General features: G+C 51.2%; 5 protein-coding genes, 1 long non-coding RNA gene and 1 other non-coding gene across 36 annotated transcripts; 6 read left to right on the top strand and 1 right to left on the bottom strand.

Annotated features, from left to right (window-relative positions):
- Positions 1–15567: 15567 nt before the first annotated feature.
- Positions 15568–35727, top strand: MMP17 (matrix metallopeptidase 17). Its single transcript, XM_014861094.3, has 10 exons — positions 15568–15815; positions 24965–25097; positions 25960–26089; positions 26585–26868; positions 27790–27966; positions 28964–29063; positions 30657–30739; positions 30839–30991; positions 33850–34107; positions 34762–35727. The coding sequence occupies exons 1-10, from the start codon at positions 15690–15692 to the stop codon at positions 35097–35099; spliced, it is 1782 nt and encodes a 593-aa protein (XP_014716580.1). The 5' UTR covers positions 15568–15689; the 3' UTR covers positions 35100–35727.
- A 10158-nt stretch (positions 35728–45885) lies between these two features.
- On the bottom strand, positions 45886–61521 carry LOC106843867 (uncharacterized). Its single transcript, XR_011505286.1, has 5 exons — positions 61131–61521; positions 60812–61044; positions 53761–53948; positions 49531–49619; positions 45886–47727 (listed from the first exon to the last, which is right to left on the bottom strand). It is a non-coding gene; the product is annotated as an uncharacterized lncRNA (long non-coding RNA).
- Positions 60202–84666, top strand: ULK1 (unc-51 like autophagy activating kinase 1). Of its 3 annotated transcripts, XM_070515822.1 has the most exons (29): positions 60500–60545; positions 60875–60967; positions 61049–61090; positions 62867–62900; positions 69670–69702; positions 70042–70078; positions 70972–71145; positions 71230–71303; positions 71633–71734; positions 72794–72852; positions 72943–73025; positions 73525–73575; positions 73907–73995; positions 74806–74959; positions 75795–75855; positions 76055–76144; positions 76672–76797; positions 77795–77943; positions 78070–78156; positions 78573–78841; positions 79527–79720; positions 80074–80183; positions 80269–80412; positions 80574–80761; positions 80989–81161; positions 81246–81364; positions 81738–81895; positions 82726–82861; positions 82939–84666. In XM_070515822.1, exons 3-29 carry the CDS (start codon positions 61059–61061, stop codon positions 82992–82994), a joined length of 2982 nt encoding a protein of 993 aa, XP_070371923.1. In that variant the 5' UTR covers positions 60500–60545; positions 60875–60967; positions 61049–61058; the 3' UTR covers positions 82995–84666. The 3 variants fall into 3 exon arrangements, with proteins under 3 accessions (XP_044632025.1, XP_070371922.1, XP_070371923.1); XM_044776090.2 differs by lacking the exon at positions 62867–62900 and having other exon boundaries at positions 60202–60545; XM_070515821.1 differs by lacking the exons at positions 62867–62900; positions 76055–76144 and having other exon boundaries at positions 60300–60545.
- A 3475-nt stretch (positions 84667–88141) lies between these two features.
- PUS1 (pseudouridine synthase 1) lies at positions 88142–101923 on the top strand. Of its 3 annotated transcripts, none has more exons than XM_044776093.2 (6): positions 88142–88433; positions 89001–89238; positions 91541–91678; positions 96005–96107; positions 99257–99936; positions 101599–101923. In XM_044776093.2, exons 1-6 carry the CDS (start codon positions 88198–88200, stop codon positions 101644–101646), a joined length of 1443 nt encoding a protein of 480 aa, XP_044632028.1. In that variant the 5' UTR covers positions 88142–88197; the 3' UTR covers positions 101647–101923. The 3 variants fall into 3 exon arrangements, with proteins under 3 accessions (XP_044632028.1, XP_044632029.1, XP_044632030.1); XM_044776094.2 differs by having other exon boundaries at positions 88397–88816; XM_044776095.2 differs by having other exon boundaries at positions 88422–88513.
- A 5670-nt stretch (positions 101924–107593) lies between these two features.
- Positions 107594–227633, top strand: LOC106843859 (E1A-binding protein p400). 26 transcript variants are annotated; one of them, XM_044776102.2, is made up of 56 exons: positions 107634–107771; positions 118258–118428; positions 122536–123889; positions 125468–125578; positions 136077–136167; positions 137601–137708; positions 138247–138452; positions 138555–138632; positions 141009–141302; positions 142414–142599; positions 144583–144723; positions 145275–145353; positions 146227–146276; positions 147213–147270; positions 148172–148261; positions 152742–152849; positions 153583–153773; positions 154032–154209; positions 157628–157764; positions 158775–158944; positions 159290–159464; positions 159576–159712; positions 163245–163431; positions 165938–166104; positions 167628–167797; positions 168635–168877; positions 170752–170916; positions 172295–172450; positions 173830–173924; positions 174431–174702; positions 184327–184529; positions 184620–184789; positions 186571–186767; positions 189850–189961; positions 190139–190282; positions 193602–193742; positions 193952–194035; positions 194436–194570; positions 194893–194937; positions 195017–195170; positions 195438–195679; positions 195837–196010; positions 198730–198866; positions 199010–199066; positions 202203–202281; positions 202411–202674; positions 203873–203921; positions 203998–204107; positions 210512–210719; positions 210851–211035; positions 212700–212918; positions 215188–215383; positions 215798–215922; positions 217762–217908; positions 223639–223716; positions 224565–227633. In XM_044776102.2, the coding sequence occupies exons 3-56, from the start codon at positions 122570–122572 to the stop codon at positions 224835–224837; spliced, it is 9291 nt and encodes a 3096-aa protein (XP_044632037.2). In that variant the 5' UTR covers positions 107634–107771; positions 118258–118428; positions 122536–122569; the 3' UTR covers positions 224838–227633. The 26 variants fall into 26 exon arrangements, with proteins under 26 accessions (XP_044632032.2, XP_070371920.1, XP_044632038.2 ...); XM_070515815.1 differs by lacking the exon at positions 125468–125578; XM_070515808.1 differs by having other exon boundaries at positions 138247–138632; positions 195444–195679; positions 203876–203921.
- LOC123288504 (small nucleolar RNA SNORA49) lies at positions 186156–186286 on the top strand. The gene has a single exon (XR_006532203.1). It is a non-coding gene; the product is annotated as a small nucleolar RNA SNORA49 (small nucleolar RNA).
- A 3216-nt stretch (positions 227634–230849) lies between the features above and the next one.
- On the top strand, positions 230850–253112 carry LOC106843869 (putative EP400-like protein). Its single transcript, XM_070515820.1, has 5 exons — positions 230850–231023; positions 234010–235337; positions 246847–247055; positions 248567–248682; positions 248971–253112. Exon 2 carries the CDS (start codon positions 234034–234036, stop codon positions 235108–235110), a length of 1077 nt encoding a protein of 358 aa, XP_070371921.1. The 5' UTR covers positions 230850–231023; positions 234010–234033; the 3' UTR covers positions 235111–235337; positions 246847–247055; positions 248567–248682; positions 248971–253112.
- Positions 253113–256056: the final 2944 nt, after the last annotated feature.

Raw genomic sequence — 256056 nt, 5'->3', positions numbered from 1 at the left:
ATGACACCATCGTCTCACGGGAGCTCTCCTCAGCTCATGCCCAGTGATGTGTGACCCCCCAGGTTCACTATGTCACATGGGTCTCACGCCACTGCCATCCTTCTCTCTGTCCCGCACGCAGCATGCACAGTGCCCAGGTGGGCACATAAGGTGCTGATCATGGGCCGCGTCTTGTTTCAAACACCAGAAATAAGGACTTGCAGCTTACCTGCGGTTTGAAGTTCAGAACCATGACTTCGTCCCTGCACTTGGAAAGTTGTGCACAGCTCACTTAACCACCCTTCTGTGTCGATGTCGGAGTCTGTTTTCAGTTCTGCCAACTGACCAAAACCCAAAAATGGAACTTCTAGGTTTTCCTTCTTACAAAGTAAACTCTATCTTATAAAGAGCCCCTTCCACTCAAGGTAGTTGGGAAGACACGACACCCCTGGGAACTGTTTGCAGGGAGGCGGTGAGGGAGTCAGGCCACGAGAGCTGGGCCTGGGCAGGCGGGGGCTGAGGGTGCCGCGCCCAGAGTGCAGAACCCAGCCATGGTCGCAGCTCTACACAGGAGTAGCCCACTGTGCACGCCGTGCTGCACTTTGTGCACGCATTTACCTGAGACGGCGCCATGTCAGCACTAGGGACCTCCCTTGTCCTTTCTGACGGCCGTCCTCATCCACTCAACAAATGCCTGCGGTGCATGCCGGGCACCTGGGCACTGCCAGCTTCCCCACAGAGCGGGCACGCTGCCCTCCTGCCACCAGAGTGCCCCATGATCTCGTGCAGCGGTCCCCCAGTGACAGACGGCACACACAGTACGACGAGTCTGCAGGATGAATCCCAGCGTGGCAGTGCTGCGTCACAGGACCGCACACTTTTATTTCAAGCAAAAAGCTGCCCTCCAGAAAGGGCTCTGCACCAGCAAGTGCCTTTCCCGCAGCTCACATGCAGGGCCATTTCAAACGTTCCTTCTTTGCTGAATCAGAAAGAGGAAGAGTTCCCTCATTTTAGTTTCACGTCTTAATTATGAGGAAGGTCGAGCAGCTTCTCTCATTTAAAAGTCTGTGTTTCTTTCTTGTGGGCTGAGCTTGTCCTTCTCTGGTGGTCCCGTTGGTCCTTTATGACCCTCCACGTGGTCAGCAAGCCAGCCCTTTCTGGAGTATTTTGTAAAGAATTTCCCCCCAATTTGTCACTTCTCTTTTTTTTTTTTTAAAGATTTTATTTTTTTCCATTTTCTCCCCAAAGCCCCCCGGTACATAGTTGTATATTCTTCGTTGTGGGTCCTTCTAGTTGTGGCATGTGGGACGCTGCCTCAGCGTGGTTTGATGAGCAGTGCCATGTCCACACCCAGGATTCAAACCAACGAAACCCTGGACCGCCTGCAGCAGAGCGCGCGAACTTAACCACTCGGCCACGGGGCCAGCCCCGTCACTTCTCTTTTGACTAATTTTTTTAACATGCAAAAATTGCTTTTTTCATGTAGTCCTCCATTTTTCTCATGGCTCCCGGTTTTGCGTCTTTGGACGAGACTGGCCGTGCCAAGGCCGGTTATGTCCCCGCTCCTGCACGCCCCGCTGTTGACGTGCAGCACCGTTGTTTGGCCGTGTCGTTTCCTCTGTGAAGGAGCTGGGATTATGAACCAGAAACAAGAGTCTTGATGGGGAGGCAATTACTTAGGGCGGACACCAGTGGGGTAGTCATTGACTGAGCGCCACAGGATGGGTGTTGACCGGGGGCTCGGGTCCTCTCTCCACGTCTGTCCCTGAGCAGTGGCCTGAGGAACTGACGAGAACACCTGGCAGCCGTCTCTGGGCTCCTTCCGGGAGTCCATGGGATCCCATCTGATGGGTCAGACGTTCTGCTTGCTGCCAGGCGGGCCGGGGACGATGTCTCTGGGCCTCACGGAGCCCACTTCGGAGCGTCCTGGGAGTGTGGCAGGGGACACGGTACCGCAAGGCAAGCTTTGTGGCTTCGAGAGGGAACGCAGTCTTTACACAGACATTCGCAGGGCAAGCTCCCGAGAGCTCACCGATAGACACATGTCGTGGATTTTGTTTGGGGGCCCACGAGACTTTGGTGACCACCGTCACCACGACAGGAAACGGAGGAGGACCCACAGTCTGGCCCCGTCCCGTGGAATTCTGCCGGGTCGGTGAGGTCCGGGGAGGTGCCCAGGCCAGGCCTCCCACCGCGCTGGCTGCAGACCCACCGTCTGCGGTCACCTTAATTTCCCCAGATGGAAATGGACACAGGGTGGGTGTGGCACCTTCTGCAGTGCCCTCATGAAGTCAGCACGCTCACACTGCCTGCAGCTAAAAATGCTGGAAAACGGGACTTTTCTTGATGTGTACGATGCACGTTTCTGTGGATGGCATGTTATCCACTCCATACTACTGCCAACGTCCACACCCGCTGACTCCAGGATGTTGTGCTTTGTGGGCAACTGGAGAGATTTCAGGGGTAACTTTGCACACAATGCCCTGTCTCCCGGGTCGGGGCCCCATGGATAGACCACCCTCTATTTAGACTCTGGACGACTTCCTGTGTTCTCACTGTTAGGATGCTGCCATCAACACGTGTGTAAATAGAGTTTGTCCCCTTTAGAAACATTCTTTCCTTATAATGAATTTGCAGCGGTTTTATGGATCATTTCTAAGGCTCTTAAAATGTGCTGATAAATTGTTCTCTGAAACATGTTCCCGCCTATCTTCAGCAAGGCTGGCTATTTCGCTTCGATGCCCCTGGATCCTGGGGGTGGTGTGTTGCTCAGATCGGCGTGCCCTACTCATTCTCGAATGTGACCTGTGTCCAGATCATTAAACTCTCCGTGACCTACCGAGAGCCGAGGGCCCAGCTGCTCCGCCAGATTCCCGGAACAAGATGGGCGCTGCTGGGGAGGGCTCTTCTCCCAGAACAGAGAGGCCCACAGGAGAGGGCTGACCGGAAGAAACCAGCGGCCGGGGGCGGGGATCGGCAGAGGGAGGCGGGATGCCAACAGAGGGCTGGGGACGCAGCCCGAGGACGGGGTCCCAGGCGGCGCCAGCAACATCGGGGTGTTCGTGTTCAATTAGCTCATTCACACGGTTAAATGTTCCTTTCTTGTGCTTCTCCCAAGTTCTTTTCTACAAATACAAGCTAATAGGAAAGTACATTCTCCCTTCTCTGCCCCCCCACCAATGCATCTTTACACACAAGAAAGTGGTACGCTCCGTGCCTGCTTCATTGTGTGTTTATCCTACACCTTGGAGCTACTTCTGTATCTGTACATAAAGAACTTCTTTATTCTCTTTATAATAAACTTCTTTTTAGAACAATTTTACATTTATAGAAAAATCATGAAGACAGAAAAAGTTCTCACATGCGGCACCCGGTTTCCCCAGCTGTTAGCATCTGGCGTTAGGATGGACCAATGTGAAGCCATTTTTACTAACTAAAGTCCACATTCTTCAGATTGCCCTCCTCAGCTCACCCGCCCCCGCCAGCATCATCAGGTCTGCAGGTGGTGCCCTGGCCACTGCCCCGTCCCTCCTGTAGGGGTACACATGGTTGTTAGGTCCCTGGTCTTGAGCGGCTGACTTGGCAAAAGGTAGGTCGTGGTGAGACAGTGGGCAGCTCCCTGGAGTAGTGGGATGCTGGGCACCGGGCCAGGGAGGCGAGTGGGACCCAGGCAGCTCCAGAAGGTGCCGGAGCAGGAGTGGCCCACCCTACAACCTCCGAGCTAATGCAGCACATGAGCGGCAGAGCTCACTCATTCTTGACTTCCAGGATTCAAATGCCAGCAGGGGGCTTCCAGAGGGCGCAGCACAGCCAGGGTCCCTGGGCGAGAGCGGACATGGCCAGCGGGGACAGGCCAACCCCCAAAGGAAATCAGGGTGCTGCTTCTGCTCAAAAATCAAAAATCGGGGTGCGTAGGCTGCCCGGCCCTCCAAGAGTCTCCTTCACCCCACTCCGTAGACCGAGGGCCACGGACGACACCTGCCCTCTGGGCCGGGGTCCACCCCTGAGTTCTGTGCCCCAGGCTGGGACTGCACTGGGATGGTGACCCTACCACCCAGGAACCTGGAAGCTCTCCACGGCTTCTCGGGATTCCCAGGGCTGGCTGGAGAGGACGGCCGGCACCATCTTTCCATCACAGACAGCGTGGAGGGCCGGCCCAAACTCACTCCCACTGCAGGAAGTTGCCTGAATGACAAGTTTATTAATCACTCAGCGGGGGCAGCTTAGGGAAGCAGGAAAGCCACACGTTGAAATGGGGGTTTGAGAAAGCACATCCAATGGCTTCTCATTCATTCTGACGTTCAAACCGCAGGAGCAAGCCCCCTGGCTCTCCCCCGGACAGACGTGCGCTGGGTGGTCTGACCGCAGTGGACTCCAGGCTGGGTTGTGCCCTTTTTAACGTGGAAAAGGCCCAATGCCTTGGTGAGACAGGTCCCCCCAGCTGGCAAAAACATGCAAAAACAGAAACTAACTTCAGATAGCCAGCGTCTGTCTCTCCAGCCCAGCATGAAACCGGATCACGTCAGCTTCCTGAGAAAGGCAACTTTGCAGGGGGCGGGGCTCAGCTCGTGTGCCAGATGATGACGAAATTCTCACACTTGTGCCTCAGAAAGCTGCTGGCGGGGAGGGTAAGGAGGACTGGAGGTGGGGAGCCCCCACAGCACAGTCTCGTCTGGGAACATTGGTGGACCGGGTGGAGGGGGACGCAGAGCAGGGGCGTGTCCCAGAGGAGGTTAGGAGGTTGACTTCTGGGGCTCTGTGATCGATGACAGAGAGAGAGGGAGACAGACAGAGAGGAGCCAAAAGTGCCTCCTGGCTCCCAGATCTGCAAGGGGAGAAGCTGAATGATCCGCACGGTGATGGTTAGAGTTGGGCACTTCAGTCTGCGCTCGCCTTTAGCTGAATGTAGCTACAGAAACACTTAAGGGTGTGTAGCTCTCCCAGGGGGGCACACACACACGTTTCCGGCTGGCCAGTGAGGCCGCAGCAGCAGCCAGCACACCAGCACCCAGATCTGGTTTCTCGTCCACTCTCCAACAGAAGGAACCAGGGATCCTCGGAGGAACGGCTGGTTCCAGGTGAGCCGGGAGCATCTCACAGAGCCGGGAGGGAAGGAAGTGCGCCAAAACCAAACAGCAAAACCCCACACTGAGGGGCCGTCGGGAAGGCCCCCAGGAGCCAAGTGAGAGTCCCCGTGGCCAAAGCTGGAACATGGAGCCATCAACCAGCAATGTCGTGTTGGGCTGTAACCCAGAGTATAAAACAAATATCCATGAGCCCACACGGTATAAATGACCACGTCAACAGCACACACAGGGAGAGACAGGCTCCCGCACAGAAGAGTGCCCAAGAAGGTCTGTGCTTCCTCCGCCCTCAAGCCCATGGAGCCGTGGAGACACACACGCGACTGTGTGGCTGCCTCCTAAGAGGACAGCGTGGGGACAGCAGCTGTCCAGAGGAGGACCCGACCAGCAGGCCGCGGCTGGTGATCAAGGTCAACACCAACACTGATGAGTCGTGTTGACTGTAGACACCCTGGGGAGGGTGGGCGAGAAGGACACCGTTTACCCATCGCCCCACACTGATCATGAGAGAAACACCAGACAGATCCCAATGGAGGGACATCCTGCCAACACCTGGCCAGAGTCCCCACAGCTGTGCAGGTCATCAGAAACAAGGCAAGTCAGAGGAACCATCACAGCCCAGAGGAGCCGAGCAAGACACGACAACTGAACGCAACGTGGTCCCTGGATGGGATCCTGGGACAGAAAAAGGACGTTAGGGGAAACTGAGGAAGTCTGATAAAGCATGGACTTTACTTGATAATAACGTATCAATTTTGGTTCACTAATGGTGACAAATGTGCCTGGGTCATGTGAGATGTTCATAAGAGAGGACAGTGGGTATGGGGCATATGGGAACTTCCTGTACTATCTTTGCAATTTTCCTGTAAATGCAAAACTGTCCTAAACTTTATTTTATTTTGAGGAAGATTAGCCCTGAGCTAACATCTGCTGCCAACCCTCCTCTTTTTGCTGAGGAAGACTGGCCCTGAGGTAACATCCATGCCCATCTTCCTCTACTTTATATGTGGGACGCCTACCACCGCATGGCTTGCCAAGCGGTGCCACGTCTGCACCCGGAATCCAAACCCGTGAACCCCGGGCCGCTGAAGCAGAACGTGTGAACTTGACTGCTGCACCACCAGGCCAGCCCCAAAACTGTCCTAAATTTTAAAGTTTATTTAAAAAGAGAAAGAAAAAGGAAACTTTGCCTTCTAAAGCTGAGACCCAGGAGCGCCTGTTTGAATGTGTGCCACCAGCTCGTAGGATGAGTGCGCGGGAGCCTGCTAACCTCGCCGAGCCCTGGACCTGAGAGGCCAGTGGAGAACAGATGGGAGTGGCGCTCTGCTCGGTGCTGGCAGCCTCAGTCCTGCAGGTAAGACAGGGTCATGCAGCATCATGGGCGCTGTCTCCCCACTGCCAAGCCCACCACCCAGCCACAAGGCTTCCCGCGATGCCCCAAAGCTCGTCTTCCGACACGTTGTGTGAGTTGATGGGAGATTATTTCCTTCACAAAAAACAGATGAAACTTGGGAATTGAAAATTTACTAAGGAAATATTTGTTGACTTTAGTAAAGTCAAGATGGAGAGATTTATTTTCTTTTCTCATTATTCATAACAAACTTGTTCCGAATGAGCACCTCTGGGATAAAGACACATAAAGCTGTTCTACAAAGATAATCACAACGCCGGGGCCCCTGGCTGGGGCTGCAGGGTTGATGGCACGCCTGCCGTGGAGTCAGGGAGGGCGGCCATGGGTTGGGGGGGGAGGGGTGGTGTGCGGGCCTGCGGCTCACCCGCGGGATGTCTGGTGAGGAGGCGCGGCTGCAGGAGTCAGATAGGCCAGAGCTCCAGCATCAGGCAACCAGAGCGTCCAGCATGATGACGGTCAGCCTGGGAGGACATGTGCAGGGTGAGGGGAGCCACCCAGAGCCAGTCGCTGGGGGCCCCCAACACTAGAGGGATGGAGCAGGGATGCTGAGGGGCTGGGAGATCAGGGGATGCCTGCCGGGTGCCCTCTCGTCCCCTTGCCGCCCTGAAGGGGACTGGGTCAGCCTCCCCTCGAGACCACCAAGGTGCTGCTGGGGAGACAGCATGAGCAGGACAGCAAAGCACCCCGGCCCTGAGGGACATGAGAGCGAACAGACGAGGACACACCAGATGGCAGGCAGTGAACAAGGCTGGGGCGGGGTGAGAGCAAGGATGCTGTGCAGAGAGGGTGGAGCAAGGAGACGCCTCCAACAAGAGACATGGGCAGAGACCTGTGGGGAGTAATACGGTCCAGAGGGAGCTACGGGGCTGTGGGGGCTGGGAGGAGCCGGCATAAGGGTCCTGAGGCAGGAATGTGCCTGGAGTGACAGAGGGAGAGGAGGCGGGTCAGGGGCTCCGGCTGGACTGGGGAGCCAGTGGGGATGAGGGGACTGGGCAGGGCCGGGGGCAGGACCCACAGGCCGGGGGAGGAGCTGGGATTTGTCCTCCAAGCGCAGCTGGAAGCCACTGATGGGTGTGAGGCAGGCAACACCATCCCTTCACGTGTGGGGAAAGTCGTCCTGGCTCTGGCTTAGGGAACGGCCTGAAGGAAGGCAGGTGGGCACAGAGAGACAGGCAGTGTCCTGGACGGCGTCCCAAACCACCATCACTGGGCTGAAAATAGTCGGAGTTGATCCTCTCGGCTCTGGAGGCAGAAGTCCGAGGTGCGGGCGTCCAGGGCTGGGTCCCCATGGAGGCTCTGAGGGAGAGTCTGTTCTCACCTCTCCAGCTCCTGGGCCCTCCTGGCTTGTGGCTGCATCGTTCCCGTCCCTGTCTCATCACCACATCACCTCCACCTCTCTCTGTCTCTTCTCCCTCCTCATCTCTTCTTGTAAGGACATTTGTCACTGGATTGAGGGCCCTCCCTAATCCAGGATGGCCTTATCTCGAGATCCTTAACTTTTTTTTTTTTGAGGAAGATTAGCCCAGCTAACATCTGCTGCCAATCCTCCTCTTTTTGCTGAGGAAGACTGGCCCTGAGCTAACATCTGTGCCCATCTTCCTCTACTTTATATGTGGGACGCCTACCACAGCATGGCTTGCCAAGCAGTGCCATGTCCACACCCGGGATCCGAACCGGCGAACCCCTGGCCGCTGCAGTGGAACGTGCAAACTTAACTGTTGCACCACCGGGCCGGCCCCTCGAGATCCTTACCTTTAACTCCATGTGCAACAAGCCTTTTCCAAACCAGCTCACACGCTCAGGTTCTGGGTGGACGTGACTTTGGAGGGACACCAGCCACCCTGCTGCAGGGGCTTTGGAGGGAAACCCCAGAGACCATCGAGGAACAGCTTTAGCTCCTCAGCTGAGCTGGACTCAGAGGGAGAACCAGACCACTCAGCCCGGCTGGGCTGCTCCACGACCTTTTTCTTTTTTTTTTAAGATTTTATTTTTTTCCTTTTTCTCCCCAAAGCCCCCCGGTACATAGTTGTATATTCTTCGTTGTGGGTCCTTCTAGTTGTGGCATGTGGGACGCTGCCTCAGCGTGGTTTGATGAGCAGTGCCATGTCCGCGCCCAGGACTCGAACCAACGAAACACTGGGCCGCCTGCAGCAGAGCGCGCGAACTTAACCACTCGGCCACGGGGCCAGCCCCTCCACGAACTTTTTAAGACAGAGTAGATCGCGTCCCCAGGCTGCCCCGCATGAGGACGTCACCTGGCTGAGCGCAGATCCCACAGCTGCATGGGGGACTTCACAGCCCCGACTGCGCGGGAAGTTTTCCGAGCGCCTCCCCAGTGCATTTTCCCGAGGCAGGTCCTTCATTGTCCATTTGCTAGAGACCGTAATGGAGATCTGTGTCTTGCTAGGCCCAGAAAAGCTCTGCCAAGACGTTGGCAACAAAAGCCGTAAGTGATGAAGCAGCACGCCCCGGTTTGCCTTCTCAGGGCCACGTGAGACCGCGGCACGGCTCAGGTTGGGTGACACACTGACTTGGCGCTTTTTCAGCTTTACAACGTGCCCAGCGCTGCGAGTGGCTGCTCACTGCACGGCGGGCGGGACGAGCAGGGCACAAAGCACAGACTGGGGCGCGGCCCAGGCGAAGCCCTCGACCCTCGGCCCTGCGGTTCCTTCTCTCCTTTGAAGCTGTGACTCACACACCACACGGGTCTCCCTCTTAAAGTGGACAGTTCAGTGGGCTTCAGTGTAGAGTTGTGCAGCCATCACCACTGTTGAATTCCAGAAGATCCCATCACCCCAAAACAAACCAGCTTCTCACTACCAGTCTCCCCACATCCCCCTCCCCCAGCCCCTGGCAGCCACCAATCCACTCAGTGTCTCTGCATGTGCCTGTTCTGGATGTTTCCTGTAAATGGAATCGTCCATTATGCGGCCTTTGTGTCCAGTTTTTCCACTTAGCACAGCGTTTTCAAGGGTCCTCCACACCCAGCACGCATCCGAACCCCTTTCCTTTTTAGGGCTGAGTAATGCTCCGTTGTGTGGACACGCCCCATCTCGTTTATTGCTTCATCCACCCGTGGACATCTGGCTCGTTGCCACCTTTCAGTGATTGCAAATAATGCTGCAGCGGACACGCACGCACAAGTGTGCGTGTGGACGCAGGTTTTCAGCTTCCGTTCCTCCTCCCTTGGGGGCAGCTGCAGAGCCTGTGCATGGGGTGGCCAGGGGAATTCACTGAATCGGATCTGTGCGCCCTCAGACTGGAGCCTGGAGCGCAGGAATTGGACAACCCAGGAAGGGGATGCCGGCCCTCCACTGTCTTGCCTCTGTCCCCCCAACTCCCCCTTCTGGCATCTGCACCCCGATTTTCCTCTGGAGAGCTGGCCCTCCCCCACTCGGCCCACACGGTGCTGGGGGGAGCTGGCCCACCCTCGCCCAAGACCTAGGCTGGCCGATCAGAACTCGCCTCCGCTTGGCCTGGGGATGGGCTCTGGGCCGAAAGAGACAATCCAGCCCTTGTCTGAAACTAGCAAAGAGACTCCTCTTCTGGGCAAGGGTGGGGAACATGGGGTCAGCCAGGAGCAGTCAGGCCACCTCCTCCCAGGAGAATCCAGCCAAACGGAGGAAGCGGAGCCCAGGAAACGAGAGTCGAGTGCAGAGCCCTTGGGTCAGCCATGCCTGAAGCCAGACCCCTGATTTTCTCCCTCAAGCTGGGTTTCTCCGAGGTGCCTAAAATCGTTCCTCCTGCACAGAGACCGTGGGGGTGAGGGGGCAGAGACTCCTTCTGCACAGAAGACAAGACTCAGCCTGCACGCCTCACAGCCAGCCCCAGCAGTCAGCGCCTCCTCTTCAGATAGGAGAGGGGAGCACAAGTCTTCTGAACCAGAGCTGCTCTTCCTGTCACGCCCTCTCTGGAGGCTGCGGCTCAGCTCGTTGGGCGACGGGGCGCGAGGGATGGGGGTTCTCCCGCCGACACAGCCTGGAGGTGGGGACTCAGCTCAGCAGAGGGACCAGCGCCGGGACCAGGAGTTGCAGCTTGCGCGGCCACACGGAGCAGGACCGGGGAAGCCAGCAGTCCCGCGCTCCAGCCCTCACAGCCTCCCTGCCTATACGAGCCCCCCATGCACGGCCCTCACCCCGCTGACCTCTCCCCTCCATCTGTGTGTCTGTTATGGGCTGACTTGTGTCCCCCAAAAGCCCTATATTGGAGTCCTGCCCCCGGCTCCTCAGCACGTGACTGCACTTGCAGACGGTACGGAGCTGATTCAGGTAAAACGAGCTCATTGGGGTGGACCCTAATCCACTCTGACTGGTGTCCTTACAAGAAGACTTGCTTGTCCAACACACAGGGGCTGCCCCAGGGCCTTTGCCCTGGCTGTCCTCTCCACATGGACCACTCTTCCTTCAGGCCTTTGCTAGGCTGACCCTCCCATTTAATGCTGCCATCCCCTCTGGCTCTCCCGACCCGCTGCCCGTCCTCACTGCACGCTGCACCTCTGACAGAAGGGCCTACGAGTGTCCTGCAGCCGTCTTAACAATGACTGCAAACTTAGCGGCATCAAGCAAGACACACTTATTCTCTTGCAGTTCTGGAGGCTAGAAGCCCGAGATCCCTTTTGCTGGCCTGAAGGCCAGGCATGCGCAGAGCTGGTCCTTCTGGGGCTCTGGGGAGAAGCTGCTCTGGCCTCTCCCAGCTCCTGGAGACAGCTGCGCCCCTCGGCCCCTGGCTGTGGCACTCCGACCTCTGCTCCCATCGCCACACGGCCTTCTCCCTGACCCGCAGCTCCCACCTTCCGCTTACAGGGACCCTTGCGATGACCCTGGGTCCCCCCGGCCCATCCAGGACAGCCCGCACCTCAGTATCTCCAACTTAATCGCTTCTGCAAAGCCCCTCTTGCCACATACAGGAACACGTTCACGGACCAGGGGTCAGGACCAGGTGTCTTTGGGGGCCATTGTCCCACACTTGGCCATACCCGATTCATCTCTCCCCCACCCAGTGTCAGCCGCACAAGGGCAGGGACTCAGGCACGCGACCCGTGCCCCACGACAGCTCGAGGGAAGGCCCGGGGCCTGGTCTAAGCCCACCACCTCCCCTGGGGGCCCCCCTCTTGGAGAAGGATCCTATCTGAGCTAGTCAACCTTTTGCATCCAACACCCACACTTACACTTCCCTTGTTCTCATTTTTATTGATTCTCAGTTACGCAAGCAGACCAGCTGCTCCTGGGAAGACGGTAAGACAATGCTGAGAAGCGAAGGCCTTGGCCCCACCACGTCCTGGCGGCACTGGTCCTCGCCCGGGGCCCCTAGGCAGACCCCAAGTGGAGGATCCTGGCGAGAGTGGTCTACGTGGATGCTCTCCCCAGAGAAGCCCCCTGGACAGCCCGACTGGGAAGGGCAGGAGGTGTGAGGGCTGGCGTCCATGGACCGTGTAGGTCACATCCAAGGACTGAGAGCATCTTCCCCCCATTTAGTCCCAAGCTCAGGGCTGCCCGGGATGGACGTCCGCAGCCTGAGGCCCTGCGGACAAAGAGCGGCAGCTGCAGGTGGGGGGAGGGGAGCACTGAGAGTACGCTGTGTGCGGGGACCGAGTGGTCACACCCGGACGTGGTCAGGGCTCCCAAGGGACGCGGGCCTGGGGCTGCTCCGCCCTCCCCCTCGCCTGAGGTCAGCACCAGGTGCCCTGGCATACCTCCTCCAGACCTTTTCCTCTGCTTTTACACACGCACATGGGCACATGCGCACACGGCCGGGAAAGCTGCAGCTCACGTCCTTCCAGCTTAGCCAGCCCAACCTGCAGAGACTCTAATAGTCCAAGCCACAGCCCAGGGCCATCCCTCATTGGAGGATGCAAGTCGTGTGTCCATCCCCGAATCAACCATGTGGCCAGCGGATGGAAACAGGGGCTGGGGTCAGCATCACTAAACCCCCTGGGCTCACAGGGACAAAGTGGGATTTTTCTAAAGGAGAGAAGAGAAAGGGAGAGTGGATGGCAGGCAAGACTGCATCAAGGGGCACGGAGGAAAAGACATAAGTCTGTGTGGGTGTGCATGTGGGAGATGTCAGTGTATTGCTGTTGTGTGGGGTTTTTTTCCACTTTCTGCTTTTTTCTCAATTTTTTCACTCAACAACACGTCTGAGTACGTGGGTACACCCGGATCTAGTCCATTCTTTCTCACTTCAATGTGGTGTTTCATCTTTTCGGTGTATCGCAGTGTGGTCAGTCCAGGGCGGCCACCAGCTTCCACAGCACCTGGTGGGTCTTAGGAAAGGCGCCCGTTTCCCCCCGGGACATGGCCCCACTCCAGGAATCATAGATGAGCAAACAGGGTGGGGGGGCTCCCACCCTCACCTGCGTCCTTGCCCACAGCCAGCACGACCTACCATACACGTGGCCCTGGGTCAGCCGGTCAGCCACGGATGGACAATCAGGCAGCTTCTGATGCTTTTTCACTGTTACATCCTGCACTGGCCTTCTCGCGCAGGGATCGGGGTGGCTTTCCAGGGCAGACACCAAGGATGCTGGACCACAGAAAACGCACTTTTTAAATTCACTAGCTGCTCCCCAGTGGCCTCCCAGGAGGCTGTAGCCCAGGGCACTCCCTCCAGTAGCACCAAGGACCCCACTTCCCACACCCTCCTCGGCACATGACGACGCTTTCAACGCTGCCCATGTGATGGGTGAAAAACGGCCTCCCCTGGCTGCTTGGACTCTGGCACGTTCAAACCCTAGACCTCAGGGGTAGGTCAGAAGGGAAAACAGCTGCCGTGGTGCCACCCAGCCCCCAAATGCAGTGACACGTCCTCTGACGTCCAGCCAAGCATCCTTGGTTCCCACACCACTCACCAGCCACCACCTGGACCTATCTGGGGAAACCCACGGCCTGTCTTGTGGGCCCCTTCTTATGTTTGTGACTCTAGGCCACTGTCACAGACCATCTCTCTTCACTGCCCTTCCATACTAGTCCCTCCACAAGGCCTCCTCAGCCCCTCAGCCAGAGTCCCCTCTCAAAGTCCTCAAATGAAGGAAGAACTCTGTTACACCGTAGGGTCAACTACACCAGCATCTCTTCTGAGCCCCTTGATCCAGCCCTGCCTGCCACCCACTCTCCCTTACTCTGACTTCAGCGCCCCTTATTTTCTTTAGAAAACTCCTTCGTTCCTGCTGTCAGCGCAGGCAGTTTGGCTCACTTCCATCCCCTGGCCACATGGTTGGTTCAGGGATGGATACATGATCCCCATCATCCAGTGAAAGACGGCCCTGGGACTGTGGCTTGAAAAAGAATCTGTCTGTGGCTGGGCTTGCTAAGCTGGAAGGATGTCAGGTGTAACTGCCCTGCTCTGTCTTTGCTGCCATTTGGAGAAATCTTGCCTGAGGATGAAGCCAACACAGAGATGGAGAGAGACACCGTGTTCTGATTGCGTCCTTGTTCGACTTGATCCAGCCTTGCCTGACGTCACTGTGTTCTGGGATGTCCCAGTTTAACAAGCCCATAAATCCCCTTGCCTTGACTAGCGCCAGTTTGAGCTGGGTGTCTGCCACTGGGAACCAAGTTGTCCCGATGCACCTGAGTAAAATTCTGGGACGTACACAGGGTCGTGTACACCAGCGTGCCCCACTGCACTGATCTCAACCAGCCAGTATAACGGTCTTCTGAAGCAAGCGCAGAATCTCCACGCTCAGAGGGCCCCCCCCCCAACGCTCCAAGAGCAACGGAGAGGACGGCACGACCACAGCCCCACAGGACAGCCAGGGGGCTGCGCCTGGACCCAGCCCGCAGCGGGAAGAGGAGCCACCACTCCCCTGGGACTGGGGCCGTGGGTCCAGCAGAAGTGCCTGGGCCTCAGTTTTCCTGTCTGCAGAAGGGGACCTCAATCCCGACAGCACCAGTGGTGACTAGGTGGCTGGGAGGGGGTGAGAAACCCAATACAAGCTGTGAGGACGTTTAATTTGAACTCCAGCCCCCACGCCCTGCCCAAGATCCTTCGGCTCTCTGGACCTCGCTTTCCTCCTGTGACAAATGGGAATAACAGTTTCCATCTCATCCAACGGTGGGAGAAGTGACCGGGGTTACACATGGGACGCGCTGAGCATGCGCCCCACACACTCCCCTCCCAACAAACGTCAGCGGCCCAAACCCGCGGTGACCACAGACCCTCAGCCCTCGCTGACCCCAACTGCGCCTACACCCACCGGAGACTCGTGCTCCCGACGGCGCCCCAGGCTCTCTCACAGTCAGCCCCCTCCAGCCGCTGGCGCCGCCTCTGCCATCCCCACCCCAGTCCCCCCGACCCCCCACCCCCCACCCCGCCCTTCCCAAGCTCTCACCCCACCCCCCTCCTCGCCCCTCCCACCATTTCACCCCACCCCCCCGTCCCGCCCCCCCACGCTCTCACCCCACCGCACCGCCCCCATCACGCTCTCACCCCACCACCCCGCACCCCCAGCTCCCCGCTCTCACCCCACCCCCCGCCCCCCGCCCCCCGCCCCCCACGCTCTCCCCCCCCACCCCAGCCCCCACCGCACACGCACCCCCAGCCCCTACCCCAGTCTACCGCGGTGCAAGGGCTCCACCAAGCGTCCTCCGAGAGCGCTGCGGCTGACGCTCGGGGTCCCCAGCGGTGACCGCGAATCCGAGCTTCGGCGGGGGTCCGCGTGCGCAAGGGCGGGGAGCCAGGGTCCGCTCCCCAGGAAGCAGCCCGGCCGCGGCCGCCACCGGCCCGGGACCATCTGGGGACACCACAAGAGCCTTCCTTCGGGCCGCCGCAGCCCGGGTCCCCCGGTGGACGCGTGGGGCGACCGCCGACAGGTTTGGAGCATCCACCCACAGGTGCGGCGGGGCGCGGGCCCTTTAAGACGGCGGACGGGGCGAGTGCGGCCGGTGTTTATTAGCATACATTAGCATGCCCCGCCCCGCCACTGGGAGGTGGGCGCCGGGCTCAGTCGGGCTGGGAGGGGCGCGGGGCGCGGGCCCTTTAAGGCGGCGGGCGGGGAGAGCCCGGCCGCGTTCATTAGCATATATTAGCATGGCCCCGCCCCGCCGCGGGAGGCGGGCGCCCGGCTCAGTCTGGCCCGGAGCTGCGCGCGGCGGAGCGGGGTGCAGGGGCGCGGGGCGCGGGGCGCGGGGCTCGGGGCGCGGGGGAGTGGGGTGCGGCGGCTCAGGAGCGCGGGGCGCGGGGACCTCCACGGCCGCGCCGACCGGCCTGAGAGCGCAATGGGGCCCGGCCCGCCGGCCTCCCGGCCCCGGCTCCCGCCGCTGCCGCTGCTGCTGCTCGCGCTGGCGGCCCGCGGGGGCTGTGCTGCGCCCGCGCCCCGCGCCGAGGACCTTAGCCTGGGAGTGGTGAGTGCGCGGCCGGGATACGGGGATCCGCGGGCCGGGAGGACCCCATCAGGGCGCCTGGCGCCTGCGGGAAGCCGGGGCGCCCTGGACCCATTTCCTGGGCAGGAAAGTTGAGGCTGGGGCGCAGGCTGAGAGCTGATCCTCGCGCACCCAGGTCTGGGCCGACGTTTCCAGGTCTGGGAAAGAGGCACCAGGTTTGTTTTTGGCTCCGTGCGTTCGGAGTGCCCCGCAGCCGCAGGAATCCCCGGAGGTGGGGGTTCGCCTAACCGGAGCCCCCGTCCCTGGCTTGGAGCGGCCCACAGGGGGACCCTCAGGCGAGTGGGAGGGCTGTCGCAGCCGCCCGGAGCAGTGCGCCCCGCGTGCTTTCCCAGTGGGAGTGGAGGGAGGGACGGGCGCGCCCCGACAGCCAAGGAGAAGCCGGGGCTGCGGAGCGTGGTCGCCCTGGAAGGCTGGTGGTTCTCGAGTTTGCTCCGTGGACGGGGTTGGAGAGCAGGGGAGCCGGCGCCCAGCCCCCGCTGGGCATGGATCCTAACCTTTCCACCGCCTGCGCGGCCAGTCCTGGTCTGCCTCCCCTTTGGCTCTGACCTGAGCCTGATGGGCTCCCCTCCCACTCCCAGGCTCAGATGCAGCCCCACCGCCTTGCGTAGCCCCCCTTCCCTATCACCGGCTGTCTCACTGGCTTGGGAACCGTACTGGGGGGCGGCCGCAGTGGTCTCTTCCCTGTTAAGCCCGCCAGGCTCGCAGCTTCTTCCTCTGGACCTGGAAGATTTAGATCAGACTTTATGGGTTTCGCCACCCCCAGGCGGAGGAGGCCAGGCGAGAGAGCAGGGTGCTGGTGGGTTAAGCCCATTCCTTCAGAGGCTCTCTCCCCTGCAGCTGCCCTCACTCTGCTCAGATGCAGGATCCGGGCCAAGGGCCTGGCCTCCCAGCCCCTGGCCCACGTCCACCAGTGGTCTCCTGAAGGGGTGCTGGTGCGGCTTCTGTCCCAGCACTACTGGCATTTGGGAGCTCCGGGTGGATTTCTGTCACCGGGAGCATTCGGGTGCCGGCACTTGGGTGGAATCCGCAGCCGCATGGTTGGCAGGACTTGGCCACGGGTCTTTGGATGAGAAACAGGCTCTGGCCACCCCTGCCCGCCTGCCACAGCCCTTGGAGGGCGCGGCCAGAGCCCTTTCTGTCAGTGTCCAGACGTTTGAGGGACCCCCGGCAGTCTTTCTCCCAGCCAGGCTGCCCTGAAATTGGGATGCCTTTATCCGCCTTCTCCGGGCTTCTTTGTAGCTGGCGGTTTCCCTGATCTGCTCTTGGGGTGCACTCTCCGAGGGCTGGGCTGAGTGACAGTGGAGCCTGGGCCCCTACCTTCCAGCTCCCAGGGGACCTGCCTGGAGGGCTAATGAGGGTCGGCTGGCTCACTGAGGGGATGGAGCCCCTAGAGGTCCAGGCAAGTTCGCTTATCACATCTGGTGCAGTTGTGGAGTTTCTCGATGCCCGCCTGGAGACAGTGGGTTGGGCACACTCCTCCTGGCTTTGAACCTGTGGGCTACGTCTTCTCCCTGCTCCTGTGGGTTCCCTGGTACCCAGGAGGGTCACGGGGCCCCACACCCCATGGGATGCACTGGGCATAGGATGTGGCTCCCCAGCCTGGAGCCTCAGAGACAGCAGGGCCCTGGTGTCTGGCGCAGTGGGTAGAGAGCAGAGGAGGCTGCCCCTGCCCGGAGAGGCTCTGACCCAGGGAAGGCCAGGACCCCTCCCGCCTGGTGTGGGGAGAGCCCACCTGCCTCTAATCTGGGTTTGTAGGCAGAGGGCGGTCTCTGGTGGCATTCGGAGGAATGACACTCAGAACATCTGACCCGAGGTGCAGGAAGCCACAGACAGGCAGAGATTTATGGGGAGGAGGGGAGACTCCTGTCTGTCCCCCTCTCCAGACCACCCCCGGGGCCCACTGACTCTGGATATTCAGGTCTGGAGCTGCCAGCGAGGAGAAGGGCCCCTTTGTAAGTGTGACCTAGCTTCTGCCAGACAGAGCCATGCCCAGCGGGTCTCCAGCACTGGCTGATCTCCGGGAGGGGCTCCCCCAGCCCAGCCTACACCCAGTGTTAGCTGGAGAACAAAGCGCCGATTGAGGCCTGTGGCGCCTAGCCAATGGTGGGCTCTCAGGCAGCGGGGGAGCGGGACAAAAGAGAGCGGCTGTGCCCTTCTGGGCTTGTCGGCTGAGCCGCAAGCCCTTCTGGGCCGGAGTTTTTCGTTATTCTCTTTCTGAGTAGGTAATGCCTGTGGCAGAACATTCAGGCGGTACAGAAGGGTCTACGGGGAGACGTCAGTCTGCCCCGTACCCCTCCATTTTCTGCGGATCCTCCTGCAGGTTGTCTGGGCTTATAAAGGGACATAAGAGCTCGGTCCCTTGTTTTTAGAGATGACAGCCTGCTGCCCACCTCTGTGCGCCTTGTGGTTTCCCTTCACTTCACAATCTGTGCTGGAGACCGTTCCATCCCGGAGTCTGTAGACCTGCCTGGTCCTTTCTGTCTGACCCTGCTCCCATCACATTTCGTGGCATGGACATCACACCCTGTAGCGGGCTCCGGGCGGACTTGCGGCTGGTTCCTAACATTTTACTGCAGCCAGGAGCGTGCAGAGCACCTTAGTGCCCGAGGCTGAGGCTGAGGGTGTGAGGGACCGGGGCCCAGAAGAGGGAAGCCCGGGTGACAGACTTGAGCCGTAGGGTGTCGCCCGTGGCAGGCATGCCCACCCGTCCTCTAAAGTTTCACTCGGGTGTCTATGCCCAGCAGCAAAGCCTGTGCAGTCTCATCACCTCGCACCACACGGCTGTTGGCGCATCGTTCGATCGCTGACACCCGGACGGGGACGGTGGTTTGTGGCTGAGATTGTGTGTGAGGGTGGCTGGGAAGAAACAGGGCCCTCAGTGGCCCAGGAGGCCCCAGGGGCCAGATGATGGTGGGTGGGAGCCAGGACCTTGGAGCACACACACGTGAAGGCTGTGTCCCCTCCTGGGGCCTGGGGGAGGTGGCAGGGGTGACCGTCACCCTCCTCACCCCAGCCTCAGACAGTGGCCTCTGGATCCCCGCTCCTCAGTGCCAGCACCCAAGTGAGCTGTGTGCCCTCCATGCGCTCAGGGTCCGTCAGACCTGCCTGAGGGCCGGGTGTCTCCCTCGCAGCTGCCGTCCGAGAAACCCAGCCTCGCGCCCTCAGACAAGACCGAGAGCCAGGAATGGTGGCCCCATGCCTTGGTTTCTCCCTGCGCATGGCGAGAGGCGAGGAGAGCATCTGTGTGTCCCACTGTTCTGGGGTCCCTTCCAGGTGAAGGTCCTAAGACCCACCCAACCCCTCCCGGCCCCCCTCCAAGAGACAGAGGCACGCCGTCCAGAAATGAGTTCACGCCTTGGAGCACTCGTTGCCTTTGGGGCCCGCGGCCAGCGTCTGAGTGACGGAGAAGTCCCTGTGGCCTCTTGTGGGAGCCAGTGTGGTGCGGGCAGGACTGCGCTGGCTGCCTGGGGTCTGCGCCCCAGAGCGTGGCCTGTGACTTGGTGGGCCGGCCAGCCAGCCGGACATGTCATTGCCCTTTCACATGGGCCCTTGGCACAGAGGGAGTTCTGGAACCAGCCCCTACATGTGGATCCCAGGCTGCTGCTCACCAGCCTGTGCCCTACATCCTGGGCCTCAGTCTCCCCATTTGTGAAATGAGAACAGGTCAGTTGGGACGTTAACTGGGCGCTGCCTCTGAGTTGTTTGCAACATCTGCCAGGAAGTGAGCTGCCTTCTCATTCCAGGGGGGAGGCAGGAATGGGGAGAAGGCTGGAGAGGATGGGGGGTTCAGCTCTCAGGGTGCTCTCAGACACGGTACCTGCCTGTGGGACTTCCCAGGCTGGTTCCTGCCCCAGGGCCTTTGCACTTGCTGTTCCCATGGATCATCACATGGCCGGCTGCTTCTCATCTTTCAGGTCTTGGCCCAATGTCACCCCCTAGGGACGTCTTTCTTGGGCACCCAGTTAAGGAGCCCCTCCACTCAGTCTCTCACTTCCCTCATAACCCAGCGGTTAAGGGAATAGACCCTGAAGCCAGAAAGCCCGGGTTCCCATCCCAGCTCTGCCATACTGGCTGTGTTATTGTGGGTAAGTGCCCTAATCGCTCTGTGCCTCAGTTTCCTCATCTGTAAAATGGGGTAATAGTGCCCACCTCATAAGATTGATTCAAGAGTTATTTGAGCGCCTACTGTATGCCAAGTGTCAATTGAACACCGCAGACCACACACTGTGTGCTCATACCGCTTTCCCCAGAGGGGGCTGGAAACACAGAGCAGGTCCGTGAATGGAAAGTGGTCAGTAATTATTAGCGGTTGGGATCACTTCTCGTAACTATTATCTGTGACGTCATCGCCCGCCATCGGATGTCACTTATTTCCGTGTTTGCCTGTTTCTCGTTAGTCCTCCCCCTGAGAATGTCTGCTCCGGATGGACACAGGGCAGTCTCCCCAGGTTTTCTCTGTCCCCCAGCGCCTGGCGCAGCAAGCGTTCCATCAGGGTGTCTGATGGACCAGGATGAGCTGTCACAGGGGCAAGCTGGGGCGTCTCTCTGGGGAAGACGCAGGGGTGTGGAGAGCACCCCAATGGCCAGCAGCCCCCGGGGGAAGACGTGCGCAGGGGGACCCACCCTGAGACGCCCCCAGCTCCTTCCTTCGGGTCTCTAGAGGCCGCGTGGATCAGACAGGGACTTGAGCTGGACCGCAGGTCGTCCTTGGCATGCTGCGTGCGGGAGGGACCGAGGGGTGGAGGCGTGGACAGGTGGGGCACAGGGTGGCCCCAGGTCTGCCACCCTCGCTGCTGTGATTTGGGTCGGGGGTGGGGGCCCTATAGCTGCACTACCCACCTTCTGCTGTGGCCTCTGAGCCTCAGTTTCCTCATCTGTGGTTGGGGCTAGTGCTACCGACACCTGCTCTCCACGCCCACAAGGCTGGTGGAGTCCTGCTAGAGACGGAGTGTTAGGCGGGCTGCAGAGCCCCAGGCCAGGGCCAGTCCCGGGCACCAGGGTGGCCCCTCACGGCGCAGCACACATGCCCACTGGGCGCTAGGGGACAGCGTGTGGCCCGGTCCGGCTGGCGTCATTCAGTCCTGGTGTCGGGCTAACTCTTCTGTGCCCCCTTTTCCCCACGTCTCTGTGGGGACAACTGTGACCACGCGCGGGGCTGTGGCGAGGACTAAAGGAGTTGCTGCGCTCATTGGGCGCTTCTGTTTACCACCATTGTGAAGCGCAGGGCGCTGTCCCTCCGCCACCTGCGGAGTGGCTCCGAGCCCCTGGGGGCCCCAGTGGAGACTGTCCTTGATCAGGGCGGCTCCAGGGGGCACCGGGCGCAGCTGCCAAAAGTCACAAGGGAGTTGGCCGCGTATGCGTCAGACCTCTTTCACTGTAAACGGGGGCACACTCCGTCACCAGTGATGAACCAGGGTGGGGCAGGCGGGCAGGGACCACGTCTACAGGATGGGGCGCGCACCCTCCTCGCTGGGCCTCAGTTTCCCCATCTGTGGTAAGGCCGCAGCTCTTGGGGTCCTAGGGAGGAGGAAGAGAGCGTCTCCTTGGGTATTTGGGATTATCTGCGGTGGGTGACTCCTGTGGATTTGGGGCTCCCCTCCCCCTTCTCCTCCCAGCAGCCCCGCCCCCTCCCCCCTGCCTTCTGGAAGGTTCACCCTCTGCCTGCGCAGCCTCGTTGCCCTGGAGACGCGGTTGCCCTGGCAACAGCGGAGGGAGGACCCGGTGGGCGAGCAGGAAGGGGGCCCAGGCCAGCACCGGCCTGCGGGCTGCCACCGGCTTTGTAGGTATGGAGGGTGCTGGGGTCCCCTAGGGGGAGTTCTGGGCCCCCCACCCCGGGGCCGGCTGCGGGGCACCACCGCGGTGGGGACAGGCGGCCTAGGCGGGGCTTAGGCAGCGTTTGCCTGCCAGGACCCCAGCCTCCCTATCTGTGGGGACGGTTCTCAGCTTGGTTTCTCATGTCTCTGGTCAACTCTCCCCTTCCTCCACCCCGTTAGCCTCCTCTGTGTTTCAAAATGTACTCATTTAACTACTAGGGAAAAAATCGAACCCAAGCTATTGGGGAATTTGCCTGCATCCTCCTGAGCCTGGGATGGGCTGGCTTGAGGAGAAAGAGCTGCTGTCTTAGGCGCCCCTCCCTCCAGGCTCGGAGGAAGGTGCCTTCCCAGGAGGGATGGGGGCTTCTCGTTCAAACACATCGGCCTCCACTAAAGACTCAGGGCTGGCCTGGGGGCCCCATGGGCTCTGCAGGCCACATCCATCCATCCGTGTGTCCACCTGAGGGCCCATGACTGCCAGCTTTCCCCTAAACTTGCCACGGGCTTGTTCTGTTGTCACACATCTCCTTAGGATTTCCCTTGGTGAGCTGGGAAGTTGTTCCCACCCTTGCATTCTGGTGGTCCAGTAATTGACCTAGGAGCCGACCAGGAGGAGAGGGGACTGGCTTTATGATGCTAATGTCATGGGGGGAGGGGTTTCTGCCCCAGGGGCCAGTGGGATGTCTGAGCTTGAGAGCGTAGACCCCAAGCTTAAGCCGGTGGGTCAGCAGGAGGTGGGGGCCTCCGGCCAGCGCCTCAGATTTGGTCCCGTTCTTATGGTCTTACCGCCAGCAAAAGCTGCAAACCGCAGTGCTCCCAGGAGGTGGGCAGGTGGCAGTGGCTGCTGACCGTGGGGAGCAGGGCCGGGCCCGAGGGTAGCTGCAGCCAGCTCTGCAGGTGGACGCAGAGCTGGCCGCTCAGACCTGCAGGGAAAGCCTCCTTCTTTTCAATGTTGGCAAACATTTCAAAACCACCTGAAGTGCTGTCGAAGTCTCTAAAACCTGGAAATGGGTGTGGCCTGCTGGCCAGGCGGCCAGGCTGCCCAGGGACCAGAGAGAGCAGCTCCTCGTCCGTGAACCCCGTGGAGCCCTGCTCAGGACAGGAGCACAGCTGCTCCGTGCAGACACTCAGCTGTTATCCCAGCCTGCAGGCAGAATGGCCTGTGAGGTGGGTGCTTCTCCCAGGGTGTTGCAGACCCAGCTGGCCTGAGTGGGGGAAAGTGCCTGCCTGGGTGGCCCCTTCCCCATAAAGGGGTTTTCCTGGTAAGCACCTGCTGACATCCTCATCCAGCATCATATAAGATCTGAAGAAACTCCAGAGGGCTTCCTGGAGGAGGCAGCCTCGAGGTGCTGGGTAGCAGAGCTGCGGAAGTCGTGAGGCACTGGGGCTCTGCAGCTCAGGTCTGTAAACTTAACAAAGGGCTACAAAGATGTCTGCACGTGTTTTCTGACATTTAGAAAGAAAACTGCAGAATCAAAACTATCAAATATTTGTAGGACTTTTCAAAAAAACAGATGTAGGCAGAATGACACATATTGAACACAGCAGGTTCTCTTGGGCATCGCCACTGTCTAGAATAGTGGCGCGCCGTGGGACACACTCAGTAAACTCTGTTGATGACTGACGTGAGCGCGTTTTAATGGGTCTGAAGTGATATGAAGGGGGCTCCTCCCAAAAGAAGGATGCTCAGAGCCGCCAAGATCCTACATCGTGGAGGCAGACCCAGAGTGGGGAGGTGGGCCTGTCCAGGCCAGCACCCACCTCATCTGAGCATAGGGTCACTCCCAAGGCCCCCAGGGAGAAGCTGCCCGTCTAACCAGGAGGGTCCCTTGGTTGCTGCTCACTGAGGAGCAAGTCACTTCCAGCTGCCAGTCCTGCCCGACAGCCTTAGAGGAGCCCCCAGACCCCAGGGGGTCTCCCGGGTACTCCAGTTCTGCACACACTCTTCCTGCCAGGGCTGGAGGAGGGTCCGGGCCAGTCAGGATTTGGGGACGGGGTAGAGGGACAGAGAACCCCGGGAAGGAGTCAGCGTTTCCTGGGAACGGAGCCATCTGGCTGGTTCTCTGCAGATGTATGCAAATAATATGCAAATCTACAAGGCAGCCCCCTCCCCGCCACCCGTCAGCTGAGGCCTCTGGGAGTTCCAGGAGGGTGGACCCCTCCCCCACCCAGCACCCCGTGGGCCCCTGTGGGGCAGATCCCTTGGGCAGGGAGCCTGTAGGCCTTCTGGGGCCCTGCAGCCAACATAAATGAATCAAGAGTTTTTTGTTTTTTAAGATTTTATTTTTCCTTTTTCTCCCAAAGCCCCCCGGGAACATAGTTGTGTATTTTTAATTGTGGGTCCTTCTAGTTGTGGCATGTGAGACGCCACCTCAGCATGGTTTGATGAGCGGTGCCATGTCCACGCCCAGGATTCAAATCCGTGAAACCCTGGGCCACCGAAGTGGAGCGAGTGAACTTAACCACTCGGCCACAGGGCCGGTCCCTCAAGAGAATTTTTTTAATGTCCACCAAAAAGAAAGAAAGGGCCTTCAAGTTGGTGCCTTTCTTGAAGCCAGGTCTGGAAGCAAGCAGGGCTCAGGGAGTCGCTGCAATCCTGCTTTCCGCCCCTGTGGGTCCTCCCCTGGCACCAGCAGAGCACTTTGAATGGAATTGTCACAGCCTGGGAAGTTGATAGAAGCGCCATTTGGCAGCTGAAGAAATTGAAGCACCACGGTGGTGTCAGTGCCCCCCGTTCCCCAGGGCCCCCCATGGGTGGCATCAGCACCTCCCTGTCCCCCAGGGCCCCCCAAGGGTGGCAGAGGCAACTGGGGCTTGGGCAGGGGCTCTATTCGTGTCTGCGGTAAAGGGTCGTCCTGCATTTCTGCTTCCTGTTTCGCTCTGGGGACCCCACAGGGGTGCTTTTCGGCAGAGCTGTCCGCTGACAGTGCCACCTGTGTCAGGTGCTGGTGTGAGCGTTTTCCACGTCTTAGCTTGTTATGTCCTCACGTCCATCCCACATCCACAGGCAGGGAAACAGCCCAGAACGGTTGAGTGACTTGCCCCCATTGCACAGCAAGGAGGTAATCAAGTGGGATTTGAACCCGGGCAGCCTGGCTCCAGAGTCCAGGCGCTTAACCACTGTGAACGTGTGGCTCGTGACTTACTAAGACCCTTCTCCCACAGCTGCCTCTGAAGTACCTTAAGGAAGGGGCAGGCGGTGCCTCGTGGGCTCAGGGGGACTCGAGCCAGGGTGGGCTCCTCTTCTGTGGGGCTGAGCCCCCCACCTCCACCCCTCACTCTGCTTTTTGCCCACAGGAGTGGCTGAGCAGGTTCGGCTATCTGCCCCCGGCAGACCCCACAACGGGGCAGCTGCAGACGCAGGAGGAGCTGTCCAAGGCCATCGCCGCCATGCAGCGGTTCGGAGGCCTGGAGGCCACCGGCATCCTGGGTCAGTCCTCCAGGGACGGTGCGGACAGTCCTCCCTCAGCCCCACCTCCTGAGGCCTGGTTTCTCCTAACGTCCCCTCCTCCCCTTTGAGGCTCTGTACCCGCTCCAGTCTGCCCGTGGGGGCCAGGGGACAGGCCTACTGTCCCTGGGGCAAGACAGAGGACTCCTGCCCGGGAATCCTCCATTGGCGCCCTCACCACCCCCGGGTCTGGATGGAGTGGCAGGTGTGTGCCAGCCACGCCCAGACCCCGTCTCCACACCCTACAGCGCGTCTCCAACTCATTGCCCACGGGGCTGGGCGGGCCAGCTGTGGGGGCGGGATCCAGCCACCACACCCCAGTAGATTCTTGTCCTGCCGGGTGCCAGCCCTGTGTTGCCAGAACTCCCAGCTCGAGAAACCAAAAATCTAGGGCGTTTCTCTGAGCACCCCACTTTTTACATATTGGCAACGAATTCTGATTTTGTAAAGACCCTCTGCATGGCTGGCTGATCGAAACTCGTCTGTCCCCAGGCCTCTGAAAGGGTAGACACGTGTGTGTCACACCGAGCTGGTCAGGTGTATGTCATGTGAAATGCAGGGAGCGTGGGCAACACTGGTCAGTGTCAGGGCCACATGAGAGACCACTCCAACTGGTCAGGGCCCTGCTGTAAGTTAGTGAATGCTGTGAACGACCTCTGTCCTGGGACAGTCTGTGGACATACCCCTGGCAGTGGGGCCTGGACCTTGTCTCCAGCAGAGCTCAGGCAGGGAGCTGGGGGCATGGGATGGGAGCTTGGTGCCGGCCCTCCAGGAGCTGCTGGGAATCCCTGGTTGGGGGTGGATGTGAGCTGGGCCTGGCCCCTGACCCCACCCACCCCTGCAGATGAGGCCACCCTGGCGCTGATGAAAACCCCTCGCTGTTCCCTCCCGGACCTCCCGGCTGTGATCCTGTCTCGAAGGAGGCGCCAGGCTCCAGCCCCGACCAGGTGGAGCAAGAGGAACCTGTCGTGGAGGTGGGTAGGTGGGGCTGCCCCTGGCCTGGCCTTGCCTGGGGCCTCGGAAGGGAGCACCCGTAAACCGAGAGCTTAAGGCATGAGGAATGTATCCTTTTGGTTCTGGAGGCCAGACCCCAGATCCAGGTGTCACAGGGCTGGGTCCTTTGAGGCTCTGAGAGAGAATTGGTCCCAGGCTCCTCCCGCCTGCGGTGCTGCCCGCAGCCCTTGGCCACAGCGCTCCAGTACCTGCAGCTGTCCTCACACGGCCTCTCCACTGGGGTCTGCATGTCCTCTGTCTCTCGCAGGGACGCTCCCCGGGGTTAGGGTCCACCTGATGCAGGATGATCTCGTCTCAGTGCTTCCCTTCAGTTCATCCTCAAAAGCCTGTTTCCAAATAAGGTCCCTGATGCTCAGCCCTGGGAAGGATGTTGCCGGGAGCCCCCTTAGCCCAGGGTGGGGGCACTTTGCCTGTCCTGGGTGACCCGACCCCAGCTCTGGCCCCACCCGCCCTAGAGTCCGCACGTTCCCCCGGGACTCGCCCCTGGGCCGCGACACGGTGCGCGCGCTCATGCACTACGCCCTCAAAGTCTGGAGCGACATCACGCCTCTGAACTTCCATGAGGTGGCCGGCAGCGCTGCCGACATCCAGATCGACTTCTCCAAGGCTGACCACAATGACCGCTATCCCTTCGACGGCCCCGGCGGCACCGTGGCCCACGCCTTCTTCCCGGGCGACCATCACACTGCGGGGGACACCCACTTCGACGACGACGAGGCGTGGACCTTTCGCTCCGCAGGTGCGTGGGGGCTGGGGCTGAGCTGTGGGGACCCTGCACAACCCAGGGGCACCGACAGACCCCATGGTGTAAGCGGGAGCCACGCCTGCCCCCTGGAGACAAAGAAACCCCCACGACTCGCTTAGGAACGCCAACCACAGTAGCCTGAAGCCGCATGTTATCTCACTATGAGCACAGCTGGGCGCTTGTAGTTTAGGCCAATCCCGCGAAACCGTCCAGGGCAGGGCCACCCCGCCACGCTGATCTCGGCTGGGCTCGCGTGTCTGGGACGATGGGTGACATGGCATGTGTCTCCTCCGACTGACTGAGCCCAGCTATCCTCCTCCTGTCTCAGCTTCTGAGAGACAGCAGAAGCTGGCAAGGCCTCTGCGGGCCCTGGAGCTTCTGCTAAGTTCTCCTGGCCAGGGAAGTCTCAGGCCCCCAGGTTCAAGGTGGGTGGGGACATGAGTCTACATACCAGCCTGGGTGGCCCAGCCCAGTGGGCCTGAGAAACCAGCAGTGACCTCGTGGGACCCGTGGGCTTCTCTGTGCTGGGAGCCCAGGCCCATCCTCCAGGGCCAGGGAATCCATTCAGCCGTGGGGTACAGGGGTCCTGCAGCGGCCCCTCTATCTTGGGGTCCAGGTAGCCAGCAAGGCCTAAAATACTTACTCTGTGGCCTGTACAGCGAAGGCTGGCACCCCACCGTGAATGGCACAGGCAGCTAGGGGAGGACCAGGACAGCCCAGGCACCGAGAAGCCACTGCAGGTCCCTTGGGGCCTCGGTGAGCACCAGCCCAGCCTGAGTGGCTCTCAGAAGCCTCTGTCCAGTCCCAGCGCCACCTGCACAGCCAGGACGTGTGCCCATCACACCTACCCTGGGGGCGGCCGGCCCAGCGGGGCTGGCGGTCCCTCCCTTGGCTCACGGCTCCTCGTGTCCCCAGATGCCCACGGCATGGACCTGTTCACGGTGGCTGTCCACGAGTTTGGCCACGCCATCGGGCTGAGCCATGTGGCGGCCACGCGCTCCATCATGCAGCCCTACTACCAGGGCCCGGTGGGCGACCCGCTGCGCTACGGGCTCCCCTACGAGGACAGGGTGCGCGTCTGGCAGCTGTATGGTGAGTCCTACCCCCAGAGCCAGGGTGGGGCACCCCAAGGCGGGGGCAGAAATGCCAGGGCCCTCAAGCACAGACCCCCACGGGAGGAGGCTGGCTCCGTCCCGCTCACCGTGGCGTGTGTAGGCCGTACCAGGCTCGCACCAGCTGCTCCACGGAGTGTGTGGGATGGACAAGTGAGTTCTGCCGCTGGGCATCCTGGGAGCTGGGGCCCTGCTGGCCTCTCCGCAGAGCTCTGACATCTGCAGACTTGTTTTTGTGGTAGTAAAATTTACCATTTTAACCATTTTAAGGGGTGCAATTCAACGACATGCAGTACATTCACACTATTGTGCAGCCATCTTTCTCTAGTTCCAGAACATTCTCATCACCCCCAACCAAAGGAGGCTCCGTGCCCATTGCCTCACTCCCCATTCTCCCCTCTAGCCAGGCAACCACTAGTCTCCTTTCAGTCCCTGTGGCTTCACCCATTCTGGACATTTCACATAAATGGTGTCGCACACTAGGTGGCCTCCTGTGTCTGGCTTCTCTCCCTGAGCACCGTGTTTCCAGGGCTCGCCTGCGTCACGGCATGCACCAGTTCACTCTGCTCAGGGCTGAGCGATTTTGTGTATCCATTCATCCAGGGATGGACATTTGGGTTGTTTCCACCTCTTGGCTGTTGTGAATATTGCTGTTGTGCACACGCACGTACAAGCTTTTGTTGGAACACCTGTTTTCTGTCCTGTGGTGTCTGTACCCAGGAGTGGAATTGTGGGGGGTGTGTAAACACTCATTTAACTCATTGAGGTGCCTGCGTCTTTCACTCACGTGCTGCGACGCTCCGGCTCCGGGGTGGGAGTCCATCCTGCTCGCCACTGTGGCCGGTGCCGGATCCCGTGTGTGCACAGAGTCTGTCCACCCGGTGGCCTCAGTCCATCCTGGGGCCTCCAGGAAGCTGGGTGGGATTTGGAGGGAGGCGGACGTGCCGCGGTTCAGTGCAGCTTCTCTGTCTTCACAGGCGTTCGGGAGTCCGTGTCCCCCACAGCACAGCCCGATACCCCCGAGCCTGAGGAGCCTCCCGCCCTGCCGGAGCCCCCCGACAATCGGTCCAGCACCCCGTAAGCTGTGGGCCCCTGGTCTCTACCCTGCGGCTTGTCTCTCCGCACCCAGCACTGCGCCCAGCAGTGGCTCCAAGTCCGGCTCAGGTTCTTCTGAGAAGAGCACAGCTCTGGGCTGGCTGAGCCTGAGTGACGGTTTCTGTTCTTAAACTCCTTCGGCAGTGGAGGGGCCACCTGCTCGCCGCAGCCGGGACCAGGCAGAGGGCTGGGATTTCCAGTGTGTGATGTCCTCTCTCCTTTGCCCCAGTCGTCTCCTGCTGCGCGCGTAACAAGCCCCCTGCCTAGTGGCATCAGTCCACCACCACATCCTTAGGCTCAGGGGTTCTGTAGGCTGGGGATTCAGACGGGGCATGGCCACGGACTGGCCTCTGCTCCAGGCTTGGGGACATTCACTGGGGGCTGGAATCATCCTGACTCAGGTCTGGTGCCTGGGCTGGGCTCAGCTGGAACAGTCAGCCGGGCGCCCATCCCGTGCACGAGACTGGATCGTGAGAGGGCGTGTCCCAAGGGAGCATGTCCTGAGCCGGGTGAAAGCTGGCAGCCGTTTAGGACCCAGCCTCAAAATCTCTTACCCCGAGCCCTTTGGTTGAAGCGGTCAGAGCCCGCCCACTCTCAGTGGACCCTCAGTGGACCTGGTGCCACAGAATCTGCAGAGGCCAGCCCTGCCCTCCCCCACCTCTGCCCCGACAGCCTGGCACACCTCCTGCCACCTTCGGGCTCCCACAGACTCTAAACACAGAAACAGCAAACACCTGTATACTTAGGCTTCTGTGGCATGGTGTGGTTTGGTTCTGGTTATCCGGAAATGGGATGGCTTTATGCTTTTCTCACCTAGCCGTCCACGGGGAACTCTCGGTGAGGGCATGAGGAACCGCTCCAGCTTGCTTTGTTGTTCTGCATGTCAGTTGTTTGTTGAGTAAGTAACAGATGCCAGCAGGGCGCAGTTCTCAAGGGGCAGACATCTGTGTGTGTCCTTCCAGAGAGGCCCTGTGCATCAGTGAGAACACCGAGTGTGCGGTGCGTGTGTCCACACCGCGGGCACGCCGTTGCCGCTCTGCCGCGCCCTCCTGTGCTTGGCCGCGGAGGTCTCTGTCTGGGGAGGACGCCTGCTTCTCTAAGAGCTGCGTCCGTGCGCCCTGCGCTGTGGTTAAGTCCTGTGTCGGGGGACGTTTAATTTGTTCCTGACCTTTATTCGTCACGAATGCTGTTGTGGGTACTGTCTGTGGGGCAGAGCTCCAGACCCAGAATCGGGGTCCCCTGGCAGGTGCCTTCAGCGTCTCAGTGGACAGTGCCCAGTTGACTTCTCGATGTTACGGCCACTCACACTCCTGCCAGTGATGTGCAAGAGGTGCTTGTCCAAGTGCTCCCAGCACCCCACTCGCTCACAGGGCTCATCTTTGTCAACCACAGAAAAGGGACTCATTTTAATTTGCCTTTCTCTCTCGACGCATCTGTTGTGTGTCCCACAGCCTGCAGGCAATGATGGGGCCTCCTTCAAGGATGCTCGTCCCCTGGGGTTGTGCAAAGCCCAGCTCCCCACGGTGGCCAGGGAAGAGGGCTGCTCCCAGCCCACCTGGCTCTCTCTGCCCCCAGGCCCAGGAAGGACGTACCTCACAGGTGCAGCACTCACTTCGACGCGGTGGCCCAGATCCGCGGCGAGGCCTTCTTCTTCAAAGGTAACCCCGGCAGGGTCCAGTGGCCAATGGGAGGAAGCACGGGCCCTGCCCTGGGCCCCAGACCCGCCACTTGCAGCCCCACCCCCTCTTTCCTCCCAGGCAAGTACTTCTGGCGACTGACCCGGGATCGGCACCTGGTGTCGCTACAGCCGGCGCAGGTGCACCGCTTCTGGCGGGGCCTGCCGCTGCACCTGGACAGCGTGGATGCCGTCTACGAGCGCACCAGTGACCACAAGATTGTCTTCTTCAAAGGTGGGCAGTTCCCACCCAGGCGCTCTGCCAGCGTGGGCCCACAGCCTACACTCCCTGGGACCCCCAAAACTTGCATCTGCAATGGAGGCCCATCCTGTGGTTCACTCTAAGCACAGAGCAGAGAGCAGTTCATTAATTTGTGCACGCGACTCGAATTTATTGACCACCAACTCTGTGCCCCTCACTGTGTGCCCACTGCAGGCACATGGTGGGCAAAACAAACGAAAATCCGGCCCTCGTGGGAGGCAGACATTTAGAACCCATAGGAATAAGGAAGTCCATTTCAGACAGACATGAGGGACCTGCCAGTGCAAAGGCCCTGAGGGAGGAACAGTCCAGCTGAGTGCGAAGAACGTCGGAGAGGACAGTGAGGCTGGAGCCAAGTGAGATGTGAGGTGGTGGGACAAAAGTGCAGGTTGGCACCCAAGGGGCCTGGGGAGGAGCTGGATTTATTCTTGGTGCACTGGGCCACCACCTCCAGCTCCCACATCTCAGTCCAGGATGGCAGTTTCACTAAAGGAGGGGCGTCACTGCTCCTGGGGCTGGGCCCAGCCGAGGCTGCTCCCGGGGAGCCTACTGTCTGGGGAGAAGGGAGGCCCCCCCCCAGCCCACAACCAGAGGCAGCCCTGCATGTTCCGGGGGCCCCTGGGGGCCGCGAGCCATCCTCAGTCACAGTGCACTGCTGTATGTGAGGGCAGCTGTGTTTTGGGGTGACGGGGTCTGATTCCCCAGGGTGAGGCCGCCCTACTGCAGTGACCAGCTCTCCAGCCCGGCCTCCCCGTGTGGGGCTCAGGGCCCGACCCTCCACGCTGACAGTGGAGTCACTGTCTCCCGAGTCGCCGCCAAGGGCCAGCCACAGTCACAGTGGCTTCACAGTGTCTCTTAGATTTGGATTATTTCCCAACATTTGAAAATCGAGAGATTCCCCCTTTAGGCTCCATAGTCCCGTGTTTGAAGTGTCAGTGTGGCCGCCGGGGCCTGCGCTTTTGCAAGGCAGCGTCAGCCCAGCAGGTCGGGCTGCCCGCGCCCAGGTCGCCCCACCCGGCCCCGGCCCCAGGGAGAGCCTGCAGCCCCTGTCCTCGTGTTCGCACGGGGCTGTCTGCAGGTGAGCTGTCATTGCCTTCATCCCCTCCCCTGCTCACAGGCATCCCAGCTGTTTCCTGTCTCCAGCAAAGGATTTTTAGGTTTATTTTTGTTCTTAATTGTGGTAAAAATCACGTAACATGAAATTTACCATTTTAACCATTTTTAAGTGGACAATTTGGTGGCATTAAGTGCATTCATGTTGTTCAACCATCACCACCGTCCATCTCCAGGACTTTTTGATCTTTCCAAACTGAAACTCTGACCCCATTACACACTTGACTCCCTGTGCCTCTCCCCAGCCCCTGGCACCCACCCTTCTACTTCCTGTCCCTATGGATTTGACTCCTCCAAGTCCCCATATAAGTGGGATCACACGCTGTTTGTCCTTTGTGTCTGGCTTATTTCACTCAGCGTCCTGCCCTCAAGGTCCGTCCATGTTGCAGTCTGTGTGAGGATTTCCTTCCTTTTTAAGGCTGAATAATATTCCATTGTACGGAGAGACTGACTTGTCTATCATCTGTTGATGGACACTTGGGTTGCTTCCCCACTTTAGCTACTGGGATTAATGCTGCTGTGAACGTGGATGTGCACGTATCTCTTTGAGACCCTGCTTCCAGATCTGTTGGGTGTATCCCCAGAAGCTAGATCCTATGGTAATTCTTTGTTTATTTTTTTTTCTGTTGGGAAGATTGGCCCTGAGCTAGCGTCTGTGCCAGTCTTCCTCTACTTTGCGTAGGATGCAGCCACAGCATGGCTTGAGGAGTGGTGCTGTGTCCGTGCCCAGGATCCAAACCTGTGAACCCCTGACCACCAAAGCGGAGTGCACGAACTTAACCACTATGCCACCAGACCAGCCCCATTTTATTTAATTTTTTGAGGAACTGCCAAAGTGTTTTCCACAGTGGCTGCACCATTCTACATTCCCACCGGCAGCGTCCAGTTTCCTCACATCTCCACCAACATGTGGCTGTTCTCTGTCTTTCGGATCAGCGCCGTCTGCATGGGGGTGAGGTGGCGGCTCACTGTGGTTTTGCCGTGTGTTTCCCTGGTGATTCAGGATGCCGAGCAGCTTTCCAGGCACTTATTGGCTGTTTGAATATCCTCCTTGGAGAAATGTCTATTCCAGTCCTTTGTCCAGAGGATTTTTAAACGTTCTGCTTCATTTGTTTTCTGAATAACAGGGTTGATTATTGCTGAGCAGAGGAGAGCACGTGACGACACCTGCCCCAACCTAATTCTCTCTTCCTCACCCTCCTGATGTGGCAGTGCAGTGTAGCCGCGTTTCCAGAGCGCGAAGTGGAGGATACACCCAAAGAGCATCTTAAACTATTTTTTGAAAGTTTGGCATACATGGATTTGAAATTCTGGTGATCTCTAAGCGTGTGGCTCTGTGGGAAGTCTGCCGGGGGTGCCCACACACACTGGCTAGGCCTGGGATGAGGCCTTTCTCATCTTTGCCCGTGAAGATGCCCGTGGCCCAGCTGGTCACAGAAGTGGATGAGGAGCGCAGAGCAGAGTGGCGTCTCGTGGGCGTGACTCACCCGGGGTTTCCTTTCCCTGTCTATAGAGTGGTTGCTGTCTGGGAACCTGGGTCTCCGAGTGGCAGGACCCTGGGCAGGCAGATGGGCATTCAGTGAATCCTTGCGAGGCCTCCTGGGTGTCCTGCTGTGGGGCGATCCATCGGGTGGCTGGCTGGGGAGAAGCGAGGGCTGGAGCCCCCGCTGCTCGGGGTGGGCTGAGCCCCGGCCCACGGCTCTTTCTCTCGCCCCCAGGAGACAGATACTGGGTGTTCAAGGACAATACCGTAGAGGAAGGGTACCCGCGGCCCATCTCTGACTTCGGCCTCCCGCCGGGCGGCGTCGATGCCGCCTTCTCCTGGGCCCACAATGACAAGACTTATTTCTTTAAGGACCAGCTATACTGGCGCTACGATGAGCACACGCGGCGCGTGGACCCCGGCCACCCCGCCCGGAGCCCCCCGTGGAGGGGCATCCCCAGCACGCTCGACGATGCCATGCGCTGGTCAGATGGTGAGCCAGATGGGGTGGCCTCGGTCTCCCCGCCTGTAGAGTGGGATCACCAGAGGGCCATGGGAGGAGGCCGTGAGCCGATGTGCCCACACTGCTGCCGCCCCAGAGCGTCCAGGGGTCCCCGCGGCCCACCTGCTCAGGCGCTGTTCCCTCTCCCCCATCCTGCCTCGCCCCCGTGTCCCTCCTCCAGCCTCACAGCCTCCGCCTCCAGCCTCACAGCCTCCGCCTCCTGCTGCTCACGCACCCCCCGGGGGCCTCTGCGCTCGCGCTCCAGAGCACGAGACTGCACCCCCTCCCCACAGGGCCTCTCCTGGGCCTGGCGTGTCTTCTGTTTTGTTTTCAAAGCAGCGTCTCCCACACCTAGAATGGCCTGGCACATAGTAGGCCCTTGGTAAATACCCAGTGAGGAAAGAAACTGAGAGGTGCTCTCAGCCGTGCCCCTGCTTCCAGGCAGCTCCCCGGAGCTTCCCCAGCCTGAGAGCCCTGGGTGCCCGCAGATCAGCCCGGGGCTGAGACAAAGACTCAAAAGTCTTCTCCGCCTCCCCCAGGCCCCTCGCCCCCTGCTGTCTAGCCTGATTCCCAGGCTGCAGTCCCCCAGCTGAGGCGCAGCCACCCGCCAGAGCTCAGCCCACTTCTCCCCTTCTCCCCCGCCAGGTGCCGCGTACTTCTTCCGCGGCCAGGAGTACTGGAAGGTGCTGGACAGCGAGCTGGAGGTGGCGCCCGGGTACCCGCAGCCCACCGCCCGGGACTGGCTGGTCTGTAGGGAGCCGCAGGCCAACTCCGCAGGCTCGGGTGAAGGTGTAGACGGGGAGGCGGGGGCCCATGCGCGTCCGGGACAGCACGACCGGAGCCGCTCAGAGGACGGCTACGAAGTCTGCTCCTGCACTTCCCTGGCCTCCCCGGCCCCGGGGGCCTCGGGGCTGCTGCTGGCCACCGCGCTGCTGCTGCCGCCCGGCATCCTGTGGACCCTGGCCCAGGCCCTGGCACTCTGACAGCTGGCACAGCCCACGAGGGGACAGACCCTGTGAGGGGGCAGACGGGTCGGGCTGCCCAGGGCCACAAAACCAGGGACTAGTGTCCCTGCCCTTCAGTGCCCAAGACAAGAGGTCCTGGAGAGACTGATGCCACGTGGGGACTTACCGTTGCCAGCCCCTGAGCAAAGCCTGCCCGTCCTGGCGTCCGGGATGGGGACAAGACCAGCAGAGGGCGCTGCTCCTCGATCCTGCCTGCGCCGTGGCCGTGGACAGACAGGAGGCGGCGACCTGCTGCCCTTCTCCTCCTCTGCCCGCCCTGCCCTGCCCACTGGCTGTGAGCTGGGTGGCTCCCTCCCGGCCAGGGTGGGCTGAGGAGCCGTCCTGTCGGCAAGCGAGTGACTGGACCCCGCACAGCTCTGCCGAGGGGCCTTCACCCGAGCCCCCTGCCCCTGCCTCGGGCTAATGGCCACTCTCCTGGCTGGGGCCACCGACCCCACCACGCGACCATGCCGCTGTCCCCAGTCCCGTGGGTGCTGGTTGCCTTGTGCAGGGCAGCCCCCAACACACAGACGAGCCCCCTGAGCTGGGCCCCGGCCTGTCCCCACTTGTGACGCGTTCAGACAAACATGACCTCTCCCCACTTCCTGTTGGCTCAGGCTCCGCTCGCTGATGCGTCCCAGGCGGGGCTGTGGGTGGGCGTCCTCTGGGGCTGACCCCAGACCCGCCTGCACTCCAGCGGTGGGGGCAGCCGGGAAGGCCTGCCGGTGTCACTTCCTGCCCTGCGTTTGTCGACGCCATCCTGTCCAGCGCTCTTCGACTCCTCTGTGTCCCCAGGCATCACACACGTTTCACAGGTGTCAGTGGAGCCTCCCGCCTGCAGGCAGGGTCAGGCCGGGTCAGGTCTCAGAACTGAGGCTCTGGCAAGTTCTCACTGACGCGTCTGCCCGCGCGCGGGTCCTGTGCGGGACGTGCAGAAGGAGATGAGCTCCTGTTCTTGGGCGAGGCTCCCAGGACACCGTCTGCAGCCCCGAGTGCCACCCAGCAGGCTGTGCAGGGAGGCAGCCGGGCCTGCCAGTCCAGGGAGCGGCCGCTCCATCCCTCTGCTCCTCTGCTCCCTGCTGTGAGTCCAGGAGGGCAGCTGCGCCCTCCCACCAGAGAGGCAGGGAGTGGGGACCGGAACCCCTTCAGTTGGGGGACGACCTTTCCTGGAGGCCTTGGTGCCAGCCTGGCCTGCTCTTGCTGGCAGGAGTGACTTATCAGTGTGTCTCCTGGTGCATGCACCGGGGTGGGACATTCCTTGCCCCGCACTGAGCAGCCAGAGATGCCCCCAAGCTGGGGCCACCTGGGTCGAGAACGTCTGGCCCAGTTGAGTCAGCATGCCCTCCCTGGGGCTGGGGAGGGCCTTCTAACACCTGGAGCAGAGTGGGGTTCAGTGAGGAAGGAGAACAGTGCAGGGAGGAGCGACAGCTGTAAGTAGGGCGAACAGTGCCTGCGGGGCCACTTTAGAGCAGGGGTTCCCCAGGCGGGGGACTGGCCGGCAGCTTCGGGCGTCTGTGGAGCTGGTGGAAACAGCTTCTTGGCCCTACACTGGGCCTGCCAGTCAGAGTCAGAGTGCTGGGGTGGAGCTGACCATCTTTGTTGACCCCCACTCGTAAATGTGATGCAGGGAACAGGGAACGTTTGCGAACCACTGCTTTCCAGGGGGATCCGGAAAGGCCCTGAGCAGGAGGATGAGGGGAAACCGAGGGAGGAGGGGTTGGTTGTGCAGTGGTCAGAGGCAGGGCAGCCCGGGGAGGGGACAGCAGGGGCAGACGCCCTGGGGTATGATGGGCCTGCTCCTGCAGAAGGCCCTCCGGCCAGAGAGTAGCAGGGAGGTGCCTAGGGGGCAGGGCCGCCCGGGAGGCTTGTAGGGCTGTAAGGCATTGGGATTTGCCGCCTGCCTGTCATGTTGAGAAGTTGTCATCAAATTTCCCACTGGCTCCAGGGAGGGGCAGAAAGGCTCCCACTTCTCAGAGGGGAGTACAGGCTCCTATGCTCCATGCTCCCACCCCTACCTGACGCCCCAGTAGCAGAGGCAGGCCCAGGACGTGGCCAGGCTCAGGGTCCATCCAGGATGAGCAGCCACAGCCAGAGAGGCAGGCTCCGGGCCAGGCCCTGTGCTCACTGAGCCAAGCCGGGCCACATCCCGCATCCGTCTGTCCTCCGTCTGGTCCCTGGAGCCGGGAGGGGCCTGCTCATCCAGGGCACCCCTAGTGTGGTACCGCTTCGTCCTCCCCTGGCCTGCTGGAGTCCGCCTTGTGCCCTGGCGCAGCTGGGGAAACGGCCCAGAGCGGGTTCCCAGGTCCGCTGGGCACACAGCCCCTGGCTGTGGCCCAGGTTGGCAGAAGGCACGCAGGCTCTCAGGGTCGGGGGTGGTTCTGCCATGTGTTAAAGCCAAACGGTCTTTTATAAACCTCCCCAGCGGGTTTGTCCTTGAGGGGTCTGCAGGAGGTCCAGAGGGGGCCAGTCTGCATGTCAGGTCACAAGCGACAACCTGGCAGGGACGGTCGCAGCCCCTAGAGGCTGCAAACTGGGGGCTGAGCGGACGCACTGTGCTTGGTCCCATCCTTTGTATACGTGTGTGTCTGCAAATTTGGAGGTAATCGCACGTTTACAGAGAAGTGGCAGGTAGGGAACCTGAACGTTTTTACCTAAACCATTGGGGAGTACGTTGACACCCCCCCACCCCCTGGCACTTTTCCATGTTTTTCTTGGAAACCAGGACTTTCTCCCAAGGTCGCATCAGGAAATAACAACACATCAGACCCACTCAGGTGTCTCCATTTGTCCTAACGCCACCTGCTGTTGGAAGGGCCCGACCCAGGTTCACCGTGCACCCGGCTGTCCTGTGGTTTTATGACCTCAGCCTGGCGTGGCTCCTGGGTCTCCTTGACCCCCATGGCCTTGGCACTCGTGAAGATCGTGGGCCAGCTGTCCTGTGGCCGCTGGTCCATGTCATTGGCCTGAAGTGTCCCCACAGTTACATTCCAGTTCTCCGTCTTTGGCAGGAATGTCACAGAATGATCCTACGCACAGTCTTTCCATTTTAGGTGAGTCACTGTTTAAACACCTGGAGACGTCGTGTAAAATTCTGGATTTTCAGTCAAAGTCTCTTTTTACCTCAGACTATGCTTAGAGAAGCTGTGGGCCCCCCCGGGGAGGCCTGCATCCATGATGACAGACCCAGAGTGACCCCTCAGAAGGAGGCCAGAGGTCTCAGGCCACAGCAGTGAGGACAAGGACCCCAGGCGAGGTCAGCGGGCAGGCCCAGGTGCTGGCTGACCTCAGTGTGACTCGGCCTTGTGAGCCAACACACAATCCCATGTGCGTGGATGTTGAGTTTACAAAACACCCACACGTTGACCTCAGGGGCCAGAACATGCAATCTAGTTCCCAGTTTACAGGTAGGGAAACTGAGGCAATGGTCTTCTGGTCTTCACTCGAGTGGCCATAGCAAATACCACAGATGGGGCTTAACCCCCAGAAACTTATCTCTCACAGTCCTGGAGCTGGGATGTCCGGGTCAAGGGTCGGCAGATTGGTTCCTGATGAGAGCCACTTCCTGGTAGGTAGACGGCCCCCTCTGGCCTGTGCTCACATAGCCGAGCGAGTGAGCTCTGGTCTGTTCTCCCTATAAGGACACTAATGCCATCGTGGGGCCCCATCTTCATCACCCAGGCTGTCCCTAACCACCTCCCGAGGGCCCCACCTCCTAGCACCTGCCCTGGGGTTAGGGCTTCAGCATCCAGACTGGAAGGGACACAGACAGTACCCGACCTGCAGGGAGAGTGGGCCGCAGCACCGGGGCCACGGCACGGGTGGGACTGAGGCAGGCTCAGATCCTGCCACACCTCACCCCCTCCCACCACCTTTCCTGGGAGCAGATTTGGGGGCTGCAGGGGCCCTGGGGACTCATGGCTCCAAAGAATAGTCATGACAACACAGTTCCTGGTCCTGTTCTGCACTTGACAAATACAAGGTCCTTTGACCCCTCCCGGCGTGCCTAAGGGGAGGGGATGTGGTCCTCTCCACTTTCCAGATGAGGAAACAGGCTGGGCGAGGGGTGGTGAGTTTGGGAAGGTCAGGCGTTTAGTGGGTGAGGGAGCCGGTCGTGCTCTGTGGGTCCTGCTCAGACTAGTGTGGCTCTTCCTGTGCCCTGGGCCCCGGGGGTGGCTGCACGTTGGAATCCCAAGGATGAGGAGCAGCCGTCCCTCCAGGGCTCTGGGGGCGGTGTCCTCCCAGCTCACAGGGCGGCTCCAGCCGCTGTGTGCCTGCCAGCCTCCGTCCCCAGCTGGGAACTGGGCCCTGCTGGTCCTGCGGTCCCTACCCGCCCTGAGTCCACAGTGGGTGGCAGGACCCTGGTGTGCCAGCAGAAACGAGAGGAAAGAGAAGCAGACCGACCCCAGTCACCACCCTGACCCCCGTCTGCTCTCCCTGGGCCGTTTGCCCCACTGCGACTGTGTGACGAGTCGCCCGGAGCAGGTTGTGGACAAGTTCTCTTGAGTCAGGGTTCCAGTTCTTTGGGTACTTGCATGTTCCGGAGTGGAGCTGCTGGCCCCACTGAGGAGCCCTGGTGCACTTCCCATCTAGTGAACGCCCTTAGAGCACAGTTCTCGTCATGAGACAAGCGTTCCAGAAAGAACGGAGCCCCAGGGCTCTGCAAGGGGCAGCCAGGGCTGAGAGCTGTCTCTCGGGATTGTGGTGGAATTGAGCTCCCAGGCCAGCCTCCTCACACCGGGCAAGGGCATGCAGGGGCCAGGGTCACACCACCCGGGAGGGCCCTGGCGAGCTGCAGGCCACAGCAGCATGGCCCTGATGCAATCCCGTGCCATCTTGCTGCACAGCTGCCCCGCTCAGCCTGGACTCTGCCCTGCCCTGGGCCGCCCCCTCCGGCCTCGGGCTGCCCCCTCGTCCAGGCTCCGTTGAGAAGTGCCCAGGGCGTGTTGCTTTGTGGAGTAGCTGCCTGTCCCCGAGCCTGCCTTTCCCAGGTCTGAGAAGCCGGGCCGTTGTTTACATCTGTTCCTGTGCTCCTCACCGGTCACTCAGCGGCTGGTCTGTGACCTGGGGCGGCATTTCTGAGCACTGCCCCTGAGGCACCAGTGCCATAAAACGGTTTGTGAGTGTTGTGATCGCATTTCCCTGAGTTTTTGTATTTTCATGTGAAATCAGGATGTGTCTTAAAATTGATGATGGAGGGTCGAAGTTCAACCTGCAGCACTTGGTTCTCAGGAAGTGCTCTGTGTGTCAGACGTGGTATCAGTGATGCCTGGGCCCTGGGACCCGCACCGCCCGCCCCCATCAGCGGCCCCAGAGCACTGCAGGCACCGCAGGCTGCCGGATGACTGGGGTCTCCGTGGTCTCAGGGACTCAGAGCCACTGGCAGCCGGCCATGAGCTCTCGTTCCCTTTAGACTCCGTGTCCTGGAGAGCTTTTTGGAGAGGTGACATTTGTGCTGCGACCTGCATGGTGGGAAGGAGCTGGCTGCCGGGAGGTCCAGGCAGAGGGAACAGCCAGTGCAAAGGCCAAAGGCTGGAGTGAAAGGCTGGTGGGTCAGGGAAACAGAATGAGGCCAAAGGTCGGGGTAGTAGGCCCAGGTCACAGGGCTCCAGTGGGCAGAGCTGGGATTGGAAGCCAGGGCCCAGATGCACCCCACTGCACCTTACCACGCTGTGGCTGGGATGGGGACAGAGAGTGGCCAGCAGAGGCATATCTTACATATGGTCCAGCACACCCTGACCGTCCCTGCGGCAGGCGCCACACTGGAACCCAAACAGCATCCACCACACCAGGCGTCCCTGCGGGTGGAAAGGCAGCTGGGAGTCAGGGGCGGCGCTGGAGGGGGACCCAGGGTCTCTTTCTTTCTGAGCCGGGCGTCGCAGCAGGAGGAGATTTGCACCAGCTTGCCCCTCAGCTTGCGGGAGTGAGGAGGCGTGGCTTCACATTCGGATTGTGGTGCGTCCCGACCGCACTGACACTCCCTTTTGGCTTCAGTCCATGCCTTTTTCACACCACAATTGCATTGTGGTGATGCGCGCACAACGTAAGATTCACCTTAGTGATGTTGACTGCATTCACGGTGTTGTGCAGCCACTGCCGCCGTTCATTTCCAGAGCGTGTCCACCGCCCCAGAAGGAAGCCCCGGGCCCATTAGCATCACACCCGGGCCCTGGCAAACTCCTGTCTACTTTCTATCTCTGCACCTCCTAATTCTCAGCACCTCGTCTCAGAGGAAATCGTGCAATAGTTGTCCTTTTGTGTCTGGCTGCTTGTACATAACCTTTTCAAGGCTCACGCATGTTGTGGCATGAATCAGTGCTTCGTCCCTTTTTCTGGCTGAATGAGACTCCACTGTATGACTGTGCCAATCTTTGTGTGTCCATCCATTGGCTGATGGGCCTCTGGGTCGTCTCCCCCTTTTGGCTGTTGTGACCAGAGCTGCCGGGAACAGCTTGTACAACTCTGTGCTGAGTCCGGGCTCCGGGTCTTTGCATGCATCCACAGGCGTTGGGCTCCGCTGAGGAGCTGTGGTGAGCTTGCTGTCCAGGGAACACTCCTGGAGCGCGGCAGGAAAGGGCACTCTGCCCCGGGAGGGTGGGGTGCATGCGCAGGGCGTGTGTTCCCTCAGCTAGCCGGGGTCAGGCCTGGAAGGGCAAAGCCCCTCGTCCTCCCACTCGCCCTTCCGCCCACCCGCTGGGCTGTGTCTGGGGACCCAGCAGTTGAGCCAGGGGAGGGAGTGGGCTGAATGGACTTGACCTCTAGGCTGGAGCACGGGAATTTCAACCCCTCAGCCTGCTGGACTCGTCCACTGCTGGAAAGCATTGATGCTTTGAATGCCATCGCCCGGGGCTTGTGCGGTTCCCTGCACTCCGGTGTCCTACAGACATGTCCCTAAACCATCTGGGTTTGAGACCCCGGGCCTGCAGGGCTGTCTTGGTCCGGGGAGCGAAGCAGTTCCCACAAAGGCCCACCAGGTGGGTCCTGGAGGGTGAGCACCCCCCCGTGCCAGGTGAGTCCAGGGTTGCCCAGGTGTGGACTCAGCCATACAGCTGGGCTGGACCTGGCTCCTAGGGGTCAGCAGCTGAGGCTGGGGTGTGAGATGGGGGTGAGAGCCTCCGGGAGCCCAGGGATGAGCAGATGCTTTCAGGGACATTGGATGCTCTGGAGTCCAGCAGTCGCCCCTGTGAAAGTCATGTCTCTGATCCATTTGGAGCCCATGCTGGAGTTCATCACCCATCCGCAGGGGGACCAGGGCAAAGTGAGAGCACCCTTCTGAGCATTTGGAGAGCATGACATTTCCACGAGTGGCTGTCGGGAGCAGATGCACGTGCTGTTTCACATGGTCCCAGAACGTCACACCCCAACTGGAGGTGAATCGGAGGCAGGGCGGGCCCGGAACCATCTTCCCTGGACGTCGGGAGTCTGAGCACCGCTAGCATGTGTCAGAAGCGCATGGTGAGCAGCCCCAGCGAGAAGGCTGAATCCTCCGCAGGTGCCGTGCAGCACAGTGTCGGGGTCACTGCCAAGAGACCCCCAAATGGCCAAACAGGAGGCTTGATTTCCGGCCTCCAAGTCCAAAGTGCACACAAAAGGGCCACATGAGAGGCTCGTGTGCTCCTCTCTGGGCAGGACAGAAGGACAAAGGGAGGGGAGGACTGACTCACGAAGGGAAGGAGCACCGTCCTCCCTCCCCACCCCAAGCTGGAGATGTCGGGGGACCCAGGGTCCCCTCAGCTTTGCTCTCCTACACGTGCAGCACAGGACAGAGGTGGCTGAGGTCTCAGGAGGTGTTGGGTGCATGCATTCAGCAGACACTCATCCTCATGTTCATTCATGCGCTTTGGGGAGAGCCTAGTCTGCTCCAGGCACTGTTCCAGGCACAGGGGACAGTGGTGAACTCGGCCCGCATGGGCAAGTGCTCTCACAGGCCAGTGTCGGGGAGGACATGGGTCAAGGGGAGCCCTAGTGGGCGTGTGACTCTCTGCAGCCTCTTTGGAACAGAAGTTGGCATGATTTTGTAAAGGTGGACCTTTGTACACTTTGTCCCTCTGCAGACCCACCCCTGGGTATGCCCTCAGGGAAACGGGGGGGCGGGGGGACGGCAGGAGCCTGAGTGAGAATGTCTGTCGCAGCCGGTTCCTAACAGCAAAACTCTGGAAACAACCCACACTCCATCATCAGAAGAAAGGACGGGTCATCCCGTCTAGATTCCCAGGCAATATTTGGCAGCAGCGAGAAGGAGAAGTCACTGCTGCCCAGAACAGCCCAGAATGGGCCCCATCAACATGGCATTTAATAAGAAAAGCAGGATGCAAAAGACGGATGCTGTTGATAAAGGATGATGCAAACAGGGAAAATCACGACGCACAGAGCTATGAAAATGAAAAGTAGTAAAGGTCTTCCTCAAGGAGGGCGCCAGGCAGATGTTAGAAAGTTCAAAGGAAAATAAACAGACGCCTCTATAGATAAGCATATTGAAATGAATGTGTCAGTGAAGGAAAATCTGTTTTTTCCTGTGGGATGGAGGGAAGCTAACTGACCCTCTGTGCATGAGAAAGTTTGCGTGTCTGTCAGTGAAACAGCTCGGAGACGATGGAGGCGGGAACCAAAGGGCCTGAGAGCAGCGGAAGCAGCGCTGTGCGTGCCCCAGGCTGCATCACTTCCCTTGGAATGTTTTTCCATCGCTTTGCTTTCAGCCTGTGTGGGTGCGTACATCTAAGGAGAGTTTCCAGCAGGCAGCACAGAGTTGGGTCTGGGTTTTGAATCCGTTCAGCCACTCTCTGTCCTAATTGGGGAGTTTGATCCATTTACTCTCATGAACAGACGTTTACATTTCCGTAGTTGTAATCCAGTTGCATAAAGCCTTTACCACAGGGACAGGCTTATCACTGCCTCCAAGTTCCTCCTTTCTGTTAGTCTTGTCATCTCTTCTCCTCTTTTGCCACCTTCCTGTGTTTGTTGATTTTTTAAATATTGATATGCTTTGATTCCTTTCTCCTTCTCGTGTCAGTGTAGAGGTATTTTCTGTGGTTACCTTGGGACTTACATAAAATATCTTATAAAAGTCTATTTTAAGCTGATAACAACTTACGTCCAATCCTATAAAAACCCCTACATGTTAGCTGCCCCCGCACATACATTCTATGATGCTGTTGTCACAATTTATGTCTGTTCATGGTGTGTATCTTTTAAAAATATTTTTTAGTTACAGTTATTTTGTAATACTTTGTCCTGTAACTTTATACTGGAATTACAAGTGACTTCCCTGTGCCGTCACAGTGGTCGAGGGTCCGGTGTCCATCTCTGTATTTGCCTCTGCCAGTGGGTTCCATACTTTCTTAGGCTGATGTTTCTTCTGCACTGTGATGCTGTTTCATAGAGCTCAGAAACAAGCAAAACTGAAAGATACAATGTCTACAGGTGTGTATACACCTAGACAAACACGTTTACATGTTCTATATGCGCTAGGACTGTTTTGCAAAAGCCAGAGGATGATGCAACTCATGGGTGAATCTTACAGACATGATGCTTCCTGAGAGAAGTGACACACGAAGAGCGAGTGCTGTGATCCATCTTCGTAAAGTTCAAGGACAGGCAACACCGACCTGTGGAGAAAGAGGCCAGGATAGTGGCTCTGTTGTCGGGAGTGACGGGCACTGAGAGCTTTCTGGGCTGCAGGACAGCCCTGCGTGTTGAGCTGGGCGGCAGTTACATGGGTGCAAACATTTGCAAAAATGAATCACCCATACCCTAGGATTAGTGCACTAACTGCGTGTAAGGTACGCCTCAAAGTTAAAGCCCACGAATGATGAAGACGAAATTCAGGCACGGGGGAGCTCTGACTCGGGAGCTGAGAGGACGGAACAGGAAGGAAGAGATGGAAATGGGAACTGCCAGGAATGTCGCAGTTCTTCGTCTGGGTGGTGGTTTCAGGTTGATTCTGGTCTAATCATGCCGCCCCTATGCGCCACATGCATTATTTTATGTGTAGTCAATAGTAGTGAAGGGGCTGCCCCGTGGCCGAGTGGTTAAGTTCGTGTGCTCCACTTCCGTGGCCCAGGGTTTCACCGGTTTGGATCCTGGGCTTGGACATGGTGCCGCTCGTCAGGCCATGCTGGGGCAGCATCCCACACAGCACAACCAGAGGGACCCCCCAACTAGAACATACAACTATGTACTGGGGGGCTTTGGGGAGAAGAAGGAAGAAAAACAGTAGTGAGGATTTTTAAAGTAGGCGTATAGGGACATCCAACAACAGCGAGCGCTTTTCTCCCTTATTTCTCATGCGGTGTTTCTGACCCCAAGGACATTTTCAAGCTTAGGAAAGAAGAGAAAGCAGTTTGATGAGCAGCCACTTACACAGCACCTGGGCTTGGTTATTGTAGGCATCTGCCTATTGCTTCATTTATTTTCGTCTTTGCTGAAGTAATTTCATGGTGAAGTACAGACATCATGACATCTTACTCCTAAGCACTTTGTACTTCTCTCTAGGAATAAGGACATTTTAATGTGTCAATTGTATCTCAATAAAAAAAGAATAAGGTCCTGTTCCTACATGACAGCCACAGCAACGTCATTGTCACACTTGACAAAATTAACAATAAAGCCCTAATGTCATTTCATACCGTCCATATTCAACGTGCCCCCTTCTGCCCCCAAGTGTCTCTAAGGTAGATTTGCTCAAACGAGGACCCAATCCAGAACCACATGTTACATTTGTAAATCTCTTTCATTTTTTTAAATGCCCTTTATTTTTTAATTTTTTTTTCCACGGAAGACTGGCCCTGAGCTAACATCTGTGCCCATCTTCCTCTACTTTATATGTGGGACGCCTGCCACAGCATGGCTTGCCAAGAGGTGCTGTGTCCGCACCCGGGATCTGAACTAACCCGGGCCGCTGAAGCGGAACATGCGAACTTAACTGCTGTGCCACCGGGCCGGCCCCTACAACAGATCCCCTGTTTTTTCCCATGCCTTTAACGTGATGACCAGCCAGGACCAGTTGTCCTGTGACAGGTGCTTTAAACGAACAAAGCAGCCCAGGGTGGGACGATGGGGGATAGCTGGGCAAGCGGCCTTTGGTGCGGGCAGTCAGGGACGCTGCTCGGAGGAGGGGACATCGGGGCTGAATCCTGAAGGGCACCAAAGAGCCAGCCACACAAAGTTCCAGGGGGAGAGTGTGCCCAGCAGGAGCGAGGAGCAGCGCAGAGACCGGTGTGGGTGGCGGGTGAGCCGGTGGAGGCGTTAACTGGGGTGCCAGGGAGGCTGGTGAGAGCCAGAGCATGAACAAGCTGAGTGAATGAATGAACAAATGCACACAAACATTCCTGTTAGGTGACCGCCTGAGTCTGTGAGTCATTCCTTGGGCACTGTTCATCATGTATGGTCAGCTCCTTCAGTCCTTCAGTCCTCGTGACACCATTTCCTGACTGTGCCCGTCAGGATGCAGGTTTGTTCCCAGCTCCGCTACGCGGTCATTACAGGATTGGCTGGAGCTCTCAGGGGACAGGCTCCAATGTCTGGCCGTCTCAGACGCTGCCACACCAGGGGCACACGGCTCAGGAGGAGCTGCGAGGAGCTCCATCCCGGGGACCGCACACCCTGCTCCTGCTCAGTGCACGGCTCCTGCCCACGAGGCACCCAGAACCTAGGAGGCTGGAAATATCCCAGTAGCATTGTGGCCCCATCTTACAGGTGAGGAAGCCAATTAAAAAAGGATAAAAGTCAGTTGCCACAAAGGCCGGGAGAGTTGGCCCCAGAGAACGTGCGCACTTTGATGACCAGGCTGCAGGCTGAGGATGAGGTTGGGTGCGGTGGGTGTGGCTGCTCAGAGAGCCTGCGCCCCGCCCCATGACACAGGCCAGAGGAGTTCTGCCCTCTGTCTCAGGAGGCTGGAATCTGCTTCCGACACTGGCTCCCCAGCCTGGAGGCTCCCCAGGTTCCTGGGGAGGCTGTGCAGTGGGTGCCCGAGGCCACAGACCAGGAGCCACGAGGCCTTGGCCCAGGGCCGGGGGAGTTATCTCATTCCCCAGCCTCTGTTTTTGCCCCTGAAATGATTGTCCTGCCCATTCTCTGTGGCCCCCACACCCAGACCAACGAATGGGCAGGCCAGGCTCGGGGCCCTGGAGGCAGATCTCTTCAGGCTGCCTCTGGTCCTCTGGCTTCCCCCAGGGTTGGCCAATCAGAGGCACAAGAGGGAGATGAGAGGGCGGGGGTGGGGGAGGGGGCACTTAGTCCCCCTTCCCTCCGCCCTCCCAGCTGTGAGATCTACAGCCACAGCTCCTGCCTGGCCCCCACCCCCTTCCCACCCCCTTCCCCACTTGCTTCCCACCACCACAGGCCTTGCAAGGTCGCCGCTCCTCACACACAGCTGTGTGAGGGCCCCTTCATCAACGCCCACCCAGCGAAACCCTTCTGAGTGGAATTCTGTGTCCTGCCGGGATGCTGGCTGATGTAGAGGTAATAACAATGCTTACATCATCGGGTCTGGAGGTTAGAGCCATGTGACCATTCACACAGCAAGTACCAACTGAGGGCTTCCAGAGGGCAGGTACCAATTTAGGTTCTGGAAAATCCCTTCCATCGTGGAGTTTAGATGGTGGTAGGTGCCCTGGAGGAAAATAAGACAAGGAAGTGGTATCGATGTGCCAGGGGAGGTCACAATTCTAAATCGGTAGGTCAGAACCTGAGGGAGAGGGGAAGCTGGGGAGATCCGGGGGAGGACAGGTCCCTCCCGGCACGCACACAGCAAATGCAAAGGCCCTGGGACAGGAGCATGCCTCTTGTGTCCAGGAAGAGCTTGAGGCAGGACAGGGAGGCACACAGTGTCCAGCTTGGAGCATGGGCTCCTATGCTGAGTGAAGGGGGAACCACTCACCCCGCCTTGGGTTTTTAAAGAACTGTGGCCTCCAGAGACAGAAGACTGTGGTGGAAACCAGCTAGAGGCTGGGGATGGAACCCAGGAGGGCAACACTGGTGGCAGAAACCAGCGTCTCCCACCTGCATAGGTGCTGTACTGGGCTGAATAGTGTCCCCCAAAACTCATGTCCACCTGGAACCTCAGAATGTGACTTTATTTGGAAATAGAGCCTTTGCAGATGTACTTAGTTGAGGTCATACTGATTAGGGTGGGCCCTAAATCCAGTGACAAGTGTCCATATAGGAAGAGGAGAGGACACAGACACAGAGGGAAGGCAGTCATGTGAAGACAGAGGCAGAGATTGGAGTGATGTGGCCACAAGCCAGCAAGCGCCAGGAACCCTCAGAAGCTGGAAGAGACAAGGAAGTCTCCTCCACTAGAACCTTCAGAGGGAGCACAGTCCCAGCCACACCTCAATCTTGGACTTCTGGCCTCCTGACCCAGAGAGAAGAAATTGCTAGGAGCTGGCCCCGTGGCCAAGTGGTTAAGTTCGTGCACTCGGCTGCAGGCGGCCCAGTGTTTCGTTAGTTCGAATCCTGGGCGTGGACATGGCACTGCTCATCAAACCACGCTGAGGCAGCGTCCCAGGTGCCACAACTAGAAGGACCCACAACGAAGAATATACAACTATGTACTGGGGGGCTTTGGGAAGAAAAAGAAAATCTTTAAAAAAAAAAAAGAAAAAGAAATTGCTATTGTTCTCAGCCTCCCAGTTTGTGATAAGTTGTTACGGCAGCCCCAGCAAAGTAACACAAGTGGTGAGAAGGGACAGGATTCTGGATCTGTTCTGAAGATGGAACCAGCAGCATTTCCAGATGTAGAAAGGGTGGGTCAAGGATGCCTGCGAGTTTCTGGCCTGAGTAGCACCTAGGAGGGAGCTGGCCCCCGGAGATGGGGAAACATGCAGTGAAGGTGACCCCGAGTTGCCAGGCGGCCAAGCCTGTCACGAGACCAGCAGGAAAGCAGCCGAGATGCCCCCGGGCTGGGGCTGCCCAAGCAGAGGTCCCTGCCTCTCCCACTTCCCCAGCCCCATCCCCAGCAAGACTGCTCTGCTCTAAGCCCCTTGGTGGGCAGAAGGGAGTTGTCCGCAGATAGGCTGAGGCCCACCCTAAGCGCAGAGGGCGGGGCCTGGAGCTGGGGACCAGCGAGGGGCAGGCGGAGAGCAGCCCTTCTCTGCACGAGGCCTCCTGGGCCTTCTCCTGCTCCCCAGAGAGGAACCCCGGGGCCTTTGCACTGGCTGGTCCCTTGGCCTGAGTCCTGTACCCATGGGCGCTTTGACCCTGCCCTGGCCAGGTCCCCTCTCCCCACAGGTGGTTCCCTCACCTGTAAAACAGAATGATGGTTCATAGTAGCATTTTTCATAATAGCCAAAGTTAGAAAAAAAACCAAATGTCCATCAACTGATGGATAGAAAAATGGTGTATCCACACAATGGAATAGTATTTAGCAATGAAAAGGGATGGACTACCAATAGGTGCTACGACGTAGACGAACCTTAAAAACAGGAGGTTCAGTGAAAGGAGCCAGACAAAGGTCACACAGCGTATGACTCCATTCATACGAAATGTCCGGAACAGGCACACCTGGAGATACAGGGAGCAGATTAGGGTTGCAGGGGCTGGGGGTTTGGGAGTGCCTGTTATTGGGCAGGGGGCTTCTTTTCGGGATGATGAGAATGTTCTGGCATTAGATACTGGTGATGGTGACCCAACCCTGTGAATATACTTAGAACCACTGAAGTGTTTTGTTTTTTTTTTTTTTTAAGGAAGATTAGCCCTGAGTTAACATCTGCTGCCAATCCTCCTCTTTTTGCTGAGGAAGACTGGCCCTGAGCTAACATCCGTGCCCATCTTCCTCCACTTTATATGTGGGACGCCTACCACAGCATGGCTTGCCAAGCGGCGCCGTGTCTGCACCCAGGATCCAAACCAGCGAGCCCCAGGCCACCGGAGCGGAATGTGCGCACTTAACCGCTGCGCCACCGGGCCGGCCCCTGAAGTGTATACTTTAAAGTCATGAATTTTATGGTATGTGAATTATAACAGAAATTTTTTTTTTTAGCTAAAAACAAATGGAGTACTGTTTGACCCGCCTACCTCTGTGGTGACTGGAAAAGCAGCCTGGGGTGGGGACATGTGAGGTGTCTGGGGGGTCACCCCACTTGTCACAGGCACTTCACTCACTCAGGCTAGGCTGTTGCATGCGGATGCTGGGCTCACAGTGGAGCTCCAAGACGTGCAAGTGTGTGTTTCTGAGCCGTCAGGCCTCAACTTTCTCCTCTGTAAAATGGGGGAGTCATAGTGCCACCTGCGGGGGTGTGGCGAGGAGGAAGTAGGCAGTTTCTGTGGAGCACCTAGGGCAGAGCCTGAATAGAGTTCTCAGTCATTTCCCAGGCCCCTTCGAGCCCCTCTCCCCAAACCAGAACCCCCTGAAGACCTTTCTTGGGTTTTTTGCGTGCAATTCACCTGAGACAAAATTATCCATTTTATTTCTTTTTAAAGATTGGCACCTGGGGGCCGGCCCCGTCATGCAGCCGTTAAGTTCACGTGTTCTGCTTCAGCGGCCCAGGGTTCACCGGTTCGGATCCCAGGTGCCGACTTACTCACCGCTCATCAAGCCATGCTGTGTCAGGCATCCCACATATAAAGTAGAGGAAGATGGGCACAGATGTTAGCTCAGGGCCAGTCTTCCCCAGCAAAAAGAGGAGGATTGGCAGTAGATGTTAGCTCAGGGCTAATCTTCCTAAAAAAAAATTAAATAAATAAATAAAAAATAAAGATTGGCACCTGAATTAATATCTGTTGCCAATCTTCCTTTTTTTTCTTCTTTTCCCCAAAGCCCCCCAGTACATAGTTGTATGTTTTAGTTGTAGGTCCCTCTGGTTGTGGCATGTGGGATGCCATCTCAGCATGGCTTGATGAGTGGTGCCGTGTCCGGCCCAGGATCTGAACCAGTGAAACCCTGGGCCACAGAAGCGGAGCGCATGAACTCAACCACTTGGCCACAGGGCTGACCCCCAAAATTATTCATTTTAAAGCAAACAATTCAGAGGCATTTAGCACATTCACAGTGTCATACAACCACCATGTGTATCCAGCCCTGGGAACCACCAACCTCTCTGTCTCTGAGAGTTTACCTGTTCACGATATTTCATACAAAGGGGCCATGCTATGTATGACTTTTGACTTGCCATTGTTGTAGGCTGCCAGCGTATGAGAAAATAAAAACATGTCTCCACGTGGTTATACAAATTGTCCTTTCTAAAAATTCTAGCCAAACTTCAGATGCGTTATTTGGAGAATCATGGTACCCTGTTATCACCAGCTTGGACTTATTTTATTTATAATATGAAAATCTATGAATGCCCCAACCTGCTCAAGAACTGTCCCCCTATCCTTTCTTTTTTCTTTTTTCGAGGAAGATTAGCCCTGAGCTAACCTTTACTGCCAATCCTCCTCTTTTTGCTGAGGAAGACTGGCCCTGAGCTAACGTCCGTACCCATCTTCCTCTACTTTCTATGTGGGACACCTACCACAGCATGGCTTGACGAGTGGTGCCATGTCCGCACCTGGGATCCGAACCAGCGAACCCCGGGCCGCCAAAGCAGAACGTGCGAACTTAACTGCTGCACCACCGGGCCGGCCCCTGGATGAGCTTAATCCTAACCACCTTGGAGAGGATGAGCAGAGGTGGGTGAATATACGGATGTAACTGCCTCTCTCATCCAAGTTCACAGACCCCTGATCGCGCTCGTTGGTCCACAGACCCCCATGGTTAGAGAGTGACGGTTTGGGCGGGAAGGGACGTCTTTAGATGGAATGGTGGTCAAGGAAAGCCTTTTGAGGAGGTGACTTTGGGGCTGAAACCAGCGTTTTGACCTAGAGCCAGTCAGCACAAAGATGTGACGCTGGGACGGGAGGAGCTGGCGGTTGGAGGGATGGAGAGGGAGGAAGATGGCGCTGCTCCGAGGAGCATTGCTGATACAGGAGACAGTGAGACTGTTATGGGGTCCTGGGGTGGTCCCGGCGCCAGAGGACTGTGGCTTGGACCAGGGGGTAGCTGGTGGGTGGAACTGGAGGAAGGAGAGGAAGGCAGGTTGCAATGGGAAGGCGCGAGGCGATGTCATCTGGAGACAGGCCTGGGTGCCACTTGAGACCAGGAGAAAAGAGGGAAAACAGGTTTGCCAGGCTTGGAAAGCAGGATATTGAGATTCTGGAGTTGGGGCCCAGAGGCTCGGAGGGGAGCCCTGAGGAACTCTGAGGAAGCCCAGGCCCTGGTCCCCGCCCCCGGCTCTGTGGTGACCCAGCCTGGACGGGCTTCTCATGCCTTTAGGATGTCCTGCAAGGCTCGTGACTGTCTGTCGTCCATCAGTGAGGCAGCTACTGTCCACGACAGGCTGAGTCACCCACCTGGCAGGTGCAGAGGCTTTAGGGCACCCTCAAATGACTTCTGCAGGAGCCAGTCTGGCTGGCTGGAGGCCTCGGCCAGCTTGGGCCTCACTCAGAAGCTGCTGAAGTTCAAGTGCTGGAGCCCCTGGGGCTGGGAAGACGCTGGAGGAAGTCGGGGCCGCTGGACCTGGCAGTCACTCACCCCTCCTCCCTCCAGGCCCTCAAGGAGGGCTTCCTCCTTCACCTGCCCCTGGACATTGGCACCTGATGTGCCTCTTAGGGCCACGCCCACCAGCTCTGCACCCCTGGGCATGGTGGGAGGCCCCTACCCAGCAGTGGTCACTCCCCATCCCTCCTCCTCCAGCCCCTGCCAACTGCCAACCTACTTCTGTCTCCATGGATTTGCCTAGTCTGGACATTTCGTGTAAGTGGAATCATACAAGATGTGTCCTTTTGTGTCTGGCTTATTTTGCTCCACAGAATGTTTTCCAGGTTCATCCACGCTGCAGTGTGTGTCAGTGCCTCTACTTAAATCAACTTTGTTAAGGTAAAATTCACACACAATTCAATGCACACACTTTAAGAGTAGAGTTCAGGGGCAGCCCCGTGGCCTCGCGGTTAAGTTCGCGCGCTCCGCTTCAGTGGCCCAGGGTTTCACCGGTTTGGATCCTGGGCACGGATATGGCACGGCTCATCAAGCCATGCTGAGGCGGCGTCCCACATGCCACAACTAGAAGGACCCACAACTAAAAATATACAACTATGTACCGGGAGGCTTTGGGGAGAAAAAGGAAAAATAAAATCTTAAAAAAAAATAAGAGTACAGTTCAGTGAGTTTGGACCAATGTATAGGCCCAGGCGCCTGTCCCCACAGCACTATAGAACATTTCTGTCACCCCCAAAGTCCCCTCCTGTCCTGCCACGGTCAATCCCCACCCCAGGCAACAACCAGTGAGCTAATTGCCTCAAGGGTGGACTCAAGGGTGGGTTTGCAAGCATTTAACAGTTTTTCCAAATTGTTCTTTCTCCTTTTGTTATGCTAAGGAGATGCAATCACCAACCACTCTGAACCAGAGGAGCCTCTCCACGAGAGCGGTGCCTGGACCTCTGCCTCATTTTTCACGCTAAGATCTCTCCCGGAGCTTAGGCCTTATTACTGTGACCTGCAGTGTATGTGGAGGCACGTCTTCCAGCTGAGCCTGCACAAGTGAATGCCCACTTCTCCCTTTTGAATGTTCATTTCCCATCCCAAATAAATGTCCTTGCTTCCCATTGTTCAGGGACACCATGACTTGGGAAATGATTCCTCGTGGTCTCCTATTTGCCGCAAACGTACCTTACTTTGCGAGACGACTCCTCCTGGTGGAGAGTCTGATGTCGCTCTCCAGGAGGGAACCCGCCTCGCTTTGGGGAACATACCCAGAGTGAATCCCGCACAGGCAGAACCTGCAGCAGGGTCTTTGTGTCTGCTTCCTCCACTTTGCATGAAGGGCTGAGAGGTCCCTTTGATTTCGAGGGAGCGTTCTAAAAAATAAAAATGGCAAGTAATAGGATATATTGGAGAATATGAGGAAGCCATTTGGTGTAAACCTAACTCAGCCTGACCTTGTCTTTCCAAAAGGGCCTGACCGTGACTGTTGAGCATGCATTGTATATCTGCTTTAGATATTCCCTATGGCAAGAGCAAAGGCCCTTGAGATAAAGGTGCAACTTCCCTCCCTCTGCCAACGTTGGCATTTCTTTAAGGATTAAGCATCTTTCCTTAGGCTAGGAACTGATTGCTGCGCTCACCTGTGACGGCCCAGCTCGAGACAATAGACTTGCCTCCTGCTACACCCTCCAAGATAGCAGACCCACTACCTGCTGTGTCCATCAAGCGCTGTGCCCTGCCGACAGGGCAATCTTGTGACTATTGTGGGAGGGACATTTCAATCATATGTGAAACGTCCTGTATGGGGGTATATAACCACTCTGTATACCTCACTTCTTCGGTGCCCTTTCTTCCTTTGGGAAGAAAGGCCCCAGGCCATGGTCCTCAGATTTCAGCTCAGAATAAACTCACCCAAATTTTCATTTATAGATTGGTTATGGATTATTTTCATCAACAGTTCCAACGTGTGGGGCTACCACAGTTTGTTTCTCCTTCCACATGTTGATGGAGCTTTGTATCCATCTCTGGGCTGTTACAAACATCTTCCATCTGTGATTTGGGTAAACACCCAGGAGTACGATTGCTGGGTTGAAGGTAAGTTCATGTTTACTGTTACAAAACCACGAGTTTTCCGTGCCTAGGGGGACACAGCAGAGCCCTTCCCTTGGGCTTGGGGCTGGAAGGGGCTGGCTGCCTGGCCAGGCCAGGTGGGGCCAGAAGCCACCCAGGATTGAAACCGGTCCAGAGCCTCCTTCTAACTGGACTCCTCAACTGTCACAGTCCCAACCTTCTGGGAGCCAGGAGGCAAATCCCCATCCCACCCCCTCCCTTTAAGCTCTGAAGAGCCTTAGAACCAATACTGGCTCCAAGGAAAAGGTGGGGCCCACCGCTCTTTTTGTTTAAACCAAGTCTGAAGCTCCTGAGACCCAGCCCTGGGCCCTGAGAAGCTTTGCCTAAAGTCCCTGGAGGAGGACAAAGACTTTTCCAGAATGAGATCAGGGGCTGACTTCACAGTGCCCGAGGCTGGAATTAGCTCGACCCTGAGGCAGGGAGGTGTGGGGTCATGTTCGAGAACTCCTCCTCAAGAGGCTGGCAGTGTACATTGTTCTACTCAATCCTCTTCATCATCAATCCCATTTTCTGGGCGAGATAACCAGACCAGAACCCAGGTGACTCCCCAGGCTCCACCCGGCGCGCCCACCCAGAGGGACCCGGGCAGGTTCAACCACTCAACTCTCAGTGGGCAGCCCGCCAAGGGGGTGTGGCTAGGGCTGGAGGAGGGGACCCCGTGCTGCCAGGAATGTTTCAGTTGCATTTGAGGAGCGGGTCAGCTCTGGGCACTGTGGACTGGGCTGATAGAGAGAGGAATGGAGAGGAATCCTAGGGTTTTGCTTGTATCTGCAACCACTGTGTGGAAAAATGATCCCAAACTTCCAAGGAGAGCAGCTTGCTCTTTCAGTGCCATCTCGGAGCATCAGTCAATAGGCCCACGAAAGGGTTACTTAGCAAGTTGAGGCCAGGTCAGCAAACTTGTTCTGCAGCGGGCCAGATGGTGAATATGGCTTTGCAGGCCACACAGCCAGTGTTGCCACTGCTCAGCTCTGCAAGTGCACCTTGAAAGCAGCCACAGACAATAAATAAGCAAGTGGCTGTGGCTGGACTTCAGTAAACTTTATTTACCAAAACAGGCAGTTAGTATCCAGAATACATAAAGAACTGTAACTCAACCCAGTTAAAAACTAGTCAGAGACCTTGACTAGACATGGCTTCAAAGGTAAACAAACGGCCGAGCGTGTGAGAAGATGCGCAACCTCTCGAGTCACTAGGGAAATGCAAACCAAACCACAGCGAGAAACCACTTCACACCCACTAGGATGGCTATTTAAAAAAAAAGCTGAAAATAACAAGTATTGGTGAGGAAGTGAAGAAATTGTGCACTGCTGGTGGGAATGTAAATTGGTACAGCTGCTGGGGAGAACAGTATGGAGGGTCCTCAAAAGATTAAACGTAGAATTACCATATGATCCAGCAATTCCACTTCTAGATATATATCCAGAATAATTGAAAGCAGGATTTTGGGGAGATATTTGCACCCCTATGTTCACTGCAGCATTATTCACAACATATAGCTTTCACAACAATAGCAAAAGCGTGGAAGAAACTCCAGTGTCCACCAATAGATGAGTGGATAAACAAAATGCTGCATATCCATATAGTGGAATATGATTCAGCCTTAAAAAAGAAGATAATTCTAGCACATGCTGCAACATGGATGGACCTTTTGGATATTATGCTGAGTGAAAAAAAGGACAAATACTGCATGATTTCACTTATATGAGGGACCCTAGAACGGTCAAATTCATGAAGTCAGAAAGTAGAGGGGCTGGCCCTGTGGCCACGTGGTTAAAGGTCCACACACTCCACTTTGGTGGCCCAGGTTCGCTGGTTCTGATCCCAGGCACAGACCTCCTCCACTCATCAGCCATGCTGTGGAGGGGTCCCACAGACAAAATAGAGGAAGATGGACATGGATGTTAGCTCAGGGCCAATCTTCCTCGGAAAAAAAAAAAAGGTTAAGATGGCAATTTTTAAGTTATGCGTATTTTACTACAATTAAGTAAAAAAGAAAAAAACCAAGTGCAGGGCTGGACTTGGCCCCTTAGACCGTGTTTTTGGATCCTTGATGCAAGGGCCCGCACCTGTCTGACTTGCTGTGGAGTACTGTTGGAAAGCTGGGTCTGTAATGTTCTCACCACGTTAACTTGCAAGTTTTTGTTAAGCAGAGGGCAAACGATTTCTCGAGGTAGAAAAGAGGATCAAAGGTTAAGGATTTGTCATGGAGGAAAACAACCCATTTTGTATCTGACCGACCAATCTTATTCTAACATTCTTCTTTTCAAATCTCTATAAATAACACATTCCTTAAATTCCACCCAGGAACCATCTCTACTGTCCTCTGGTTCCCTCCTTAATGGGTTAAATAATCCTCCAGCCCACATTTTTTCCATATTGGTAAAAGAGTTAGTTTTTAATTTTTTGAAAATTATGCTCAACACTACTGTAATCATGATGACACAAGAATGTGACCCTCCATCTGTTTTAGGGCACACAAACCACCCCACACCCCCAGCACCTGGGACAGACATTACTAATTGATCACAGAACCCTCAGAGTTCTCTGCTTAAGGCTCTGGGTAGCCACCACCAGCATCTGAAATGACACCCCTTGGCCATTCCTTCTACAGAAGGTGGCAGCAGCACTGCAGCCCTGGCTGGGTGGGCGGTGGCATCTCCATGGATGGTGGTGTGTTTTTCCTGTGTGTGTGTGGGTCTTTCTCTTCATCCAACCTCCTTTCAGCAAATCTCTTTACTGCCTGCTGGGCCTTGGGCTCAGTGCTAGAGGTCAGAGATGGACAGGACTCTGTCCTTGTCTTGGGAGGTTTGCAGACCTGGAGGACAAGGAGTGAGTGGTCCCGGCGGAGCCATATTGCCAGGTAGAAATCCCGGAGCTGTTACTTCCTAGCTGTGTGACTTTGGGCGAGTCACCTCAGTTCTCTCGCCCTCATTTTCTTCTCCCATTGTGTGAGAGTGACAATAGGAACCTACCTCCTAGGGTTGACATGGGCATAAGGGTTTCTTCCTATACAGAGTGTCGTGTGCACACAGCAAGTGCAGTTGATTCCAGCTATTCTCTGTACTTATGCTCTATAACGTCGCCACGGTCACGGGGCTGTCAATACTGAACTGTTGCTCCAGAGGTAATACGGGGTTGGGTTCCACCTGTGTCACATTTTTGTCAATTGTTCAGTACATAACCCCATTTTATGTTTCTGTTTAAAGACATCTTATTTAATCTATATTGTTGATTCATTAACACCAAACCTATGCCATCAGCTCTGTACCTCACGCCTAACAAAGGGCACCTGACACACGCATTTCCTCCATGGCACGTGGCAGCCTTCTCACGCTTAGGGACACTGGAGAGCACTTCAGCTCTACGCTTGGCGGCCATTTAAAACAGTGAAATCACCAACGAAAAGCACAAAAATGCACAAAATGTCACACTCACTAGACCACATGGGCCCTTGTTGACAGTAGGAGAGCTGACACAGGGGGATGGTCGCCTGGCTCACCCGTGGCTGGAAATGAGCACCTCAGGCGACTCAAGTTTTTCACCGCTCTGCACATGTTTGTGAATGACCACGCATGTGAGCATTGATTTGGGGTTTATGAAAAATTTAGCGAGTAGGCAAATTTGCAGATACAGAACCTGAATAAGGAGGATCGACTGCACACACTGGCGTTGGCAGTGTCCAACAGAGCAGGGCAGGGACCCGTGCAATCACTGAGAAGCCCAGGTGGGGGATTGGCCGCACCCAGCCTCCCGCTGCTGCCTCCTTCCAGGGCTCAGTAACCTTTTCCAAACGCAAATCCCATCTGCCCCTCCTGACTGCTGCCTGCTCACTTCTTGAGCGCAGAGTGAAGCCGTCCATCCCAGACTGGGCAGTGCTGGGCTGTGCAGTCCCCAGGCGTCGGGCCCCCTCCAGCAACCTTGGCCCCAGGGGCTGCCCCACCTGTTCTCTGCCCTCTCCTCGGTTGCGGTTTTACCACCGTTTGTACATTTACTGCCCCTCTTTCCCCCTACCCCCACTGCTGAACTGGAAGCTCCGAAAAGAGGGGACTTTCTTCCCGTGGCAACTCCAGGGGCCTGGGTGCAGTGGGTGTTGAAGAGACACCCATTGAGGGGTGGGGGAGGGGGAAGGGAATGCTACGGCTGACCACGTGGCACTGGGAGAGCTCTTCCTGGGAAAACAGGGTGGTGGGCCAGAAGGCTCCTTGCCCCTGCCGGCTCTCACTCTCACGGCCTCTGGCCCCCTTCCAGAGTAGCGAGCCTGCATGTCCTGGGGCCTGGAGGAGTGACTGGGTGCAGGGCTTCCCGGAGATCCTGAGTCTGTTCCTTCCAGAGCATCAGTCTGTGCAGCAGCTGGGCTGCTCAATTGAGGCAGTGGGGAGGGCCCTGGCCAGAGAGCCTTTTCGAAGCCTGCTGCACCCACCCAGGGCTGTTACTGAAGGCTGGGGGTGGCAGGAGGGGGATTGTTTAGAATTCTGCATTTGCCACAGCAATGCTTGAAAATGATAAGAAAATTCACACTAGTACTCACGGTATACAGTGAAAAGGACTGACTCTCCCAAAGCAACCACTTGGTTCTCCTGTGAATGAGAATCATGGCTCTTTCTCTTACTGTCTGTGTGACTTTTGTCACATTACCAGCTTCACTAGGCCTCAGTTTTCTCATCCGTAAAATGGGGATACAATAGCAAGTACCTCATGGAATCGCTGTGAGGAGTAATGAGTTAATAAACGGAAAGACCACTGCATACGGTAAGCAATGGGTGAGCTGTTATAATTACACTATATGCTGTGGACGCATACATAATATAGCACTGCGTGGCAACTGAGTATACACATACGTAACCCTATATACACACGTAGGTATTGTACGCACACACCCCTCCAGTGACTTTCTAAAATGACAAATTGTAGCCTAGTTCACTGTTTTGCACCTTGCTTTCACTTAATTATAAACTTTGGAGCACTTTCCCTCCGATCACATACATATTTAACTGTCTCTAAGAATCTGCTGTTTATTACTCCATAGAAAGGAGGCACCAAGATTTGTGTAACCTTTCCTTTCTGATGGACTTGTGGGCTATTTCCTAGGTTTTGGTGCAATTCGGGGGACAAGTGTTACTATCAAACGCAGTTTTAAATACATAACCGCTAACGCAGCCGTTCTTTTTCTAAGCATTTATCCTATCCAGTCCCCAGCCCTGGGGTACACACGCCACGCCCCAGGTATTAATGGCGGCTATGGCAACTGTGCATCCCCGGGACGCGCCGACAAGTGACGTGCGGCGAGGCTGCGGCGGGAGAACCGGCTGGGGAGCGAGCCCCGGCCAGCCCGTCTCCCCCGGTCACCCAAGGGGGCGGGCCCGCCGCAGGCCCCGCCCCCGACAGGCCCCGCCCCGCCGCCCCGCCACCCACTAAGCGCGGCCGCTCCCAGGCCCCGCCCCCCGGCCCCGCCCCTCCGGCCTGGCCCGCCCCCGCCCGGCGCGCACTGCGCCTGCGCCGGCGTCTCAGGCTCCGGGGCCCGGCGGCCGCGGCTCTTTTGTTTCCTCGCCGGAGCTCGATTCGGATCCCGAGTCCGAGTCCGACCCGGGTCGGGATCGGAATCGCGGTCGGATTCGGAGCCGGAGCCGGATCAGCAGCCTGGGCGGGAGCGGGCCGGGCCTGCCGATGGCGCGCGCCCCCCGCCCGCCGCCCCCGGCCCGCGCCGCCTGAGCCCGCCCGCCCGCGCCATGGAGCCCGGCCGCGGCGGCCTGGAGGCCGTGGGCAAGTTCGAGTTCTCGCGCAAGGACCTGATCGGGCACGGCGCCTTCGCCGTGGTCTTCAAGGGGCGCCACCGCGAGGTGAGGGGCCCGCGGGCCGCACGCAGCCCCGGCGAGGGGCCCCGCGTCCCCGCCGCCGGGGACCCCTGAGCCCCTGGGACACCTACACCTCCCCGGGAGCCCCCTCATCTCCAGAGGACCCCTTCATCCCCCCAGGGACCCACTCCCCCCTCCGCCGGGAGCCTCCCATCCCCAGGGACCCCCATCCCCCGGGAGCTCACCCCTCTACCCCAGGGTCCCCCGCATCCCCCGGGCGACCCCCACCGCCGGGACCGCCAGGTGCTTACCTGGCCTGGGGCGGCCTTCGAGAGGTTCCCGGCCCCTGAGGAACGTGGGCACTTGGTTTTCAGAAGCACGACCTGGAGGTCGCGGTCAAGTGCATTAACAAGAAGAACCTCGCCAAGTCCCAGACGCTGCTGGGGAAGGAAATCAAGATCCTCAAGGTGAGCGGGCTTTGGAAGCAGCGGGGGAGAGCGTGGTGGGTGAGCTGCCTCACTCACAGGAAACTTGGGTTTCTGTCCTAGGAATTGAAACATGAAAACATCGTGGCTTTGTATGACTTCCAGGTAAGGCTGGGGCTGGTGTGGTGGGCGGGGGGTGCGTTACCCTCGCAGGCTGGCCTGGAACAGCGTCAGGCCCTGGGGGCTTGGATCCCAGGCTAGCCAGGTCCTGGAGACCCTGCTGGTCGTGGGCTGTTCCAGTCCTAGTCCCACGTCTCTGTTGGAGGAAGGAGCTGGGCCTCCCCGTGTGTAGACCGGTGTCTGGCCTGCACAGCTGCAAGGCCTGACAGACCCTGGAGACCCCATCCTCAGCCTAGTGTGGGGGCCTGGGCGCCTCTGGGCATGTTGGGAGAGTTCCCACCTTTCCTGCTGCCTGACTGCCACCGGCACCAGCAGTGGACGCAGGCCAGGCTGAGTTACTCTGACCACCAAGTGAGTGAGGTCTGGCTGTAGCGTGACCCCCAGGGTGTCTGACCCAGTGGTCCCCCGTGAGTCCTGTCTCCAGTGCAGGCCCGGGGTAGTTCTGGCTGCCTGGCCCACCTGTCTGGGCTGGATGATTGTTTGTTGACGTTGCTCCAGCGGCTTGGCATTGGCCGGCCTTTCCCTGCGTCAGACTTGGGGGAGGGGCTGACGGAGACTCCTTCTTGCTGGCAGTCGGGGCTGGCCACCCCCGGCAGGAGGCCGTCGCCTGTCTGATGAGGCCACTTTAGGCCTAGGCCGTGGCCAGCGTCCCCCACTGCCCTCAGGGCCCTGGGCCCGGCCGTGGGGCCCAGTCTTGGCGAGGGTCCGGGACCCTGGCTGCCCAGTTTGGGGACTTGGGAACCTGAGGCGGCAGATCTGTGGGCCAAAGTGCTGACTAATGGTTTTGAAACCTGTTTACCGAGGCCACGGGACCAGCCCCTGGCTGAGGGGAAGTTCCCGGCCCGGCTGTCTGTGTTTTGGTGGCCTCCTCCCCTGTCCGTTCCCTCCCCCGTCAGAACTGGGCTGAGGCATGACATGAGGTGATTTGGGCAGGGCCCAGGTCAGTAGGCAGCGAATACTTGGAAGCCAGGCAGGAGACACTGTGTCTTGGGGCCAAGAGGGCAGCCGCCTCCCCGCCCCCATCCTCCCCTCCCCTCTTCTCCCGTGTCCCTCCTCCTCCCCTTGTCTGTCCCAGCCACACACCTGGTTGCGGGCAGTGCCGCTTCCTCCGGGGTTGGCAGCCCTGCAGCTTCCCCTCCTCTGAGGACTGCTTAGAGGCCAGCGTGGCCTCTCCCCTCCAGGGGCCAGGCACCTCCGCTGGGGCTCAGGTGCTGGGTGGTTCCCTGAGTCCTTAGACTCCTGTCTGAGACACACGCGGGACCCAGGAAACATGGCTTTTAAAAATAGGTAGTAAATGATTTGGCTCAAAAAAGGGAAATAGTACATAAGGGGACGAGGAAAAAGGTAGTTCTCCTGTCCCTGTCCCAGTGGAGCTCCACTGTCACCTAGAGGCACCCACACCCCTGCTGGTTGTTTCTGCCTCTCTCTGGGGACAGGGACACATTCTCACGTACTCTTCGCCACACCATCCACTGTTCTGCACTGTGGCTTTTTTCACTTAAGCGTGTTTCTTGGAGAGGTTCCGTGTCACCTCATATAACTGTCTCAATCCACATGTCAGAAATTACACTCCTCTCCTCCCAAGAAAATTACCTCCCGATTCCCTCTTCAAGGTTACCACCTCCAAGCACAGTGGTCCAGAGCCCAGACTCTGAAGCTAAACAACCTGGTTCCAGTCCTGGCTTTGCCGCTTAAACTAGCTGTGTGTCCTTGGGCAAATGTCTTAATCTCTCTGTGCCTCCTTCTCCCTCTGTAAAACAGAGACCATGGAACTGTTTGGTTGAGACTGGTCATGGTAAGCACTGTGTGAGTGCTGGCTGCTATTGCCTTTGTGGCTGTGGGTGTTACCTGGAGCTGTGGTGTTCCTTTGTCCCATGTTCCATGGCTGACCTCGTCAACCCCCCACAGAGGGACAGGTGGTTGTTCTGGGATTCAGACACATCAGCAGTGTGGTCCTGACTGTCCTGGCACTCACCTTTGCCATGTGTGCATCTGCAGGGTGGGTTCCTAGAAGGAGAGCCCCTGGGGAAGAGGCACGGGCCTTCCTTGGGGCAGTTGCTGTGTCGTGGTCCATGGAGGCTGGACGGCGGCCTCCCAGCGGCGCTGCCCTCAGGAGGGACTGTCTGCCCACAGCCTGGCCAGGAGGTGGGGTCTCAGCCTGTCATCTGGGCCTGAGTGAGGGGTGGAAAATGGCATCTTTTATGGTTTTGGTTTTTGCTTATTCTCAGTGTGGCTCAGCCTCTCTCCGTGTGCGTGAGTATTGCAGGTGCCTCCTGCCCTAGGCGCGTGTTCCCCTTGGTCTTGCTTACTGAGGCTGGATGGCACTGTGCTTACTGGCGTGGGCTCTGAGCCAGCTCCCCCATCAACTTACCTGTGTGACTTTGGGCAGATTACGCAGCCTCTTGGTGCCTGAGTGTTACCTGTGAAGTGGGAGATGATAACAGTGCACCTATGTATATTGTAGGGTCGTTGTGATGACACCTTGAGTCGACAGATGTTAAGTGCTTAGATCTGTGCTTGCTACGTACTAAGTGCTATATAAATGTTATTGATCTGTAGGAACTCTTTATATGTTAAGGGAAGCACTCTCTTGATAGGTTGCCAGTCCTCTCCCTCAGGTTATTTCTTGTCTGTTGAGGTGGTTTTGTTTTGGGGCTCTACAGAATAGGGACATTTGTCAGGTCGATATGGGTGCCTAGGAGATGGGCCCCTTGGATTGTGCTCTGTTGTGAGGCCCCCAGACCCATGGGAAGGCAGCAGCCCCTGGCCTTCCATCGAGTGGTAGAGGAGTGGGCCCTTAGTCTCACGCCAGTGTGCTGTTTGGTGTCTGGGTGTGTTCCTGCCCAGGGACAGTAGCCACTGCAGGAATCGATATAGACTGTGCAGCCAGGACCAGCCCTGCCCAGTGTGCCCTGAGGAGGGCTGATGGTCACCGGCCTTGCCGACAGTAACCTCCCCTCGCCCCCCAGGCCAGCACGCCATCCAGCTGGTTCACACAGCTGGATGTGACTCACTCACCCTGGGCGGGCAGACAGCCAGCTCCTTGTGAGTTCCAGTTTGGGACCTCAGTCAAGGGGAGGCTCTTTCAGGACAACGTTCCAGAGTCCTGGCTCTTGGCAGTGGGCTCTGTGAGCCCAGGCAGGTGAGCCCAAGATGCTCCCCTCCCTGAGAGGGCCTGGGCTGCCAGGCTAGGCCAGAGTGGGGGTGGGATTCGGGCAGCATGGGGGCCCTTTGGTACCAGGTTCCAAGACAAGGGCCTGGCAGTTCTGGAAATTGCCTGCCAAGTTGCGTTATTGTTTTATCTATTTTTTTAACTTAAATCTTGAAACATTTACATACCAGACAGTGCAAAACGCAGATTACCAAGTGCTCGGTACAGGAGGCACCTGTGTGGCTCTTATGCGGGTGAGGAGTAGAGCTCGGTTAGCCCCTGAAGCCTGCTCCTTGCATTTCTCTGCCCCAGAGGGACCCTGGGTCCTGCTGTCTGTGAGGACTTCCTCCTGGCTGGTGCTCCTGCACCTGGGCCCTGGATGCCTACAGCCTGTCCTGGCGTGCCCTCGGCCTCACACCAGGGGTGCTGTGTCTCTGCTTGCTCTGTGGCATCCCGTCCTGGGCCGCGCTGGGACGGTGCCCCAGGACAGAGCTGCCGTGGGCATTGTGTGTGTCAGATCTGCAGTGTCTCTGGGCTGCCCACCAACTAGGGCTGGGTGAGTCTCCGGGAGAAATGTGTAGATTTTGTGTTTTCCGAGGGGTTGCACCAGCTCATGCTCCCCCCTCTCCCCTGAAAGTGTCCCCTGCTTTTCCTGGAGCAGGCCAGGCTGCAGCCCCCAGGATGCTGCCAGCACACAATGGCCAGCTGAGGAGGCTCCCCAGGAAGGAGGGTGGGGCCAGGCATCCCTTCCCTTCTGGGAGCTGTCCAGGAGAGCCCAGCCTGGGGGCGGGGAGTGACTCTGCTCCTGTGGGCGGCTTGTCCTGGCCTCAGCTGTGGCTTTTGCCACCCTCTGGAGCCAAGACAGCCGGCTCCCGAAGAGTTAACTAGGTCAGTGCTGCCCGCTGCCGCTCCCCCCTCCGCCCCAGGCCGACCCAGGCGGAAACCGGGATCCTATTAGGCAAAGCACCTTAGCACCTTGGGGTGGGGCGGCCTCCTACGTGCCTGGACACCCGTGCAAGGCTGCCCAGGACACCTGGCCCTGATGCCCGGGCAGCCCTGTCCGCACGGCCTGTGGGCATGCCACCAAGAGATGGCTCTGTTTCTTTGTCCCTTTAAAGGCTTTGCCTTGTCGTCTGCCTTAAGTGCACAGGTTGGGTTCACCACCCACTTCCCTGGGGGCTGCACAGTGGAGTGGTCAGGACTCTGGGTCTCAGCCCAGCTCTCCTCTTCCCTGGCCGGCTCCGTGACTGGAGCAGAATTGCAGCACCTCGCTGTGCCCCATTTTCTCCCCTTAAATAGGCTATGAGATCTGTCGGATCTACCCAGTCCTAGAGTAGCGGGTTGACTGTGGATGAAGGCGAGCCCGTGTGTTCATTGCAGGACGTGGGGTCTGGTGGGCCCATGCCTAGGCCCACCTAATACGTTTGTATTTACGTATTAGTAATATAACAGACTCGAGGCTGGCCTGGTGGTGTAGTGGTTAAGTTCGTGTGCTCCGCTTTGGTGACCCAGGGTTTGTGGGTTTGGATCCTGGGTGCAGAGCTACACAGTGCTCACTAAGCCATGCTGTGGCAGCATCCCACATACAAGATAGGGGAAGAGTGGCACAGATATTAGCTCATAGCCAATCTTCCTCAGCAAAAAAAAAAAGTGTGTATATATATGTGTGTGTGTATATGTATGTGACAGACTGCCGAGAACCTGCTACCTGAGGACGGCAATATAGCCAGTAGCTCCTGTCCGCCTTCCCCAGGAGGTGAGCCCTCTCTGGGGTGGTGTGATCATTAGGAGCCCCAGACCAGTCTTGGTCCTTTCAAGTGTCTAGATTGAGTCTAGACTGACCCTCAAGGAGGTGGCTTGGTCGCTAGAGCCTGCTTACTAGGTCCTCACTCACTGCCCAGGGGAGCTTGTGAAAACCAAATTTAGCCCATGTGGGGGCTGGCAGAGGTGGAACCTGAGGCCTGTTTAGGTTATGGGTGGGTGGTAGGCTGGGCAGGGGCAGGTCAGCTGTGGCCACCGAGGCCGTGCTGACCTCTCCTTGCCCCCTGGGGGGGGCCCAGAGAGCCAGCTTCCCCAGAGCGGGGTCAGAGACACCCAGCAGTAACTGCATACCCCAGATGGATGGGGCGGCCAGGCCCTGGGGAGGGAGGGAGTTGTGCATGCATCTTCTTAGAGAAGTATCCTGCCCAGGGCCTGGGCGTGCGCTGCTGGCCATGTGGTTGGGCCCATCTTCTCGTCCCGGCCAGGGCTCGGGGTGATGCTGCTGGGCTCTCCTGGGACCTGGCTTGGCCTTGGCATGGGTCCGGGGGAGGCTGAGGATACACTCGAGCCGGCCTCTGCTTCCAAGCCCTAGCCACCTGTGTTGACCTCGTCCGGCAGTGGCCTGGGTTCCTGCCTGCTGGAGTCAGCACATGAAGGGTGGCCCGCTCCAAGTGCCTCCATGGCCAAGCTCATAGGCAGGGAGCCAGACCCCAGGCTGAAGGGGCTGTCGAAGCTGTCCTCTGTTCCAGGGTGGTGGCCCCGAGTCTGCGTGTGCCTGTGAGGGCCTGCTGGGGATGAGGCTGACCTCGGGTACAGGGCAGGAACGCTGCAGTCTCTGACCCCCCTGGGTGAGGGACAGAGATCAGAGGGAGGAGAGGAGCCGAGACCCCCACAGCCCTGTGCATCCAAGAGCCTCCCCCCCCCCTCTCCCCCGTGATGTGCCAGGAGGGCTTCAGGGGAGTCTTAGGGAAGGGGTCCTCTGGGGAAGTGACGACAACGAGCTGTGACCTCCTGCCAGCAGGGAGGGGCAAGGGCCTGGGGCTGTCAGGGAGCTGGGCTGGGAGTGCTAGGGCCAGTGAGCCGGCAGGCAGGGCTGAGTGGGGTCTGGGGGTGCCCAGAGGTGGCCCATGGGGTCTTGGGCAGGAGGGTGCCTGGCATTGCATTTGGAAGCTCACCTGTGGCTGGAGTGTTGGCGGGGGTGGGGGTTCTTGGGCACAAAGGAGACTCTTTTGTCACTTCTGCCACAGTGACCTCCTTTCTGGGGGAGGGTGTCATGGGTTCCGGGGGCGCCCCTGCCTTTGTGGGGAGAAGTGGCTGGCAGGGCAGTGGTCGTACCTCCCAGCCCATAGCCTGCACAGCCGCGCATGGTGTCGTGACCCACTGGGGACACTCAGCAGGGATGCCTGCTGCGTCTGTCCTTGTCACGTTGTCCTGCCTGTCCTGGCTCTATGGGTGAGTTTGGGGCTTTCCTGGGGAGCAGGGTGCCGACTGTCGGGAGGACAGGCTAGAGCTGGCATCTCCTGGGGCTAAGTCCTGGCTCTCCCCATCCGGCTGTGTGGCCTAGGCCAGGGGGCTCAGCCCTTTTGGTCTCGAGACAAGAGTGCTCATGGGGGGCCCCCTGCCCTTTCAACCTCACTGGTGAGGAGTAAATTTGGGAGTACACTCAGCATGTCACTGGAGGTGGCCACGGTCAGGGTGATAGCAGGCGAGGGAGCAGGTGGCCTGGGTGTCACGGGGAGTGGGTGTTGCGATCTCCTGGGCTATTTCTGGGTCCTTACCTCTTGCACCCGCCCTGCCCTCGCTGCTTGAGAGCCTCCGCCTGCCTCCGCCCTCGTCGTCTCCCTCCGTCCTAGGCTCTGTCTCCCTCTGGCCCCCAGCCATCCAGTGGCCCCCGTGTGACTGGGGATTCTCGGGTCCCTGCCCTGGGTTATCTCTCCCCCACAGCTGGCCTGGAAGGCTGGGCCAGGGCCTGCTGGGCACCTTGGAAGGCTTCTGCGTCCCTGCTGGGACACGCCTGAATGACGAGAGTGTCGGGCCTGGGAGCACAGGGTGGAGGCATGCTGGAGCAGGCCTGCCTGTCCCATGCCTAGCCAGGCCCAAGGGGTTTCCATGTCGGCCTTGCACCCTGAGAGAGTGCTCTACTCAGCTCGCTCCCTGAGGCATGCCCGCTTGGACACAGAACCTCTCTGTTTGTGAAACTCTGGGAGCATGGAGGGCTTCTCTTGTTTTTGGCTGCTGACATTTAAACATGGAGTGTCACCCATCTACTTCGTGTCCCCATTCCTTTGTCCACTGCATGTGGGTCTGAGCAGGGGTCCTTTGTCCTGTCAGGGCTGTTCTGGGGCATCCCTGGGACCTGAACTGGGGGGAAGGTGGTAGCCCGCTCCTGGGGGTCTGGTCTCTGTTTCTGGACCTCAGGTCCCTTCCCCTGAAGACCACCTAGAAATATCTTTCCTGCAGCCATCTCTCCCTTTCCCCGCCCCCAGGCAGCTTTGAGAGCTCTGGGGCCAGCTTCCAGACTTGCCCCCTGTACTGTGGGGGTTGGACATCGGAGCTGCCCATGGATGAGGGCCTTTTGCATTGTGCCATGGGTGCTGGGGCCCAGGGAGGGGCGTCCTCCCTGTTCCCAAGGCCCCATGGTGTGCTCCTGCTGAAGGAGTTTGGGGGTCCATGCTCTTGGCTGGCAGAGCCCCCCTCAGTTAGGGAAGACCCTGCCTGGGGAAGAGTCGGGGGCCTGGTGGTGGGAGGCAGAGAGGTCAGGAGTCCGCCTGCCTGCCTGGTTGGCTTGGCTTCTTGGGCCCCTGTGGACTCAATGGTGACCTGGGGCTCTCAGTGGCACCCTGCTGCAGGAGGAGCCCCGGTGGCACCTCGCCTTGAGGGTGCTGACTGCTAGGGGCGGAGGGTCTGTGCACTGGCCTCGGCACCAGGCTCCTCCTCAGTTTCATGAGGGTGGACAGAGCTGAGGATGCCAGTGCACCCCGAAGCCATGGGTGGCTGAGGACTGAGCCGGAAGCTGGCCTGGAGCTGCGGGCTGGCAGTGGGCTGGCAGCACTGACCTAGAATTTTGTTGATGTCTTTGATTCTGGGGCCAGGAGCTGAGCAGTTTCTGCAGCATGAGGGTCAAGGCCCTTACACCCTGGCCGTGTCCCTTCTTGGGGACGTGGGTGTTCCCCCCCGCCCCGCCGTGGGTACACTGGGCCAGGACTCACCCCTCAGAGAATGGTAAGCTGAGCTCCTGGGAGGCAGTGTCCACACCTGACTCTTGACACCCTTTTGAGACCTCAGCCTCTTTCCCCAGACTGGGCTAATGGAGTGTTCTGAATGGTTGCTTCTCCTGTCACTCAAACCCACCTGCAAATAGCCTCAAAAACAAAACAGCAAAGCGCACTGGGCTCTCAGACGTCCTCATCTCCTGACCACTAACCGACAGTCTGAGTCCTGACACACAAGGCCCTGGGGCCCTCCAGGCCAGCTGGTGTCCACGCTCTTTGGCCTCTCCTGCTTGTAGCGCAGGTGGAGTGTGGCGGGCACGTGGGGGTGCTGAGTGCTCAAGTCGCTCTGGGGCACAGATGGGCCTCCCAGAGGGCTGCTGGAGTCGGGGCAGGGTGCCCTCCCCTCCACCTCTCACTAGTGCCTCTTCTGTGTCCTGCAGGAAATGGCCAATTCCGTTTACCTGGTCATGGAGGTGAGTCCCTGTAGGCCTGTCTGTGAGGAAAGGGAGGCCAGTCCCTCTGGCTTTTGGGCCTCTTTCACCTGGGGGTTAGAAGTTGTCCACATGTCCGTGGGCTTTGGGTCTTGGCACCAGGAGCTCTGGTGGCCACAGCAGGTGCCCGAGGGGTGACAAGCGCCCCCACTGACCTCTTCAAGCACAGATTGCAGGGGACTCCTGCCCCAGGGAGGAAACAGGGCACCTGAGTGCCCGGGCAGGGAGCAGATGTCTTGGCATAGGGTGGTGGGAAGACCTGGGCAGGGTTGGAGGGTCTGCCCCAGCTGCTGACCAAGATGTCTCCCTGGTGTTTTGCAGTACTGCAACGGCGGGGACCTGGCTGACTACCTGCACAGTGAGTGGATGTCCTGGGACTGGGCTGGCCGCACACCCTGCCCCAGCCTGCGAGCGGGCCCTGAGTGAATGAGCCTGCACAGCCCTGATGGCGACCATGGGTCCTCCTGTCCCATCAGGAAGCAGAGCCCCATCAGGGACAGCCTTGCAGGGTGGACTCGGCCTGGAAGGGCCCCTCTTGAGTGGGGCCCCAGGCGGTCTGCCGGGATGTGGTGCCTGCCCTCCATGTGGCCCCTCAGACCTGCAGGGTCCCTGAGGCATCTGGCTGGCTGTTCTGCAAGATGCCGCTCATCCTGAGCACCCTGGGCCCCCGGTGAGGCCTGGCTCACTGCAGAGGGGCGGGCCTCCTTAGGGCCCTGCCCCAGGTGGAGGGTGGCCTCTTCTGTGTTCACTGCTTGTCGTCAGTTTGCTCAGCCCCTCATTCATTGAGGGCCAGGCACAGCGTGGGGGGGCGTTGTTCCTCACAGAGCTGCTGGCTGTGGTGCTTTCTGTGAGTGCTGGGGGAGGAAGCTCCCGGAAGTAATCATGAACTCAGGAAGGAGCAGGCATGTTTCGCAGCAGCACAGAGTGGCCGTGGGGAGGTGATACTGAGAGCAGGTCGGAGTTGGGCGGCATGGGGGGAAGAAGGTTCCAGACAGAGCCAGCAGCAGATGGGCTGTGGGGACAGGAGCATGTGTTTGCAGTGTGAGTGATGGGGGCCTGGAGACCTCAGGTGCCAGGCAGGAGAGTAGAGTTTCATGGCAGTTTTCCAGGGTGTAGCATAAGAGTGGCACTGGGCAGGAGGCCTCTCCCCCAGGGTCCACGTCATCCATCATCCTTGTCCTGTTGGGCTCACAGCCCCTTGTCCAGGGTGCCTGGGTGAGCTGCACCCCCCTGAGCCCTGTCTCCCCACAGCCATGCGGACGCTGAGCGAGGACACTATCCGGCTCTTCCTGCAGCAGATCGCCGGCGCCATGCGGCTGCTGCACAGCAAAGGCATCATCCACCGTGACCTAAAGCCCCAGAACATCCTGCTGTCCAACCCCAGCGGACGCCGCACCAACCCCAACAACATCCGCGTCAAGATCGGTGAGGCCAGGCCGGTAGGGCCAGGGAGGGGCCGGGGAGGCTGGGGCTGCGGCGCCCTCCTCACGTGTCTCTCCTCACCCGCAGCCGACTTCGGCTTTGCCCGGTACCTCCAGAGCAACATGATGGCGGCCACGCTCTGCGGCTCCCCCATGTATATGGTAGGTGGGCCGGCCCCAGCCCCTGCTGCCCGTCTCCAGAGCTGAGTCCCATCCTGTGGCCTTACCTTGGGTGGTAGCCAGTGTGGCTGTACTGTTGTTTCCCACCAGATCTGTGAATTGGGTGATACCTGGCTGGTGTCTGTCCTAATTGGCTGGTGCCTGGCTGGTGTCTGTCCCGATTGGCTGGTGCCTGGCTGGTGCCTGTCCTGATTGGCTGGCGCCTGGCTGGTGTCTGTCCCGATTGGCTGGCGCCTGGGTGGTGCCAGACTTTGGTCATTGCACGCTCAGTGTCCATTCTTGCACTGAGCTGCGTTTCTAATATGCCACAGGCCCCTGAAGTCATCATGTCCCAGCACTATGACGGGAAAGCAGATCTGTGGAGCATCGGCACCATCGTGTACCAGTGTCTGACCGGGAAGGCGCCCTTCCAGGTGAGCGGGCCTCAGGTCAGAGGCAGGCTGTGCTGGGCCTGGGGTGACCAGCCAGATCACACCCTCCACCTGACACTCAGCTTTGGGTCCCAGGACGGCCCCCAGCCATTAGAATCCTGCAGCCTCTCTCACTAGAGTGAGGTGGCCTCCAGCTCCCTGCTGTGCAGTCCTTTCAGGGCCATGGCCGGAGCCCCCACTGGCCCCGGGTGCATCTCTGTGTGTCTGTGTGTACATCTGAACCAAGTTTCATGGCCTCCCTCCCACCCATTCCACTGCTGGTGTGACCCATTAAATTGGTGTTAGGACACCAAGCTCTAAGGCGTGCCCCACATTTGGAAAGCAGTGGCCCACTGCAGTGGGACCCCGGAGGGCCTGGTGCTCCGAGCCCACGCAGCAGGTCTTTGCACGCTGTCGTGACCTCATGGCCCAACTTGGCAGCCCTCATCTGTCATCTGCTTGCCGCACAGCCCTCTCTGACTGCCCAGTGACCCAGGCTGGCCCCCCTTGCTCCCTCCCCCCCTTCCCCCCTGCCATTTTTTCCCTGCTTGAGCACATGGAGGGCTGCCCTTGCTGACGTGTCAGCCTCAGGGAGGCAGGGTGCCGTCTTGGTCTCAGCTGTACCCCAGTGCCTGGCACACAACAGTGCTCAGTGAGTGAATAAGTGAATGAACACACATGTGCTGGGTGTTCCCCACTGGGGGCCAACCCACTGGGAGGGGCGAGCTGATTCTGGGGCCCTTTTCAGGGTGAGGTGCCCAGGCTGCTCTTTAATTTCAAGAAGGAAACAAACAATCACACCAGACACTTGGATGCACCCACACCAGGCTGCCCTGGGTGGGAGGGAGGCCCAGCTGCCCTGCTTCCAGCCCCCTGGCTGCCCTTGCACAGTCCCCACGGCTCCCCAGCCCACACCGGAGGATCAGGGAAGCCTGTCCGTGGAAGCGTGTCGGGGCCCGCAAGTCTGGGCCAGCAGTCCTGGGCGAGGGAATGCACGGGACAAGGCTCTGAAAGGAGCAATGGCTGAGTGCAGCCGGGCACTCACAAATCGTCCCCCACCAGGCCAGCAGCCCCCAAGATCTGCGCCTCTTCTATGAGAAGAACAAGACGCTGGTCCCCATGTAAGTGCCCCTCCCCCAGCCTAGGCCCCTCCTCCCGGCAGACCCCCCAGCCAGGCTGCCCTGTCAACGCCATCTTTTGGCCTCACCCAGCATCCCTCGGGAGACCTCAGCCCCACTGAGACAGCTGCTCCTGGCTCTGCTGCAGCGAAACCACAAAGACCGCATGGACTTCGGTGAGTGCCCAGTCTGGGTGGCTGCCCCCAAAAGGCGTGGGGGACAGGACCCCCAGAAGCCCCTCTCCGCTCATCCGGTCCTGTAGGGCTCACCGATTTGGGGCAGGGGCCCTTCTAGCTGCGTCCCTGGTGGCCCACATCCTGCTTGCTCCCAGCTCCCAAGGGCCACTCTGGAGGTGGCAGGGTGGGTTTCCCCAGTGCCCACAGCTTTTTTCCCAGCAGCATAGGCTGTAAACCCCCAGTTTTGCAATGGGAAGCACTGCTGGGAAACCACCGTCGGGCAGGATGGGTGGGGCCTGGCCCCGGCCAGATGGGGTCAGATGTGTGGAGGAGCCACCAGCTGGGGTCTGTCTCCCTCCATGCCTGGCGTGGTGCTGGCTGGGATGGTTGCCAAAGCCACTGGAGCTCGGGCCCCAGGGAAAAGCTGGGGGGCCTCCTTTACCCAGGAAACACTTGGAGTCACAGCTCTGCAAGGCATCACTCACCCTCCTTCTTGCAGATGAGTTTTTCCATCACCCTTTTCTTGATGCCAGTGCCACTGTGAAGAAGTGTGAGTTCCCTGAGGGTCCTGAGGCCACCCAGAAGGTTGGGGTTACTGGCTCCTCAGCCCTCCTCGAGCCTAGGGCGGCCTTGGGCCATAGCCCCTGGGGTCGACTCTAGAGCTGTGCTGACCAGGTGCAGCAGGTGGGGGTGGGGCTGGGGCCCCCACAGGTCAGGAGCAGGGGTGTGGGGTGGTGAACTGCCCTGCCCTCCCCATCCCTGGCTTCTCTGTTTTGAGGGGCCCAGGCCAGCAGCTATGTGCAGCGTGGGGTGGGGTGCCGTGGGATGGGGTCTACAGGGACAGAGAGCGAGCGTCCACGCTGACCCCTACCCTCTACCAGCTCCACCTGTGCCTGTGCCCTCGTACCCCAGCTCGGGGTCTGGCAGTAGCTCCAGCAGCAGCTCCACCTCCCACCTGGCCTCCCCTCCGGTGAGTCACCTGCTGGGGGCTGGGCCCTGGGCTTCCCTCCCCTCGGGTTCAGAGCTGCATGGACCTCAGTCAGGGCGCTGTCATTATTTTTGTTGTGTCGTCTGATTGGGTCAAGACCCAGATGGACAAGTCCTGCTTGTGGCATGTTGAAGCGTTAGAAGTAGGTGAAGGCCCCTGTTAGCCTCTCCTTGTCCTCCAGGCCAACCTGACATCCATCAGTCCCCGTCCTTCAGAGCCATGTGCACGCTACACGCACATGTGTGGAGATGTACAGACCTAGGTGGACATGTGTCCCCGTGCAGCCCAGCACAGGGTTGGGACGGGGTCTCCATGGTGTCCAAGAGGTGGGGTGTTGGGGCTCAGAGCTAGAACCCCCATCCCTCTGTCTGTCTGTCCTGCCAGGCCGGGGCTGGGCTGGTGGTGAAGACACCTCTTGCTTACGTCTGAAGGCAGGTGTTCTGGACACCCATGTGCTGAGTGCAGAGCAGGGCTGGCCAACAGGCAGCTTGCCCCCTGCACATGCCCCCGAAGCACTCCCCCCTTCGGGCCTTTGCAGGACCGATAGAGAAGGGAGCCTCCCCAGGAGCTCCAGGAGCTGAGTGCTTCCCCCTGCCCTGGGCAGCGGGCTGTCTTCGTCCAGTGACTGTCCCATGGGGTCCCGGCTCCACTTGGCATGTGGCATCTCAGAAGATAAAGGAAGGGAGTGGCCCATGGGGAGAGTGACGTGCAGACCCCCGTTCTCAGCACCCGTGGCCCTGTTTCACCCAGGCCCTGGGGCCTAGTCTCAGTGGTCTCTCCTCTGACTCCCAGTCCCTGGGGGAGATGCAGCAGCAGCTACAGAAGACGCTGACCTCCCCAGCCGACGCCGCCGGCTTCCTGCAGGGCTCCCGGGACTCGGGCGCCAGCAGCAAGGACTCCTCCTGCGACACTGATGACTTCGTCATGGTCCCGGCCCAGTTTCCAGGTCAGGGGGCTGCCATGTGCACATGTGCATGTGGTTGCAGACTTGTGTCCACCCATGGGCCTTCAGAGTGGGCTTCTGGGAGCTTCACACCAGGTCAGCTTGGCCACAGTCCAAGCCTAGTCCTCGCAGTGGTCAGCGGGTGGTCTGTGGGCCAGGTCATGCCTTCCACACCCCTGGCCCTGCAACCACCCTCTCCCAGCACCTTGTCTCGTCTTTGTTTGCGTATTGAAAGCACCCCGTCCAGAGCACCTGCTCCAAGTGATGGAGCTGCCACCCACTCCGTGTTTGCTGAGCGAAGGTGCTCAGACCTCTGGGGTGGGTATGGCTTTCCCAAGCCCTGTCTGGGTCCTCATTCTGCTCATGACCCTGGACTCTATCACTTCCTTTCGCTGTTGCTGGCCTCCCCAAGACCCCTGGGCCTGGGCTGCGTTGGAGCGGGCCCTGGTGTACACTAGGAATTGCGGTGACTCATGCTGAGCCTGTTGGCTGGGCTCCAGGGGGATAGGACAGCCCCTATCCTGCCTCTGGCAGCACCAGGAAGGCACCAGGAAGATAGGGCCCTGGGAGAGGAGGTGGACAGGGCAGATGTGGGACCCAGGGGCCCTGGAGGAGGGGTCGGTCCCAGATGGGGAGCTGTGGAGCCTGGCTTGGAGTAGGTTAAAGGCTGCTGAGGGGGATCCCAGGGTCTCCGTTGAGAGCCCTGAGGTCCAGCGAGGCAAAAGGAATTCTCAGTACAAGTGATTGAAGTGGAGACACGAGAGCTCTGGTCCCTGGCGCTCAAGGGTCCCACACTGCCCAAGCGCTGGGCTGAGCCTCAGCCGTCTCCCATCTGCAGGTGACCTGGTGGCCGAGGCGGCTGGTGCCAAGCCCCTACCAGACAGCTTGATGTGCAGTGGGTAAGGCCTGCCCTGGGCCCTCACCTTTGGGGAGACAGCACTGGCTCTTGCAGGCTATTCTTTTGCCCCGCCTGGGTTAGACGACTGGGAAGGGCCAGGTCTGCTGTGCCCAGTGCAGGACGGTGTCCTTGGGAGGGCCAGGTTCTGCACACATTTGGCCTGAAGGTGCAGCCCTGCCTATCCACTCTGTCCTCGCCAGGAGTTCGCTAGTGGCCTCGGCTGGCCTGGGGAGCCATGGCCGGACCCCGTCTCCCTCCCCGCCCTGCAGCAGCTCCCCCAGCCCCTCAGGGTAAGCAGGGGCCCAGGGCCAGGGAGGGGCTGTGAGTGGCCCGGAGCCAGAGTTAGGTCTTTCCTCGGTGTCATGGTACCCCCAGCCCTGAGTCAGGCCCTGCTTTCGTTCAGGCCTGGCTGGACACCGAGTCCTTGCAGATGGTCCAGCAGAAGGGACTGGGGTCGAGGGGACGTAGACCCCGGGGTGGGGGGCTGCAGGAACTGCCAGGGCCCAGCGCTGCCACCACCCTTGAGCCTGCAGGGCCAGGTGGACACAGGCTTCTGGAGCTGGTCCTGCCTCCCTGTCTTCTATCTGACCTCCTACTGGGTGTCCCACTGGCTGGTCCCAACCAGAAGTCACCTGGGGCAGAGAGTGGATGGGATGGGGTGCGCACAGTCCCCAGTGCCTGAATGGCAGCAGCGCTGGGTGTGTGCAGAGATGAGGAAGCAGGTTCCCCAGGGTGGCCTCTGCCCCAGGATGTTTGGGCCTGGGGTTGAGCCCAGCACCCCATATCCAGTGACCCCCAACCTCTCTACCCCCCGCAGCCGGGCCGGCCCGTTCTCCAGCAGCAGGTGTGGTGCATCTGTCCCAATCCCAGTCCCCACTCAGGTACAGAACTACCAGCGCATTGAACAGAACCTGCAGTCGCCCACCCAGTGCCAGGCCCAACGGTGAGTGCAGGGCCCCCCGTACCAGACCCCACGGCGAGTGCAGGGTCCCCAGTACTAGACCACACAGCGAGTGCAGGGTCCCCAGTACCAGACCCAACCGTGAGTGCAGAGCCCCCTGTACCAGACCACACAGCGAATGCAGGGTCCCCGGGACCAGACCCCACAGTGAGAGCAGGGCCCCCTGTACCAGGCCCAACGGTGAGTGCAGGGCCCCCCAGTGCCAGACTGCACAGCGAGTGCAGGGTCCCCCAGTGCCAGACCCCATAGCAAGTACAGGGTCCCCCAGTGCTAGGCCCCATGGTGAGTGCAGGGCCACCGTGTGCCAGGCCCTAGAGCGAGTGCAGGGTCCCCCAGTGCCAGGCCCCATGGCGAGTGCAGGGCCACCGTGTGCCAGGCCCTAGAGCGAGTGCAGGGTCCCCCAGTGCCAGGCCCTACGGCGAGTGCAGGGTACCCCGGTGCCAGATCCCACGGTGAGTGCAGGGTCCCCCAGTGGCCAGGCATGTCCTAGAGGACTGTAGAGAGAACCCTACTAGAACCCCCTTGGAGAGGGCAGGGTCGTGCACGCACAGTTGTGTAGGCTGTGCAATGCTTAGCTCTCAGCGCCACCACTCAACGCCAGGGTTCTAGGTTTATTACAACAGTGTTGTGGTAGACGTCACAACACTTGAGTTTACAAAACCAATATCGATTTTGGCAAATTTTAACAGATGGAAGTAAACAGTCCGAGGAGAGAGTGTCTTTCCTGTAATTCACAGAAGGTCCTGTGGGCTGGTGGTGGTCCTGGCAGGGACCTCAGGCCTGAAGGTGCCCCTGGGGAGATGCTGGGGCTCCACCTCCTAGTTGCTGTTCCAGGCAGGAGAGTGAGGGGTCCGACTCTCCTCAGGGCTCCCTAGTGAGGCCCATTATTTGAACTGAGGGGCTGTGCCATCTGGCATGGCCATGGCCCTCGCTGGGCATGGCTGGGGGCCTCACCTCCTCACGTCTGCCCCCGTCCCAGGTCTTCCGCCATCCGCAGGTCGGGCAGCACCAGCCCCCTGGGCTTTGCACGGGCCAGTCCGTCGCCCCCATCCCACGCCGAACACGGAGCTGCCCTGGCCAGGAAGCTGTCCCTGGGTGGGGGCCGGCCCTACACGCCGTCTCCACAAGGTGAGCCCTCGGGCCCCTGACGGACGCAGCCTCTGGACTGGACTGGGCATCTCCACAGCTGGGCTGGGGCAGGGGGAGGGTGCGCCCGTCCCGGCATTGACTTGGGCAACTCTTCTTTCCCGCAAGTTGGAACTATCCCTGAGCGGCCGGGCTGGAGCAGGGCGCCCTCCCCACAAGGAGCAGAGATGCGGGGTGGCAGGTCCCCTCGTCCAGGTGGGTGCCTGGCCTGGGTGTGAGGGTGGAGCTGGGGAGCGTGGAGGATCTGGGCTGACCTCCGTGCTGGGGGCAGCGGCCATTTTCCTGTTCTTACAGTGGTCACTTCTCACAAGTTAAAGGATGGTAGGAGATCTGTGAGAGCATCCGTTTTAACACACCTTGAGCCGAGGTTATTGAGGCCGACTGTGGGATTCTGATGCTCCCTCCTGTCCATGCTGTGTGATCTTTGGCAGGGTTCTCAGCTCCTCTGTGCCTGTCTGCTCCAATGCACAGTGGAGCATGTGGGTGCCTGTGAGGGTAGAGGGAATAACAAGTGGACATGACAGCCTCCCTACACACCTGTGGCCGGTGGTGCAGGCTGGGCCAAGCTGCCCATGGCCGGCACTGACCAGGCCCGTCCTGTACTGTTGTAGGCTCCTCCGTGCCCGAGCATTCTCCGCACACTGCTGGGCTGGGCTGCCGCTTGCACAGTGCCCCCAACCTGTCTGACCTGCACGTTGTCCGCCCCAAGCTGCCCAAGCCCCCCACGGACCCGCTGGGGGCGGTGTTCGGCCACCCTCAGGCCAGCCCCCCCCAGCCGTCCCATGGGCTGCCGTCCTGCCGGCCCCTGCGTGGCTCACCCAAGCTGCCTGACTTCCTGCAGCGGAACCCCCTGCCACCCATCCTGGGCTCTCCCACCAAGGTAACAGTCCCAGTCTCCACGTGGGTGCACGCTTGGACCAGAGAGGGTGGCTCTGTCCTGAGGATCCCCTCCCACCCACCTGCTCGGCCGTAGGACATGGTGGCCGGGAAATGCAGAGGCTGGCGGATCGCTCTAGCATGGCTCTGCCCGCCCTCAGTGCCCAGACCTTTTGCGCTGGCTGGCAGCTGGCTCCATGAGTCTCCTGTGTGTGTGTGTGGGGTGGCCACATTCCTGTGCAGAGACTGTCCCCCAAAGCCGGAGCATCTGTCCTCTAGCCCCTAACAGAGGACGTGTTCTGACTGGCCTAGTGGTCCACAGCCCCAGAAAACCCGGGCTGCCACCGAAATTACTTAGTTCAGCCCCTTGACTCAGTTTTCCTGTCTGGGAGATGGGGCCAGAACCTGTAGCTGCCTGGGGGTGTTGCTGTGAGGATGTCGAAGCACATACGTGTGCTGTGTGCTTGTATAACGTACATATGCGTGCAGCACTTTCCTCCAGCACAGAGCAGAGTTGGCCACGCACAGGTCTCACACTTGCTGTGAAGACCCAGGTCGTGAAAGTTTGGGGCTTTGCAGTGTGGGGCCCTGCAGATGCAGCCGGGCGGTGCCGACCTTGTCGGGTTGTTGGTGTTGGGAGGGGCACACTGGTGGGGCAGCCTTCTCAGCACCCCACTTGCCTTTCCTAGGCCATGCCCACCTTCGATTTCCCCAAGACCCCCAGCTCCCAGAACTTGCTGACCCTCCTGGCCCGGCAGGGTGTGGTCATGACGCCGCCTCGGAACCGGACACTGCCCGACCTCTCAGAGGCCGGGCCCTTCCAAGGGCAGCATCTGGGCCCTGGCCTGCGGCCCTCTGACGACACCAAGGGCCCCTTCGGCAGGTGAGTGGGTGGGACTCCCCCTGACGCTGCCTGCCATACGCCCCTGGGTGGGAGGAGAGACTGGGCCTCTGAGCCTTTGCTCCCTCTGAGCCTCAGCTTCTGTGTCTGCTTAGCGGGTGACAGTACCTGGTCCAGGGTTGGCGGGACGAGGAAGTGGCCAGCACGGGTGAGGCGCTCTGTGTGCCTGGTGTGGGTCACAGTGGGTGGGCCAGGCTGGGCTCCTGACCAGGCTGTGAGGCCCCAGGCCCTGGCTGTGGGCAGCCCTGGGCAGTGGGAGGTTGCGCCCAGCTGGATGGCCCTGGTACCCCAGCCTCTGGATCACGGTTGGCTCACTGCTGCCCCTGGCCCTGCAGGTCACTCAGCACCGGCCGCCTCACTGATCTGCTCCTCAAAGCTGCGTTTGGGACGCAGGCCCCTGACTCGGGCAGCACGGACAGCCTGCAGGAGAAGCCCATGGAGATTGGTACGTGAAGGGCGTGCCTGGGTGGGGGACACCCGGGCCCTGGTGGAAAGGCCCCTGAGCCCCTCCTCCCTCCTCCCCCCCCCAGCACCCTCTGCTGGCCTTGGAGGGAACCTGCACCCTGGAGCCCGCGCTGGGGGTGCCAGCAGCCCGGCGCCAGTGGTGTTTACCGTGGGGTCACCCCCCAGCGGGAGCACACCACCCCAGGGCCCCCGTGCCAGGATGTTCTCAGGTGAGAGGCAGCGCGGGCCCTCGCGGGTGGCAGCGGGTAAGTGGCACATGTGGCCCGTCAGTAACCGTGAGATAGTGCTGCCATCCCACACGGGAGGTGGGAACACGTCCTGGATCTGGGGACAGTGGAGGGGCCCTCACTCACTGGCCCACTCCCTGCAGTGGGCTCCTCAAGCTCCCTCAGCTCTGCCGGCTCTTCCTCTGCCCGCCACCTGGCTCCCGGGGCCTGCAGCGAGGCCGTCCCTGAGGTTCCTGGCCATTGCTGCACCTTTGCCGACCCTGTTGCTGCTAACCTGGAGGGGGCTGTGACCTTCGAGGCCCCCGACCTCCCCGAGGAGACCCTCATGGAGGTGAGGGCTGGGGCTGGGGGCAGGCAGGGGGCCTGGCGGCATCGCTGTCCCCTGGCTGGAGCATGCATGCCTCCGGGCACAGCCAGCCCTAGACTGCGGAGGTGTGGGCTCTGCAGGGAGGGCTGGGCAGAGGTCTCTCTGGTCTGGGGGCCCCCCCTCCCCCTGCCCCATCCACCTCTGATCAATGCCTGCGGCCAAGGCTCCTCAGTGGCCCTGGTTCCCCCCAGCAAGAGCACACGGAGATCCTGCACAGCCTGCGCTTCACGCTCGTCTTTGTCCAGCACGTCCTGGAGATCGCCGCCCTGAAGGGCAGTGCCAGCGAGGCGGCTGGGGGGCCCGAGTACCAGCTGCAGGAGAGCGTTGTGGCCGACCAGATCAGCATGCTGAGCCGCGAGTGGGGGTGGGTGCGCCTGGCGGGGCCCAGATGGGGAAGTGGCCTGGGGTGCAGGCCTCCAAGCCGCCTGACTCATCTGCCGCCCTCCAGCTTTGCAGAACAGCTGGTACTCTACCTGAAGGTGGCTGAGTTGCTCTCCTCAGGCCTGCAGACTGCCATTGACCAGATCCGGGCTGGCAAGCTCTGCCTGTCGTCCACCGTGAAGCAGGGTCAGTGGACTTAGCTTGCACCTCCAGGAGCCTTGGTAGCAGGAGATGGTGAACTCAGAAGAGAAATTCAGGGTGGGACAAGTGGCCAGGGGAGGGAGACAGTGAGGCCTTTCTGAAGTGGTCACTTGGAGCAGCCCCAGCCCAGGTGGGAGAGTGGGGGATCCTGTGGGCCAGCAGGTGCAAAGGCCCTGCAGCAGGGCCTTGGTGCGTCTTGGGGGATGGGAAGGACCAGTGTGTGCGGCTGGAGCAGAGCACAAAGGAGATGGGGTTAGATGGTGGCCGCAGGGATGTGCTGAGGGCCTTTTGCCTGCTGGTCTTCTCCGTCCCCCTGCTGGGGGTGCCTGAGCTGATGAAGGCCACACGCCCCCTGCAGTGGTGCGGAAGCTGAATGAGCTGTACAAGGCGAGCGTGGTGTCCTGCCAAGGCCTGAGCCTGCGGCTGCAGCGCTTTTTCCTGGACAAGCAGCGGCTCCTGGACCGCATCCAGAGCGTCACTGCCGAGAAACTCATCTTCAGCCACGCGGTGCAGATGGTACGACGGGCGGGAGCACAGGCCGAGGGGCAGGCAGGGAGAGTGATGGATGAAGCTTGGCTGATTTGGGGACGTCACTCCTGGGGTGAAAAGTTACATCACATTGCCCCCCCGACAACAGATGACAGACAGGCCACTCCTGGGCCCCAGCCTGGTGCTGGCAGCTCACAGTGTTTTGGCTCCATGGCCCAGGTGGCATCCTTGGCCACACCCCTCCCTGAGACTCAGTTCCAACTTAAAATGAGAAGCCTGGTTTTTCAAGCCTCTTAGCTGGTGGGGTGGCCTGCAGAGGAGATGGACATGGGCAGCCCAGCTTGCAGGCACTGGGGACTCCGAGAGGCCCCGGGCCTGCTCGGTGCTCTGCTTCCATTGTTTTGGGGTTCTTCTGTCCAAAAACAGCTGCACCTGAGGCACTGCCTGTTTTTGAGAAAGTTGTTTTGTGTAGTAAAAATGCACAGTCTGAACAAGTGTTGGAGACAAGTCTACTTGCGCGCCCCTGAGCTCTCCTCCCCTGCCCTTCCTCAGGGATGATGACTGGTGAGTTACGCCAGCACTGATAGCGATGCCACAGACAAGGGGCTGCTCTGCCAGGCGGCCCTGACCGTCTTGGGTTGGCCAGTTGTCTGATCTGTAACCCCTTGGCTGCCCAAGGCCACACGACCATCTGTGTAGACCCCCACATGACATGGGCCATCTGCACTCATGCGGCACCATCACCTGTGTCCCCCAGTGTGAGGGCTGTGCGCGGATATTCGGGGCTGTCACCCCAGGGCCTCCCCGTTCCAGGCGGCGGGGGCAGCCAGTCCCAGCCTCTGCCCTTGCCTGAGCAGGTACAGTCGGCCGCCCTGGATGAGATGTTCCACCGTCGGGAGGACTGCGTCCAGCGCTACCACAAGGCCTTGCTGCTCATGGAGGGGCTACAGCACATCCTCACGGATCAGGCGGATGTGGAGAACATTGCCAAGTGTGAGTGCCCAGTGGGCCACCGTGGGCGAGGAGGGGTGTGGCGGGCAGCCCACTCACGGTGCCTTCTCTCTCTGCAGGCAAGCTGTGTATCGAGCGGAGACTCTCAGCCCTGCTGACCGGCATCTGTGCCTGACCTCCTGGAGGCCGGCCTGCCATCCCAAGGGGCTGGACCCTCTCTGCCGATGCCACGAGGTGGGGCGTGGCATGCTGGCCGGGCTTGAGGGGACAATCATGTGGCCTTGGCACTGCTTGATGGTGCCCAGGAGAAGACTGAGGCTCCCCGCCCAGGGTCTCGAGCCGGGCCTCAAGCTGTGTCTCCATTGCCCGGGCTCCACAGCAGTGGGCTGACTTCAGGGCACTGGAGGGCCAGCACAGAACTCCACCCAGGCCAGTCCCTTGGCCTTGCTGATGGGCAGAGCTCCCAGCCGGCAGTCAAAACTTCTCTCCCTCGGCTGCCTTGATGGCAAGTGGGGGTGCTTGGGCATCCCCCCACCCTGCTGAGGACAAGCAGAGGCCCTGAGACAGTGATGCCCGGTCAAGCCAAAGCTGCCAGATCTGCCCAGGGGCTCCCCCCAGGAAAAGGTGTGGCGTCCTGGCTCCCCCCTCTCCTTCCCCAAGACCACCCACCCAGCTTTGTGAATCACCCAGCACTTTATGCAGGCGGACTTGAACCAGGGCTTTCAGCCCAGTCCTGGTTGTTGCACTACGAGGCACGTGTACATATCCATATCCACGTATATATATAAATAGTCCTGTGAGCGTGTGCGAGCGTGTGTGTGCGTGTGTGCTGTGCCTGCTGCCCGGGACTGTCTCGGGAGACACAGCTGTCTTATTTAAATGTTCTTTTAGGGACGGACAGTATGAAGCACCAGGCTTTCTAAACTCAGAAGCAGATGTTGCAGCCTTTCACACTTTACTCCTAAAATGTGTCTTATTTTTTGCAGCCCCTTTTTTGTTAGAGATGAGAACTCAAAGGTGTGTAGGCCGTTTTGTTTTGGAAAGGTCGGGCCTCAGCACTGCCCTGGCTGCTAAGGCAGGAGCGGGTGGCATCGGGCACGTGTGCATCTGGGGGTGGCCAGCTGTCCCGCCTTCTAGCCCTGTGAGGCAGCCCTGCCCCTGCTGTGCCCTCCCCGCCTGCGAATGGCGGGCAGGTGAGCGGGAGTGTTTTGTGCAAAAACCTCCCCCATCCAGCTTTCACAGTAGGTTTGATGTCAGTGTGCACCCCCAGGTCCTGGCCGCCATTGAGGGGGTCAGTGGGGAGGCCCGCCTTCCAGGCTCGGGGACCTTCCCGGTCTGCCCAGCTCTGCCTAGCCCCCTCACGTGGATCCCCAAGAGTGTGGAGGAAGGCCGTGCGAGTCCAGGCGCCCATGGCGGGAGTGCACGGTCTTAAGACCACAGACGCCAAGGTCTCCCTGCGTGTCTCTGCAATACTTGAAATGTCGCCACTGTGCTTGGACTTAGGAAAGCCCTGTGACGTGTGTCTTTTCTCATCACGCGGTGACTTTACTTTTTCCTTGCTGCACAGAACATGCTCGTATTTATTGCTTTATCGTCGGCTGGAGTCCAGGGTGCTGGAGGCTGCAGCCTCAAAAGAGGCCTCGCACAGCTTCCTGTCCTTGTTCTCTGGTGGCCGCGTGTGCCCAGGTCAGTCTGGGGCCCCAGCCTCGGGCACCACCAGCTGGTCCCATTCTCTACAAGGCAGCACTCAGGCCTTGGTCTGCTTGAAAAGGAATTTTGTGTGATTTTTCCCCACTTGCATTAAATTGTGTAATAGCAATTTAAGGAAATAAACCTTTGGAATTGTTGGGTTGGTGTCACTCATGGTTGGTTTGTCACTGTCTCTGTCCTTTTCCTGTCACCTGCTTGCTCATCACCCCTGCCCTGGGTCCTGGAGTCTGGACTGCGGCCGGGCTCAGCCTGGGGAGCAGGCCCCAGGGCAAGACTCGTACTCAGGTGTGGGCTCGGACTGTCGGTGCCCCTGGCCTCTGTCCCAGTGGAATCACTCACCTGGGCCCTCGGGACACCTGCGCCCCGGTTCTCTGGCGTGTGTACACCAGAGGGGAAGAGTCCTTGTTCAGTTCCCGGGACCCAGCACCATTTCCACCCCGCAGTGCTGAGGCCTGCTCCCCAGCTTCACCCACAGCAGCTGCTCTTGCCGCCTTGCTGGCTGTGATGTGAACCTTGCTGTGGTTTGATTTGCGCGTCCATGGTGACAAGTGTCTTTGAGCATCTTTTCATGTGCTTGTTGGCCATTTCGAGATCTTTTTTGGAGAAATTTCTATTCAAGTCCTTTGCCCGTTTTTTTTTTTCTTTTTGAGGAAGATCAGCCCTGAGCTAACATCTGCCGCCAATCGTCCTCTTTTTGCTGAGGAAGACTGGCCCTGAGCTAACATCTGCCGCCAATCGTCCTCTTTTTGCTGAGGAAGACTGGCCCTGAGCTAACATCCATGCCCATCTTCCTCTGTTTTATATGTGGGATACCTGCCACAGCAGGGCTTGATGAGCGGTGTGTAGGTCTGCACCAGGGATCCAAACCAGTGAACCCTGGGCCACCGAAGCAGAGCACATGAACTTAACCACTGCGCCACCGGGCTGGCCCCTTTTGCCCATTTTTCAATTGAGTGCTTTCTCTTATTGTTGAGTTGTAGGGTTTGCATTTTTTAAACTGTATATTGTTTTTATAAGTTAAAACTAATTTATTGCCAGAAAGGCTCATTGCACTATTACACAGAACTGGGTGGAGAGGTAGCCTTAGAGAAGTGGAAGGTGAGGCCTTGAAAGGCAGGCTCCTGGAGGGGCCGCTGCGATCTGGCTTCCTGAAGTGTCTGCAGGCAGGAAGGGCCGTGCTGGAGGCAGCCCCTTCTGCTCTGTGGGGCTCCTGGTATATTAGAGACAGAAATGCCCAAAGAAGATGGAGACGATCAGGGCATTTTGTTGCTACATTAGACTTGATTTATTTATTTTTGAGGAAGACTGGCCCTGAGCTAACATCCGAACCCATTCTCCTCTACTTTATATGTAGGACGCCTGCCACAGCATAGCTAGATGAGCGGTGCAGAGGTCCACGCCCGGGATCCAAACCGGTGAACCCCTGGCTGCCGAAGTGGAGCACATGAACTTAACCGCTTTGCCACTGGGCAGGCCCAGTAGTAGACTTTATTTTTTAAAGCAGTTTTAGGTTTGCAGAAAAAGTGCAGAAAGTACAGAGTTCCCATGTGCTCCCACCTCCCTGCCACCTTCCTTTCCCGTCAGGAACACCTGCACTGCTGTGGCAACTTGTTACAACTGGGGAGCCTGTTGACACATCGTCATCACCCAGAGTCCAATTTACCTTATGGTACACTTAGGGCTCACTGTCGGTGTTGGACACTCTGTGGGTGTGCACAGTGGCCAGTGGCGTGTGTCCACCATGACAGCATTGTCCAGAGTGGCGTCACTGCGCTGGAAGCCCTCTCTGCTCCCCCTGCTCGTCCCCACGAGCCCTGGCAACCACGGATCCATTTCCTGCCCCCATAGCTGTGCTTTTCCGGAATGTCACAGAGCTGGAATGACACACTTGGGGCCTCCCCAGCCTGGCTCTGTCACTGAGTCATCTGCACTTGAGGTTCCTCCGCGTCTCCTTGTGGCTTCGTAGCTCAGTTCTTTCTAGTGCTGAGTAATGCTCCATTGTCTGGAAGGACCACAGTTTATCCGTTCCCCTACCCAAGGGTGGCTTGGTGCTTCCAAGTTGTAGCGATTATGAGAAAGCTGCATGGACATCGGTGCGCGGGAGCCTGATGGGAAGGGGTGGGCCGGGCCTGCAGGACCACGTGTTCCCCTGCACATTCCCAGCATGTTCACAGGGTGCCAGGCCCAGGGGGGCCTCAGCCAGGAGGCTGGGCTCGGGTGCCTGCCCCCCTCAACCGCAGTTCCCTGCGCACTTGTCCCAGGCCCACAGGCCTCAGTTTACCTCCACAGAACAGAGATGCAAGTTGGCCTACGCAAGTTGGCCTGCTGTAGCTGGTGGGGTCTGACAAGGGAGCAGGTGCGGTCAGCTTGCTGTTTTCCTTTCATTGTCTCTCTCACCTGACAAGGGAGTTCTCACTGGTCGCGGGCTTATCTTCCCTGGCCCCACTCCTAACAGGAGCCTGGGGCAGGGCCTGGGCAGGACACACTGCAGGGTGCTGTGTGTGTGGAGGGGGGGGTGACGTGTGTGTGGAGGGGGTGCTGTGTGTGTGTGTGGGGGGGTGATGTGTGGGGGGGGTGCTGGGTGGAGGGGGTGCTGTGTGTGGAGGGGGAGCTGTGTGGAGGGGGGGCGCTGTGTATGGAGGGGGGTGCTGTGTGTGGAGAGGGGTGCTGTGTGTGGAGGGGGTGCTGTGTGCGGAGTGGGCCCAATGCTGCCTAATGCTGCTCCGCCACCTGCGCTCCCAGGTGCCCAGTGACCTTGATCTTTCTGCCCCGGAGCCAGGGGCGGGTCGTCTCTTCTGCAGAGGGAGGGCTGTCCTGGGGGGTCTTTGGCACAGGGGGCGGCGCCCTCCTGCCCGCGTGAGCCGGTTCCCCATCGGGTGGGCGGAGCCGAGGGCAGTGGGCCCGGGAGGGAATCCTGGTTGGCGGCACGGACGCCCCCGCGTCTCGGGACTCGGGCGGGCGGCGCACGTGGCCCTCGCGGCGGTCTCCCCGGGCAGTCGGGCTCCCCGGGCTGCGGCCGCGCCCCGCCCCCCGCCTCCCGCCCCGACGGCGCGGTCCTCGCCGCCTCCGCACGGCGTGCGCCTCCCGGGGGTCGCGTGGGCTGCTCGCCGGCTCTGCCGCGTCTGGAGGGGCCGGAGCGAGGGTCGGTCACGGCCGCCCCGGTGCCGCCTCCCGCCGCGCGGCCTCCCGCCCGGCGCCGTGGCTCCTCCGCCCCGCTGGCTGGCCTGTGACGCCCCCAGACCCCCGGTGCGGACGGTCCTCCCACCTGTGTCCGCCGCCAGCCCGGAGGGTCCTGACTCCTGCGAGCACCCAGCACCCAGCCCCGCGCTCGCTCTCCCAGGCGTTCCGGGCCTCTCTGCGCCTCAGCTGCCTCTTCCGTCAAATGGGGACAGGGGACTCACTCAAGGTCTTACGAGGATTTAACGACCTCGAGCGTGTCCAGACCGGGCCAGCACCAGGCGCGCAGCACACGCTTTCTCATTACGGGCTCGGGAGATGAAAGTCTGGCAGGGCGCTGGTCTGCACACTGCCGAGCCAATGACCCGGGGCCGGTGCTGTGTGCCTTCAGGCAAGACACTCGCCCTCTCTGCTCCTCCTGTTCTGCCGCAGTACCGGGGGCCCTCCGGTGCTGGCTCCTTGGGACGGGGAGAGGATCGAGCGAGTGACACATGAAACGCGCACAGAGGCCCGGCAGTCTCAGTTGTCGGCTGTTTTGCTCGCTCCGAGAGGCAGCGCAGCCGCCTCGAACCCCGGGCGTTCGGGCAGGGAAGCCCCGCCCCGCCAAGCCCCGCCCCCGCCAAAGCCCCGCCCGGAAGCAGGTTTGTCCGCGCCGGGCCGCCGTCCGCCGCGCGCTCCGCTTCCGCCTTCGCCCACGTGGTGCGGCTCGCGCTCAGTCCGCGGCGCCGTGAGTGGGGCCGGGTGGGGATGCGCCCCTCTGGTCGCGGCGGCGCAGCCGGGGTCTCCCCAACTCCCGAGGGAAAGCTGGTCGGGCGGGGCTGAGGACGAGGGGGGCGCAGGAGGGGCGGGGAGGTCAGAGGTCACGCTAGGGGTAGGGGTCGTCGGAGGTTAGCTGCGGGCGGGGCTGGAGCGTGGGAGGGTTTGGGGGAGGTCGGAGGTTAAGAGAGGTGGGTCGGGCGCCCCGGGGGAGGTCGCAGTTCAGGAGGGCCGGGGTCGTGACCCCCGCCGCTGCCGGCCGTGCATGGGGGTCCCCAGCCTGCGGGCGGCGGCCGGGGCGCTGAGCAGAGCCTGCGGACGGTGGAGCCCGCGCCTGGGACCGCGCCTGCTCCGGTAATGCCCGCGCGCTGGTCGGCCCCGGGCGGCTCGTGACACCCGCGAGCCTGGCTGCCCGCGGCGGGGCGGGCCTTCTGCGCGCCGGGTGCTGTCGCCGCCCGGGGTCTCCGCCCGGTGTCGCCCGCGGCTGCTGGGCGCCGACTCGCGCGCGGCTCGTGCTCACCCCGCCCTGTCGTTTCAGTTCGCCCCCCATGGCCGGGAACGTGCCGGCCCCCGCACCCGTGGGCGTCAGGCTGCAGCAGGACAGGAAGGCCCGGAGCGGCTGGCAGGGCGGGGCCAGGATCTGGGAGGAAACGGAGCAGCAGGCGAAAAAGCTCAAGAGCAGCGGCGACGAGGACGGGGAGCAGCACAGGAAGCTGCCCAAGCGGAAAATCGTGTTGCTCATGGCCTATTCCGGGAAGGGTTACCACGGCATGCAGGTGAGGGCGTGCGGGCGGGGGCGTGCAGGGGGTAGTGCAGGTGGGGGCGTGCCGGCGGGGGATGCAGGCGAGGGCACGCAGGTTGGGGGTCGCCGCCTGGGCCAGCGTCCACTCCATTCCTCTCCTGACTGCCCTGTGGCTTTGGGTAGGGACAGTAGAGTGACAGTGATCCAGTGAAACCACCTCAGGAAACTGCAGAAAGTGGAGCTCGTTCTTCACCCACTTTTCAGAGTTGTCGTGTGGGTCCCATCAAACAGGATTCGAATCCATGCAGCCTTGATCCTGGTCCATCCACGTGAGATGCTGTGCTGGGGCTCTCACGAGTCTGCTGGGGTGGTGAAGGGGTCGGCTCTGCTGCTGACTAGCGATGTGGCCTTGGGCAGGTGATTGCAGCTCTCTCACTGCCTCCTGCCTCCTCTGGGGTAGGGCGGTCACAGGGCGGCTCTAGGGCGTGGAGCCTCAGCCACTTACTGATGCTGAGTGCTGAGAACCGAGGACAGTGCCAGCGGAGCTCAGAATCAGCTGTTAGTGTTTGTGGGCAGTGTGAAGGTGACAGAGTGTGGACAGACAGGCACCCTTCACAATTCTCTACGCAGCCCGCCAGTTTGATTCTGCTGTGAAAGACAGAGGGTCTGGGTGCCCTGCAAGTGCACGTGGAGTTTCTTCTAGTTCCCCGTAGTCAACTCTGTGGCTCTTGAACTTTGCTTCTGTGTTCTTTAAACTTCTTTAAGCTTGACAGTAAGAAATCCACTGCTGTGTGCAGAGTATCTAATCTAAACATAAGTTTAAAAAAACAGTGCCTGGGGCCGGCCCTGGTGGCCTGGTGGTTAAGTTCGGCGCGCTCCACTTCAGTGTCTCGGGTTCCGTTCCCAGGCGCAGACCTACACCACTCGTCTGTCAGCGGCCCTGCTGTGGCAGCTCACATACAACTAGAGGAGTATTGGCAACAGAGGTTAACTCAGGGCACATCTTCCTCAGCAAAAAGAGAAAATGCCTAACCTTACTGAGTGTCATAGTAACTTTTACTGTGAATAATATTAGTAATAAGATACTTCGCATCCTGTTTTATTTTTATAAGAAATGTAGGTCACACCTGTGAAACTAATCTCGTGACCACTGGGAGATTGTGACTGGGGGTCGGAAAATGTTGCTTCAGGGTAACTTACGCCAGCCTTAGTAGGAACAGAGGCCACCTCTGCTGTTCCTCGTGGATGACTGAAATCCTTTTTTGAGGGTGATTTTGATTACATGAGTTTTGCCTTAGGTGCTGTCTTGAGAACTTTGAGAAAATGTCCATCATCTTCCACTTGCCTCAGTTTCCCCATTCGGGAAATGGCGGGGGTGGAGAGTGACAGCAGCTCACAGGGCTGATGGAAGGACAGATTGAGATATGTGGAAGGGTTGTTGTCTCTGGGTTTGTTTTTTTTCTGACTCTCCGTTGCCTCCTACCTACAGCATAGATGGCACCACTCAGTCACCTTCCTCACTGCCTGGTCCTCTCTCTGTTTGTTAATTTCCATTGCCATCATTTGAGGAGCTTTATGACTTTATGCTGAATGAGGGATTGTACTTTAATTGCAGTGGGAACTGTGAGGTAGATGGGAAGAGCCTCACCACTGTGGTGAGTTGTGGCTAAGTGCTTGCAGGCCCTTGTGTCCCCTGCGTTGGACAGGTTTCCTTTGAGAACAGTCAGGATGGTGATCTCCCCGATGTCCCAGGGTCCTGCAGGCCCTGGGCTATGGTTGGGGCAAGCTGAGAGGGTTAGTATTAGCGAGGTCCTGGAAGCAGTGGATGTCTTTCGCTGGCATTCAGTAATCACAAGAGGTCGTACAGGCTGGTCACATGAACTGAGGGGTTTAGGAAAAGCCAGGGATGCCAGACCCAGCCTGTGCCGGCAGTATCCAGGGGTGGGTTTCCCCCTTTGAGCCAAGGGGGCTGCCTCCCTCAAGTGATAATGGGGGTGTCCTCTGCAGCCGAGTGCTGCAGACAGATGCAGCAGAGTGCTGCAGCAGGAGCGGTGCTGGTTTCAGGTCTGACCAGGTGGGAGGAAACGACATCTCAGGTGACGGCCACTGTTGGCTGTTTCACTGGCTGCCCAGGGTGGGGAGTTGCTAGAGACTGTGGGTACCCCCAGGTGGCTTTCCTGCGTGGCGTGGGTACAGGAAGAGCCGCAGTGTGTCCCCACAGCCACCGTGTGGGCACACTCCATGTGTCCCCTACTTGGAGCAGCCTGGGCTCAGGGCCCTTGTTTTGCGGGTAGTGACTGAGTGAAAAACAATTTGTTTTCTTCTCTTTTCCTCAGAGGAATGTTGGGTCCTCGCAATTCAAGACCATTGAGGATGACTTGGTGTCTGCCCTGGTCCGGTCAGGCTGTATTCCTGAAAATCATGGTGAAGACATGAGGAAAATGTCCTTCCAGCGGTGCGCCCGGACGGACAAGGTAGGCGCCCGTCTCTCCCCATCCCCTGCGGGTGCGAGCGACACCTGGGCCTGCTGGGCTGTGTTTTGTCTTTGATCGCCCTCATCCCGTTTTCCATCCTGGCGTCTTTATTTGTCAAGACTCTTGGTTACTAATGGCAGGTGCACAAATCAGACCAGTCTGAATGCACAGAAAGCTGTTGCCTTGTGTAACTGCGAGGCCCGGGAGCCTCTCCAGCCCAGGTGTGGCAGGACCTGGTTGCTCACCACTGGCGAGACTTCGCGTTGTCTCGGTCTGTCTTTCTCCTCTGTCACCCCTGCAGGTGCCATGGTGGCACGACATCTGCCTTGGAGCCGTCCGTCTCAGGCTCACCCTGCAGATGGCATCATGTGGCCGCAAAGGCAAGCCATACTTGCGATGTTACGTTTTCTACTAGCTACAGTCAAAAGGAAAGAGGAAGTTGGTTTTAATAGTCAATTTTATTTAACTCACTATAACCAGGATTGTCTTGTCTCAATGTGTAATCAATATAAAAAAGGATCAATGGGATACATTTTCCATTCTTTTGGTGTGTGTGCCAAGTCTTTGAAATCCCGTGTGTATTCCACACTGAGTGAACATCTCCACTACGCGAGCCATGTCTCGTGGACTCAGGAGGCCAGGGGGCTGTGGTCCAGCCCTGTCCCCTCAGTCACAAGATTGAGTCCCACTGTCTGGTTGGCTTGTGCAGCTGTCCTGGGTGGTCCCACCCCATCACATTTCTGGGTGTAGGATTGGCATGCACAGTGGCTCCCCACAGAGAACAGAGGTGTCGCTGAGGTGGGGCCTGTGTCCCAGCAGGTAGGACAGCAGGGCGTGGCAAACGTAAAGCTCTTCTCTAGTTGGTGTAAAACACATATATGCCACAACTTCACCCTGCCCCTCAGAAACCCTGGCCCCGAATGCACATCGCTGGCTGCCTGGCTCAGTGGGAGTCTGTCACAGACGGAGCTTTCTGCAGGTCAGGGTTCTGGGAATCTGAATAACAACTAGTTTCAAATGGACACGGGTGCCCCGGGACCCACAGGCCCAGGCCAGAACCCCAGAACTGGAGTTGTCGCACAGATAGGTAAGAACGAAAATAGGACCCACACATTCACTTCTCGTAGGTGAGGTGATAACATAACTGTTGGCTCAAGTAAGGAGTCCTCTGGTTCTTCATGGTTTTCATTTTCTTTTTCTTTTTTTTTTTCCTTTTTGAGGAAGATTGTCCCTGAGCTAACATCCGTTGCCAATCTTCCCCTTTTTGCTTGAGGAAGAGTCACCCTGAGTGGCAGTCTTCCTCTATTTCATATGTGAGTCGCCATCACAGCGTGGACTGATGAGCGGCATGTAGGTGCGCGCCTGGCATTCGAACCTGTGAGACCCTGGGCCACCGAAGCAAAGTGTGTGAACTTAACCCCTGTGCCACTGGGCCCGCCCCTCCTTTTCTTTTTAATTCTTCCATTTATAGCTCTCTGGTTGTTTTCAAGGCAGAAGGAAAGTAAACGTTTACTTGACCTAATAAAGAGAGCATTTCAAAATATGGTGCTAGCATTTATTTTAATTTCCATCGCTTTAGAGGTGGTTGTATTCTAATATGTTTTCGTTTGTACATTTTGGGAAACCTAAAGAAGTAGAACCTTTGACACTAACATCACAACACCAGGCATCCAGCCCCTCTAACGAACAAATGATCACGTTTTGTTAGTTTTTGTTTTAGATTAAAAAAAAATTAGTTTTATTGAGATATAATCCACTCCCATACAATTTGCCCATTTAAAGTGTACAATTTGGGGGCCAGCCCCAGTGGCCTAGTGGTTAAGTTCAGTGCACTCCACTTCAGTAGCCTAGGTCTGGTTCCCGGGGGCAGACCCACACCACTCTGTCAGCGGCCATGCTGTGCTGGCAGTCCACATACTGAAAAATAGAGGAAGATTGGCACGGATGTTAGCTCAGGGCAAATCTTTCTCAGCAAATAAATAAATAAGTGAATAAAGTGTACAATTCGACAGATTCTAGTGTATTTGCAGAGTTGTGTAGCCATCACACAGTCAATCTGGGAACATTCTCATCATCCCTTTAGCTATAACCCCCATCCCCACCGGTATGTCCAGAGTATTCTCATTTCAACATGTAATCCATACAGAAAGATTAGCACTGAGACATGTTTCCATTCCTTTTTTGTACTAAGTCTTTGAAATCTGCTGTCTGTTTCCCACTAACAGCACCTCTCGTGTCAGAGCAGCTCGTCTCGGGCACTAAGTAGCCACCAGATGCCTCTGCAGAGGAGGCTGTGGGTCTGGGGGCGGTGAATTTGGCCTGTGTAATGTCTCACCAGTTTATATTTTGTCTTTCTTTTTTTTAATTTCTTCAATTTTTTTTTTAAGGATTTTAAAAAATTTTTCCTTTTTCTCCCCAAAGAACCCTGATACATAGTTGTGTATTTTTAGTTGTGGGTCCTTCTGGTTGTGGCATGTGGCATGCCACCGCAGCATGGCCCAATGAGCGGTGCCATGTCCACGCCCAGGATTTGAACCAGCGAAACCCTGGGCCACTGAAGCGGAGTGCGCGAACCCAACCACTCAGCCATGGAGCCGACCCCATCTCCAATTTTTTGTTTGGAAAACTTTCAGACCTTCAGAGGTCTCAGCAACAACGCAGTGAATGCCCAGAGACTCCCCCAGCTTCAGCAGCAGTAAAGTTTTGCTGTATTTATCTCTGTATTTATCTACCTCCTTGTTTTCCTTTAAGTTAAACAGGACCCTTCAAAAGTAAGTCGCATCATCACCTTTGACCTGAAACATCAGCGTGAGTCTCCCAGGGACAGCGGCGTCGCTGACCCCTCAGTGTAACTGTCACCCTGGAAATTCAGCATTCACATGATACCATTTTCTTTTTTAAGATTTTTTATTTTGGGGCCGTCCCGGTGGCACAGCAGTTAAGTGTGCGTCTTCCACTTCGGTGGCCCAGGGTTCACCGGTTGGGATCCCGGGTGCAGACATGGCACCGCTTGGCACACCGTGCTGTGGTAGGCGTCCCATGTATAAAGTAGAGGAAGATGGGCACGGATGTTAGCTCAGGGCCAGTCTTCCTCAGCAAAAAGAGGAGGATTGGCAGCAGACATTAGCTCAGGGCTAATCTTCCTCAGGAAAAAAAAAAAAAAGATTTTTTATTTTTCCTTTTTTCTCTCCAAAGCCCCCTGGTACATAGTTGTGTATTTTTAGTTGTGGGTCCTTCTAGTTGTGGCATGTGGGATGCTGCCTCAGTGTGGCTTGCCACGTGGAGCCATGTCTGCGCCCAGGATCCAAACCGGCGAAACCCTGGGCCCCCGAAGTGGAGCGCGAGAATTTAACCACTCGCCATGGAGCCGGCCCCCGTCATGTCTTTTGAGCTTCCTTTACTCAAACAGTCTTGTCGTCTCCTTTCTGTCCTTCCTGATGTGATGTATTTGGACAGTTTAGGCCAGTTGTTTTGAAGAATGCCCTCAATCTGCATTTATCTGATTCTCCTCACGACTAGATTCAGATCAAGTTTTTTGGCAGGAATATTACATGTGCTACGATATAGTCTATTTTCTTTGCATTTATTTTTTAAATCTTTCTAGAATCTGTGACGATAGCACACAGGAAGGTGCTTATAACATCCGTGTGAGTGGTTCTAAGGCGGACTCCAGGGTAGCCCTGACCCAGGTCAGCATAGGGCTCTGCCTGAACCCCAGGGGCCCTCATCCACTTCCAAATCACACTTCTTCCTCTTCCTGCGAGTTACTACCATCTGGACTTCTATGCAAACTTGCTTTTAGAAAAAAGGTGTCACATACAAATGGTAGCATGTGCTCCCCGTCACTGTGGAGCTTGATTGTTTTACCTGTGTGACCAGCAGCCCAGCCCTGTCCAGGTCACTGCCCCGCCGCCCCACGGGTGACTACTGTTGTGCCTTAGCTGGTAATCTCTTCCTTGCTTTGCCTCGTAGTTCTCTCGTCTCAGTTGCATTTTCTTTTTTCCCTAAGTTGCTGAGACTCACATCTCAGGTGGGGTTTTATTTCCTCTCTGCATAATATCATGTTTGTTCCCTAGTTTAAGTTTTGTTGGGCTTTGCAGTCATCTGTAGTATTTTGTAAGTTGTGCTGCACTCACCCCCTTGGTATTTGGAGCCTTGTTCTTCTGCCTGCTCATTCCCTTCGGATGCATTTCTAAAAGCAGAATTCCTCCGTGAAAAGATGTAATGTTCACGTGGTCCTTCTGTTTAAAAGATCAGCTTGCAGAATGTTGTGCTTGAAGAATAAGGCCCAGCTGGCCCCTCCCGCCCGTTCTGCTTCCGTTGCAGGGTGTATCGGCAGCTGGCCAGGTCGTGTCCCTGAAGGTGTGGCTGATTGACGACATTTTGGAGAAGATCAACAGCCATCTTCCGTCTCACATTCGGATACTGGGTAAGCACGCCGGGCGGTGGCTGGGCTTACAGAGACATGAAAGCTCTTGCACCAAGTTTCTCCGGTGCAGTTAAGACAACAGAGTGGTTGCTTAGCAGTTGGAAGGAGTGGTTGTGAGTCATCTGCTCGAAGAGTTCAGTATTTCCACCTCCTTCAGAAGTGGGCACAGCTGGACAGGCAGACTCAGAAAGTCCCTGGATTACAGCACCTTGGTGCTCCACCAGCCGTGTGTTAACCGCACAGTGGGGATAGAAGTCCAGATTTGGGAAACTTAAAACAGCTGATTATTCCCTTTTCTATCAAGCTTGATAAATGGGATGTTTAGGTCTGTTTTCTTTTTTTAAATCCAGTCTGACTCCCTCTGCCTTAAAAAGTGGCGTGTGTATGCCATTTATGTTTAATGTGCTGTTAGGATGGCTGGTGGAGATCTTGCCATCTATTTCTCTTTGTCCCAGCTGTTATTTGTTTCCCTCTCTTCTTTTTCTGCCTTCTTTTGGATTAATTGATAAATTTTTAAATTCCATTTAATATATCACCCTAGTTGCCTTGGTAGCTGTAACTTGCTGTGGTTTTTTAGTGATTGCTTCGGGGTTTAAAGCAAGGGTTGGCAACTTTTTCTGTAGAGGGCCAGGCAGTCAAATATTTTGGACTTTGTGGCCGCACAGATTATGATTTCTGTTACATATATATATATCTTTAATTTATTTTGAGGAAGATTAGCCCCGAGCTAACTCCTGCCAATCCTCCTCTTTTTGCTGAGGAAGCCTGGCCCTGAGCTGACATCCGTGCCCATCTCCCTCTGCTGTGTATGTGGGACCCCTACCACAGCATGGCTTGCCAAGTGGTGCCGTGTCTGCATCTGGGATCCGAACCGGCGAACACTAGGCCGCTGAAGCAGCACGTGTGCACTTAACTGCTGTGCCCCCGGGCCGGCTCCCGTATATATTTTTTAAACCACCCTTTCAGTCTTCAGCATCTTAGCTCACAGGCTGTACAGAAGCATTCGTAGTTCTGGCCCTGGTTTGCCAGTGCTGGGTTGGAGCATCCATGTCTGGCTTAGCACAGTGTGCTTCAGTGAAGCCGCACCCTGTCGTGCACGGTCTAAAACCACAACAGCACAGTTGCATCTCTCCCCTCTCGGCCTTTGTGCTGTTGTGGATGTGTATTTTATTCTATGTATGTTATAAACCACTACTATATTGTTATTATTTTTTCTTTACGCAGCCAATTTAAAACATTTTTTAAGTACTTTTTATTTTTTTTTCTTCTGCTTTTTCTCTCCCAAAGCCCCCAGTACATAGTTGTATATTTTAGTTGTGGATCCTTCTAGTTGTGGCATGTGGGATGCCACCTCAACGTGGCCTGACGAGTGGTGCCATGTCTGCACCCAGGATCTGAACCAGCGAAACCCTGGGCCACCGAAGCGGAGCGCGCAAACTTAACCACTCGGGCACCGGGCCGGCCCCTTAACTACTTTTTAAAATTGAAGTATAATTGACATATAGTCAACCACATATTTCACTATACAGTTAAAGAGCTTTGATATGTGTGTACATCTCTGAAACCACCCCAGTCAAGACAGTGAGCCTCTCCGTCACCCCAGAAGATGGGAACTGTCCGCCTGCCCCAGTCATCACCAGGCAGCCACTGACCTGCTTTCTGTCACTGTACATTAAAAAACAATTCTTAATGCAGAGTCAGTAACCCTTGTTGGTTGCTTTGCCCACTCTTGAATTTATTTTTCACGCAGTACAGTTTTATTTTTATCATGTCGTCGTCTTTCTCTGCCTCGTGATGCAAATTCCCTCCTGAGAAGCTCCTCCTGGAGTGGATTCTCTTGAAGTCCCATTTGATGCCTCTTATGTTCGTTCCCATGGGACACATTTTAATGTGTTCCACAGATTGTTCCTCAGATTTGCTAAAACAATACCACACCCCATACACACCTGTTTCACGATGAGCGCAGCTTGCAGAGCGTGGCATGGCACCGCACTCGCCCTCGTCGCCGCCAGGGACATGCTTGTCTGGCAGCCGCTCAGGGCAGTTAGTCCTGCACCGCTGAAGCAGCATGTGTGACGTGTGCTCGCAGGGCTCAGGCTCGATGAAACTGGTTCTCAGCCGAACTAAAATTACCCCAAAGTCAGACTCGACAGTGGACACACAAGAACAAGGACCGCGGTGCGGTTGCTCCCAAGATCGAGGCTGCTGTGACCCAGCAGCCCCAGGGCTGGGGTTGGTGCGGCCTGGGCTCCAGTCGACCATTGAAAACATGAAACCCAAGTGGAGTTTTCCGTCAGACTCCGGGTGAAGTGGAGCCCTTGTGAGCAGGGGGACCGGCCCCAGGGTTACGACTGCAGCTGCCCTCGCGAGAAGACTCGCGACACAGTGTGTGTCCAGGGACGAGGAGAGCGGGTCTTTGTTCCCGGCTCCTGGAAACAGTACCCGCTCGCAGTTCCTGCTGTTCGTCCAGAAATTTTCCATACAAATACACATACATGCGTTTCTGTTTTTCTCACACATGGAATTCCCCTGCATATGGTTCTTCATTTTGCCTTTTTTATTTTTCCACTTAATAGTCAAATATTTATTGAGCACCTGTGGGTGCTGTTAGCCCTCAGGGCGCTGGGCGTCTCGGAGGAGACGCAGCCTCGGCTCCTGGAGACTTGCTTCCTGATCTTCAGGGGCTGCCCCTTAGTTCATCCTATGAATATTCCAGAATACATTTGATCATTTTCCTATTGCTGGACTTTCTGAGTTTCGAGTTTTTTTGCTGTTGTCATGCTGCTGCCTCTGGCCTCACCTGCAGAATAACTTCTGACGAGTGGGTTCTGGGTCATTGTTGCACGCCTGGTGCCCAGCATGGTTCAGTCTGTGTGCAGAGCTGGAGTAGTTCGTGTCCGAGTCAGCGCAGGGCGAGAGCAGGACCTCCCCGCGCCTAGGCCAACCCTGGGCTTTAACAAACACTGACGTTTTTGTTGTGTTGATTTGTTTAGCTCTGAGATCGCGCATCTGAGGGTTTAGGGTTCAGTACAGAAAGCCAGTCTCGCCGGGACCTGTCCGCCCGTGGGAGGCGAGCCACCGTGCTCAGCCCTGGTCCGGGCGCCCGTTGCCTTAGCCACGCTCCTCTTCATTTACCTCTTCTCCCCAAGGACTGAAGAGAGTCACGGGCGGCTTCAACTCCAAGAACAAATGTGACGCCAGGACCTACTTCTACATGCTGCCCACATTCGCCTTTGCCCACAAGGACCGTGACGTGCAGGACGAGACCTACCGGCTGACAGCAGAGACGCTGCAGAGCGTGAACAGGCTCCTGGCCTGCTACAAGGGCACCCACAACTTCCACAACTTCACCTCGCAGAAGGGGCCCCGGGAGCCCAGCGCCCAGCGCTACATCCTGGACATGTACTGTGAGGAGCCCTTCGTGCGGGAGGGCATGGAGTTTGCAGTGATCAAGGTGAAGGGGCAGAGCTTCATGACGCACCAGATCAGGAAGATGGTCGGCCTGGTGGTGGCCATCGTCAAGGGCTACGCCCCCGAGAGCGTGCTGGCGCGCAGCTGGGGGGAGGCGAAGGTGGACGTGCCCAAGGCCCCGGGGCTCGGCCTCGTCCTGGAGCGGGTGCACTTCGAGAAGTACAACCAGCGCTTCGGCAACGACGGGCTGCACGAGCCGCTGGACTGGGTGCAGGAGGAGGCGGAGGTCGCCGCGTTCAAGGAGCAGCACATCTACCCTGCCATCGTCAGCACCGAGCGGCACGAGCGGTCCATGGCCCAGTGGCTGAGCACCCTGCCTGTGCACGACTTCAGCGCCACTGCCCACGCGGCAGCCAAGGTGGGGCTGGGGCCATGGGCGGGGCTGGAGGCCATGGGGCTGGCGCAGGCCCTTCCCCAGGCTCAGCCAAGTGCTTGTCCACATCTGTCGTTGTCTGTGACTAAGCTTCTGACCCACTTTGCACTGGTGTCTTTTTGCCGTGTGTATAGATGAGCAAGCTGAGGCACAGAGAGGTGTGTCCTTCCCCCAAGGTCACACAGCAGCAGGAGGGCCAGGGTGTTGGACCGGGTGGCCAATGACCCTAAATGCTGCCTTGCACTTGCTCCCCACTCAGCACATAGTGACCCTGGGTGAGGGACGTGCTCAGTGGCCTGTCTTCTCATTTGTGAGATGGAGGTGACAGCAAGATGTCCTTCTTTGGCTGAGCCTGCTGGTCATTTAGCACACGTCAGTTAAACCCGCTTCAGACGTGGGGTCACTTGAGAGGCACCTGGGATGCTCAGCTGCCTGGTTCTCGTCGCCCCCTCTGGTGGCCTTCCTGTCCAGGTCCCACCTTCTGGAAGGGAAAAGCTGCCTGGGTAAGGCTGTGCTTTCGGCCCAGCCCACCTAGAGTCCTGCCAGTCTGGTGGCTCTGCTCCAGGAGCACCAGGCCCGGCTTGCTTCATTTACCTGCGAGAGACCTGGCTCGAAGTGTCACTCACCTGTTAGTTAACTCCCGACTATGTTTAGCAGGAGAACATCTCTGATTTGAGGTGCTGGAAGTAAAAGCAGCCTGAAGTTGAAATTTTACTGCAGTTCTCAATTCTGCTGTACCCTGGGTGAGCGATGTCTCAAAGCTCGTGTTCTCTCATGGTGGCCCAGCAGGTTTTCAAAGGGTGAAATTCCCACTCAGAGCTCTGGGAGATTCTTCCCATTATCTAGATATCCAGGAAAACATTGTCCTTTTTCCACGCCTGGGCTTGTAAACTTATGTGCATACAGGTAAGGAGAGCAAGTGAAGTGGGCTGGATGTAAGAAAAGCAGGAGTGCAGGTTGGATGATAAATGGCAACGACAGGGATGCGGTAGGGATTGGTGGAGACTGTGGCAACAGGTGAGCTCTTGTTCTATCTAAAGGGGGCTGTTACAGCTCAGTGCTAGCTAGTGGTGGCCCCATGGGAAGGTGGGCCTAGTGTTGTCAGAACTTAAATGTTTTCAAGAGAAACTGGCATTCCAGGATCTTACATGAAATCTTCCATTCTTTAAATGTGATGGTTATTAATTTTCCCAAGCACTGAGGCCAGTGGAGCACGTGTGCAGGTCTGACCTGGGGGCCAGACTTTGCCCTCTGCCTGATGTCCACCAATAAAAGCTTCTGACCATTTGCTGTCTTTACACTCTGCTGAGGGGCTGCACGTATCCAATTTTGAAGTAGCCCAGTTTCATGTCCCTGAGGTCATTGCAGCCTCTTGGGGTTTGAAGGCGCCTCTTGTCCCCAGCCCCTGGCTTTCCCTGCTTGAGTTGGGTTCTGGAATCAGTTAAGATAAAGAGGCCGAGAACAAATGCTTATCTTCATTCCTGACGGGGCAGGCTTGGCGCATGGGCTCAGGAGGGCGGCACCACAGGCTCCTGATGCTGAGTGTGCCGTGGGCAGCTCTCGGCTGCCCTCTGCATGAGGAGGGAGTGCCTGCGCCCGGCAGTTTGCTTGCACACGGCCACTTTCCTGTCTGCTCTTGTTCTGCAGGTCCCCAGCCCCCTGGAAGGCAGTGAAGGGGACGGAGACAGCGACTGAGGCGCAGGCTGCCCACCAGAGCATCTTGGAGTTGGTCTGTGGTATGTCTGCCAGGAGCTGCCACTCTGCTGTTGGCTGTGTTCCTCACCAAGACGGGAGAACTTAGATGTGGCCTCACAACCTCAGGATCTTGAGACCTGCATCACTGCGTTTTTATCACGGGGAGAATCTGCCGTGAATCTGTTTTCAGCTCGTGCATTAACTACACACACCTCAGCATGTAAAGACACTATTTTTTTAAAGAAGTGATTTTCTTATTAAATAAGTACAAACTTTGCTTAGTCAGTCTTTCTTTTACCTTTTCCTTGGTCTTTTGCATGTTTCTTCCATTGAGAGAGATGGAAGGAGCACTCTGCTATGTTAGGAACAGACCTGGCTGGCCTCCGCGGGGAGCCTGGGCGTGCGCGGAGTCCCCTGGGCAGACAGGCTCAGCGTGGCTCTGGCAGCTGAGGCCCAGCATGCGGCGCAGCGAGAGCTCTTAGCAGGATTTGCTGTCAAGCTGTCAGGATGGGGCCTGGCTGCGGGCAGTGAAAGTCCGACAGGTGGCACAGGCAAGAACGGGGCCAGTCAGGTCCCTGATGCGGGAGGACACAGGCTCCTTCTCGTTGCCCACCTGGCCCTTTTCAGCACACGGTCTTCATCCTGGTCACATCCACCCCAGGGGTGTCCATGTTCTAGGCGGAGGAGTGAGTGCAGAAGGAAGAGGCGTGTTATTGAATAGGTTCCTTAGCAAGCTCTCCCATAAGACTCCCCAGCAACATTTTCCCTCATTGGCTGACTCGGGCTTTGGGTCTGGAGTTGATGAACTGGGACACTCCGGACCAGGATGAGCTTGGAGGAGACATGCTGGAGGTTGGTTTTGGTTTTAAGCATGTTCATTTCACCTGTGATAGAGCTTTTTTTTGAAGAAGGTTAGCTCTGGGCTGACATCTGCCAATCCTCCTCTTTTTGCTGAGGAAGACTGGCCCTGAGCTAATATCTGCACCCATCTTCCTCCACTTTGTATGTGGGATGCCGCCACAGCATGGCTTGTTAGGCAGTGCGTAGGTCCACACCTGGGATCCGAACCGGTGAACCCTGGGCCGCCGAAGTGGAGTGTGTGAACTTAACCGCTGTGCTACCAGACGCACTCCTAGACATGGCTCTTTTTTTTTTTGAGGAAGATTAGCTCTGAGCTAACATCTGCAGCCAATCCTCCTCTTTCTGCTGAGGAAGACTGGCCCTGAGTTAACATCCATGCCCATCTTCCTCTACTTTATATGTGGGACGCCTACCACAGCATGGCTTGCCAAGCGGTGCCATGTCTGCACCCGGGATCCAAACTGGTGAACCCCGGGCCACCGAGAAGCAGAACGTGTGCACTTAACCGCTGCGCTACTGGGCTGGCCGCTAGACAGGGTTTTTTAAGTCACTTCCCAGGGCAGAATGTAGCATAATAAATGCTAGGACTGTGGGGGTTCTCCCCATGAAAGGCTATATGGTCTTGGTTCGAGGGTCAGTCAAGCCACTGTACTAGGCCACTCCTCATGGCCCCAGGTGCTTAATGGGTGACACACAGAGCACCTTGAAGGATCCACAGGTATCTGATATTTTATTTTTTTATTATTATTTTTTTAACTTTTTCTGAGGAAGATTCACCCTGAGCTAACATCTGTTGCCAATCCTCCTCTTTTTTTGCTTGAGGAAGATTCACCCTCAGCTAACATCTTTTGCAAATCCTCCTTTTTTTCTGCTTGAGGAAGATTGGCCCTGAGCTAACATTGGTGCCAGTCCTCTTCCACTTTGCCTGTGGGGTGCCACCACAGCAGGGCTGATGAGTGGAGTAGGTCCACACCCGGGATCTGAACCTGTGAACTCGGGCCACCGAAGCAGCCGGACCCCTTGTCATATTTTAAAATGATATATGTACTTGGAAAAGCAGTACGAAAAAGAGAAGTTGCCTTCCCTCCTTAATTTCCAGAGTCTCTCTCCAGAGGCTCACTCTTAGTAGTTTCTTGCGGCTTCTTCCGGAGAGCTTGTGCCTGTGTGGGCGTGTTTAGCCCCTCTCTTCACAAGGATGGCGGCTTACAGTACACGCTGACTCTTGCCTTTCTCAGCTTAGCAGTTCCTTGCTATCATGAAGGTCTGCATCGTTCTTGCTGGTGGCTCGCTGTGTAGATGGTCCACACACTGTTCAGCCTGCTGGTAGACATTTGTCCAGTCTTACGATTTTACAAACAACGACCATCCCTACACATCCTTGTTCACATGTGGAAGTATCCCCAGACACAGAATCAGCGGTCCGATGGGTCTCTAACGGCTCCCTAATTTTGACAGCCCTTGTGCTCCACAGAAGTGGTTCAGAACGGGATTCCTGCCAAGGATGTATGATGGTGCCTGTCCCTCACTATCCAAAACACCAGGGGAGCAAACCTGATCTTTGATCTTTGGGACGGCCTTTCCGTGGGTCGCCTGCTCCTTCCCTGAGCGTGGCAGGCCACAGAAACTTAGGGTCAGGGGTCTGTGTGGACAGGGTGTCAGTTGTCAGCATCTGATGCCAACTCTGGCTGATTTAAACAAGAGCAGTGTCTCCCAAGGATGCAGGCGGGCAAGCAGGGCCCAAGCCCACACTTGCTTTCCCTGTCGGGACCCGGCTCCCTGGGACGAGGGAGGAGCTCCATGGCCCCAGCTGCCCTGCTCCATGCCCACGATCAGCCATCCAGGAGACGGTGGGAAGATCTTTCAGACAGTTTTGGTCTGTGTATTGAAACTACAGTTAGAGAGGGTCTAAGAGGGAAATTGTCACAGTCTGGCTCTGGAGACAGAAACCACTCTGTGTGTTTAGTCAGGCAGGTGTTGTCTACAGGAAACTTGGGGCTTACAAACTGCTGGAGGGGCTGAAGGACCTGGTGTTGGATTGGGCCTCCTGGAATGACTCCCAGAATGACCCAGAACTGACCCACCAAGGCGCCTCCTGTTTCTGACACTGCCTATGGAGTCGGGGGGACGGGAGGACCTGGAGCCACCACCAACGGCCCCATGCCTGGAGCTGTGTGATGAGCAGCCCAGAGCCGTGGCCCAGGGTGAGAGGTTCAGGTTAAGAAGCCACCACTGTCCTTGGCTCCGAGTTGGTGGCCACACGACACTGGACTTCCCTTGCAGGAGAGATTTGCGTTTGTCAGCCCTGCTTGTGGGCAGAAAGCACAGCCAGGAGTGGGAGGAACAAGACTACCCCTAGTCTTGCACAAATGCAGTGAGCAGGAGGCCTACGGCTCAGCTGGGACTTTGACTGGGAGACTCTGGCAGTTGCAGTTTTTAACTTTCCAACTTTTCCAAGTAGGAGGGAGGAATGAAGGTTGAAAGAGCCCTCTTATCAGCCCTTACAAATATGACGTCATGGGGGCCGGCCTGGTGGCACAGTGGTTAAGTGCACACATCCGCTTCAGTGGCCCGGGTTTTGCCAGTTTGGATCCCGGGTGCAGACATGGCACTGCTTGTCAAGCCATGCTGTGGCAGGCGTACCACATATAAAGTAGAGGAAGATGGGCACAGATGTTAGCTCAGGGCCAGTCTTCCTCAGCAAAAAGAGGAGGATTGGCAGCTGATGTTAGCTCAGGGCTAATCTTCCTCAAAAAAAGAAAAAGGGAAAAAACCAAAGGTGAAGTCACTCCCCTTTTAGCCAACTGATTTTATCCTCTTCCAACTGCCCCTCTCATCTCCCTTTTACAGCCAAACTTTCTTCTTTTTACAATTTTCAGTGTGTTTAATATTAGAGAGGGCATTTGCACCTATATTTTGCTGAGGAGTTGATCACTTTAACCTACATTTCTTTTTTTAAAAAAAGATTGAATTTTTTCTTGAGCTATAATTCACAAACCATAAAACTCATCCTTTCAAAGGGCACGATTCATTGGTTTTTAGTAAGTTCACAAAGTTGTGCAACCATCAGCATTACATAATTTCACAACATTTTCATCAACCCCAAAAGGAAACCCCACATCCAGTTATAGTCACTCCCTACCCCCTCCCCCAACCCTTGGCAACTGCTCATCTACTTTCCGTCTCTATGGATTTACCTGTTCTGTACATTTTATATAAATGGAATCTTAAGATATGGCGCCTTTTGTGTCTGACTTCTTTCACTTAGCATAATGTTTTCAAGGTTCATCCATGTTGTACCATGTGTTAATATTTCAACCCCTGCTTTTTGGGCTGAATACTATCCCATTATATGGATAGGCCACATTTCGTTTATCCATTCATCAGCTGATGGATATTTGGGTTGTTTCCATTTTTTTTGGTTATTATTAGTAATGCTAAAAATATTTGTGTGGATATGTTTTTAATTCTCTTGGGTATATACCTAGGAGTAGAGTTCCTGGGTCATATATTAATTCTATGTTTAACTTTTTGAGGAACTGCCAAACTGTTTTTCAAAGTGGCTGCATCCGTTTAAATACCTGCCAGCAGTGTATGAGTGTTTGGATTTCTCCACATCCTCACCGACACCTGTTATTATCTGACTTTTCGATTCTAGCCATCGCAGTGGATGAAGTGGTATCTCGTTGTGGTTTTAGTTTGTATTTCGCTGATCCCTAATGATGTTGAACATCTTATGTGCTTATTTGTACATGTTCTTTGGAGGCGCATCTGGTCAAGTCCTTTGCCCATTTTAAAATTATTTCTTAGAATTGATGAGTTGTAAATTCTTTATCTATTCTGGATACAAGTCCCTTTTCTGATATATGATTTGCAAATTATTTTCTCCCATCCTGTGGGTTTTCTTCTCTTAATAGTGCCATGTGAAGCACAGAAGTTTTTTTTTTTTTAAAGATTTTATTTTTTTCCTTTTCTCCCCAAAGACCCCGCCGTACATAGTTGTATATTCGTTGTGGGTCCTTCTAGTTGTGGCATGTGGGACGCTGCCTCAGCGTGGTTTGATGAGCAGTGCCATGTCCGCGCCCAGGATTCGAACCAGCGAAACACTGGGCCGCCTGCAGCGGAGCGCGCGAACTTAACCACTCGGCCACGGGGCCAGCCCCCGAAGGTTTTAATTCTGATGATGTCTAATGTATCTATTTTTTCTTTTGTTACTTGTGCTTTTGGTGTCATGTTTAAGAAACCACCGCCTAATCCAAGGTCCTGGACATTTACAAGCATGTTTTTTGTTTTGTTTTATTTTTTTTCAAAGATTGACATCTGAGCTAACAGCCGTTGCCAATCTTCTTTTTTCTTCTTCTTCTCCCCAAAGCTCCTCAGTAGATAGTTGTGTATTCTAGTTGTGGGTCCTTCTAGTTGTGGCATGTGGGACGCCTCCTCAGCGTGGCTTGATGAGCGGTGCCGGCCGTGTCCGCGCCCAGGATCCGAACCCGCGAAACCCTGGGCCGGGGAAGCAGAACGCGCGAACTCCACCGCTCGGCCACGGGGTGGCCCTTACACGCATGTTTTCATGTTAGAATTGCGTAATTCTAGCGCTTGCATTTAGGTCTTTGATCCATTTTGAGTTCACACGCGCCCGTGGTGAGAGGTGGGGTGCACCCTCACTGTTCTCCAGGCGGACGCCCAGTTCCCAGCCCCGCTCGTTGAAAAGCCAAGCCACTTTCGAGGGAGACGGCTTCCCGCGCTGCACGCCCTCTGCTCGGCTCCCAGCCCGCGGCCCCGAGCCGCAGCCCGCCCTCCGCCCCGACCCTCCGTCCGGGCGCCCGCGGTCGCGGCGCCGGCCTGTTGCCACCGCAGCCAGCACCTGACCCCGCCTTCGGGGGCGGGCGGCTCACCGACCCCTCCCGGACCGGCAGCCGAGCCCACCGCGCGCTCCCGCGGGAGGAGCGAGCGCACGGCCGCGCCCCGCCCTCGCAACGCCCCTCGCGCAACGCCCCCGGTCCGCCGCGGACCCATCAGCCCGCGCCCTCGCACGGCCTCTCTAGCCCTCCCGGCCGTCTCGACGCCTCCCGCCCCGCTGACGTCACGCCGGCCGCCGACGCGCAGCTGCGGGCGCGGGCGCGTCCTTTCCGGCTCGCCGTAGCGGGCGCGCCGCCGCTTCGTCCGCCCGCGGCCCCGGATGCGCCGAGCGGAGAGGCGCCGCCTCGTCCCGGACGCCAGGCCCCAATCCCCAGCCCGACGCGGCCGGAACGCGGCCCAGGCCCCGGGTAGGTGGGGGCGCGGCGGGGCGCGGGCGCGGGGAGCTCCCGGGGGGCCGCGCCGAGGGGCCCGCCGTCTCCCCGCCGGCTCCGGGCGTCGCACGAGAGCAGGCCGCGGCCGCCGTGTGCGCTGTGGGGCGGCGGGGAGGCGGGCTGTGGGGCGGGGGCGGGGTCGAGCGGCCCCCCGGGAGCCTCCCGGCGCGTGGACCGGGTGGGGGCCCGCGCGGAGCTGGTGTGAGCATCCGGCCGGCTCTGCGCGGAGACGCCGCCGGGAGCGCCGGGGCTCTGCGGACCCCGAGTCGGCCGCTCCGCGGGGCGCCGCGCGCGGTCTTCGCGCCGCGGGGCTGAGGTCAGCCGCGGGTCCGGCGCTTTATTTGGGTTTGGTTCTTGGGTTTCGATGCCCGACTCTTTGGACAGGGTGGGCATCCCCCTGCGTTGGCTGTCCGCGCGAGGCCCTCCCGCCTTCGCAGCGGGGATCAGGTGCCGGGGGACAGTGACTTGTCAAAGCAGTCGACGAGGGACACCTGGGGCGAATTCAGACCCAGCTCTCAACCCCAGCACAGCCGGGCATTCGGAGCGTTCCGGTCTCCAGCCCCCTCCCTGGCCCGCCTGCCCTCCTCAGAAGGCCTCCGGGCCTTTGCGCTGGCTGTTCGCTGCGCCCGGAACGCTTGTCCCGCAGAGATCTGCAGCCCTCAGCTCTCTGCTCAGATGTCATCTTATCAGTCAGAGAAAAAGAGCATAGCAGAGTGCTGATAGTGTTATTCCTGGGATTGTAGATGGGTTTCATTCTCTTTGTTGTATTTTCTGATGGCATTTTTTAATGATATGTGCAGTTAAATGGTTTTGTAACTTTCTTGGTGGAGCCAATAAATATGCCCTTTGAATAGTTGGGAAAAGTGTAAAAGTATATTTTAAACTGTAAATCATTTTCTGTCACCCAAAGATAAACAGCTTCTTTATGGTCTCTTGTTCTATCCATGTAAATTTTTTTTTTTATAATTGGGATTGTATAATGGAACTTTGTGCTTTTAAAAGCATATGGTTAGCATGATCATGTGCCCTTAAACCCTGTACAGTAATTGCTGTTAGTGTTGTAGTATTTGTGAACCGTTATTTAACCTCTTGTATTTGATCCACCATTTCTTGCCTACTCAAAGCCGTGGTTTTAATTTTCTTGCCTTGTCTTAAGTTTATCTTCTCTCCAAAGTATTCTTATCAACATAGAAACTCCAGCTGTCATTTCTAGGTCTTAACTTCTTTTTATACCGGAATGGCAAGGAATCATGTACTCCATGTCACTGTTTTCTCTCTTTCCCGTTTCTCTTGAACTAACCTCAGTTAGGCTTTTGGTCTCACCTCTCCTCTGAAGCAGCTGCTCTTGGGGTTACTGGTGCAGCCACATTGCCAAGACCTGCTGTGGGCAGCCTTTGACCGGACTATCCATGGCTTCCTTCAAACACTGTCTCGCTATGGCACTGAGACGCCACACTGTTCTCCTTTTGTCTTGCTGGCTGCTACCCCTAGTCTCCGTGATGGTTCCTTCTCATCTCCCTTACCTGTAGATATAATGCTTCAGGCCACTCCTCAGACTTGCCCTGGTCTCTTCATCCAGGGGATCTCATTCTGCGTCATGACTGTCGGTCACGTGTCAACATGTCCTGAATGTGTATCTCCTGGCTGGATCTTCCCATTCCAAACTGCCACATTTACTTGTGTGAAACTTGCTTCTTACTATTGCATCGCAGTCGAAAGCACCTCCATTCTTCCAGTTGCTCAGATCAGAACTCCTTGTGTGATCTCTGCATTCCTTCCAGATTCTAAATCTGATCTGTCAGTACTGTCAAAATTGATCTCATACCTGACTGCTCCTCACTGTCTCCTTGGCTACAGCAGCAGTTCACACCCTACATGTTGTCTCTCATCTGGGTTATTCCAACGACCTCTTCTCTGCTCTCTTGAGCTGCTCTGCAGTTGACTCTGAACATAGCATCTGGGTGATGTTTTTAAAACAGAAATCAGGTCATGCACTTCTTTGCTCAAAGCTTTCCAGGGTTTCTTATCTCCCTCAGAAAAAAAGCCAAAGTTCTTAAAGATAGTTTGTGAAGCTGCTTGTGAGCAGGTTCCTGCTGCCCCTGTGATCTCATGTCCCTGCACCCCACTCCTTGTCCCTTGGCTCCAGCTACATGCTCAAGGTCTGGGCATGTGTTGTCCTGCCTGGAACGTCAGGTCCCTACGTAGTCAGGGGTCTGACTCTCACTCTGTGAGGTCTGTCTTCAGAAGTCCCCCTTCATGGAGGCTCCTGCGTAACTGGCACCTTGCTCACCAGCTGCATCCCTTTCCTTGCCTGAGCTTTACCATTGCGCTTATGGTCTGGCACTCACTGACTTGTTATTGCTTGACGGCCCCGCCTCTTGGACTATGCTTTGTTCACTCTTGCACCCCCAGTGCTTCAAATAGCGTGTGATGGAGTAAGTGCTTGGTAAATACTTTTTGAGTAAATAATGCAGAGATTTTTTTGTAAGGCAGCTGGATTTGGTAGAGATCTAGTCACACAGGGTAATTAATAATTATAGTGGATACTGAGGATAGACTTCACACGCTGTGAGTTAGAGGAGGGATAGGCTCATGCAGGGGGTGAGGTTTGATGTAGACCTTGGTTTTGGTAGGTAGAAATGAAAGGGAGGGAGTCAAGTTGGAGGTGGGAAAGCTTGAGGCTGTTCAAGGAAGGATGCATTTGTGCCAGGGGCCCTGTGTGAGGTTGGATGTCCCACTCTGGCAGCGTGGTGTCTTCCTGTGCAGGGTCTGTCCACCCTCCGTTTCCTGGCAGTGAATTCTGTTGGTGCTTTCTCTCTCTACCCCTCCTCCCTCAGGTTTCTTTATATCTGAGTGCATATCTTGTGTGGGAATTAACGCTTCCTTCTGTTAGGGAGTTTGTGGTTGCCCATCTCGGCCTCCGGGGTCTGTGACTGGAACCTGGTCTTTGTATTCCCTGAAGCCCCACAGTCCCAATGTGCACTTGGAGGGCAGAGAGCATTCTCTGCAGAGGGAGCTTCTGGAGGATGGTAGTGCTTTTTTGGGAAAAGAGGGTTTCATGTGGCTAGACGTGGAATGTTTGAGGTGAAGGTGTTTGTGTGTAGCTGCTGCTGCTGTGCTGGTGGGGTTCATTCTCCATCCCAGCCTTGACTCGCCTTGAGCTGCTTTCTCACAAAACTGCAACATGGTGGTGGTGCCTGGATCTCAAGGGCCTCAGACTCCCTCTGCGAACACTGAGCACATTTCAGCTGCGCACAGGCCTGCTCTGTGTGGACCGCTGGAGACACAGCTCACCGGGTGCCCTGAGCATCTCCCTTCATCTTGGCCTACCCTAAGCCCTCTCTGGCCGTTTACCAGGACTGCCAGTCTCACCTGTTTGCTAGTTTTCACAAGTGTCAGTGAAATGTGTATCAGTGTCTCTCTGATTGTAGAGAGTCCAGGTTTAAAAAAGTGTGACTTAATCTTACTCCCTTGATTTGATTTTAGTCTCATCATTAACTTTATTATTATTTATTTATTTTTTTGAGGAAGATTAGCCCTGAGCTAACATCTGCTGCCAACCCCTCTCTTTTTTGCTGAGGAAGACTGGCCCTGAGCTAATGTCTGTGCCCATCTTCCGCTACTTCATATGTGGGACACCTGCCACAGCATGGCTTGACAAACGATGTGTAGGTCCTCACCCAGGAGCCAAACTGGCGAACTCTGGGCTGCAGAAGAGGAACGTGCGAAGTTAGCCAGTGTGCCATGGGGCTAGCCCCCATCATTAACTTTAGTTTAAAATTTAAGATTATTTAAATTAGCTAAACTAGGGCATGACTTTATTTGTTCAAAGATGGAGATGGTTAAAACGGTGGGGAACCACCATCTTCAGTGTCTCTTCCCCTTCTTTCTCTGTCTTCCATCACTGCCCTGGGCCAGGCTGTCTCTGTTGCTGCTTGTCGTCTTGCCTTAGCCTCGCTGCCCCTGGGTTTCCTCCCTTCCCGTAGGATGTTGTTACTTTTAGGCCATTTCAGTAGGCAGAGTTAGGAGATGTGTTTTAGGGAGGAAAGCCCTATGTTGATGCTGCCCGTTCTCATCCAGCACCATGGGGTTGTTCCGAGACCCTTCCTTCGCCGTTCTGCTGGGGACTGTGCTGTCCTTTAAAGAGTTAGATTATTTTTGTTTTTGTTTGTATTCAGTTTTAGGGAGTTCTTTATACTATCGATTTAATTTTGTTTTTTGAATGTGTAACACTTTCACATGATTCCTAAATTCGTGATGACACAACATGGTTACTCAGAAGTCTCACTTTCTGGGGGCTGGCCCGGTGGTGCAGCGGTTCAGTTCGTACGTTCTGCTTCTGTCGCCCGGGGTTCGCCGGTTCGGATCCCGGGTGCGGACATGGCACTGCTCGTCAAGCCATGCTGTGGTAGGCGTCCCACATAAAAAGTAGAGGAAAATGGGCATGGATGTTAGCTCAGGGCCAGTCTTCCTCAGCAAAAAGAGGAGGGTTGGCAGCAGATGTTAGTTCAGGGCTAATCGTCCTCAAAAAAGAAAAAAAAAGTATCACTTTCTTCCCTGCCCTGCCCCTCTATTCACGTCACTCCCTGTACATCACCAGCCTCATTTGTTTCCGGCTTATTCTTTCTGAGTTCCTTTTTTGCAAAAGTAAGATGTTTATGGGGTGTCATTCCTTCTAGACTTTTTTAGTGGACATAAGTAGGAAATATATTTTTAAGAAAAAAATGTGCAGATATGTACGTATCTCTTTATTTTTGTAAAAAAGAATGCAAGAAAGATACATCTCTATGTATCCGTCTGTCTGTCTTCTTCCTTTCTCATACAAGGGTAGTATCCCATATATAGTTTTTTGCAGTTTGCTCATTTGACTTAACAGTATGTGTTCTGGAAATGGCTGTTTATCAGTTCATGGAGATCTTGTTCATTCTTTTGTACAGCTGCATAGTGCTCCACTGAATGAATGTACCATGGTGTAGTCAATCAGTCTCTTAAATGTGGACATATAGTTATTTCCCTTATTTTGCATTTGTGAGTAATGCCATAGTGAATAAACTTTGTGCTTATGTACTTTCATATTCATGGTGTTAAATGGTGCCAGATCTCCTCTGTAGGGTTGGACAGTTTATATCCCACAGCAGAGTTGAGAGGGCCTGGTTCCCCACAGCCTCATCAACAGAGTGTGTTGTCTGGCTTTTGAATTTTTGTTAGTCTGATAGATGAGAAGTGATATTTCAACTTAGTTTTATGTTTGTGTTACGCTTCGTTTTACTGATTTTTTTCAATAGGAAATCCCATTCATAAATATAGACTAGGAGAGAGTGAGTTGAACCAAACATTTAATTTGGTACTGGAGAGCAGCCTTGTAGAGAGATACTTAGAGTGTTTTCTCTATTTTTTTTTTTGAGGAAGATTAGCCCTGAGCTAACTACTGCCAGTCCTCCTCTTTTTGCTGAGGAAGCCTGGCCCTGAGCTAACATCCGTGCCCATCTTCCTCTACTTTATATGTGGGACGCCTACCACAGCGTGGTGTGCCAAGGGTGCCTTGTCCGCACCTGGGATCTGAACTGGCGAACCCCGGGCCGCCAAGAAGCGGAACATGAGAACTTAACTGCTGCGCCGCCTGGCCAGCCCCCAGTGTTTTGGTGGATTGTGGCCTTAGTTAGGAAGAGCAAGCCTAGATTCTGGTTTTTGCTGGTGACTGTGGTGGAGATGTGTGTTTGGAAGTTGTGGACCATTCCTTATTTTCGGCAGGCTGTGCCCATCCTCCGTTTCTACCCTGTGTTTCCTCATGGCCTGCAGGGGGCTGTTGGCCCAGACACTGCCTGTGCCTCGGACATGGGGGCTTCTTCCCTTTCGAAGTGCTCTCTTGGCAGTGATGTGGCTGTGGAGAAACACTTCTCCCCTGTCACAGCAGTGCTCCCTGGGTGCTGAACAGCACAAGGCCCTTGGCTTTGGCCTCATGGGGCACCATGACAGCAGTGAGTGGGGTGGCTTAGAGCCTCTGCTCAGCTCCAGCTGGCTGTTTGTTACCTGGTGAGATGTGGCCCAGTGTCGCCAGTATTTTGAATTTTTAATGAATGAAGCTGACAACTTAGGATTTTATGTGAAATCTCCTGATTTAAAGATATTGAATGAAATAAATCCAAACAGCAGACCCCATTGTACAGAATAAACAAACTGTCTTTAGTCTGGATTTAGCCCGGGCACCTGTGATTGCCAGCCTCTCCCTTCAGGGCGATGCAGGAACTCTCCAGTGGGGTGTAATTGGCGCCCTGAGCCCTGGCTCTCTCTGTGTCTTCAGTCTTGGTCTCCAGCATGCTAATACTTTAGTAATTTACTCCTCCTCTGCTTTTCTCTCACTCTCCTGTTTACTCACCCAAGTACCTACTGAGTATCTCTGAGGTGCCAGGCTCTGTTCTAGATGCTGGTAGTTCATCAGTGAGCAGTCTGACGTGCTCCCTTACACCACACAGCTGTGGTTGGCCAAAGATGTGTCTTTTAATGTGTACAGACATAGAGAAATACATATACACTTATATACATGTAGTCATATTGAATTTTTAAAAACATATGTTCCACTGCACATGTATACATATACGTGTATATGCTATACGTATCTTCAACTTTACTCAAGATATATAATTTCAGTATGTACAAATTTCTCCCTTCTTTTTTTAGTGGCTGCCTTTAAGGGGTGGCTATACCAGATTTTGTTAAAATCCCCTATAGGTGGGCATTTACATTGTTGGCAATTTTTGATATTATAAATAATATTATAAGGAACATACTTGGACAGTTGTGCATTTCCATGAATGATCCCTAAAAATGGAGTTCCTTGATCAGTGCACATTAGAGTTGTGGTGGGTAGTGTGCCACATCATCCTTCAGAGCAGTAGCTGGCTTTACTTACCTCATGTGTAGGTAGGGTTCCCCCTCCCCGGCAGCCTTACTGGGCCTGAACATCATCAGCCTTTTTGATCTTCGCTAACCTGCTAAACAGTCGTTTCCTCATTTTATTTTGTATCTCTTTATCAACAAGGTTGAGCATTCTTGATGTTATCCATCATTTGTATTTCTTGCAGAATTGCTGGTTTATGTCCTCTTTTCTTCTTGGGTTGTTTGGATTCTTTTGATTTGTGAGAATTCTTTTGTTTCCTGCTTCTCCCCAAATCCCTCCAGTACATAGTTGTATATATTATTTGTGGGTCCTTCTAGTTGTGGCATGTGGGACGCTGCCTCAGCATGGCCTAATGAGGGGTGCCGTGTCTGCACCCAGGATCTAAACTGGTGAAACCCTGGGCTGCCGAAGCGGAGCGTGCGAACTTAACCACTCAGCCATGGGGCCGGCCCCCTAATTTGTGAGAATTCTTGGTATAAGGATGAGTAACCTTTTGTCTGTTATATATGCTTCGAATATTTATCAACCTCTTTGACTTTTTTATTGTAATGTTTTTCTTTAGTAACGTCTGTCAATTTTTCTTATTTTTTCAATAAACACTGTTCCTAGGTTTCATGTCGTGTTTAAGAAACTCTTCTCCACCCCAAAATGATAAAGATGTCATATGTTTTAAAATATTTTTATGGTTTGATGCCCCCCCACCCCTGGAGTAATTTTGTGAATGGTGTGAGCTGTGGGGGTGGATCTTTTATTTTTCTAAATGAATTGATTTGAGAAAGTTTGGATTTTAATTCTCTGTCATCGCAGGAAGCTATTTTGAGTTTAATAATGCTTCAAAGTGACTTTTTATGTCAAAATTCTTAATAGCAGTCAGAAACTCTTTTTAAAGATTTTATTTTTTTTTTCCTTTTTCTCCCCAAAGCTCCTGGTACATAGTTGTATATTCTTCATTGTGGGTCCTTCTAGTTGTGGCACGTGGGACGCTGCCTCAGCGTGGTTTGATGAGCAGTGCCATGTCCACGCCCAGGATTCGAACCAACGAAACACTGGGCCGCATGCAGAGGAGCACGTGGTTAACCACTCGGCCACAGGGCCAGCCCCGAGAAACTCTTAAAAAATAGCAGTCTGTCTGTGGGAGGCATTGTTCTTTTTGGGTGCAGATCTTGGTGAGGCACAGATTCGTGGACCCCACAGAACTCTGTAAGGCTTATTGGGTGAACAACTGCCAGAGGGGGCAGGGAGGCAAGGACAGATAGGAAGCAGGGGTCTTGTTACTTAAGGACTAGGACTGCCTAGGTTTGTGGGATGGACTGGAGTAGAGAGCTGGAGTCTCTGCTGGCTATGGTGTGTCATTTTCTTTATGTGTTGGATCAGCCATGAAAAGCCTGGTTCTTTCAGTTAACAGGTATACCGCAGGTGCTAGTGGCGTCGACCGGGAGGGTGTAGTGCCTGCCACATGCTCCTTGCAGTTAACTTGCTCTGTTGCGCTCATCTCCATGCTTCGGTATACTGCCAAAGCAGGAAGGAGTCAGTGTGGCAAACAGCATGGCTGCATCATTGCCAGAGCAAGTCATGTGAGCACACCAACTGAGGCCAGGGAAGTGCCCACCTGTGTTGTGGCTGGCAGGAGAGTCAGGAGTGTTTGGTGAGCAGCACCAACTGAGATGCATGATAATTAAGGACAAAGGTGGAAAGCGTAGAAAGGTAGCAGGAAAAAACCAAAGTGTACACTGTCATGTATTCAGTATTAATGCTTTTTTGCATAGATGTATCAAAGTTTGATGTTTATTGTTGGACATGCCACCTTTTTTGTTGTAAACAGTATTTCATTGGACATCCTTGTGTATTGTAACGTAGCTCTAATTTTGTTCTTAAGTTGATCTGGAAGTTGGGTTACTGGGTCAGAAGACGTGAGTGTGCTGTAAGACTCTTGATACCTCCTGCCAAGTTGCCTTCTGGAATTTCCACTTGAAAATGTTCCCAGACACTACTTGTAGCCCTCTGTCTGCCCTCCACACCCACTGTTCTGTTGGTCCCTTCTGCTCTGAATTTGTGCTTGCTGTGTCCCAGCCCACATTCCCCTCCCCTTCACCTTGTTCTCCATCCAGCCTGGGAGCTATTTGCATAGCAGAACTACCCAAAGCCAGGGAGGCTGACCAGAGGGCTGGATCTGTTTAGGGAAATGTGCAGGCAGAGAGGGAGATGGGTTTGGAAGGGGAGCAAGGCTCATGACTTGAGCTCCCTGCTTGCTGAAGGGGAAGAGAAAGATTCCCAATCCCTAGCTGCCTGGGCTCTGGGGCGGGATGGCGGGGCGACAGGAGCAGCTCCAGGCCCAGCGGGTGGGCTTGGGAGCAGGGCCTGTGAGTACCCTGGCTCCCAAACCTCTACCCTCCCTCTCTCAGATTCTGACCTGGAGAGCCATGCCCTACACTGAGAATAGGGCCCAGGTAGGTATTTCTTGTAGTAGCGTTTTCCTGGCGCCCAGTTGTGCCCCTTTATGATGTCAGCGTCACCCTGGGAGAGCAGCAGCAGGCATAGACAGTGAGCCTGTGATTGGCACCATCCTTGCCAGTGACACTGGTGTGATCTGCTCTTTGCTAGGCTGCATCAGTGCTGTAATGCAGCACCAATGACTTTGGCCTCCTCCTGAGCAGTATACTCCTCGAAGCATGTGCTTTAACAGGTTCACTCCAGCTTTTTCTCATGGACATTAAAATTAGAAACATAGCCGTTAAGAAGAAAAAGAGTGGGAACTGGCCCTGTGGCGTAGTGGTTAAGTTCGGCGTGCTCTGCTTTGGCAGCCTGGGTTTGTGGGTTTGGATCCTGGGCGCAGACCTACACCACTTGTCAGCCATGTTGTGGTGGCAACCCACATAAAAAGTGGAGGAAGATTGACACAGATGTTAGCTCAGGGATGATCTTCCTCAGCAAAAAAAAAAAAAAAAAAAAAAAAGTTTTGTGATTGGTGATAGCTTTGCTCTCCATTGGGGTATCTGTCACACATTTTTTTTTTTTAAAAGATTTTATTTTTCCTTTTTCTCCCCAAAGCCCCCCCAAGTCCATAGTTGTGTATTTTTTTAGTTGTGGATCCTTCCAGTTGTGGCATGCGGGATGCCACTTCAGCATGGCCCGATGAGCGGTGCCATGTCTGTGCCCAGGATCCGAACCTGCGAAACCCTGGGCTGCCGAAGTGCACGAACTTAACCACTTGGCCATGGGGCCGGCCCCTGTCCCACATTTTTGAGGAACGCTGCTTTAAGCAAGTTTTTTTTTACAGTATAGTTGATTGAGTTTGCCTTTCTACCTTGACTCTTAGCTCACTTAAGTCAGGGAACCATGTTTTAAAAAAGTTGAGATGTGATTTATACATGGTAAAGTTAACACTTCAGTGTATGGTTCTGTGAATTTGGACAAACACATTCAGTCTTGTAATCGTCATCACAACTCCAATATAGAAGGGTTTCTACTCCCCCAGATTCCCTCCTGCCTCTTGACTCAACTCCTCCCACCGTCAGCCCAGCAGGTTCTGTCTAATCTCTGTCCCTGTGGTTTTGCCTGTTGCAGAATGTCATGTCATGTCAGTGACCCACGGTGCGTGGCCCTTGAGTCTGGCTCTGCTCCTTGGCATCTTGCAGCTCATCCTGGTGTGGGAATGTCAGGGGCGCGGTCCTTCTCTTGCTGAGGTGCCTCCGTTGTGTGGCTGTTCCAGCTCTTTTATTCTTTCGCCAGGTAAAGGTCAGTATTCATATTTCCATATGTTTCAGTGGATAGTTTTTAAATTTGTATTTTTAACAGAGTAGTGGTTATACTGTACAATATTGCTTTTTTCACTTAATGTGTCTGAAAATTTTTCCATTTTTATTACATAGTCTCCATCTAGAACTGGGACATTGGATATTTCTGGTTACTCTTTTCTTTACTTTTACTGTATTATTCTGCAATGAATATTTTTTATGCACAATTTAAAAAAAAATAGATAGGTGAGGGTCCCGCCTCATGGCCGAGTGGTTAAGTTCGCACGCTCCTCTTCTGCGGCCCAGGGCTTCGCTGGTTCAGATCCTGGGCGCGAACATGGCACCACTCATCAAGCCATGCTGAGGCAGCATCCCACGTGCCACAACTAGAAGGACCCACAATTTAAAAAAATATATACAACTATGTACTGTGAGGCTTTGGGGAGAAAGAGGAAAAATAAAATCTTTAAAAAAAAAAAGTAGATAGGTGAATTTCCTTAGGAGAGATTCCAGAGGTTGGCTCACTAGGTCAGAGGTAATGAGGGCAGCTGAGTCCCTTCTGCTTTCCCACCACCGTCTGTCACCCACCCCGTTAGGCACATCCTGGCCTCTGAGCCCTCTCTGATGTCTTCTGTCTCCTCCCACACCTCTTAGCGTGTTGGTAGGGCACCAGTGTGTCATTTAGCGCCTTGGCCAGGTGGATCTGGGAAGAGTTATTCCAGTCTGTGTTGCTTTTATTAGTAGGTTGCACAGTTTCCTCTAAGCTGGTTCCATAGATGTTTTTCTTCTCTTGTGAACTGTTCTTCTTGTCCTTAATTCATTTTTCTATTGGGATTTCAGTGTTTTATCAATTTGTAGGAGTGCTTTTTATAATAGTACTGGTCATAGTCGTTTGTCATAATTACTTCAAATATTCTTCCTGCACCCAGCCCTCTGGCTGAGTGGTTAAGTTCGCATGCTTCGCTTTGGCGGCCTAGGGTTTTGCCAGTTTAGATCCTGGGCGTGGACGTGGCACCGCTCATCAGGCCACGTTGAGGCGACGTCCCACACACCACAACTAGAGGGACCCACAACTAGAATATACAGCTGTGTACTGGAGGGATTGGGGGAGAAAAAGCAGAAAAAAAGAGAAGATTGGCAACCGTTGTTAGCTCAGGTGCCAATCTTTAAAAAAAAAAATTCTCAAGATATTTGGTTTTTGATTTTGATGATTTACTTTAGAGTTTTAAACATTTTTAAATTGCATGTCCTCAAATCCGTCCATCTTTTCAGATACAACTTTACTGTTTTTATGTTTAGGAAATTGAATTTCCTTTAGAGCTTTAGTAAGTATTCACTTTTGTATTATTTGTTTTTCTGTTTTGATGAATGATTTGTGGTTAGAATTTAGATAGAATTTTCTCAGTGTGTTAATCAGTTGTCATAACATTTTTTGTTCCCTGGTTCTGACCTTTCTCCTGGTTTTGTGAGTTATTATAAGTGAGGTTTTTTTCTTTCCTTTGTTCTCTCTTACTGATTGCTTTTGATATTCTGGGAATGTAGTCTAAGGAAACAATCTTAAATATACCCTGATGTGTTTGTTTATTCTATTTCTGTGCCAGTTCCACACTAATCTCCCTCATAATGCATTTTTAAAAAGATCAGAAACAAAACTCATTTTGAAAGCAACAGCATGCCTAAGAGTCCCCTCCCACGCTGTGTCCCACAGTTCATATCCACTCTGCTGGGCCCTCTGGTTGGGGGGCGAGGGTGGGAGTGGGCTCATGAGTTGCTAATTAAGGCCGTTCCTCCATGTGGTCCTTATTTTTCATTTAGACGTATTTGCTGCAGTTTACTCGTGATCTTTGGACTGTATCTTCAGAGATAGCCATCAGAGCAGAAAATCCTTCTCTGCTAGTTTAAATATGCACTGATTTTAATGTTTCCTCAGGAGTTACATGTGCACCATAATTATGTGGCATTTTTTTTTAAAGATTGGCACCTGAGCTAACATCTGTTGCCAATCTTCTTTTTTTTTTTTTTCTTCTTCTCCCCAAAGGCCCCCGGTACATAGTTGGGTATTCTAGTTGTAAGTTCCTCTGGTTGTGCTGTGTGGGATGCCACCTCAGTGTGGCCTGATGAGCAGTGCCGTGTCTGCACCCAGGATCCAAGCTGGCGAAACCCTGGGCCGCTCAAGCTGAGTGCGCAAACTTAACCACTCGGCCACGGGGCCAGCCCAGTAAATATGTGGCTTTTGATTTCATACATACAGGTGTTGCACCCGGGGGCCTGGGGCTGTGAGGGCATTCATATATGTGTATTTTAACCAGGGCCTGGGGCTGTGAGGGCATTCATATACGTGTATTTTAACCAGGGGCTGGGGCTGTGAGAGCATTCATATACGTGTATTTTAACCACTCTCCGGGACTGTGGTAGCACTTATATGGTACATGTATTTCTACTTTGTAAGTTTTGTATCTTCTGCTGTATGATGTTTTTCATCTCTTGTCCATTTTCTCAGTGAGATAAGCTGTGATGCCCTGAAGATGAAAGGGTGCTCCCGTGTGTCTTCCACGGAGGGGTGGAAAGGAACGCCAAGAAATAGGGAGCTAAGTGTGTCAGTTAAGACTTGAGAGTTTTTATGGGGCTGGCTCCGTGGCTTAGTGTTTAAGTTTGGGTGCTCCGCTGCGGCAGCCCAGCGTTCGGATCCTGGGTGTGGACATGGCACCGCTTGTCAGGCCACGTTGAGGCAGCATCCCACATCCCACAACTAGAAGGACCTGCAACTAAGATACACAACTGTGTACGGGGGGTTTGGGGAGATAAAGCAGAAAAAAAAATAAAATTAAAAAGAAAAGATTGGCAACACTTATTAGCCCAGGTGCCAATCTTTAAAAAAAAAAAAAAAGACGAGAGTTTTAAATGGTGGATGGATATTTCTGTGCCCATGGCCCAGCCATGGTGGGGAGTAGATGGCAGCGGGGCTGTGCATATTGTCCTCTTCCTCGGGGGGTTTATCTCCCTGCAGATGTTGAGGCTCTAGCTGGGTCTCACTTGGCAGCGTTCTCCCTGTCTCTCCTCAGAGTTAGTCTCCTCGCTCTCTGTCCTCTCCTTTCTCCTGTCCTAAAAACTGACCTCCCTCAGTAGGTTTCTTCCACTGTCCCACCACTTTCTCTAGTGCTTTGCAGTGAGCAGAGTTTGGGCTGTGAGCCTCTTTGAAAGCTATGGTTCCAGCTCCCAGAGAGTTTGCGGACCCAGAGAGTTAGGACTCTCCCCAGAGTGAGGGCCCAAGTCCCGGCTCTTCCCCTTCTCTTCCTGTGAGATTTTCTTGAAATTAACCCTCCACGTGTTCTTGTAGAGAATGCTGAGGGATGAGGCACCTTCGTTTTGTCCTAGCTCCTGTGACAGGCCATGTGCCTCCTGAGGGCTCCCTGGCCTGGGCCCTCTCCCCTGGGAGTGTAGAGTCTGACACATAATGGGAGCGCTGTGTGTTTGTGCTTGATTAACACGGGCGTGTGTGCAGTTGATGCTGCCCAGAAGTTCATGAGAACTGCTGGCTAGCAAGGGAGCTGGATATGCTGTTCTGGTGATGGAGTGATTGCAGCAGACAGCCCTGCCTGAACTCCTGCACCCAGCAGTGGTCACTGATGGCCTCCTCGGCACTGGGCAGCCATGAGCAGGGTGCCATCCCTCCACTGGGCGAGTTGAGCAAATAGCCCCACTGCACACGGAGACAGAGAAGGGCCGCTAGGCCAGGGGAAGGCTTCCGGGAAGAATCCTTCTGGTCACCAGTGCTGGCGGGAGCTCCACTCCTGCTGGGCCGGGAGAAAACGCCGCTGGTTACCTTCCACGGTAGCTGACGGGATCACCCACTCCTGCCAGGCACGTGCTGGCCTTGGGCACCGCATGACCAGAGGACCTGGGCCTCATCTGTGCTGAAGGAGATCATCTCCAGTGCCGCCTCATGTGTGGCTTGATAGGAACTAAAGAGACTGTTGTTTTCATCAGATGCCAGTGGAAACAGACCTCCCTAGTATCTCCCAGTGCTGCTGAGTGGTACTCTTAGTAAGTAGTGATCAGACAGTTTTCTTGGCTTCTAAGTAACTTGATTTTAACTTTGATTTTTCAGGACAACATTAAGCTGGATAAAAAGGGGGGCGATAATGCACCATGGCAGCGGCCCTCAGAATGTCCAGCACCAGCTGCAGAGGTCCAGGGTCTTCGCCAGCAGCGAAGGAGAGGAACAGCAGGCCCATCCAAATCCACCCCAGTCCCCCGCCACACCCTTCGCACCATCGGCGAGCCCGTCTGCACCCCAGTCACCCGGTTACCAAGTGCAGCAGCTGGTGAACAGGAGTCCGGTGGCTGGGCAGAACGTGAGCATCGCCCTTCAGAATGTTGGACCGGTGGTGGGAGGAAGCCCACAGATCACGCTCGCCCCTCTGCCGCTCCCCAGCCCCACCTCTCCAGGTTTTCAGTTCAGTGCCCAGCAGAGGCGGTTTGAGCATGGATCTCCGTCGTACATCCAGGTTACCTCGCCACTGTCCCAACAGGTGCAGACTCAGAGCCCCACCCAGCCCAGCCCTGGGCCGGGGCCGGGCCTGCAGAGCGTGCGGGCGGGCGCCCCTGGCCCCGGCCTGGGCCTTTGCAGCAGCAGCCCCACCGGGGGCTTTGTGGACGCCAGCGTGCTGGTGAGGCAGATCAGCTTGAGCCCGTCCAGTGGCGGGCACTTTGTGTTTCAGGAGGGCCCGGGCCTCGCCCAGATGGCTCAGGGAGCCCAGGTGCAGCTGCAGCATGCAGGGACTCCCATCTCAGTCAGAGAACGGAGACTCTCGCAGCCCCATGCGCAATCTGGGGGGACCGTCCACCACCTGGGACCCCAGAGCCCTGCGGCCTCGGGTGGGGCCGGCCTGCAGCCCCTGGCCAGCCCCAGCCACATCACCACGGCCAGCTTGCCACCCCAGATCAGCAGCATCATCCAGGGGCAGCTGATCCAGCAGCAGCAGGTGCTGCAGGGGCCGCCGCTGACCAGACCTCTGCTTCCCGGGGTCGGAGTCGGGGTTGGGGGGACTTCAGCATTTGGGATGACGTCCCCACCTCCCCCCACCAGCCCTTCCAGGACCACAGTGCCGCTGGGCCTCTCCAGCCTTCCTCTCACGTCTGCGGGGAGTGCGGGGGTGAGAAAGGCTCCCAAGAAGTTGGAGGAGATCCCCCCGGCCTCCCAGGAGCTGGCTGAGATGAGGAAGCAGTGCCTGGACTACCACTACAGAGAGATGGAGGCGCTGAAGGAGGCCTTCAAGGAGTATTTGATCGAACTGTTTTTCTTGCAACACCTTCAAGGGAACATGATGGATTTCTTAGCTTTTAAGAAGAAACATTATGCCCCGTTACAAGCTTATCTTAGGCAGAACGATTTGGACCTTGAAGAAGAAGAGGAGGAGGAGGAGGAGGAGGAAGAAAAGTCTGAGGTTATCAATGACGAGGTGAGAAACAGCAGTTTAATAATTAGAGGACTGTGCTGTGCAGATTTGCGTCTAGGCAACTGTAAACAAACAAGAACCTATGTGCATGGGTGTTTCTAAGATGTGGTTTCATAAGGATTTGATCCAGGAGTAAAATTGAGATGGATTTTGCTTTTTCCTTCCTGGAAAGGAAGAACTGGCCTATCTAGTTGTTGGGAGGAAGGTGCAGGATGGTGCTGAGAAATGCTGATTCAGAACCAAGTGCTTTCATTTAGAGCAAAGATTCTTCCCAGTTCGGAGAACTAACCTGGTGTGACCCATCCTTTCCCCTGGAGTCTGCTGAGGGTGTGGGTATCAGCCAACACTGAAGCCAAAGGCGTGGACACTTTGCACCTGGTTTTCCATGCTCCACATTTTACTTACATGGGTCCATCCATTAAAAACACTGTGAACATGGTTTTGAATCACTTGCTTTTTATAGTATACCAGTTGTAATTATAAATTACTAGATATATTTATATGGTATCTTCATGATTAAAATACAGTTATTATGGCAGAAAACCATGAGAATTAGTTCAATGTTTAGATGTAGTCTTAGATTTTAGATCATATTTTAAAGTCACGCTTTTGCAGGTACCTATTGAATGTTATTTAAGATAGAATCTTTTTTAGATAGTGAAATTGTTGGGTGCCTGGAAGGGGTGCTTAATAAATCCCACAATTGGGATTTCTCAATACCATAGTGATTCCTAAGATGTTTTTATTTGTACTTGCTAAAAAAGAAGCTAATCAAAACAAGGCAATAGTGAGATGTACTGTAGTGCACTGTATTTTGTGCCTTTGTGTTGTGTAGTGTACACTATGTTGGTGGAGCTTATTTTGTTTTATGATATAGCTATAATAATTTAAATCTTTGTCAGCTCTTCTCCTGCAAAGAAATCAGCCTTTGGTGAACAAAAGCTGGTCTCTTTGCTAAGCCGTCCTCATTGATATTTATGGACGTATCTGTGTGGCTTGGCCATTGTGTGTTTTCTTTAACACCCTTTCCAGGTTGGACCATTTTTATTTTCCAAAAGGTTTATATGATTATGTTGAGGATTTCACCTCTGTTGCCATGAAATGGTGAAATTAATTCTGTGTTTGTACACCAGTGGTGTCTGTGGACTCAGTCCCCCTCATCTGTGTTTATGAAGAGAAAGAAAACCTTTTTTATAACTTCTTGCCGAAATAGACCTTTGTCCTTCTGACCCACGTATAGTGGGCAGTGGAGAGGCTGTTGTGCAGACTGCCTGTGAGGTGGTTAGGGCTTAGTTACTTGAAGTCTGTTTGCCATTCCCATTTTAAAAATTTGAAGTTGCAGAATCTAAAGATATTGCACTTATGACTTTACATTGGAGTTCTTGCAAGATTTGCACTTGAGTTAGACTGTTATGTTATAAATCTGTCATAAATCAGTTCAGTGTCCTTTTACAGGATTTTATGCAAAATTCCATTTTTAAACACCAAACATCAGTGAGCTATCAGCAATAAAATTCTAACAAAATTTTGAGCAATCTTAAAAATTAAGTTGCCTTTTTTTCTCAAAATATTTTCTCTCAGGTAAAGGTTGTGACAGGAAAGGATGGGCAGACTGGTACTCCTGTTGCTATAGCAACCCAGCTTCCTCCAAATGTTTCTGCTGCTTTTTCATCCCAGCAGCAACCATTTCAGGTACTTTTCGATGGTTCTAAAATGTAGTCTCATCCCAAACTTTTCCTTCATCCAGATATTTTAACCTTCGATTTACTATTTGCTCTTCAGCATTTTTTCCAGAGCCCATTCCTTATTTTTTTAAAAAAGTCTTCCTGAATATAAAATTATAAAATTAAATTGCATGAGTAAATGACAACACAGATCTTAATGCCTTTTTTTTTTTTGTATTGACCAATAATGCAGTAATAGCTTCAGCATGCATGTCATCTAATACTTAGAGTCCTGTTGAATGTATGCTTAGGATTCCTTGTGTGCTGTTTTAAATGTTGGTTCTTTCTTGTGTCTTCTATCTGTACTTTTGAGAACAGTGCAAAACAGAACAAGAAAAAAATTTAAGCAGATGATAACTTGATATTTTCTGCAGCTATGAGAAACGCTGAAGTGAAACACGCTTCAGCAATCATTAGAATCATACTTCTAAACAGATGTTAATTGAATGCAAATTAATTTTTAATTTTTTGAAAATTAAATCACTCAGTGTTATATTAGTAATGCCAAGAATCTAAAAGTATAGGTCAGATTCTAGTAGTTTTAGAATAGATTGTGCTGGGTTCTGAAAGTACTTCCATCTTTGTGGTGATATGTTTTTAAAAATTTTTTTATTTTTAATTTTGATATAATTTCAAACATATAAAAAGTTGCAATCATAGTACAAAGAACTCCGCTTACATCCTTTACCCAAATTTATCATTTAACTTTTTTCCCCATTTGCATTATTTTCATTCCCTCTTTCACATATGCACATACACACATTTTCCGCCCTTAAGTATTTGAGAGTAAGTTGCAGACATCACCCATCATGCACTTGTGTCCCTGACTCTTGCAGCATGTGTTGGGTAGGATATGTCTGACCCAACTACAGTACAGCAGTCAAATCAGGACATTCCACAGGGATACAGTCTGTTAAATAAGCTAGAGCTCTCGTGCCGATTGTCTCTTGGCCTGATGGTGTCCTGTGCAGTTATTTTCCCCAGTCTGGGGGAAACAGCCCATTGTGTTTAGTTGTCATGCCTCTTTGGTCTTCTTTAATCTGGACCAGCTCCTCAGTCTTTCATGGCCTTCACAATTTTTTTTTCCTGCTGATGAAGATTCACCCTGAGCTAACATCTGTTGCCAGTCTTCCTCTTTTTGTATGTGAGCTGCTGCAACATCTGGCCACTGACAGATGAGTGGTGTAGATGTGCGCTGGGGAACTGAACCCGGGCCACTGAAGTGGAGCGCGCCAAACTTAACCACCTGGCCACTAGGGCTGACCCTCACATTTTTTAGGAGTACAGGCTAGTTATTTTGTAGTATGTTCTTTGATATGGGATTGTCTGATGTTTCCTGTGTCTCATTCAGGTCATGTATTTTTGAGAGGAATACCACAGAAGGAGTGCTCTGTCCAGCTCCATGTGTCATATCAGGAGGCCGTGGTGTCTGTTCCTCCTGTAATTGGTGATGTTCACTTTGACCTCTGGGTGAAGATGGTGTCTACCAGGCTTTTCTAGTGGGAGGTTATTATTTTTCCTTTGGTAAATGATAAGTAATTTGGAGACTATGTAAATATCTTGTCTCATTAAACTTTCAACCACTAATTTTAGCATCTATTGATGAGTCTTGCTAGAATCAATTACCTGAGAGATTGCAAAATGGATTTTCTAACTTCATTACTCCTTCTCCATTTATTAATTGGCATTCTACTGTAAAGACAAACTTTCTTTTTTCTTCCATTTATATATTTATATATGGATTCTTATTTTAATCAGTGGGTTATAGTATGTCACTAACAGTATTTGTTTGCCTGAAGTTACTTAATTCAATAAAATGCACTCTTTTTGGTCTATAGTTCTATGAGTTTTGACAAACACATGAAGTTCTGTAAGCACCACCACAGTTAAGAACCAGAGGAGTTCTGTCATCCCCTAAATGTCCCCTCATGCTACCTCTTTGTGGTCAAACCTCACCCCTCCCTTAACCTTTCTTCTCCATCCCAGTGAGTTTGCCTTTTCCAGAGTGTAATATAAATGGAGTCATATGGTATGTTGCCTTTTCAGTCTGGCTGCTTTTACTTAGCATAGTGCATTTGAGATTCATCCAGGTTGCTGCATTTACCAATAGTTTGTTTCTTTTTTTGCTAAATGGTATTCCATTGTATGAATGTTCCCAAGTTTGTTTATCCACACACCCTTTGAAGGACATTTGAGTGTTTCCTTTTTGGCCCTAATGAATACAGCTGCTGTGAATGTTCATATGTAGTTTTTTGTGTGAACATAGGCCTTCATTTCATTTGGTAAATACCTAGGAGACAGATTGCTGGGTTGTTTAGTAAGTGTATGTTTAACTTTATAAGAAACTGCCAAACGTTTTTATGGCTGTACCATTTTGCATTCCCACCAACAATGAATGAGCATTCTCATTGTTCTGCATCCTCCCCAGTACTCACTGTCAGTTTTCTTTTGTAGTCATTCTAATATGTGTAGTGGTTTTAATTTGTATATCTCTAAAGACTAATCACGATGAACGTCTTTTTATGGAGTCATTTGCCATTTACATATCTTCTGTAGTGAATTTTCATTTCTTTCATCTTTTTTTTTCATTGAGTCATTTGTTTTATTGTTGCATTTGAGAATTCTTTGCATAATCTGGATATAAGTTTTTGGTCAGATATAAATTTGCACATATTTCTCTCCCATTCTGTAGCTTATCTTTTTTTTCTTTTATGCTATTTTCACAGAGCAAAAGTATTAAATTTTTGCATTCTATTTTATCAACTTTTTTCTTTTATGGATTGTGCTTTTGACATATTAAGAACTCTTTGCTCAACTCAAGGTCACAAAAGTTTTCTATGTTTTCTTCTAGAAGTTGTGTAGTTTTATGTTTTACGTGTAAGTCTATGAGCCATTTTGAGTAAAGTTTTGTATATTGTGGCAAGCATAAGTAGAGGTTCATTTCTTTGAATATCAATGTCCAGTTGTTCCAGCGCTGTTTCTTAAAAGGACTATCCTATATCCACTGGATTGACTTTGAATCTTTGCCAAAAATCAGTTGATCCTATCTATGTGGGTTTATTTCTAGACTCTATTCTCTTCCGTTGATCTATGTGTCAGTCTTTTTGCTAATGCAACACTGTCTTGACTACCGTAGCTTTGTAGTAAGTCTTGAAATCAGATAGTGTGAGTTCTTCAGCTTTGTTCTTTTTCGCTGTTGTTTTGATCATTCTAGTTCCTTTCTCTTTTCGTTAAATTTTAGAATCAGCTTGTCCATATCTACAAAACATCCTGCTAGGGTTTGGATTTGGATTGCATTGAGTGTGTTGACCAGTTTGGAGAGAAATAATACCGTGACAGCCTGGAGTCTTCCAGCCCAGGAGTGCAGTCTCTCTCTCCATTTGTTTTGGTCTCCTTTGATTTCTCTCTTTTTCTTAAGATTGGCACCTGAGCTAACAACTGTTGCCAATCTTCTTTTTTTTCTGCTTTTTCTCTCCAAATCCCCCCATACATAGTGTATATTTTGGTTGTGGGTTCTTCTAGTTGTGGCATGTGGGACGCCACCTCAACGTGGCCTGATGAGTGGTGTCATGTTGGCGCCCAGGATCCGAACCAGTGAAACCCTGGGCCGCCAAAGTGGAGTGCATGAACATAACCACTTGGCCACGGGACTGGCCCCTTCTTTGATTTATTTCATCAGTGTTTGTAGTTTTCATCATGCCAATTCTATACATATTTTGTTAGATTCATACCTAAGTATTCCAGTTTTTCCGTGGTATTATAAATGGTACTTAAATTAAAAAAATTTTTCTAGTTCATTGCAAGTGGATAGGAATACAGTGGATTATTTGAACCTATATTCTGCAACCTTGCTAAACTTACTTATTAGTTTTAGGAGCTTTTTTGTAGATTCCATGGGATATTCTACATAGAGAATCATGTCTGCAAAGAAAGCAAGCCTTATTTTTTCTTTTTTTATCTCTATGCCTTTTATTTCATTTTCTTGCCATATTGCACCATCAGGGACTTCCAGTATGATGCTGGATAGGAGTGATGAGAACAGACATTCTTACCTTCTTCATGTCTTAAGGGGAAAGCATTTATCTTTCACTGTTAGGAGTGATGTTAGCTGTAGGTTTTGTAGATGTCCTTTATCAGGTTAAGGAAATTCCTTTATTCCTAGTATTTATCATGAATGGATGTTGAATTTTGTCAAATGCTGTTTCTGCCTCATTCACATGATCCTGTGATTTTTCTTCTTTGGTCTGCAAAAATGATGAATTTACATCATACTGACATATAATTATAAGCAGGGAACGCACAGATCTTAAGTCTTATGGTTTGTTGAGTTTGGCGAGTGCCCGTGTAACCCACATGCCTGTCAATATGTCCACTTCCTTCAAGTCCCCTGTGCCCTGCCAGTCATCTGCTGCCTGGCCCCCCCACTGTTCTTTTACTAGTTATTTTGATGCTCAAATTATCTGTAATTTGATCAGTTGGAGCCCTTTAAAGTGGCTCTAATATACATTTGACAAATCCCTGTTACTCTCTCAGCACTTCCTTACTTTCTGGCACAAAATGTTTAAGGTTCATCTTGCATATGCTTTGCTCTGGCCCAGGAATCAATCATTTCTCCAAGGAGCCTGGTTCCTTTTGGTGGGGAATGATAATTTGAACTCAGTGTTTAGGTGCTGCTTCTGATAAGTTTGATTCAATTCAAGATAAGATTTCCTAAATTGGAGATTGTCGGAAAATTTATTAGTGAGGCATCTTTCCTGTAATGCTTAGAGGAGTGTAATACAGTCATGCCTTTATAGACCACATTGATAAATGTTTGCGTAAGGATGGTGGGACAATGGAAGGCACGAGTGCCTGTAAACTTGTGAAAAAGATGAGCGGTCTCCACAGTGACGCAGGTTAAATCACTCTGATTTACTCTACACTCACTAGATTACCAAGATTAACCTGGACAGAGTCTGTTGATACAGATCAGTGGGATTCTCATCCACCTTTGATGGGAGTGTAGCCTGGAAACATCTGGAGACATTTGCATGATCTGGAAAAGGTGACATGGGCAGACTCTTTGACCCAACAGCATACTGTAAAGATCTTCTTGTAGCCCCAAACTGGAAAGAACCGAAATATCCACTGGCAGTAGAACAGGTCAGTGGATGTGCGCATTCCTACAGAGGAATGCTAATGAGAGTGATCAGGAGTGAAGACGACCAACCTCGTCGCCTCAGCGTGTTGGGGTGGGCAGGTCTCAGCAGCACCATGTGAAACAAAGGGCTTCCAGGAGAACATGGGTGCAGAATTCTTTCAGTTAGGGTTCACTAGTAAGCAAGCCAAGCAAATATCGTGTGGAGATAAATCTGTAGGTGATGGTACTACAAAGACTGTTCCCACAGAGTTCAGGGAGCGAGTGTGTTAGTGGGGAAGGGGGCGGCCCTCATGGCACACGAGGTCTTTAAGGCATGAGTGGTAGTTTATTTCTTAAGCCTTGTGACGAGTACATAGGTGATTACTTTATTATTATTCTTTTAAACTATATGTATAAGTTCTTCCACTTTCCTTCTCAACATTTTGAGAAGGAAAATTCCAAACATGGAAGTCAGAGTATTCACTGAACACCTACATCCCACTATTTAAATTCTATGATTAGTTTTACTATGCTTTTAAGTCACGTTCATGTGTTTTATAATTTCTTTTTTTTTTTTAAAGATTTTATTTTTCCTTTTTCTCCCAAAGCCCCCCGGTACATACATAGTTGTATCTTTTTAGTTGTGGGTCCTTCTAGTTGTGGCATGTGGGATGCCACCTCCACATGGCTTGATGAGTAGTGCCATGTCTGCACCCAGGATTCAAACCGGCGAAACCCTGGGCCACAGAGGCAGAGCGCGTGAACTTAACCACTCGGCCATGGGGCCAGCCCCTGTTTTATAATTTCTTATGTATATATGATTATTTCATGATAAAAAATATTTAGGAGACTAAAAGAAGAAAACCAAGGAGTCTCCATTTTGAATTTATAGATCTTTGAGGCAAATACTGGTGGATGTCTAAGGAAATAGGAAAATGGAGAGTCTATCAGAAAAGAGTTGAAATGAAAAGCATATCCTTTGTTTACTTAGGGGAAAAAACCCCTCAGGATGAGTTTTATTTACAATCAGTTGTAGAATTTTATACTGACTGATCTATATTGACTAATGAAACTCTAGAAATAAATTCAGAGTTCTCTGTATTACATGTGTATTAGTTTCTACTTCCAGAAGATTTTGAGGCACTATTGTTGAGTGCAGAGGCGTTTTACCACATACGTACATACACGTACACGCATGCACACACATTTATTTATAAAAAGAACCATTTTAAGTAAAGGGTATCTTTCAGTGATTTTTCTGTTAGAGGAAGTGAATAATTATTCATAATTCCATCATCCTAACCCAAAGATTTTTTTATATTATATTACGTATATACCAGTTGACACCATGTATTAATATTTTGTTATTTCATTACAATAATTCTCATCTTAATGGCTCCTAATATTCCATCATTTTCAGAAACTGTAATTCATTAAACTATTTTTCTAATTTTAGGTTATATCTGTTCTATTTAGAAAAAATTCTTAAGAGCAACATTAGTGAATCTAGAAAGTCTTAAGTATGTGTATGGTGCTCACTATTATTGTCACTTTGTTTTTAGCTAAAAGTGCTGGTAGAAATTTTGTCAGTGGTCCCAGTTTTATTGTAGTGTTGCCAGCACTGTTAAGCATTCTAAAAAGAGTTTAAGACATATTCTCAGGATGAATTTTGTTATTTGCAGTCAGTTTTAGGACTTTTATAATAAACTAGTCTGTTGTTGATTAAACTCTAGGAGTAAATCCAGAGTTCTCAGTGTGTGTGCACATACTGCTTTCTGTCTGCTGCCAAAGGGTTTGAGGCGGTATTCTAGAGTCCAGTTACTGTATATAAAATAATACCATTTTGTTAGATCTTAAAAAACCATCCTAACTGAAGATTATTTTTCAGTGATTATGATGTTAGAGAAAGTTAGTAATTATAGTTCTGTTCTGTAACCCTACCCTTACTGTTGTTCTTTGTTCTTACATATGTGTGTAGGGTTAAAAGTTGGATCAAGTGTGGGGCTGGCCCCGTGGCCGAGTGGTTAAGTTCGCGCGCTCCGCTGCAGGTGGCCCAGTGTTCTGTTGGTTTGAAGCCTGGGTGCGGACATGGCACTGCTCATCAAACCACGCTGAGGCAGCGTCCCACATGCCACAACTAGAAGGACCCACAACTAAGAATATACAACTATGTACTGGGGGCTTTGGGAGAAAAAGGAAAAAAATAAAATCTTAAAAAAAAGAAAAAAGTATCAAGTGGTAGTTCAGCTTGTTGTAATAGACACACTTTAAAAAGGAAAGCTGAAATGGTCTTTCCGCTTCTGCTTCCCTCGCGGTTACCCCTCCCAAGTGTGAGTGTGGGGAGACGTAGAACCTTGAATTGAGAGGCCTTAGGTGATCTAACCCAGAGTCCTTTCCACTCACAAGTGAGTCCTGTTAGGATACTCAGAAAGGTCCGTGTCTCATTCCCTGACCCCATTCTGTCCTTTCAGTGAGTGAGCACCTAGCTTTACAACCACCACAGTTCTAGTTAGTTTAGTTTATTTGCTTGTTTAAATTGGGCAGAGATTTACCCCCTAGTAACCGGCAACTGCAGCTGCTGGTCTTAATTTCTTTGTCAAAATGACACAAGTCTGTTCCTCTTTCAATTGGCAAGTATTCTCAGTTGCCTTTTCTGTGAGCTACATCCCTAATTCCTTCAACTGTTCTTTTTCTTGGTGTAGCTTCTAGACGCCCTGTAAGTTGTATTGTCTTGTATTGATAAAGTCTGTTTTGATGTTGTCTCTTGTAAAATGGGTTCCATTTTAAAATGGATTCAGTTCCCGTCAAAGGATATTTTCTTTGTGAGGAGTTTTTTTTGAGAGTTCTGGTAAATCATTGCTAATTAAAATCAAGTTTGTATTTTAAAGACAGCAGTGTCTTTCCCAATAAAATACTCATGGAGACAGGATAAAACTTAAAATCATTCTAGAACCAAGAGTCGTTGGCAATCAGGAAGTTAGGAAATGAGAGATTGGCCCTCCCTGTCAGTGTCTTGATTAGCAGCATTGATTTTAATGAAGCGCAGTTTGTCAGTTTTTTCGTATAGATATCCAGTCTTCTAGAGCCATTTTGTTGAAAAGACGTCTTGTTCCTTTGGGTTGCGGTGGAGCTTCTGGGAAGTGATAGGACTGTGTAGGTGCGGGTCTCCCCCTGGGCTCTCTGTCCACTTCTTTCTTGTCTGTCTTTCCGTCCTCGGGCAGCGCTCTGCCGTCCTGACGACCGACCCTTACGGTGAGTCTTCAAAGCCCAGTGTTCCTCTTGCTCTTTTCTTAAGAGTCTGTTTCCAATCCACTGACCTCGGTGTGCCCACTCTGCTGTTGAGCCTGTCCAATGAATTTTTTATTTCAGATGTTTTATTTTCCAGCTCTGGAATCTCCATTTGGTTCTCTTTTTTTAATAGCTTCTTTTTTTCTGTCAAATTTCCTCCTTCATTACAACCTGCTTTCTTTATGTCCACGGGCATACTTATTAAAGCCCCTGTAAAATCCTTGCTGCTAATTCTAGTATGTGGGTTGTCTTGCTCATGTTTTCTTGTTCCTTTGTGTTTTGGAGTAATTTTGAATTGGATTTTGGATGTCGTGAATGATAGGTTGTAGACTTTGGGTCCTGTTATGTTCTGAGAGCATTGAGTGTTTGTCTTTCAGTTAGTTAATGTGATTGAATTGAAACTGTAGACTGTCTCCCGAGTTACAAGGCAGCACCTGAAATCTCAGTGTGCTTTGTTGGCCTGACTTTCAAGTCTGTTATGTGTGGTTTAGGAGGCAGCCAGAGATTAGGGAGAGGACTGGGGGCCTCCCTGTCCCCAACTGTCTCCTATGGCGATTCCCCCTAACTACTAATGCTGTATTCTCCTGTTCTCCGGCTAGTGAGTGAGGCTTCAGGCCAGGGAGGCTCTGTGTGTCTCTGGGTCTGAGCCGGTCCACGTAGCACAGACTGGAGCCTGCCCTCATGCCAGGTGCTGTAAAACCTGACACCTTCCTGGTTCCATTCCCTTCTTGCAAGTATCAAGTCCCATCCTGTATCTGCCTGCCTTTTCATATTTTTATATTTTGTCTAGAATTTATGTTTGTTTGGAGTATGTTTGGTCCAAAAGGAGGTACGTGGCCATTACTGGATACAGAACCCTTTATCAGTTTCTTTTGTTAAAAAATCTTTTTCATTCTATAAGTGATACATGTTCATTGTAGAACATTTGGAAGCTTTACAAAAGTGTTCACACACAAATTATAAATTACTTGTAATCCTGTCCCCACAGATAACTACTGTTCACGTATTGTCTGTTTTTCAAATCATTGTTTTCTCTCTCTCTCTCTCTCTCTCTCTCTCTCTCTCTCTCTCTCTGTCTATCCCTCCCTCCCTCTTTCTTCCTCCTCATCTTCATTAAATGTAAACGGGAGTGCTTATTTTCCCTTTTAATTACTCTGAAGCCTTTCCCCATGTGAGGCAGTAACCTTCAGCGTGGCTGGTACCGGTGGGGTAGTGTTCATTCCTAGGGCTTCAGGCGTCTACAGCACCCCACGGGGCAGTTACTTGTTTAGGCATCTGTAACTTTTGCCTTTCAGAAGCCTTGCTAAGTGGAGTAGATATAACTGAATCTTTAAATAAGCAACTAGTGATTGTTAAACATCATCCTCCGCATTTAGTGTCATTGCAGGGATGATGCAGAGACGGAAAGGTGTAGTGCGCCCAGACTTGGCTAGTTTTTCTGTCTTTGCCAGTAGCTTTTCATTTAAACATTTTGAATAACTTACATATATATTTCACACAGCTCTATATAACTAGTAGGGTGTTAACTGCAAAAATACTATTTTGGAGATCCAAGTTAATTAGATTGTCATTAATTGGGTTTGAGTGTCATTTTCTAGTAGGAAGACAATTTCAACCTTTCTTTTTATTATTCAGCTTTTTGGGGAGGAGGGGTATCAGTGATGACAGGTAGTGTGACTGATCAGGGAGGCTAAGCTGCATAGTCATTAGATCTATGACTAATGTTCCCGGGCATAAGCCCTTTTGTTGCCATTCTGTGTGCAAAGCCCATACGTTTCTAAGGGGCTGAGGATTTGGATTGAGCTGAAATTCCATTTAAAACCAGAATACTGTATCTTTCCCAAGTCCTTTTTTTCTTCCTACAGAGGTAAGTTAGAACTTTAAATTATTTATTATATATAAATATACATTATATATGTATATTTAAGTACATTTGGTAGATAACATTTCTCTTATTTTAAAGGAATGAGGTCAATGTTTGGGATAGTTATGATAGTTTTAGTTTATATTCATTCTTGTAATACAGTTAAGTTAATCAAAATCTCGTTTTCTTTTTCAGCAGCAAGCTCTCGCAGGGACCCTGGTGGCAGGGGCCGGAAGTGCGATAGAAACGGACCCCTTTAAGAGGCAGCAGGCGGGACCCCCGGCAGGTATGTCCTGGAACGCAGGCTCCAGTGGCCTCAGGAGCCAGTCAGCTTCTTAACCTGGGAGTTACAGTGCAGTGGCCACATGTTTCCAAAGCGTGAATGCTGAAGAGCTTACTTTTGGTTAGTTTCTTTCTACTTTGAAAGGTAGTTTTTCTTTTGGTGATTATCAGCTAAACAAAATAGGTAACTGTTACGTGCACTGAAGTTAGAAGTTTGTTAGTTGAATGGATGTATTCCATTTTGATTTTCTATGTGTATCTGTAGGCTGTTTAGTCCCCATGATATGATTAAATGTAAAACCATCTGCCTTTTCAAGTTGTCATTCATTTTTTCCAAACTGAATTTTTCTTCAAATTGTAGACTCAATACACATTTTATATAAAAGATTCAAACAGTTGAGAAGGGTATAACTGAAGTCTACCTCTGATTGGGTATTATCTGCCCACTCCCTAGAGAGAGACATAGCTGCTAGTAACGTTTATGCGTTTTCACAGACATGCTTCTGTCCACACACAAGCATTGTTACATTTGTGTCACTCTGAAAGATTCAGATGTGGTCTTCTGTACACTGTTAATGTCTTTAATATTAACCTACCCCAGGCCATCTTTCCCAGTCATGGGCCTTCTTCTTTTTGATGGCTGCATAGTATTCCATCATATGGGGGTTCCTTCTTTATTCATTAGACTTTTTGTTAGTGCTCATTTGTTAGTACCACCTTTTTTCTGTTATAATCAACACAGTGTCATCTAGTGTCATATTTTTTTCTACATGTTTGTCAATATATCTAAAGTCAAAACTAGAAATGTAATTGCTAGAGCAAAGTATATGTGCAGTTAAGTATTGGTGATGCTAAATTGCCCTTCAAAAGATAGGGCCAGTTTTCACTCCCATCAACAGTTTCTGGTTCTCTTACAGTTTGGCCATTTTATTAAGTACGATTAATCTTTTAATCTTTGTTGATCTGATGGGTGAAAAATTAACTCTTTTGTTAAGATGTGGATTTCTTTAATTTTGATAAAGTTACACAGTGTCTTTTCATGTCTTAATATTAACCGTTAGTCTGTCCCTCTGCTAGCCTTTTATGTTCTTTGCTCATTTTGTCTGTCTGGTTGTTGATACTTCTCATATTAATTTGTACAAGCTTTCTGAATTTTGAGTAAGTCAGCCTTTTGCCCGTTCATCTGTGTTGCAGATACTGTCTCTTAGGATGTTGCTCGTCCCTTGCTTTTTTATGATGCTTTTTCTTATGTTTGCAAATTTTTAATGAAAAGAAATTATATTTATCAGCCTTATCTTTTATGGCTTCTGGATTTTGGTTCATGCATAGAAAGGCCTCCCTGTGCAAAGATTATGAAAACACTTACCCATGTTTTTTCTACTACTTTTGTGGTTTTATTTTTACATCAAACTGCACCTTTTCTGAAAATTATTCTAGAGCAGTCTAAGAGACCTCGACTTGAAGTGGGTCACCAAGGGGTAGTTTTCCAGCACCCAGGGGTGAATACAGGAGTTCCTCTTCAGCAGTTAATGCCGACAGTTCAAGGTAAGACCCAGCGCCAGAACTAGATCTTTTAGCTCAGAAAGAGGGAGTGCAGAGAGGTCTTACAACCAACCTCAGACTAAAGTGTGTGTAGTCGAGGCAGCATATTTGAACTGGTTTCTGAAATTGGGATGTTTCTGAGTCCCAATTAATATAGCATAAAGAAACCCTTGGAGACCAGTTCTTGTCACTTTAATGGAGCCACACGTCTCTCATTGTCCTCAAGCTTCTCTCCAATTTTCACTTCTGTATTTTTCCTAATTGCTGCTGTGGTAGAGACACCCTGTGGTTATTTGATACCTGTTCTGCTTTGATGCTAACTTGCAAAGGTCAAGCGCCTTTCTTTCCTTTTCTGTGCGCTCATTTATAACCTTAGGCCTGATATAACACGAGTTTCCTGCCAGTTCAGTTTCCCATTTGAGTGTGTGGTGGTTCTCAGTGATGGGTCTGTGACAAGCATGAGGATGTGAAATCTGACTCACTTGGTAGGATGCTTCTGAACTCCGAAGTCAGTGCTGGCGGGGTTTTTCCTCTCTTGCAGGAGGAATGCCTCCCGCCCCTCAGGCTGCTCAGCTCGTGGGACAGAAGCAAAGCCAGCAGCAGTATGACCCCTCCACGGGGCCTCCGGTGCAGAATGCCGCCAGCTTGCACACTCCTCCGCCACAGCTCCCCGGCAGGTTACCCCTAGCCGGCCTCCCTGCCACGCCCCTCCCGTCGGCGCTGCAGTTTTCACAGCAGCCGCAGATGGTAGAGCCTCAAACACAGCTCCAAATCCCAGTGAAGACTCCACAACCAAATGCCCCTGTCCCTGCGCCTCCACCCAGCCAACTCCCTGCTCCTCCTCCACAGCCTGTGCAGCCAGCCCTCCACGTCCCGATGCCTGGGAAGGCGCAGATGCAGGCCCCTCAGCTTTCATCCCAGCCGCAGGTACTCTGGACACCTGTTGTGTTAGTTAGAAACGGAAGGAAAGGCAAGATATGCATTTGACAGGGTGGTGTGCTATGCTATAATTTGCACATTTCTCTTAGCAGTTTACTCTCCCACTTTAGAATAGTTAGTTAATTCAGTAGTCGCAGCCTAATTTCATTTGGCTCTGTGATCGTAGTTATTATTAAAGTATCAGGAAACAACAGGATTCTTGTGGCTGCTCTCAGTACAGGGAGCCGTGTGAAGGGTGTTGTGTCCATTGTCCTGCTTGATGTGCTGAGTAAGTCGGAGGTGGGTGGCAGGACCCCATTTGACCAGGGTGGAAATGAAGGCTTGTGGGTGGTGGGGCTTCCAGGGCCACAGCTGCCGTGAGCCGTCTAGCCGGGCTTGCCCTGACTGCTAACCGTCCACCAGACTCCCTCCAGGGTGCTTGCCTACCCTCTACAAACCTGGGCGAATAGGCTTGATAGCTGTTTTGGGTATTGATAATGCCCCTCCTCTTCCACCAGTTCATTTGACCTGGATGGCTTTTTTTTTGGAATGTATACAGTAAACTGTTCGGTACTTGAAGAGTAGCGAGTCCCTGAAGGGCCAGCATGAACTGTCTAGAGCACCCAAGGGGACGGCAGGGAGCGTTTTCAGAGAATTGTCTCAGCAGTGTAAGATCAAGCCTACTTAAAAAACCCTCTCCCCTTTCTCTCGCCATCCCCTCAACAAGAGGATTTCCTAGGTGGGCTTTGAGTTCAGTTTCTTCTGGTTAATTGACATTCATGGCAAAGTTTGGTCTTAGATAATAATGGAATAACAACAGTGATAGCTACCTTTTATTCTCACCTACGAGTCGTCAGGTGCTGTAATGAACACTATCCACGTTGTTTTATTGCCTCTACCGAGCACCCTTGTGAGGTAGAATCTTTGTCATCCCCATCTTAGCCACGAAAAGGCTGCGGCCAGAGAGGCTGCGTAACTGGGCAGGATCACATGGCCCGTGACTGGAGGAGCTGTGGTTTGCACCCTGGGTTGACTGGGCAGCCTTTCAGGCAGGTCCACATTGAAGTGCTGCGTACACCCACCTTGAGAAGGAGAGCTCTTACCAGGGCAGCTGAGCCTGTTAGGCTGTCGCTGGCTTTGGTGGGTTTTTGTGGAGATGAATGTTTCTTTTCTGAACACTTTGTCTCATTGAGCCCCGTGCTGACTTCAGGCAGCGCTGAGGTTTTTCTTGGATTCGTTTACCTGCCCTTATTGTTGAAAGGATCAGCTGTGGAACATGATTTTAAAAAGCTCCTTACAAAATCGATAGAAACCTGTTCCTTCTAGATTGAGTAGGGGTTGGCAAACTGTTTCTTTAAAGGGCCACAAAGAGGGAGCGTAGAAATATTTTAGGCTTTGTAGGCCATGTGGTTTCTGTTGCGGTCACTCAGCTGTGCTGTTGAATGGTGAAGGCAGCCCCAGAGCATGCAGATGAGTGGCGGTGGCCAGTACAGCTTTCTTTCTGAAGTGTGCGGCCAGCTGTAGTCTGCCGACTCTGAGGCGGGAGGGAGTTACTGGACGTGAAGAGAGAAGCTGCACCGTAAAAGGCAGCCTCTTTGGGGCCAGCCCTGTGCCGTAGTTGTTGAGTTTGCCTGCTCTGCTTCAGTGGCCTGGGGTTCACAGGTTCGGATCCCAGGTGTGGACCTTGCACCGCTCCCATGCTGTGACGGTGTCGTTGTCCCACATAAAATAGAGGAAGACTGGCACAGATGTCAGCTCAGCGACAATCTTCGTCAAGCAAAAAGAGGAAGATTGGGAACAAATGTTAGCCAGGGCCCATCTTCCTCACAAAAAAAAGGGCACCTCCTTGAGTATAGAGAGAGTGTTTTAGTTGGTGTCTTCTCCGTATCCCAGGTTAGGAGCATGCTGCATTTTGCTTCTGTCTGTCCTCAGTAGTCTCACTTTGTAGCAATGCCTTGCCTTCCCTGCTCTCTGCTCCCCCACTTCCTCCCCTACAGAATCCTTTGTGAATTTAACTTCACCTTTAGTCAAGGTGGGAGAGATTCCTCTAGTTTTCCATTACTAGAAAAAAGCAGGAGGAAAGGCTGGAAAAAGCAAAAGAAAAGAAAAAGCTTCCATGAGATAAGACAAAATGTGAAAACACAGTTTATAATAAGCTCTACGTGGTTTTGTGGAGTAAAAAGGTATGTTGTTATTTTATGTAGACAAGGATTAGTTTGTGTGTTACTGAGGTCTGAGGATGTGATTCGTTGGTTCGTGTGCACTGCCGTGGAGAGGGGGGCGTTGGTGCATTCACTGCCCCAGTGATGCTGTCTCTGGCCTTTGGGTTCTGGGAGCTGAGCTGAAGTCTGGTCTTTACCTGCTCACCTGTTTTCTGCCTGCTAGACGGCGGTGCCTGTCAGACCACCCGTGGACCCTGCCCAGCCCTGTCAGCGGCCCCCACCTACCTCCTCTGCTGTGTCCATTGCTCCTGCCGGCAGCTCGGGCTCGGGCCCCTCACCTGCACGGGCCTCCCCAGTGAATAGACCCTCATCAGCAGCCAACAAGTCACTGTCTCCAGTCACCTCCCGGTCCCCAGGGGCAGCTGTGTCAGTACCCCCCAAACCACAGAGCCCTGCTCAGAACGCTGCCCCGCCCCAAGACGGTTCTCAGGATAAGCTGGCAGAACAAATAGCACTGGTAAGTACACTGAAAAAAATTTTTTAAGTGCTCAAGAAGCTTGGAAAATGTCTTCCAATTTGTGAAATGCATTTGATTTTAGTTTCTAAGGATGCAGTAGTTTAAAACTGAACACCTGATAGTAAGGACAATTGAACATTCTATCGCGACCAATAGAAACCAAGACTAAAACCAAGTCATTTGACCTGTCCCGCTGGAAGTAAACCCGTGTGGAGGTGAAGTCAGCCTTCTTGGGCGGCTTTCCCTGCAGTCTGTAGGAGAGGGCGGGGCGGGTATGTGGTGCAGGCTGAGGACCTCACTGCAGCGCTGGGGCTCAGAGCCGAGCCCACCGATGCTGCCCAGGCTGGTGTGGGTCGTGGTCTAGCACTCAGCGCTTCCTGTTTGTTGGGTGACTGAGCAGTTATTTTGTTCAGCTTCATTAGGAGAATTAAAAGAAGCATCGGAATAGGTAGGATGTTGTAAACCCAGCATTCCCGTTACCCAGCTTCAACACAGCGATCAGGACGCGGCCAGTCTTATTTGATCCATTCCTCCTCCTTCCTGATGGTTTGGAAACAAAATCCAGGCCTGTATTGTTTCCCTTGTAAGTACTTGGTCTGTAAGTTTTGTCCCATGTCTCTTAGATGGGGCAGGACTGTGGCTTAAGCTTTTTCTAAGACTTCTGGGAGAGTCACATGCCCATTCCTCTGACCTCTCCTAGAGCCACTTTTGACCTTTGTGTTCAAGTCTTACCTCTTTTTTTTGTTTTCCTTTTTTTTGAGGAAGATTAGCCCTGAGCTAACATCTACCGCCAATTCTCTTTTTGCTGAGGAAGACTGGCCCTGAGCTAACATCTGTGCCCATCTTCCTCTACTTTATATGTGGGACGCCTGCCACAGCATGGCTTGATGAGTGGTGCATAGGTCTGCACCCCGGATCCAAACTGGCGAACCCCGGGCCACCAAAGTGGAACGTGCAAACTTAATTGCTGCGCCAGTGGGCCAGCCCCCCAGTCTTACCTCTTTTACTGAGACTTTCACACAAAGGGTTTCATGAACTCGGGGTCTGAATTAGCAGAACAAACTTAATAATTATGTGCCGGACACCGCCTCACCCCCTACATTCCTTGCAGGAAAACCAGATCCATCAGCGAATAGCAGATTTAAGGAAAGAAGGCCTGTGGTCAGTGAGGCGGCTGCCAAAACTGCAGGAGGCACCACGCCCCAGATCGCACTGGGACTATCTGCTGGAGGAAGTGCAGTGGATGGCCACCGACTTCGCCCAGGAGAGGAGGTGGAAGGTGGCCGCTGCCAAGAAGGTAGGTTTGAACGCAGGCAGCTGCAGTTCTCAGTGCTCGTTTGCTGGTGATGAGAATGTAAAGCGCTCTAAATAGTGGGTCTCCCAGACCAACTCTCTAAAGGTTTTTTTTTTTGACTCATAATGGATAGGAAGAATATTTTCCTATTGTTTAGAAAATGTGCTGTGTAATTCACTTCTGAGGGGATGTCTTCAGAGCTCCAGTGTGCATTGTTGGGAACAAATACATCTTCTCCTGCGGCAGTTCTGGCGTGGCATTTAGGTTCCTTTTCAGCCTCGCCTGGCAGTTGGAATGAGCGTGCCTGTAGCCCCCCAGATCCAGGCTGATACCCAGGGGTGATGGGGGAGCTGAGGAAGCTGAGTTGGAAGGGGGAAGAGGCCAGGTGGCTGCTGGGCAGCTGAGGTGCCTGTCCCCAGGCCTTTAGGCTGCCGGCTGCCCCACCTGCTCTGCCCTGCCTAGTATTCCCATCTAGCTTCCTCTAGTCCTGGCTGAGAAGTTATTTTCTTCTCATTGTTCCCAAAGCAGGCACCCAGTCTTGGGGAGGACCCCTAAGACGTACTATTGCCATTACTAGGAACCTGGAAAGTGACAGATTTGTAGAACTCTTGGGTCTCAGAATGTGAAGCAGCTGTGCTTGTGTCCATGTAGGTAGCTCCAGGCCTGCTGCTACTCCCTGCCCCACTGCACCACCATCCCTACTCGTCAGGGCCTAGACGCTGTCTTCACATTTCCTGCTCTCTTAGGACTGGGCTTGAGCTGTGTGCCCTGCCTGGCCACCTCCCTCCCGTCAATTCTGCCCATTTGTTTCCCCTTGTAGCTTTGGCAGAGGAAAGCTGAGACCTTGGAGGGAGCAGTGGGGTCTGAGTGTTAAGTAGGTTCAGGGGAATTTCAGAAGAAACCCAGATTGCTCCTTAAGCACTTCCTTTTCACAAAGGAGGGTAGGGAGGCCGTCCCCGGGGCTGAGAGGGTAAAGTTCCCTGCACTCGCTTTGGTGGCCTGAGTTCGTGGGTTTAAATCCCAGGTGTGGACCTGTTCCACTCGTCAGCCGTGCTGTGGAGGTACCCCACAGACAGAATAGAGGAAGATGGGCATGGAAGTTAGCTCAGGGCCAATCTTCTTCAAAAAACAAGATATTCAAAAAAAAGAAAAGGAGGATGGTCCTGAGCATGTGGACACTGGGCTGGGCAGGGCAGTGGGTGGGGGACGCGGGGGATAGGATGGATGCTGAGGAGCAGGACTGGGGCGGCTGAGCCGTGGCTGAGTGCTGCTCTCCTCACGCTGTCCCTCCTCTCCCTGGAGAGATGGGTAGAGGACTGAAGAGGCAGCTTTGTGCGAGGGGTGTGCGTTGACCGTGACTGTGGGAGGGAGGCTGTGTTGGCAGTGTGTCCCTGGCCTGCAGCACATTCTTCACCCCATGATCAGGAAGCTGGCAGCTGTGCTGTGCTCGGGGCTCAGAATGTGTTCATTTCTCAGTTACTTCTCAGCACCGTTTTGAGGGACTGCTGATGGGGATGTAAAGAGGATAAATTCTGGAAAGCAGTTTGGCAATTTAATGCAAAAGCCTTAAGAGTGAATTATTCCAACCCAACGTTTTTCATACCTAGGAATTAAGTAAATTTTGCTGCATTCATGCAGTGGAAATCATGCCCTTTAAAAATTATGTTGATCTGCCTCTCTTCATGGAAAGATGTTAATCGTGTGTTACATGGGGAAAGAAGAGTATAGTACAGTATCGTATTCCATTTTGGAGAAAAATATGTGTATTTAGTAAAATAATGCTTTCTGGAAAAGTCAAGCAGCATGTTGGCAGTGGTTTTTACTGGTATTAACATTTCTCTAGCATGCTGAAAGCAGATGAGGCTGCATGTCACTGTGAATTATGTGTAGTTATGGGCTGAGAAGATTTTTAAGAAACTTTATGGATCTTTTTTCTTGTAGCATGATATAGAGCACTACATAAAGCTCTTGAACTTTATTTACTAGCTCGTCAGAACTGTAGCACGCCATCATGAAGAGAAGCAGCTTCGTGAGGAGAGGGGAGAGAAAGAAGAGCAGAACCGATTAAGACGAATCGCCGCCTCAACTGCGAGAGAAATAGAGTATTTTTGGTCCAATATTGAACAGGTAAATTCTTAAATTTTAAACTTAGACTATGGTAGAGCTGTTGAGGCTGCCTTCTGGACCCCACCTGACTAAGTGATGGAGAAACCCCAAGGCAGGTAGCACATGCAGAATCGCTTAGAAAGGTGCCTTCTGGACTAGTGGCTCATTGGATTTGGTCCTTCCTCTGAGTGTTTTTCTTTGCACACAGAAATGCGTGTTAGCTGTAACGCACATGCTTTGCTGTTTGTGAGCCTTCATGAGTGACCCTTCAAAGAGTCCTTTTTAGGGTTAGTGCAAGTCGCCAAAGGCAGCTTATTTCCAGAATGGCTGCTCTGTCTGTTGATTCCTTTTTAAAAAAATTCTCATCTTACTGCCTGATAGAATTGGGGCAGAATGCAGTTAGGTACAAAATAAATGAAAAAAGACCAAACTGAAATTTTTTCAAGTAATTTGAAGTGAAGTTGGGACAGCTGTGCTTTTTAGACTATATGAGTTTCAATGTTTTCATATACAGAACTTCTGTAATTTACATCCTTAATAACATGTTTGTTTATTTAACCCTTTGTATTTAGGTTGTAGAAATAAAACTACAAGTAGAATTGGAAGAAAAAAGGAAAAAGGCGTTAAATTTACAGAAAGTTTCCAGGAGAGGTATGGTACTCTTTTTAAAAAGCCTGAACTTTGTTTGGATTGGACTTTGTTCCCATTTCTCTGCTTGCCCCCAAGCACCTTGTTGACATGGTGACTTCCAAGGGAGCCTGCCCAGGGAGCTCGTTTGCTCATCAGCCGTTTGTGAACGTCTGGTCTCCCTGATGTTGCGTTTCTCTTTGTGTAGCTGTCCTAGCTGTATATTTCAGTTCTTCTGAGATTTGCTAGTATGAGTCAGCACCTAAGGTTGATCAGCTTTGGGGCACTCTTGGAGTTGAGGTTCTAAGCCTGTCCCCTGCAGCCAGTCCCTGGACAGTGAGGTGAACTCCCCAGGCATTTGCCCCATGGGATCACTCTGTATCTGGCTGGTACTCTGCCTCTGCAGCATTCTGTAGTGGCTGCTGGCCATTAGACACCTTCATGTGGGCCAGGCCCTGAAGGAGGTGCCTTTCACTGGGGTGGGGGAGAGGAGGGCAGTGCCTCTCATTTTATTGATGAGGAAAACTGAGGTAGAGAGGTGGCCACTGCTGGAAGTCATAGAACTATAAGATCATAGAAATCATAAAAAAGAATCTTTGTTGTTTAGCTCCTCCGTCCTTCTCCAGAACGGAGACTTGTGGGTCCCTGCAGCGCATCAGCACTGAAATCTGAGAGCCACCAGAGCACTTTGCGGTATAGAGGTGCAGACTGGCACTGTGCCGCCACCCTGGGTTACCAGAAGGAAGCAGGTGGACTTGCTCTTCCTGTCTTTTCCTCCCACGGAGGAGATGTGAGCAGGGTGTGGCCTAGATAGGCAGAGGTGCCCTTTACGCTTGTGAAGAATGTTGCCTTCTCCACAGCTTCAGTGAAAACAAATCATGTTACCTGTCTCTTTAGGAAAAGAGTCGAGACCTAAGGGACTTGATGCATTACCGGAAAATTTTCTGGTAAGTTCAGGACTGTTACGGCAGTGGGGAAGAGAATGGAAGCAATGTGAAAAAAATACAGTGTCTGAGAAAATGGAGTTACTCGTTTTTATCTGGAGAAACTTGCAGACTATGCATACCAGTCCCTTTCATTTTAAAATCAGTCTTCTTTGGCGGAAAAAACTGCTTCTTTGGGTGCCGACCCCATGGCCAAGTGGTTAGGTTTGTGTGTTCCGCTTTGGCGGCCCTGGGTTTCACTGGTTTGGATCCCAGACATGGACATGGCACCGCTCACCAGGCCATGCTGAGGTAGCGTCCCATATAGCACAACCCATAGAGACCTGCAACTAGAATATACAATTATGTACTGGAGCACTTTGGGGAGAAGAAGAAGGGGGAAGAAAACCAGATTGGCAACAGATGTTAACCCAGGTAGCTAATCTTTAAAAAAACAAAACAAAACTTGTTCTTTATGGCTTTAGGCTCACGTGGGGTGTTAATTTGGTGATTGGGGAAGATGCACCTGAATTTTCAGTGTAAATCCACCAGTGACTGATTTACACAGTCTGTGGTCACTACCCAGAGCCTTTCCTGTGCCTAGAGGTAGATGAAGGCCAGCATGCTTATTACAGGCTCTCCACTCTCCTCCTAGGTGCATGTTAAACAGACATTTCTGCTTTGGTTTTCCATTCTGTGTTTTAAGATCTCATGTTTGTGATTTGTGTTTTTGTTTTTTTTTTTACTGAGGAAGATTTGCCCTGAGCTAACATCCGTTGCCAGTCTTCCGCTTTTTTGTGTTTTATGTGGGCCACCATCACAGCATGACCACTGACAGATGGGTGGTGTAGGTCCACACCCGGGCTCCAAACACAGGCCCCTGATGCGGAGTGCACCAAACTTAACCACTAGGCCACCAGGGCTGACCCTCGTGTTTGTGATTTTTATTCTGTGTTTCAGGATTCCGGAATATCTGGAAGAAAAAGAAAAGCTAGCACATCTTTAACTGATGATGAAGGTCTGTCCTCCTGGTGTCTCTTTGCTGTCTGCAGGGCCCTCTGAAGTTGCAAGTGGAGTGCTCACTTGTTGCTGCTGGGGTGTCTAGTACAGCCTTGACCAGAATGTCTGGTGGCCCATTGACTTGTGTTGTTAGGGGCCGGGTGCCTTGGTGGACAGTGGGGGGTTTGCAGTGAAGAAACGTGGAGTTGGACTGTGGAGGAGGGAGAGTATAGGACTGTGTGTGTACGTGTTTGTGTGTAAGGGAGGAGAGGCAGTAAGTGGTGATGGGAAGGAGCCAACGGAGAGGGCCTGAGGCTGGCGGGAGAGAAAGTGCAGTCTTCCTGGCAAGGCCCCAGGCAGCCAGGGCTGATGGGCAGATGGAGAGGTGGCCCACAGACAGGCAGAATTCTGTTGCAGGTGCTGATAGACTGCTCTGCCAAGAGTCAGGGCTTTGTTGGGAGGGAGGCACTGGGTGGTGGGCTGAAGCTGGTTTGAGACAAAGGTTGCACAGGATGGGAGCCGAACTGAGGGAACAGTCAGCTGGGTGGTGGCTGGGCCTTCTTTGAAATGGGCGATGACGAATTCATAGTGACTCCAAACAGCGTGGGTTTTTCTGCAGCAGAGCTCACCAGGTAGATGGGAGGTTTCACATCACTCCATGTTTTGGCCTGAGTAGGTCTGTTGTGTAATGAAAACCAGGCTGTGTTTCACAGCCTGAGACGGAAGAGAAAGCATGGTCCCCAGGTTCCTGCTCACTACATGTAACTCTTGTTTCCAAATGTTACCTGATAAATTGAAAGGCTTAGTTTTAATTTCTCTAATAGCTGTGTGAAAAAATTTTGAAGCCTTGTAGTGTTTCATGAATAATTGAAAAGAAGAGGAAATGAAGTCTGTCTCACATTTGATGGTAAACATTTCAGTGGAAGATGAGGAGGAGACAATTGAAGAGGAAGAAGCCAATGAAGGGGTTGTGGACCACCACACAGAACTGTCTAATTTAGCCAAAGAAGGTAGGCTCTGAGTATCCTACTAAAATACTTTATTCAACATTGGATACGTGCAAAAGAACAAGTGAAAAATATGTGTAAGATCCATTCAGCGCCAGTGTAACCAGCCACACTGCCCAATGTGAGAGAGTGCCTGAGCGCCCGCGTGCCCGCTCCCGCTGCCTCCTCACCCTGGGAGGTGACTCCATCCTGGATCTGACCTTTATTATTCCCTCAGCTCTGTTTTGTCCTATCACTTATGTATATCCCTGAACATAGCGCTTCGCTTGCACATGTTGGAGCTTCATATATACGAATCACGCTGTAGGTTCAGCCACTTGCTTTGTTCACTCAGCTCTTCTGCTCCTGTGTTTCGTCTGCATGGTTGTATGTTGCTGTGAATTCATTAATTCCTCACTGCTGAGCAGTATTCCTTGGGTGAACGTGTCACAGATGATCGATTGTGCTGTTGGTGGGCATGTGGGTGGTTTCCCTGTTTTTGCCCTGACACGCCGGGCTGCGGTGAGCACTGGTGTTCCCTGCGCCTGTGGGCACAGGCGTCTTTGTGCTCAGAGTAGGGGAGCAGATTGGAGGGTGTGCACACACGTGGTCAGCTTTACAAGGTCAGGCCAAGTTCTGGTTAGAGTGTTGTGTCAAGTTCCACATCTCAGGAACACGTCATGTCTGACTAGAACGTCTTTGCCAGTCTGGTGGGTGGGAAATGGCGTCCCCTTGTGGTTGTGGATGCATTTCTCTGATAACCGATGAGGTGTAGCGTCTTTTCGTGGGTTTCCTCTTCTGTCTTTGCTGTTTTGGTTTTGGATTTTCTTTTCGCTATTGTAGTGTTCTTTCTTTATCCTGGACGTGATCCTTTGTCCATTATATGTGGTGCAGTAACCTGTTCCTAGTTTGTGGCGTGTCTTCATTCAGTCTCCTTATGGTATGTTTTGGTGAAGAAGTGTTCTTAGGGGCTGGCCCGGTGGTGCAGCGGTTAAGTGTGCATCTTCCGATTCGGTGCTCGGGGTTCGATGGTTCGGATCCCGGGTGCGGACATGGCACCACTTGGCAAGCCATGCTGTGGTAGGCGTCCCACATATGAAGTAGAGGAGGATGGGCACGAATGTTAGCTCAGGGCCAGACTTCCTCAGCAAAAAGAGGAGGATTGGCAGCAGTTAGCTCAGGGCTAATCTTCCTCAAATAAATAAATAAGTAAAATAAAAGTTCTCTTCTAAAAAAAATAAAAGAGGTGTTCTTAATTTTAGTGAAGTTGAATTTATCAGTCTCATTTTAAAACAATCCTTTTTATCTCAAGGTCATAAGGATGTCTTCTTGTATCTTCTAAAAATTTTTATTTTTACTCTTATCTTGATGTCTTTAATCCATCAAGAATTGCTCTTCTCTATAGTGTGAAATAAATGCAGTTTATTTTTTTCCTCCCAAATGTGCAGGTAATTGTCCCAGTGCCATGTGGAAAGCCCATCTTTCCTCACTGACGTTCAGTGCTAGCTCAGACACAAGTCAGACTTCCAGATATGCATGACTCTTTCTGAGACCTTTATTGTTTTATTGGTCAATTTGTACCAGTACCACACTCTCTTAATTACTCTAGCTTTATAATAGTTCTTGAGCTCTGGTTAGATAAGTTCTTTTGCCTAGTTCTTTTTTAGAAGAGTCTTGACTACTTTAGTCCTATTTCAGATACACCTCAGAATCAGCTTATCCAGTTTCACAGAAAAACCAGTTGGGAATTCTGATTCGAATTTAGTTGAATTAATGGGTGTTTGGTGAGAATTATATCCTCATGAAGTTGAGCTTTTCCACCCTATGATCAAAATATACCTCTCCATTTACTTAGGTCTTCTTAAATAGCTTCCAGTAAAATGTAATGATTGTATGTTTTTTATTAGATTTATTTCTAGGTGTGTTATATTTCTTGAAGTTGTAGTAAATGATATGTTTTTTAAAATTACACTTAAAATTTATTGCAGGTATGTAGAAATGCAGTTGATTTTTATTTATCGATCTTATATCCAGCAATTTTGCCGCCCTCTTGTGTTAATTCTGTGTATACAGTCTCTTCATGTCTGAAGAATGATAGTTTTTCGTTTATAATCCTGGTCCTTTTGTGACTTTTCCTTGCAGTGAAGTATAGCATTAGAGGTGCTAATGGTGGATGCCTCGAACTTGTTTGTCCTAATTGCTTCGTTCACATCCAGTGTCCGTTTCTCTCTTAGTCTTTCAGTTACACTTTTCTTTTGGATATTCTTGTTGTAGTGGCTTTCTGACCGCAGTGTGCGTCCTTGACTTGTTGCAGTTTGTGTTAACTTAGTGCTTTAGTGCTTCTACCTCTTTCTGTAGGTCAGGAACTGGGAGCAGCCTGGCTGGGTGGTTCTGGCTCAGGTCTCGTGAAGATGCGCTTGGCAGAAGGCTCGGCTTCCGTTCCATGTGGGTTTGCCTGCCTTGCTGGAAGGCCTCATGGCTGTTGGTAGGCAAGCCCAGTTCCTCGCACAGGGACTTCTCTGTGGGGCTATTTGAGTGTCCTCATGGCATTGTGGCATAGTGGCTGGTCTCCTCAGACTAAGTGATCCATGAGCACACAGCATCTCTCAGCTGAGCCTTGCAAACTACTCACTGTCATTTCATACCATCTAGAGGTCACCTCGGTTAGCCCTGGCCAATGTGGGGGGGGACTGGCCAGACTCTGACCATCTGTTGGTGATATCTGTAATACTGAGGTTTTTTTTTTTTAAAGATTCTACTTTTTCCTTTTTCTCCCCAAAGCCCCCTGGTACATAGTTGTATATTCTTCGTTGTGGGTCCTTCTAGTTGTGGCAGGTGGGATGCTGCCTCAGCCTGGTTTGATGAGCAGTGCTATGTCCGCGCCCAGGATTCAAACCAACGAAACACTGGGCCGCCTGCAGCGGAGTGCGCGAACTTAACCACTCGGCCACGGGGCCAGCCCCAAGTGATACTGAGTTTTTATTCATTCACAGAGCATGCTTCTTCTCATTCAGGTGTCCTCTTATGCCTCTCAGGAGCCTTTTAGCACTCTCTTTATGTAGATGTTGTGTATTTTTAAAAAGTTTAGTTCTAAGTATTTAATTTTCTATATGAATGGAGTCTTTTCTCCCAGTGTATCTTCTAACTAGTTTATATTTGAAGCCTGTTGATTTCTCTGTGTTAAGTTTGCTCCAGGACACCTTCCTGAATTATCTTATTATTGTCATTTTTTAGTTGTTTCTTCTGACTTTTTCTACTTAGCTATTATATGATGTATGTTTATATTTTCCAGCATTTTGTTAGGCAAACATTCAGACGTAAAGAAAATTTGAAAGGACCTTGTCATGAACATGCACATACCCAACACCTAGATCCTACAGTTAATTTCACTCGGCTTCATCACATATCTGCACATCAAGCCAGTGTGATGGGTGTTTTAAATCGTGAGCAAATGAAGTCACTGGATTCTTATTAGTCTTAAATGAACAGTGCCTTTGATATTGTTCTTTTGGAGTACTTCAGTGTGGCATTTATTTTGGCCACAAACTTTATTGACATAGAATACACATGCAGAAAAGCTCACATATCACAAGTATGCAGCTCAGTTACAGTGCTTTCCCCTGGTGATAGCTGACATCATGTGGAGCTGTGTTTGAGCACAAATCTGAGTCCGAGTTTCTGATTGCTCCCCTGGACAGACTCATGGAAATAGGAAGTACGAGGTTGGAGAGTCTGAAATTTTAAAGCTGTTCAGCTTTCTATCTTGGTTTCCTGGAAAATGAAGGCAGTTGATCCCATTACTTGCTGTGTTTGAGAATATCTCATTCATTCTACTCTTCCATCATGCTGATGTTTAGCATGGCGGTTAATTAGATAGAGGATAAATTGTGCACTATCTCATGTCTAGAGGTGCTCAGTTAAAAAATACTTTATGAGCCTTTATAGCATTTTGTGTGTGAGACAGTTCCATATCCTTTGCCCACTGTGATTGCGGCTTTATTGGGGTGGGTTTTAATCAATTAGGGTGAGCTCCATATTCAGAAAGTATAATGATCTTTTGTCATACTTTTTGAACATTTTTTCTTTATTTTGTTTGATTTTTGACGTTTTACGTTTTTATGTATCATATCTACCAATTTTCCATCAGTAGTATTTTTACTGTTATTTAGTATTCTGTATGTTTAAATGGATATTTATTTGATTTTTAAAAAGATATTTCTTTCTTCTATGAATAAAAATTTTCTTCATTTTGTTTCAAAGATTCTCATCTCACTTTATAAAGAAAATATTTTACACCTTGTATCAGTAGTAGGTAATCATAATTTTTGCAAAAACTAAATGCACTTTTAGAAAATAACATGCTTTTCCCAAGAAATTGTGTAAAGCCAGCAAAAGGCTTACGTGTGAAAGCGACTTTCTCTTCCTGCAGCCCCCGGCTGTGTTTCGTTCTCCACTGACACCAGTGGTGTAAAATAACCACCTTTCTTCCTGCGATTCTTTCCAGCTGAATTGCCCTTAATTGATTTGATGAAGTTGTACGAAGGTGCCTTTCTGCCGAATTTCCAGTGGCCCCAACCTAAACCCGACAGTGAGGAGACGAGTGAAGAAGAAGGTCTGTTTCAGCGTCTTTAAACAGTTCAGCTGTAAAAACGAAAGCCAAAACACTAGCAGAGGAAGATGCTTAAAACAGAATTTAAACGTTACATTCATTTTCTTTTAGTCTGATGAAAGAAACACACCAGTTTTAAGGAGTTTATTTTTATTAGACATTCCAAACTGATACACAGACTACAGCAGAAGAGTCTTCTTTTTCTTGTTCTCATGCCGCTTGTTGATTATTAGACAGAGATGCCTGTGAGTGGGGAGGTGCGGGAGGGGCTGGGAAGGAGTTGTCGGCGGGGCCAGGGGCTGTAAGGATAGCACGCTGCGGTAGAGCCAGAGGAGGGACTGGCAGCCCCCTTGCTTGCCTATACTTGGAGATGATTCTAGTTTTTCCTCTCTTGTCAGTGGGGGCGGGGAGTGGTCACTAAACCCTTAGACGCCTATAAATCTGTTGGTGGTGCCAACTCCTGATTGCGACAGAGACATTGTCCAGTTTCACCTGAGGGCTGTCCAGAGTGGTCCTGTATCTGACAGTTTCAGGAGAGTTTGTATTCATATTTCCGGTTAGTATTGCTAGGTATATGAAGTGGATTAAAAACAAACAAAATTACTGCTTAATTCTGTATTTGAAATATTTGGATGCTGTCAACTTTTTCCTTTGTTTTTTTTTAATGTTAAGTAGGCTCATCAAACTATCACAGCAGCAGCAAATTTCACAAATACTGTTTTTGCATCATTCACAGATGTAGAGGACTGCCCAGGTGACCGGGAGAGCCGGAAGGATGTGGTTCTCATAGACTCACTGTTCATCATGGACCAGTTTAAAGCTGCAGAGAGAATGAATATTGGGAAACCACACACAAAGGACATTGCAGAGGTGACCGCTGTGGCCGAAGCCGTCCTGCCCAAGGGCAGTGCTCGGATCAGCACTGCGGTGAGGCGCTGCGCTTTCATGGGGGCGGTGTCTTTGTGAGGCAGGGAAAAGGCTTCCTACTTGCAAATGAGCTCTTTATCCCTAACTGAAGAAGTTGTCAGAGAAAGCAATATTGATCTTTCTTTTCCTGTTGTCTGTAGATCATTTCTGTGTCTTTCCAGTAGGCTTATTGTGGGACTGATTAGATAGACTTCACTTTGGAGAAAAAGTTCTAATGAGTATTTTGAGAAGAAGTGTTTATTTGGCCTGTCACTGCAGGTGAAGTTGAACGCCCCGTCTCTGTTGTATGGTGCACTCAGAGATTACCAGAAGATTGGCCTGGACTGGCTGGCCAAACTCTACCGGAAGAATCTCAATGGCATATTGGCAGATGAAGCTGGGCTTGGTAAAACAGTGCAGATCATTGCTTTCTTTGCCCACCTAGCTTGTAATGAAGGTAAGAGCTTATTGTTTTTGAATAGTACGTATTTGCTAAGACTGAACGGTAGACAGTGCATCTGGCCTGAGGGTGGGGAGTGACGTTTTTTTCTCTCCTCCTTTGCTCTGTTCCGGTCCAGGACCTTAAATAACAGGGCTCAGAAGTGCTCATTGCACTTCACAGTTAACACTAGATCGAGTAACTCATTGTTATTCAAAATCTAATGTAATATGAGACCCACCAGGGGGTGACCAGGCTTTGTAACTTCCGGTGTTCCACTGCTGATCAGCGTGTGGACAGCAGAACAGGTAGCACAGCATCTGTGCTTTCTGTGCATCGGCACGAGCCAGTGCCTGGACTCCCACCAAATGCTGGCCACGAGCTGGCTGGTACTTGTCCTCTGTGGCATGATGGGTAGCGCACTTCCCTGGCCCACCCCTGTGTTCCTTCTGCTGCGGTGACTCATGCCCCTCCTGTCTCTCCTGCTGGATCCTGCTGCCCAGTGGTGCTTCTGCTCCACTCTCTGGTTCCTTAGGGAGCCGCCTAGTGCCATGTGAGGGCTCGGCAGCTGAACAGCAGTGGAGAGATAGAGTGCCCGCCATCTCTGTGGCAGGCTGTGCCCTTCACTCCAACTGCTTCCTCACCCCTTGACTCTTTCAACTCGAACTTCGTTGGTCCAGGGCCCCAGCCTCTGGGTGTTCAGGCATCAGCCCCCACTCACTGCCCTCTGCTTGGCCTGTGGGTCAGGTGCCCAACTCTGCACCTGCGGGGGCTGTAGAGGAGCATACACTTTGTGTCTCTAACACAGTATAGGGTCTTAGTCTTCCTCTTGCAAAAGAAATGTCTGGAAAGCACATGGGGATGAGTTGTTGAAGCTTACATTCCAATCCAAATTTAAGTAGGCTCCTGGGTAGCCACAGAGAAAAATGGACACGTTACCTTGTTCTTATGTTGGAGTGTCCGAAGGAAGGAGGGGACTGTTTACATTAGGAGGGAGTTGGCAGCCTGACTGGGTTGGATGGAAACAAGGGAAACGCAGTAGACCTGAGAGACGGGAGGACAGAGAGGGTGGGGGTTGTTCCTTCCCCCAAGTGCTGGTTTCTTCCTCCCGTCCCTCCAGGTTGTTAGACGGTTACCTTAGCACCCTTAGTAAGGCATTCTCTGCCCTTTATTTAAAAAGCTTAATCAACCTCATGATCAGTTTTTAAACACAAACGGATCAACTTCTGGGTTCCTATTTTCTTGAATTAGTTTGTTTCTGTTTTTTGACCCAGTGTCACAGAGTTTTAAATATATTACTTTAAAATAAAATAGATTTCAATATATATAGTTACTTCAAGATGGAAAAACCACTTTGCCGTATTATTTTATTAAGTGAAAAAAATGTTTATTACTATATTAGTGAAAAAGTGAAGGCAGCCTACCCTTCCAAAAATAGGGAATTTTATGTCATTACTTGAGCAGATGAATGAATCATTCATTCCATAGGTATTTACCTCGTGCCTAACCCATTCCTGGTGCTGTTTTCAGCACTGAGGGTACAGCTGTGAACAGAACCAAGCCCCCACCTACAGGAGACCCTCACGGGCACAGATAATGGATCTGGAATAAGATACCTTGAAGAAAGTCCTGGCAGGACAAGGTGCAGGGGGTGGGGGGAGCAGGGGAAGCCTCTTACACAGCAGGCGAGCAGAGATCCCAGAAAACTGTGGCCATCCTGAGCAGGGGACCCAGGGAGATGGGGCATGGATGCAGAGGCTGAAGGGGCAGCTGGTCTGTCCATGGAACAGCGCTGAGGCTGGTATAGCAATAGGAGTGCACAAGGCCAGGAAGGTTGGCAAGGCCGACTATGGTGGGGGCTTTGCAGGCAGCGTGTGGGCCTGGCTCTTCCTCAGTGCCTATCTGCATTAGTACAGGTGTCTGAGGAGTCACTCAGTCAACTTTGTGCTGGGAACAGACTTGGAGGGCCAGTCGTTAGGAAGTTCACCATGTAGTGGGAGAGGTGGGTGGCTGGGACTGGGAGAGAGCAATGGTCAGGTCCTGATGTGCTGTGAAGGAAGAGCAGGTGGGCAGTGTGCTGCTCATTCTGCTTCTCCACTTGGATAGACCATGGCCACTTCAAGCTGAGTGTGTTCCACCTTGGATGTGGCTCCCCTGCTTGTCCCTCACTCCATGCGGCCCAGTCCGGTGTCCTTGCATTCGTCATCACCGTGTAAGCAGAAAACCAGAGTTCACCAGTCCGGCAAGAGTCGTGGAGCTCACTGGAGGAGACTTCCAGCTGGAGAGTTCTCAGAAATGCACACAAAATTAAAATTGCTCACAAACTCACCACTTTTTTTTTTAAGTAAGAAAATAGCAGTCTGCCCCTGTCCACTTGCCTCCATCCCCAGTGGTGACCACTCAGGACAGTCTAGTGTGCGTCCTGCCCGGCCTCGCCCACATGTGGACGGACGTATTTGGAAATGCATGTATAGGAGCTTTGTTCCTCTCCAAAAATGCAACAGTGTGTTAAATGCTGGTTTTGTTTTTTTTTTAAATCTTGTTTTTCATTGGGGGGGAAAATGGCATCTGGGGTTGATTTGCATTTCCCTGCTCGTGAGGTTGTGCCTCTTAAAAAGTTTATTGTCCACCAATTTTTTTCTTTGTGAAATTTCTGTTCACATCCTTCTTTGTTTTCCACTTGGGTGGTTCTTGTTAAGAATTGGTAGTGATGCTTTGCGTATGAGCAGTAATGGCCAGAGATGTGGCTACTGCAGATGTTTTTTCCAGGTCTGCTGTTTCTGTCTTTTAACTTGGTTTACGTTTCATTTTAGTAGAAAGATTGAAATTTGTTAGGTGTGTATTACTCTAATAATTTGAAAAACCCTATTTTTCAGAGGAATGAAATTACCACCATATAATTTGGGGATGGTTTGGGTGTGTTGGGACTAGAGTTTGGAACCCGCCATGGGCACGAGCCATGGGAGCCGGAAGCCTGCATATGCTGCAGGAATGCGACTGCCGGCGGGCTTGAGAAGGCCTCGGGGCTCCGAGTCAGAGCGCTCAGTCTGTGGCTCTCTTCACTTTCGGAGCATTGTTTGTTGTAGATGAGAATTCTTCCCCATGCTCACAGGGGGAGTTCACCATGTTTTTGAATAAATGTTCATTTTATTTGGTAGTCACTCATTCAGCAGTTCTTTGTTGAGTGTCTCCTATGTGCCAGGCCTCGAGTCCCGTGGCAGCAGGACGTGGGAGCTGAGGAGGAGCCTGTCCCGATTCTGATGGTTGTAAGGTAGACAGGACACCTGTGCATCCCACCTGGATGTCTGCTTCAGTGTCACGCACTGGCACTTCCCACATGTACTCACTAAGCTCTGATCAACACAGCACCGGGTGCCTGGACTTGACAGATGGTTTCAGTTAAAGAGGAAAATTCTGTATCTTCTTTCCTTTATAGGCAATTGGGGTCCTCATCTTGTCATTGTGAGAAGCTGTAACATACTCAAGTGGGAGCTCGAATTGAAGCGATGGTGTCCTGGGCTCAAAACCCTTTTATATGTTGGCAACCATAGAGAACTCAAAGCAAAGAGACAGGTATTTTATTTTAAACATGAAATAAAACCCATCTTAATTTCTACAGAAGACAAATTTCAAAATGTTAAGACATGCTTATTAGTGTAATTGTCATAAATCACTTATTTGTGAGATTCCAGACCTTTGAGTTGTTCCTAGATTTGAAGCCCCTTGAAAGTAGACTACACTTGAAAAACTGGTCACTACTTGCAAGGAGGGTCGCAGGTGCAAAAGGCTGCATTCCACAGAGGGCTCATTTTCACTTCCCAGAAAATGAGAGAATTTCCTTCCAGAACTAAGTAGTCTCTGGAGAGGCTGCAGTTCTTTTTAACTGTAGGCCCATTGACTATTACAAGCATAAACGGAAGTTATGATGAGTCTTGAGTTCTGAATTACAAATCCTTATAATTCCCATGGAAATGTTTATTAGGAATGTCTGTAACATATAGATAAACTTGCAAAACAAATCTGGACTCTTTGTTTTTTCCACCCAGTAGTCTCTAGTACTAGATTCTAAGTAAAACTACATTACAGATCACAAGTTTTCATTGAAGATAAAATTCTGGCTCATCATTAGACTCTACTGTGTTGAGTAGTATTGTAGTTTCTTCTTACCGTCTCTGGTTATTAACTGTGTTAAAAGCTTATGACGTAGTCACTGGCAACACAGATCCTCACCTTACCGTCGTCTTCTGAAGACATTTCCCTCTCAGATTGTGCACTATAAAAGCTAATCCCACTTCAGGATACTCTGTGATAATCTTATTTCCAAAGACAGTTGTTAATGCCTCCAGAGCAGCTTCTTAGTTTGTCTATACAAGTGCTTTAGACTCCTAGAGGAAAACATCATAAAACTATAAACTCAACCATTTTCTGTGCAGTAATAAGCAAGTTACTAAGAAAAATGAGTAAAGTCATTATGGTTGGGAATAGGCTAATTCAGTGGCGAAAAGTTTCAAAAGAATTCCCCAGATTATTTATTCCAAAGAAGAAATGAGAAGACAGTTGAGACTTTGTTTTATGTGCTGCAGGAGTGGACTGAGCCCAACAGCTTCAACATCTGCATCACATCCTACAAGCAGTTCTTCAGGGGCTACGCCTCCTTCACGCGGGTGCGGTGGAAGTGCCTGGTCATAGACGAGATGCAGCGCGTGAAGGGCATGACCGAGAGGCACTGGGAAGCCGTGTTCACCCTGCAGAGGTCTGACCCGCCACCCAAGTGTTGTGTGCTAGCCTCTCACCATTGAGTGTTCTGTGTTGTTGTTGTTGCTGTAAAGATTCTTTTGAAGAAATTTAGGTAATTACACTCACACAAAATTGCCTTTCGGCTATAGGGACTTCCCCTTCCCCTTTGGCATAGTGCCTGCGGCTGAAGAGATCCAAAGTGTTCATTTAATTCAGCCCATTTCTTCAAGGCATGTGTACATTTACCTTAGTTTCGTAAAATTGTCATTGTCTCTTTTCTTAAACATCTTTGGAGAAAGCGATTCTGCCCCTAGCTTTGTGTGTTTGGAATTTTAGATGTTGTCTCTCATTTTGTGTGCAGCCAGCAGCGTCTGCTTCTGATTGATGCACCCCTGCACAACACCTTCCTGGAGCTGTGGACCATGGTGCACTTCCTCATTCCGGGCATTTCCAGACCCTACCTGCGTTTCCCTCTGAAAGCCCCTAATGAGGAAAACCAGGACTACTACCATAAAGTGGTCATACGGTTACATCGGGTATGTGTGGCTTTGTGATTTCAGTTGAGTCGTTAAAGTACACGTGACTGAGTGGAAATGTGTAATGACATTGTTTTTGGAAAGGAAACAATCATTTTCTTTTTTTTTCAGGTGACACAGCCATTTATTTTGAGGAGAACTAAAAGAGATGTGGAAAAGCAACTGACAAAGAAATATGAGCACGTTTTGAAGTGCCGCCTTTCTAATCGACAAAAAGCCCTGTATGAGGACGTCATTCTGCAGCCTGGGTAAGGGCAGGATCTCGCATGTCCTTTCTCACCCTCCCTGGCTTAAGGGGCAGAGATGCCTTCTGTGGGGACAGGTGTCTGGAGCTGGATGCTGCGCTCTCACCAGGCTGGTGGGCTCTGCGGTTTTTTGGAGATTTCTGCTTCTCTCGAGCTTATTGTGGGCCGTCCCCTCCCTGGACCTGTCGTGTCTCTGGAACCTCTCCGCTTGCCTTCTCAGAGGTTCTGCTCCTGCGTAGCTAACCCAGGGGGAGCATGGCATCCCGTTCCCTCTCCCTCCATTCACTGGAGTAGTCTTGCAGTGTTTTAGTTTAGATTCCCACAGGAGACACGTTCTGATTGACCAGCTCTTCTTTTCACAACCACACATAGGACCTTGGACTTCAGGCCAGCTGGGGCCTGGCAGGAAGGCTGTGTGCTGTATATATACGGGCAGAATGCCCTAGAGTGAACGTGCCAGGCCAGGCGGCTGCTGACACTCGACTTCTGTCTGTCCAGGAACACCCTCCTGCGTGGTGCCTGCACCTACATGTGGATCCTAAAACTGTGGGGTTCCCTTGATCCTCTCACATGACCTGTTTGGCTCTTTGCATTATGCTCTCCATTTTTCTGATTTTATATTGAAAAAATTATTAAACACGAATTAAAGTTTTGAAAATTTTAAATATATTTGTACTCAGTATTTATAGCCACTCTGTGTCTCCTTGTGGGCAGTGGAGAAAAATCACACAGTGTCCACCAGTTTCACCACAGACTCAACCTCAGAGGCCTAAATGGGGGCTCAGCATTCCAGAACAAGCTCCTAGATTTCCGTATCAGGTGACTGACAGACAGCTCACCTGGCTCACCTTGGCTCACGTGTTCCTGCTACTTGTGGGAAGGAACGTGGTGGCCTGGTGAGTTGGCCTGAGGCGGCAGATGCAAGTCATCACGGGGCACAGACAGTGTGGGAGGGACCGAGGTTCTGGAGGGAGGTGGTGTGAGGCCCGGGCACAGACAGTATGGGAGGGACCCACATTCTGGAGGGAAATGAATGTAAAGGCCAGCCCCTCCATTAGATAGCTGGGTTGCCTGGGCACAACCTCTTTGTTCTTCATCTTCTTATATAAAATGAGGATAGTTATTGTGGGGTTGTGAGGATTATGTTATTAAGCATATAAAATTGTCAGAATAGTGTCTGTACATAATAAGCCTTCAAAAAATGGTTTTTCTATTAATTCATGCTTGCTTTATAGGGTTATGTGTGGAAGATTTTAGAACAGAATGTAAGTATGCATTAATAGCCATGTGTACGATTTCTTAGTCCTTGACAAACTGCATTGATGATGCTACAGTCAGTTGATTGTTTCACTCAAAAACTGCATCCCCTCACAACAAAACATCCTTCCTGAACATTGGGGAAACCATGTGCATGAGCAGAAAACTGCAGTTGTATTGTTAAAGCTTGGGTGTCAGTCATATCTTTGAGTAGATGAGTTTATAAAGAATAAGTTTCAGTGGAGAGAATTGTGGCTTATGGAGAGACAGGTCCAACACCAGCTTGTAAGGGACTCATGTGGAGTCAGGGGCACCTGCCCACTGCCGAGAACAGTGTTCTCAGGACATCTGGTCCGTCAGTCTTTGGTGGTATGTCTTGGGATGTGGTTGGTTTACACTTCAGGATGATGACGTCAGTCCCACTCGTTGAGTGTGGGACACTCTCCATCTGCTGGTAGTAGAGGCTCCTGGATCTGGGAGCCACTGGTGACAGTAGATTCTTGACTGTTCTGCGGCATTTGCTCCTGATGGAGCTGCAGGAAGAGACTCTCCCTCCTTATGTCCATGTCCCTCTTTCTCCCTGAGCCTTTCAAGTCAGTGGGAGGTGTTGAGCATCCCTGCGTTTGACCTCACAGTACCTCCTGGTAACTCACTTTCTAGGGTGCTGCCAGGCATGGCTCGTTGCACGTTGATATAATGGTCTTGAGGTTCTCGAGTGGGCTCTGAGCGTCACTATTGGTCTGTACCTTCCCTTCCTCTGTGAGGTGACTCTGTCATATGTTCCTACTGCCTTATTGTTGCCCACTTCTCAGCAGACCTTGGCTCTTCCCTCCTTGTCGGAGAGCCCTGCAGACCACCTATGTTTTTACCACCACCTCCTGGTTTCTGTGACCAGTCCCTGCAGTGGGCTCTGAGTGCCATCCCTCAGGAACCTCCATTTCCAGTGTTGTTGATCTTTCTCCTGTTTTCAGCCTCATTCTGAAGCAGACCCTTTGTCGCAGGCCTTTTGAGGACAGAGGCTCATCTTTAAACTCTCCCCTGCCCTCTCCCCCTCTGTTCTCCAGAGCCAAACTTGTAGGGCTGTCGGTCTGCCTGTCTCCACTCCCTTGTCTCCACCCCTGCTCTGTCTCCACTCTGGCCCATTTCATCACACTGAGAATTGCCTGTGCTGAAGCTCTGGCGACTTCTGGGGTGCTCGACCTGCTGTGGTGCTTCGTGCTCAGCTCTGCTCTTGTCTGCAGCCGTCTAAGTTGACCACGTCCTCCTGTGGCTGCTTATCTGTCCCTTGAGCACTGCAGACTGTACAACACTGTACAGACCTGCTCCAGGATGGCTCCCCCAAACCTGGTTTTCTTCTAGGCTTTCCTCTTGTAGGATGTGGTACCTTGTTGGCACAGCTACTCAACAGAAACCTGGCCGTTCTCTCTGTCACCTCCTCATGCCTCTCCTCTCTTCCCTCCAGTCTTCCGCCTCTGCTCCTGAGTCTCTGCAGACCAGCTGGCCCAGCCCTTCTTCCTGGCCTCCCCAGCTCCATCCTGCCTTACCTGTTGGGTTTGCTCTGCTCTCTTTCCATTGCCCTTCGTGGTGGTCCCCCTCTTCCCAGGGGTCTCCACTTGAACTTTCCAGAGCACCCCATGCTGCATCCCCTGTGTTTCCTGTGCAGTACTGGCCAGATGTGCGGTTAGATCTGCATGTCTGCCTGCTTCTCTGACCCACAGGCTTATGGCCCGGCATTTCCACGAGAGGGGACGGGTAGACTCGCTCTGTCTGATGGGTGTCAGAGTTGGCGTCCCCCACAAGAGGGGATGAGTGGACTTGGTTTGTTTGATGGGCCTCAGGGTCCACGTCCCCCAAGAGGGGGACTCACTCTCTGATGGGCTCTCACCCTGCACTTTGAGTGCCTTCCTTCCTCGGTCAGATGCCTGCCACTTCTTCCCAGTACTCATCACAGTTGGGCTGAAGTGCATCATTGCTGCCGTTTTAGAATGTCATCTTTCCACTGGCAGTGGAGGCAGGGAGAACTGTGCCCACATCTGCCCACCCTCCCTGACTCTTGGGCTTCCTGTCCTGTTTCCCAGGAGCCATGAGTGAGTCCAAGGATCATAACCACCTCGAGGGGAATTCAGACTTTGGTGTTCTCATGTCACTAATTTATTAACCACATCTGGGGAGAACCTGCCAGTTGTGTGTTTCTGGAGTTAGCAAACTCAAGGGCGAGGAGTCCTGACTGGCATAGACACATACTGATATTAATGTTCGTGTCTCTTCTCGAGAGCAGAACGCAGGAAGCGCTGAAGAGCGGGCACTTTGTGGATGTGCTGAGCATCCTCCTGAGGCTTCAGCGGATCTGCAACCACCCCGGACTGGTGGAGCCCCGGCTCCCGGAGTCGTCCTACACGGCGGGGCCGCTGCAGTACAGCTCGGCCTCCCTCATCCTGAAGGCGCTCGACAGAGACTCTTGGAAGGTAAGGCGAAGATTCAGGAAGGTACGTCTCTACTTGACGTCTGTGCCCAGCACGTTATCCGGAGAATGCTTGTGAGAGGTTGGTTCCAACAAACCCTTGTCCTGGAGGTCCACATGCCTCTCATGCACTAACTGAGGGGCTTTGGGTGGAGTGTCCCCCTCTGTGGAACGGGGATAATCGTGTACTTTCTGTCACTCTGTGTGAAACATACAGTCCATGGGAAGAACCTCATCTTGTACCTGGCACCCACAAGCTCAGTACGTTATTTTTTATTGTTTTCATTCATTTGTTCAACAAATATTTATCGACTCCCTGCTAGGTGCCAGGCATTTCCCTCGTCATGGGAACAGCGGTGAACAAGACGGCCGAAATCTCTGCTCCTCTGGAGTCTCCCTCCCTCTATCCCCGTCTCTCTGTTTATTTATCAATCAGTGACATTTTTGTGTATAAAAAGACCTTTATTAAAATGTTAGTAATTTATCCCTAGGTGGTAGAAGTTTGGTTATTTTTTAAGCAAAAAAATATACTTGTATACCTTTTTGTGTTTAAATTTTTTGGTAGTGAAAATTATTTTTACATAACTAAAATTTTTAAAAGGAAAGAAATTGGATCGTGTTGGGTGATATGGAACATAAGTATGCTGAACTTACGGGGTCTTGTCGAGGGCTGGAGGCTGCCATTCCCTTTCTGTAAGTTTGACCCACCAACTCAGGTGTCCACTCAAGGAGCTGGAGAGCTTACCCAGGCCCACCGGGCAGCGGGGCAGTGGGTGGGCTGACACCTGGTTCCCCTCTGCAGCTCTGCTCCTGCTGCAGCCCCTCCTGTGTGGGCGCCAGCTCAGAGGGCCGGGACCCGAGATCTCGCACATGCTGAGAAATGGGAACCGGCTTTGTGACTTGTATAGGTTTGTGAACGTGTAGGGTGAGGACAGCAGGTCCTGGCTCTACCTCACCAGCAGCACGGCCCTGGGTGGCCAGCCTGTCTTGGCTCCCTCAACACATAGGGAGGTTGTAAGCAGTGAGCCAGTTAGTGTGTGTCATGATTTGAGAAGGGGCTGGGTGGTGGGCAGTTTGTACGTGCCATGTCGGTGAGTTAGCATGATTAGTATTGTTCCTACCACTGTGATTACCACTGTTAATATAGGGATGTGTTTTTCATTGAGTTAAAGAAAAATTGAGCCATGGGAAATAAAGATGATTCAGAGAGAGATTACTTCAAGGAATTAGAGGGGAGATGTTTTACAGATACTAATTTTTATGTTGTACTTTCATTTTAAAAACAGCTTTATTGAGATAATTCATTATAAAACTCACTCTTCTAAAGTGTACAGTTTTTTGGTTTTAGTATATTCAGAGAGCTGTGTAACCATCACCACTAATTCTAGAACATTTCATTACCCCAAAGAGAAGATCCACATAGGTTAACTGTCACTCCCACTCCCCCTCCCCTCTCCCAGCCCCGGGCAGCCACTCGTCTGCTCCTGTCTCTCGATTCACCTATTCTGGCATTTCATGTAAATGAAATCATATAATATGTGGCCTTTCGTGTCTGACCAACTTCACTGATCATGATATTTTCGAAGTTCATGTTGTAGCATGTGTCAGATTTTTTTTCCCTTTTTAAGGCTGAATGATAAATATTTCATTGTATGGATAGACTACATTTTGTTTACCTGTTTATCAGTTGATAGACATTTGGGTTGTTTCTACTTTTTGGCCATTATGAATAATGCTGCTGGGGATATTCATGTACAAGTTTTGTGTGGATGTAGGTTTCATTTCTCTTGGATACATGTCTAGGCCTGGCATTGCAGGGTCATTTCTTGATTCCATGTTTAACCTTTGGATGAACTGCCAGACTTTTCCAAAACTGTGGCACCATTTCACATCCCCACCAGTGTGGGTGAGGGTGTGGGAGGTTTCACCTGCTGTCCGTCCCCTGATTGTTTTCATCCTTGTGGGAGTCAGGTTGCAGTTTTGTTATCGAAGTCCACAGGAAGCACAAGTGGAGTGTGGAGTGTGCTGGGCATATTGGGGAGTTGGCCCCAGCTGGGCACTCAGGCAGCGTGCCCTGAGGAATGGGCATCCCGAGGGTGCTGGACTGAGCGATGTGTCATACGTCCACCTCCACTTGCACCAGTGCACTTGGGTCGCTCCTCCACCCGCCTTCTCAACGAGGCCTAGCATCTTCCTGCTTCCAGACCAGGGTTTCCAGACTCTTCCCTCTCTCCTCTGCTGAGTCTAGTCTGTCTCTGAGTGCTGCCTTCTCCGTTCCCACTGCCATTTGAGATGACCAAGTGCCATCATTCCCATCTCAAAGTTGGGGGAGCCAAGGTACGTGGAGCGGCCTGCAGAGCCCAAGAGTGGGGTGCAGGCAAGGTCTTCAAGGACGCCTCTCAGGGAGACAGCCACATGGGGCTTGGTCTCCCCACATGGGAATATACTTTGATTGTTACTCAAGTGTATTTTCTACTGCCTCATGTAGCAAATTTTTTTTTTCTACTCAGGAAACCGATCTTTCTATATTTGATCTAATTGGCTTAGAAAATAAAATGACTCGTCACGAGGCAGAATTGCTGTGTAAGAAAAAGGTGACGCGGAAACTCATTGAGGAGCTATTTGCTGCACCGCCCCCATCAAGCAGGCCGGTGGCCATCAGACTGAAGCCCAGCAGGTATGTGGTCCGGAGCATCACTTCCTGCTCACCTTGGCTCTGGCTGGGTCCTGGCTGGTTGTGAATCGGCCCCGGGCCATGGGGTCCAGGTGACGTCTTCCCCCCTGAAAAGGGCGCCTTGGCCACACAGCCCCTCAGGGAGAGCTGGGACCGTCTGGTTTGAGTTTCACGTGAAAACCTGGGCTATAGCTCGTGAAAAGAAAGGCCAATCATCTCATTTGATATCTGCTTCTGGAGATCGCCCAGATGTCCTTGGTCTCTGTGAGAGGAGCTCATTATAAATGGCAAGTGTGGACACTCCACACCTCTTGGGCAGGGCCGTGTGGCCACTCACCCGCCTGAAGAAGGGCCCTTTCATCATCTTTAAGGAGCAATGGGATTCGAGAGGGGAGGAGGTTGGGGACGAGGAGGTCAGGCTGGATCAAACCTGATGTGTGGTGTGATGGCTGCTGTCATGGGCAGATGCCTGAGTAGCGAGGCCAGAGGGTATACTGTGGCGTGGTGTTGTGGCCCTGAGGACAGGCAGAGGGCTCCATCCACTTTGACTGCAGCATGAGGACATCTGAAACAATGATTTTGCAGGTGCTGGGAAGCTGGGGGGAAGCTGGGGGTGCAGAACATGTTAGATAATGAAATTGAAACATAAATGATTCAAGACAGGCTAAAGCTAGCAAGTTGGAAATATGTGAAATCCTATGCTCAGGTTAAAAACAAGAAAGAAAATAGATATTTTAGAGAGAAAGGAGCCAGTTCTGTAAAGTGGCAGCCCTGTCTTATTGCCTTTTCTGCGTGTGGCTTCCCTGGGGACTTGGAACCGATCACTCTTGTTTCGTCTGCCTAGCCTGCACTCAGGGCCTGCAGCCCTCAGTTAAATACACAGACGGGGTAGCAAAGCTGCAGTCCTCCTGGGGCTGGCCCAGCTTCACTTAGTCTTTCTGTTGGCTGTTTCCACCTGTTGTGTTGCCACAGGGGTTTTGAAAATATAGAATCCCTGCCGTTACAGTTTTCCAGGTGAAAGGAATGTACAGAGCTTGTTGCACTGTGATAAAATCCGAGAACAGCAGCCGTGTGCGGATCCCCTTCTGCAGGTTTACCTGCTGTTGCCTGTGAGGTGCCTTGACTGTTTCTGTCGTTACATGTACTGCTGACCTCACTGTGCAAGCTGGCTAATCACCCCACTTTACTCTTATTCTGGACAGTAGTATCATGAACTTTGTGTGTTAGATGCATTGTTTCTAATCCACATTGATGGGAACTTCAAAATCATGTTCCCCTCGTATCACCCAGGTGTCAGAGTGGATTTACCACTCTTGTGTCCTAAGTGTTGTCAGCACCTCCTCCAGAACCCATGATGAGCTTCTGTGCAGTATTTAGAAACCCCCTACAGCCCTTTAAACTGCCCTGGGAGTGGGAACCCCTCTCTGCTCTTGGGTGGTCCTGCACACCCGGACCCCTTCCGGGCAGCCATAACCCCCAAGTCTCAGCCACGCTCGTGTCTTCTTGTCTACACAAATGCCGTCTAGGTTGTTTCAGCCTGTACAGTATGGCCAGAAGCCCGAGGGTCGCACTGTGACTTTCCCCAGCACACATCCACCCCGGACAGCGACCTCCGCCACCGCCACTGCCGCTCCACAGGGCCACATTCGAGGACGGCCACCAATCGCCACGTTCTCTGCAAATCCAGATGCAAAAGGTATGCCTCCTGTGGTGTCATGTTCTCGGCGTCAGTAAGGGTTTCTGTGGAAGAAGTTCCTCGCACTTTTCCTTGCCCCTCTGGACACGTGACCGTTCCTCTGAGCAGGAGCAGGAGTGGACTGTCTGCTCTGGCTCTGCCGAAGAGACCTTGTGTAGTTCTCCCATGAGTGTTAGGCTTTTTTATTTCTTTAAACTGGATTTTTTCCCTATACAAGATGTTCACTCTTAGTCAAGCCATTGTTGATGTGATGATGAAGATGTACGTTGGCAGAAACGTTTTCTTTCATGTAGGGAAATGCACGTCAAGGTCGTTGATGAAACTTGTGAGGAAGTCTACTCTTGTGTTTTGTGCCACCATTTCAGCGTAACCTGATCATTACTGTGAAAGAGGACAGGGTTAAATGGCAGCAAAGTTAACGAAATTAGCATTCTGCTCCTAGCCACGGGGTCCTCAACGTCAGTCCACTGTGTTTCTCTAAGATCTACGTAAGCGTCCAGACAGCACTGCTTTGCTGCAAGAGCTCCTTGTACAGCTCGGGGTACTCTGTGTGGTTAGGAAGTGGCTTCTAATTGACGCTCACATTTGAGTGGGCTGACTGGTAACATTCCATTTACTCCAGAATGTACTGGGTAGCCTGCTGATGAACTCAAAGTGAAATGAGTTAACAACAGATAAAAACTTGTATTTCTCTCACTCTATAGACATTGGCCCCCCCCCTTTTCTTTAGAGAGGGCTTTGCATTTGAGAGATGGTATGAAATAATGTTTGTTTTATTTCTTTAAAATTATTAAGAACCTCTAACAGCTTTGCACAAACAAACCTTATCGATTGCAGCGGGAGCAGCCCCGTTTCAGACCTCTCAGGCTTCCACCGGTGCTCCGAGACACCAGCCCGCCTCGACCTTCAGCACAGCACCTAGCCCAGCCCATCCTGCGAAACTGCGGGCCCAGACCACTGCCCAGGCCTCCGCCCCGGGCCCGCCCCAGCCCCAGCCCCAGGCCCCCTCGCACCCGGCCGGGCAGAGTGCGCTGCCTCAGGGGCTGGTGCTCACCTCGCAGGCCCAGGCGCGCCTGCCTAGTAAGTGGCCTCGCCTCTCCCAGTTCTGCCACCTCTTTACCACAGGCAGCTGTGTTCAGATCAGTGGTGTGTGAGGGGCCTTGCTGTCCGCTCCCTTTGTCTCCCCTAACCCCATGCCTGGTGCTGCCTTTCGCCATGCTGTTGTTTCTGGCCCTAAATCTGCAGAGGGAGGGCTCCCCTCCAGGGCCGGTGTCCAGGGCCTTGTCCTTTCTCTTTCCTTTCTCCTGATCCCCGTACGTCACTCTGCTTTCTTCCTGCACTTGTGCCCTGCCTCACTGTGCTGATTGTCGCACTTTTAGTGTTTGCCAAGGTTTCCTTCCATCAGCCACAAGGGTCACCTCGGGGAGCAAATGGGAGTAAAACAAGCCAGCAACTTGTTTGCCAGCCGTGTGAACTAGCGTTCAGTTTCTGAAAACCATGACTTCTTTTAGTCTCTCACTTATCACCAAATTTAAACCTGGAGTGAATTACTGTGTGACTAAGGCATTTTGTAATAAATAGGTCAATGACTAAAATGTTGTTATCTTATTAAATTTTTTTGATAGAGCTTTTTATTGTCATCAGTGCAATTAGCATATTTCTGATTCTTATATGTACCCCTGTTCATTCTGATGTAGAAAGTACCGTTACTGAAACTATTATGGGCTACATCATTTTTCAGACGCCACCTTAAGCACTTTATTTGTTGTTGTAGCAAGTTGTGTGGAGGCCTTTCTGGAAAGATGAGGGAGAGAGGCAATGTCACGAGGAGACGCTGAGTGCAGGCTAGTTTTCTCTCATGACAACCTTCTCTTCCATTGCCAGCAAATAGTAGTTATCCTAGTTAGTTGCCCAAAGGAGGAAGCACTTGTATATGTTCCATTTCTGTTTGCCTGGGGTAGGAACTCTGTGGGCTGTGCCCCAGGAGCTGTGCTTGGGGGGCATAAAGTCAGCCAGGCCGCCCTTCACTCTCACGCCTTCACCGAGGGCTGATGGGCCCTTCAAACTTCACAGACAAATCTCTGCATCTCCTTTTATCATTTTCCCTTCCTCATTCATGGTTTCTGTGGGAAAGGTAATTTTGGGTATTTTTCTAGTTTTCTGTAACTGTTGTCTTTATAGAATCTCTAATAATTCTGGTGTGGGTTTTCTTGGGAGGAACATTTAGACTCGCATAGCGACTGTTTACACTTTGAAACCTGCTGCTGAGTTACAGCTGGAAGGCAGTGCCTTTTTGGGTTAGGTGCGGGTGACCCCGTCTGAGGTATGCTTTCAGCAGTGCTAAGTTTCTCCTCACAGGACACGTAGATGGCATCCTACGACCTAGTTCAAATTAGTGTGAAACTATATCTTAAAGCTACCTTTGTGTGATGCGTTTGTGTACTTAAGTACAGTCCCAAGTTTTGAGAAGATCATGGGTGTAATTGAAGCTAGTTCTTTTCTTTTATAGCTCTAGTGATAAAATCTTGTTTACCTCTGTGAGCTGAATTGGACGTGTACTTTTTCACATTTTGAAAGTTCTCTGAAGAGTTGATATGAGAGTTTGAAAGTATATTACAAACAGATTTCTCGTTTTTGATGTTTGAAACTTTTTTATTGGTTGGAAAGAAAAGTAAAGTATTCTTTAATAGTTTGGTTAGTTATGTTAATGTTTGATATCTAAAATCTCTACCAGTTATGATTAAGTAAGTGAAACATTAAAATTTGATTTTAATTATCTTCTCTTTTCTGTTAAAAAAGTTATTTTCTGAAAGTGTTAGAAAGCAATACCCAATAAATATTTCTCTGATACTTCAGTTTACAGTAGACAGTCATTGCATGTGACAAGTGATTGTCAGTATAGTAATTGCAAAGTTTTCCCCAAAGTCTTAATTCCTTTTTCTGCGTTTCTGCAGGTGGAGAGGTAGTCAAAATAGCCCAGCTGGCTTCCCTTGCGGGACCGCCAAGTCGAGTCGCCCAGCCAGAGACCCCTGTGACGCTGCAGTTCCAAGGGAACAAATTCACCTTGTCACACAGCCAGCTCCGGCAGCTCACAGCTGGCCAGCCCCTGCAGCTACAAGGTAAAAGACGGCTAACTCATTGTGACAGGTGAAGAACTCAACTGCAGGTAGTTTGCAGGCAGAGCCGTCCCAGGCCTGACTCCTCCCTGTGTAGCTGTGATTTGGGCCTGTTAGCTCCTTTAAGCGCAGTTGCTTTACTTGGAAATGGCCTTAATGAGTCTTGCCTTATAGGGTGTTTAGTGGACTAGTGAGATAACATACATAAATCATGTGGTTGCCTGGTACTTGATACATGCTAAAGAGATGACGGTAATTTTTTAATAAAATCTCTCTTTTGAAAAATGTTTCCTATTTTTAAAATCAAAATAGAAGTATTTGCTACTTTCTAATTTTAGTGTGAGACAAATTGCCCTAAAAATGCCAAAGGACCAGCACTTTATGTAGAAGTCATGTTCTTTATATATACAGGTTTTACAATTTTAACTTCTAGACCAAAGCCTCCTCAGCCTTTGGCTGAGAACGATATGTTCCTGTAGTAATTGCTTTTCGAAGAAAATGAGGGGATGCTGTTTAAGTAGCATGTTAGTATTAATCCTTAATGATTACATGGCAGCACTTTAGTCATTTCAGTCCCTCTCACGGTAGGTTAGGATTCCAAGGTGGTGTCCGTAGCAGCCTCGGCTGGTGCCCTCCCTTAGCCGTCTTCCCAGGATGTGTTGTTCATGGCTCTTGTCAGGGGCGAAGGGCTTTGTTGTCAGCCAGGTCTGGGATGCTCTGCACCAGTTCTGGAGTCACATGCACATCAGCAGAGCAGAGGCACCCGGGAAGCTTGCTGCAAAGAAACTATTTAATGTGGTTTAATTTCATATTTCTCCAGTTTTTTAACCAATGGGGTGAGGCCATCTGTTCCATTTCTGTTGAGCTCTAGTTGTGTAGAGCACACTGTGGGGCCTTTCCTCCAGAGAGTTAAGAAAGACTTAACCACACAAAAGCTGGAAAATGGCAAGCTCCTTAATTAGTGGCAGTAGAGCATTTGGCCTGAAAAACAAGTCTTTGGAAACTTCTTCATCTAGCATCCAGTTGGATGGCAAGCACCAAAACATGATCTGGGAGCTGGGACCTTCCACCTATGACTGGCTTGGGGGTTTAGGGCCTCAAACACATGTGACACACCCTCAGCAGGTATCCATTGTGTCACCAGAAATAGGAATTGCAAGGAAGAGATGAGCTTTGTCTTGATTTTAAGCAAAATGACATTGTTCCTTAGAGTTTTCATTCATTGTGAATGAAATATTTTCATTTTTCTCCAAGTAACTGAACATTGCATTGCCTCGTTGGAGTAAATTTGATTTTGGAGTTTTGGTTATTGCCTTGTTTGTTTTTGTATATTTGGAAGTAGTGTAGCCTGTAGGTAAAAGGCGCACCCATGTGATTGCAGGTAGCGTTCTTCAGATCGTGTCTGCGCCTGGGCAGTCCTATCTGCGACCCCCAGGCCCGGTGGTGATGCAGACTGTGTCTCAGGCGGGCGCCCTGAATGCCCTGGGAAGCAAACCCCCGGCCAGCGGCCCAGGCCCTGCACCCGTGACCCCGCCAGGTGAGTGCTCAGGAAACAGACTTGGCTTTGAAGCTTCTTTCTGACTTTCTTCGCTTCTAAGGTAGCTGCAAGATGTTTATGATATCTGCTGTGTGCCCCAGAACCTGCAAGTCCCATCTTTGGCCATCTCTGATTTCCACAGACGGGCTGGTATCAGCTTCGTTGGTTTTCTTTCTCTTTCGCTCTCAAAGGTATTGGTTGAATATAATCAGCCTCCACTCACCTTAGATTTGGGATTTTTTTTGCTCTAACAAGAGACTTGGAATCATGAGAAATTTTGATTGTTAATGTCAAATATATTTCTCGAATGTGTGAGAATTTCCCCTGGGACAGGTAGTGGAGCCTGGTTCAGAGCCTTCTCCATCTAGCCCAGCCTATGCTGCTCCTCACCCATCCTGCAGCCTGCTTCCCGTCCTGCTCTCCCTGGGTGCACCCCATCTGTGGTGCCTGCTGAGGAGCCCACGGACTGAGCAGGCACTCAGGTCGAGTTGACCTGTGGAAGCAGCAGGGAGCACTCCCAACCTGAATCCCTTGTCACCGCTCAGACCCAGTCTGTGGATGGTGTGTGGCAAAGCTGGGGTGGGGCCTGTGTACCCCCTTCCCATTGGACTGTGCCAGTGGGATGCTGGAGGAGGCTGCAGCGCTGTCAGTGTTGCCCTGGCAGCAGTTCTGCATCCCAGCTGTGGCATGTGGTTCCACTTGCAGTGAGTTCCATTTTCCAGGTTTTCTCTCACTCTCCTAGAACCAGCTGCTGGCATCCTCCCCAGAGCTTAATAAATCCTGTCTTGTGGGCCTCGAGCTCCTGTGCCTGGCACCAGCCCCAGCCCCTAGGTTCTAATCACCTTGGCTCTTCCCTTTGCCCCCCTGAGGTGGATGTCTGACCCCAGAGCCCTTTTCAGTCCTCAGGTACCTCTTTCAGCAGTCTCCTGTGTGAAAGTCTCTGTCAGGACAAACAGCTTGGCCCTGCTGGTAGGAGCAGGCCGTGTGTCATCCTGGGGTGGTTCTGTCCTGGTCTGGAGGACAGTGCTGACTCCCTGGCCACAGGCAGTTGGGGTAAATGATGAAGGACGAAGGGAAGTGGAGTGCTGGGGTCCATATGGCTGCTGCACTGGTGTGATGGCAATGAGGATGACCAGAGTCTGAGGTGTGTGGTGGGCTCCTCTGAGCACATGGGGCACTCACCAAAGGAGAGATAGACCCATGATGCTCAGATTAGATTGTCACCAGAGAGCAGGAATGCTTTGCTGGCAGTTCTGAATAATTTACACATTCCAGAAATGTGCTGGTGAAAGGTGATAGAGATCGTGCTCGTGGAGAATGAGGGTCTGGAGAGCGTGCCAGTAGGCTTGGTTTCCAACTCTTCACTTTTGCATTTGTAGTGGGTGTGCCTGGTCGAGTGGCAGTCAATCCCCTGGCTGCAGGAGACCCTGGAATGGCCTCCAAGCCAGCCTCTCCCATTGGAGGACCAACCCAGGTATGGTGCAGTACACCTGAACGCCATGGATGGGTGACAACCGCATGCATGGAAGTTGTTTTTCAGAAATTGCTTGTTATAAGGGATGGTTGTGATAGCTAACAGCTTCTATGAGGCATCATCAATTTATGTGCCTTCCAAAATACATAGTCTCTCTGAATTAAAAAATTTTGATTTTAAAAACACATTTCTGAATAAAAGGAATGAAACTGGACTTTATAATTGCAAAAATCCCCTTTCACGTTTTTTTATATTCTCGTACCTGCCTTCTAGATGTTAGAAATGCTCACAGTGTTTTGAGAAATACTTTTCACGTTGGCGGGGAAAAGAGTGCCAGTTTTCTGTGCTTCTTTTCTGTCGCTGTTTCCTGTAGAACCAGGACCTGCGTGTCCTAGTGTACCCTGTGCAGCAGTCACCATACATGAGGGGCCCCACAGGGCTTGGGGAGACCAGTAACTGGGCCTCTTGTTTCGCAGTAACCATTTACATCCTTGTTTTTGATAAAGGAGGAAAAGACCAGACTTTTGAAAGAGCGGCTGGACCAGATTTATTTTGTCAATGAACGGCGGTGTTCCCGCGCTCCTGTCTACGGCAGAGATTTGTTGGGGATTTGTTCCCTGGCTGGCAGAGAGCAGATGCCCTGGCTCGGGGCTTTGGATAGCAGTCACGGGAAGGGGGCTGGGCCAGCGAGCTGTTTCACGTCACCCTCCAAAAGTCAGAGGGACCTGATTCTGACGCTGACTCAACGTCAGGAATCCCTCCAGGATGTTATTGACAGGTAGGGTGGCCCAGTGTACAGATGTATTTTAAAGGTTTTTTACTCTCTGTATTGCACCCCAGCAACTTTTGGTGGTGTTTTGAGGATGTTCATCTTATTCCCATAAGTTTCTCCCTGAGTTGTCTCTTGGAAGTCTGTTTTGTAATCACTTTGGGGGTCTTCAGCTTTGGTGTCAGACGGTCTCTCTGGGAAGCCTGCCACACCTGCAGGTTGATTTCTTTTTCTGTGGGTACTGGGCCTGTCTTGGGGGTGGCCTTGGGGTGGACGTTGGCCACCCTGTGTGCAGAGCCACAGCACTCGACCTAATTCTGGGTGTGGAAACAGACCATTGTGTTGACGATTTTCTTTGTTTTGCTCTTTTAAAATAATATTTTATTAAAAACACACGCATGTTTTAACATTGCATGATGAGAAATGTTTAAGAGGTAAATTCAAACAGACTTTTAAGAGAAAATAAAAAGTCAAATGCTGTTGGGGCACAGCAGCCACACTGATCCCTCCTCTGCCAAGCCTGTGTCTTTGCTTCCTCTTTCCCGTATGTAGAGTTTCGGACCTGTTTGCAGTTTCATTCACTGCCTTGACCTAGTTTCTAGATTCAGCCTGAGACTGTGTTTTCTCTCCCTTCTCTGTTTTGTTTGTGTTGCTGAGCGGCAGTGCCCGTGGTTACTTATATTTACAGTGGGAAACCCAGCAGTGCTCCTGTGCCCTGGCTCAGTTTTCAGACGTATCTACTGAAGGTCTCTCACATCAAGAACAGAAATAATGGAGAAAAATAAAACTGGGAGTGGTTCTCCACATGTGAGCGAGTCAGCCTCTAACTTGTGACTCTTTCCTCCAGTCTCCATGAAGTTAAGGGTGGTAACCACCTGCACTCGTGCACTCTTCTTTCCCGATTTGTCTTTCTTTCCTTCTTCTTCTAACATTAAGGATAATTTTTAAAAAAATAAACTGTGTTTTTTAGAGCAGTTTTAGATTCACAACAAAATTTAGAGGAAGGTACAGAGATCATCCCCTGCTGCCACACCTGCCATTTCCCCTGTTGTTAACATCTTAGGTTAGAGTGGTACATTTGTTAGGACTGACGAACCTACATTGACACATCATAATCACCTCGAGTCCATAGCTTACATTAGAGTCCGCTCTAGGTGGTGTACATTCAACGGATTTGGACAAATGTATGACATGTATCCATCATTGTGGTGTCTTACAGAATAATTTTACTGCCCTGAAAATCCTCTGTGCTCCACCTGTTCATTTCTCCTTTCTCCCTAATCCCTGGCAATCACTCTTTTTACTGTCTCCATAATTGTGCTTTTCCAGAATGTCATATAGCTGGAATCACACAGTGTGTAGCCTTTTCAGATTGGCTTCTTTCACTTAGCAATATGCGTTTAAGGTTCCTCTGTGTCTTTTTGTGGCTTGATAGCTTATTTCTTTTTAGTGCTGAATAATATTCCGTTGTCTGGTTGTGTCATAGTTTATCCATTCATCTACTGAAGATCATCTTGGTTGCTTCCAAGTGTTGGCAGTTATGACTAAAGCTGCGATAAACGTCTGTGTGCATGTTTTTGTGTGGACATAACTTTGAGTTCCTTTGGGTAGAGCGTATGATAAGAGTATGTTTAGTTTTGTAAAAACTGCCAAACTGTCTTCCAAAGTGGCTGTACCATTTTGTATTCCCACCAGCAGTGGATGAAGAGTCCCTCCTGTTCCACGTCCTTGTCAGCATTTGGTGTTGTCTGTGTTCTAGACTTTGGCCATTCTAATAGGTGTGTAGTGGTGTCTTGTTGCCTTAATTTACAATTCCCCTATGGCATATAACGTGGAGCATCTTTTCGTATGCTTATTTGCCATCTGTATATCTTCTTTGGTGAAGTGACTGTTCAGGTCTCTGGCCCCCTTTTTTTTTATGGTGAGGAAGATGGGCTCTGAGCTAACATCTGTTGCCAATATTTGTCTTTTTGCTTGAGGAAGGTTGTTGCTGAGCTACCATCTGTGCCAGTCTTCCTCTATTTTGTATGTGGCACACCGCCATGACATGACTAGATGAGTGGTATGTAGGTCCACACGTGGATCCAAACCCGCAAACCCCTGGTCGCTGAAGCAGAGTGCATGAACTTAACCATTATGCCAACAGGCTGGCCCCTGACCCATTTTTAAAAATTGGATTCTTTTCTTTTCTTTTTTTTTTTTAAAGATTGGCACCCGAGCCAATATCTGTTGCCAATCTTCTCTCTTTTTAAAAATTTTTCTTCTCCCCAAAGCTCCCCAGTACCTAGTTGTATATTCTAGTTGTAGGTCCTTCTGGTTCTGCTGTGTGGGACACCACCTCAGCATGGCTTGATGAGTGGTGCCAGTTCTGCACCCAGGACCCAAACTGGTGAAACCCTGGGCCACTGAAGTGGAGCATGCAAACCCAAACACTTGGCCACGAGGCCGGCCCCAGTTAGGTTATTTTCTTATTGTTGAGTTTTAAGAGTTCTTTATATATTCTGGATAACAGTCCTTTATCAGATGTGTCTTTTGCAAATATTTTGTCCCAGTCCGTAGTGTGTCTTCTCGTTCTCTTGACAACATCCTTCAAAGAGCAGAAGTTTTTAATTCTAATAAAGTCTAGCTTATCAATTCTTTCATGGATCATACCTTTGGTGTTGTATTTAAAAAGTCATCGACGTACCCAAGGTCAGCTAGGTTTTCTCCTGTTATCTTCTAAGAATTTGAGTTTCGCATTTTACGTTTAGGTCTCCGATCCATTTTGAGTTAATTTTTGTGAATGATGGAGGTTCGCTGCCTAGATTCTTTTTCTTTTTTTAAATTATTTTATTGGGGTCATATTGCCTTACAACATTGTATAAATTTCAGGTGTACATCACTCTATTTCAGTTTCTGTGTAGACTGCGTGGTGTTCACCACCAATGGTCCAGTGTTTATCCATCACTGTACATATGTGCCCCTTTACCCCAGTTGCCCTCCCCTCACTGCTTTCTGTGGTAACCACTAATCTCTTCTCCTTATGTATGTGTGTGTGTATTTATCTTCCAAATATGAGTGAAAGCATGTCATATTTGTCTTTCTCTGACTTATTTCACTCAGCGTGATACCCTCAGGGTCCATCTGTGTTGCTGCAAATGACATAGTTTTGTCTTTCTTATGGCTGAGTAGTATTCCATTGTATATGTATATATATGCCACATCTTTATCCATTGATCTGTTAATGGGCACTTGGGTTGTTTCCACATCTCAGCTATTGTGAATAATGCTGCAGTGAACATAGGATGCATGTATCTTTTTGAATTATTGATTTCATGTTCTTTGGATAAATATCCAGTAGTGGAATAGCTGGATCATATGGTATTTCTATTTTTAACTTTTTGAGAAATCTCCATACTGTTTTCCATAGTGGCTGCACCCGTTTGGATTCCCACCAGCAGTGTGTGAGAGTTCCCTTCTCGCCACATCCTCTCTAACACTTGTTATCGCTTGTCTTGTAAATTATAGCCATGCTGATGGATGTAAGGTGATATCTCAGTGTAGTTTTGATTTGCATTTAGTGATCTTTAACATCTTTTCATGTGCCTGTTGGCAATCTGTATCTCTTCTTTGGACACGTCATTCATATCCTCTGCCCATTTTTTGATCAAATTGTTCATTTTTTTTGTTGTTGAGTTGTATGAGTTCTTTATATAGTTTGGAAATTAACCCCTTGTCAAATATATAATTTGCAAATATTTTCTCCCAGTTGGTGGGTTATCTTTTCATTTTGTTGATAGTTGCCTTTGCCTTGTAGAAGCTTTTTAGTCTGATGTGGTTCCACTTGCTTATTTTTTCTTCTATTTCCCTTGTCTGAGTAGGCATGGTATTCAAAAACATACTGCTAACACCTGTGTCAGAGAGCATACTGCCTATATTTTCTTCTAGGAGTTTTATGGTTTCAGGTCTTGGATTCAAGTCTTTAATCCATTTTGAGTTAATTTTTGTGTGTGGTTTAAGATGATGGTCTACTCTCATTCCTTTGTGTGTGGCTGTCCAGTTTTCCCAACACCACTTACGAAGAGACTTTGCTTTCTCCATTTCATGTTCTTGGCTCCTTTGTTGAAGATTAGCTGTCCGTAGATGTGTGGTTTTATTTCTGGGCTTTCAGTTCTGTTCCATTGATCTGTGTGTCTGTTTTTGTGCCAGCACCATGCTGGTTTTTTTTTTTTTTTTAAAGATTTTATTTTTCCTGGGGCTGGCCCTGTGGCTGAGTGGTTAAGTTCGCGTGCTTCGCTGCAGGCGGACCAGTGTTTCGTTGGTTCGAGTCCTGGGTGCGGACATGGCACTGCTCATCGGACCACGCTGAGGCAGCATTCCATGTGCCACAACTCGAAGGACCCACAACAAAGAATATACAGCTATGTACCGGGGGGCTTTGGGGAGAAAAAGGAAAAAAAATCTTTAAAAAAAAAAAAAGATTTTATTTTTCCTTTTTCTCCCCAAAGCACTCCTGTATATAGCTGAGTATTTTTAGTTGTGGGTCCTTCTTCTAGTTGTGGCATGTGGGATGCTGCCTCAGCATGGCCTGATGAGCGGTGCCGTGTCCGCACCCAGGATTTGAACCAGCAAAACCCTGGGCTGCTGAAGCAGAGCACGCAAACTTAACCACTCGGCCACGGCGCTGGCCCCTACCATGCTGTTGTTGTTCCATGTAGTTTTAGGATTCTTTGTTCTATTTCTGTGAAGAATGCCATTGGGATTCTGATTGGGATTGCGTTGAATCTGGAGATTGCTTTAGGTAATATGGACATTTTAACTATGTTTATTCCTCCAATCCATGAGCATGGTATATCTTTCCATTTCTTTTTTTTTTTTTTTACCAAGGAAGATTAGCCCTGAGCTAACATCTGCCAATCCTCCTCTTTTTTTCTGAGGAAAACTGGCCCTGAGCTAACATCCGTGCCCATCTTCCTCTACTTTCTATGTGGGATGCCTACTGCAGCACGGCTTAACATGTGGTACCGTGTCCACACCCAGGATTCGACCGGAGAACCCAGGGTTGCTGAAGCGGATGCGTGCACTTAACTGCTGCACCACCGGGCTGGCTCCTCCATTTCTTTATGTCTTCTTCAGTTCCTCTCAATAGTGTCTTATAGTTTTCAACGTATAGATCTTTCACCTCCTTGGTTAAATGTATTCCTAGGTATTTTATTCTTTTTGTTGCAACTGTAAATGGGATTGTGTTCTTGATTTCCCTTTCTGCTGGTTTGTTGTTCATGTATAGAAATGCAGCTGATTTTTGTCTGTTGATTTTGTACCCTGCAACTTTACTATATTCATTGATTATTTCTAATAGTTTTTTGGTGGATTCTTTAGGGTTTTCTACATGTAGAATCATGTCATCTGCAAATAATGACAGTTTTCCTTCTTTCTTATTTGGATCTTTTTTATTTCTTTTTCTTGCCTACTTACTCTGGCTAAAACTTCCAGTACTATGTTGAATAAGTCTGGCGAGAGTAGGCATACTTGTCTTGTTCCTGCTCTCAGAGGAATAGCTTTCGGTTTTGCACTGTTGAGTATGATGTTGGCTGTGGGTTTGTCATATATGGTCTTTATTATGTTGAGGTATTTTCCTTCTATATCCATTTTTATTGAGGATTTTTATGGTAAATGGATGTTGGATCTTCTCAGATGCTTTCTCTGCATCTGTTAAGATTATCATGTGACTTTTATTTTTTGTTTTGTTCATGTGATGTTTCACATTGACTGATTTGTGGATGTTGAACCATCCCTGCATCCCTGGAAGAATTCTCACTTGACCATGGTGTGTGATCCTTTTAATGTATTGTTATATTCGATTTGCTAATATTTCGTTGAGGATTTTTGCATCTGTGTTCATCAGCAATATTGCTCTGTGATTTTCCTTTTTTGTGTTGTCCTTGTCTGGTGTTGGTATCAGGGTAACACTGGCCTTGTATAATGCGTTAGGAAGTGTCCCGTCCTCTTCAATGTTTCGGAATAGTTTTAGAAAGATAGGTGTTAAATCTTCTTTGAATGTTTGGTAGAATTCACCAGAGAAGCCATCTGGTCCTGCACTTTTGTTTTTTGGGGAGGTTTTTGATTACTGTTTCAGTCTCTTTGTCATTTGTCTATTTAGGTTCTCTGTTTCTTATTGATTCACTGTTGGGAGGTTGTATGATTCTAAGAATTTATCCATTTCTTCTAAGTTATCCAATTTGTTGGCATATAGCTTTTCGTAGTATTCTCTTATAATACTTTGTATTTCTGTGGTATCTGTTGTAATTTCTCCTCTTTCTTTTCTGATTTTATTTATTCGAGTCTTCTCTCTCTTTTTCTTTTTCTTTTTTTTAAAGATTTTATTTTTTTCCTTTTTCTCCCCAAAGCCCTCCAGTACATAGTTGTATATTCTTCGTTGTGGGTCCTTCTATTTATGACATGTGGGATGCTGCCTCAGCGTGGTTTGATGAACAGTGCCATGTCTACACCCAGGATTCGAACCAGTGAAACACTGGGCCACCTGCAGTGGAGCCTGCGAACTTAACCACTCGGCCACGGGGCCAGCCCCTCTCTCTCTTTTTCTTAGTGAGTCTGGCTAAGGGTTTGTCAATTTTGTTTATCTTCTCGAAGAACCAGCTCTTAGTTTCACTGATTCTTTCTCTTGTTTCTTTTTAGTCTCTATTTCATTTACTTCTGCTCTGATTTTTATTACTTCTCTCCTGCTACTGACTTTGGGCTTTGTTCTTTTTCTAGTTCTTTTAGGTATACGGTAAGCTTGTTTATTTGAGATTTTTCTTGTTTGTTGAGGTAGGCCTGCATTGCTGTAAATTTTCCTCTTAGTACTGCTTTTGCTGCATCCCATGTTTTGGTGTGTGGTGTTTTCCTTTTCATTTGTTTCTAGGTATTTTTTGCTTTCCCTTTTGATTTCTTCATTGATCCAGTGTTGTTCAGTAGCATGTTCTTTAGGACCCACATATTTGTGAATTTATCAGTGTTTTTCTTGTAGTCGACTTCTAGTTTCATAGCATTGTGGTCAGAAAAGATGCTTGATATGATTTCAAGCTTCTTAAATTTATTGAGGCTTGCTTTGGTTCCCATCGTATGGTCTGTCTTCGAGAAGGTTCCAGATGTACTTGAGAAGAATGTGTATTCTGTTTTTGGATGGATTGTTCTGTATGTGTGTATATATATGTATGTATATATGTAGTCCATCTGGTCTAGTGTTTCATTTAAGTCCACTGTTTCCTTGTTGACTTTCTGTCTGGATGATCTATCCATTGTTGAAGTGGGGCATTGAGGTCCCCTACTCTGATTGTGTTGCTGTCAGTTTCTCTCTTTAGTCTGTTAATAGCTGCTTTATGTACTTTGGTGCTCTTGTGTTAAGTTCATATATATTAATACATATTATGTCTTCTTGTTGGAATGTCCCTTTTATCATTGTATAATGCCCATCTTTGTCTCTTGTTATCCTTTTTATTCTGAAGTCTGCTTTGTCTGATGTAAGTACAGCTACATCCACTTTCTTTTGCTTGCCATTTATATGGAGTATCATCTTGCATCCCTTCACTCTGAGCCTGTTTGTCTTTAGAACTGAGATGTGTTTCCTGGAGGCAGCATATTGTTGGGTCTTGTTTTTTAATCCATACTGCCACTCTGTGTCTTTTTCCTGTTTTGCTGAGGAAGATTCCCCTGAGCTAACATCCATTGCCAATCCTCCTCTTTTTTTTTTTCTTCGTGAGGAAGATTAGCCCTGAACCAACATCTGTGCCAAGCTGGAAAGACCTGGTCACTGCCGGGGGGAGGGGGAGGAGACGCACACACTGGATGTGCTGGTAGACAGGCAGGGAGTAATCACCCTCTCTACCCCCGCCAGGACTGCCCTCCAGTAAGCAGGCTAAGTCTGCTGGGAGAGGGGTAGAGAGCAAGCTGGCCTGCCTTCTCTGCCCCTTCCAGGACTGCTTGAGCAAGCCACCTGTTTTCTCACAGTTGTGCAGGCCAGTATGTTTTGGAAATTCAAGTCAGAGGGCCCCACCCCAGCTGAGACAATCTGAGATTATATACCATCCCCAATCTTGGAAAGTCAGAGCAGAGTTACAAAGCATAAATAAAGAGAAAACTGGGGAAAACATAGAAAACCACCAAATTGAAATGGCAGACAGAAATACAAGGAAAAAGAAACAACAGAAATACAGAACAACCAGAAAACAAAAGACAGAATGGCATATTTATTAAGCCGTAATATATCAATAATCACTCTAAGTGCAAACGGATTGAATTCACCAATCAAAAGACAAAGAGTTGTCTGTGTGGCTGAGTGGTTAAAGTCCCACGTGCCCTGCTGCAGTGGCCCAGGCTCAGAGGTTTGGATCCTAGGTGCGGACCTGTCCGCTCGCCAGCCATGCTGTGGAGGTGTCCCACACAAATAAAGTGGAGGAAGATTGTGGCCGCACAGGGAATCTTCCATTGGTCAGTGGCTTGCTGACTGGTTGTAGCTTAGAGAAGAGAGAGAAAGGGAACAACTCACTCCACCGTGGTGCTGACATCGCTCTTAGATTCATTTTATGCATGTGGATGTCCAGTTGTTCAGCACCATTTGTTGAACAGACTCTCTTGCTCTCTTGTTGCCTTTGCTCTTTTGTCAAAGACCAGTTGATTATATTTATGCGGTTCTGTTTCTGAGTTCTCTATTCCGTTCCATTGAATCATTTGTCTATTCTTCTTTGGCAATACTACACCGTCTTGGTTACTGCAGCCTCATAGTAAGTCTTAAAGTCAGGTAACACCAGTCCTTCAACTTTGTTCTTTTCCTTCAATTTGTGTCGACTCTTCCAGGTCTTTTGCTTTTTCGTATAATTTTAGGTTCAGTTTGTTAATATCCACAAAGTAACTTGCTAGGATTTTGATTGGGATTGTGTTGAATGGGTAGATCAAGTTGGGAAGAACTGACATCTTGACAATATTGTCTTCCTATCTGTGAACATGGAATCTCTCTCCATTTGATTAGTTCTTTGATTTTGCTTATCAGCCTTTTGGTACATGCAGTTGGTAGCAAGTCATGGAAACCCAGCTTCAGCTGACTTCCAGAGTAAGGGCTTTTCTGGTGCAGGTGGCATCTGGGGGTGGGGAAAGGGGTGTCAGGTTGGCTGTAATGACTCATGTGAGTTGTCATTGTGCTGCTCTCTCCAGGGCCTCTTCATCCCAAGTCTGGCTCCCCTCCTGGTGGCACAGTGCCTGTGGCAGCTCTAGGGTTCACATTCTCCCCACAGGCCATCCGGGTGATGGAGTACCTGTATCCCAAAAATTCCCATCAGAAGACAGGCCCTTCACATGGAATGGGCTGTCTGCACCCGTTCCTGCAGTCTGGGGGATGCCCTATGCTGGTTGTTTTGATCTGGGTGGTCTTCGATGGCCAGGACTGGTCGAGACCTGCTCCCATGATTGCTGTGATGGATAGTATGGGCTGTCACAGCAGCCACATCAGCCCCGTGGTGACTAGAATTAGGCACTCTGGCTTCTCTGGCAGCTCCGACTGTCAAAGGGTTCTGCTCTCTTCCTTCTGGAGCCTTCACTGCCTGAGACAGAGGTGCTGCGTGGTGGAGATGCTGTGTGACGAGCATGCTTTTTGCTTCTCAGGGTGGTGTGTGTGATCCCTCCGGTTGTGGCTGCGCCCCCCTCCTTGTGGGTGGCAAGGCCGCCCTCCCTCTACAGCCACAGGATGAGGATCTTCAGGCACTGCCTCAAAGAACACACAGCTCCCTATGCCCAGCAGCTGCAGCAGATGACGGCTCTGCGCTCACTGCAGTTTCCGGAGCTGAGATTGGTCCAGTTTGACTCAGGTATGAGAGGAGATCCCATTTGCACTGCTTACCATGTCAGATTCACTTGCTTTGGATTCTGAGATACTCTTGATGTTACTCATTTCACAGGAAAGTTGGAAGCCTTAGCTATTTTACTACAGAAATTGAAATCTGAGGGACGTCGAGTGCTGATTTTATCGCAGATGGTTCTTATGTTAGATATCTTAGAAATGTTCTTGAACTTCCATTATCTCACCTATATAAGAATTGATGAAAATGCCAACAGTGAACAGAGGCAGGTAAGAAGAAATTGTTTACTTTGTTACCATTTACAGTTCAGTTGTGTGAACTTTAATTGCCAGTTTCTGACCTGGTTTCTCAGAGCTGTGTAAATTCAGTGTTGTCATGACCCTTCTGAACAAAGGAAAGAACTTGTGAATGTCGTTGGACTTTGGTAATTCTTTAGCTCCATCCTTTGATATGTTTTCATAAGTCATTTTATTCCAGAGACACACGGTCGGTTAGATGTCTCAGAATTAGACTTGATGTCCTGCGGTCATTACAGGACAAGATTGGTGTGCTTCAGGAGGTGGTATGGGGTGGAAATACAGAAACTGTCTAGATGAATTTGCAAGAATTGCAAGATAAAGAAATCCAAGTTAAAATAATATGCTTGTTTTTCACTCGTCAAATTTGCTAAGGGTATCTTGATTCCCTCAGGTACAACGAGACAGGCATTCTCATACCCTGCTGGTAGAGGTGCAAATTACTACCACTTTCTAGAAGGCAAGTTGACAGTATCGGTTGTGAACCCCAAAAATGGATATGTGCCTGGTGTAGTAGTTCTGTATCTGCGACTCTCTCCCCCAGCACCACCACACTTCTTAAAGATTTATGTACACAGTTGTTCACTGTAGAAATGTTCGTAACAACTCCCAGTTCAGAGCAAAGTGACTGTCTGGTAGTAGAACAGTGCGTGGATAAGTTGTCCCTGTGCCGTAGGGCTTGGCAGTATTGTAAACAGACCCCGTCCCAGGCATTCCAGGGGATGCACTGAGAAGCCATCATCAACAGCATTTCGGAACAGATTTTAGTAGCATTGCAAAATGTTCCCGAGAGCCAAAGGCAAGCTATTTTTTTACCCACTTATCTTACCCCCTTCAGGTTATATGGCACAGTCAGGGCTTCTCACACACGTTCACACACACGAGAAGGCCTGCAAGGAAATACCCTACAGTCTTTTTTTTTTTTAGTAAAGATTTTATTTTTCATTTTCTTCCCAAAGCCCCCTGGTACATAGTTGTGTATTTTTAGTTGTGGGTCCTTCTAGTTGTGGCATGTGGGACGCCGCCTCAGCCTGGCTTGACTAGCGGTGCCATGTCCACACCCAGGATCCGAACCGGCAAAACCCTGGGCTGCTGAAGTGGAGTGTGCGAACTTAACCACTCAGCCACGGGGCCGACCCCCACCACAGTCTTTATTAACAAGCTTTCTTGGTAGTGATGTAACAAATTATATAGAGAATTTCTTGAAGGAGAAGGGTTGGTCAACTGCTGTGTCTGTTTTGGCACTGAGATCATGGCAGAAGAGAGGTGTTCAGCTGAGGCCATTTCAGCTCATGGCCTTGAGTGAGGTGGAGGAGCCTCTCTTCCTTGTTGTTACCTACTCCCTCAGCCTTACTCCAGGGACTTTTGCTGTAAAGTGCCCTGGCATTGCCTGAGGGCACATGAAAAAGCACGTATCCCTCCCCAGTAAGACTCTGTGTTCTTGTGGGGCCTACAGATTGAGCTGACAGTGTGTGTCAGATGGAATCTGATATTTTCCTTTTTGTAAGTGATGACTCACATTATTTAAATAGAGATGTTTGTGATCTGTGAGTGAGAGATGACGCAAATGCACAGAAGAGCTAGAATAAAATGCTAAAATCTGGTCTAATTTGAACATAGGCCATGTGTCAAAGGAAACACAAACCAAATAGTTTTGTTATGGAATAGTTTCTGACTGATACATAGCAGAAAGTGTCAAAGGTTTCTGAACATTTACCAAGAATACTAACTGGAGATTTTTTATTTCATCTTAGGAACTGATGAGGAGTTTCAACAGAGACAGGAGGATTTTCTGTGCAATTCTCTCCACTCACAGCCGCGCTACAGGCGTGAGCCTGGTAGAGGCAGACGCGGTGGTGTTCTATGACAATGACCTGAACCCTGTGATGGATGCCAAGGCCCAGGAGTGGTGTGACAGGATCGGGAGGCGCAAGGATGTGCACATATACAGGTGAGGAGTGGGCTGAGGCTGGGGTGAGCCTATGTGCGAGGGGGAGCTCTGTGCAGGCGTGGGCGCTGGATGCGCTGCCGCGGAGAGGCCCTGTGGGCCTGGGATAGCACGCTGCAGTGCACTTTGGAAGTTTCCGCTAAGTTTTGTTTACTTTTCCTTCAGGCAGACTTATGTTCCTGCTATCTTATTTATTCTTTCTTTATATTTAACATTTGCTTGAGATACAATTTAGTTTGCTTGAAATTGTGACTGAGTTGTGTTGCTTAGACATAACTTGCTGTCCTTTCAACATGTATTTGTTGTATCTCTTTTAGAGTATCTGAACCTTAAAGAATGATTTATGTTTTAGGTTGTTTCAGCTATCGTCAAATATGAATTATCTGTTAGTAAATTGGCTATTGAAAGAATTAAATCTTATAACTGGCCAAATATATGTAATTGAGGAAAATGGAGAAGGCCCTGCTCTATTTCTGAATTTCCAGAAGTATTTACATAGTAGTGCAGTCATAGTAGGTCTGCAGTTTTTTTTGCGTATTTGTTTTGTGCCCGGTGTGCGCTGAGCACTTGATGCACCCCTTCTCCTGTGCCGCGGCCGCTTCTCTGACATGTCAGCGTGAAGTCTCACAAGTGGCGGCTGGCCCAGGACTGAAGCCCCAGCTTGTGCAACGTAGTAATCTTAGTGTATTTAAAGAGCTTTACTGTTGTGTTTCTGACTATAAATATATTATTTGTTCATTGAAAAAAAAGAAGAAAATCAAGTAGAGAAGAGTAACTCTCCCATAGAAATAGCAGTCCGTCACATTTTGGTGTATGGCTTTCCAGGCATGTAAAAAATTTTCTTAGATGGCTCATGTCATCAGTCTTATTTTGTAATCCCTTTTTATTTTAACAATATATTGTGAGTGTATTTCCATGCTAATAAATGTAAATTTGTACATCATTTGTATTGAATGAATAATGTTTCATTGTTTAATTTCTCCCTTATCATTGAATGCCTTTAGCAATTACTAGATGGAAATGGTAAAAATATTTTTTCTCAGTAGCCACAAAATCTGTAAACACTCAGGAATAATCTTAGCAGTAAAGATGCAGAACGTGTAAGAAGTAAGAGTATAAAATTGTGTGAAAAGTTGCAAGATGAGATGTCACTTGTGGGAGGATATGCTGTGTTTTTGGACAGGAAGATGTGGTTCATAAAAATGTGAAGTTTTCCCAAAGCGATACTAAAATTTAACTTGATTTTAATGAAAGCCCTGATTATTGGTGTTAGTGTATTTGTGTGCATGGACCTACACACACAGTTGGATAAAATGGTTTTTAAAGTATATTTGGGTGAAAGATAATGATGACCAGCAAAAAGGATGACAAGGGTTGCAGGGAGAGGGTCTGCTGGAGTTCCTGAGGGTGAGCGTGTGGCCTCATCACATGCTGTTGGAATCAGAACAGATGAGCAGTGCAGGCTAAAAAGCCTGGCTCAGATGTGGATGTCAGCAAAGTGGGATTTCAGTTTAATTGAAACGTAGTTTATTCAATGTGTTGGTGACACACTGTGTGTCCGTGAGGAAGGGGACAGGGTTGGAGTGCTGTTTCCTGCTTTATGACTAGAATACAGTCCTGTGAATTAAGGACATAAATGTAAAAATAAAGCAACAATTTTAGAGTGTTATTTGAGATAATACCTGTAGCCTGGAGCTTGAAGGGATCACTTTAATCAAACAGAAAACTCGAAAGGAAGGAAAGATAGGCATATTTGAGTATAGTAAAATAAAAATTAAAGTGTAGTCACATTGCATAACATTTCAGTTGACAGCAGACCGCATATATGACAGTGGTCCCGTGAGATTAGTACCATACGGCCTAGGTGTGTGGTAGGCTGCACCATCTAGATTTGTGTAAGTACATTCTCTGTTGTTCACACAACGATGAAATTGCCTAGTGCTGCATTTCTTAGAACATAACCCCATTATTAAGCAACACATGCTGTATTGCAAAAAGATTCCATAAGCACAGTTAATAGGCAAATAAGATTTGGAAAATTGTTTGCAATTCTCTTAATAGACAGAGGGTTATGTACTCTTACAAGTTGAGAAGAAAGGTAAACGACCCCCTTTTTAAGAAGGGTGGGGAGGGAACCTAAGAATAGAACAGGCACTTCCGGGTGACCAAAAACATGTGACAGGATGCCCAAAGGTAGACACAAATGCAAGTTGAATGTGCGGTGACCTTTCTGCTCACATGCCCCTACAGGTGAGACCGTAAAGGGCATGTCTGCTGGCAGTGCCCGGTGAGGGAACCTCCGTACTTTATTGGGAACTCAGGGTCATTTCACTCTTTTGAAAGCAGTGTAGCAAGGTCTGTTGAAGTGAAAATTGCATGTACCCTTTGCCCCCAGCATTACTCTCAAGGGGGTTGAGCCCGTGATATAAGAGTAGTTACTGCAGCTTGTTCATGTGGCATGAAGCAGACCCCAGCCAGTGCCATCCTTGGGGTACAGCCACACCCTGAGTATTGAGCAGCCACCAGAAACATAAGTTCATTTGGGGGATTTCTGTAGGACACTGTTCAGTGAGAAGCAAAGTGGAGATAAATGTGTAATGAGGCAGATGATGCCTGACCACCGTGTATAAATGTGATCACGTGAAGGTGCAGGGCGCATTGTGGAAGTCCGTGTGCCAGGTTGTCAGCACTGAGGAAGACAGGTACTCAGGATGAGTCCAGGAGGACCGAGTAGGATTTTTCCAGGTGGAGGCCATAGGATGGGGAGATGAGGGTGACAAGCAGGACACTGGGTACGGAGGTGTGGGACAGTGTGCAGGGCTTCTGGGGCCTGCCCTCATGCTGTGTGGAGGTGGGGGCACAGCTGGACGGAGATGGGAGAGGGGACAGTGGACCACGGAGGCCTTTGACCGCCACATGAAGGAAGGAACGTACTCAACAGGGCATTGTGTATGACAAGTACTTTGAAAGCCATGCAGCACCCACCTGAGCAGTGAGGGGTGCTGTTCACAGGCTGTCTCTGCCCCCGGGTCTGCTTCCAGTTGTCTTTGCTGTCATTGTGTGTGTGTCTGTGTTTTGTTTGTAGGCTTGTAAGTGGCAATTCCATTGAAGAGAAATTGTTGAAAAATGGAACCAAAGACTTGATCCGAGAAGTAGCTGCTCAGGGAAATGATTACTCCATGGCATTCTTAACGCAGGTATCCTTCATTTATAAGTCCTTAGCAGGGTTACCCTACAGGGAGGGGAACTGTATGGAGTCCATGCAGTCAGTGAGGGGTTGTCTGATGGTTTCCCTGGTACTCAGGAGTCGAGCTCAGGGCAGGCATGAAACCATTTTTTTGTTGCTGGAGAATAATATGCATTTTTGTGTTCAGCGGACTATCCAGGAACTGTTTGAAGTCTATTCTCCCATGGATGATGCTGGCTTTCCAGTAAAAGCTGAAGAGTTCGTTGTCCTTTCTCAGGAACCTTCCATCACAGAAACCATTGCACCCAAGATTGCCAGACCTTTCATAGAGGTAAGAACAGATCCAGCCTGCCCTGAAGAGTTGTTTGATAAGGAGCTGGGCCTGCTTTGAGTCCTGACCTCTCCTGCTCTTGAGTCGTGTGGGCCCTGGGTCCCTGCTGCCCAGCTCAGCAGCTGTGGTGTCTTCATCTGCTCTTCTTGAGCCACCCCCAGCTTCCCCAGCCATCGTGTGAAGGTTGTCACTCCCGAGCTGCTGCTCGCCTGTCCTGTCCATGACCTTCTGCTTTGTGTGGTCTGCCCCTGCCCACCCCCCGATAGTCAGCTATCTCAGCTCCTCCTCTGTCTCAGAGCACTGCTAGGGAAGAGCCACGCTCTGAATGGGAGCCCTGTGTGTGCATGTAAAAAACATGTCTGATTCTGAGGACAGTACAGAAAAGAACGTAAACTCCCTTGTTAATACCTTTTTCTGTTGGTTACGTGTTGAAATAATAATGTTTTGAATGTATCAGGTTAAATAAAATACTGGCTTTTACATTTTTAACACAAGTAATAGAGATTTTAAATTGTACATATGGCTCACGTGATGCTGCTTTTGAGTGGTGCTGCTCTGTGGACACGTCACAGACTCACTGTTGGGGCCACCTCACTTCCGGTCCTGCCTCGTGGAGGGGCCCTCGGCTGCAGGCTGCCTTCCTCCTCTCAGGACTCACCCTCCTCCCCTTGGCCCACCTGGTGAGGAGGTCGTCTCCTCCTCTACCCCCTTCCTGGGCACTGGTTTCCAGGCTTTTACCTTAGAGGGACCCTGTGTCCCGGTCCTCTTCCTGCCTCGTTGCCCAGAGTGTGAGGCTCCCTGGCCCTCTCCTCCTCCTTGAGTGGCTGGGGCCCTTGGTGAGGAGGACTTGCCATCTCCTCTTCCAGTTTTAAAAATTAACTATCTGGTTATTGAGAAGTAATACATGTATGTGGTAGAACCTTCAAGAATTTATGATGAAATCTAAGTCTCCTGTCGCACAGCCTCCTTCCCTGCTCAGAGACAGCCACTGTCTGCGGTGCCTACGTTTCCTTTCAGGAGTCTTCTGGTGTAATGTCCCTCGCACAGAAACATCTTACAGCTTTTTCTCTATCGAGAAGAACAGATCTATCCTATCCTTTTAAAAATAGTTGATAATTGCATGAGGTTAAAGAAGAAACCCAGGGGTTGGCTCCATGGCCGAGTGGTTAAGTTTGCACACTGCTTCAGTGGCCCAGGGTTCGCCAGTTCAGATCCTGGGTGCGGACCTACACACTGCTCCTCAGGCCACACTGAGGTGGCATCCCACATAGCATAACCAGAAGGACCTACAACTAGAATATACAACTATGTACTGGGGGGCTTTGGAGAGAAGAAGAAGAAAGGAAAAAAAAAAAAGATTGTCAACAGATGTTAGCTCAAGGCCAATCTTTAAAAAAAAAAAAAGCAACCCAAACAGCCCAGAAGGATAGTAGGGAAGACAGTTTCTCTCCCAGAGGTAACCATTTAACCATGGTTAAAATTGCACACGTATCCTGGAAGAAAAATGTGAGGCATGAACATGTGTGTGCACGTGTGTGTGAGAACCGTGAGCGTGTTGCGTACCCTTGCTGTTTTTCTTAATATATCTTGGAGATGTTTGCGTGTTGGCACATAGGTATCTACTTTGTTGTCTTCAAAGCAGCATAATATTTCAGCAGAGATTCTTTGAAACGTATTGGGTGAATGTCTTACCGTGTGTCAGGCACTTTCTAGGCAGGAGGGCTATAGCATTGAAAAAACACCAGCCTTGCCCTCCATGAAGCTTGTATTCTAGTAAGGGGAGAGATAACAAACCAGTAAGCGAGTGAAATATGTACTCTCCTCTGAGATGGTGTGAAGTGCAGAGAAGCTGACTCTGGGGAGGGAGCAGACAACGTCCAGGCAGGAGCAATGTGGGCAGAGGAACAGCACGTGCAAGGCCGCCTCTGTGTCTGGACAGCAGGGATGTCAGTATACCCAGGGGGACGAGGGGGTGATGGAGATGAGGCCTGACCATGGGCGTGCTCTTTAAACCAATCTCCTGGCTCTGTGTTGAGACTAGATTGTGGGGGCCAGTTTACTGCCCAGTGTTGCTGAGACGTGGACGTCATTCTCACTGGTGTCTTGGTAGATATGTGATAGTATCTCTCTGGTTTAATTTGCATTCGGCTTTGGCTGATGAATTTGCTAACCTCTTCCTGTGTTCATGGGCAGTGGGAATACTTTTTTATGAAGTGCCTGCTCATGTCTTTTTCCTATTTTTTTTTTAACTAGGTTGTCTTTTTGTCTTAATGGCTTCTTGGTGTTCTGAATGTATTCTGGGTGCAAGGCCTTTGTTGGATACATGTGAACTGTCTTCTTCCATTCTGTGGTTTGCTTTGTTTAATGCTGTCTTTCGATGAGCAGAGATTCTTGGTCCCAGTGCCGCCCAGCAGACTGTCTATTATGTGGTTGGTGCTTTTGTGTTCTGCTTATGAGAAATTCTCCTTACCCTGAGGTCGTCATACATTCTCCTTTATTTTCTTCTAGATGTTTCAGTGTTTGATTCTTCATATTTGGATGTATAATCTGTCTGGAAATCATTTCTGTATGTAGTGTGAGGTACGATGATATTTTAAACTTTTCAGATTTTGCCAGATTGCCCTGAAAAGAGGTTGTGCCAGTTCTTAATGGATATCCACTAACCAAAAACTGTATTATCCTCTCTGATGTGAGAGTGTGTCTCCACATCTGCCAGCACCTGTCAGGTGTGTGGTCCTGGCTGGTGTGATAGGCACAGTGGTGTCTCCTTACTTTAGTTTGCATTTCTTGGACTTGCTGGCACTGACTGTCTCACACAGCTGTCGTCTGCTTCACATTGTGATCTGTATCACGTTTTCTGTGGGCTGTTTTGGCTGCCACGATGTTGGGTGATTTATCTCCTGTTAATACCATGGACAGTGGCGTGTGTCTCATGTACCATAAAGAATTGCTCTTGTTGGTCAGAGCTGTGGCTGGGTGATGGGTATCAGGTGTGAGATTGGACAGGACGCCCCGTCTTGCTCTGTTCTTGGAGTCTGGGAGCTTTACTCTGTGTGTCAGTGTGCTTGCCTGCGGCTCTTCCCTGGGGCTTCCCTGTCCAACGTGCTGCAATGAGTTCCTTACGTCCATTTTCTGTATTTCCTCAGTCCTTAGTTGTACACCTATGAGGGGTCTCAAGGAATGAACACTTTACCTTAGGGAGGCTCAGTGTACGAGGTAGGCATCTAGTTAGCTTTATGTGGTATGGCTTTTCTCAAAAACCCCTCAAATATGAGACTTAAACATATGTCACAGTAATCTAAATACGTGATTTTTTTAGGCCCTCAAGAGTATTGAGTGTCTGGAGGAGGATGTGCAGAAACCCATGGAGGAAGCGGTGCCCGGCTCATCTGACTCCGACGGTTCCGGGTGGAACGAAGAGCCGTCGCAGCTGGAGGAGTTCGCTGACTTCATGGAGCAGGTTTGGGCATTTTCTCTTTTGTGCTTCAACTTAATTTTTTTCTTTATGCCTACATATTTTAAACATTTGACCCTTTTATGAAGTATTTCTTCCTCACTTTGACCAAGAACAGTCACTTTTCTATTTCAGATATTGGTGGGGGGTTGTATAAGGAGCTTAACCAATAATAACTTGCTATTAAGTATTCAAGAAATATATTTTTGAAACAGCTCACACCAATTGAAAAATATGCTTTGAATTACCTGGAGTTATTCCATACTTCCATTGATCAAGAAAAAGAGAGAAATAGTGAGGTAAGAGAATGAACTTTTCATCATCTTATGTGTGAGAATCTCAAGTTTTTCAGCATTAAATTTGAGGTAAATTTACTTGCCTAGGAGTAACGAAAAAGCTAAAAACCACAGTATAGAAACTAATGGAAAATGAAAAATCTTGGAACACCCTGTATAGGCAGTTTTAATTTGTTTTGAAGCAGTTTGGTGCTAGATAGAGGGTTATATGTGGGGAACAAAAGAGGGGTCCAGAAGCTGCGTAACCAGATAGGAGGGGAACTCCTTGTGACAGAGAACAGAGGTTTCTTCATCTGAGTTTGACCATTAGGGCATGCACGAGCGCAGACAGGAGGGGACAGAAACAAGTGGGGGAACTGCTGTGATGAGCTTGAGAGCTCCTTTCCTGTCATCTTCCCGTCAGGAGGCTGTGCTCACTGCCGTGAGGGCATGGGAGGCCCAGAACGTGAGGACCCTGCGGGAGAGGGAGGCCAGGGCGCTGCAGGAGCAGGAGCAGGAGCAGCTTCTCACCTACACGAGGGAGGATGCTTACAATGCGGTACGTGGGGCTAGGTCCAGGGGTCAGAGTCTGGGGCCTTTCCAGGAGAAGAAACCGTGGTAGTTTATACTCCTCATATCAACTCAAGTTCTAAAAGAACCATTTTATGGTGATGACACTTGGTTAGAGATTTTTCAGTTACATGTTGGCTATTCCCTGAATGGTGTTGCCAGCTATGACTAAAATGCATTATAAGTCTTGTAAAGGGTGATGTCCGTCATGCTTACTGTGTAGACTTAGTAAGTCTGAAGGTAAATTAGTTGATGGCTTACGTCATGAAAGTAAGACTGTGTCAAGTTGAAAAACTTCCCCTTTCCTACAGGAATATGTCTGTGAAGGTGCCGATGGGCAGACAGAAGTCATGCCGGTGAGTGCCTGTCGCCCTCTGTTGGGTTAGCTGCCTCCTGTGAGACACTAAGCTCATGGGCTTTCCCTTCTCCACACAGCTCTGGACCCCGCCCACCCCCCCCCAGGATGACAATGACATCTACATTGACTCAGTCATGTGTCTCATGTACGAAACCACGCCCATCCCGGAGTCTAAGCTGCCTCCCGTGTACGTGAGGAAGGAGCGCAGGCGACACAAGACAGACCCTTCAGGTGTGCACCTTGTCCCAGTGGCACTGTCCCATGGCTACGCTCACGTATTCTGTTGCTTTGTTTTTGTGAGCAGTGAGAAACCTTTGTGCTTACAGCCCCAATTAGCAGTAAAAGCCAGAGAAGTGGGTTTGTCTTTATCACATGCTTTCCAAGGCTCCTTGGTGACAGCCTCCGAAGTTTCCCTTGCCCCTCTGGTTCCCTTTCCTTCGCTTGCTAAGGTGGAGTTCTCTTGTTGACTGTCTTGCTGAGGACAGCCTCTCTGCTCAGCTGCAGGCAGGAAGAAGAAGCAGCGTCACGGGGAGGCGGTCGTCGCTCCTCGGTCACTGTTTGACCGAGCGACACCGGGCATGTTGAAGATTCGACGAGAAGGGAAGGAGCAGAAGAAGAATATTCTATTGAAGCAGCAAACACAGTTTGCCAAGCCTTTGCCGTCTTTTGCCAAACCCACAGCTGAGTCGGGTCCAGATAACCCCGAGTGGCTCATCAGCGAAGACTGGGCCCTGCTGCAGGTGAGCACGTGCTCGGGCCTGCTGGTGTGGCCATTCGCTCAGTGGGCCACCTCCCTCCCTCCCCCTTATGTTTCCATGTCATGATCCATTTGGAAAGTGGGAAAGCCTGTGAATGCACAGCTTAGTGACCTGTTGTTCCTGAAACTTGATCCTCTAGGCCGTGAAGCAGCTACTCGAGCTGCCTCTGAACCTCACAATTGTGTCCCCGGCTCACACACCTAACTGGGACCTCGTCAGCGATGTTGTCAACTCCTGCAGCCGGATCTACCGTTCTTCCAAACAGTGCCGGAACCGCTATGAGAACGTGCTCATTCCGAGAGAGGAAGGGAAGGTGAGGGCAGACCGCCTCTTCCACAGTCTGTGGTGCTGGTGGAAGTCCTCACGTGTCCAGAGGACGATCAACCCACAGGGTTGTTGGAGAGTTCAGTGAGGGGAGGGACCTGCACTCTGCCTGGCCCAGGACTCGAGATGTGGTGGGCACGGTCACCTTACCGCAGACCATAGTCCAGTGCCTGAGATTTCACCTGTTGTGGAACATCCATGCTGCTCTGTCATTTGAAAAATTCTGTGTGCTCTCTGCTGGTTCTGAGTGCCATCCAAGGGCCTGTCCTATTTTTGTTTCTTCCTTCCTTTCTGGGTGTTTTTTTTTTTTTTTCAAGAAAGAGTTGGGTAAATGGGAGAGAAGAGCATTTGTTCATGATAACTGTTAGCTTATTTGAAGTAAAGTCTGTTAGCACCTCCTCCGCCGTGTGTGCTGTGCTTTCACTGGACCCCTTGGCTTCTGTGGTGGTTTGACGGGCACTAGACCTCGGTGCCTGCCAACTCTAGCATTGCAGATGCTCACTGACTCCAGAGCAACCGAGTGATTGGTGTCTGTCGTCAAGAAGCCAGCTGTGTGTTGGATGGCCCCACCGTGGAGAGTGAGCACTGTTGATAAGCAGATCTCCATTCGGGGGCCTTGTCTTATCCCTCTGGAGCTGGGTTTGTTTCTTTCTGGGTCTCCCTCTGCTCTCTTCATCAGCTCCCCCTTCTTGCCAGTTGGCTACTTCCTCTCCCCAGGAGTAGGTCCAAGGCCTCCATACAGAAAGCGTCTGCATGTTGTGTCATGCCAGCTTTTGTAAGTGTCCTCGCCCTTTGGGGTGATGACCCTCGCTTCCAGTAGATGTCCTGTCACATCTGCTGCACGTGACGGGACAGGGCCAGTCCAGAGGCACCCAGCCCATACTTTGACGGAGTTTGCTGTTCTACTTCTAATTTGTGGAGATTACTTCTGTGACCACTCTCTGACTCATCTCAGTTTTCATTTTTCTAAAAACAGTTGTCTCAGAATATGGCGTTTGTTTGCTTTTTTTGTTTAGAAACAAAAAGAAGCAGACTTTCCTCAGAACACCGTTTTGTGGTGCCTCTACCGACAAGACTTCCTGAAGTCTCATGTTGGTCTGTTAGTTTTGGAAGCATTTCTAACAATCACGATAACCTTAATGTGGAAAAATGTAAAGCTAAAATTTTGTCTTCTGTTAGAGCTCACATTTCAAGCTAATCTAAAGAAAAAGGCAAGAAATATTTATAAGGTATAAGGGTGCTGTTCTGAATAAATTGGAAAACCTTGTTTCAGCACCTAGACAGGGGAGCATATGATGAGATTCAGAATTAATCTGTATTTTAGTAACCAAGAGAAATTTGAAATCCAGAATGTTCTCAAGTGCCTCTCATTCCTCTCTGGAGAGGACTTGCTTCTTTACGTTGGAGGGCCACCACACCCCTGGGGCTGTCCTGAGAGGCCAGCCTGCTTGCACCCCATTGAAGCCTTTGTTGGTTGTAGTGGTCAGAGGTGTGTGTAAATGGGAGAGACACACGAGAGGCCCCTGTCCACCCCCTCACGGCCCCTCCCAGCCCCTCATGGCTTGCTGGCTCCACAGCGTCAAGTGGAGCAGCTCCCACTCAGGCAAGACCAAAACAGGAATTCTTTTACCTACAGCTAGTCTGCCTGCCGTGACTTTGACTCACTGTCTGGTGTTGGGTGTCACATACCTGGTCTTATTCTTACTCTTTCTATTTTCCTAGTTAACTTTATTATGACGTGGGAATGCTTCACACGTACAGTCCAGCATTCAGAAAGTGGCACAGCATAGCCTTGCATGTTGATTTTCTAGTTCTCATCTTCCTCACACGTCACCCTCTTTGAATTAAGGCATATTTTGGCACAGACGTGTGTGTGCATGAACATGCACACCCCCTCCCCCACGTGTGCCTCTTACTCTGTTCGTCTAGACGTCTTAGTTTTCATCCTGCACACTGAATTTGACTCACTGAATTTGACTCCCAGTTATGGGAATGATCAGAGCTTAGAGATACAGAGGAGAGTCCTGGGTGAGGAATGAGGAGCTCTGTGGCCTGGCCCTGACATGTCACTAATTAGCCCTTTGGCCTTGCACATGCTGTATCACAGTACTGGAATTTTCTCCATGGCACGAAGGGTTTCTGTGAAGTTCTGCAGGTTGCTAAGACGTCTTGGGAGCAAGCAGGCACTTGGTTCAGGTCTGGGGTTTATGAAAGAAAGATTGATTTCCGGGCACAAATAATGCCAAATCCCCCCCAAGAATGGATACAGACATCATCAGACGTCTGTCCCCTTCACCATCTGCTGTGGGCAGAGGCCTGCAGGTAGGGCACCCGCTGCTTGGTTCCATGGGGGTCGGATCGCTGATGAAGGTGTGTGGGCGCTGCCTCACTTGCTGTGCGACCTTGGGCACTTTGCCTATATGTTCTCTCTACCCAGCTGAAGGTGGGGAGTTCTCTCCCCCTGGGTCATCGCGAGGCTCACAAGAGGTAGTATGCAGAAAGGGCTAGACAGATCGAGGAGTAGTGTTAGCCGTCAGCGCGTGATGGCCACTGGTGTCCTTGCTGTTAGGTCTGTGTGGAGTTTCAGAAGAAGGGGTAGGAAAAGGAACTTTGTGTTTAATCCTGGGGGCTTTAACGTAAGGCCTCTGAATCAGTGACGCCTGTTCCCGGGGTCGCTGTCTGATGTGCTGCGGCCGATTTTGTTTCAGAGTAAGAACAACCGCCCTCTGCGCACAGGGCAGATGTACGCCCAGGATGAAAACGCCACGCACACCCAGCTGTACACCAGCCACTTTGACCTCATGAAGATGACTGCCGGGAAGAGGAGCCCCCCCATCAAACCTCTGTATGCTTCCCAAATCCTTGGTTTCCCTTAGTTGTGACTGAGTCAGTGGTGGGAAGCTTGATTTTTAATATTTGTCATTACTTTCCCTTCTTCAGTATGTTTTCCTGTGTTTAGTAATTGCTATCTCCTTTTCTGTGCTGCAGGCTTGGCATGAATCCCTTTCAGAAAAACCCCAAGCATGCCTCCGTGTTGGCAGAAAGGTATTTCTGTATTTGTGACATGGTTTTCACAATTCAAAATGATTTCATTTCAGTGTTTACTTAAACTCAGTAAGTTTAGTGAATTATTGTGCAAATGGTGTGTTCAGGCATCAGCTGGGAATGTTGGAGTTGCTTAAGTGGCTGAGCCTAGAGCACGGCTCTCGTGTGGGGTAGGCCCAGCACGGCTCATGTCCAGCCCCTGTTTGTGTGTTCTTCCTTCACGCGAGGGTGTGCCCCTGCCTCTGGCGGAGGACACACTGACAGACACGATGCAGCTGTGGGGGGCTGGAGAGGCTTCCTCCTTTCCTCGCCACGCCCCACCTCTCATTTGGCAAACGTGTTGTTGGCTCCGCCTTAAAAATATATCCAGTTTGGGGTGAGTGTACTTGCTTTGAATTTCAGCAAAGGAGAAATAAGGTGAATCGATGGATGGATCAAGATGGGTAGGTGTGAGAGAGCAAGTAGAGTCGGGGGAATGTGGACTTGAGTGCTGGGGACACAGTGTTTGCTACCAGGTCTCTGCAGATTTCTGTGTTTGACTCTTTATCATAAAATGGGAATATATATGTTCAGATGAAACCCAGTTTCCCCTCTGACTCCAGCCTTCCTTGTCACCCAGGTGAGGTTTTGCAGGCACCACCTGATGCCCTGCGCTCTCCTTGTCTCTCTGTGCTGCTCTCCACATGGCCCCGGGCGTCCTTGTCAGAGGCAGGCAGCCCGAGGCCTGCTCTGCCCACCTGCTCCACATGCCTGGCCTCCCTCCGTGGGATGCCCCTTGAGCATGCCTGCAGCCCCGCCTCACAGCTTTGTCTTGCTGTTCACTGTGTCTGGGATGGTCTCTCCAGACATCTACATGGCTCATGCCCTCTACTCCAGGCCCTCTCTCACACTCCACCTCTTCAACTTATTGAAAATTGTGCCCTGACCCCTCTTTATTTTTCTTTGTAGAGTGGATCATCTTTGCATTTTTGCTTGACCTGTTTAGCATCTGTCTGTGACCTTTATGGATGTAGGAATTCTAGAGCCTAGAGGCACAGAGCAGATGTTCAACATGTCATTTGTTGATTAAATTAATGAATCATTTCGTTCAGCTGGTATTTATTGATAAGTTTTATGCCTTGTACCGTGCTGGGCTGGGAGCTCAGCAGTGAACAAGATGGGCACAATCCTGCCCTCCTTTTTATCTTATGCCAGAGACAAAAACCAGTTAATCCGCACAGAGGATAGAGATTCATTCTGGAGGTAAATAGAACTTAGCCAGGCAGAGCCAATGTCAGGTGGGTTCCAGGCTTGCTGGGGCCTTCAGCAAAGGGGCTGGGCTGGGCTGGGCTGGTTGGGCTGGAGAAGACCCAGGGGGAACGTTCCTCTCCGAGTGAGGGGACAGATGGACGTCAGGTGGCCGTGGAGACTATCAGGTTGGTAGCCGTGGGTGAGAAGTGCGTGGAGCTAAGGGATGGGATTAGAGGGCAGGTCAGCAGGGTGGGAGGAGGGAGGTCCAGGGATGGCACCACCAAGGTGAGGGGAGCAGGTGAGCAAAGAGGCCTTGGCCTCCGTTTCCGATGTGTCGCTGCCTTTGGGTACATCAGGGGCACCAGTGTGGAGGTAACTGAGGGTCTCAGTGGAAGTGTTTGGTGTGAAGCCCAGTTGGATTAAGTTGGATAGAGGCTGCAAAGTGAGTGAGGATCTGGAGGGGCATCTCTGTGGCTTAGTTTTATTTTTGTGCATTTGGTTCATGTTGGAGAGGTGGATCCTGTTTAAATGCTGGTGGACAGGGTGAAGAGGTGGGAGGATGGGGGTGAGAGGAGAGCCCCAGGATGCACAGCAGAGGCCAGCCAGTCCACAGCCTGGGTAGGGGCTCAGCTTTCTGTAGGCCAGGTGTGCTATGGGAGAGTCTCGATGTGACGACCAAGGGCCAAGGGCGTTGGAGACCATGTGCTGAGGGAGGGAGCAGGTGGCAACTCCTTGTGGAGCAGGAGTCTTCAGGGTGGCTGGGCTGTGGTGCCTTAGGGTGCACAGAATGGGTGTTTCCCTCTAGCAGTGGAGGCACTTTGGCCTGGCCTGCAGCAGGCTGACTGGAGGAGTCTGGTGTGGGTATGCCTTATCACTAAATGTGATAGAGAGACTTGGGGACGAGGGAGGGCCCTGATGTTAACTCGAGGGCAGCAGGGAGGCGGGCAGGGCACATTGTGGAGGGCTCAGTGGGTTGACATGGGTGAGGTCAAAGAACAGGTGAGAAGGTATCGACTTAGTGAGCTGGGAGGAGCGTGAAGTGGGAGGAATGACATCCAGGGCTGCCAGACAGTGCAGCACATGGCCTGGGCCCTGTGGTGGGGGGTCCTGATGTCGAGAGGAAGTACGTAAAGTTTTAAGCAAAGCCAGTCTCTCTGTGACAGGAGGAATCAAGGAGTCCATAAGTGACAGTGCTGGGGAGCATATGGGAGCCCCTGGGAGCAGGAGTTCCATGAGAGGGTAGAGAGACCTGTGGGGACCTCATGGCACTCAGCTGTGGGGGCCCACCCTCCCCGTGGGGTTTGCTGGTCAGGCTCTGTGCTTGGGCAGCCCAGCACCATGGAAGGCTAGGAGTGTTTGTGTTGCCTGGGTCCTAGAACATCAGTTCTCAGGGACACAGTTCACAGGCGTCTAGCAGGCCAGAGTGGGGCCTGGGGATACGGAGCAGGGGGAGGAGCAGGTGACCTACTGACTGCTGCTGAAGGCTCCTTGGAGGAGGGCTGGTGCTCAGCTGGGGAGGGAAGGTGGGCCTGACATGGAGCAGGTGGGCAGTTTGGTGGGCTGGGAGAAGGGGTGGATGTTTCGATGCCAGGTGCACAACACTGAACAGCTTCTTGCCCATTTTCTTGACTGTTTTGGGGCACTTGATGTCCCAGGCACTGTCCTGAGCGCTGCTGCAGTGGACCAGGCCCAGCCCCGCCTGCAGAGGCTCTTTGTTGGAAGGGAATGGGAGAGTGGCAGCCTTTCTCCTTTCTGAGACTGATCCATTCAGCCCTTGCTTTTGGGGCTTGATTGGAGCTCCCTCCCGGCACTTGGCAGCTTAGGAAATGAGGGCTTTGAGTTTCTAGAATGTTTGTCTACTTTAGAGCTTGCTGGTTTATTTTCAGTTTTTGCTTTTGTCTTTCAGTGGAATCAACTACGATAAGCCACTGCCTCCTATTCAGGTCGCATCTCTCCGCGCAGAGCGGATTGCCAAAGAGAAGAAGGTGTGGGAGCCTGGGCTGGGGCTGCTGCTTCACTGGGAGGGCGTGGCTGGGATGAATGGTTGGCAGACAGGTGCATGGGCTGCAGGCCCTGGCTTCTCCCCATGGCTCCTTTCCTTCCCCACCCTGTAGGCACTGGCAGATCAGCAGAAGGCTCAGCAGCCGCCAGTGGCACAGCCCCCACCACCACCACCACCGCCGCAGCCACAGCCTCAGCCCCCACCGCCCCAGCAGCCGCCTCCACCTCTGCCCCAGCCCCAGACGGCGGGCAGCCAGCAGGCTGCGGGGCCGCCAGCCATCCAGCCCCAGGCCCCGGCACAGCCCCAGGCACAGCCCGCGCAGCCCCCACCGAAGGTGCCGCCTGCGATCACGACAGTGGGCAGCGCTGCAGTACTGGTGAGAAGACGCCCCTCCTTGGCACAGGCGCCTGTAACTTGCATTTGGCGCAGAACAGTCTGTTCGAACGAACGCTTGTTGAAGTTCTTGCACACTTCAAACCTGCAAACCTTCCACTCGGAGGGAGCAGCGAAGGCCCAGTCTTTCCCTAGAGAGAGCGTGTCTGGAGGGTCCCGGTCTAGAGGGGACGCATGTCTTCACCCTCGCTCTGCTGGCTCTATCCTCCAGGGGTCTTGTGGGCTGGCTTAGCTCAGCGGGATGGGGGAGGTGCTGGGAAGTCTGGAGTTAGACAGGATTTTGTGAACTGTGACAGTGAAGAAGTTGCCTCCTTTTTCTCCACAAACTTGTGGAGCAGGTGCTGTTTGTGCCCGTCTGCAAACTTCCCTTCCCCGGACCCCACCCTGCTTTCCCTCAAAGCGTGTGCGGCACGTGCTCACACACACGTGGATCCTCAGTGCTCATTAGAGAAAAGTGGCACAAGAAGGAAAGAAAGGCAGACTGCGATCTCACACCCCCTGCCCCATTGCCTTATGCCCTGGTGTGTTCTTTCGTGTCTGCCCATGGGACACAGACCCTGAGCTCCCATGTCAGGAGAACGCCTGGGACTAGGTGGGCCAGCACTGCCGCTTTGCACATCAGCTGGGCATGAGAATAGTTTCACTATGCAGAGCCACTGCCTCCTTCTGCTTTTAATTATATTTGCTGCAGTAGGATTTTTATGTGCACCTGGGCAGCTTTGTTCTTCATTCATTCATAAAGTGCACTCACTAAGCATTTACTTGGCATGAGGGCTGCCCCCTGCTCCCATGGAGTCACATCCCACTGGGAGAGGCAGCTCAGCCACACAAGACCCCAGGGAGGACAGTGGTGGATGGTCAGGAGGAGACTTTCTGTGGATCTGGCCCCTGGGCTGCAGCCTGAGTGACAGGAGTCAGTCAGATAAGAGTGGAAATCAGCAAGCACAGAGGCCCTGAGCTTGGCAAATGTGGTGTCAGAAAGGTCAGCATGGCCAGAGCCCAGTGACCGAGGGACAGACACAGCAGTGTGGGAGGAGGTGGGGAGGGAGGGGCTAGAGTCAGCTGTGCGGCTGTGTAACCATGGTCTGGAGTTTGGATTTGATTCTAATGAAATGGAAGTCATTGGACGGTTTACCCAGGGGAGACCTTGACCTGGAATTCAAATAGTTTTCTTTCTTCAGCAGGCAGGAGCCATTAAAACGTCTGTTACAGGGACAAGCATGCCAACGGGTAAGAAGTCAGAGATGCTGCAATAAGAATCTAGTTCTTTCCTGTTCCCTTGCCTCACAGACCTCTCCCTCTGCAGGCACAGTGAGCGGAAATGTGATCGTGAACACCATTGCGGGCGTCCCTGCCGCCACCTTCCAGTCAATTAATAAGCGACTTGCTTCACCCGTAGCCCCTGGAGCCTTGACTGTGAGTTGTCCCTGCTCCTTGGCGTTTTGGTAGCAAGCATGACCCTAGGACTTTATAGTAGCTGTTTGCTTTATAAAAAGATGTCACATCGATGTGGAAAATGCTTATCTAGTTTGAATTTCATAAAATAATGTGAACATTCAGGCATTCAAAGGATAATTTCCATGTTGGGCTTGCTGAGGAAGTGTGTGTTGAAACCCCTCAATGATTTCAGAGAGGAGGAAGGTGGGGTGTGAAGGCACATTTCTGACTGGTGACGGGATGCCTCATGTGACAGATTTGCCTATGTGGGGGGACGTGGGGACCCAGAGATGGCTGCTCTTGGGGCATTGCACTGGGGGAGGAGGTATGGCATTGCATGAAGATGGGACGTGCTCTCACATGCATTGCTGGTGTGTGGGGGGGCCAGGCAGGGCACAGAAGCTGGGTGGTCAGTTTATGGGGTGTCTAGACCCATGTGTGGGAAGCAGGAGGGACCAAAGCTGGGCAGAGGGAAATACTCAGAGCCACAAGACCCCCTGAGTGCGTAACCGAAAGGAGATGGGGTGCCAACCAGGAGACCGGGGCACTTGCCAAAACACACCCCATGTCAAGCCATGTGCTTGTCTTTGGTGTTTCACCATAAAAAACGAAAATAAACAACTGGGATTAAGGAGTTTAAGTTTATATTCCGATTTCTGGTTTAGTCGTGGACCCGAAGGCAACAGGTGCCCAAATGAGAAGAAACTACATCAAAGTCAGCAGTGCTTTGGCAAGTAGAATGATGTCACTCTTGGGTGTTGAAAAATGTCTTTTCAACGAAGATGTTGCTGTGGTAATCTAGACAGTGTGGTGTTGGCAAAGAGTAGATGCGTAGATCCATGGAGTAGGATACGGAGTCTGGAAATAGACCCATGCAGATCCCATCAGTTGATTGTCATTGGGAGTGCTGAGGGACTTCAGTGGAGAAAGGATAGTGTTTTAAACAAATGCTACTGGGGAGAAGTGAGTGGCCACATGCACAACCAGTGACTGTGACCTGTAACTTACACTGTGGAAAAAGTCACTCAAAACAGATCATGGACCTAAATGTAAAATCCAAGACTGTAGAACTTGTGGAAGAAAACATAAGAGAACATCTTTGCTACCTTGATTTAGGAAAAGATTTCTTAGGATGCCAAAGCCTGTGAATTATGAAAGAAAAGTTAGTGAATTAGGCTTGATCAAAATCAAGAACTTTTGCTCTTTGAAAAATAATAAGAAAATGAAAAGTGTGAAAAAGATTTGCAGAATGTATCTGATAAAGGACTGGTACTCAGATCATATAAAGATTCTTCCATCAGTCATAGGAAAACAAACAACTTTAAAAAAATGGACAAAAGATTTGAGCAATTACTTTACCAGAGAATGTTAGTGTAAAGTAATGTTAAGGTAAGTGTGAAAGGTGTTCAGTGTTAGTTATTAGGGAAATGCGAATTAAAACAACGAGATACTGCCACACACTTATGAGAATGGCTTTAAAAGTAAACAAACAAAAACCTGGGCTCTCCAATGCTGGTGAGGGTGCAGAGCAACTGGAATCTCATTGCTAATGGGAATGCAAAATCTTACAGTCACTTTGGAAAACAGTTTGGTTATTTCTTATAAAATTAAACATTCACTTTCCATACAACCTTGTAATTCCATTCCTAGGTTTTCCCCCAAGAGAAATCAAAACATATGTCTACACCAAAAACCTGAACACAAATGTGTATAGTGGCTTTATTCATAATTACTAAAAAAGGGAACAACCTGAATGGTCTTCAGCCAGTGAAGAAAAGATAAACTGGCACGTCTGTACCATCCAGTACCACCCAGTGAAACAAAGATGTCAACTAGTGGTACATGCCTCAGTGCAGGTGGATCGCAAATATGTTTTGCTAGGTGATTGGAGTTTCAAAAGGCTTCAAATGCTGTATGATTCCATTTAAATAACACGGAAAAGGTAAAACTGTGGATACAGAAAACAGAGTATGTTCTGTCCCTGGATGTGGTGGTGGCTACTCAGCCATATACGTTTGTAAAAATCAGAGCTGTATGCCTGAAAGGGTGAATTTTACTGTATGTGAATTGTATCTCAGAATCTGGCTTAAAAAATTAAATCTGGCTTTAAAATTAAAATACCCTCTAAACAATAGTGTGTATATGAAAAGAGTTTTTCTAGCGTATGACAGGATTATTTCATTTGTTTTTCTTTCTGCTTTGCAGTAAACCACTTTAGACTTGGCCGTTTCAATAAATAACAGAAGCTGTTAGTTAGACTTGTCACCTTAGGGACATTCTGTGTGACCATTGCTGCTACTTCTCTGAGGACGGGAAGCCCAAATCATTGCATCTGATGTTTTATTTTGAAAAAGACAAAATAAAACAAATAAAACAAAATTTCACAGATTGTGAAATCTTGTGAAATTTCAGTTGTACGTTAATGTTTGTCAGTCATGTTATAGGTGCACCACTTCACCCTTTGTGCCCACCCCCCTCCCCACCTTTCCCCTGCTATCCACTAAACTGTTCTTAGTCCATAATTTTAAATTCCTCATATGAGTGGAGTCATACACAGATTATCCTTCTCTTAGCTGGCTTATTTCACTTAACATAATTCTCTCAAGGTCCATCCATGTTATTGCAAATGGAATGATTTTGTTCTGTTTTGCAGCTGAGTAGTATTCCATTGTATTATGTACCACATCTTCTTTATCCATTCGTCTGTTGCTGGACGTTTAGGTTGCTTCCACGTCTTGGCTATTGTAAACAGTGCTGCAATAAACATTGGGGTGCACAGGACTTTTGGGATTGCTGACTTCAGGCTCTTTGGATAAATACCCAGTAGTGGGATGGCTGGATCGTATGGTGTTTCTATTTTTAATTTTTTGAGGAATCTCCATACTGTTTTCCATAGTGGCTGCACCAGTTTGCATTCCCACCAGCAATGTATGAGGGTTCCTTTTTCTCCGCAACCTCTCCAACATTTGTTGCTATTAGTTTTAGATATTTTTGTCATTCTAACGGGTGTAAGGTGATATCTTAGTGTAGTTTTGATTTGCATTTCCCTGATGATCAGCGATGATGAGCATCTTTTCATGTGCCTATTGGCCATCAGTATATCTTCTTTGGAGAAATGTCTGTTCATTGTACGTGTGATATTTTTAAAAGATAAAGTAAGTCATCCACAATGTATTTTTTGAGCAGCCCTTACAGACAAGATACTCTTCCTGGTGAGGTGGGGCTAGAAATAGGAATCACACAATGGCATGCTTTCACAGCACTCTTCCAGTCCGGGGGCTGGAACGTGAAAGAGGTACAGGCTTTCTGGAGAAGGCAGCGTGGGCTTCAAAGGATAGGAAGATGTCATCTACAAAAATGACTCTGGCAGGTAGTATGAGCAAAGGTTCAGCGGGTAGGGAAGTGGACAGTGTGTACAGGGAGCAGCAAGGAGTTCTGTTGGGATGGAGCACAAAATGTATTAACAGAAAAGTGGTGGTTCCCATAAGCTCTGAGGGGCTCCTGAGTGGTTCCGTGTACTTGGCACTGCGTGATGTGGAGGCTGGATTGTCTTGGGATTTGGGTATTTTGGATATCGGGTTGAAGAGTGGATCTTCTTCACCAGACAATGGGAAGCCCTTGCAAGTCTTTGAAAAGAGGTGTGTTCTAGGAAAATTCATGTGATATGTATGTATGGAGTGGATGAGAGCAGAAAAGGCTAGAGAGAAAACTATTTCAGTAGCCCAGAAAAGGACTTCTGTTTCTGGTAGTAAGGTGAGTTATTTTATTTACACCACTCTGTTAATGAAAAGAACTAAAATTATTGGATACAACTTTGAAAAATCTCCTTAAAAGCTTCAGAGAGCTGACAAAAGAATAAATAATTATTAGGCTACAGTCTAGGGGAAGAAGAAACCCAGAGAGGTTAACAGGGTGTGCTGAAGCTGCGTCTGCCTTGGCGTACGTTTCACCTGATGGACAAGGGGGCTCCACTTCAAACCCAGGGCTTGGCTCTTCCAGGTGGAGAGTCTAAAAAGAGGCGTTGACACCCTGGGCTGGGACCTCAAATGGCTCAGCCCTCAGGGCAGGTGTGGACAGGAAGTAAAGTCCATCTGCCTTCCACCCTCGTGGTGAGCAGAGAGGCAGGGTGGGGACTCTTCCTGTGAAGTTGTAGCCACAAGGCAGCTCTTTGTCAGTTTTCAGCTCAAGCTGATATTGCCTCAAAAGGGCCCCCAAGCTCCCTCAGATCATGTGAAGTAGACCTGGGTGGACAGTGTGTCTGGGTAGGTGGCCAGAAGCAAATGCAGATTCTTGGAGGAGCATGCCTTCAATCCTGGACTTGTTAGAATCTTCACAAATGATTTTCAAGTATAATGAGCAGCATACTATGGAAAATAACCAAGCACACAAGGATAGAAGGTACCATGAGTGAGAACCAGCCAAAACAGCAGACAATGGGCAGACCCTTAAAGACTTGAGACAGTGGAATTACTGGGCATAGATTAGAAAACCTTTGTACATAGATTAGAAAACATTTGTACTTTCTATTTTAAAGAAATAAGACGGAAGCTTGAGAATGTCTGTAAAACCCAGGAAACTATATTTAAAAAGAATATAGAGAATTTCAGAGATGAAAAATACGGTTACCAAAATTGGAAAAAACCCTGATAATTGGGCTTAATATCAATTTACACATAGTTGAAGAGGAAATTTAGTAAACTGAAAGATAAATCAGAAGTTCTCTTGAATGCAGCATGGGATGACAACAGGTGGATGTACGGAAGAGAATTTAAGAGCCATGGAAGATTGAGTGAGAGGTTGTAATATGTGGTTAATCCAGACAGAAATTTGGGCAGAGACAGTATTTGAAGATGTGAGAGTTTTCCAGAACTGATTAACACAGTGATCCATAGATACAAAAAGCTCAGTGAATCCCAATCAGGGATGATGAAAAAGAATCCACACCTCCATAATGACAGCAACAAAATGGTCTTAAAAGCAGCCAGAAAAAAAGGCAGGTTGCGTTCAGATGTACAGCAGCTTATTTCTCAATGGTAGGAATGAAGCCAGAAGCTGATGGAATGACATCTTTGCTCTAATGAAAGAAAATAACTGGCACCCCGGGGTTCTGAATCTTTTGAAAATACCTTGAAGAACAAGGATAAAATAAAAACATTTTTAAAGAAAAACTGAGGGAATTACTGGTAGATCTCCACTAAATGATGTACTTTAAGCAGAAGGAAGGTGTTCCCTGATGGAAGCTCTGAGAAACAAGAGCAAAGGAAGTAAGCATGTGGACTAATTGAGGTGAGAATTGCCTTTACAAACAGCAGTAGCTTACTGTGGAATTAACAGAGAGAGACATGATATACACAATAACAATGACCTGGGAAAGGGCTAAAGGTGTCGGAGTGTTCTGCAATCTCTGTTGTTCAGAAAAAGTGTGAAATTACTGATTTTGGTAAGTATTCATGATGTAATTTTTAGACGAGCCACCAAAAGAATAAAAATAGAGTATGACTTCCAAATTTTGGGAGGGAAAAAATGGGATGAGGAAAAATAATCTGAAAGAAACAAGAGAGGAGATTAAGAGAAGCATGGAACGGATGGGTTGACAGCACAGAATAAGATGCTGGACTTAGATCTAAATATGCAAGTAATGAGATGAAGACAATCCGGAAGAAAATGAAACAGTCCAGGAAAGCGTAATGACTGTCTCTGCACCAAGGGGCAGCAGGGCAAGTAACACGTTTAAGGTCAGTTTCAGAGATGGAATTGGTAGAATTTGTCCACCAGTTCGTTGTGGGACTAGGCAGCTGTGACTCTGAGGGTCGCAGTGTGGCCACTCCGGCAGCTGCTCCCACCACTGGCCAGGGTGTGGGATGCAGGAGGCAGGGAGGCTTCTCCCAAGTTTTGGGCAAGGTGAAGGTGAGATGCTGCAAGACCCCAAGCAAATGGGAGAAGGTTCGGGGGTGTAGCTTCCTTACTGGATTGGGGATAATGGTGGAGAGCTAGGACCCTGGCCACTATGTGTTGGCGATAATCATGGGTATCTAGAGGATAGCCAAGAATCTCATAATGTTTCTTGGGACCAAAAGGTCTTTTGAGTGAGGACAGGGGGACTGGGACTTTTTATGATGGGAATGGAAATGTTGTCATCTGAAACTGTGTTCTTGTTTTCTGTGGTTAACACAATCCATTCTTCAGCTCAAGGCACATGGTTTGAATTTACAGGTGAAACTTACTCTCTCAGCACTTTGAGTTTGTCCAGCAGCCGAGATTTGGAATGTGCTTCACTTTTTCGGGTTTAGAGTTTGGTGCTCTTCTCTCTTCATCTGATGATTGTAAAAACCTTGGTGAATAGTCAGAGTAACCTGATAGTTGCCTCTGTTTGCCTTTTCCAGACCTCCGGAGGCTCTGCTCCTGCCCAGGTAGTCCACACTCAGCCGAGAGCAGTTGGCTCCCCAGCCACAGCCACATCCGACCTGGTGTCCCTGGCACCGACTCAGGGTGTTCGAGCAGTCACCTCTGTGACAGCCTCGGCTGTGGTCACTACCAGCCTGACCCCAGTACAGACCCCGACCCGGTCTTTGGTGACTCAAGTGTCCCAAGGTAAAGGCAGGTTTGGATTCCTGTGTGACCCATCACACTGTTAAAGTTAGTTAGGACTCCAGCTTCCATTTATTGTGGGAGGAGAGGAGGGCCAGTGCCAGTGTGCGGTGTAATGAAACAACTTCCTCCAGCCACAGGGGTTCAGCTTCCTGGGAAAACCATCACGCCTGCACACTTCCAGCTTCTCAGGCAGCAGCAGCAGCAGCAACAGCAGCAACAACAGCAGCAGCAGCAGACCTCGCAGGTGCAGGTTCCACAGATCCAGAGCCAGGCCCAGTCGCCTGCACAGATCAAAGCTGTAGGCAAGTTGACACCGGTGAGCATCTTCCAGAAAACCGTAAGCACACACTGTCTCTGGGATGATGCCTTGTTGCATCATTTAATTCAAAGTGTGTTGTGCACAAATCTACTGTTGTCTTTATGTGGGATGTGTGTTTGTGTTGTCTTTAAAAGCAACTTTTTGTACAGTGGTACTGTCATGATTGTGTGACCAGCTTGTTCACAGTGCTTTGGGAGCCTCAATTCCCATTTCCAAACGTATCTTCCCACTTGCTTTCCTGTGCTCCATGCAGCAGTTCAGCTCCAGAGAGGACCAGAAGGCCACTTGGTCCCCTTCCCAACCAGAGAAAATGCTGCTGAAAAGCATTCCTTGACAACTTTGGAGACCAGGTGTGAAGACTTGGTCTCTTCGGGAATAGTTCATTTGCAGTGTCGTTTCTCAAAGTTGGTCATTTGAGTACTGATCTTCCTGGTTTTTGCCAATCTGTGCACTACCTGTACTGTTATATATGTAGTACGTTCATTTTAAAAGGAAACACTATATTCCTGCCATAAATGGAAAAGTATTAATACTGGGCATAGAAAGTAACCAGAAAAACATGTAATAAAAACAAGGCAGTATTTTAGAATTCCAGCTAGCTATCAGGTCTGCCACAATAAGTACCTGACCTTGGGCCTGCCCCTTTTCGGTTACAGAGGGGACAAAAGGGCGTGTTGGAGGACATGCTGGCCCCGAGCCAAGGCTTCATCCTTGAAGCACTGAACTCATCCCAGGGGAAAAAAATGCAATCACATACAGCATTCAGTTCCTCAGTCACACCAGACACATTTCAGTGGCCATTGTGGCAGTGGCTGCCATATTGGATAACCCAGATCTAAAGCCTGTCCATGACAGCAGAAAGTTCTGTTGGATAGCACAAAGTTAGAGAACAGTCCCTGGGCCCTGCAGAGGCAAGTTGTCCTCGCTGGTCCCCCTGCCGGGGTTGCCGTCCCTTCTCAGCTTCCTGCTCCCCCCTCTCCAGGATGCAGGGTCTTCGCAGGCCCTCCTCACCCCCTTTCAGCTGCCTGCAGCCCCACCTACCCTCATGACCTGGTTCCCTTACTCTCCACGCTTCCTTCTCCTAAATCAGTTTCAAAATCATTTTCATTTTCAGCATGTTGAAAGAGATCTGATAGTTGTGAACCACTCACTATAAATTTTCTTAAAAAAATACATTTATTCCTTAAATTATTTTTTAAACTATCTTGATACCTTGACTTCTTTTAAAGACATAAGATTTGTTTATTAATTAAATCTTTATTTGGAGACAGTTGGAATAAAAATTGAGAGTTGACACACCTCTTAAAATAAATTTTGAAATTTCAAGAGGGACCATGATTTTAATAAGACTTTTAAAAATTTTAATGGTATTGCAGATTTAAATTGACTTGTTTGTGAGCAATAAGAACCTGGAAATTTTGCTATGAATTTACTAATCTGTCAGAATCACTGTTTGTAGTTTTCATCAATGATATGCTAATTTTTAATAAAGGAACATTTAAAAAATGTTGGGAAGGCCCTGGATGATAGTTTGCATACTGCACATTAGCACCTGTTTCTTTCAGTATTCAATGGAGGATATAAAGGTAAGCTAAAACCAAGATGCGTAAGAAATGGAATACAGTTAATATTGATGAGAAGATGCTTTCTCTGGGTTTTAGGAGCACCTGATCAAAATGCAGAAGCAGAAACTGCAGCTGCCCCAGCAGGCCCCCCCGCCACAGGCCCCTCCGGGGCCCCCACAGCCGACGGCACAGGTGCAAGTGCAGCCCCAGCCGCCTGCACAGCAGCAGAGCCCCCAGCTCACCACTGTCACAGCTCCGCGGCCGGGAGCCCTGCTCACGGGCACCACCGTGGCCAACCTCCAGGTGGCCCGGCTCGTAAGTTCCAGTTGATATGTCTGTTTTTCCAAAGCAGATCTTTTTACATTTTAATTGAACTGTTAACTGCTTGCTCAGGACCGTGTTGGGTGTTATGGCAGGCTTACACGTAAAGTAGAAGGTATGAGCTTTCCCCTAAGAACTTAAGTTCTCCTTGGAGAGGATGAACTGCAACATATGGGAAACATTATTCACGTAATCATACTTCCCAGAACTGAAGGGTCACAAAGCTTATGGTAGGCTGAGCAGTCAGGGGAGGTGGGGCGCAAGCTAGACCATAGAAGGAGGGTGAGATTTATGTTGGGGATGACGAGAGGGCGAGACATGGCACGTGGAAGGTGTGCAGTGCTGCTGGGGTGGAGATGCAGGGGTGAAGTTGATGTGGTTGAAGGGGTGTGGTGAAGGGGAACCGCCGGAGCCCGCAAACCAGGCTCTGGGGTTAGCAGCGCTTTGTGGGCACGGGGAGACTGGAGACTTCTGAAGACGGGAGTTACAGGTTGAAAAACCAGGCTCTGGGGTTAGCAGCGCTTTGTGGGCACGGGGAGACTGGAGACTTCTGAAGACGGGAGTTACAGGTTGAAAAACCAGGCTCTGGGGTTAGCAGCGCTTTGTGGGCACGGGGAGACTGGAGACTTCTGAAGACGGGAGTTACAGGTTGAAAAACCAGGCTCTGGGGTTAGCAGTGCTTTGTGGGCACGGGGAGACTGGAGACTTCTGAAGACGGGAGTTACAGGTTGAAAAACCAGGCTCTGGGGTTAGCAGTGCTTTGTGGGCATGGGGAGACTGGAGATTTCTGAAATAGGGAGTTACAGGTTGAAAATAGTGTCTGGGAAGATGAGTTACATTTAACAAGTGTGGATTGAATGTCCTGTGGGCCAGGCACTGTCACATCAGCGAGGCAGTACCCAGTTCAGGGAGCCCCGACCCTGGCACTGGTGACAGCTAACATCAGGGGTCCTGCTCCGCGCCAGGCGCTGACCTAGGCTCTATGCCTGTCACCTGACAGGTGCTCACAGACCACTGCTGAGGCAGGAGTGGGGGTTTTAATGTTAATTCCATTCTGCAGGTGCAGAAACTGAGGCACACAGCTTAAGTTGACTTGTCCAAATCCTACAGCTAGTCCCCTACAACTCACACTGGGATTGAGGGATCTGGGTGCTCAGGCTCTGTTTTACATGCACTTTACCCCTACTTTAAATCTGCAAGAGGGGGTACAAGTAGATAAAAACTGCAGAAGCAAGTTTGGTTTTACCTGTGTTCACAAAAAATGCAAATTCAAATGAGAAGGGTGGTAATCCTGTGTGATGGCCAGGGAGTGAGGAAGGCATGGTCCTTATGTGGGGCTTGTCTGATGGGAACCAGCTCCCCCAAGGAGGGGATTTTAGTAATTGAGCTAAAAAGTGTGCACACCGTTTTCCCCAACAATCCTGTTTCTCTTATATCCTAGAGAAACAATAGAACAACTGCACAGTGATGAATGTACAAGCTTGTTTGTTTCTGGAATGTTAGAGGAAGCATTCCTTGACTAAGAAGTTGACAGAGTAGGTTGTAGGGCATCCACACAGGAGGACAGGAAGCAGCTTTGAAGAGTGACCTTGTAAAAGGAAGAGAGACAGATTACACAATAGCTGTAATTCACTCCATTGTACGTACCTTGCAGCTAGCCACACAGATCAGAACGGGGCCTGTGGGCTGAGGGCTGGTTTTCACATGCATATGTGGGCAGTCTCAGGGTTATGGGTGATCTTTACTTCTTCATGTTTTCGCAGGTAGTCTCTGAGTTTTGTACATATAGAAATGGATTTATTTCTATTTTCCTTTTTAAAAATTTAACTTAACAAAGAAGTGCTTGGTAGTTGTGTGATAACTAAGCAGCAGGAGGTGATGGCAGTCCTCTTGGGGTGGGGGCAGGGGCTGAGCGTTAGCACGGCTGGAGCAGGAGGACACCTGGGGTGATCGGGTTACTCTGAGGTACAGGGGATGGAGGGAGATGCAGAGATGAGCACTCGGTGTGGGAGCAACATCGGAACAGCAGTGGGACGGATTATCTGTAGGTCCTGCAAAACCCTGTTCACTGCGTTTGATGGTGACAGATTAAGAAGCGTGGGTCACCTACAACGAGATGTTTTCCTTCACTTGACTGCTACTTTCTACCTTTGTGAATCTTTGTAAATTTCTCACCTCTTGACCTCTTGTGGGGGGGACATGTTTGCAAAGACACCCAGTATCCTGAATTTTTCTGGACTTTCTCGTTATTTTCACTGTTTAGACCCGGGTTCCCACTTCGCAGCTGCAGGCACAAGGGCAGATGCAGGCCCAGGCGCCCCAGCCGGCTCAGGTAGCCTTGGCGAAGCCTCCAGTGGTGTCTGTGCCTGCGGCCGTGGTCTCGTCGCCAGGCGTCACGACCCTGCCCATGAACGTTGCCGGGATCAGTGTGGCCATTGGGCAGCCACAGAAAGCCACAGGTGCCTGTTGTGTGCAGCCCTCACCCCCAACTGCTGTTCTGCTTAGAGCCTTGAACAGGGCTAAGTGGCCTTTTCTAGTAGAAGTGGCCGCCAGCCCTGCTGGCTCCTTTTCTAGACAGCCAGTTCCAGTGTGTCCCAGTGTATTTTAGCTGAAGTATCTCTCAGAGGTTCCCAAGTACAAGTTTTGGCCCTCAATTTAAACATTCACCTTCTGAGCTTCCCATCCCTTTATCTGAATGTTGTTGTGAACCTAGAACATTTTAAGTGGATGTAAGGCATGGCAGTATTTGTCTCCACATAGTTTCAGTGTATAGTTTTCTGTACAGAAATCAGTCAGTCTGAACTTAATGTGAGCCCTGAGACCCTCATTCCTGCTTTGTGCTTATGACTAAATGACTTGATCGGTGTTTGCAGGACAGACGGTTGTGGCCCAGCCGGTGCATGTCCAGCAGCTGCTGAAGCTCAAGCAGCAAGCTGTGCAGCAGCAGAAAGCCATCCAGCCACAGGCCGCCCCGGGCCCAGCAGCCGTTCAGCAGAAGGTACTGGGTTTCTGTGCAGGATTCTCACGTCATCCAATCTTTATGCTGAATTTGGCCCTCCTGCAAGGCATGGATGCACAGAGGACAAGAGGGTCCTGAATGGGCCCTGCCTTGTTGCCTGGCACCCACGTACAGGGGACCCTGTGGTCATGCACTTGGGCTGCACAGAGGATGACCTCAGGGTTGGAGCCGCTTCGAGGCCCAGGAGGGGAGGGAGAAGTTACTTGATGGGGAACCCGGTGCACCAAGGGCCTGTGGGGAACTGAGAAGGATGTAGGCTGTGGAATTGCAAGGCTGGGAGGGGACCGGAAGGATTCAGGGAAGCAGGTATAGCTCACGGTGTGCGACCTCACTTGGCTCCTGGTGTACAGAACAGACAGCGCCAGGCCAGGGCCACCACCAAGCTTGTAATCAGGTGAGGAACCAGGCAGGGACTGTGTCCTTACATATGTGTACTCAGAGAGTGGAGGAAGGGGAGAGCAAGGAGAGGGGACTTGATGTGAAGGAGTACCGGCAGCATCTTACTGACTCAGGGAGAAGTTTGAGAGGCGGCTCTGAGCCGATTCAGCTCCCAAAGCCGAGTCCTGCTCCATGGCCGGTACTGGGGCTGCGTTGACGAGCCCGAGCAGAATTGAGGCCCTCCATCTTCCAGGGCTTCCACTTTACCCACTTACTGGCAGCATAGAGCCTGGCGTACAGATGATGGCATTTGGGACTTGAATTGTGCATTGCATCTGTGCTGTTTTATGACCTGGAGCTGGGATACATGGTCTGATGGTGGGGCAGCCATGGCTGCGGAGTGAGCTGGCACACGTTGCTCTCTCCCTGTGTGCTGAGAGCTCTCTGGGCATCTGGTGCTGATTCTCAGGACAGAGCTCATTTTCCTTTGAGGAAACTGAACCTCAAGGAAATGAAGTGAGTTACCTGGAGTCACAGAGCTGACTGTTGGGCTCCAGGGTCCTATGCTTGTCAGGCATCGGATGGGCATCTTTTCCTGAGTGTTGCTGCCTGTCTTGCAGGAAGGAGCCCTGCTAGGGGTCTGGTGGGGAGATAGTGCTGATCCTGACACTGTCGTGGTTTGTGGGGACAGCAGAACAGAAAACTGCAAGGAGAGCTGTCCTCAACCCAGTTGGCCTTGGGTGAGGTGATGGGTGCCAAGAGGGCAGGACGCTGGGAAGGGACAGCATTGATGAGGGAGATGGTCAGGCTTAGTTTATGCCTGAAAGAGAGAAATAGAAGCACTTTAGCTAAAGTGCTGGTCTGCACGTTAGTATAATTTGAAAGAAAACTTCTGAGATGCTTAAAAATATTTATATGTAGCCATGGCTTTGTATACCAAATGTATAAACCACATATATGCACAGCTTCTGAAGAGTAATATTTAAATTCTCCTGACAGAGAAAACTAGAAATTAGATTAAATAGGCAAAGCTTATGCTTGCAGGTTTGTTATCCCCTGTGGTAAATATTTTGGGGTATGTTCTAAATTCTTAAAATTATATTTGAGAAATTGTGTCATATGTTTTCTCTGTTGTGGTCAAGTTCACTTGCTCACATGTGAGCAGACACTGTACCAGCTGCTCCAGAGGATGTAAAGGTGACTCCCAGACCGGCCTGTGAGGGGACTTCCCGGGAGAGGAGGCAGGCAACACGTGGGCCAGGCACGCCGGAAGGGGCAGCTGCAGAAACGGAGTGGAGGGCAAACTGTGCCAGGGGCACGAAGTGATCACGTTGCGGGTGTCTGGGGCACTTGGGGCCCACACAGGAGGCCCTGATGGCTCTGAGAAGGGGCTGCAGAGCCGCGCCTGGCCCTAACCCTGGGCGGTCTCTCTTTCCTCAGATCACCGCACAGCAGATTGCTGCTCAGGGCCAACCACAGAAGGTCACCTATGCCACCCAGCCAGCCCTTAAAACCCAGTTTCTTACCACGCCCATCTCCCAGGCTCAGAAGCTGGCCGGAACTCAGCAGGTACAGACCCAGATCCAGGTGAGCATGAGTGAACACCAGGTTTGGATTGCAAAACACAGGCGCACAGGAGAGTGAGCATCGAACCTGCAAGGTTCAGAGAGTACAAATGGGGGGATACCCACAGAGCCAGAGCCCTGTTAAGAGAATGTCGTGGCCCTCTGCTGCTCCTCAGACATGGCTGGTCCCTCACATTCCTTGCTGGTGCTGCCACCTTGAGATCGCTGAGGTGTGGCTTGGGGGCTGTGCTGAAGTCACACTGCAGTAATGTCCTTTGCGTTTGTGAGACTCCTCCAGGAGCCATTCTTCTGCTTCACAAATTGACAGACTCTGTCACTCTGCGGCTGCTGGCTGTGGGCTGCTGCTGGCTTCTTCCTGCCTGTGGCTGTCCAGTGCCGCCCAGAGCAGCAGGACACACCTGGTTGAGGCGTGTAAGCGCCGAGTGTGGCAGCATGGGATGGGCGTGCGGGGCTGTGGTGTGCACGCATCCGTTGAGCCTCCACTGGGGTGCCAGCAGCACTCGCACTCCCCTCGGCCTCAGCCTCGGCAGCTAATGGGGATCTGTTGACCAGCAGATCTCCTCTTCTGTGGAGTGCCTGTTGGGGCATCTCCCAGTGTTGGTTTACATTCTGGAGATTAGCCTTCAGTTCTGTGTGCCAACTGTCTTCTTCCTTTATGGTGTCTTCGGACAAACAGAAGTTCTTAATTTTAACGTATTGGAATTTAGCAGTCTTTAAGTTTCTGAACAGTGCTTTTTGTGTCTTGCTTAAGAAATCGTTCCCAGAGGTCATGATGTTATTTTCCTGTATTGTCTCCTAAAAACTTGATAATTTTTCATTCACATTTAGGCCTTTAACCTTCCTGGAATTGATTTTTCCAGATGATATAAAAATAGGAGTTCACTTTAATTTTTTATGTGAATACCTTGTTGTTTCCAGCACTGCTTATTAAGGAGTTTGTTCTTTTCCTCTCATCCACAGTGTGACCTCCATGTGTCATGCCTAGTTCCGCGTGGGGCTTTTCTTCCGTGCGTGGTCTCTGTGCCCACACTGCTCTGTCTTCATCTCTCTGGCACATAATGAGACTTGGCATCTGGAAGCCAGATCCTTTGACCACATCCTAACGAGAACATCCTGCTGTTCGTGGCTCTGTGCACCTCTATATTAATTTTGAGTCAGCTTTCTCAGTTTACGCACCATAGTCAAAATTGTCAGGGTTTTCATTAGAGCTGCATTGACTGTAGATCTGAGTGAGGGAGAGTTGACATCTCCGCAGTCTTGACTTCAGATTCATCAGCATGATGTGTCTTTGTTGTTTAACTCTTCTTTAATGCCTTTTAATTAAGTTTTCTGATTTTTTCCATAAAAATCTTATCACTGTGTTAGATTTATTCCTAAATAACTAGTACTTTTTGATGCTTCTGTAATCTTACGTTTCTAAGCCTCCATTTTCTGTCTGTGTTTTATGCAGTTTGAACCTGGCAGCCTTGACCAGTTCTTGCTCCTTACACAGTCCATCCGCAGGTTCTTCTGCATTTCCCTTGTCTCGATGGCATCACTGTGAGCCATGGTGGCCAGGTCTTCCTCCTCCCTTGTCTCCCCCTCCTTCTTGCGTTGTGCTGGTGAGGCCCGTGGGGCAGCGTGACCAAGGTGCACAGATGAAAGCTCGACCACATTGCTGTTCTGCAGGGTTTGATTTTTAAATCACCGTTACTTGGAGTAAGAAAGTGCCCTTCTTTAGTTTGCTAGGAGTTTGTGTTCCTTTTTGTTGTGTCTGGACTCCCTGCCTGGTGATCTTCCCCCAGTCTCGAGGCTTTGAGTCCGTCTCAGTGCTGATGACTCCACATTCATACCTGCAGCCCATCGCCATCCCCATGCCAGATTCTCAGTCCTAGCTGCATTTGAAGAGTTCCCGTGAGAGGTGTCACCACATGGGTACTTCAGACCTCACCTGTGCACACCTGAACTGCGTCCCTGGAGGGGTATGATCTCACAGGTCCCTCAGATTTCACCTGTGTGTACCTGAGCTCCTCCCCCTCCAGTTCAGGAACAACAGTTCTGTCGTTCCTGACCTTCGGCCTTACCTGGGCCAAACCGACAGTCATTTCTCACTTCTCTGTCTCACATTCTGATCCAGTCCGTCAGAGATTCTGCAGTGAAATTTGTTGAAACTTGCTTTGTGGTCGTGTTGGCTACAGTCGTTGGGTCATTTTATTATTACTAAATCAAGTTTATTATTTGTGTGGTTTCGGTCTTCTCTTTCCTCACCGATTTGCTTGTTCTATCAATTACTGGGAGAGAGATATTAAAATCTCCTGTTCTGGCTGTGGGTTTATCTGTTTCTCCATCTTTGCGTTTTTCTTTTTCTCCCCAAGCCCCAGTATGTAGCTGTGTGTCCTAGTTGTAGGTCCTTCTGGTTCTTCTATGTGGGACGCCGCCACAGCATGGCTTGATGAGCGGTGCGTAGGTCTGTGCCCAGGATCTGAACCTGTGAACCCTGGGCTGCCAAAGCAGAGAGTGCGAACTTAACCACTACACCACTGGGCCAGCCCCATATTTTTGCTTTTCATATCGTATGTTCTATTATTACCTACATAAAAATTTGAAGTTTTAATTTTATTATTTTGAAGTGGCTCTCATTATCTTCGGTACCCTTTTTGGTCTTGAAGCCTGTTTTGCCTCATACTGAGAACCTCTCCGTCTTGTGTTGGAATCCCTGGTGTATCTCTCCCCTTTACCTTCAGCATTCTCTGTTTCATGCGTACCGCACAGAAGTAGTCAGGCTGATGCTGCCATTCCTGTTGTCATCTGGTCTCTCGGTTTTGGTCTTTTACCTGAACTGTGTTCCCTTACTTTATGGTGAGGACTGATGTGGCTGGGGTTTGGTTTCATTTCATTTGGGTTTCTCCTGCTTGTTCCATTTTCTCTCTCCATCTTTTCTTGCCTGTTCTTATACTGTTTATGTATTTATTTTTTGTCATCTGTTTTTTCTTCTCTACTAGTTTGAAAATCATATGTTCTCTTTCTGTTCTTTAACTGGTTACCCTAACATTTCCACAGACACATTTACCTTTTCAAAGCATAGTGCAGAGCACTGTCTCCGCTCTGTTCCTGAGCATTGTCTGTCCACTGTAGCTCTACCGGCCTCTCAGCGTCACTGCTGCCATCATCACGCATTCTCACTCTGTCTTTTTTTTGACTTTTCATGTGAAGTCACTGTGCTTCTGCCTGCAGCACATCCTTTGGCATTTCATGCAACGTTGGAAAATGCCTATATTTCACTCTTGTTCCTGAAAGAGAGTTTTGCTTAGTGTGGGATTCTAAATTGGCGTTTGTTTTCTCAGTACATTAAGAGTATTCCCTGGTTCCTGGGTCTTTTGTTGCTGATGTAAAGTCAGATGTCCGTCTGGCATGTTGCTGCTCTGACGGTCTTCTGTCTTCTTTCTCTCCATTTTCATTTGAGATCTTTTCTTTGTCTTTGGTGTTTTGCAATCACTGTGATGCTCCAGCTTGGGATTTGTTGATCTTTTGGAATTGGCATCCATCTTTCTCATCAGTTTAGGAACTGATCAGCTGTTACTCTTTGGATGTCGCCTCTGCCCCCTGTCCCTGCCCTCGAGGTATCTGCAGTCTTATGTTTTCTGTCTCGTCTCTGGCTGCAGTCTGAGTGCAGCCCTCCCGTCTGTCTTCGCTTGCTCATTTCCCTTGGTCATGTCTAGTCTGCTCTTAAGCTTGTCCATGGCCTTTTTATTTTGGCTGTTACATATTTTTTATTCTTACAAGTTCTCTTTGGTTTTCTCTAAAATCTGCTTGGTCATTGTTTGTAGTCTCTAGTTCCTACACACGTTTTCAGGCTGCACAGAGTGAGCACACTCTTTTGTGTGTGTCTGATAATTCTTCCATTTGAAGTCATGGTGCATCTGATTTTACTCGTTTCTGCTAATCTTGCTTCAGGAGCTGTGTTTCTTTGTCTTCATAGTACTTGTTGTCTTGTGAGCCTGTTTTCCTTGAAGTTTTGTTTGTGGGAATGCTTTGAGATCTGGGTTGAAGGTGGATTCTTGCTTCTGCTGGACTTTCATGGGTACCTTCAGGACCATATCAGCTTGTGACTTGAGGGTGTGGTATCTCTCAGGTAACGTCAATTTGGTCTCTGAACCTGTGTCTCCTCCTCCCCCAGCACCAAGGCCTAAGGCGGATGACCTCCTCATAACTGCTTTGGGTGACAGGATCGCAGCTGCAGGGGACGGCATGCAGCCCTCCTGTTAGCTCCTTGCTGAGAGCAGATTTGGACTTGGTCTCTTGTCTGCCACACCCTGGGAGACGTACAAACCCAGTGTGAGGCCTCCCCAGCCAGCACGTGCTCTTGGGATGAAAGCTGCCTGGCACCTCTGCTCATTGCTTGGGCTTCCCGCCCCTGCTTAGGTTTGGGAGCTAGGAGTTCCTGACTTCCCACAAGGTCATTGATGCATTTATGATGTTGTCTTAGTTTTATCCACGGTGTCTCAGTGTTTTCAGTGGTGTGCCAATCTGTGCTGGCCCACTGTGCTCCAGACGTGGTGGCTGACTGAGTCTTTATTTCCCATCAGTGCTGCAGAGGGCTCTATCAAGAGGCTCTTTTTATCTTAGTGAATGCTGTTTACAATTTTTTATTTTAAGTTAGAATGAACTAGTAAATGTTTTCCAATTAATTTTAGTTTTCACAATGAAGACTAACATTTACTTGGAGCTTTGTTATGTACGTCATATAATTTCACATTTTCTCCAGAATTATCTTGGGCAAGACTTACTTTCATCCCTGTTCTACAAGTTAGAGGCCTGAGTGGGGGGCGTCACAGCCCCCAGCAGCTGCCCGATCGGGAGCCCGTCTGCTTCTGTGAGCCAGTGCCCCGACAGCCTTGAGTAGACACAAGTGGTCTGAATCATCTTATTATGTTGAGATAGCAAGATATGTATGTGATGAAATATTTAGAAAGTGACCACAGGGTAGAAAGTTTTGTTTTTAACGAGGATGATTAAGAAAAATGGCAAAATAACCACTTTAAAATTTTGTACCTCTCTAGACTAGGGCTGAATCTTGGTGTTGGTCCGAATCGCTTCACAGTGGGGGTGGCTTCCTGGAACGCCACACAGACTTGTAGAAGGGCTCTCTTGAGAGCTTGTGAAATGCTAAAATAAGTCATTCCAACCTCAATTTCATTCTCTCATATAACCTTGGAGCAGTTTTTACTAAAAGAAAAAATTGTCTGAAATATGAGACCAAAAATTACACATGATTGCCGTTTAAGAAGGTGGTCATTATTCAGCATGAAGGTGAAATAACTGATTCTCTCAGGGTTCACACCTTGAGAGTCACACAGCACACTTTGAGAATTGCTCTTTTGTGTCATCTGGCCACTTTTTTTTGTATTAAGAACTGAGAAGGAGGGGCCTGTGCCGCGGCCGAGTGGTTAAAGTTCTGCTCACTCCACTTTGGCGGCCCGGGTTTGCGGGTTTGGATCCTGGGCATGGGCCTACTCCACTCACCAGTCATGCTGTGGCTCACATACAAAATAGAGGAAGCTTGGCACAGATTTAGCTCAGGGCTAATCCTCAAGCAAAAAAAAAAGAGGAGGATTGGCAGGGGGTGTTACCTCAGGGCAAATCTTGCTCACCAAAAACAAAAAGAACTGAGAAGGAAAGAAAGGGAGACAAATCTCTTTTTGTGCACATATTCTTTTGAATTCTACATTTGGCTTTTTTTCTTTTGTCGAAGGTTGCAAAACTCCCTCAAGTTGTCCAGCAGCAAACACCTGTGGCCAGCATCCAGCAGGTCGCCTCTGCCTCGCAGCAGGTAGGATTTGGGGACATGCAGCCGTCCGGGAAATTCCCAAGTGGACTTTCCAGTAAACTTCACATTTCCTAGGTTAGGAGAGTTCTTGGTTTCATCCTGAGGAAGTAGAATTCTAGTTATTAGAGAATTAATTTTGATTTTCAAAATATAGAAAAAAATTAGCTCTGGGGAAAAACCTTTGCTATCCTTAGACTAGCAGGAAAACACCTGAACAAACTATGTTCACACTCAGTGTGAAATACACTGAAGGAGTCCATTTCTAGGATCATTCCTTCAGCATAAGCTTAGATGTGTTCTATAAGCTGAAGCCGCCACACCATAGTTTTAAGGAAACTAAGAAAGAAAATAGAATCTGCTCACAGTGACCTTGGGACCTAGAAGTATAAGTCCTCCTGGAGACAGCTCTGACTTAACGTTCTTAATCGAGGAGCGGTCAGGCTCTTAACCGTTTTATTTACTGCTATAAAATGTGGCCATATGAAAGAGTGCTTTAAAAGCATTTTATTTTGTTCAAAACCACACCGGCATGTCAAGTTCAAGAAACAAAATAGTATTAAAAGCTGAACGCTACCACCACCACCCGTTGTCCCTTGTCGTTAACCCTGGCCTTTTTCCCAGAGGCATCCAGTTTTAGCCTAAAAGCAACAGTAGTTTAGTTTTCTACTTTTGTTTTGTTAGAAACCAGAGGTCATCTTTTGATATTTCAGGTAGCTTTCACATTTCACAAACGCATTCCTGCTAATTAAGTTCCTCAAATCCCCCTCCCCACCCCAAAGATGCTTTAGTTTGTCATGTGACTTGATCGGCATTTCCTAGGCAATGTGTATTTTCTAACTGTTTTGGTTCAGGCTTCCCCACAGACTGTGACCCTCACCCAGGCGACAGCGGCTGGGCAGCAGGTCCAGATGATCCCGGCAGTGACCGCGACAGCACAGGTGGTCCAGCAGAAACTCATGCAGCAGCAAGTTGTGACGACAGCAGCGGCGCAGCTTCAGACTCCTGGTGTTCCTAACCCAGGACAGGTGTCAGCCAGCTCTGATAGCCCAAACCAGCAGCCCAAATTACAAATGAGAGTCCCTGCCGTCAGGTTAAAGACGCCCACCAAACCTCCGTGTCCCTAGTCAGGAAAGCAGGGCGGCCTCAGGGTGGGCCACCCATGCACTCCACCATCCAGCCAAAGTCAGGTAGATTTTATTTATTGTTAAACCTTGGACAGTGGCATGTGAAGTGTAGCACCTGGAAAGCTCTAATTGAAACAAAGTCATGTAATTTTATTACAATGTGTCCTATCCTGCTGGAACAGCGATCCTCATTAAACATCCCCTTTTCTGTATTATGTGACTAATTGAAAAAGTAACAGTGGCCATTTTTCGTAAATCCTTTTACCTTTTAGTTTCTCCTCTAGAGCAATAGTGCTGGGTTTTGAAAGCCATTTAGAATTTCTTGGCTAGTATACCGTGTTTTGCACATCACAGTAGCCATTTGGAATGTGCAGTGAGTCATAAAACAAACTTTATGAGGCTACAACATGGTCTTTGACAGCATCTGCCTCTGTTTGGTTCTTTATACTTAACTGGAAATGCATCAAGGTCCTTAGAGAGGAGAGAGACTGGCTAAGGTAGATCATCTCAGGTCAGAGAAAGCCAATGTAGTTTCTTCCTTCCCTCCTAAAATGTGACTTGTTTGAACTTTTAAAGGAAATATTTAGTACTGACACCCATCAAAGCACATTCATGACATGTTCCTGGCTTGTGATGAAAGGACACAATCTGTGGTTGAATTTTCATTCCAAAGAGCAGCCAGTGTGGAATCCTTGAGACTGCTCCGCATCCCAGCACATCCACCATATTTTCCCAGCTTTTGGATAAAGTTCGTGTTAGGACTTAGTGCACTGAAGCAGCTCCAGTGGACCTTGTGAGGCTCCTGTCTCGGGCTGGTTTGGGGCCCAGAGCACTGCTCAAGTCTTGTTATGTTGCAGATGTCACTGCTGAGTGCATGGTGAGGCGGCGAATTGAGCGCTTAGAGCAGACGCTTGTCATCGCCCCCTTGCTTTCATGCCCAGCCCACGCGTGATCTGCAGAGGTGAGAAACCTCCTCATACAGGGTGGTTTATTTACAAACCTACAAGTGTTACCCACAGAAGTGGGCGTAGTAAACTCTTCATTGTAGATTTGTAACATCGGATTTCTGAGCCAGGGTCTCAGACGTGAGCAGATGCGCTTGCTCGTGGTTCTTCGTGCAGTGGAGGAGGGGCCCAGTTGAGGGGCAAAAGAGGAGGCCCATGTCTGCTACTGTTGTTATTTTTCACTATAGCAAGGTAATAGAAGCAATTGCAGGGCCTTGATTGGCTGATGATGTCTGCTCACCTGTGAGTTTTCACCCCGGCAAAAGGTGCAAGTCCCGTGACACCCTCTCTGCTCCGACTCTGGGCCTCTTTTACATTACTTGGTTGAGGAAATCAGATTGAGTTAGGTCTGTGTGTACTAAGGATCAGTTATGGTGTACTGAGATATTTTTCCTTTTCATTTTTAATTTTATTTAACCTCTTCCCTCCTCATCGTATCACTTCAAATGACATGAAGTATTTTGTCTTGTAATTTGTTTCCCATTAATTTATGTGGACAATAATATGACAGTACTTAGTGAAGCCAACTGGGCAGCTGATTTTTGAGCTCTTGGTGAGAAATTTTTAAAAAAGTAAAAATCAAGTGTTGGAAAAAATGGAAGGGATTTAACATTTCACTTAATTGAACATATCAAGACAGTACTATAATCTGTTTTCCTGTAACTGAACCTGTTCGTTCTGGTTTGGCACGTGCTGTCGTGAGAGAGCGTGGCACGCAGGAAGGCTGTCTGTGCACCTTTGAGTCTGGTTACCGAGGAAAAGTCCTGCTCTTTTCTGTCCTCACATGTGCAGAACTAACGTAGATAGGAATCCTCTTTTTTGAGCCTATTTTAATTTGTGCACCTTGTTCTATTTCTTCCTGTTCTTCATGGCAGTCTCCTTTTAGATGATGATAAAATGTTGAGTGCACGTATTTTAGACTACCCTAGACACAGCTGCCGGAATAGAAGTTCTTATTAATCTAGACACTAGAAGAGAATTTAGATACATCTCTCAAAAGGTTCCTAAGAGAACAGAACTGGGGTTCTGAATATTTGCATTGTGGAACTCCTGCTCTATCTTACTTTGTGAGTGACAGTCTCTTGTCTCTGAAGTGTGTTTTCTTCAGCGAGTCCCTAATGCACAATGTGGTACAGAAAAGAGTTTTACTTGTATCACTTGATTTAGTAACATCTAGATGTCCCCACTGACCTGCAGTCTTCAATAGAGTGATTTAAGTAAGAATCTTTCTTCAGGGATAGTGTTTTCCTGGCCTTCTGTTTTAAAGGTTAAACTTTCCATATTTAAGAATTAAAATAAGTATAGGAAGTCATCTAGGCCTCAGATCGTTATAGTTGGCAGAATCCTGCATGACCTTGTGAACCAGGGGTCTTACCAAGACAATATGTAGTGATTGACAGAAATCTTCAGAACAGAAATTATGAAGACAGCAGCCAGAACACTGTCAAACTCCAACTGGCCACCATAGAAAGCAGTTGTTCTTTAAATCAGAGACATCTGTTCTAAGTAAGTAAGGCCAGACTGTTGTAAAGCATCCCGTGGGAAGCAGGAGGTTGGATCCAAGCACTTGTGCAGATTTGGTGCCTAATCAGGCAGAGGCTTTCCTTTTTGCAATCTTTATGATTTTTTTTAACTGTTGTAACCAGATAGCTGTTGTGTTTTAAAATATAAAGGAAGAAGACTGAAATTGTAAATACTTTGTAAACATAATCATTTGTATTTGAATAGTAGCATTTTAAAGGGCACTGATACCCATCAAACAAAAAGTATAATAAAATGACTTTTTTATATACCTTTTAGTTTTGTGTTTCATAGAAAACTGGTATTCAAGTTAAAATAAGATACTAGTTGTGTGTATTTCATTTGTGTGAGGAAAAAACAAAACAAAAGGGAAACAAGCAGTGTTAAGAGGGAGAGGTTTTCTTCTCCTCGGCTACTCCCTCATGCTGTAGAAGGAACTAGAAGGGATGGAGTGTGCGTGGAGGTTGTCAGTGAAAATCGCCATTCATGTCTGCAGAGAGTCCACCTGGCCACTGCGTTCCAAAGCTGCACGTGGAGGGAAGACCGCCCTGCTGTCCTGCAGCCCGTGACCACCTGTGCACAGCGCAGTCTCCCGCAGGGCCTGGGCCTCATGCTCTCAGATGCTCCACCTGGCACTCCTCTAAGCAGGCGGCCGGCAGCTGGTTCTTTTCTCTATCTTTTCACTTTTAGACGTTTTTTCCTTTTGTAAAAGAAAAAAAAGTTTATGATTACAAAAAATACCTAGTTTTTCTAAAAAATGCACACTTTATACGAAGTTAAGAAGTCCATGGTCAGTTTTGGTATCTTTTCTTCCACTGCAGAAATGGGGGCACAGGGGCCACCCAGAGCCAGGTGCTCAGGCCTTGTGTGTGTCACCTGCACATGGAGACTTGGTTGGGTGGAAATTGTGGGGAACCTCACTTAGGACACTTTGCCAAGCGCCTGCTGGGTGCCAAGAGGACAGGGTGCTTGGGACCCCAGTGCTCCGTGGCCCTGTGGGCCTGGACTCAGGTGCCCGCCTAGCTGTGTGATGGGGACCAGTGACTTCACCCCTCAGTGCCGCAGATTCCTCATGTGTAACCCCCTTTCCCAAGGCGGTTGTGACATTTGGAAAGCACATAGGCTCTGGCGCCTCCACTCACTCACTGATTGTTTTATTGTGATTATTCTCAGTGGAGAAGACTTTTCAGAGCTCTCATTTCGTCACAGTGACTCTCTGGTCATGTCCCTGCCAGCTGTACATGTGGCAGCAGGCCTCAGGGGGGCTTAACTGACCACAAGGCTCTATTTCTCTCTTCATTCTAGTGGGGACTGAGGTCAGTCAGGTGAAGTGATTCTGCTGTCTGGCCGTGGTGGGTGGTACCTCTGAACCCAAGAGTCCATTTGCCACCACCTCCAATGCCTAGGGCATCTAAATTCAGATTAACATAAAACACGCCCACTAGGCTCACCTACAGGCCACCTGACTACGCCAGCTTTAGAGATCTGACTTAGATCTTGCTCTTGACTCTAACCTCTTGTCAGGTGTTCAGATCCGGTGTCAGCGCCCTCTCCACTCTCCAGACTGGAGGCTGTGATTCAGGGGCCCTTGGGAGAGAAGAGGAGAACCCCTCTGCCATAGGTTCTGAGCAGCAACTCTTCCCTGCTCTGCCCTCAGCCCGCAGCATCCACACCCCAAAGTAACCTAATCTTCCACAGGTCCCATTTTACTGGATGAATTGTGATACATACATTCTGTGGAATAGAGTACAGCTATTAACAAAAGAGAGCTATACATTCTGGACTGGAAAGGTCTAAGGCGTAGTAAGTAAGAAGGTGCAGGATTGTTCGTGTAATACGCTACTAGAATGTAGGTGCTGGTGTGCCTACGTGCGCACAGAATGTCCTGCAAACGTGTTGTGTTTAACAGCAGCTGCCTCTGAGGAGGGAGATTGGGGATGGGGGGCGTTCAGGGTAAAGGGTGCTTATTCTGTAGCGTTTGGCATATCCTTTTAATTGTTTAGACAGTTTGCTAGGTGTATGAATTATTTATTTTTTAAATAAGGCCCTAAAAACAGCCTATTGATCATGTGCTCCCCCTACTCAGGAGTGAGTCCAGGGAGCAGCTTCTAGCTTTCTTTTCTGATCCCGTGTAGCTCCCTTGGTTCTCACTAGCACCCAGCACAGCATTCTGCTCCATGGACGGCCTGCATTGCCTCCCCAACTTCCAATGCTCTGGATGTTCTGTTCTCGGTTGCCAAGTATTTCTGCTTTTCTTCTCCTTTGGGGACCAGCCCACGTAGCAGAGGGCCCACTCCTTCATTCATTCATACTCTCTGTAACATTGTGGTTTTCCAGTAGTACCTTGTACTAGACAGTAGCATTTGTCTTATATCCCCAGCTGCACTGTGGTTCTATTTTATTGCTATTTATTTTTTTGTTTGTTTTGAGGAACACTGGCCCTGAGCTAACATCTGTGCCCATCTTCCTCTACTTTATATGTGGGATGCCTACCACAGCATGGTGTGCCAAGCGGTGCCATGTCTGCAGCTGGGATCCGAACCGGCAAATCCTGGACCACCGAAGCAGAACATGCACACTTAACCGCTGTGCCACCAGGCCGACCCCCATTTTATCGCTGTTTAACGAGCATTTATTGAAGCATATTCTATGCCAAGTTTATCACTAGTGGCAGAAATTAAAAAATTAATGGCTCCTTCCCTCAAGAAATTCAAAGCTCATGAGAGAGAGAGATGGATAGATTATTGGTTTATTCAACTCATGTTATTGAGTGTGTACTATGTGTCAGTTTATTGTCTAGGCCCTGGAGCTATAGCTGTGAGCAAAATGGAGAAGGTTCCATTCCAGCAGCCAGCCCGCTGATAAAATACTTGAGAAGGGGGTAAGTGCAGGGTAGAAACGGGGAAGGTCATGACAAGCCATCTGGATTTCATCCTAAGTAGATGGGAAAGGTTGAGGCGGAGAAGACAAGTTGATTTGCAATTTTGAAAGCTCACCCAGTCTGCAGTGGAGACCTGATGAAAGGCAGCAAGAGTGAAACCAGGCGCACACTAACCCATTTCCCTGGTCACAGGCAAGAGAAAGAACCGTCCTTGATCTTCACATCCCGCTTCCGGCCTACTGGGCATTTTCCGACTCCCGTCCCCAGTGTGAGATAGACACTCCACCAGCACCTCATTCTCAGCTGCTCTGGCCAGTCTTCTAACGGGGCATCTATTCCCTAATAGGTTACCCTCCCCGGGAGACTTCAGGTTCCGGGATCGCAGCTACTAGACGTGCTTGGTGAGTGCAACAGGCAGTTAAGCGTCTAGTGGGTGGGCGGGCGGAGGGCAAGACAGACTGCAGGTTGGATGCAAGCACGCACGAAGGAAGGAAGGCGTGAACGCGGGTGACGGCCGGAGAAGGGAGCCAGAGGAGTGCGCAGGCGCCGACCGAGGGCCCTGCGCCGACCCCGCCCCGCCCCCCCGGTCCTCCGCCGTCACCTCCTCGCCGAGTCCCAGTGCCCGCGCCGCGCCTGCGCAGTGCCCTCGCCAACGACTGTGCCTGCGCACTGAGGGTTGGCCGGCCGGCCGGTTCTGCCTGGTCCTGTGGGCCGGGCCGCCCCCTCGACCGCGAGGGGTTCATCAGGCCCGAGCGCCACCCCGCACGCGCGGGAGCCGCGGTGAGTGACGGCCCCGTGTCCGCGCCGGGGCGGGGGCCGGCCCTCCCGTCGGCCCCCGCGGCCGCCCCGCACTGTGGAGTAGCCCTCTGTGACCCCTGCTCTGGGAACCCCCGCCCACGGCGGAGTCGCCCCCCCTCCTCCGTGACCCCTGCTCCGGGGACCCCCGCCCACGGCGGAGTCGCCCCCCCTCCTCCGTGACCCCTGCTCCGGGGACCCCCGCCCACGACGGAGTCGCCCCCCCTCCTCCGTGACCCCTGCTCCGGGGACCCCCGCCCCGCCCCGGGAGGCCGCTGTCCTTGGTGCTGACCCACGGCCGGTGCGCAGGTGCCCGCGTGGCCGCGGTGGGCCTGCTTCGCCCCCGGAAGGGCGGCCGCCCGGGGCCCGGGCTGCAGGCGAGAACCTGCAAGTGCCTGCTGCCGGCTGCTTGGAGTCTCCAGACGCTGCGGAGAACTTTGATTTGCCAAGTAATGTTTTTGTACTTTGCAATGAGGCATGTTTGTGAGTTAGTTTTAAATACCACAGAATACATCCTCATAAGAAGAATTCAAACAATGTAGAAAACTTGAGAATTCCTTTCTGCCCCGTCCTCCTTAGTCTTCTTTGCCCCCTCGCGCCTGCCCCATTCTCTGCGCTCAGCGGTGTCTCCAGCGTCTGTTCAAGTCGGAGACAGACAGGCAGTGATTGATGGCTGCGCAGCAGTCCGCAGTGAGGACGTACGTACTTACTCCGTCGTCCCCCAGGGATGGGTTCTTTGCATCTTTTAAGAAGTTATTATTTTACCAAGTTCAGAGTGGTGCAAAATTTTGCCTACCTGGCTTTACTTACTAAGCAAAAGCAATTTTTTAAAAAAAACATTTTTTTCCTGAATGTAAAAAAACCCGTATACCAATTATAGAACATTTAGAAAGTGCAAAAAAGTATAAAAAGGGAAAAAAATCGTTATAATCTGCCCAACACAGCAACAACCATCTATCCACATATTTTGAGTCTTTTTATTAAATCTTTAAAAATTACATAATTTTGGGGGCCAGACCCACAGCTGAGTGGTTAAAGTTCTGCACCCTCTGCTTCACCAGGCGGAGTACTCAGGTTTGGATCCTGGGCAGGACCTACTTCACTCACCAGCCTTGCCGTGGAGGCATCCCACATACAAAGCAGAGGAAGATTGGCACAGATGTTAAGTCAGGGCAAATCTTCCTCACCAAAAAAATAAAATAAAAAAGATTTACATAATTTAGTATCTTGAATTTTTCCATTTGAAATCTAACACAAACATTTTACCTCTTTTGTTGTTGTTGAGGAAGATTGGCCCTGAGCTAACATCTTCCTCTATTTTGTATGTGAGTTGCTGCCACAGCGTGATTACTGACGAGTGGTGTAGGTCCACCCCCAGGATCTGAACCATTGAACCCGGGCCGCTGAAGCAGAGCATGCTGAACTTAACCACTACACCATGGGGCCGGCCCCACATTTTACTTCTCTTTTTTTTTTTTCAATTTTATTTTTTTCCTTTTTCTCCCCAAAGCCCCTCGGTACATAGTTATATATTCTTCATTGTGGTTCCTTCTAGTTGTGGCATGTGGGATGCTGCCTCACCGTGGTTTGATGAGCAGTGCCGTGTCCACGCCCAGGATTTGAACCAATGAAACACTGGGCCGCCTGCAGTGGAGCGCGCGAACTTAACCACTCAGCCACCGGGCCAGCCCCCACATTTTACTTCTTAAACACTCTTTATAGTAATTTCCTTGAGTGCAAACTATATCATCCCAGGACTGACGCACTGTTCCCTTCTATTTGGTGTTGAATTTACATCCAATTTTCATATAAAACACTGTCATGAGCATCTCTGAGCATCAAACTTTGGCAAAGGCAGCTACAGTAGTTGGTGGTGTTATGGCAACTTTTAAATGTTTCCCCTGAATTTATTTGATGTATTATGAGATCTGAGCTGTCTTATAAAATGCATTTGTCTATAATACCTGTACTTTATTAAGAGATATTTGGTAGTGGGGAAACTTCTGTGTTCTGGGCTTTAGTTCCAAGTCACGACCGTGCAGGAGCTGGAGGTTGACCCACAGGAGCTTCAGGTCCCTCTGCACCGTGTGTCTGGTCTGTCTCTGGAACAACTACTTCAGAAGCTCTCTGTCTGCTTCCATTCACTGCGTTCCACCAAGAGCTAGCCACCAAGTGGTAATCACTGAGTCCCTCTAGGATTTCGTTTCCAGGGTAGATGCCAAAAACTGTCAGCAGATGTTCAGCCTTCATGCAGGCGCAAATCCAGGGCTCTGCTGCTCCAGCACTGAGATTGGTTGACAATATCCAAATCCAGGCTCAGGGCAAGGCCGAGTCTCGGTAGGACTTATCCAGGTGCCAGCCTCAGTGGCGGGCGCGTGGCCTTGCAGCTGGAGCACCTGGACCTGAAGATGGCTGCTGTCTCTCAGCTCAGGCAAGTGTTCCCCTCTCGTGGCCTCAGTTCCCTCTGTGTTAAGTGGGATGATGGTGGAATTGGCCTCGTGGCTTTCTCATGAGCAGTCAGTGAGCTGAGGGGTGGAAAGCCTTTAGACCTGCCCGGAGCACAGAGGCCTGGCCTCAGCAAGTGCGACCCGCTGCCCTTCATCTCCTCGTGCTCCTTCTTGTCCCTGTCCTTGGACCATCAGCTCAGAAGCCACCAGCCAGTAGAACTGAGTTAAGTAGACTCTTTAGTTCATGAAAAATTTGATGTCAAAACGTATTACTGAACATCTCCTGCTAAGCAGTTATTTTAATCTGAAATTGCTCCACTGTAAAGAATTTTTCTACCTGATCAGTTTGTGCCTAATTGTTAATAACCATGGCAGCTGGCTTGCCTAGTCGTAAAGCGGGTAATTAGGGTATGCTTTGTGGTGGGATAGTCAGACTTTCTAAATGCCTGTGAGCAGCAGTTAGAAAGACGAATAGAAATAAAATTTGCCTCACTGAATTTTATCTTGTCTGCATTTTTTTTTAGGAATTATTTCATAAAGAAGCAGCAATGCACCATGGCAGCGGCCCTCAGAATGTCCAGCACCAGCTGCAGAGGTCCAGGGTCTTCGCCAGCAGCGAAGGAGAGGAACAGCAGGCCCATCCAAATCCACCCCAGTCCCCCGCCACACCCTTCGCACCATCGGCGAGCCCGTCTGCACCCCAGTCACCCGGTTACCAAGTGCAGCAGCTGGTGAACAGGAGTCCGGTGGCTGGGCAGAACGTGAGCATCGCCCTTCAGAATGTTGGACCGGTGGTGGGAGGAAGCCCACAGATCACGCTCGCCCCTCCGCCGCTCCCCAGCCCCACCTCTCCAGGTTTTCAGTTCAGTGCCCAGCAGAGGCGGTTTGAGCATGGATCTCCGTCGTACATGCAGGTTACCTCGCCACTGTCCCAACAGGTGCAGACTCAGAGCCCCACCCAGCCCAGCCCTGGGCCGGGGCCGGGCCTGCAGAGCGTGCGGGCGGGCGCCCCTGGCCCCGGCCTGGGCCTTTGCAGCAGCAGCCCCACCGGGGGCTTTGTGGACGCCAGTGTGCTGGTGAGGCAGATCAGCTTGAGCCCGTCCAGTGGCGGGCACTTTGTGTTTCAGGAGGGCCCGGGCCTCGCCCAGATGGCTCAGGGAGCCCAGGTGCAGCTGCAGCATGCAGGGACTCCCATCTCAGTCAGAGAACGGAGACTCTCGCAGCCCCATGCGCAATCTGGGGGGACCGTCCACCACCTGGGACCCCAGAGCCCTGCGGCCTCGGGTGGGGCCGGCCTGCAGCCCCTGGCCAGCCCCAGCCACATCACCACGGCCAGCTTGCCACCCCAGATCAGCAGCATCATCCAGGGGCAGCTGATCCAGCAGCAGCAGGTGCTGCAGGGGCCGCCGCTGACCAGACCTCTGCTTCCCGGGGTCGGAGTCGGGGTTGGGGGGACTTCAGCATTTGGGATGACGTCCCCACCTCCCCCCACCAGCCCTTCCAGGACCACAGTGCCGCTGGGCCTCTCCAGCCTTTCTCTCACGCCTGCGGGGAGTGCGGGGGTGAGAAAGGCTCCCAAGAAGTTGGAGGAGATCCCCCGGCCTCCCAGGAGCTGGCTGAGATGAGGAAGCAGTGCCTGGACTACCACTACAGAGAGATGGAGGCGCTGAAGGAGGCCTTCAAGGAGTATTTGATCGAACTGTTTTTCTTGCAACACCTTCAAGGGAACATGATGGATTTCTTAGCTTTTAAGAAGAAACATTATGCCCCGTTACAAGCTTATCTTAGGCAGAACGATTTGGACCCTGAGGAAGAGGAGGAGGAGCAGCAGTCTGAAGTTATTAGTGATGAGGTAAAAATTCTCGTGTTTAATTACTCGTCATGGAAATGGATGTCATGGCTTCTGCCACCACAAGTGAAATTCAGAGTAGCATCATCTTAAAGCGAGTGTTCTTGGTGTCTTTTACACCAAGTCGTTGTTGTAGTGACTGGATAGCTGTCTTAGAGATGTGCAGAGGCCCCCCTGTTTATGGAGGGTAGTTCAGGGGCCCTGCACGTAGCTGAGTCCGCTAGCACTTGCGTGCCGGCCACTCGCCTTTCCCTCTAACTGTCCCTCCAGTTCTTCCCATCGTTGGCCCAGGCTGCGCTGCTCGGAGTGGTGGCGCCCACAGGCCCCTGTGCAGTGCCAGCCGGCAGGCCTGGCCAGGATCGGAAGCTGAGAATCCTGAACACGCACACGTTGGTGTTAGAGTCTCTAAGTTACAGGTCTAACTTAGACTCAAAATGTGTGAGGCACAACTGATGGAATTTAAGGGGGAAATTCTGAAACCCACAATTATAATGATGAGATTTTAGGATATCACAGAAAATAATAAATCTAGGAAATAAAATAATTATAAGGATATAGAACATGTGAACAACACAAATTAACAACATAAATTATCCTGTTTGACTATGTGTATGTGTACATATTTAGATATAAATGTGTGTCTGTGTGTAAAAACTTCCACTCAACAAAGTGAAATAATTCTTTTAAAAGATACGTGGACATTTTTTGTGAACTGACCGCAAAGGAGGCCTCAATAGAATTTTCAAGAGCCCCATTTGGACCGTCCTCTGTGTACAGTGAACAAAATTAGAAATCAATTATCTAGAAAATGTATTATGTTTGGAAACTAAGGAACTTCTAAGGAATTCTTGGGTGGAAGAGAACATCCTAAAGGAAATCATAGAATATTCTGAACTAAATGACAACTGGAGTGCTGTGTCCTCCAGACCTTGTGGGAGAAGGTGAAGCTCCGCTTAGAAAGTCGATTATGTGAGAAGCAAGAAGCGTGGAAGATAAGCATTCTGAAAGCTTTGCTGGTCAGACTAATGTTGGGTTAATTCTTCTGTTAACGTCACTTTGGAAGAATAGAAACAAGTTCTTATAGAATCTGACTAGCATCTCAGGAGTCCATATTTGACCGTCATTTCACAAGAGAATGTTGGGCTCTGCTCACATTTCCTGAGATCCAGACTTCTCAGTGCATATTGCCTCCACGTCGTGTTGTTCCCCTTCCAAGTGCCTGTGTGTTTTAAGTCCGCCCCACTGGCGCCAGCTCTCTTAGCCGACTTCGTCCAGCCGTAAGATATTCGGGGGCTGGCAAGTATCGATTTCAACCAAATTATTTAAGTGGAATTAAGTAACTCTGCCCCGGGGTTATTTACTTGGAGAGTTGGTACAAGTCAAAACACGCTTTTCAAACCTTTGAGCAGTTATGTTTATATATTTTTTAAAAACTTTAAAAATCATTAAATCAAGTTTTCAGGAGTGCTTTAGAAGTCAGTCTGTAAACCTGTATTGAGGTATTAATGCTTTATTTTCTTCAGTATGTTTTTCTAATTTTGCTTCTCAATATAGTGGGATTTCCCCTTGACACCTTTGAGTGATATATTTGTTGTCAGTGTATCAGAAACTGTGAGTATCAAGAGAATGGTTCAGGGGCTGGCCCCGTGGCCGAGTGGTTGAGTTTGCGCACTCCGCTGCAGGTGGCCCAGTGTTTCATTGGTTCGAATCCTGGGTGTGGACATGGCACTGCTCATCAAACCACGCTGAGGCAGCGTCCCACATGCCACAACTAGAAGGACCCACAACGAAGAATACACAACTATGTACCAGGGAGCTTTGGGGAGAAAAAGGAAAAGAATAAAAATCTTAAAAAAAAAAAAGAGAGAATGGTTCATCTCTGTCCCTTTTAACCTTTTCAGTAAGGTAAACTACTCCGTAACATTCCGTTTCAGTGTTTTAAAGTTGTGTGAGAAGACGTGTGAGAGGCTTCTCACCTTCCAAGAAGGAGCAAACTCGACTAACAGTTTATCTCCTTCAACTTCGGGTGACTTGGCCTCCAAATAAACTTCGGGCAGAGGCCTCAGCACGTCCCCTCAGCGTGGACACTAGTCAGAGGACCTCAGAGCTCAGTCTCCTCTTCCCCATCGTGGCATCGCTGGCCACGCCCCAGTGCGCTGAAATGCCTGACACTCCCACTTCCGCAGTATGGTTCTTCTGTGTAAGGTTAAAGGCTTCACTGCCTCCTAACGGAACTAGATTTCCTACTAAGGCCAAGACGTTTAGCCAAGGTCAGCTGTTTTAGGTATTTTGATTAGCAATAGCATTGCAGGTTCCTGGAAGAACGGGAAATGTTTGTACATTTCATTCAAGCTCGCTTGATTACAGAGTTAACTTGATTTTTTTAAAAATTTAATTGTGGTAAAATATACAGAACATAAAATTTACCATCTTATTTGACTTTTTAAAAGTCTTAATTTTTTCCAGGGTACTGAGAAATATTAAGGTTCAGTTTTTATTATGTATGATCACAATCTGACTTGTAGATGTGTTTAGCTGGATGGACCAGTTTCTTTTCTTGTGTCTCCCCTTGTGAGCTTTGAGTCAATTTAATTTAAGGATCTGTTCATTCGAATGCTCTGGACAAGGAGCAGATATTCCTCTTGAAAGACTCTCATTTGCTTAACTCTAAGAAGTGCGTTATCATGGAAATGTAGGTTAGCTTGTCCTTCTGTTCTGCTTTATCAGATCAAAATGTGTTTTTAAGAGATTGTACATTTTCTTTCTTTCTTTTCTTCTTTTTTTTTCTTTGCTCAGAAAAATTCACCCTGAGCTAACATCTGTTGCCAGTCTTCCTCTTTTTTTTGCTTGAGGAAGATGAACCCTGAGCTAACATCTGTGCCAATCTTCCTCTTTTTTTTAATGCTTGAGGAAGATTTGCCCTGACCTAACATCTCTGCCAATCTTCTTCTACTTTGTATGTGGGATGCCTCCACAGCGTGGCTGACGAGTGGTTAGGTCCATGCCTGGGATCTGAACCTGTGAACCCAGGCCGCCAAAGCAGAGCACGCTGAACTGATGAACTCCTACACCACAGGGCTGGCCCCTAGATTTTCAGAGCATGTGTGTGTCATTTGCCTTCTCTCCTCCCCCACATGTGTCCTCCCCAGTGGCCTGCAGTACTGGCGTCCCCTCCCTGCTGGGCTCAGGCCTGTGACTGTCCACTGGAGACATTTGTCCCACCTAACTTGTTACCTGCCGACAATTAAATGTGTCTTATTGAAATGGACTTAAACTGGAGTGAAAACAAAGCTTTTCAGTGCTGAGGTCCTAGTTTTATTCTAACGGTGCCGAGTAACCATGTGTTCAACTGTGTTCACCTAGAATCACATGGTGGCAACCCAGTTATGTCCCCTCGCAGTGAGGTCCCACCGTCTGAGTGTGAGATGCTGATATTGATCACTTTGAAACGTTTAAAAATGATTTCCCCTTTTGCCTCCTTTCCCTTCAAATATTTTCTCTCAGGTAAAGGTTGTGACGGGAAAGGATGGGCAGACTGGTACTCCTGTTGCTATAGCAACCCAGCTTCCTCCAAATGTTTCTGCTGCTTTTTCATCCCAGCAGCAACCATTTCAGGTACTTTTCGATGGTTCTAAAATGTTGTTTCATCCCAGATTTTCCTCACTCGGATTTGGGGATTTGGTGTTCTCTGGCAGAATCCAGATATTTTCTAAGAGCTTGTCCTTTGTAGTTGAAAGTACATATTGAGAAGACTTCATGAAGTCTCAAAGTTTTAATGCATGAATTATGTTATTTTTTCCTACTGTTGTTGAAATTAGGAAGTATTTGTCTCTGGTTTATTGGCTAACATCTATCAACTTTTCAGCTGGAATGTTTTTCAGTTTTATTTGCTTTTCTGATACATTTGCTTTTTTATGCTTTTTGTATGATTGTGGCCTCTTTGTGATAGATTTTTCTCCTCTCTCTTCTCCCTTTCTTTGTCTGCTTTTTAAAAAAGAATAAAACTTTCTAAATTATTTCCTTGCTAGGGTGAGTTTATTTTGTTCTTTAGACATATTTTAGGGGATGAGTAGCAAAGAACAATGATTCTAGATTTCAGAATACAAGGAAGTACCTGAAAACCCCAGCTGTTACTATGTTCCTGTAAACTGAGAAGAAAGTACACAGAACATAAAAGGTACCATCTTAGCCATTTTTAAGCATGCGGTTCAGTGGCATTAAGTACGTTCACGTTGTTGAGCAACCATCACCACCATGCATCTCCAGAACTTTCCCAAACTGAAACTGTCTCCATTAAACAACAGCTCCCGATATCCCCCTCCCAGCCCCTGGCACCTGCCATTCGACTTTCCACCTCTGTGAATTTGACTCCTCTAGGTCCCCACGTAAGTGGGTTCATACAGTGTCAGGATTTTTTTTTTTTGGTGAGAAAGATTGGCCCTGAGCTAACATCTGTGGCTGATCTTCCTCTATTGTGTTTTTTTGTGTGTGGGATGCCGCCCCCACGTGGCTTGATGACTGGTGTGCAGGCCCGTGCCCAGGATCCAAAATGGTGACCCCTGGGCCACCAAAGTGGAGTGTGTGAACTTAATCAGCACACCACTGGGCCAGCCCGTCCTTTTAAAAAATGAATTTGTTCATTAGTTAATTAATTTATTACTATTTTGTGTGTGTGAGGAAGATTGTCCCTGAGCTAACATCTGTGCCCGTCTTTCTCTATTTTATATGTGGGATGCCACCACAGCGTGGCTTGATGAGCAATGTGTAGGTCTACGCCCAGGGTCCAAGCTGTGAACCCCGGGCGGCCAAAGCAGAGTGCACAAACCGAAGTACTACACCACTGGGCCGGCCCCCACTCTGTTCTAAGGCCTGGAATCATATTCCACTGTGTGGATAGAGCACGCTTTGCTTATCCGTTTGGCCGTTGTGGACGTTTGGGCTGCTTCCACATTTCGGCTCTTGGGAATCACACTGCTGTGAACATGGGTGTGCAAGTATCTCTTCCAGACCCTGCTTCCAGTTCTTTTGGGTTTATCCCCAGAGGTGGAACTGCTGGATCCAACAACCCTCTGTTTAGTATCTTGACTAGTTGCCATAATGTCTTCTGTAGCGGCTGTACCATTTTATATTCCCACCAGCAGTGTACAAGGGTTCCAATTTCTTCACATCTTCACCAACATTTTCTTTTCTTTTTTTTAATTATCATAGCGACCATCCTAATGGGTGTGCTGTATACTTTTATAGAAAAATATGCACTGAATATATATGTACACACAGCTGAAGACGTTCACAGTTTTAATATTCAATCAACTAGCACCATTGATGGTACAGAATTGACTAGTGAGGGAGGGAGCATTTACGACACAGCTTTACTTCAAAGTGACAGGTGTGGCCTTGGCAGCACATGTAAAGTCCAGAGGAAGGGTCCTCCTGGAGGAGGCGGAAGGACAGGGGCCTCTCGTGAGCAGAGGTGGGGCCGTCTTGGGGGAAAGCCGCGCTCCATTTGTGCCCTGGGGGGTGCTGGGACCACACACGGACCACAGGCTGCTCAGCTCCCTTCTCACACCCGTGTTCTTAACAACTGAAACTGAGTTCAGTGTGAGTCTCAAACCCAGTGGCCGTGGGGAATGTGAATTTTCTTTAATTTTTGTAAATTGATTATTGTCTGTGGAAGCATTTAGGAAGCCCTGGTTTTCACCTTAATAAATATTTTGTCACCTCCTCTTTAGTGATCTGCATTGTAGCAGATACAAAAGAAATAGCATTCCGAAGTTTCTGCCCTTGAGTCTTCTTGGAACATGAGTTAGAAAATATTAGAAGGAGCACAGGACGGCGCAGAGTAAAGCGTGAAAGTGCTTTCAGCCAAGTGCCCAAGTGTGCGGGATACTCACTAGGCGCTTCCGTTGGCAGGAGTGAGACCTGCAACTCGTGTTTGTGATGGTCTCTCATCTCTCTCTTCCCGCCCTTTCCAGCCCTCCCTCATTCTGTTAGCCAGCCTCTCCGCCCCTTCCCTGCTCCTTTTCTTGTCATTCTTTTTTTTTTTTTAAAGATTTTATTTTTTTCCTTTTTCTCCCCAAAGCCCCCGGTACATAGTTGTATATTCTTCGTTGTGGGTCCTTCTAGTTGTGGTACGTGGGACGCTGCCTCAGCGTGGTTTGATGAGCAGTGCCATGTCCGCGCCCAGGATTCGAACCAACGAAACACTGGGCCGCCTGCAGCGGAGCGCGCGAACTTAACCACTTGGCCACGGGGCCAGCCCCTCTTGTCATTCTTTATTTCTGCTCAGTGCCTGGCCCCGCTGCATGCATTGTCATGTTTAGGCCTGGGAGCAGGGGTGAGACAGGAGGGGGCACAGAGGCTTCAGGCGCTTGGGATGGTCTTCTGGTGCTTGGCCGGAAGAGACAGTGTTAGTTTTACCTTTGAGGTTTATTTCTTCAATACCACCCTACCCAAAGAATAAGTACTAATTGTCGAGTTGAATCTGGTTGGTTAGAAAAAGGTTGATCACTAACTTGGAGTACTTATTCAGTGTGCTTTAGGTGGGAAGCAGCTAGATGATTGGGGTATAGGTAATAAAGATTAACTCAGTCTTTAAGGGAAACTCTATAAAAATGCAGCAGGCACAGACACAATGTTAAAATGAATGGGCAACCCCAGGTGTCGCATGGAAATACAGGGCCCTGAGGCAGTTTCACAAGTTCAAAGACAGAGTGGAGTCACCTAGTAGGTTTAATCAGAAAATAAAAATTAGGTGGTTAGAATATTTGAATTTTTAAAATAATGTTAAAAATTAAGATTGTCTTGGGGCCGACCCCTTGGCCTAGTGGTTAAGTATGTTGGCCTGGGTTCAGTTCCTGGGCACGGACCTACACCACTTGTAGGCAGCCATGCTGTGGTGGCAACCCACATACAAAATAGAGGAGGATTGACACACATGTTGACTCAGGACAAATCTTCCTCAGGCAAAAAGATGAAGATTGGCAAAAGATGTTAGCTTGGGATGAATCCTCCTAAGCAAAAAAAAAAAAGGAAGATTGACTTTGTGATCCCCTTACTGAACAAATCAAAAGCTGAATACAGAGTTTTAAGTGATTTATCCAAGGACAGATGGATAGTTGGAGGAAAAGCCAGGATTTAAAACTAAATATCACCCTAGTCAAGGTGTGACCCTAAATATAACCTCAACAGGGTGTGACCCTAAATATCGCCCAGTCAGGGTATAAATCTAAATAGCATTTCAGTCAAGGTGTGAACCTAAAAAGCACCTCAGTCAGAGTGTGACCTAAATATCACTCCAGTCAGGAACTGAACCTAAATATCATGCCAGTGAGGATGTGACCCTAAATATCACCCCAGTCAGGATCTAAACCTAAATATCACTCAGTCAGTATCTGGTTCTAAATATCACCTGCTTTAAGGTGTGAACCTAAGAATCACGTTAGTCAGGGTATGAACCTAAACATCATTCCAGTCAGGGTAGATCTCTAAATATCACCTAGTCAGTGTGTGACCCTAAGTATCACCCCAGTGAGAATGTGACCCTATGTTTCACCCCAGTTAGGGTGTGAACCACTGTAAACCTAGATATCATCCCAGGCAGGGAGTCACCCTAAATATCACCTTGGTCAGACCGTTAACCCTAAATATCACTTCAGTCAGGGTATGACCCTAAATATCACCCCGATTAGGATGTGGACCTAAATATCACTCCCCTTAGATTCTAAACCTAAATATTGCCTCAGCCAGGATCTGACTCTAAATATCACTTTGGTCAAGGTTTGACTCTAAAAATCACCTCAGTCAGGATATGACCTAAATATGACTCCAGTCAAGGTGGGACTCTAAATATCACCTAGTCAGGGGGTGACCCTAAATAATACCCCTAGTAGGGTGTTAATCTAAATATCTCTCCAGTCAAGATCTGAACCTAAATATGACTCTTGTCAGGATGTGAACCTAAAATTACCTCAGTCAGGCTGTTAACCCTAAAAATCACCTCCGTCAGCACGTGAACCTAAATATCCCATCAGAGTGTGACCCTAAATATCACCCCAGTTATTTTGGAACCTAAATATCACTCTATTCAAGGTGGGACTCTAAATATCATCTAGTCGGGGTGTGACCCTAAGTATCACCCCTCTCAAGATGTGACCATGAAAAGACCTCCATTCAGAGTGCACCCCTAAATCTTTCCACAGTTAGGGTGTGAACCTAAATATCACTTCCATTAGATTCTAAACAAAAATATTGCCTAGTTAGGATCTGACTCTGAATATCACCTCAATCAAAATGTGAATCTAAAAATCACCTCAGTCAGGTTGTGAACCTAACTATCCCTCCAGTCAGAATGTGAACCTGAATATCACTCCAAAGTGGGACTCGAAATATCACCTACTCAGAGTGTGACACTAAATATAATCATAGTCAGGGTGTGATCCTAAATGTCACCCCAGTCAGGATGTTGACCCTAAAAATCACTGCTGTCAGGGTGTGATTCTAAATAAGATCCCAGTCACACTGTGACCTTGAATATCACCTCAGTTAGGATAGAACCTAAGTATTGCTCCCATCAGATTCTAAACCTAAATATGCCTCAGTCAGGATATGATCCTAAATACCACCTCAGTCAAGGTGTGAACCTAAAAATCACCTCAATCATGGTGTGACTCTAAATTTCACTCTGGTTAGGGTGTCCAGCACCCTAACCTAAAGATCACTCCAGGCAGGTAGTGGCCCAAAATGTCACGCAAGTTCAGGTATAAACCTAAAAATCACCTCAGTCAGAATCAGACCCTGAATATCACATCAGTCAGGCTGTCAGCCCTAAAAATCACTTCAGTCAAGGTGTGACCCTAAATATTACCACAGTCAGCATGTGACCTTAAATATCACTCCTAGCAGACTATAAACCTAAATATCACCTTGTCGTGATCTGACCCTAACTATCACTTTGATCTAGGTGTGAACCTAAAAGTCACCCCAATCACAGTGTGAACCTAAACATTAAACAGTGTGAACATAAATCTCCTAAATGTCACTCCAGTCAGAATGTGACCCTAAATATCACCCCAGTTAGGGAGTGAATCTAAATATCACCCCTAGCAGATTCTGAGCCTAAATATCGCCTCAGTCAGGATCTGACCCTAAATTCACCCCAGTCAGGATATTGATCCTAAAAGTCACTCCAGTCAGGGTGTGACCCTGATGCCACCCAGCTAGGGTGTGGATCTAAATATCACTTCCATCAGACTCAGAACCTAAATATCGGTAGTCAGGATCTGACCCTAAAATTCACATCGGTCAAAGTGTGAACCTAAAAATCACCTCAGTCGGGGTAGGAAGCACGATATCACTCTAGTCAGAATGTGAACCTGAATAGCACCTCAGTCAGGATCTGACCCTATCACTCTAGTCAAGGTGTGACCCTAAACATCACCTCAGTCAGGGTGTGACCCTGAATAACACCTACCATCCAGTTTTCTGGTGTGTATAATAGCCTGATTTTCCTTTGTCAGCTAAGGGAGCTGGCTGTGTAAATATGTTTGTGTGTTTTCAAGGAATTCTATGCTAAACAAAGTTTAAATCTTACTGGACTATCTGGATAAATTTATGTGCCCTTTTATATATTTTTAAAATTTGGAAATGTCTGCACACAACTTTTATAATATTCTAAACGAATCTAAAAGAAAAGATTTTATAATACTTCTGAAGAAACGTTGCAGCGCCACTATTACATATGTGGCTATAACTTTATATTTATTAGCTCGGTGGGATACTGTGAACAGAAGTTTCTTTCATTAGCATTTCAATCTAAGAAAAAATATATTTGGTAGAATAATCTGAGATCTTACATTCTAAGAAGCTTTGTGTATTTCTTGAAGGTGTTGAAGTATAACCTTGTCCTACATTTACAATGATATTGTAGATGTGATCTCTTTTATCATTTTTTGTATAGATATAAAATGTGTGTAATATGTTAATCGTTACCAAAAGTTTTGCATGCTTTAAATGTTTTATTTTCCAATATTTGAGGTTTTCTAGACATCTTTAATTATGACCAAGACATACTTTGTATGATTTAGATTTTTAAAAATTGGCTTAAGTTTATTTTATGGCGTGCACTGCGGTCTGTCTTAGTGAGTGTCCGACGTGTCCTTCAGACGCCTGTGTGTTCTGCTGTTGTTGGGTGGGGCATTCTTTAAACACCAAGCAGGCCTAGTGGGCGATCGTGCTGTGGGGTCCTGTGTGTTGTCCGATTCTCTCTCCGCCTCTTCTGTTGAGCAGTGAGAGGAACGTGGTCGTCTCCAGCTACAGTCGCGGACTTGTCTGTCTCTCCTTTCAGGTCTCTTGGTTTTTGCTTGATGTGTGTTATCGCTCTGTTATTCAGTCCATACACCTTCAGGACTGTTACGTCTTCTTGTGAGCTGACCCTTTGATTATTATGCTTAATGTTGAGGATAAAACTCACTGTTTTCCTTTACTCTCACACTTCACTTCTGGCCACAAAATATGTGGCGTTTTCTCACACTGATTAGTTCTCTGACACCAGCTAGGTGTCCTACAATTCAATTCAATTTCACACTATCTGCCTGGAGGCATTGTCAGACCCCATGGTTTAAGGGCTCAGTCCCACAAGACTGCCACATTTCAGACGCCAATCGCAAGTCTCAGGTTGTCCCCAGTACTTCTGACCGATGAGCTCTAAATGGGGGTCCCCGTTTTAGCTGTGTGCACACGGCGCTGCCCAGCTCCACGCCTAGGGTTCCCCCCCTTGGGGCAAAGCCATGAGAGAAAGTGGGAAAGAAAACCTGGAAACTCACCTTGACGTGGTTTGCTTCTCTAAGTTTTAAATCTCCACAATCCTCTTGCTTTTGTTTACTTTTCAGAGTGTTTGCTTTTTCTGGTTTAACCAAAGTTTTTAGTTGTAATTGGTGGGAAAGGTAGGCTATAATGGGCTAGTTCCATCTTGGCCCTATTTTGTGTTGAATATTAGAGTACATCTGATTTTACTGTAATTCTAAGAATAGTTGGAAAGAATTGGAAATGGATTCTATTCTGAAGTCAAGACAGGTTAAAAATAATTGTATTTAGTTATCAATACTAGACAGCAGGTTTTGACAGAACGTGTACTGGGTCAGGAGTCAGGATAGCTAAATATTTTCTGAAACTTTTTACTAATTAGTGATGAGATACTGGATAAGTTACAGCTTTTCTCTGTGCTGCTGTTTTCTTCTCTGTAAGAAAGAGACAATAGTAACTTCCTCCGTTAAGTTGTAATCCCGTGAGGGTGGAACATCAGTGTGGCAGTGTCACCAGAGGTGCACCGAGAGGCGTGGACCCCGGTTCTTTGCAGGCGGCGCTGACAGACTACAGCAGAGCCGCAAGGGGGAATCTCAGGGTGACAGCTTTAGGGAAGTGAAAGGCCACTCACGGGTTCTTGCTCAGTCTCCTAGTCTAAACAAGTGATGCAAGGATTGGACCGTAATCTGATCTGTGACTCCATCTGGTGCAGATGGTCCTGCTCCTGCCTTTCAGGAAAACCAGATCCATCAGCAAATAGCAGAGTCGAGGAAAACAGGCCTGTGGTCAGTGAGGCGGCTGCCAAAACTGCAGGAGGCGCCGCGCCCCAGATCGCACTGGGACCGTCTGCTGGGGGAAGTGCAGTGGATGGCCACCGACTTCGCCCAGGAGAGGAGGTGGAAGGTGGCCGCTGCCAAGAAGGTAGGTTTGAACAGTAAACTTCGTGGAAATTCTAGTATTTAAGAGAACTCAAGAAGTCATTGTATTAGGTAATAGATTTCTAAATTAAATATTGCTTATTTAATGTTGATTTTTTTCATTACTAACTCTAAGACTTTCCCTGACTCTATAGTTTATACCCTTTCATTTACTTTATAGCATTCATTGGGTGCCTGCGTGGCGTGAGGCTGTGTCTAGAGGTGTTAAGGAGCGGACCAACGCAGGGGAGCCCTGTCCTTGCCTCTCACAGTGTCTCTCGGAAGACAGGGTGTCTGTAAACAGGTGACCAGAACACACGCTGGACACAGACAGAGGCCACAGAAGGGGTAGAAATAGAGAGTGTGGGAGACCAGAGGAGCAAAGATCGCCTCTGCCTGCGAGGCTACAAGGATGACTTTTGACCAGGGGTTTAAAGAACTTCTGGGACGAGAAATAGCAGAACATTCCATATGATATAAAGGAAGACTTGTTTCCCCAAAGCCCACAGAGTGTGTTTGGGGAATATAAAGGGACTCATTTTGGCAGGGTCACGGGGCACGTGCAGGTGAGGCTAGACAGACGGACCGGGTCAGGACGTGGGGGACCTGGGATGGCCGGGACAGGAATGCAGATTGTGTGTGGTATCTCCCGGGGGCCCTTGAGCACAGGCAGACCAGAAGGTGACAGTGCAGGGCGAGAGCTTCGTGAGGAGCTGGGCTGAAGTGCGCCAAGACCGGAGTGTCAGAGACGGGCCTTCCAGGAAGCCCCAGTGACGGTGAGCGGCGGCACGGCTGCAGGAGTGGGGCGCTCCTCAGAGACAGTGGGACTGGAGGGTGGGCCTTTGGGGATGGTTTCCTTGGGGTAGGTTGAGTAAGAGGGGCTCAGTGCTATGTAGTCGTAGCTTGAAAGGCTGACAGCTTCTTTATCTGACGAGCGCATTGCCAGCAGGTAGGGAATGACCGGGAGGTCGCCATAAATGCAGGTGGACTTGGGAAGCAGGCGGGGCTGGGGAGAGACTGAGAACCGCCCCCCCCCACCAGGGTGTGTCTGGTGAGGCCCAGGAGTAGATGCGACCCACAACCGAGAGAGGAAGGGACTCGGGCCTTCACCAGCGGGAGAAGCCTTCCCAGCGTGTCTTCTCTTACGGCCTGACAGCTCGTCGAGCTTTTCTACTCGTGGACTCTTTCATACCAACGGGCGTTTCAGCTGATCTGACTTGAGAAGGATTAATCTTTGAATGATTGTTGAGTAGAAGGCTCTGTGACGATGGTAGTTCATACTTCATCTTGACTTTGTTGGTCATTAACATAAAAGTCTTCGGCTGATAATAAAGGGATATTTTTTTCTAGGAGAATATCCACCTCACTTTTTAATATTGATTATCATTAGAATTGTCCATGAGCAGTAGAAGAAATGAATACTAAAATTGGAAAGAGTGGACTCTCTTTGGAATTCTGCCTCCTAAATATGTGTATCTAGTAAAAAAGAAGTCTCCATATTCCCTGTGTGTTTAGAGACCCTCACTGTTGATGTGATGATAATTTCCGATGGTCAGGACTGTGGCTCAGTACCGTGAAGAGAGGAGGCGCCATGAAGTGAGAGCCGAGAAGGAAGAACAGAACAAGTTGAGGTGAGCTGCTGCCTCGATTGCCAGAGAAATGGAATATTTCTGGTCTAATATTGAACAGGTAAACACTGTTTTCCTCTGCCGTTTTTCTCTCAAATTTTAACTTGGAAACTAATGATTTTATGTTTTAATTCATGGTTTTCTTCTTTTAGGTAGTATAAATTAAACTGCAAATTGAATTTCAAGAGAAACAAAAAAAGGCACTATTTGAATAAACATCCAAAAAGAGGTAACTGATTGAGATATTGTGTACTTATTCAGAAAAGCATTCTGTGGTTTTTATGTTATCAGTGGCAACACACTTTCAAGGTGAGCTGTTAGAATCCGTCTGCATGCCTGGGCTGCGGCTCATGAGATGGAAGCCTTGTCAACATTATGAGCTATACTTTGTAGAAGAGGACTCCAGGGTGTTTGAAGGGAGCGCTCAACTTGAAAACGGGAGTGTTGTGGTAAGTGTTTTAATTATGATGTTACAGTTGTAGTCTCTGCTTTCAGTGACAGAGGTTTCAAAGCAATATCATCCTTTGTGGGACAACCCCAATCACTTAGTCCTCTGGTCTGCCCTCCAGAGGGCATATCCAGCTATGATCTCTGGAACCACCTGGAAAGAGTCGATTTTAAAAATAGATTTTCCTAGGATTACTTAAAATCAAAACACCCTGTGTGGCCATACTCTTGGTTTGTCCATCCTAGAATTTGTGCCAGCCAGTGACGATGAGGTGTGTAGCCTGTGGCAGGTCTGATCAGTGTAAGGGCATCATGTTGGTTCACACCATATCTACAATTCAAAAATCCCCAAAGCTCTAAAAACGGAACTATTTTCCCCAGTGCAGCATGGACTCCCGCAGCAAAACCTGGCCGAGACGGGCTGGTTCACTCATCCTGCTCAGTGTGTGTTTGGGTATTGGCTGGAGGTGCTTCCAGGCTCCGCTGGGGGTCTTATGAATATTTTAACCATGATGATTTTATTACCTTACTAAAATCTGAAATAGAATTCCAAACCCTATGTGACCCTGAGGATTTTGGATAAGGGATTGTGTACCTACACTATAAATAAGCCATGTTGTTTACGTTTATTGGTATCTGAACAGTGGCTTATCAAATGTGGGCGTGTCCTCTAGCTGTGACTGGGGATGAGAAACCTCCTGCGGGGGCTTTCCTGGGGGCTCCACGTTGAGGAGCGGGTGAAGATTCTTTTTTCTCATATAATATTTTTGAATTGGTTTTGGATAAGTAGTGCACTCACGTGGTTCTCTTCCTTCTATATGCCCTCCCCAGGCCACTGCTGCCACTCGTTTCTCATGTGTCTTCCAGGAGTATTAGCAAGTTTAGTGGACTTGATGTTTTCTTCATTTACGGGAAAAGTTAGGTGCTGTAATGGGTTTTCCGAATTTGAAAATGTATATTCTTTTTACCTGTCAAGAGTATTTCATGCTTTCTTCTTAGTGATAATACTTGGTTTCCCATTTTGAACTAAGACTTCCCTTCAGGAAAGCAGAGGAAAGCGAGCACACCTGTCAGGGACGCAGGGGGGCGGTCGTGTTCAGAGATGTCTGCTCTCAGAGATGTTTGTTTTGTTTGTTCAGCTGTCGAGTGTCCAGTGCATTCTTCCCAGAATCCTTAAGTAAAGAGAAGGAATGTCTAAGGTTCAGTTCAAGTGTTAAGTATCATATGTTAAGTGGCAGTGAACGAAAAAAATGTTATTTTTTTCTTGCCAATTAGTGGGTAAAATTTTCAGACAAAATATGATATTATGTGAAATATAATTTTAGTTAAAATGCAGTAATCTTACTGTTTGGAAGTAGACTATATTCTGTTCATCAAAGCAGTATGATGATTAATCTCATGTCAGAAAATAAAAATTAGGACGTCCCTTTTCTTTTTTTCTAGTTGCGTCTCGCGTGCCTGGTATTGGATTGGTTACCATCTTGCTTCATGGCACCCTCTCACCTTGGTCTGTGCCAGGCCCTCTTTCCTTCATCTCTTTGTTTCTGTGACGTAATTGTCTCCTGTGAATCCACCAGCGAGCATGACGACAGGAGCCAGGACCCACGCGGCGCGGGCCTCTGTCTTCCTGCCCCACTGCCCTCCTGAGGCAGCCACCTTCTGGGTCTCGGCACCCTCTTCCCCGGCGCCTTTCTCTCCTGCAGTTTCATGAGAGCCTCTTGTTTTTCCAAAGAGTGTCTGTATGTTTTCTAGCTGCCTTTGTGGGATACTTTCTCCTTTGCTCGCTGACTGGCCATGACTCCTCCAAAGAGTGTCCAGGTTCTGTGTGTGGAGGGGTCAGCTCCTGGGGTTGCCGTCTCTCCTTGTGCCAGTTCCACGTCGCCATGACATTTAGCCTCATGAGAAGTCTCGGTATCCATGAGGGCAGGCCCCTCCGTGCTGTTCTTCCTCAGAGGGCTTGGCCCTTGGTGCTTGACCCTTTATTCTTATATGTATGTATTTTACAATCCGTTCCTGCATGAAATTCCATGAAAACTCCTGGTGGGATTTTGATGGAAATTGCAATGAACTCTTGGATAGGTTTGGGGAGAATTGACAGCTTCATCATAAAAATGTTTCTGTTTCTGACCGTGGTGTGGCTAAACATTTATTTACATCTTTTTAACGTCTCTTGATAACTTTTTAAAATTTTACCCATGGAAGTTTGGCACATCTTTTGTTAGGGCTATTCCCTAGAGACTTCATATTCTTTGATGCTATTGCAAATGATGTGTTGTTGTTGTTTTTTTTTAAATAAAGTCAGATTTATTGAGGTACAATTTACAAACAGTAAAGTGCACCCAATTTAGTGTACGGTGCTGTGAGTTTTGACCATACATACCACCATATCGCCATCACCACGTCCAGGGAGGAGCAGGTCCACCACCCTACAGCTCCCTCAGTACTCTGTCGGCAGCCTCCTCGCTCCCACAGCCTCTGGCGGCCCTGGGCACTTTCTGGGCTTTGTGTTTGTCCTCACAGGATGACACGTCGATGGGATGGTGGCCGGGGGCCTGGCTTCGCTCGTCCAGCTCAGTGTATTTGGGACTCGTCCCCGTTGCAGTGTTCGTCTCTTCTTCTTGATCAGTGGCGTTCCACCGCGCAGACGCCTCAGAGTCTGTTTATCGCTCACCAGTTGAAGGACAGCGGTTGTTTGCGGATCCTGATGTTTTTGATGTTTGTAGATCCTTATTCACAGGGCATTTACCATGAATGGATGTTTTTGGTCAGATGCTTTTTCTGCATCTGTTGAGAGGATCGCCTGGTTTTTCAACTTTAGTTTGTTGATAAGATGAATTACACTGATACTTAGATTATATTAATATCTCGAATTTTAAGTGTCGATTGTTACAGATATGCTTGTGCTTTCTCTCCTATTTTTCCCCGAAGTATTTAATCGCTCTCAATTCTTATACTTAGAGAATCTCCTGGATTTGCTCCTCCAGTTATGTTAGTGTATCCTCCAGAAATTCTTTCCATTCTGCGTCTCTTTGTGGCAGACGTCCTGAAGAATGGTGTGCAGGCCTCTGGCATTGCCCTGACTTTGCTCCCAGAGCATGTGCACTTGTGTCTGAGGCCCCGGCCAGCGGCCTGCAGCGAGGAGCCCAGCCTTCATTGTTCCAGGGCCACGTCGAGGAGGAGCAGGCGGGGCTTCCTCTCCTTCCACGGTCGTGCCGGCTGCCCTTCCCCAGCTGCAGCCACGACATTTATCCCCTCCCCGCCCCGGCCCCACACAGCCCCATCCCAAGGCTCCTCGTTGTTTTCCCCTGTTGTTCCTCAGTCTTGTGATTTCTTAAATTTCTTGTCTAGTCTCTAGGGTCGATGTGTTAAACAGAGGTGACCTCTCAGGAGCCCTTCTTCATATTAAATAACCAACATGTAAGTTGTGTAGCTGCTTAGTAAATACATTACTAAGTAAAAATTTAGTAAATAGTTTGTCGAGTGTTTACCTAAAATGAAAATGGAATCGTTTCTTTTCATTATGTGTATTGGCTCACATGCTCAGTTTGGAGAAAAATCCTAGATTATTTTTGGATTTCTATTACTGATAGTTGTATCTGGGGCTTCAAAGAAGGAAGCAAACTGCGGGGCTGGCACAGTTGGAAATTACAACTCTTCTTCTTGAGCAGCTGGGGTGAAATCACCATTCCAGGACATTGATCTGCAGTGATGTGCAGGAGCAGGCCGAGGGTGGAGAGCCTGCGGGGCGTCGACCGCTGTCCCGCAGACGGAGTGGGTGTGATGACGCTGCGATGAGGACGGAGGGTCAGCGCTGAATGGCCTTCCCGAGGAGAGACCGAGCGATCTGGTGGAATATCGCTGACGGTGACCGGGGTGCAGAGATGCTTTTCAGAATCTTCGTTTCCTGTTAAATTGCATTGATAACTTGTTGTTTCTTGATGTAGGTGAGAGAAAGTGCTTCTAGTTCATTAAAAAATCTTTTTTTTAAAACAAAAAATGAAATAATTTTGTTTTCTGAAAAATAACTTGTTTCAATTAGTTCATTTTAATGCATTTGAAATCTGCTTCCAAGGAGCAGGTGTCAATCTTTCCTGATAACAACCGTTTCAAATTCTTGCCCAGACTTTCAACCTTAGGATAGAAGCATATAATCTGAAAATATGACTTTCTTTTTAAAGTAAAGAATAACCACCTGAAAGCAGTGCTTCCGGGAATGTGTTGCGTGTGGACCTCCAGCCCCGTGGAGCTCTCTTTGTCCTCCCCGTGGAGTGTCCTCCTCGATCCTGCTTCTGACTCTCAGAACACCCTATGTGAGGATTATTAAGAAAAATCGCTGTTAAGCGGGGGTTTAATTGTGTCTGTTAGACATGATTTTGATTTCAGTGGAAGATGAAGAGGAAACAATTGAAGAAGCAGAAATGGAAGAAGGAACAGAAATGATCAGGCGAGCTGTTCCCCTGGGCGCGGGAAGGTCAGTGGTCTCTCGTCTGACTTTTCGTTTTCATTTCGTGTCGAGTCTGTCGGAGCCCTGCTCCCCGTCATGAAGCGAGGTTCTCTCCTGACGAAGCCTCCGTCACAGAGACGGCAGGTTCAGAGTGTCGGAGAAAAGTGCAGTGAAATGGGTAACATGTCACAGCACCTAACCAATAGTTTTAGTTTGAAATTTTGTTACTGGTTCTTTTAAATAGAAGACACAAAATTCTTAGAATTAGCCTGAGACGTGGCCTGGTGCTTGGAATTTCAGTAATTACTTGAAGAACTGGATTGAGTTAAACTGAACCTACCATGAAAATTGAAGATGGCCTTCTTTAAATAAAGCCATGTTAGAAGGAATCCGAAATGCTCCACCATATTCCTGGGAATAGGAAAAACATCATCTATTTAATTACTATTAATCGTAACTACAAGCTCTGGGAGGTTGTTAACAAAATACTTCTTTTATGTTTGTACTGAGAAATTTACTTATGCATTATTAACTTATTGACAAATGTTTTTTGAGAGGCTGCTACCAGAGATCCAAATTCTTATCAGTTTCCCACTGTATTTCTCTCTTTATTCCCACAGGCATAGCAAACTCAAAATCCTGCTTTGCTCCCCAGCTTGGGGAATGCTACAACCCTCATTCATTCATTCATCTGTTCATACATTCAGCATAAAATGTTCCCTGAGTGCTCACCGGGTGTCCGGTCTGATGACCGCAGCGTATACAGCACTGCATAGAAGAGACTCGCCTCACCTGGTAGGGTCCAGGAGGCGTTAAACACAGTACATGAACGACAAACACATCGTCATGAGTTGTAGTGGGGGAGAAGATGATATTTAAACTGACGCCCCATGAGGCCAGGAGTGGGGGGACGAGCCCCATAAAGACCCAGGGCATGGCGTGTTTGCAGCGGCTTCACTGTGCGTGTCAGACCCTGAAGGACACTGTCAGGGATGTGAGTGTAACCTGAGTGCACTGGGGAAATGGCAAAGGGTTTAAGGGAGTGACTGGGTTTGATTCATATTTTTAAGAGACTGTCCTTGCTGCTGGGTGGAGTGGAATACAGGGCACGCCAGAGGAGATGGGGCTGCTTGGAGGCTCAGGGGACTGTGGTTTGAACCGACAGGGGGAGTTGGCTGGGGGGGGGGGGCGCCACTGTGGAGAAATTGCTGGAGTGGAGTTGTGGGCTCGGAAACAGCCTGGGGCAGGGCGAGAGGGGGAGTGAGTTTTCTGGCTAGACAACTGGGGTGGATGGTCAGTCCTTGACTCAGATGGGAGGATGGGGGTCACAGGCTGGGAAGAGACTTGTCCAGGAGTTGGTTTTAGCGTATATGAAGTTTGTGATATCTGTGGGGCATCCTGTTGTCGATACCAAGGGGGCAGTTACATATACCAGGCTGGAGGCCACAGGAGGAGAGAGGCCAGGACTTGAGCCAGACCTGGGGGGTGGCCAGCAGAGGGATGGCGTCAACTATGGAGTGCGCGCGCTCCCCCAGGGAGAGAGTGTACATGGAAAAGCTGAGGTTCCCACATCTCGAGGGAAAGGAGCCGGCAGAGCTGATGGAGAGAGAAGACGGTGTGGGGAAGGGCCCCAGAGTGTGGTCCTGTAGGGGTCGGTGATCCTGGCCAGCACCCAGTGGGGAGCTCTTTACGCTCCTTGCCTCATTCTGCCTCCCAAGCTCCTCAGGGCCTGTTTCGCAGCTGGGGAGACATGGGGCTTTAGGAGACACTTGTCAGCCACCTGTTGGCTTGCCCCTTGGTGCCAAGGCAGGGCCTTACTGTGCCGATGCTGTCAAACCTGAGCGCATGGAAGGCTCCTTAGCCGCTTCCGCTTTCTTTGTCTTCTGAGACCACCGTTCCGCTGCCTTGCTCACTCAACCTGTGTCTGTCCCCTCTGCCCAGCGCAGAGCTGGTCCAGCATTATCATCACGGCACCTGGCTGAGCCCAGCTGTCCCGCAAGCCTGTCCACCTGACTGAGTGCCCGAGCCGCCCTGTGCAGGTGCAGACTGACTCCACGTGGTTTTAGCCCAGATCCCCGCAGGCCGCGCTTTCTTGCTCTTCCCGGTGTTTTGGATGTCACTCTCCAAGAAGATTCTGCTGCACTTTCTCCTGTCTCTCGACCCCACTGTCCTCTCCTTTCTCCATCGCTCTCATGTTGGGATGCTGGTCCTGCCTCTCCCTTGTGGGGCACAGAAGCACTCACGCTGAGCCTGGTGTTATCTCCCCGACACCTGTGGGTGCCTGCCCAGCCCGTGTGCCCAGTCCCACCCTGCGGGCTCTGCCCCCTGGCCCCTCTCGACTTCTCAGAGCTGCGCTTCTGAACCGATGCTCTCTCTCCACATCGTCGGTTTTTCTCTCCTTGCTGGACCATTCCCGCCAACACGCCATGTGGTTCAGCATACCCCACAACCTCCCCCAGCTCCCACCTCCCTCCACTCCTCTTCAA

The sequence above is a fragment of the Equus asinus genome, chromosome 8 (assembly GCF_041296235.1).
Source record: "Equus asinus isolate D_3611 breed Donkey chromosome 8, EquAss-T2T_v2, whole genome shotgun sequence".
NCBI classification, from domain to species: domain Eukaryota; kingdom Metazoa; phylum Chordata; class Mammalia; order Perissodactyla; family Equidae; genus Equus; species Equus asinus.
This window is presented reverse-complemented; position numbering and strand designations above follow the sequence as displayed.

Excerpts from the sequence above, each read along its gene's own strand:
- LOC106843869 (XM_070515820.1), top strand. The coding sequence starts at position 234,034 with ATGCACCATGGCAGCGGCCCTCAGAATGTCCAGCACCAGCTGCAGAGG.
- LOC106843859 (XM_044776097.2), top strand. The coding sequence starts at position 122,570 with ATGCACCATGGCAGCGGCCCTCAGAATGTCCAGCACCAGCTGCAGAGG. Across the intron at positions 184,530-184,619 it reads ATTGGTCCAGTTTGACTCAG|GAAAGTTGGAAGCCTTAGCT; the intron begins GTATGAGAGGAG and ends CTCATTTCACAG. Across the intron at positions 215,923-217,761 it reads CAGCAGCCGTTCAGCAGAAG|ATCACCGCACAGCAGATTGC; the intron begins GTACTGGGTTTC and ends CTCTTTCCTCAG.
- ULK1 (XM_044776090.2), top strand. The coding sequence starts at position 60,435 with ATGGAGCCCGGCCGCGGCGGCCTGGAGGCCGTGGGCAAGTTCGAGTTC. Across the intron at positions 61,091-69,669 it reads TGGCTTTGTATGACTTCCAG|GAAATGGCCAATTCCGTTTA; the intron begins GTAAGGCTGGGG and ends TGTGTCCTGCAG. Across the intron at positions 79,721-80,073 it reads ACCAAGGGCCCCTTCGGCAG|GTCACTCAGCACCGGCCGCC; the intron begins GTGAGTGGGTGG and ends CTGGCCCTGCAG.
- PUS1 (XM_044776093.2), top strand. The coding sequence starts at position 88,198 with ATGAAACGCGCACAGAGGCCCGGCAGTCTCAGTTGTCGGCTGTTTTGC. Across the intron at positions 89,239-91,540 it reads AGGGTTACCACGGCATGCAG|AGGAATGTTGGGTCCTCGCA; the intron begins GTGAGGGCGTGC and ends TCTTTTCCTCAG. Across the intron at positions 99,937-101,598 it reads CTGCCCACGCGGCAGCCAAG|GTCCCCAGCCCCCTGGAAGG; the intron begins GTGGGGCTGGGG and ends CTTGTTCTGCAG.
- MMP17 (XM_014861094.3), top strand. The coding sequence starts at position 15,690 with ATGGGGCCCGGCCCGCCGGCCTCCCGGCCCCGGCTCCCGCCGCTGCCG. Across the intron at positions 26,090-26,584 it reads AAGAGGAACCTGTCGTGGAG|AGTCCGCACGTTCCCCCGGG; the intron begins GTGGGTAGGTGG and ends CACCCGCCCTAG. Across the intron at positions 34,108-34,761 it reads TGCCATGCGCTGGTCAGATG|GTGCCGCGTACTTCTTCCGC; the intron begins GTGAGCCAGATG and ends CTCCCCCGCCAG.